We start from the raw sequence: 288,358 nt of genomic DNA, 5'->3' as shown, positions 1-288,358 counted from the left end.
TGCTAGGATGCATTCCTATTGCTGTTAATTGTATTGTATTTCTGTAATTAAACGAATGTTTATTACTCTTTCGAATATTTGGTTATTTCTTGAAAATTCATAAAATTCTTTGTTAATGGTTAAATGAGTGTGTTTGAGTAATAATCAGTACTTATTTTTCTTTTTTAAAGCGTTGGTGGGAAAAAATATTAATGAAAAATAGTTATGAATGTCCTTTTAATTTTTCATTATTTGTTAATCCTCCACGAAAGAAGAAAGAATTCAGATATTTATAGTATATTTGATAGTTTATCTTCAATTAATATTTTATAAATATATATTAAAGTACAATTAGGAAACATCGCTGGGCGATCTGATGACTGGGCTCATGAATTTTTAAACTGATCGGCCCAGACTTTTTTCTAGGAAAGAACGTGGAGCATTGTGTCAATGATTGCATTACTGGGTCGGTTGACGTTTCTCGAAATACGGTCAATGAAAATGTTATACTTGGTACTGAACGATTGAGGCGCTATTTTCATCGCGACTACTCATAACGGGCGAATTGTTTAAATTTGTAGATCTTGAGAAACTGTCAGCCTCCTAACAATAACCTATATAGAAAGAAAGCAATATACCGTGTCAATCCGCATAAAAATAATTTGTCACTTCAAATAATAAATTTTACAACGCAATTGACAACAACCTTTAGCAAACCGTAAACAAACTGTGCCTTGACTGATTTTCTATTGCTAACGTATCAGCTCAAGGTTGTGAAGTACTTTACCGCCGATTGCGTACTTAAAAAAACCAAATTACATTTATAAAAAAAATTTCACAACAGTACGAAATTTTTGTTACGAGGTGGACATAGTCATACTGTCTGATGGACGGACTCATGAAAAAACGCTTTACATTGTACGTTTCTCAGGCAAGTAAAAGCATAACAACTTCGAAGTTTGGACGCATGAACGAACATCTGTTTGAATACAAGCCCGATCAGTGGCCTGCACCCAGGCCTACTTCTTTCCGACCCGGTTCAAATTTAAAAGACTTTTTTATTATTAAAACTGGTTTTTGTAAACTTGCATTTTACAGCGGTTTACTTATTTGAATATTTTTCTAGGTTTGAGAGAGGTGTGCAAGCTGGCTGACACTAAGTACAGAACTTTACACAGGCCACCGCCTGTTGTATGGTCGCACGGAAGGAGTCAACGTAAGTGTTATTTATTTTTTTGGTACAAGCCTTTAATGAATCACAACAAATCGAAAAACATTTTTTCTTAGAATAAATAGTTCAAAGTCTCGAAAGTATGTTTAACATCTCATTAATAGCATTCATCCATCTCTACTATGTGTTTGGAGGAAAACGGGAAAATTTTCTTTCTCCGTTAAATTCTAATTACATGTATTGGCGATTGACCTTTGATCTTTTAGTTTTACAATTGACCAAAGCAATTGATGGAAACGGAGGTCGATTCCATTTGATTGGAATACAAACAGAAGCGCACATTCTTCTTTCACAGCTATCCTATTTCAAAGATTGCTGAAAAACAAAAACGATTAGTTTATTCAAACTATTATCAAAGCCAATCAATGAGTATTTATAATTAAGTTTATAGAACTGAAATCACATGATGAAGGCATCTGTAAAATAGATAACGCGTATTAAAAGATTATGAGATAATCATATTCAATGTATTGCCCCAAGAAGCGACATGGATAGGATGTTTGAGTTCAGCAAAAACAAATTAAGTACCAAATAGTCAGAACGCATGGGAAACATAAATATCTTCCAGGCTGAAGTCCATGCAATTGAAGGAGTATCCAGTGCAATCTGATCAAAGGGTACAAAAACAGGAATATAGTTATCATGTCAGATATCCTAACAGCTATCAAAAACACCATTTGCTCAACGTTGGTGCTGAATTTCAAAACTAAACTAAACTAATCAGGTTGCAAAACTGTCACCCTTTGCTGGGTCCCGGGCACGTGCGAGTTAAGGCAACGAGAGAGCCGGCGCTCTTACAAGGAAATGGGCGGGCATACCACTGATAGGTTCTGAGCACTTCTATGGCATAGGGATTCACACTACCAATGAGTACCTTAAACAAAAGGACAAACTGAAAATGAGGGAAAAGTGGAATTCAATCATTGGTTATAAATAAATCCCTTCTAGGAAATTTTGGGAAAGAAAGAAACAACAGAAATGCATCAAAGGAAGCTGGAAAAAAATTAAAATACTAACAGGATTCTTAACGGGATACTGCAGACTGAATAGGCATCTGAAGAGGATTGGTACAACAACACGGCACGTGCAGTTCTGCAAAGACGCAGAGGACACACCAACCTACAAACTGGGGCGCCACATTTGTCCGCAGAAGGAAGTGTTTTGGGATGTACAATGGGACCGTTTAGAAGAAATTCGACCACTGGAACGGAAGGGTACTAACCAAGTTACTTGATGAACTAGGACTCATCGTGCGGTGTAAGTACAAAACGGGGGTACAATAGCAACTTTTATTCTATCTACATTTACATCTATTCTATTTATTAGAGTTGATGATAGGTTTTGGCTATCTCCAATCGTTATTCTATCCTTAATCATTATTCCTCGGATAAGTACTCCGATGCTCTATCACTTGAGCTATCCTGGCTCCGATCGCCAATATCACATACTTCTCATTTCCCGTTCAATCCACTTGGTTATATACAATAAAAATTGGTACATTAACCTCGACTTACACCTGAGTGTTGTACACAGTCCCAATAATGTAGCATCGTTAATAAAAAAATGCTTTTGAGTACTGATGTTTTTGCAAGATGACGGATCATTCAGCAGCTTTGAGCAATTTTTCAGCGCGTTGTTTTGTGTGCCCACATTTTTAAAATTTTACCTGTTCAATTTCTTTGTGATTTCAACAACACGACTTCGATAAAGAAAAATTCCTTTCGATTAGGAACATTTCCTCTCGCTGTTTATTCTACAGACTCGGAAAATGGATTTCGTCAGAACTTCCTTTAAATAGACAAACAGCACGGCGATGTTCTACGCAGTGTTAACAAACAATTTTTCTTACGCTCTGGATCAATTAAGATATGGATTTTTTTTTGCTCAATATCTTCTAATGAGACAATTTGACCTCAGTGACCCATTTAACGGTTTGAGGACCAGTTTCGTCTCTTAATATTTTTTCGGTTTGAATCGGCATTCCGCAACTCCGAACCGACAAGTCAAGATTACAAGTGGTGTTTTAGGAATCGGCCCAAAAACTCAAATGCCCGACCTATATCCGCACTCGTCTAACTGAATTCCCCTCGGTTGAGTCAACACGTTGGCACTGACGTCAAATCTCCGCATGGTAATCGCCCTGTGCGATAAGCCTAGGCTCCCGGTTCATTAAGAAAAAGAGATAGCGCATATGTCTCCTCGTGGTGAATAACAATGGGCGTGGAAACAAACGCTTGTTAATTGCATTCGCACCTTCCGAGAAATAGCAGACGTTTGCCAGACGAGAAAACCGACTCAACGGCGAGACGTGACTCGAAAATCACTTTTCTCTGTTAATATCTAATGTCATCTTGGAAAATAGTAAACTATGGTTCATTTTTAAAACCTAGTTCAACCGCAAACACACACCATGTACATTCTGCAGATAAAGCCCAAAAATGAGAGTGTAATAACGTCCACTAGCCTTGCTACTCAGTAGGTGCATCGCACCCAATCAGTAGATTTTTGTTTTAAGCACAAACTAAACCAAAAGTTTCGCTTAACTTAAAGGGTTAAAAAGGGTTAACTAGGAAGAAAACCTAGCTTTCAAAATGATTGGTTATCTGAGTTTGGACGATACGCAACGATGATGTCATTTGCGATGATGATGAAAATGCGATTGTACCTCCGCTTTACGTATCAAAATAATAATGCTTTAAAAATTGCCTTTACTATAAAAAATTAAGTTTGTTAGGACCTATATGAGATAATAATATTGTTATATTAAAAGTTGACATTTTTAACGTTGTTTCACAATTGCATCAAACTAAAAAATTGGATTTAAGTAGGGACGTAATCATCGTTGGAACTGCGGAGTATTCAAAGTTTCAGAAAGTCCTGAGTTAATGAGGCTGTTATAGCAAAAGAATGGAGTACTTAGCCGGGCTTTTCAGGTAAAAAGAGTTTTTCAAAAATTAAAATACTTCCTGAGGAATGCAGTCAAGATCAACGATTAACCGGCTCTCAGAATGATATTTTACAAAACCAAAAAGAACTATGTAAAGAAGCAATAAATTTGCTACTGCATACCCCACAGATTTGTCATCATCAAATATTTCCGAAATAATCAACCAATTCAAAAAATCTCATATAAATGAAAATATATAGGAAAAGTAGAATATTTGGCGAAATCTCCTGTAAACGTCTTGTGACCATTATTTTTATATTTGACTGTAACCTTTTCAGTAACAAAAAGATCATATTCGAAATGAACATAAATGAATTTATACCAACTAAAATAGAAACAATTATGCAACAAATATATTTCAACGGATTAATCACTTAATTTGTCATTTTAAAATCAAGAAAAGACCAAAGAAAAATTACAAACGTTAATCCTTTTGTAATACTGTGATACGAGATTGTGTGAACCCTTCTCCTTGAATAGGGGGGGGGGCAAGGAGAAACGTGACCCTGTGTTTGTATTACATCAAAAACAAAAATAATAGGTTGCGTATATGTCGAGATATAAATTTAACAAAACAATATTGAACATTTTCTACAGTTACGATAGCGGTATTTCTTTGCTTCAATGTTTAATATTATGTTTTCTCAATTTTGAAATGGTAGAAAGCCATGGAGACGTTTGGAGTAAGGATATTACATCAAACACTGAGCCTTGAAAAAATTTAAAAGGATGGTTAGTATTTTTTGTTTCATCGTGTAACAATTTTATTTTTTAGTGTAGTATTATTTGGTATTAGTTTTCATTACAGCCTTTTTGTTTGCGATAACATTGTTACTATTTTGCTTACCTAAAATCGTCCACATAATCTATCAAACAGTTTGCAATAAAATGTATCATAAGTAAATAACAGATTTAGTTTAAGTTTTACTCATTTGCTGTAAAAGAATTAGATGTTGCATTCAGTGACATATACTAGGAAGCGAGCAAGCTTTATTGGGAGATTTACACCCTCTTGATGGTGGCCGAGCTCATTCGAGTTTATTGAGGATAGGAGAGATTCCTATCAATTTAACTTGTGCTCTTATCTCAGATTTAAAAAAATCAATCAGTGTCAAACGGGCTTTACCCTCTGTTTTAAACGGTTTAAAATGTAACCTACTATGTATTGCTGTTGAAGGAAATGAATGCTATCTATTATTATTGTTGTAATATAGATGTGCCAGGTTGTTATTACTAAATAGGTTAATAGGCTTGGAAATTTGCTACACGTTCTCGGACTGCCTAAATACCAATCCAACTTCATAATACTGTTAGGGGTGGTCAGGACTAAGGTGTCACTATCCATCATATGATAGGACTACGTTAAACCCTAGTAAAACGCTATTGAGAAAAAAAAAGAGCACAAGTTATATGCATTCCTAGACGATTCTGGAAGGCTTAAGCCTGTTTGCCAGTAGTTGGTTGGTAGACTGTGTTGTGTCTATAGTCATTAGTGTTGGGTTTATAGAGTGGAGGGTTTGTAGTCATCAGTGGAGGGTTTGAAGTTAACGGTTGAGGGATTGTAATCGTCAGGTTTGGTTTGTAAACAGTGTGGTGGCTTTGTAGTCAGTGGTAGGTAGGTTTGTAGTCATCTCTGATAAATTTCTGATCTTTTGTTGGGGGTTTTGGCCATCAGCGTTGGGTCTATAGTCATTAATGTTGGGTTTATAGACAGTGTTGGGACTGTGGTCATCAGAGGTGGGTTTGTGGAGGGTTTACAGTTATCAGTTGAGGAATTGGAATCGTCAGGTTTGCTTATCTTAAATATAAAGATAATTACATAAAACAATTGCAATGCAACATGAACTTCAGAAGTTTTGTCTGCAATTTTTTCCCATGAAAATGATATATTGCGTATTACATATATCACAATTAACTAGTAATTGTTTTTAAGGAAGAGATGGGCCCAAGCTAGACTTAGTCTACGTCCCAGAGGAAATCCCTCGATCGGCCTGACTATAATTTTTGAAATTTGCCAGATACCTTTTTTTATTGATTTTACCTTTAACAATAAAATTGAGTAGTAGATGATGGGGTTTGGTCTGCGAGTTGGCGAACTCATGTTGAACTGGCACACTGTGTGCCCGTGTGCCAGTTCAGCATGAATAAAATTGACCTTTATTTGTTATAATGGATAAATTTTGAAATGTTAGAATGAAAAGAAATGAAACACACAAAATTAAAATGTTATACATATCTTTAGAAAATTATTTTAATAGTTTAAATATTACAAAATAAAAGTGAAACTTTTAAACAAGATAAAAAACAAAATTTAATTTAATTAAAACAAAATTAAATAAAATGTAAAAAAAAAAAAAAACAATTTAACCCGCTGGTTTTTCCTTTTTCAATCTTAAGATAAGTATGAAATTAAAATTTAATGACAGTTGAAGGAATAGTATTTTGTTTTACTCACAGGACCAATTATTAAACGGACCGTCTTACTCGGGCGGAGGTCTTTCTCTCACTGGCTTAAATCACAAAGTGAGTAAACAAAACAATATTAAGGGGATTGTCTCACACTGTGTGACACATATTATGTAAAACTCAAAACTGTATTGATTCTAATATCCACTTTTCCAGGGTTTTTTTCTTCTACTCGTTCTGAATAGGGCCAGTGGAAAATTTTATTTTGACTGTTACATTTAGTAGTTGACTAGTTTATTTATTTCAAACGTACATGACAATCATTAACAAACTAGTGTACACTGATATCGTGCGTCCTCTAAACCGTGGGAATAAAACTTCCACTACATCCTCTCCATTATTCTTTTCATTATTGCGCATTGACTTTCACGGTAGGACGACAGTATTCGATCGGGATAATCACTTTCTCTGGAGTAGAAATAAATTATTATTATATTTCGTTGTCATCATTGAGCTTTTGTGATTGTAGGAGAAAGTAGGGATTATCTGTCTAATGATAGTTTTGAACCTGTTTGGCCCCTTGCCTAACTTGAAATCTTAAGTTGGGAATATGAACCGCGCAGATTTGAATTAATTTCAATATTTCAAAAACTTCATGTTGCATCGCAATTGTTTTATGCAATTATATTTATATTTTAGTCTTTATAGTACTAACTCAGTAGTGATAATGCCGAAATACGCCTGATAGACATAAGAGCAAAGAAGTAAAGAAAGACCAAATTGATCGGAAACATCTAATCTGCCCCCCGCAGACCCCCAAGAGAAAATCTCACATTACTTCGGTTCTTTTCTTTAGTATAGTACTATAAAGAGTACGTAAAACATAATTTTATTTCTTCTATCATGAAGCGTTAGAGTGATTTTCAATCCTACTTAATCATCTTGGAAAAACCAATTTTCATGTGTAGCTTACCACCAAATCACGCTGAAGTTAGGTAAGGGGTCCATCATGATCCTCAGCATCGGGAAATTGAACACAGTTCTCCGTTAAAAACATTAGATTTAATAGAAGTCCGTGTATAACTTATTGTGGTTTTGGAAGTTTTTTGGAGCACGGAAGAACGATAAAATGGAGATAGGCTAGATTATCGTATCTCAGAACGATTAAAAAGGATCGTTTATGAAACGAGATAAACCAAATGTAGAAGCTAATCAGTTTTTCTCGTCATATACATTGTACGGACGCGAGTGTAATAGTAGAAAGGGAAATCTCTTTGAGATGGACCATTTCCAGAAGACTAAACATAAAATTGACGTTTAAAGGATGGCTATTATTACCAGAATAGCTTACACGTAAATATTTGTGTATCCGCCAATCTAAACAAGCAAATTATCTCGGCCGGGGGCCTAAGTAAAGTCGCGTTCTATCATCCTAACACTCTACAACTCTTGAACTTTTACTTAGGTCGTTTCCAATCGTTTTGGTCTGTTGATGTGTTTCAGTCATCTTATGTTGAAGGTTTAACACAAAACAACATAATCATAAGAAGCTAGAAGACGGTGGAGTCAAATGTGATATGGGAAGGAGACTGAGGAAAATGACAGATGAACCCTCAAAATGACCAAACCAGCGGGAATAGATAGATGAAAAACTGCAGGCCCCTCACCCAGCAGACCTAAACTAGAAATTAATCATTTGTAGTAATATTAGTATTCATCCTGCTACTGTTTAAGCGCTTATGCATCAGCTAAGTAATGGCACATAAATAAACGAGTTCGTGTTAATACTTTTATTGATGTACGATTTGGCCGTTTCTGAACAACCTGAGTTTGGTATCACAGACGCGTTTAGTGGTTGGCCTCTGTAGTACTGTGTTAAAATACTACATAATAGCACAAAAACTGAAGATGGGGAAAGACCAAATCAGCAGATTAGGCAGTCCAGTTGATTTGATACGACTGAACTAATGATTCATCACCCCTCAGACTGTAAAGGAAGTCTCACATTTATGAGTGTATTAAAGTATAAGGACATTAAAAAAGATAAATGAGGAGTTAGAAGGTCATGACAGCTCGTTTATGAATGTGCAGTTTTGCGTTTCTGACATCCTGATCCGCCTACCCTACGGGTTTGATGTCAGATGTTGCCTTCTTCCGTGGTTTCATTTTATCTTGTTTTGTTCTATTTGGTCAAAATTCCAAAGACACTCACTATTCAAGATGGCGAAATACCGAAACGCGCCTGATAAGCTAAAAATCGTCACCCCGCAGTCAACAGGAAATCTCACAACATGGAGACATTTATTTGAACAGCTTTTGTGTTCTCAGCTATTTTAGACTTTCCAGGTCAATTTGTGAGGCTCAGTCATAGGGTGGATTATCGTGAGGAACCATCTCCAGCGTTTTCCTCCCTCTCGACGTGCTAGTTTATTTGGAGGTGACGTTCGGAAGAGAGGTCGGCGAAGACGAGGGGGCCGTCGACGGAAGTTGTGGGCTCATTCATTAGCCCGCCGACTGTCGCTCTCCCACGCCTTCGAGCCCTCGCTCCGACCGACCATTCAGCTCGGAACCAGTTTTTCCCCCGCTTAATCATCGCCTCTCGCGTCAATCAGGGGACAAATTATGGCCTCAAAAAACAGTTTGAAAGAAAATACAGCACTCTTTGCCTTTTTTCGAATAGTACGCTGCCATCTGCCGTAATATGGATAAAAGGCTATCTGGAATCAAATATGGATTGAACGTAAAATTGAAGCATCTTTTATGAAATGGTTATAGCTTGGGATTATTTTAAATGGTATGACTCAAAAAAGACATTCAGCATCTAAGTACATTAGGTGGTTTAATACAGAGTGGACGCGTATATGTGAAGGCGAGTACGTATGCTTGGCATGTTTGTCCCTTTAACGGTGTTATTTAGTAATGAGCTTCTATTAGTTTAAAAAATCTGATATTTCCTCTTAGCTCTGGAAGCGTATTCGGGCCATGAGCGTGGTATCTCCTAAACGACACGATCGGGCGACGAGTCCACCTCCACTGAAAAACGGAGTTTTGTACGATGCAGTCAACAGTCCGCAAGTAGCACTTGGCGTGTGTGGTGTTTCGGCTTTTTTAAGAAATACACGCGCGAATACACTTCTAGTGTAGGTCCAGCCTTAAAGTCTGCGGGGTGATTAACCTGTAAATGGTCGTTTACGATCATTTTAAGCCGCCTATTCTATAAGTTTTGGTTTACGCTCTCCACAGGATACAAAATCAGAACTGAACTTAGAACAATATAAACTATTTAACTATTACAAAACAGACAACAAATTAAGTGAATACGAGCTGACTCAAATCACCCACACACCTTGGCGCACTCAACAACTAACTAAAGCTGTACCACTAACCAGTAGGGGGGGGGTATAACAACGAACTATGACCAAAATGAAACAGCATACAAGAACGGCTACTACATAGACACAATTAACAAACTAAATAATAACTTAAATAAAGGTGTACACAAATTGAATTGAAAAATCTTTTATGAATTTGTTATAGATAGATATTAAACATCTAAGTACACTAGGTAGTTTACAGAGTGGACGCGTATATGTGAGTGCGAGTAGCGTATGCTTGGCTTGGCATGTTTGTCCCTTCAACGGTGGTTATGCAGTAGTGAGTTTTCAACAGAACCACATCTAATGGACTACATTCACATACATAGCTATAGGTCCTACAAATGAACCAATCCTTTTTTTAAAAAATGGACATATTTAACAAAACATCGACTAGACAAAAACAGCTTATATTTAATAACATGCTAATGCGGAGAAAAATGCATCGGGCAGATAGGAAGAGAAAACAAAAGGCAGATACAAAGAAAACAAAAGAACAGTAAGGTCATTTAGGGACAACGACGAAACATGAAACTACGCAACTCACCTCACACATAACCATCACGTGAACCTTCAACAATACAGGCAAGTTTAAAACGTCGTACAAAAAAAGGATGAAAAAACATACTTTCTTCCATTTCTCCTTTAAAACCTTGAACGTACATTAGTCTGGTCAACACACCAAATACACATACAGGGCAAAAACAATGCAATTTCACAACCTTAAAAACATTTCATTGCAATATAACGCAACGACTAATCTCGTCTGATGGCATCATAATCAAGATTACAAACTACCACGATCAATTTACAGGTTCATCACCTCTTAGACTTTACCACAACGTCTCAGGGTCATTGTGATGCCTAAGAAGTCATAGCTTTTTTATTTTGTCTTCAAACTATTATTATGCCCAGGGTGCAGCTCGACCGTCTCCAATCATCCTGGCTCGCCAAGACTAGCCGGGTATGTCAGGTGGTCTGAGGGTCACGTTATGATATTGTTTTAGCTTTTTATTTGAAATTTAAACATTTCTTGTTTAAATATGACCGACACTATTTTGTAACTTTTTAAGTTTTGCGTCTGAATATAATATGAATATTGAATGTTTTCTTTCTCATACTTTCTGTTGGACTGAAATTCTACATTAGGGTTACATCCTTTTCGCTATGGGCGTAGTGGATTGCATAATTGCCGAGATCGGAAAGGTGTGATAACCGTGAAACAGATTATCCAGGTCTATATAAAAAAAATATATTTTTGCCTTGTAGACGGCCTTCGTACTTCGTCTCATTCCTTATACCACTAATCTTCAACCCCGGCCTGAATCAAGTGTATTCCTTAAGAGACCGACCTATTCTCAATGTCATTGCGTCCTCTTGAATCATAAACTGCTCAAAAACGAATGGGGATATTTATAATTTATTCTTATTCTATTAATTTTAATTAAATTGACCGACAATTCAATTTTGTTAGGTGGATAAAGCAAAATAGAAAAATAAAAGCCAAAAACAATAAAAATTGTGAATCCTCACTTTTAATAACGGATTTACTTAATAATATTGGGTTGTCCGGAAAATAATGCAGGATTTTGGTATTAAACAAAAAAAAAGAAACTAGTTACTTTAAAGCAATGTTCTTTAATCAAAATAATTTCCCATACTCTCAATACATTTCTCCCAACGTGTTGGTAACTTATTAATTCCGTCTGAGTAGAATTCAGAATTTTTAGAATTGATAAAGTCAATAAATGCATTTTCCAGTTCCGTTTGATTTTTGAATATTATGTGTTCTAAGTAGTGGTCCAGGTGTCTAAAAAAATGGTAGTCAGTAGGCGAGAGGTCCGGAGAGTAGGGTGGGTGAGGCAAAGTTTCATAGCCAAGCTCCAATAATTTTTGTGACGTTACACGTGACACATGTGGTCGAGCGTTGTCATGCAACAAAATGGGCCCTTTCCGATTGACCAAAGAGGGCTTCATTACTGCCAATTTCTGATGCATGGTATTAATTTGGTTACAGTATGATTCAGCATTGATGGTTTCGCCAGGATTTAAGAAGCTGTAGTGTATTAAACCAAATGAAGCCCACCATACCGTAACCATTACCTTTTTTTGATGAGTTGGGGGCTTTGGAGCTTCTCCTTTGTCGAGCCACTGTCCAGAACGTCTAGTGTTATCGTAGAGAATCCACTTTTCGTCACATGTAACAATTCTGGCCAGAAATGGGTCATTTTTGTTTCGACAAAGAAGTGATGCACAAACATCAAAGCGCTGATTTTTTGGCGATCGTTTAATGAGTGTGGAACCCAATTTTCGAGTTTTTTCACTTTTCCAATCGCCTTGAGGTGGTCAGCGACGGTCGTTTTACTGACTTTGAGTTGCTCTGCAAGTTCTCGAACAGTTGTTTTGGGGTTTTCTTCCACCACTGATCGCAGAACATCATCATTAAGAGAGGAAGGCCTTCCACGACCTTCTTCATCTTCAAGGCTGAAATCTCCCTCCCGAAATTTTTTAAACCACCTTTGCACAGTGCACTCATTAACACAACCCTCGCCCCAGACTTGGTTAATGTTTCTAGCCGTTTGGGCTCCGCTTCGGCCGAGTTTAAACTCGTAAAAGAAAATCGTACGAAATTCTCGCTTTGACATTATAAGGATGACTGAATTATTTCCAAGTAGCGGAATGCTACAGAGGTAAACAAACAATATCATTTGGAAGAGGATTAATAAGTGTTGACATTCATACAAATGAGTAATCCTGTAAACGTAAACAGAATATTTTATATAGATTTTTTTTAATGAAAACTTAAAATCCTGCATTATTTTCCGGACAACCCGATAGTAAACATATAGATTACTCATTTTGTAAACAAACACATTTTCTTGTCTTTTCTCCATTTTAATGCACTTGTATTCTCTTTAACCATGGAAAGATATCATCTTGAACCAGAATTTCACAATATTATTGTTAGAAATGACATTGAGGTCACTGGCAAGTGGATATCGAAGAGGCAGTTGGCGTATCTCAGAGAGTGGCCTCCCGAGCTTTAGCCCGATTCCGAGAGACTGGAAATGCCAATAGGAGGCCTGGTAGTGAATCTCAGCGCATTATGACGCTAAGGGAAGACAGCAATATTGTCATTGCTGAAGGCGAAACCCAACTCTTTCTATAGTGCCCGCCAAATCCCAAATAAAGTACAAGATGTTTTGGCAAGGCCTTTATCAGTTCGAATTCGTTTGTAGGAGGTTGGCCTCACGTCGTATGCCCCTTTCAAACGGCCTGCAGCAAAGCCCGCCACCAGGAACTCAGGAGAATATGGTAAAGCGAGGGCCTAGAAGAGAACATCAGTTAGAATGCTGTTATGTTTACTGATGAGTCGCGTTTCTGTCTGTATAGTGATAGCAAGTGCCGAAGAGTACCGAGAACAGGGGATGTACAATGCTCCAGTTAGTGTTCCTTTCAGAGCTGTTTGGAGGACTCAGTGTAATGGTCTGGGATTTACGCTGGTGGACGAAGAGGACTCCACATTGTTGAAGGCAACCTCACCGTAGTCCGTTATATCCAAGAAATTATCGAGGAAAAAACATCCCTCAAACCCGGGATCCCATTGGCAGGGATTTTCGATTTCAGGATGACAATGCCAGACCTCGTAGAGGTCAGTTTGTAGGTGCAACGAGCGCCTAGAAGAGAACACCAATTGGAATGCTGTTAGGTTTACTCTGAGTCGCGTTTATGTCTGTGAATTCCAGTTTCTTTCGTTATCCTATACAGATAGACCTAATTTTATCTTGTTTTAATTACCTTGCTCACTGTTACTTATTACCTACTTTAAGGTAGTTGTAATGTACTACAAATTATACAAAACAAAAACAAAAAAAAACATTTTTTTGGTTTTTGGTTTGTATTTTTTATTTTGTTGTAACAAGAACCGATTAACAAGACTATATCGGTTAATTTGAATAAAACTAATATAAAGTACAAATATCCATATTCATTTTTGCGCAGTTTAGTAATTCGATCTAAAAATAATAAATAGTTTTAGATTGATTTAAGTTACCGGGAAACTAAAATATAGTTAGCAACCAACTAATAGTAGCAGTACTCGATACAAAATCAACCTTGGGATCAACTTAATTGCAATTTTATACAATCTCAGTACACATCATTACATAATATAATAGAGCCCACGGTTTCTTTGTGTCAAACTCGTTTGGGCTGGAAATATGGCTGAATTTTGTCTTATACTCACTTTTTCAATGGCGGATCTGAATCTGGACCATTGTTCGACCCAATAATGCAAAAGTGTTGTGCAACGATTCGTTTCTGAGTGGATCGTTCAGAGGTCACAAAGAGAAGATTTCAATTTCCACTGGGTTTCGCTAATTGTATCATATTTACTTTCTGAAAAATGTATTCGCCCATTATATTTAATGGTTCTCGAGGCGAATTCTCATGTGAAATGATGGATGAAGGTTGGAAAAGCAAGTAAAGTAAAACGTAATATGAGTTTCTTTTAGAAGTAAATTGTAACAAACCACTTCCTTGTCTATCTTAGTTTGCCCGTTCAAAATATTTACTCACGTGCCCTTCCGTGAATAGCCAGCCAGGCATGTATAAGTTAGAACACCTCTTCAACATATTAAATCTAGCTAAACTTAGTGTTAATTATTAAGCATTATAAACATAACATATGCAAAGGAACGTATAGTTTGTCAATTATCTGTGATTTGATACAATTATTCGGCATTGATTAAAGAGAATCTTACAGTTTTTGTAAACTAACAAGAAATTAGTCTAATGAAATATTTTAAAATAGATTTGGGACAAATTTTAATATTAAACTACTATTTATTTTAGCTCTTTACTTTAAAACATTCATTTCCTTAACTTATTGCGCAGAAAAGTTAAACGAGTATAAATAAGGATTGGGAAGTTGTGTTTATATTCAGTTCGTTCTGTTCCAATTTTACCTTCTTATTAGAAAGATTTTGCATAACGTTTCCGCTGTTTCAAGGTCACTGTTATATTTGACCTCTTTTGAATAACGTTGACGCTATTTGAAGCCTTTTTTCATAGGACTTTGATGCTAATGCTGTTCCCTGTGGAGTAGTAGTTTGGGCTAAAGACTTATCTTACAAGGTTGAAAACAAAGGCACCGTTTGTTTACTGGTGTTATGGATTTTCTATTGATTGCTGAAGATAGTTTGGCAAATGACCTGATAGTTGTGAAAAAGTTCTAACGTACAAATTAAGGCAAGTTCGGTTTAAATCGAATTGAGGAAGTGTCAAAACTATTGTGAAAAAAAAACTTTATCTTAGCGTAGCAATTTAGGAAAAACTAAAATATTAAAGAGCATTTAGTTTGCCATATGCATATTCATTATAACCTCATGCTATATCTGTCTCTTAGAATTTTAACTTTTAAATTGTATATTGGTTCAACCAAAGGGTTTTAAGCAATTACTGAGGCTTTATTGAAGGAAAGAGTTGCTGTATTTCTAGTTGTCATTCCTACTTGTTTGTAAACCAAAAAGCTACATATTTTAATGTTGGAGCACCAAATTCATACATTCTTAGGATACGGTATTCATTAAACTTGTACGAATTGTAAAATAACTATAAAATAAACTATTTTGTTATATTTCTACGCATATAGTATTGTTTTAAATTGGACAATTTTTTCAACAAAAAATTACATTGACTACCATCACCCGCTAACAAGCACGCTATTTCAGATAGCGTTCCGTTAAACCTATGCAAGCACACTTCAATCAATTTAGCGTTGCGTTAACGTTATGCAAAATCTCCCTATTTTAGTTTTATATGTAAAAAAAATCTATACTCCAAAATCATGTTTTCTCCTAATTTTGAGTCCGCATGGAAGGGGTTTTGTGAAGTTAAAAATCAATTGATCATCATGGATTATTTCCTCGATTTTAATAGTATATCAACTGTTTATCAGCTGTGCATATATATCAAAGAATTGCCCAGGGGTTTTACATTAGAAAAATAAATTGAAATCAAAATCTTAAATTGCATTTTCTTTTCCGGAAATTTATGTAAATAGGACGATATATAAAATTTTAGTTTTTTCATTGCTAGTAATGAGATGTAGAAATACTATGAGTCATATTATGCAACTTTCATTCAAAGCCAAGAATCTTGAAATATTATATATAAAAAAGTTTAAGTTATTATTATTATGAAACTGATCTGGTATTCTGTTGGACTGTTAGTTTTAGTTCTATTTTTTACACTGAAAGAATTGTTAAGAAGAAACTATTGGAATTTAAATAGCCGGGCGAAACTCCAATAGGGTAAAGCGTAATTTACAGTATGAGTCAAACTAAAAATAACTACTTCTGAACGGTCCGTGATTACTAGAAAAAGTCAGTTTTGACTTCATTGATATAAAAAGGAAGAAAGCTGAAAAGTGGACGATTGAGATTTTACAGTAACAGGAATTACGCGGTAAGGTCGATCGCTTCTGATAAGACTGTCATTAATATTAGCATATATAGCAAGGAAATCGGATTCGGGATGATGACGGGTTATGGGAAAGATCAGTTGTGCCGGTAGCACGAATACCGTTTTGCCATCCTACTCCATCGTACCGTTAGTGTCTCGTCAGAGTTCAGCCCGGATTTCGGTCTGGTGAAGGTTTCGACCGTCTGGCCGATCCGCGGGCACGGATGTTCAGGAAGATTGCATAAGTCCGTGATTACGGTTTGGACCATAGGCGTGGTGGAGCTGGCGCCAGGCGCAACAAGGTCAAACCGACAGCTAATGTCTCTTAACAATATCACATCAACAATTCTTCCCAATGCCTCCCAAGGACTCGTCGGACCTCACTAATAACGGCAGTCATATGTCATTTTCAAATAGAGATGGATGGGTGCTCTTGGGAACGGACACCCGATTCCGTAGTAAACTAATCGAAGCAAATCAGTTAAGAATTTCTATTTGTTTTTCTAGGTAGTCTCAACTAGTCTTCCGCGTTCGCCACGTCCGATTCCGACAGTGTTCGAAATGCACATAACGGAAATTTCCAAGGAGCACGATTGGAAGAGCTGGGCCATTAATATTGCCAACTTTCCTGGCGCCACGTCTGAGGGTAATTATTTGACTAATAATCGGCATCACCGCTGGCTGCATGTTGTTAGCTGGTTTCGCAGTCGTGGAATGCATCTCGGCTCAGGTCGTGTACCGTCCCGACGCTCCACAATTTTTTTTTCTCCCACCGCGGCCTCTATATTTTTTCTCTTTGCCTTTATACACGAAATGATTACGACGTAGGAAAATATCCCCGGAAAAGAACGTAAATATTTGATTTTCTTCGGTGTATACACCGTTGATAATTGTCATGTTTTCTAGCTCCCTCTCAAAACGTCCTTGGGCTTTTATCTATTAAAATCTCATGCTTTGCTTTCTGCGGTGTTTTTTATTTTTTTAAACAATAGTGTGTTGATTTACTGTTGCTTTCTGAATTGACTGCTTACTGAAACTAAGAATTAGATTTTAAATTATTAACATTATTCGCATAATATTTGAATAATAAGTTGCCATATCATAGAAAATTTCTCATAGGTTGTTTAATAATCGTTTATTTACAGTTTCTCGAGGAATTGAATAATTACGACAGACTTTTCAATTTAAGATAAGTATGTAAGTGAAACCTAGCTCTCAATATGTATATAGACGAATTTATGTTGATACGACACATAAAGCCATAATATAAAATGCATTAATCCAGTTATAATTAATAATTTTACGCTTAGTTTTTCAAATTGTTCTTGATCTTTTGGATAAAAGAAGTGGTGGAATAATAAACATATTTCCAGTGTTAGATCATCGCGTATTGACGTTGTAACATTTTGAAAAATATTTTTTTTAAAGTGCCCTTTGGTAAAATGTCAAAAAACACGCGATTGAATTTCAAGTTTCATTAAGTTACTTTCAGTAAAAGTCCTAGACATTTCGTGAAAGGGTTGACCCCTCTCTAGGAGGACTTTCTTCTTTTCTACTGTCTTCTGCATTTCCTGATGATACTTCAAACATAACTCATTCCAGTTGACAGTACTCATCCTTATGATTCTGAAAAGCGCGAAAGTTGTCCATCCGCCGGTCATAGTCTGTGTATTAGAAAAGGCAGAGCTGTTGAGATCTACTCATGGATTAATAGAAGTAAATGCCTTCCGTAAGTATATCCTTTGTTTGTACAGGGCTTGAAATCTGACGTCCTATCCAACTTCTGCAGAAGTTTCAAAATTCAGATATTCAGTTACAAAAAACGTTTTAATGCCTTAATCATTTTAACTATTTTATAATGAATGATAAACGGACAGATTAGAGAGGTTAGAGGTCTTTCGTTAACTTAACATTCGGTAATCAGTCTACCGATCACTTAAGAATTTAGGGTTGCCAATATGCCGATCCCAGATCTGAAAAGCTGTGAAAATACAAAACATTTTAATGTCTCAATCGTTTTAACTATATTATAATTAGTGATAATCCAACAAATGGAGATGTTTTAAATTAAACTGTTCTTCGGACCAAACAGATAAACTGCATTTTAGCAGGCTTAAGAGGCTTGAAACGTCGGCCTTTCTTCTCATCTATTGATAAAGAAGAATAAGAAAAATCTGAACTTGTTTGAAAAGCTGAAATTCTTCAAGAAATTCCACAAAAACCGTCCTCTTTCTGACTTCTTTATTTAATGTTATATTGAAAACTACACTTTCTCATACAATGGATCCTGTCTTACATTAAAATGATCCAAAAGTTAATATGATTATAAAAGTTCAAGCATCCCATCATCCTATCGAGTTAATAGTTTGTTACTCGTTCCTTCTAAATTATTCAAAAAATTAACTCACAAAAGAATTATCTCTATTGCTACTTCGAATAAGTACTCATCTTCAGTTACAGATTACATTACTTTATGTCTCGAGGAAAAATTGTACGTGTCTGGTGTGTGATTTTAGATGTTTCTCAGGGCTTCGGCAAAGAATAGGATGAAGTGCTAATATACAAACTAAAACTATTTTTACCCCAGGCCTATCATCGGATTATACAATCATACCTTAAAGAGAGATTTTTCGCAGTAAACCAGGGATCTAAGAATTCTGTGATAAAAGAATTGCTTTCGGGTTTGCCACAGGGGTCAATACTCGCTCCGCTATTGTAGACAATTTTTACTATTGATACGCCCTCAAATAAGTTTGCACTTACCACCAGATACGAGGATGATGTACCCATATTAACAAGTCACCCCTCTTCTACACACGCTCCCTTTATGTTACAAAACCGAATATCAACAATTGAAAAATGGAGCAATTTTTGAAAAGTTTAACACCTCAAAGTCAGAACACATCACCTTTACACACCGCCGTGAAACTTGCCCTAGCCGTATACTTATATGTACAATCTGTACTTGTAGCACAATATCACAAAGTTTCTAGGACCTTTTCATAGAATCTTTCAGGACTACAGATACGCCACATACGCAGTTGACACCTCCTTATTAACAAGTAGAAGAAGAGGTCTACCCAAGCCTCCCTTTATGTTACAAAACCAAACGTCAACAATTAAAAAATGGAACAGTCTTTCGAACTCCTTTCTGTCCATTCTTAAGTAAACAATAACACGCTCCACCCAGATCTTCATAGGCCAGCTATTTCATCCATCAAAACATAATATTTCAGACGTTTTCACATTTAATTACAAGGTTACACTACACAGAAATAGATTAGTATATTGCACACCGTAGACGAATGAAAAGAATGTGGATAAGAGTCCTCGTGAAGGATTAATATCATATTATTGGGGGCGTCGGTGGCGGAGACACGGCGCTCATCACTGTAAGGTGAAGGTCTCGGGTTCGAATCCAGCGGCCCCGACATACTTACAAATGGGTTTTTTTTTTTTTTTCAAAAACACCGGAACCCAGAGGGTTGATATGACCTCTGCTATTGCGTACCCTCGTAAAAAAAATCATATTATTAATCCAGAGCGGCTGCCAGTGTGTAGTTTTCTCTTAAAGCCAGCAATGTCACAATCACGAATTGAAATCCCCGTTGTATATAATACAAGTATAATTTTAATTGAACTTAAATGAAATAAAAAACTTTACTCAAATTCAAACTATCTTATTACATAATTTGATTCCAACTGTTGGTGTAATTTTGGTTGCAATTTTAGGAATTTGAAGTGAAACTGGTTGTTGACTGTACTTATCCTTCATTACGTATTATTAGTGTGCATTTTCATGATGAGGACTTATGAATTGATTAATTTTAAAAGTATGTAGTGTTATTTAGCGGACCGTTGTGAACTATGATGACATCCTGTTTTTTGTTTTTGTGTTTTAGCTGTCTTGATCCAATCATGTAAAGTTTTAAAAAACAGGTTTTCTCTCGGATATTTGTCTAAAGAAAAAAATTGTGGTCTAAAACCAAGGAGATCCCTTATCTGAAACAGACCATTTGCACCTCAATTATTGACCTTGCCTTTGTTAACAGACTGATAAAAGTGTCGTTAGCTCGTATTGAGATCCGGGTCCCCCCCGGATCTCACTTCCAGCTGAATCCTAGACCTTAGGATGTGTGTAAACATTCCGGAAAAAGCCTGTCAAGAGTCAAAAGTCTTTTAGAGGAATTGGAACGTTTCACCGTCCTTTGCTTTATTCACGGCCGTTTCCACTTTCGTCACCTTCTTTCGGCCCTGAATTGCCGCCACATCAAAACAAAAATCTTTTTGGTTTGTAAAATGTTTTTGCGTATCTCCTAAATGAAGAGTGAGCAAAAAGAAAAATGGCATTTAAATCGGCAGGAAAATAAATTACTAAAAGCTACAAATTAAAAGTGAAGGAATTTACTTTTAAAAAATCTAAGGTTCAAAGCAAATGGTAAGGCAAGTAAAGCTAAAAGTAATGTAAGCTACGATGATCACTTACATGCTACAGTTTAAACATTTAAAAGAGTAATTAGAAATATTCTTCATTACGGTTGTCAGATAAGTGTGTTATAAAATATTTAAGGAGGTCAAAAACTTATAAATGCTCTAAAATACCACAATTCCTTTGGAATTTAGAGATAATTGAACATCGCATTTATCACGACCTGCAGATAGATTTTGTCTACCCACCTTTGTTATTTCATCTTCTCTTATTCTGTTTAGATAAAATATCATGCAAACTAAAGAAGGCGAGAACCTGTAAAGGAGGATCGGCAGACCAAAATGATCGGCCAACGATCTCTATCACCCCGCAGATCCCCAGAGGAATACATGGCTTAAAGTAGTAGATTCGACCACTTCTTTTACTCACGAATAATCTAGATCTGGATTTAAAAAAATCACTTCGATCTGCCAAGCTTTCAACCCATTCTAAGTTCATTATCAGAGTAAAACAGTTTTAAAGATGTCTAAAAATTGACATGATTAAGGTTTTAATAAATGGTTTCAAGTTTCCTTCAAGGTATAATCAGTCCCAACATTGCCAAGGACTGTAGCACAATACGTTACCTATTTGGCCCTGATACCCAGATTCAGATTTTTCGTGATCCTCACAATTTAGTTGTTATTGACGTAATTACTTTACTTCCTTGGAATAAAACTTGTGTCAGAAATAACCAATCATTTCTAAAGTGGCTGTTGAATCACAACAGGCTGAAAAAATGTGTCGCGGCATAAATTCTAATTGTGACTACAAAACACCACATGGAACAATATAGCAGGGGGCGTCGGTGGGCGCAACGGTTTATGCGTTGTTACGGCGCTCATCACTGTAAGGTCCCGGATTCGAATCTAGCGGCCCTGCATTCGAACGCGACATACTTACAAATGGGGTTTTTTTTTTTTTCAAAAACACCGGCACCCCGAGGGTTGGTATGGTTGATATAACCTCTGCTGTTGCGAACCCTCGTAAAAAAAGCATTTAGATACCGCAACATCGTATCGTCGTTGCTTATCAGATTTTAAGGGTACCTTTAAGACATAGTAGTGCATCCTCTTAGCACGTCCTAACAGGATTGCATAACAGTAGTAGTGTTTCAGCTTCGTAAGCCACCATCAACTTTGCTCTTTCTTCTTCATTACTATTTAGTCCATGGGTATTTAGGCCGCAAAATAATTTTTTGTTGCACACTACATGTACTTTAAATTATATACCGCGGTGTTAGTGAGTGTAATGTGAAAATTTTTCACTTGCCCTCATCTCATTTTTGAACCCGGACCTCCCGATTACCTATCAACGTTAGTGAGCCTACACACGTTATCAGGATAAACTGATAAAATGTTCAACTGTTACGCGTCGATGTCCTGTTCGATCTGTGTCAAGATCATGTTTTTACTTCGTTTTTCCTTGTATGGACCCGCCTTAATAATTTGTCTATTGAGGCAAAAGAACGTTGTATCAATTTTTCGTCGTGTTTATCGTTTCGTATTGCACGTGAGGTGATGGCTTTTGTTTGGTTTGGAGTAAGTCAAAGGAGATAATTTTTACAGCCCGTTTGTAAATAACGGAAGGAATTTAAGCCTTCATCAACAAGACAACTTATTTGTCTCCGGTTAAATATTTGCAGAGAGGGAGAAAGTAAAAGCAGCTCTCTTTTTGAGAAATATTTCCATCTTCTATTCGAATGCAGTGGAAAATCCTTGAACCCGCCTTGACCCCCCGTCGTTTTTTCCGTCTTCGTAGCCAGGCCTTTTAGACTTTTTACATTCTTGTACTAAAGGAAATCCTTAAATTTGATTTGAATAACCCAGTGATAAAATATGAAGTACAGTTCGTATCTTCACACACGGTTTTTTTTTCATTGTCCTTTAAATAGGCGATAAGAGTTCAGTCCTCTTGTACATCGACCACTCGACATATTCTGTAATTTAAAAATTGAAAAGACCAAAGGAAAATTAAAAACTTAACAAAACCACCAAGTAGATAGATAATGATAGTGTAAGGTATATAATAGATAATGAACGGTAAGGAATACAATAACATATCCTTTAATAATATAATGAAAAAATAAGAAAAGAAAGTTGTACTAGCATCGTACGAGGTACAATTTTTTGAGTACCCTTGTATATTTTCTTTCTTAAAGAAAATGACTAGAAATTGTAAAAAATATTACTCCTTATCATAAAGCCAGTCGTGTGCTACTTAAGAAATTGAAAATACATTATTTTTTAATGTCGATAGATTAGTTTCTATACATTACACTCGATAGATACTGTTTGGCAAATAATGATAAATATATACAATAGCGTTAATGCTAACGGACATGACACCTGTGAGGTGGTTTCAACCCAGTGGCTGTACTCCAAAATTTGGTTTGTTTTTGAAACTAAATTCATGTACACAGCAAGGTCAGCATGAAGTCTACTTTTCGCCCTTCTATGTTGTCAGCGATAACGACTAGACAAAATCAGTGATGATGGTTCGGGTGCTCAGTTATGTGTTGATTCAATGTGTGCTTTTTTCACCATTTCTACGACTTAGGGCATATTTAGATATCGGTGAATTACAAAATTTCGAATATACCAAGGCGCATTCGTGAAAATCCGCACTCGATTTTGGTGGACCTGGAGTGTTTTTAATTGAGAATCACTTGCAGACCCCTGGAAAGGTGAGCCATGGGTCGTAGTGATAGGTATACCAACCTTTTATTGAAGAGTGAAAGTAAAGAACTCTTGTCAAGAACAGGCTTTATAAGAGAGGTCTGTTTTAAATTAAAAAGGCCGTATAGTTTTGCTTTCTTGGGTGTCAGTTTGATAAAAAAAAGCGTGATTTTGTTATATTTCCGATTTTAAAGTCTTATTCAGCGAATAGTCTTTCTGCGAACCCCCTCGATCCCACTATAGTATCAGCATTTCGTTATCAGCGATTGTAAACATAATTGTATTGAAACACGCCCAATTTCTTTTCACGACTTGAAAAGTTGGGTCCGTTAGTCTCCAATATAACAAAAAATAATAACGTTTTATAAATTGCTAATCATGTTGGTATGTAAAATTGGAAACAATTTTGCCCCCTAGTTAATAAATAATTTTATTATGATATTTAATTTATTGATCGATTTACAAATAAGGAGTTCAATTTGTATTTGAAATTATAGTTTTATTAAAATTGTGGAATATCCTCCTTTTTCCTAAAGGGATTGCTGTTTTATTTCCGTTTCCTGCTTGTTAATCTTTATCGCTTCGATCGGAAATCAATGTTAACGCATAAAAAAATAAAGCAAATAAAAAATAAACTTTTAGAACGATTTCTTTTGCCAGGTGTAGTACAAAGTAAATGCATCTATCAATTAAAATTGGCACCGCAAGGCCTACAGTTTCGTCGGCGACGCGGGTGGTATTGCTGCACTTCCCACTTCGCCCACCACTCCCCTCAGGGCAGGATTTGTTTTTAAATTTTTTTTAATAAATATTTAAAATAATGAAAAAGTACAGTGTTAAACCATAACAATAGTCCCCTTTGCCGATTTTTGAGAAAAGAAACCCTGCATTGTTAAGACCGAATTGAATCATCATCATCTCTGTTCATTTTGTAGATAGAGACCTCTCATAGGGCATATTAACGATAAAAAGATCTTTGAAAAAAACTGACGACCAAAATTTCCTCGATTTTCGTTGGCTTTTAATCTGAAGGGAAACAGTTTTTAAATTATAAACCATAGCCCCAAACAGATTCAGCTGCTGAAAGAATATAATTATAATTTTCCTTAAGAATGCCCTTCTCTTACTGAAGTCAGGATCAACTATTTTGGAATCAGTACTCTTTCAAGGAATGAAATTATTTCTTATCTGACAGGTTAGTCCTAGACTCGGCCAGTTATTAATTGGACAATTCGATTTTGGTGGTCAATTGATAGTACTTTCTAACTAATTTATGGTTTATTTCTTGTATCTTTTCAATGTTTTAATGCTCCTTGAAATTCAGATAATAGTCCTCTCTCATTTTTTAAATTTTGGTTAAATTAATATAAACCATCTGTGTCTATCTGCAATAATCTGTGTCACTTCATATATTTTGGTGAATGCATTATTCAATTTGGCCAGTTTAAAAAATTTATTTTGTTAATTTTCTTATTTAATCATTCATATTTTTACTGTAGACTCTCCTGCATGTAATACTTTATGTTTTAAAGTATTTTCTTTCCGTTTTTTAAAAGAAAAGTACACAATAATAATAATAAAAAGTATTAATACTGCTGTTGCTTCTCTTGACTCTTTGTAAACTTTTTTTTTTTGTATGTTTATAGTAAAGAAAACCTTTTATTAAATTTATACATTATATGTAAACTAAAGTAAAAACAATACTAGACAAATAAAGGTCTATCGAGATTAAAACAAATATTACATTTTTGTTAGAAAACAAAAGTTATTGACCCTATACCAAAGCTCCAACAGCCACAACCACAGTCCAGCCGAAACCTCAGTTATTTCACTATCTAGACAAGAACGGCAGACTTTCTCAAATTGATCCTTAAAATATTGATTTTCTCCATTTTAAGTTGCACTAACCAAATTTTTCAGTAAAAATATTAATTAAACCTTATAAATATTTGCAGTATTTATTATTAATTTCTAAATAATAATAGTATATTATTTGTTTAAACCAGTGAACTGGGTGCGAAGTCAATCCCTTATGCTTGGAGTATCATTCAATAATTAAATTAAACCTCTTTTCCAATTTAGATTAAATACACTCAACACCAAACAACCTAACACTCGAATTTTGTTATTTATTTCAAACTACACCGAGAGGGAAAAACCTCTTGTTTTAGTACATACTTGCAATCATTATAATTTTTATTTCTCGTGGTTTACTTAAATTAATTCGGTTTACTTAATTAAAGAAAAAATAAGATTTAGCTAAATAAAAAAATTAAGTACAAAATTAAACTGAGTAAAACAATTTTACTAAATATGTCGCTGTGGAAATCATGAAGAAAATATTCATTCAGTACGAGTACTTCCTACTCTTGCGTTGATCACCGCTTGCATTCTACATGGCATCGATTTTATGAGGTTTTGAATGTAGTGCTGTGAGCTGTTTTTAGCTGTTTTCACTCCTTCAACAGCGCCATTGAATTCCTGCAAATTCTATGGCATCTCTGGGCAACTTTTTACCCTCTTTGACAAATCCCAAACCTGCTCCATAGGGTTTAAGTCGTGACTTCATGCTGGCCTCTCCAAACATTGAATTAAAGCCCGTTCCAAGCAGTTAACAACGATCTGTGTGGGGCCTTGCATTGACATGCATAAACATAAAACCGTCGCCAGTTAGTGGCATATAAGAAACAACTTGTCATAACACATCTTCAGTGTATCGCACAGCTGTTAGGGAACCCCCGTTGAAGATCAAGTTTGTGCGTTCATAGAATTGCCAGCCCAAACCATAACTCTTGACTTCTTCCATCTTCAACAATGCTATGGTTCTCGCCAAATCTATATCCTTAAAACCATCACTCAAACCAATTTGAAACTTAAAAATGGTACAACTTAAAACGAATCAAACGACCTAACGTTAGGAAGAAGCTTTTTAGAAAACCAACAAAGAAAGGATTGGCCATTCAAAGATTTATGTACACAATTCAATTGTACACAGTGGGAGATTTTGTCTGTTATTTTATTTACCTGTAATCCTTTAAAACGGACCAAATATTGTTGTAAGATAGTCATTGGAGGATTGAATAAGAGATAATTAAAAATATTAAAGGTGGCCACTTTTTTCCCTCTCTGTGTATGTATTTTTATAATTTTATTAATTACAACATACATATTTTAATATAAACCAAATTAATCGAGGTCACAAGTTGCTGGCCAATTCATTGTGGCAATCCCTAAATTCTCCAAGTAATGGGTGACAACATGCGGTCGAGACTTATCATGCATTAACACGGAAGTTGTTCCAATAAATGAAATGAATGGGACCACTTCCGGAAGAACTTCCTCAATGTACCTTAGCATAGTGAAAGATCCATTACATATAATATGCCTGGATTTCACTCCATACATAACTAGCTTCTTTGAAGCAAAGCGTTCTCCATACACAGTCCCGATCATCCAGAAACCAAACCGAAGTCGTCTGAAAGAACAGCCCCCCATTGTTCAAGAATCTTTGCGAGACGCTAATTTGCGAATAGTCGCTTTTCTACTCCATGCCTCTCCAGAAGTAGAGAACCTGATGCAGGACTTCAAGAGACTAGGCTATCACCACAAAGCACAATGAATGATTACCTAAGTTTTAGTATTCACCCTTACGTTACGGACCCTTGGAGTTGACTGTGACTTGTGGACTACCGACTACGTATCAAGAAAGACGTTAAAATTCATTCGTTTTCATGACGGTATGATAAGAGCAATAAAACGAACATCTCGCGGTAGACCACCACCTTCTCTTCGATTGAGGCTTCAGGTGTCCCTAAACCGCTGTAGACCATCGTGGATGGTAGAGCGAGACATACGTAGTACTTGGCCTATCGTTACGTCCGTCGTTGGCTGCGTTATCTTCTTAATTTAAAACTATGATTTTAAGTGATTTTTTTCTCAAATTCATTGCTTCAAAGAAAACAATTGAAGAAACCAGTTAATTCACTGGAAAGGTTGACATTGAACTGATTTTCTTTATTTTTAATCTAAAGAGTGTAAAACAATTAGTAACAAACATCGATTTAGTACAACAGTAAAGTTAACAAGTTGTTAATGTTGTATTTACGTTTTATTTTTCACGTTTACAAGGAAAATCAATAAATACAAGTTGTCTTAGGGTGTATTTTTGAATTTTTGGAATCTGAATTCCCCTTTTCTTTTCTACACTTCTCTTTTTTTAACAGTTATGAAACCATTTTTAGTTGTGCATTAAGGATTATGTTAATTGAAATAGACGAAGTCTCTAATTAAGGACAGTAGGTCATGCATGCAATGAAGTAAACAATCAAAATGCCAACCTTTTTAATTTTAAGAGTTACAAAACCAAGTGCCGACACGACTAAAAAATTTACTGTCAAAATATTAATTTTTTAAATTAAATAATCTAGTCCTTTAAATTAAAAATGATTAAACAAGAACATTATTACAGCTTTAATTAACTAGCACAAGCAACAATCCTCTGGACAATTTCGGATAGAAATTTACCGTTATTACTTCCAGATTTCCCAATTTTATATAAACCTAGCCAATTGAACTGTTATTAACTTATAAGGATACATACATACCATATGCACGATTTAATTATTCTTTCACCATTTCAGATCGTTTGTTTTTTTATTAATATCTATGTCACAAAAAGTAAAGCTTTAAAATAAATAAATGCCAAACAATCGATTCGACTGTTGTATAACATTTTTGTTAAAACATGTCTTGTTTTATGTTGTAGCAGGGTCCAGGGGGGTGGACATGACTGCAGAGACTTGGCATCTCTCTCCGCCAAGGGGCGAGTCAAAGAGGATCTACGATCATGAACATGCCGCCATGGAAGCCTGGCTTGACGACCACACCGATTTCGTGCACGACTACTTTATCAGGTGGGAAGTAGTATAATAAAAAAAATATATATTTGTGGAGAGGTGTGACAGGTTCATGATGTGTGCTTTTATCAACAATACATCTGTTCCTTACTTAACACTAGAAATAAATAAAAAAAGCCATATGGTCCAATTACAAGTGTCAATCAATATTTATATCTTTGATATTTCTCGTAAGTTAGTATCAATCAAAAGCCCACGCGGAAAAATTGCCCACTTACTGTCTTCAGAAAACGGCCGAAGGACTAGGAAAGCCGATAGTCGCTATATCAGACTGTCGTGTGACTGTATTTAAAAGATACATGAAATTCTTTGAACAATTTTTAAAACCAGGGACTCGTTTGTGAAGTATTTCGTTCACAAAATAATTAAAAATACGTATTATATTATATGAATTTTCGCAATATGGGCAACAAATTCATAAATATACTAAGACTACTATATGAGAGTACACAAACGGCTATAAGAGTACTCCGATACGCCAAACGCGGTCAAACAAGGCTGTCTTCTGCCCCCGGTCTTGTTCTCTCTCTACTTGAACGATTTGTTGCTATTGGTGAGGGGTCAGAGTGTAAAGGTGCGACTATTATGCACGGATGATATTGTCCTTATTGCTGATGATGCGCGCTCCCTGCAGCTAGTTATTAACTCCCTTACTGATTATTGTAATGAATAGGGTCTAGAGGTAAATATGGACAAATAAAAAATTATGGTTTGTAAAAGAAGGGGAGGTAGACCCGCCAAAAATGAGAAGTAGTTGAATTTCAATATTCAATTCAATATTTGGGTGTTCTTTAACCCTCTGTTAGATTTTTGATACCTATTTAAAAGAACCATTGCCTTTGAGCAAATTCAGTAGAAAACAGTGTTTGGCAGAATATAATGTCTAACCCTAAAGTGTTATAAATACAGCGTTTTATAATGTATTACTATTACGCAACAACGTATTTTTTGTATTATATTATTATTATGTAATAATGTATTAACGCAGCTCGAGTTTAGGGTTACAAGTAGTTTGAGGATGTGGAAAAATTACAAAGTTTTTTAGGTTTCAGAGAAACTAGATTTCCTTATAACAGTCCAAATGTATCTAGTAAATTTAGAATTGGGTGAAAGCAGTGTTTGTGAACACTTCAACTCTACGTTTAAAATATTTTATTTATTAAAATAGGGTAGTTCAGTGTGTTAGCTGCGAAAAACGACAGGTTTTGTTTTGAAGATTGACAGTAAGTGTGTTAATTAGATTAATGTGTAGAGATTAGTGACCGTTAATCGATAGTTATTCAGATATCGTGAGATGCGGTCGGGAGTGATGTAGGGTTCAGAAAAACATTTTCTTTATCGTGCCAACGTTTCGATCTTTTATTGAGATCATCTTCAGGGCNATGACTCAATAAAAGATCGAAACGTTGGCACGATAAAGAAAATGTTTTTCTGAAACCTACATCACTCCCGACCGCATCTCACGATATCTGAATAATTAGATTAATTTTTGATTGTTTGAAGGGAGTTAAAGGTATTAAGATAAATAAGTACATTTCGTGGTGTTAAGAGCGAAGATTATATTACTCTGGGTTAGAATAAGGACAATTAAAGGTTTTAAGAGGAAAACATATCACTATTTGTTTAAATAAGTGCATTTCAGGGTGTTAAGAGAAAAAAAAACTTGAGTTTTTGTTTAAATAGGTACATTTAAGGGTGTTAAGAGAAAAAAATCAGTTTTTTTAAATTAATTAAAGGCAGTTAAGGGTGTTGTAGAAAAAGTATTAGTTTTTGTTTAAATTAGTATATTTCAGGGTGTTACGAGAAAAACATGGTTTTTTTGTTTAAATAGGTACATTTAAGGGTGTTAAGAGAAAAAAAATCAGTTTTTTTAAATTAAAGGCAGTTAAGGGTGTTGGGAAAAAAAACATCAGTTTTTGTTTAAATAAGTACATTTCAGGGTTTGAAGAGAAAAAAAATATCTTTTTTTTTATTAGAGGCGTTAAGGGTGCTAACAACCAAGATTATATTATTCTTGTTTGAATAAGGGTACAAGGTGTTTGTTAGATTAGTTTTTGGTTGTTGAAAAGACTGTTAGAGATTTTAAAAAACAAAAAGGATGTATACTTAGAAAGAATTAAAAGACTGTTCCACCTTCGATAAGAACTGATTGTAACCTGCTTTATTGTATTCGTATAAAAAAATTACATTTTACACGTACATTAATTACACAAATATATTTTAAAAGTTTTTAAAATGCCTGCAAATATGCAAACCTTATGTAGTAGTTATTGGGTTGTCCGGAAAATAATGCAGGATTTTAAGTTTTCATTAAAAAAAATCTATATAAAATATTCTGTTTACGTTTACAGGATTACTCANGTATGGGAAATTATTTTGATTAAAGAACATTGCTTTAAAGTAACTAGTTTCTTTTTTTTTGTTTAATACCAAAATCCTGCATTATTTTCCGGACAACCCAATAAAACAATAATTTAAAAAAAAATCTTGGTTGGCTGAAATGAAAAATATTGTAACAAGTTTAATATCGATATAAACACAAGCATTCAAGATTTAAATACTGTTCAGGTGCAAGTATTATTATTAATTAATTCATGGTATTATTCAATCTGATAAAGTAAATGCAGAGTTAAAGGCAAGAAGTGGAATTTATCATGCTATTTACTCTAAATTAAAATAAGCTTAAAATAATAAATTATAATAATTTAATTAGCAAAATTAAGCTTCAAGGTCCTCAGTGATGTAAAATTAATCATAAAATTAATTAAGGTTTTTAGTTGAAATAAAAAAGTCAGTGTCACGAACGGAATTCGAACCCACCACCTTCAGCTAAATACGCCGCTGCTCTACCACTTAAGCTATCGTGACTTCGATCCACTCGGACACCATCCTCCCATCTCAACCCTCTTTTCGAATTTTCTCTCCTTATTGCCTAAATAAAAACCTTAATTAATTGAAAGATATTAGTTGGTCAAGCGGACCACGAAAACTAGGGAATTAATCATAAAGTCACGTTGCGAATTACTGCACTTGAATGCAGCAATAATTTTTTTTTAATTATACACCGCCCTTAACCATCCCTAACCACCCCAAATATAATGCAAGCATAATTCAAATATAATTTTTGTACGAATACAATTCAATAAAGTAGGCAATGCTCTACCAGTTCTTATCGAAGGTGGAACAGTCTTTTTTCGATAAGTATACATCCTTTTTGTTTTTATTTAGCGTAATAATAATTAAGTCGGTACAGATGCAATTTTCGTTCTTAAAACCTCTGACTATGTTTAATCAAAAACTAATCTAATAAACACACTTGTTTCCTTATTTAAACGAAGACTGATGCTTTTCCACAGCACCTTTTTTAACTGCCTTCAATTTAACAAAAACTGATATATTTTTTCCCATCACACCCTGAAATGTACTTATTTATACAAAATTAATTTTAAAAAACATTTTTTTATTCTTAACACCCTTAAATGAACCTATTTAAAGAAAAACAGATGGGTTGTTCTTACAATCTTTAACTCTCTTTATTCAAACAAAGAATATAATCTTTACTCTTAACATACTGAAATGTACCCATTTAAACAAAAACTGATGTTTTTTCTCTAAATATCGTGAAATGTATTTATTTATACTAAAAAAACTGATATATTTTTTCCCTTAACATACATAAATGTTCCTATTTAAACAAAGACTGATGGCTTTTCCTCTTAAAACTTTTTTAATTGTCCATTCAAACATAGATTAATATAATCTTTGCTCCTAACACCCTGAAATGTACTTAATTATGCAAAATCTGATGCGGTTTTTTTCCTCTTAACACCCTTAACTGCAATTAAACAACCAAATATTTAAAACAAAATCGTTCTTGCTCTTAACCTCCTTGAACTACCATTATTTAAATAAAAATTGATATTATTTTTGCTGTTTATACCATGACCTGAACTTTAGGATTAGGGTTGTGGTCAGAAAGAAGACAAGCCAACTTCCCCAAAAAATCAGAACATTAGATTTTAAAGTACAAAATATAAACAATTATTTATGTATTTGTTTATATAAAAAACAGGCTCATCGTGTGATATATATATAAGTACCTGTTAAGTGTAGTTGTTTTGTTATTTATATTTTATAGTTAAGTTTCCTATTTATATTGTTAAAAACTAGTCCTGTTTTTAAGATGGAGTTTTTTTTTATTATTTGAAAAACCTGTTTAATAATTTAACATTTTGACTTAGTACCTATAGGTTGTCAAGCATCTGTGGTATACCTATGTTTATGTTTGAAAATTTATGCAAGATTGTTCTCTGTAGACTCTGTAGAAGGCGAAATATATCGTCGAAAGCTCGGCGTTGGTGCCAAGACCACAACCCTAATCTTAAGTAACTATTAGAAAGGCTTCTCAATTGCATAGAAGATCCTACTGAACTTTTTTATATAAAAATGTGAAATCTTAAGTGTTCTTCTCTTGTCTAATAACATAATCGATAATCCTAATTTCATTTGTATTTCTTTAAAATCTTCAATACTATGTAACTTTTTGGTTTCTTTCAGCTCGGCTTATATTTCCATTTTCCTTGCTAAGCGTTAAAAAATAGGATCAATTCGATTCAGAGTTGGCCTTCATCTTTTAGCATTTGCACCATTTGAACAAATGTAAGTTTTTATCTTGTGCAGAAGCGATTCATCAAAAGGTTATCTCATCAAGGAGGATGCGGGCGAACAGTAGGAGTGATCCCCTATGTTTCATTGCTCAATGACTGATGAGGGACAAAACAAGGGGATTATCTGGCCGGCAGATTCGCCTAATTTAACGGATGGATTCACCGATTTTTGTGTACGTGTTCGATGGAGTAGAAAATTGCGAAATACCTCATTTGTCGTGTCAATCCGTTAGGCCATGCCTTATTATTGTCCCAAACCGATCGTTACGCATATTTGTGTCGTTGAAGGTTTCGTGTTTCATGCTGCGCGGATTAAGTGTCTGATCCTTAAGGTTGAGCTAGCAGTCGATTTATATGTTATATGAAGGACTGTCTTGTGTGGAAAAATTTTTTCACATCGATTTATACGAAAGTAATGCTTTTACTGTGAACTGCCAAATTGCTTTGCGTGTTGTCTTATGATCGTCTGGGGTTTGTTTCGAAATATTGATACCACACCTTAGTGCCATGAAAATACCATGTCGATCTCCTTTTAACAGGCAAAGAGGATTTACTTTTTATTGTTTCACAGGCTTAGGCCCTCAGTGATGAATATGATGATAATGAATAAATAAGTATCATATAAGAAAGGATATCAGGAAATATTGAAAAAAGTCTACCCGACTTAATTTGAATTTAATTCCAGAATAAATCAATAAGTTAGCCGTCTTTATTGAGGAAGTGGCAACGCGCCCTTGAGCCAATCTGCTGGGGTATCGGTCTTCATGAAAGAACCGCCGGGTAAATTGCAATTTAAGCATACGATCAATATTCTGGGAAGAGGCCGTGACAAATTCGTATGTAAATGCCGGTGCAATTTTCCTCAATGAAAGACTTCCCCGTATCCATTTCTGTGATGGAGTTTATTTCGTTTATTTACTTTTGATTCTCTATAGCACGTTCCGTCCGTCGTGGTACGTTACAAAAGACGTGATAACCCTTTTCCTCATTTCATCTCGACTCATCTGCCCTGCAAATGTTCAATTTCAATTATTTAACCAATTGGATGTTTTCTCTCGACACTGAGAACGGAAATCGGCTTAAAACAAAAGCTACATTTTATTATTTATTTTACTACAAAGTTTTGACGAGACAAAGACAAATGCTAAATGGGATTTGGACAAATTTCCCAGTTTCCATTATTTTCCAAATACACTTCGAATAAGATAATTTTTAAACTGTCTGTTCAAAAATTGTGAATTTATCGATATATTTTAATTTTGGCATGGATCATCTTAAGATAGAAACGATGATTTAATCTTTGTTTATTTCCCATCCAAAACATTGTTGCCGGCGTTCTAAATATAATCCCAAGTGAAAATCACGAAATGGTTGCAGAAAAGGAGAACCAGTTGATGCTAATTTATATCATGGGCGATGAGTGCACAGCTTTTAATAATAGACCGGTAAGTGAGCGTAGTGGGTAAAAATAAACAAAATTGGAAAGTGATCAAATTTTAAAATAAAATCGATTGTAAATGTTGATATGTTATTATTCAACAAAGTAGCATGACAATTAGCGTTGATTGATTTTTTTTTCTTTCGAAATCTGTGCATTCAGTGTCACGTTTTTATAAGAAGGGACAAGAAAATTTGACATTTTATGTATTTTTCGTTGTATGGACTACCGTTTGTTCAAATTGTTTTTATTCAAAATGTGGTATTGATTATGTCAATTAATTTTTTTTTTGTGTAAAGTCTTGGTTGAGATGAAAAAGTAAGTGTCACGAGCTGGATTTGCACCCAGCGGAAGATCGTCGTTTCGAATCCGCTCGTGACACTAACTTTTTCATCAAGCCTTACATGAAAAGAATAATTAATTGAAATAATTAATATGGTCAATTAGACCACTAAACATAAATGGATTTAGTATTGAGCTTGAAAGCAAAAAACGAAAATAATTTGTAATTTTACTTATTTTCAACTTGGTCTTCCAATAATCTCCATATGAAACGGAATTATAAAAATTAGGGGTGAAAGCAATAAACTTATAGTGTGGTCATTTCCGATCACGTGTTTCACGATAGCCATTGGTTTATGTTGCTATATTAATGTTACCCCGACTTAGCAAGTAAATAACACAAAAATATCTAAATTTTCTTAATTTCTTTTCTTCTTATTTACTATTTGAAATTATTATATTGACTTTGATTTCTATGGGATTCAGAACTAGAGGACAAAATAATATGATATTTCTTCCTGTTGTCTGCAGGGAAAAACCTATTGTTCGATACTTACCCACTTATATTGGTTTGCCTATCCTCGCTCATCTTTGTTAATTCACCCAAATGAAGATGGCGAAACGTCGAAATGTGTCTGAACTAACAACAATCAGCGAGGGTAGGCAGACCAAGATGATCGGTAAGTATCAAGCAATAATCAACTTGTAGTTCAGACGCGTTTCAGCATTTCGCCATCTACAGAAATCACCCATCACTGAAGATCGCGAATGGCCGAAACGCGTCTGAACTATCAAAAATAAAATAGGCAGACCAAGATGATAAAGGTACAATAAAACAATAGGTCTCCCCTGCAAATCACAGGAGAAAAGCTCACTAATAAACTGTAGTTTGATTGTTTCCGAACGTCTGGACTGGCTATCTGTGCTGTTTTGAACAGTCAGTGGAAGAAGAACATAGAAAAGAGGTCCCGAAAAAACGCAACCATCAAAACAGGGAAGACAAGCTGGCCAAAATAATCTACAATTACCAAACATACATACCATGTACATGGTTTGTTCATTCCTAAGAAAGCGATTTTTTTAAATCTAGAATGTACAACAATATTTTTTTTTTTACTTGCCCTTCCCCCTATGAAAATTGAGATGCCGTGCACATTCTGTCTGTACTGTGTAGAGCAATATACTTATTTAAACTGATTGACACTGTTCACTTTCGTTTCACTCGTAGAAGTTTCCCACTGATGATGGGGCACTAAACACGTTTGAGTTAAACATAAACCAGCGAGAATAGACGGACCAAGTAAAGACAGTTGAACATGTGTTCTTCGATTATCATACCAACAAGCACCGCCAACTTTATAATATTTCAAGATAATATTACCAGTGATAATATTATCTATGTACATCGACAAACGCCTGGCGTGGAATCCTCACACACGACTGAAACGTCAGTAGGTGACACGATATAGAGCACGTGTTCTTGGCACTGATCTACCTCTCAAAAATAAAAGGTTGCTTTACAACACCATAGTTAAGCCGGTGTGGACTTACGGACTGGAAGTTTGTGGGGGTTCAGCCAAAACATTACAACACCCGCCGCCGCATTCAAACTGCCCAGTCCTTAATGATACGAACAATACCAGATGCTCCATTTTATGTATCGAACCCAACTACACATACAGACTTACATATCGCTTTCGTTCAAGATGAAATCCGTCCCCGGTACTGCAAACTTCACAAAAACCTCCCAACTACCGTAAATCAGCACGGAACCTCGCATCCGGACCAATCCCCTCAAACCTTCCCCGCGGACTGAAAAGTCAATGGCCGCGAGATCTCCTAGGAAGTGATGGTGATGATAGTAAAACTGATAATGACACAGTATCAATTAAACAGACAATATTCAAGTATCATTTTTATATTCAATATTCAAGTACTATTTTATTACTATTAAAATAACTACTATTTTATTACTATTTACTAAGTAGTAATTGAATTCAGTATTCAGGTACTATTTTTGGTATTTTCTCCATTCTTGTTTTTAATTTTATATATATTACCTTGCTCATTGTTTCTTGCTACCTACTTGAAGGTAGTTGCAATGTACTACAAATACAAAAAAGAGAATATTAAGTACAATTTTTAAACCCGAAATAGAAGCTACCTTACAGCTTCGCTTAGCGCCGATGACTCATTAAAAAACAGGAATCAGAGGTAAACAAATATTCCGAATGAAAAATGAACGTAAGGGTAAAATAAGATCCCTGAGTCGTGATGAGAATATACGCATTCAGCTAAAATTCTAATCAAGTATAGTAAGCAAACAACGCACATTTGGAGAATTGTTAGGCATTTTATTGAAATACCAATCCTACGTTTTCCGGTCTGGGATAATCCATCACCCTCTCCACCCGGGCGAGTTAAATGAAAACAAACTCGAACGGAAATGTTTGATGATGAATTAAATTGTTTGAACAATTTTGTGAATAGGTGATGTGATTTTCAGGAAAGCGACTAGGCAGATGGTCGATTCGTGGCTTGTGTCGCACGCTTCGCCTTCGGGAGGGAGCGCGAGCGGCGCCTGTTGCACGGATTCGGGATGCCCCGCCTCCAGGGCGTCATCGGGGGCGGCGACGCCCGTCAGGAAAGTCTCGGCCCACGAATTCGAGAGGGGCGGCCTCCTGAGGCCGATGGTGACGACCGTCGACGGGACGCCGACCTTCCTCTCCGTCTCGCCGCCGCCCCCGCCTCACTCGCCACTCCTGGGAGCCGCCTCCCAGACCGACGGCCTCCAGCAGCCTCAGGCCGTGCGGATGTCAAGGAGCGACCTCAGGAACCTAGATGAAAAGGAGCTCATCTTTGAACTTGTAAGCATTCCACAGCCATATATCTATTTCTTAAATTAACATTTTTTTTAATGCTTCTGCTTTTGTTTTTCTTACTAATTTATCACATTCATATCTGATAAATTAATATATCATTTTAGGATTAACAGGGCATATTTGATTAGTAATCTATAAATATCATTCTAATTTTCATTATATTTGAAACTATAGGTTTCAATATTGTGTACATACGTTCCTATTGGTATCCTTTTAAATTATTAATTAAAATTTCTAATTCCTGATTAAGGGGGATATATGCCTTGAAAGCTTGACGAAGGAACTGAGTGTTTTCTAATTGGCCTTGTACATACCTGTTGATGTTTTAATATAAAATTACATGAAATCTTTTACATGGAAATTATGCTTGTTATATTTTGTGTTAAAATATTTTTTAATTGCTTTGTTACATTCACAATTGTTGGAATTCTTCCTTAAGAAGTGTAGACATGACAAAAACTGAAAAAACCCTGAAAGTGCATTAAATAAAATATTTCATGCGGAAATGTGGGCATATTGTGTCTTGTTATGAACCATTAATTTATTTAATTGCTTCGATTCTGAGTTTTTGATATATTTCCATCTTGAAAACGTTGAAAACTTGAAAACAAATAGTTTCAATATTGCGAATACATGTTCATATTTGTTAACCTTTTAAATTATTAATTAAAATTTCTAATTCCTGATTAAGGGGGATATATGCCTTGAAAGCTTGACAAAGGAACTGAGTGTTTTCTAATTGGCCTTGTACATGCCTTATGTTTTAATATAAAATTACATAAAATCTTTCACTGAGAAATTAGACCTGTTATATTTTGTTATAAAGTAATTTGTTACATTTACAGTTCTTGGGATTCTTACTTAAGAAATGTAGCAAATAACAAAAACTAACAACCATAAAATTGCAATTGTTTCGATTCTGGGTTTTTGGTATTATTCCATCTTGAAAACATAGGTTTAAATATTATGAATGTATGTTCATATTTGTTAACCGTTTAAATTAATTAATATTTGTAATTCAAGATTAAGGGGGGGATATATGCCTTGAAAGCTTGACGAAGGAACTGAGTGTTTCATAATTGGCCTTGTACATACCTTATGATGTTTTAATATAAAATTACATAAAATCTTTCACTCAGAAATTAGACCTGTTATATTTTGTGATGAAATATTTTTTTTATTGCTTTGTTACATTTGCAGTTCTTGGGATTCTAGCTTAAGAAGTGTAGCAAATAACAAAAACTGAAATACCATAAAATTACATTAAATAAAATCTTTCATGCAGAAATGTGGGCTTATTGTGTCTTGTTATGAAATTTTTATTTATTTAATTGCTTTGATTCTGAGTTTTTGGGATACTTCCCCCTTGAAAACATAGATTTCAATATTGTGAATGTATGTTTAAATAATAATTAACCTTTTAAATTGTTAATTAATGTTTCAACGTTCTAATGAAAGAATACCTTGACAACTTGACAAATGTGTGTTTTCTTTCTAATTGGCCTTACCTTAACCTATAGTATTTTAATGTAAAAGCAATAAATTCATTTAGAAATGTGGACTTGTTATGTCTTGTGATAAACCATTTTTTTAAATATTATTTTTATGATATATTCCGAGTTTTTGGGATTTGTGCTTAAGAAGTGTATCACAACAATAAAGTGTAAAATTATAAAATTAATTTAAATAAAATCTTTCGTGCTTATTACATTGTGTAATAAACTTTTTTTAAAAATTTATTTGCTGTTCTTTGGGAATTTTTGGAATTCTTATTTAAGAAGTGTAACAAATAACAAAAAGTGAAAAACCATAAAAATAGTTTAAATAAAATAAAATTCAGCCGAAGGTCGTGAATTTGATTCTGCTCATCGCACTTCTTTTTCATCTCAATCAAGACCTTAAATTTAAAAAAAAAAATAATTAATATGGTCAATTATGACTACTAAAACATATATTGATTAATTAAATAAAATAATTCATGCAGAATGTGTTTACATGTTTTAACAAACTTTTTAAATATTTAATTAATTGACAATAATTTTTATTTTTAATATAATTTTTCCACCAGTTTTATATTTTGCTTTGGTAGCTTTTGGACAAATGCTTGACCCCTCCTCAGTCCTCAGCCCTCTACATTAAAATTACCATATTACAAACTTAATAAACAGCCCACCAAGGATAGTCCAGTTTCACAGCCTGCACAGAATTCTTCGGCAGAATGAAAACACAATACGTTTGAGATTCTTGCAACCTGATGCTTTTGTATCTTGGCCTAAGCAAATTCGAATTTGAAAAAGAAGTCATTAAAGTCGCCATTAACCCAAGTCCTCAGGAGAGTTATTTCTGATAATTTATATTACATGCTCTTACACAATAAATGCTCTTAATTATTATTTTAGAATGACAGATCTATTACAAGACTGTCTTCAGCTGAGTTGAGCAAGAAAAGAAGTATTGCCTGTCCAACAACTATCCAAAGTCATTTCGTCAATCGAGAAAGCCAAAATGATCTGTATATGTCAGAATGAATTGATAAAAGCTCAAGTTATAAAGCAACAGAGAATCCATGCAGACATCAGTATCTTTAATGTCAGCGGCTCCTCCTAAGTTGATTATAGATTGAGAATTCCTGAGTGCAAAGTTGTTGAATCTTCTTGTCTGCTTCCTGGTTTCTTAAACTTTTCTATCAATAAGGCTTTGTGATAAATTCAAAAGGAGGGTATAGTGCTGTAACTGATGGAACTTGGTTACCTGACACAACTCGATCGCCACCCGTAACAAACAGAAAAAGTGCAGTGGCTCAGGGCGTCCTCATTATTGTTAAAAAGATGCTTATTACACAGTTGTTGGCAAACTTAGCAAACAATAAATTCATATTGTATATATTCAATGAGAATATTGTGGAGAGAGAAAGAAAGAGCACGTGCGCGCGTGTGTGGGTGTGAGTGCGCTTGTTGGTCCAAAAGATCAAAACAAAACAAAAAACTGGTGGAAAAGTTGAACAAAACAAAGAGAAATAAAGGGATATTTATGCCACAAAATACCATTGTACATGCAGAACAAGTAAATAGAATATTTTTCCTTCAAATATGAACCTATATGTCTTGTGATAAACCACTTTTTAATCATTTTGCTACATTCTGAGCTTTTGGAATTATTGCTTTAAATATGTAACAAATAACAAAAATTGCAAAACAATAATTGTTAATCTCTCATCTCACAACCAAAAATCACACATAAGCTGTATACAAAACAAAAATACCTGCCATTTCTTACTACATTCATCCAAAATTTCTTACTTGTAATTTTATAAGATTTCTTTTTCTAGGTCAAAGATATTTTTAATGAACTTGAAGTGAAATCTCTTTGTCATAAAATCCTACAAAATGTGAGCACCCTGCTGAAAGCTGACCGGGGCTCACTTTTCCTCGTACAAGGCGAGAGGCCTCAGTGCACATCGAGAGCAAACATTAAACCCGTGGGCTGTCTTCATCCTGATGATAACTCACAGAAGCCTTCCATTCCTAATCATTCTTCTGGATGTCACTCTAGGTAATTTCGGTCAAAAAGAAAACAAAAATGAGATTACTAACTATATATGCTCCCTTTTAAAATACTTTATAATAATTTATCCTTTAATCTTAAAACTTAAACGCTTAAATGTTAATCATGTAAAATAAATATAAATCTCTATTTTTTTATTTCTTCATTTCCTGAAGTTCTGTAAACTCACTGATAACTTGAATACTGATACTTTATGTGATTCACAGTGTTACGATGTGGATAATTATTGTTTTGGTTATACAGTTTTTAATGTTTTATTTTTTCAGGTGTCTTGTTTCCAAGTTGTTCGATGTCTGTTCAAGGTCGACCTTGCAAGAGATGGAATGTCAAGAAGAGATTCGGATACCCTGGGGTAAAGGTATTGTCGGTTTTGTTGCCGAAACTGGCGAAAGTGTAAATATACCTGATGCTTACAAAGTAATAACTATTTTCATTTTGTTACTTCCTCTAACAAATCTCGCGTGTTAAAATACGTTTGATTTTTCAGGATGAAAGGTTCAACCAAGAAGTGGATGCACGGACTGGTTACAGGACCCGATCACTACTTTGTATGCCTATTAAAGATCTGAATGGAGATGTAATAGGTGTTGCACAGGTAAAGTTTAATTAAATAAATAAATAAAACATAATGAAAGCTTGTTCATAAAAACTAAGAAAAATAAATAAAGTTGTACAAGAGTAACAATTAAAAATTTTTGTTACAGGTTATAAATAAAAAAGAAGATACACATTTTACACACAACGATGAAAAGATATTTTCCAGTTACCTTCAATTTTGTGGAATAAGCCTGAGAAATGCCCAACTGTATGAAAAAAGCCAATTGGAAGTGAAAAGAAACCAGGTGAATAAAACAGATAGCAAACTGTCTGTTGAAGTAGTAATAAAAAATGTTGGATAATCTAACATAGGCTTTTGTTGATTAATTACTTGTTAACAATAATTAATTTCCAACAGTTCTCAGGCTAATCTGTGAGTTGTAACCAGTTATATTTAATTTCAATCTTTTTTTTCTCCCTTGTTATTAGTAATTTTCTAGATTAATTTATTTGTGGTTCAACTCTTATTTGTTTAAATGTAATTTTAGTGAAGATACCAAAAGTAGACAATTTAAACTATTAGTAGTAGTATTTCTTAAGCTGACTTTTATCTTTGTGAAGCATGAGCTGTAAATACTATTTTTGACGACTCAAAAGTAAACATTTTCGATATTAAATTATTTTTTTAATTTAGGTCTTGTTGGATTTGGCGAGAATGATATTTGAAGAGCAAAGCACAATCGAACACATGGTATTCAGGATACTGACGCATACGCAGTCCCTCATCCAATGTCAAAGGGTTCAAGTGAGTATAATTGCTGTGTGATCTCATAGGAATAAAAAAAAAGATAATTTATTTGTCATTAATTGTAAATTCTTTTGATCTAGGTTCTTCTGCTACACAAAGCAAATCTTGGGAGTTTCTCCCGTGTTTTTGATTTTGAAGCAAATGACTTGGAGGCAGTGAAGGGGAATGAAGATGAGCGAATAAGGTGACCTCATCCAAAGCAAATGTACAGTAATCCCATGAGTCTTTTTTCAGACTCTGTTAATTCCCCCTGCAATATATCCGATCCAATATTTCGTTTCTATCTTTACTAATATTTTTTTGTGGATTTTTTCTTTTTTAGCCCATTTGAAAGCCGCTTCCCTATTAACATCGGCATTACTGGAGCCGTTGCGACATCTGGTGAGGTAAGTTTTTTTAAATTATAGTTTTATCTATGAATAAAAGAGAATTATTATGAGAAAATGTATGTGTTTTTCTCTCTCTTCAGACGATTAATATAATAAATGCCTATGAGGATTCAAGGTTTGACCCAAACGTGGATGAAGGTACTGGGTTCAGGCATAGAAGTATCTTGTGCATGCCAATCAAAAATTCTACAGGAGAAATTATTGGTGTCATTCAGGTATGTTTAGGTCCACAATTATTGTTATTGTTCCTTCAGGGGGACTGCAGTAACTAACTTGTATTTGCCACACTAGCGGTCCTGTGTTCGAATCCCAGCAATGTCTCTTTGTTTTTAATTGATAATAATATTTGAAAAAGTATTGAAAAATTTTTTGATTCCTTGTCAAACACACAAGGGTAGTTTGACGTTAAGCCCTCCCGTATGACAGGAATTACTTTTATTGTTGTTCCAAGTTTAAAAAAAAAAATAAGTCAACTTAAAGTTTAAGTCACTACTTTCGTGGTCCGCTTGACCAATTAATACATGACAATTAATTAAGGTTTTTAGTTGAGATGAAAAAAAGTTAATGGCACGAGAGGGATTCGAACCCACGACCTTCGGCTAGATACGCCGCTGCTTTACCACCTGAGCTGGATCGAGGTCACGATAGCTCAGGTGGTAGAGCAGTGGCGTATCTAGCCGAAGGTCGAGGGTTCGAATCCCTCTCGTGCCATTAACTTTTTTCATCTCAACTAAAAACCTTAATTAATTGTAATTAAAGTTTAAGTTTAGATACTTTAGAGTATGGATTGGATCCTCACTCTCTCTTTTGTAGAGAGGGGAGTCCTTCAGGGTAGAGTCCTCAGCCTGCTACTGTACTCACTACATACTGCTGGGGTGAAATGAAGTAAAATTCAGTGAAAAAAAATTCCACTCTCCACCACTCCCACTCTAACCCCCATTTTCTTCTTGATATCTTCCCAATAATCCTAGATGTCTAAAAAGACAGCTGCTCCCAGACCAGCTCACATAGAGTGCGATTTATGATTTAGGAGTATCACTGGATAGCTTCCCCTCTCGACTTTTTACTTCTTTTGTGTTATCTTGTTACTTAGGCAACTTATTGTGCTTCTCATTGCTTATTGTTCAAACTTATTGTTGCTCGCTTACTCAATAAAAAATTTAGTAATTTTTCTGAGAATCAGTTATTGTGAAAAATTAATATAATTAACCAATGTTTTGATGTTGTAAGACAAGTTCTCATTTTGAAAATCTTGTTTTGTTTGATTTTCAGTTGATAAACAAGTTCAATGAGCTCCCATTTACAAAAAACGATGAAAATTTTGTGGAGGCATTTGCAATATTTTGTGGAATGGGAATCCACAATACTCATATGTAAGTATTTTCATTCCAAGTATCAGTCGACCACAACGGAAATAATATAATTGGATTTCAGGTATGAAAAGGCTGTGATAGCAATGGCTAAACAAAGTGTTACTTTAGATGTTTTAAGTTACCATGCAACCGCAACACTGGAAGATGCTCAGAAATTAAGAGTAAGAGTATTTAATTTTTTTTTTTTTAAGAAATTTAACATTTGTAATTTCCAGGCACTCAGGGTTCCATCGGCTACAATATTTGAGCTGTATGATTTTAAATTTGATGATATTCTTCTCTCAGATGATCAAACACTCACAGTAATTATTCACCAATCATAGCATTCTACTCAACACCTGAACAAGATTATCACATGTATGCTGATTTTTTAGGCCTGTCTAAGGATGTTTCTGGATCTCGACTTCGTCGAAAGGTTCAGCATAGACTATGAGGTCCTTTGCAGGTGGTTGTTGAGCGTGAAAAAAAATTACCGGAATGTGACATATCACAACTGGAGGCATGCCTTCAACGTTGCACAGATGATGTTTTCCATCATAACCGCAACTCAATGGTGGAAGATATTCGGCGATATCGAATGCCTGGCATTGATTATTGCCTGCCTTTGTCATGACCTCGACCACCGAGGGACTAATAATTCGTTTCAAATCAAGTAATTGTAATTTCAATTAAATCTCTTTCACCTAGAGATTTAATTCTGATTGTAAGAATTGTTTATAGGGCGTCGTCACCACTGGCACAGCTTTATTCAACATCGACAATGGAACATCATCATTTTGACCAGTGTCTCATGATCCTCAACAGTCAGGTACTGTATTTCCACGTTGTTTTTCGTAATATTAAGTATTGGGCGTGTGCAAAAGTTTTTTTCTTTTCAATTTTCAGCACACAAAAAAAGAGACAAACTTTCAAAATATAATTGTACCTTATTTTTAATTCAAAACAAAATTTCCTTGCTTCTCTATGCCAATGTTCTGGTAGCAGAAATATCCCATTTTTTGTAAAAGTTAGATGAGAAAAAACCTAGAAGTACATTTTTTTTCTCCCCCTCCCCAAACGGTCCTTTGGCATTTAACATTTTTTATTCCTATGCAGGCCATGTGTTCTTCCTAGCTCCTGAGTTTTACAACGTAACCCAGAGATCCAATTTTTATTTCTATTGTCATGCAATGAATGTGCTGGAAATCTCTTTGATAATTCTGCTACAGTTATGTTGTCCTTTTCTTCCAATGGCCATTCAGTTACTATGTTATCACTATAATTTCCACATAAACTTCAATGAATGTATGCCACTATATGCCTGAGATCGAACCTGTATAGCAAGCAATCCTCTAATGAATTTCATATGCTACCATGTTGTATGTGTCAAAGTTTATTCTAGACTGAATTTTGGGATCAACTACCCCCCGTAACAATCTCTTTCATTAGTTTTTTTTCCCACCCTAGATCTAATGGGGCTTGCAGGTAATAAAGGATTGCATTTATAAGGGTGAAAGTCAAAATTTGGAAAAACTGAAAAAAGTTATGCACATACCAAATAATTACTATTAAGTAATGACATAATAAGTGATTATCAATGGTAAATCCAATAGTTTATTTTTTATTTATTTTTGATTAGAGTAGTGTGAAAAAAGTTCATAGTAAAACTTCAGTTTTGGTGTAAATGGACCAATAAACTGCTGAATTGTTGAAAAAATTCATAACGATTTTTAATCTGTATTAGTAAATAATTGCTCTCAGCTCACTTATCTTTTCACTAGTTAGTGCATTAATGTCCACTAATGTGCATCAATTTACCTGTAATAATTTATTTTATTGCAGGGTAATCAGATTCTTGCCAATCTCTCGCCAGAAGAATATTCCAGAGTTATCAAAGTATTAGAGGATGCCATATTGGCAACAGACCTTGCCGTATATTTCAGGTATGTATAGTCGTAAAAGCGATTGATTCGGCTATATTACTGATTTGTAAATGTTGAAATAGGAGGCGAGGAAAATTTCTCAATTTGGTGAACACAAACACGTACAGGTGGGAACTCGAGGAACACAGGGAGCTGTTACGAGCTATGTCTATGACCGTCTGCGACTTAGCCGCTATCACCAAACCTTGGCCAGTTGAAAAGAGGGTATGTCGAAAGGATAATTGTTCGTCGATTTTTCAGTTTTAATAATGAAAATTGATTTAAGGTGGCTGAACTTGTGACAAGGGAATTTTTTGAACAAGGTGATCTTGAGCGGCACGAGCTTAAAATTACCCCAATTGTAAGTCGAAATTAAATTATGATATTTAAAAATTGGTTTTGAAGCAATTTTCTAAATTTACTTTGTTTGCAGGATATGATGAATCGAGAAAAAGTTGACAAGCTACCTGAAATGCAAGTTGCTTTCATTGATTCTATTTGTCTTCCAATTTATGATGTGAGCTATTATTTTATTTTTATTTATTTATTTTTTAAATAAACTATTATTAAATATTATAATTATGCTGGTATCTAAACAATTTCTCATTTGTAGGCTTTTGCATTGTTGTCGGATGAGTTGGTACCGCTTCTGGAAAGATCCAAAGAAAACAGGCAAAACTGGATAAACGCCTCAGTTCAGATAAATACAGAGGGGGAGATTTCAAGTTTAAACATGCAGACGTAGCAAATCTAATGTTTTATATATATAAATTATGTGATGTTTTGTAAATTTTAAAATTAATTGTAAATATTTGTGAAAGAGGAAGATAAAAAGATGCCTTGTTTAAAGAGACAAAAAAATATGCAATGTCTTAGTTCATATAGGAATTGTGTGGACAGATAATAGAAGTTGTTTTATAAACAATTTAATCCTATGTAAAGAAATTCAAAATATAATTATTTAATCATTTTATTTAAAATTTGTGTCTTAATTTTTATTTGTTTAATTTTTTCCCCTTGTGTCATTTCTTTTTAAAAGATGATGATATTTGCAATCAGGTAACAACCGATCGATTGACACCTATAAAATTAAACATTTAAAGTAGGTAGCTTTTTTATATTAGGGTACACTTACCCAACGCATGCTACCCGACATGACCTGAAGTCTCCCAATGCAAATCCAGTGTCCAATTTTCCATAAGATTGTATTACCCTCGTGCACATCTGCCCGAGGTTACGCTTCGCTATGCAAATCCCCAATGTCCAGATTTTCATCGAGTACAGTCGAAGATAAAAGAACCAGACACTCATATTTTTATTTCAAACTGTGTATTATTGTCGTTATATTAATTACAGCATACTTATCTTAATATAAACCAAATTAAGCGAGATCAAATGTTCATTAGTTTTTATTTAAAAAAAATAAATAATTTTAATGGTATGGTAGAAAATTGATCAAAACACTGGAATACCATTTTTTGATATAATGAATTTAACTAACAATTTATTACATGGTTTTGCTCAAAATAATGCGTTAGAACAGAAGAGGCGTTTATGATACACGCTGTGTGACTAAGTGGCATGCACACTGCACACCTTACCAAAACGAGACGAGGTGTCGGGTCACGTCATGTAGCGTTGCATTGGGTAAGTGTGTTCCCTGCTTAAACCATCACAGCCACAGACACCTTCTGTGACAGTACATACCAATTGATAATACAATTAATTAAACATTAGTTGTTGTCATTTAGGTAGATATCTATAAGTAAAGTGATTCCTTTCATACAGGAGGATATAGTGTCCAACTATGCATTGGATGTCTTGGAAGAGTAAGTAGTAACAATACTTTTTTTTTATTATTAGCAATTAAAATACCATGGGTATTATAACAAAGTTCTGAACTGACATACATATGTGTCTAACAGAGGAAAAAAGTTATTGACTCTGCAACCCGCCGAATTGCAGATCAGGAACAGAAAGAATAATCTTATCTGGCAATATTTAAAATAATTGACAATCTAGAATGTCCATTTGGTCTGGGTCCCCAAACTTGGAGGCATATTATATACGCATGTACGATCTTCAAGAAAGAACGTTCATAAGAAACATTGTGATGTAAGGAAACAGTTGGCCTACATCACAAGAAACATTAATCACAAAATACTATGTAGAATTTATAACATTTGTTAATTCAATTAACCTTAAAAAAATGGTGACAATTGTTTGTACATATAATTGTGTGTAGTATATATTGTTGCAAGAGTATAAAAATTAGGCCAATTGCATAAAATGTAACTTTTATGTAAATCCTTGTATATAAATTGTTTGGAAACTTGTATTGTTGCCCCTAATCACTAAGGGGACACCAAAAATGGCGTTGGCGCGGCGCGGCGCTCATCAATCTAAGGTAAAGTGGCCAGTATTTCCAAATGGGCTTTTTTTGAAAAATTGGCATCCCAGGGATTGATACGACCACTGAAAAAAAAAATAAGGACTTGCTGATTATGTAGCACTATTTATGTGCTATTTACATATGCTTTGGTTTACTAGATGGGTAAAATAAGATAAGTTAAATTTTAGTAAACAATCACTAGATTTTACAAGTGAGATAATTGCACTACTTCATTTCTTACAAATAAAAGAAATGCGAAGTACAAGCAGGGGAAAGTATATAGACAAATACAGAGATAGGAGTATGAGTTATTCAAGTTTACAACTAGACAAGTAGAATTATCAAAATGTTGATAAAACTTTTCAAGATGTTTAACAAAGTACATTTCATTTTGGAGGAAATGGTTTCCTTCTTGATTTAAAAAAATTATAAAGTGCTTATCTCATTTGGTCAAAATTTGACTTATCCAGTTTTGACCAAGGGTGCAGATAGTATTTGGGTCCCCTATTCCGATTGTTGGAGGATTTTGGTTTGTATTTATTAGCGTGAATGTGTGATGTGAGAGGGTCAGTGACAGAATATCAAGTACCCTCAATTAGGTTAGTTGAGGTGTAAAGGGTGATAGAAGAATATCGAGTACACCACCTGATTGAATGAATTGTATGTTGATAGGAGTGAATGTATTTAAGGATGAACGTGAGTACAAATAGGTTTGCATGCATTGAGTACTGAATTGACTTAGCGATTGAAGCACCCACGCCCTGACTACAAGTAATATAAGTCTGAGGTCTGACCCCGGACTGCCAACACTTACGTGGATGATTTTCGAGTTTACCGGCAATTTACAGTAAATAGTGAAAGCTAGAATTGCCAGTGAACTAAAAGAATCGAATAGGCTCAACTTAGCATAGGCTTGTATGTAGTACATGTGCGAATTTGAAACTATATAAATCCAAATCCAAAATCTCCAATGAAATACAAGCTACAATGGTAAGAATTATTTGATGATGTGCAATATTCTGTTTTTATTGTAATTTTGGTTTTGGATTATACTCTAATTTATTTACACATACTGATACGAGAATTCTAACTTTTTTTTTGTTGATGGATGTGCTCCATGCCCGATTGAAAAATAAAGCTTAAATCTACGATTAAATGTTCTTGTCTTTTTTTTGGTTGAGAATTAATTATTCCGTTCCAGCGTGTTGACAGAATTGTCCCGCTCGTCGTTCGTACCCCAGTGCTTAAGAATGCGCTTGCGTCTCACATTTAAAACAAAGCCAAATCCAGGCCTCCTGGCCGAGGAGCCGAAATTCCATCATGTATTTTCCAAAAACAATTTTGAATCAAAGGAAAGCAGTCAAAAATGGGGCGAAATTAAAGGAAGTCGGTTCAAGTATAAGGATGTTTTGCCTGGAATAGGCACAGGGAAAGACAGGAAGAGGGGACCGGACCAACAGGTTGGACCCTTCCGATCAATACTTGTCATTATTAAAGCCCCGGACTTGGTTCCGCGAACCCGTGAATAAAGGGTGGATGTGCAATTCTTAAAGCCATTTCTATTTCCTTCTTGATATTGTCTGATTTTTACTTCTTTTTTTAACTTTTTTTATATAAGTCAATATCGACGGTTTTATGTTTAAAAATTTAAGCTCCTCGTTTAAGCTCAAGGTTTTCGGAGAAGGCGATTTTTCGCCCAATTGACCGATGGCGATAAAAACATTATCAAACGGTTTTATATATTTAAGGGGGATGTGGGACATAAGCGGGGAGACGATGTGACCGACGCTTGCGCGCACTTCTAATCCGTGATGGGCTCCGAGTACCGCAAGGCCCAGTCAGTATCCTGGCAAACGGGGAAACGGCGTTGTACCTGTCGTCGAGCCTTTCTGCAATGTATCGCCGCCCACTCACAACATAGGTCAGTGAGAACATTTTCTCCATTAGTGATGCAGGGGATGGCGATTTCCGCCCCCTGGGTTCTGGGGTGCGATCCGTTTTTTTTTCACCCCCGGCCACCGATACCAAATTTGTCGACCCCCCTCCCAAGAGGTGGTGTGCGCTGGGATTTTTTTTAAAAATAAATTGCTTAGGAAAAATGAGTGATATTGGGAATAATTTTCTATTTAATTCATGCTATAATCCACAATAATGAAGTATTTAAATGTTACACCCTTCGACCAACCTGTAGCTATTACGATTTAATTTAAAATTTACAACCATTAAGGTTTCCAAAATTGCTCACTTTTTTAATAACTGACTCGTTTCCCCAAAGCCAACCCGGCTTCATTTACAAAATGAAAAAAAAGCTTAATAGTAGACCTGCCTTAAAATTAATTTTTATACTTAAATCCTAATTCAGTTCATCCAAACTATGTATTATCATACATTTAAATATTACAGCAATTATAATTCTTTAGAACAATAAAGTGCAAATTCAATAGCAAAAAATATGTGAAAAACAGTTAAATCTTTCATTTTTTCATACCATAGTTAATAGCATAATTGTTCTGAATACAATTGTCAATACAAATACAGTCAATTTGTACATTAAATGTATTAATTAAATCCAATAAAAAAATAGACACGACCAAAAAAACTAATACATTAAAAAATCTAATATATCATAGTTGATAATATTGAAAATGTACTCCAATTGTAAATGCGGGTATTGTGGATTTGTGGCAACTTTTTCCCTGGAAAATACATAACAATACATACGAAAAAGATATTACGCCTGTTACACAACTAAAAATGAACCTTCGCGGATCGAACCGGAGAACAAATGAAAGAATGCAAGTTGGTCAGTGTTAAATCATGTTTTTCTGGCACCATTCATCATAAAACCATTTAATTTCCCGATTTTTTCAAGGTTTTCCTCATATAGTTCACGTGTTTATTTAAGAAAATGGCCTTTTTTGTGTGTGTGTGTACGCGCGTGTCTGTGTGATTTTTCATTGATCGTAATGAGGAAAATATCCACAGCTTTTTAACTGTCCGAAGATTTCCAGGAAACGGCGAGCTAATTAAACTGTTTAACTCCTTGTTAACGGATCGCCTTAATGAGGGCCAGTTTGCGGGATAGAAAAATAATGTTTTTGTAATTTATTTCACGCATATTAAGATATGCGTTTGAATTTGTTTAACAATTATAACGAACGTTATCGTATTTATGAAGTTGCAATTGTTATTTCAATTTATCTAAGGCATAATAATTTTTTTCCGAGAAAATAACATTTTTCTATCATTTTTATTCTATCTTATGAATGATGAATATCATTCGTACATAAACATTTTTACGGAAAACGTGCATAATAAAGGTGGATTTTCCCCGAGCCTAGAAAATCAAACTACTTACTCACTCTCTCTCATTCTCTCTCTCTCCTCTCTCTCTCTCTCTCTCTCTCTCTCTCTCTCTCTCTCTTTCTTTCTATCTCAATATCACTCTCGCTCGTTCTCTCTTTACTTCTTTGTCTCAACCTCTCTCTTTCTCTTTCTCTCACTCTCTGTCTTTCTATCTCTCTTTCTACCTCATTATCTTGTTCGTTCTCTCTTTAATTCTTTCTCTCAATCTCTCTTTTCTCCTCTCACTTTAACTCTTACTCACTCACTCACTCACTAGCTCTAACTACCCCTGTTTTTCTTTCATTATAGCTCTGTCTCTTTTTCACTCACTTATTTTCTCACCCTCTCGCGCTTTCACCCTCTCTTTCCCTCTTTCTTTATAGCCATCTCTCTCTCTTCTCTCACTATCTTTCTCACTCTCTCTGTTTCTCTCTCTCTTTTTTCATTTCCTCCTCTTTCTCTCTTTTTTCAATTCCTTCTCTTTCTCTCTTTTTTTCAATTCCTTCTCTCTCTCTCTCTCTCTCTCTCTTTCTCTCTCTCTCTTTTCAATTCCTTCTTTCTATCTATTTATCGCTATCTATCTATCACTATCTCTTTATCTTTCTCTTTCTCTTCATATATCACACTCTCATTCTCCCTTTCTCTGTTAAACTCTTTATCTCACTCTCTTTCTATCTCTCTCTCCTTAACGCACGCACTCTTTCCCACTCTTTTTATCTTTCTTTCTATATTTATTTCCCTCGCACACCCTTTCTCTCTTTTATCCTCCGCGAAAAGACAACCATCTATTATTCTAATATGCATTTTACTTTAAAGTTTTTGTAGAGTCCTCTTTAAAATTTCAAATAATTTATTGTAGTTACATTATTTTAACCCAAAAGTGTTATTTCAGAAATTCATTTATTTACACATTTTATAACGTTAGGTTTGTTACCATTTTACGTATGTCGTTCTACATTGAGCCTTGGGTGGGGGTTCAGTAGTCTTAATTCATGGTAACAAAGGTTGGAAACAGAAGTGGTCATTAGATAAGGGGTTATTGGCTGTAGAGAGGGTGGAATTTGTAGTATGTGCCAAGAAGGAGGAACTGATTTCTATGATTACTGCACGTATTGTCTTTCCACTTATTTGTCAGAAAGGAAAATCAACTTTTTATTGAAGAAAGAGCACATATAAATTGTTCTCCGTGTATTAATTATTATCCAAACGATATTGTCCAGTGATGAAACCCAAGGTGGAGAACAACAAAATAACCATGTTCTACACATAATGTACTGTAAAAGAAAATCGTTTTTGCCATATAGCTGCCATTTTGGTATTGGCAACAATTGAGTGTAACAAATTGAGTGCTGTCGCATCTGATGATTGATAGTTCTAAGAGGGTCTTGGAAAAAAACGGCAAAATGAATCTTGTCCAAATGGCAACCCATAACGCCTGGCAAGTTGGCAAAATGTACGAAATCACTGTGATCAAAACACGATTGTGTTGTACGAAATGAGTTGAAAAACGAATTTATGTTAATGGCAACAAACCAATTGTTGCTTTCCCCCCTCCCCTGGGAGGCCTTGTTGATGAATTTAGTTCAAGGCTTTTTAATACTTTTGTGTTTATGTCTTCACTACTTCATGTTAGAAAAGAGACAATGTTTATTTAATAAAAAAGTTGAAGAACAAAACTCTGTTACGAATGAGGATGTTATAAACCACGTTGTAATCGTTCTATCCTCTGTAGGCCGCAGTTGAACGGCTTATCCAAACATTATTCATACCAGCTATATTATAATCCTTGCTCTCGCCGCTTCCATCCGTACCAATAGTACATTGTTGTTGAGAAAAGTAAAATAAGGCGAATGAAATCCCAAAAATCATATCTACGCGCCTCTTTCCGGATATTGTATAATGTTAAATATCGCATTTTTCAACTTTTATGCCACGTTCTCGCCTTCGTTCATCTTAGAAAGTGAATCATTATTTTCACAGAGAGTAAATAACACGTGGAAGTGTTTTACCAGGGGCTTGAAGGTCATTTGTAAGTTTGTCGGATTCGAATGCAGAGCCGCTGGATTCGAACCCGAGACCTTTACCTTACAGTGATGTGCGCCGTTTCAACGCCTAAACCGTTGCGGCCACCGATGCCCCTAGTTGTACCTATTGACGAAAGGTCTAGAGAATATGGATGCGGCAAAATCCCTCCCCCATTTCCATTAATTTTTGAAGTAGGTAGGCTTTTTTGATGAAATAAAGCTTGATCAAGGTAGTGATATCACTGATAGGTCTATCCTGCATTTGACCTATGAGCATGTAAAACATTTTATTCAGGTGGAGCTCATGCTACTGAAATGGCCTAAATTCTTCATTCTTGGAATTTTTTTTTTAATAATCATACGTTATGGTTTTATCCATGGATGAGGCTATAGGTAAACGAAAGTCATTCCGTCATTCCATCGATCTGGTGGCAACAGCTCATAGTGCAGAATACCCTTGGCAGTGTAGAAAATAGCGAGAAAAACGTTTTTTGGATCCCATCGACCTGGAGGCAAACGATCAAATTGTGAACATCAGATCATAGTGCAGAATTCACTTGACAGTCTAGAAGATAGCGAGCCAATCGTCTTTTGGAGGGCGGTCAGAGTAAGGAAATTACTTAGGCTCTTCGTCAGGGGGAAGACTATTGGTGTGACTGAAAAATTTTATTCAAGGATCATTTTTCTTGACTAGGTAATATTCTATCCAACGTTGCTTAGGTTACATACTAATTTTCAGATTAAGGAAATTTCTTAGGCTCTTCGTCAGGGGGAGATATTGGTATGACTTTGCAAAATCTTTACTTAAAAATGGTTTACTTACTAATTTCCAAGGTAGAGACAGTAGATAAACGTTCTACCCATCGACCTGGAAAGAAAATGCTCAAATTGTGAACAACTGCTCATAGAACAGAAACCCTTGGCAGTCTAGAAAATAGCGAGCAAAACGTTTTTCAATGGAGGTCAGGGTAAAAAAAATTTCTAGGTTCTTTAGAGGACGTATATCGTTGTGGTCGCATAGAACTGCTTTTCAGTGCCAACGTTTCATTACAAGTTATGTATTCAAGTTATGGATGGTTCATGGAAGGGGCTTTACACATATATACATATTCTTCGACCTGAAAGCAACAACTCGCTCAAGCGCGTAGATAGCGATCAAAATGTTTTTCTGGTGGAGACCGGTATAAAGACATTTACTATCTCCTACAAAGAGGTCTGGGGAAAACCATTGTTATGACTGCCTAAAATTATCGTACCCAACACATTTTTCACCACAAGTGAAGACTGTTTATGAAGAATCTATAGAAGTGGAGAAGAAAGCTAATGAGGCACAACTGGCATAAGTTATGAACAACCGGTTTAGAATGGCCCAGCAAGTCTATCTTATGATGAATGTAAACCATCAAAGGTTTGTAAAAACAAAGCTGAGGTCTTGCCTCCCAAATTGCTCCTTATAAATCGAACGCCGAGCTTGCTTTGCTAGCAAGTTCATTTGTGATATTAAACCGCCAAATAGGGCAAATTTGAGATGGAAATTAATGTTGCTTTTAACCGTCTTTAAAGCTTAACTGGATTAAAGTTTAATATCATCTTTCATAAAAAGTAAATGTAGATATTTACCCTAGGTAGGGTCGCATTACAACCAGATCAATAACAATAACGCACTGGGAATAATTTGAAGTAGGTGGTGGCTGTCTGTCTGCGATGAACGTATATACTTCGACACTCGGTCTCCTTTACTGCGTCCGTCAACTCTCGTTGGTTGATGTTTCACTCAAACGCTTTTCGGTTAAACAACCACAGGACTTTTCAGTAAACCTGGTACTTCTTAAAATTATGCCATATACAAAAGAAAACCCTTAAAATTTAAATGAAAAGCAATGAATCAATTATATATGATCTTAGGTAAGTTTATTCTAGATGGAACAGGATTAATTAAATTGGATGTGCCATTATTTATTTATTTTTTTGTTTATTTTTTTTTTGTTTATTTTTTGATACCAGGAACTGGAAGAGTTCCCCCTGAACACTGCAGCTGTTCAGCTTATTGTACTTTATCCCTGGCTCCATTTTTGGGGGCTCACAACACGAATGTGAATTTGAGCTCCCGGTGTGCCGGTATTTTTCCATCGAAGAAACTCATGTTTGAAGTGAGTTGGGACCATATTCAGGGTCACTGAGATCTGATCCCGCCCCTTCCATTGATGAGTGTGCCGTATCAATTTCTTTCAATTGCGGCCATCGGTCCCCTTAGGCATCAGAAGAAAGTCCAGAGGCGACAGTGGGGATCGAACCCACGACTGCGGGATCTACTAGCCGAGAGTCTGACGCCTTAACCCTCGGCTACCGCGGCTCCCAAGTGCCATTATACTGTAATAAAGTTAAAAATTTAATTAAGCACTGTCAAAATTATTGTTTTCAAGTAATAAACCCAGATGTTTCCTTTACGTTAAAGGCACACCAAGTTGTGGGATAATCTCAATTTGTATGTCTCCTGATTGTTTTTTTCCTTGTGGGATCAGTAACAAAACATATGATTTAATTTTTTTCGGGTGCCAAGCTGATTCGGTGAGATGAATATACTAAACACCCTGCCGATTGGTGGCAATAAAAATAAATAAGGTAAGACCATATAAAGGCCTGAAAAGCCCATTGGACTGGATAAATGGTCTTCAGTGTGAATGGATTAGGGGCCGTTTTCAAGCTCAACACTTCCCGAAATAACCTAACGTTCACGAGCTGGGTAACTCAACCTGACGAAACGCAGAAGTTATAGGAAAGTTACTTTCTAGTGAATCGATTAAATTACAAATAAAGAAATGAAAGACAGAAAAACAAAAGTTGTGTTGCAAAGTGATAAATTATTTGCCGTAATATAACACAAATCGGATCATTCGACATAGAATTTGATAGAATAAGAAAAAAAAATCAAATTTATAAATAGCATATCTACTTAATTATCTAAGTCATTTGATGTGTTATGTGTCAATAATTATAAAACAATGATAAATCAAGAAAAATGATAAATGTAATTAATCGAGCATTAAATTATTGATTTCATATATGGTTGAGGACGAAAGATTGACAAAAAGTAGATATCATACAATCTCTATTATAAATTAACAAGCCTCCACAGGATATAGTGCATAAGTCAAAACATAAATTTTATAGAGTAAGGTATAATTTATAGAATAATTAATTTGAAGCGTTTTTGTTTTTTTAAAGAATTTATTCGGTGAAACGCTTATACATTTTGTTGTTTAAGAACATACATACACAGTTAAAAGACGAAATAATAGCTAAACTGCAATATCCTTTGAATAGTAGCTGTTTTAACAACTAGTCCGAACTATTTGCCCTGGTTAAAGGGTTACAATACAAGACAATGGCTTCGGCGAATTAATGCAAATTTATTAGCAAAAATTTGACAATATTTACTGGCAGTAAATCCACTCTGGACAGCCTAAGGAAACATTAAAATCCACATTCTTCAATTCAACCATGCAATACAGGTTCGATTTTTTTTGGTTAAAGTCCACCCTAGATTAAAAAGCAATGAAGCTTCTGCACAAACCACCCTACCTGTGGCAAATTGACAATAAAAATGGAGCAAACCCGGTTTTCGTCATCTTAATAAAGGACAGTGCGCTTTCATCTGGGAAGAGTTCAGAAGTTGGTCTCTTACTGAAAACAAATTTACAACTTCTTTAGAAGACATCTCAACAACATTGAAAGGAATGGAATGCCTCGCTTGGATCCATTGTCTTGCAGACATGCTTTTCGAGTCTTACTGATTAAGTCAAGATAAAAATGGTCACCCAAAAAGTAAAAGGTTTTAATAGTGCACCTATAGTATAAATTTAACGACTGAGCTAGCATCTATATATATTACACAGGGCGGGCGACCAGGACCCGAGGGGGAGCTAGCATCTAAGTACGTAAATAAAAATGAATAAAGGAACTACTGTGTCCAATTATTAATACATATTTATATTAACTATTGTTTATGAATGTAGAACCCTGAGGAAGGGATAATGCTGAAAGCTTGGCAACAGTGCGATTACATCCCTTTATTTTATTACTTTTCTATTTTTTAAATAATTTATTATTGTTGTTTATGTAATTTTTCAGAAATCTGAACTTCTTTAATGATATGCAAGAGTATAATTTAGAAGTTAGCTCAACTTAGTTAAATCAAGATTCTTAACAAATCTTTTCTGCTTTTCTCCTCTGTATTGTTTTTGGGATTTTAAAACTTTAGACACACAAGCGTTTAAAAGGTAATTTCACGCCTCTCTTTAACAGATAAACCGACTGGATCTTCCAAGACAATTTGAAAATCGTTTTTAGGTATCTCTGTATTTTTCAAAAGCTTACAAAGCAAACACTTTTACAAAACTAGCAAAACTAGATTTTTTTGTTCTGAGAACGACAGCTTTTCACAAGATTTGTCGAGACTGTGCTAAACAAAACCGCTCAGAAATGGAGGAAATCGAATTTCTACCTTCCCACCCTGTTAAAGTCGGTCTTTTTTCAGACGCCCTTCGTCTTTCTGGTAATGGTCTATTTCCTTCCAGGGGAAAAGTTTGAAACGTCGGAAAAATTAAATACTACACTTAAAAAAACAGCCAGAGTGTAATCCAAGATAAAAAATTCCACAACAAATTCAATATTGGTTCATCTATATGCTTGTCAAATTGTCGTTTTATGTTTTCTACTAGAAATAATTGCAACTTAGTAGAATTCTATTAATAACGAGATTACCATTACTGAAGGTTGTTTGTTGTTGTCTCGTTAAACGTGTTTTTAATGATACAAACGATGTTTTGACAAGGCGAATTCTGGTGAATGAAAAGGATCCAAGTAAAATTAAATTGTTTATTGAATATTTGATTATATTCGGGGTTGCACGAACAACACAATGGGCTTCACTTGAGCACCCACACGAACGAAAAAATCGGCTAAAAACGGAAATTTGACTGACAAAAGTTTGTAACACAAGTTTGCGTTGAATTTATACAAAAAAAAAACAGTCTTGAGCTCTCCCCTTTTGTGTTTTATACGCATGTTTAGTGCTTCTTCGTATAAATAAATTACACTTTCATGTTCATCTCTGATAAATTCAAACCTTTTATAACATTAATTACAGGGGTTGTTGTTGTAAAAGCCTTGATTGTTTTAAATAAATATAATAGTAAGCATTTAATTACGACATAATTAAAAGGAAGCATTTAAATTACTACAAAATATGAATTTTTAAACCATATTTTATGACACTTATTTCACTTTAATATATATTAATCTTTTTATGTAAGGTTTTGGGTCGAAATGAAAAAGTTAGTGTCACGAGCGGGATTCGAACCGAAGACGAAGATCTTAGGTTCGAATCCCGCTCGTAACACTAACTTTTTCATTTCGACCCAAAACCTTACATAAAAAGATTAATTAATTGAAAGAAGTTATTTGGTCAATAGACCACTAAATATAATGGATTTATTATATATTTTCTTAAGCTGTTTTGCCAAAAAGAGTGTGTGTTTTTTTTTGGGGGGGGGATAAGGCTAAATCAATTGTTTGAGGAGTAGTTCAATTTTTAAAATCTCTGAAAATTAATTATTATGTAATATTAAACACATGTTAAATTTCTTAGCAACGTCCTGTATATCATTTATGTTGCTGGTTTACATCCCAAGTGTACCATTACAACCTTTGCTTTGTCCTCTAACCCGATTCAAGCAATCTCCAACTTCCAAGATTCAGCTTACCAAAAGAGAATAGAGAAAGTGAGATAGAAGGACGAGAAAGAAAGAAGGAGAAAGAGACATCAAAGACTGGTACAAAAAGTAGAAGACAAGACTGCCTAAGCGAAAAAGGTGCCCAATTGTTCGTTAACATTGAAAAAGTCTTGCCCTGCAATTGTACATCAAAAAAACTTCCACTCTAGTCAGAGTGGAATACCCCTCCATTGGAATACCCACCCGAGTCTTAAGACAACTGAAAATAAGAATCGATCAACTGCGAATACACCTAATGGGGGTGAGACCACGCAAGTGCCCGTTGTATAGAGAACTTATCTCGCTAGAGCACATAGTAACAGACTGCAAAGAACTAAGTCTCAAATGAAAGAAATACCACATTCCGAATTACCGAAGGTAAAAAAAACTGATCCAACATCTCCGGGCCATGAATAAGAAATATTTAATTGTATATAGATCTTTGTATTTCATGTGTATGTATGTGTTATTTGTTGGGACGAATTTATAAGCGTGAATAGAGGGCTTATCTCCAATTAACCTGTAGATCGTCGAGTATCAGTGATAGTGGAAATGAACGGGTGAATGTAATTTATTAGCGTGAATGGAAGAATTTATCCCCAATTACCCCGAAGAATATCGAGTAGTATGGGGTAGAATGATGCTAACCAGACTACCATATTTTATCTTGGTTTTGTCTATGTGCTTGTTATTTGTCTTATTTTATTCATAAATGTCTAGGCCCTGAAGTACCGAAAGGCTAACAATAGGATAAAGAAAAGAGTTGGTTAGCGTTCATTATAACTTGGCTGGAGAAACATTAAAAGGAATTAAAAGGATTACAACGCGAGAAACACAGAAAAAGAATTGAAATCTTAGGACCGAAATCTATTTTGTTAGGCTAAAACTCAAAACCATTACATTATTGCGGCCATTTTGGACATACAGGATTCCGCCGAGAGGCAATTAAAATTTGATCCAAAACTGTAACCAATATCTTTACGAGGGGGAAGGAGAAGTAAAATAAATTAACTGTCCATTTTTGGGCAACACTGCGAGCAACACCGATTCCGAAAGTGAGGTTGTTTAGGGCGTTAATTTGTTTATTTATTTTGGGTAATTTCCTCTATTCCTGAGCGGTTTTATTTAGTGGAGTCTGACAATCTTGTAGCAGGGCATGTTCTCCTGTTTTTTTAATATATAGTTATTTTTATACATGTGTACTGGTTACAAATAATAAATTAATACAAACAATATCAAAAATATTAGGCTTATATTAGTCAAATAACAAAAAACTGATATGGATAAAATGCTAGGGCTATGTAATAATCTAGTTTTGACTGCCAAAGAAAAATTCGGAGAAACACTCTTTTACATCATCGAATATAAAAAGGACAGATCAGTCTGTAAAAGAGCTGGGTTAGGGTTATCCCAATAAAACAACCAACAATTGTTGCTTTCACAAAAAAGAAAAATAGATCTCGTAGACAAATAAAACTCAATTATATTTTGAAAAATATGAAAAGCGAAGCCAGATACCTGGGCATCACGCTAGATAAAACCCCGGGATTCAAGGAAATATTGACTCCACAAGAAACCGACCCTCAATAAAGGGTCCCAATCCAACCTAATAAAGGGACATTACTGCAGGTCTTAAGGGATGACATGAACAGGATGTTTGAATAAAGACAATATTTTCGGACCTAAGTACAAAAAAGAATGGAAAAGAGGTAAAGACCCCTCTGTTGAGAACGCCACCTACAATGAATGATGGATTTAAAACACAAGAAGGTACCCGGAGCAGGAGTGATCGGTCCTGGAACCAAGTACTCAGAACACATGGGAAAGTACACCAGAATTTAGTTAAGCTCAAAAATCACCAGCTCAGAGATGGTGCTGAATTGCAGAACCAAATTAAATAAATTAGTATTTTAATAACTTTTACTCTGTGTCCCAGGGCATATAGGAGTAGAGGCAACGAGACAGCAGACGTCCTTGCAACGGAAGGGGCTACCAAGCCTATTATAAGTTCCGAGCTTTTCTGTGGCGTAGGATTCAAACTATCAATGAGTACCTCAGACAAAAGGATAAAATGAAAATGAGATGGAAATCACTCATTGGAGACACACAATACAAGAACCTCTCAGCAAGATTTGGAAGGAAAGAAGCAACAGAAATAAAGGGAAAAGGAGCCTAACAGGATTCTTAACATCCTGATAGCCACAACTACCGTGAATGGGCTTTTGAAAAAGACTGACATAATCCAACACGTGCAAATTCTGCAAGGAAGCAGAAGATGAACCAACATATCTTCCAACAAACTGTGGAACGCTTGCATGCAAGAGGAAGTGCTTTGGGATGCAGAACTAACCATAGAAGAAATTCAACCATTGTAACCAGAACTAATAATCAACTTTCTTGAGGAACTAGGATTGAACATCGAAATCAAACCTGCGTCCTTCCATTTGCCAACTGTCTCTTTTTTTCTAAGAGTTTCTACAATTTCATTATAGACTTATATCTCCCACACTTAAATTTAATCGAAAAGTAAATACTTCTATTTTAGTTTTACATGTTTAATCACATCTCATGTTTTCATTTAGCTAGCGCATTATTAAGTTTTTCTGCATTATATAAATTTCAACCGGTATTTTTAGTAAATAAATTGTCTAGTTTTTTTTTTTATTTGTCCAGTAAACGTGCATACCTCCAAGAGGCTTAATCATGTTCGATGAACTTTCTAAATATCAACATTCTTTTTGACGCTTTCTCCAGTGTTTACTGTAAAAATATTGGTACGGGGATGCTCGGATGCGGCTTTGGAAATTTTGTATTGAAACCCGCACCTCGTGTTTAAGTTGTTGTATGGATTCCAGTTTCCTAAGTCAAGACATGATTTATTCATAACACAGCCATTTCCTTATATTTAGGTTAGCATTCATTACGAAACAAAACTGTGGATTGTTGTATGCAAACCATTTATTTCCCGTGAACAAATTGTATTCGTATTAATATTTAAGCAAAAATTGTATTTAAAGAAGATCTGTAAGAAACTCTATTGGGTTAAATATTGAAACTTAAGAAAAATTAAAAGCTGGAATTTTTTTAAGAGGGTTCGCAACAGCAGAGGTGGGGCCGGTGTTATTGAAAAAAAGCCCATTTGTAAGTATGTCGGGTTCGAACGCAGGGGCGCTGGTTTCGAACCCGGGACCTAAGCCTTACAGTGATGAGCACCGGGTCAACGCCTAAATCGTTGCGGCCACTCCCCCCCCCCCCAAAGCTGGATATTCTGAATACTTTTGTTTAAGCATCGCAAAATTGAGTTTAAGCCGGTCACAAGTTGTGAAGCTCAACAATTTATTTACCCTCCTCTGTGAATTGGTTGACAGAAAACCTATTCTGCTTCTTAACTCCAGCGTAAATTACGGAACGATATTAAAAATTAATATTATCGTTTATACATTTTCTGTAATGTGCGCCCACACGAAATTATTAAAAAACGGCGACATGAAAAACAGACACCACGTTCCGACGCTTGTGCCACAAACATTTCCGTTTGAATTTACAACATCTAAAAGGTTAATAAAAATACCGATATTACTTTCAGAACCACAAAAAAATATAACAGTATATAAATATAAATGTGGAAGGGAAAAAAAGAAAATTTAATTAAAGTAGAAAGAAAAACCATTGTATACTTAAAATGGTTTATAATAAATGTTCAAAATTATGTTGTTGTTTTTTTTATCAACACATATATACTTATTATGTAAATGAAAAATTCTAATGATTACATTAATAAGTTGGTTTGAATTCGAATACCACTTCGTGTGTGAAAAAATATGAATAATTATTATTTTATTATGGGTTATTTTAGACAGGTTTTGTCATAATAAACATTTATTGATTATTAATATGCAGTAAATTGCAAGTACCTACGCAGAATCGAGATTTACAATCGTTATTTTTCATTATCTCTCGCAAAAAAAATAATAATACAAAAACTTGAATGTACTAAATTAAAGAACATCACTTTGTTTTTTTTTTTGTGTTTTACTTCCCACCCCCTTGAAAAGGTTATACATAGTTTACAATTTTGAACCAAATATTTTATAGCCGTTATTTTACCTTTATTTTAAAGCACTATAAAAAACTTCAACGCACTGAGTTCACTTCGTTTAGTTACAAAGATTTGTCTAGTGAAGATAGTGATAGTGAAATGTGATGGAATGTACCTAATTTGGAATGCTATCATCGGATAACTTCTCCACTCTGATTGTTTTTGTTTTGTTTTCTTAATTTAATTTTTTTTTATTTCTTTACTTTTGCTTTTGGGGTTGTTATTGTGGAAGATTGTAATATTCAATTAATTAAAATTAAAAAAGTTTAAATGTACATAAGTTATTGCAGATTTTTTGTATGTATTTGACAATTAATTGACTTCATTTTGTCAGAAATGCAGACATACACCAGTATTGCGTGACAAGAAGGATGGGGTGTTGGAAATAACATTTTCCTATACACAGGCTGTCTGATGATTACGGCGATCTAAAATTAGTCCGGAAACCCTGCTGAAACAGATATCACGTGCAACATCGCAAATCTGCAGGTAAACGATTGAGAGATTTTAAAGAACAAAAATAAATAACACTATTTTTATTTTTCAAAACAAATTTTTTAATAATACATTTAACGTCAGTATTTTTATATTTTAAAGTAATTGAGGGTTTTATTTTTGTCTTGATTTATAGTTATTTTTAAAAAACTTTTTTTATTTTTAAACACAAATTGACATTGTCCATTTGTAAATATTGAGCGTGATTTTTTGACTGCATAAGATCGTACCTAGGGAGATATGAAACAAAGAAAATAAATCTTGTTGGAAAATATGATTTTCCCAGAGAATTCAATAGCTCTTCAATTTTCTTGCGTCAATCACATTTCCTATAAAGAAATATAATAAAGAGAAGGTAGATCGATGGTGGCAGCAACTGCCGTGAAGGATGCTGAAAAGGAAAACTGGGAATGGGCCCCGGGTCATGGCAGTTTGGCCTCTGGAATGAGGAAAGATGGTACAACGTGTTTGAACCACCTCAAGGATTGACAGCAACATTTCAACACCTTCCAGAAGTTCTCCCCGTCGCCCTCGTAACACGAACGGCATTTCTCCCATCTTCAATCGTGAAATTTGATCCGAAACACGAAATCGTAGTGCACTTTACGTAGTTAAAGTAGTAAAAGAAAATTAGAATCTAATGACATTAAATACTTTGTAAGAAATAGAATATTAATGACTGTAAGTGGGCTAAACAATAACGCATCCGATTCTCCAGTTAACAATTGTTTTTTAATAAACACGTACATTTGAAAGTTTATGGTTTTTCCAAAACTTGGCGATATTCGGTAAATCTTCTACCAAATTGTCCTTGTCCAGGGTATGACACGCCCGTCAAAGTGGCCGTCGAGAGGGATTCAGAAGACCACCTGTCAATTTTTGGTCAAGTGGACAATGGGAGGGGCACTCCGAACAGGACAACGATTGGGGTCAAAGGAGCAATATGGACTAATAGTTTCCTTCCCGGGACTAGCTCAGCTTGAATCGATTCTGTGATTTTACACCCGAAAATAAACACGGACAAACGCGTAACAGGAGGACAGCATTCATATTTATACATTGCCGACGTATATCACGTTTATACCTGATCATAATCTATTATTCTATTATTTCGTATATTGTTGCTATTATCCAAAACAAATTCCATTAATCGAATGACTTGAAAATGACTATTTTTTGACTTGTTCATACAGAAGTTCATTTTCTAAGCATTTCCAATCGATTTCAACATCATTGAACGAATTTGGTTTAAAACTATTGGATTGTCCGGATTATAATGCAGATTTATGGTTTTAAAATAAAAAACCATTAAATAAATTATTTTAAACATTTTTTATTAACTAAAATACCTTCTATCACTCTCAATACACTTTTCTCAACGTGATGGCAACTATTCTATAACCTCTGAATAGCGGAGAGTTGTGTAAAAGATTCGACCTTTTCGGATTGACAAAGATGGCTTCAATAATTCCATTTCTTCATTCATTGCTTCAATTTGAGAGAAATACATTTCTGAATTGATTGTTTTGCCAGGATTCAAATCAGTGTAGAAATGTGTGGTGATTAGTGACCGTTAATCGATATTTATTTAGAAATCATGAGATGCGGTCTGGTGTGATGTAGGTTTCAGAAAAACATTTTCTTTATCGTGCCAACGTTTCGATCTTTATTGAGATCATCTTCAGGGCTCAAAGTGTTTGTCTTCTGTGAAATTGTGTCATTCTTGCGTGTCGTGTGCCCATCACTAGGGCAAATCCGTTCAATGATGTTGAAATCGATTGGAAATGCTTAGAAAATAAACTGTTATATGAACAAGTCAAAAAGTAGTCATTTTCAAGTCATTAGATTAATGGAATTTGTTTTGGATAATAGAAACAATATACGAAAGATGATCTCAATAAAGATCGAAACGTTGGCACGATAAAGAAAATGTTTTTCTGAAACCTACATCACACCAGACCGCATCTCACGATTTCTAAATACAATAAATTCAAATCAGTCCTAATGAAGTGCACCAAAGAGTCGCCATCACTATTTTTTTGATAGTCGTGGGCTTTAGAAAATGTGGTTCTGAAGAACGTCTTCTGTTATCGTAGAGAATTTACTTTTTGTCATAAAAAACAACTGTATCCAGAAAAGGATCGTTTCTGTTTCGGCAAAAACGTGTTGCGCAAATATCATAAGAATGATTTTTTTGACGGTCGTTTAACGCATGAGGTACCCAACTTTCGAGTTGTTTCACCTTTCGAATTGCCTTAAAGTGGTCAGCAAACGGCCGATTAGTTTACTGCAAGATTTTCTGCAGTTCTCGAACAGTTGTTCTGGAATTTTTATCGACAAACGCTTGCAGAACATCATCTTCTTGGGAAGAAATCCTTACACGACCTTCTGTTTCTTCAAGGCTAAATCACCCTTTCGAAATTTTTTAATCTACCTCTGAACGGTGTTCTCAGTCTAACTGCCAACGCCCCAGATTTCATGAATGTTCCTGGCCGTTTCATCACCGTTCCGACCGAGTTTATACAAGTTAAACGAAATTACGCGAAAATCACTCGTTAGCATCTCAGTAAAGACTGAATTATTCCCAAGTAACGAAATGCTACAGGTAGATTTTTGTTTGGAAGGATTAAAAAGTGTTGAATATCCCATCAAACGTCAACAGTTTATTATACAGGATGTCTATTTTAGATCGCCCGGCTGAATTTCCCTTGAACCATTGACGCTATAAAAAATACGAGGTTAATGTTGTTGTTTTTTTGTCTACTTTCAAATTTTTACCCTTTCTTTGTAGAAAAATTATACAGAGTATCTCAGGCCTTTAAAATTTCAAATACGACCCTACACACCCTGATACATTATTTTTGGATATTTTACGCTGAAAACAATGGTGCAATCGGATTTTAAATTGGTCAAAAAATGACAGTTATGGCAAAAATATTTAAAAAAAGACATTTGGTTTGCTATTTATTAATCAAATTTCATGTTCGAACTGCCTGCCTTGCGTAAAGATGCAAAGATTTGCACTTTTTAACCACTCTTCATCGGTGCTCAGAACGATGGAGTCAGGGGAGATGGACAAGCATTTTCAATCCTTTGCCGCAACTGAGGTTGCTGGGTTATTGGCGTAGATACTGTTTTTTAAACGGCCTCACAGAAAATAGACAAGTGGAGTTAAGTCAGGTGACCGAGGAGGATAATAGATTGGACCATGGGGTCCTATCCACCTATCCCGGAAGTGACGATTCAAATAATACCTCAACTGCAAAGAATTGTGTGCGGGGCATCCTTCAAACTCATCAAATCATTCTTTGTCGTTGTTGCAGAGGAACATCATCTAATATTGTTGGGAAACCCTCCCTCAAAAATTGAGGTTCTGAGAACCATTTAAATTATTTTCGTAGAAATAAGGCCCAATTAATTTATTTCCGACAAGCACACACGAAACGTTGATACTGTGGACCATCTGATGATGATAAGAGTACGAAATTCTCGGATTTTCCTCTGCCCACGTTCGCAAATTCCAACGGTTTGGTATGCCATTAGAGGTGAACTTGGATCATCAGCCCATAGTATGTATGGGAGAACTATTATTCAGAAATCGTGAGATGCGGTCTGGTGAGATTAACCATCTCACGATTTCTGAATAATTATCGATTAACCCTTAAACCCCATCGAATATTTATGAGATAACCCCAAAAGACGAATAAGAGCACATCCATCACTTCCTGATAATTCCACGACCTTGAAAGGACTCTTCGTGAAGAATGGGCTAACATCCAGCAAAAAGACATTTCCAGCCTGGTAGAAAGTAGGCCGACACGTCTTCGAGATGTAATTAAGGCAAGAGGAGGAAATACGCGATATTGAAATGTTAATTAATAATCTAAAACAAAATTAAAATTTCATCTGTATTTTTCATTTTTCCTTAGCAATTTACACTTTTTTTACTTTTTTGGACAAAGACTAACGTTTAATAATACGATAAAAAACGTGAAACTTTGATTAATACATAAAAATATATACAAATCAAGTTATATTACAAGTGGGCGGAATTTTTTTCCTGTCAATGTATTTAACAAATAAGAAGGTTTATGTGAGTGTTAGTAGTAAATATATTATTTTATCACCAGATTGGACGTTAAATAAACTTTTATTCTGAGTTTATAATAAAATAAATGATTATGACATATGATGAATTATTATGGTCAAATTTAGTTGAAGTTTAAGCTGTTGCTCACGTAAAGCGTCATCTGGAGCAATATTAAGCTGTGCATTTATCTATCTGATGGTTGTTCTGATACAGCTATCAAAAACGGAAAGCGCATTGTTCCAGTGAACATCGAGGAGCGTTCATCTGATAGCCGGGGATCCCGTTCTACTTTCTGCTCGGACCAGGCTCGTCACCGGCCATGGGAAGTATTGCTCAACAGCCCCTGTTTCACATCGTGTCGTTCATTGATCGGTAAACAAACATAAAAACATTGGGGGGATTATGGATCCTTTATTCCCGAATCATCTATCTTTATGTACAATACTTAGATTTGATTCATTTCTTTGGTCGGAAGGAGCGGCGATCAATTTTTATTGTGTTTTTTTTTCTCAGATACGAGTTATGAATTAAATGCGTTTTAAATACTCTTTCTATTATGATTTATGCAGACGGGGGCTGAAATCCGCTTGATAAAAAGTGAAACAGTGAAAACAGATTGAGGCACCCGAGCTGACATGTATCTTTATATATTTATTGCTGCGTGTCATCAATGATTAAAATTATTCTGACATCAATTTTCTGAAACAAGAATGTCGTCAATAAATCTTAAACGAGCTCTTTCTTTTGTTCCTTCTCCTTTCGAAAAAAAGTGTGTTACAATGTTTAATACGCAATTTTTTATATTTTTGAAAACCTCTCACTAAAAGTTTTCAATGTGGCTGTTTGTCCTTTAATTAATTGTCACCCATTAAGTGTGATTTGTTGCGCGTGATAAGTATGGAAGTGTATGCGTGATAGATTAGCCAAACTGAGCTGTGGGGATTGATTTAACATGAGACACGTGAGCGGCTCTTTAACGCGCTCACCCTCCGATTAGGATAACAAATAGCTCGATCCTATCATTGTTTTATTCCATCGTTTTAACAATACGTTATCGATTTAGAAGCCTCTAGACAAGATGAGGATCCCGTTGAAAGCAAACATAAAGATGATCTAAATTACCTCTTAGTGTGAACGGTTTATCATTCTTTGAAAAGATGTTACTATGTTGTCAACAATCTTGACAAGGTAACAAAACGCGGTAGATGTAATAATCCCTAAACATAACAAAAAAAAATAGGCATGGCATGGACAACTACTGAAACGGCCATGGCGACCTCATCCACAGACATGATTACCTATTAAATTATTCCATGGATGATGAGCAGATGTTTAAGTTGAGGAACGGGATTCCCACCACTCTTTATATAATTAATCTACTGAGGATCAATGGAGGTACTCAATATTCCACATTCGGACCTCTGATTTTACACATCAATAAATTACATTTATTCTCAACACACATAAAATCATACATATATCAGTACTATATACAATTCCTCCAAAAATCGGAACCTGAACTCACACTCGTGCTCAAGACGATTCTCATATCGGTCGGCATTCCTACTCGCTCTATATATGGATCCAAAGGAATTACCCTTCAACTATGCGGGACACATCGAGCTACCCGTTTCTGCATGCCGACACATTCGGCCAAAAAAAAGGTGTGTCACCTCGTATTGCCTATTCTTAATCGGGAGAGGATGACCCCTCTTCTACGAGTCAGATCTTCCGAGGGCCAGCTATCGATACCAATCGATACAGTCCTCTTGATACGTGAGATGATTTATTATTGTATTTTTAGCGTCAGAGGGCTGGATCGCAGTGGTTAAGCCCGGAAGAAGATGTCCCGGCCTTAGCCGCCTCGTCCAACTTTACATTGAGCTAGGATTCCAAATAAGAATTTAAACAAGCTGAAAGCTTGTCATTTAAAATACTGTATAACCTCCTGTATTGTAATATTCTGTTTCTTCTATGTATAAAAGAACGACATTGAAAATGGAGAAATTTACGGACATAAGTTTGTGGAAGTGCTACTATCAAATATATTATGCATCCTATTATGCAACCTGGTGATATTCAAGGGCGTATTGCTCTTCTCGAATCTTAAATAATAAATTTATTTAAAAAAATAATAATTGGTAGTTTAGCAACTGAAAAAGATGAAAACAGAAACTGACGCGAAATAAAGCCTTGTAGTTTAGGGATTAAACAAGCATATTTGTAAAAGGAAAATAATATAGACAAAAATGTAAATTTTCAGCTATTTAATCCTATAATTGAAAATTACATTTCTTTCTTGCCAAACCACCAATTATTAATTTTTTTAATAATTTGTTCTTTCAGTTTAATTTGAGAAAAGCAATATGCCCTTGAATATCACCAGGTTGCTGGTTTGTATCATCCGTCGACTGCAATGAAACCTATAAAGTTGATGGAACCAAATTAATTCGTCGGGCATAAAATGGAAGAAGCCGTACAATTGTTTTATTCGTTTTAAGTTTTATTGAAATAAATCAGGACTGTATTTCACTTTAGGATAGTTGCGCTAAATATTGGGTTGTCCGGAAAATAATGCAGGATTTTAAGTTTTCATTAAAAAAAATCTATATAAAATATTCTGTTTACGTTTATAGGATTACTCATTTGTATGAATGTCAACACTTATTAATCCTCTTCCAAATGATATTGTTTGTTTACCTCTGTAGCATTCCGCTACTTGGAAATAATTNATGGGAAATTATTTTGATTAAAGAACATTGCTTTAAAGTAACTAGTTTCTTTTTTTTTGTTTAATACCAAAATCCTGCATTATTTTCCGGACAACCCAATAATTATTTTTTAGTTAAATATAAATCAAAGTAGAAAAGTCTATTTAATTTCGAAGATGTTTTTAATAATGACTAACTTGAATTACAGTTTGAATCGAGCATTCTTGTTGAAGAGGTCGATCAATAGCTAATAGGTTGCCGGTTAAATTAATATAGTAATAATAATAATAATAATAAAAGCTTGTTCTATCACTTCTCTGCTTTTGTGAGTTTATTAACAAGCCAAAAAGTGAATCGAGAGATGAGAAACTCATCAAAGTTTTGAGAGCATTCTTGTGAATGAAATTTCCGCGGTAGAAAACGGATGATGTTTACACTGCTCAAATTGAAAACGAGGAAAGCGATTTATTTTCCGGGTGGCCAGGAGGATTCAATAGTAGATTCAACCATATTTAGAACACTTCTCACTTCTACAGTAATAAACGAATATATATTTGTTCCTTTAAAATCAGTAGGTCAGTTCGGATAGCCTGGACTGTGGCATTAAGCAAAATGCACCTTTGGATGAACCTCATTCCAACAAATATAACTGAGGAGGCACAATCATTGGAGGTTAGTAAAAAGCTTGGAGATAAATACTAACATTTATAGAGGGATCACAGTAGTCCTACTTGATGGACGAGGGAAAAAAGATCTTTAGCAACCTCAGAAACGAAACTTCAACTTACTTAATTTTACGTTTATTTGACGCTCTCCATACCCCAAGTACTTTGCTGCTTCCTTAGTTCCAGGCAATAGGTTTTTTGTTCTAATTCTTCTTCTTCTTCTAGGTCTTCTTAAAATAAAAAATTTATGTTTTGCACTTGATGTTGTCTCTTCGAGAGATCATATAAACTTTTTATGTGGAGGGGCACAATAGTTCTATCTGAGGGACGCGGTGCTAAGTACTGTTTACGCACTTCAAACAATCTGATTGAGAGTAAAGTAAGCACATAATAAACAAAATACGTTTCTAAACTCCATAGGAGCTAATAAGTAAAAAACATGAAACCAGAAAAGATGAATACATGATATCATCTCTTGACAGTAAGTTCCCATGTCACTACATAAATATTTAACTGGTTTGGGTCAATAAATATACACGGTCCCTGGCCCTGACGCGTCGTTGTTTAAGGGTATAAACGTGAAGTCATTTCTATTCCAGCATCGAAATTTTATGCTAGTTATTCAAGGAGCATTTATTCGCCCATAAAAGCGCTTTTTTTACATCAGTCATTTTGATTGCCGACCGTTTTCGTGGAACGCATTTAGAAATTAATGAAACAGCAAATTTTAAACAAAAATTAGAAATTTCCCATTCGGCCCAGTATTGTCAAAAATTGCCTCAAGAATGCCTCGACATAAAATCATAAAAAGATACGAGGGCCGAATCAGAAAACACTGTCAGTTATTACAATTATATGTTATGGAACCCTTTGGAAATAATGGACAGGTTCGGCTGCACGGGTTTATCACTGTATAAACAGCAGTATAAAATGTTTCCCTGAAAGAGGGGTCAATGTTGCCCAAACCATTATGCTTAGAACAACAACCAATGTACATACAAACAACGGAGGGCAACAATTAAAGCATAATTTTATGTAATGTAATTGTTTATTATTTCAAGAAGAGAACTGATAGGCAAATTTTAAAAATTATATACCACATAAATGATTCATAAATTGATGTAAAATAAAATAACCAGATCCTTATAGTTTATATTTATGTACTAGTTTTTAATAAATAAATGAACTTACTTTTGCCACTTTATTTCTGGTTAAAAATATTTTTAAAACTTTCCAAACAATTCTAGACCTAGAAAAATTCAGATTAAACCATTAACAAATAAGGAACCTTCAATACCCACGTCTTTCTGAACGAAACCAAATCCTTTTTTCTGTGGTACGTAGGAAAACCCCATGTAAAATAAATATAAGATTAGTTAACAATTAGAAAAACATGAACTTTAGTTGACCTAGATGTGGGGGCGTCAGAGAGTCTTGTGTCACATACTGGATACTGATTTCGATTCCAGGCGTTGCCTTTAGAATTTTTCTGACCCCTGAAATTAAACGGGGCATTTAAATTCTTTCCGGAGGCAGAAGAAACCCAAAAACACTTCTGGTAACAAAGGGGGACCAGTGCTTCTCAGAGTAAGAGTTTCCGGACTTACTCAACTAAAACACTTCAGGCAGGGAAAATCTGTATGTAATATAAAGTACGAAAAGAGAGTGTTGAAATAATCTAGTTTAACTGCAATAAAGAAGAATTTATGAAATACATTGAAAAAAAAATATTGCACTCTCAGTAATCCGAACTAATTGTTGCAGGGAATCCGAGTATTCGAATTACTAAAAAATTCAAATTAAAAGGTGTGTTAAACAAATTCGTAAATATGTACAAAAAAATATTTTTAATACATTTTATTATTATTGCGTACACAAAACATTAAACCTATAAAAGTAATATAGTACAAGAAAATACTAAGTAAGTAAGCATACTACTCTAAATACGTATATCAGTTTTACATTTTTTTAATTGCTAGCGGAGAAAAATCTATCCATCTCTTTCACTCCCTCTATCTCACTCACTCATTCTTACTCTCTCTCCCTCTCTCTCTCTCTCTCTCTCTCATTTACTATATTAACTTACTCTCTCTTTCATTCTCTCTCTCTCTCTCTCTCTCTCTCTCTCACTCNTCTCTCTCTCTCTCTCTCTCTCTCTCTCTCTCTCTCTCTCTCTCTCTCTCTCTCTCTCTCTCTCTCTCCCCCTTTCTCTCCTTTCTCTCAAATAATGTTTCCTTTGTTTCCTTTAAAATTTCCACTCCTTGAATTTTTCAGTTCGGATTGCTGTAATATTCGGGGTTGAGATTAGGGAAAGGAGCACTATATTGGAAATCAACAGAACCACTTTGTTAAAGTTAAATAACGTAAAAGTTAAATAGTATTCATCAAGTTAAATAGGGAAAATTCCAAGATTCAACAATGGTCGTGTTATTTTTGACCCGTTTGGATGTTCAACTAAGATTAAAGTTTAATTCCATCTTTATTAAAAGTAAACATTCGGGAAAAAACAAAAATACTGGAGCCACGACTTATTTAATAACCTTGCACTTCAAATTTGTAGACTGTTGAGGTTTTTCCCCTGATATTAGGACGTTTTGAAGTGTTCTTAGTCATCTTGAACCTTGACTCACACATGGATTTATTTTTAAGCCTTCTGTTCCGCTGCTGAGAGAATTCAGTTCTCAATTACTTTGAGGCCCCTACAGGCGGGCCAAGAGGGCTTATAATTACGATACTAATTTCCAATTAAAACTTGCCACCGGTGGAGATTGACGAGGACCTGGACAAGTCGAGAGATTAAATGGTGTTTTGCATTTTATTATTATTATTTAACACTCTTATAAGGTTTTCGAAATTTAACTTTGTCACGGTACAAATTGCGAACGTTTCTTTTTGATCCTGTAGATTTTAAGGGCCTAAATTGGCTGATATTTGCGAGTATAAAACCCTTCCTTTACGACAGGTAGGGATTTCCAGATAGAAAGCCTCAACAGACTAGGTGCACTAATAACTCAATGGTTTTGCACATTAATTAATTATAAACTAATAAATCGACAATTTTGTTAAATTTCAATTACCAAAAGCCTTGGTTTTTAAAACAAGAAGTTTCTTCCAGCTCCTCGTTTTTAATTGGTTCTTTTTTAAAGTTTCTTGAATAAATTTAATTGCGCCAACCTTTTCTAGAGTATTTTTTATTTGTAGCTTATTGTTTACTATTTTCATAGCACATTATATTTAAAATAATTAATTTTTTTTTAAACATATATTTGATTTTTATTTTGTGTAAAACTAAAAAAATTCACTAACAGACATAAGCTTTACTTCTTAATACATATTCTGGGATGTATTGTTATATTAAACGTACAATTTATGATATTACAAATCAAAAAAAATCAAGCTGAAAGAGCTAAAAAGAGCGGATTTATTTCAACTGAGGAAAAACCTGAGGGTCATGAATAAATGACTTAAACTGTAAAGTTTATACCTCATGCGCAACCCAGTTCGCGGTAAAATGTACGATTCACTTTTAAAAGATTTTAATATTTGATCAACCCCCATTTCCAAATAACGGATTACCATTTGGTTAACGCTGTTCAAAAGTACTAGTAAATTAATGTTGATGTTGGAATTTTAAATTAATGTATACGGGTCGGAAAACGAGGAATAAGGCAAACGATTTGAAGACCGACGTTTTAAGCTTGCAAATACATTGGCAGCTTTTTTATTATATATATACACATATACAGGGTGTCCTTTTAGATGGCTCGGATGAATTTCTCTTGAACCAAAGACGCTATCAAAAAACAAAAAATACGTGTTTAATATGTTTTTAGTCTAGTTTCAAATGTTTACCTTTTTTGGAGAAAAATTATACAGGGTATCTCAGCATCAGTTGAACTTCAAAATTTCAAATTCGACCCTATACATCCAGGCACATCATTTCAAAGGACTTTTTACGCTGAAAACATGGTCCAATCGTATTTTAAAGTGATCAAGAAATGACTGTCAAAAAGAATCCGGAGCTGAATATTTTACTGTTTGTTCGCGAAAATCTTAATTCTCCTCTCCAAAATGTTGAAAGGGTTTTAGGTTTTTCAAAATATAAAATTAGAGATGTACACCGGACTTAAAATTTTAAGCCATATCGCTCTCATCTTGTCCAAGGACTTCGAGCTCTGATTATGACAGGCGTCTAACGTTCCTTGTACAAAGTCGATTTGGGTGACTGAATAAAACCTTCTTCCATACATCCTATGGATTGATGAATCCAAGTTCACCTCAATGGCATACTAAACCGTTAGAATTTTCTAACATGGGCAGAGGAAAATCCGCGAATTTCGTACTCTTGTCATTGTCAGGTGGTTTACAGTATCAACGTTTGATGTGGACTTCTCGGAAATATATTAATTGGGCCTTATTTTTACGGAAATAATTTAAATGGTGCTCAGTTCGTAAATTTTTGAGGGTAATTTTACCAACACTATGAGACAATGTTCCTCTGCCTAAAAAATACCTAAACTCTCATATAATGGACACCCTGTTTACATCCATACACATATGCAGAGTTGAGTCTATTACTTCTTCTTCGTCTACAGGCAATTCCAGTTAATTTACTACTCATTACCACATTGAATAATTTAAGGTTGTTTTGCCATATAAATATGTCAGGGTAATCACATGATGCCTTAGAATAGGTCAAAAGTTTGACAGTAGCAACTAAATTTGCTTTCTTCGTAAGACCGTACCTTGATCCAGAGTGTTTGTAAGTAAAAAGTGGTCGATACTTCTATTACTGAAAACAGAAAATGTATTATTCCTAGCAGGATGAGCGACACCTAATTATATCGACAAATGTCTAGATCAATTGACATTCTTTCTTTACATTGAATGGTTTTTATTTACGCTAATATATTTTTCACGTAATGTCAAGGTTTTTATTTGTTTTCATACCCAGGAGGAAGTCTTCCCGTTCACCTTTTTTTATAATTTACCAACCCCTGGGGCAACGTTGACGAGAATTGGCGAAAGGTCGGGTAAAAATAACTGGGGATGCGCGGACACGAAATCCGAGTAAAAAATAATTGGCCTCCTCTGAATTGGGAATGGTCAAAGTCATTGAAATGTTAATACGGTGGTTGGCCAGATGGATTGACGGAAATAGAAAATCGTGGAAAGGGCGCTCATCAAAGAAAATTGGGGTATCGCCTGATGGAAGGCACTTGCGTGGATCACGCATTCTTTTTTCCTGTTTGTATTAAAAATCCAATTTGTGTCGCCTCTATTCGTGTTATTACCAGCATTCACTCTTGTCATTTGATTTTTGATGTTTTGCACGTCTCTACTCAAAAAATCTTTTTGTCAACTGTACATATTTTGATGTAATTTTAACAAGGTAGATACTATTCTGAGCGAGGGATAAATAAAGTTTAATTGCTTTGGCGCAATTGGCGTAGCGTTCTTTCATGTTTCGACGGCAGATTCGGCAAAATAAGCAGGTTTACAACCATTTATCTTTTCAGTCTGACAGCACTTTTATCTTTGCTTCCCGATTTACTCATCGTCAACAAGACAAGAGTATCTTTAACGTCCGCACCTGGCTCATGGCCTTATCGGACGCTTTGATTCTCAAGATGAGAGCTGACGCACTTCTGCAAACGACGGAAAAGTGTTACCGCCGCAGCATTGGTGTAGTGGTGTCCCGGCCCCTAAGGGTCAGTAGCCACGTTCTCCGCTTGTCCACTCCGAATGGTCGGGCCTGCATTGTGCGTCAGGTCGTACGCCGCACTAACGCCCTAACCATCCCTAAGCACTTTTATCTAAATGCCACAACACATACAAATCCCAGGAAATTTTTCTTATCTAACGGTCCAATGCCTAACTCTGCGATTATGAAAACATTGGCCGCATGCAAATCTGGTGATTGGAGTTCAAAGACAAAACTTTTTCACTAGCAAAGTCGAAGAGCACTCTCACACAATTCAATATAAGAGGCACGTCTTGTCACCTTATAATGCTCCTAATTACTGGTCAAGTCTCTGTAAAATATAAAATCTTGAAGATAATGCAGAATTGGAGGTTGTAAACTCCTTAATATCTCCGATTATCAGTTATCAAAATCTCAGAATTTACTTGATCCATGCCTTTGATAAGTGCCTTCACGACATCTTTAGTGAGAAACTCGGAAGTTATTGATTTTTTGTCGAATTTTTGCCTATGAAATTTGGGACAATCTGTACTTACTGTGTATATTATGCGAGATTGATCAACACTGATCACTTTCCAGGGGCTGTTGATTCTCGCTGATTTAAGTTTAACTCATGCACGAGGAAATCGGCATGATACTTAAATGATTTTGAGTTAAACTAGCGAGAGTAGGCGGAGTAAAGAGTTGTTGATCAATATCGAACAGTCCAGCGTGCGTTTACGACCAGCAACAAGCTAGTTGGTCAAAATAATGTCATCATTGGAATGCTACCCGACATGGCAACTGTGTTAGAGCACGGCAGCGAGTATGTGCACCCCCTGCTCCGATTTTTCAGAAGAAAACAAGATTTACTGTTTACAGTGTAAAATAGATATCTCGTCTTGTGTTTTTATATGTTGAGACTGAATATATTTATTAGCGTGAATTTGTAACGTGAGAGAGCCGATGGAAGAATATTAAGTATTCCATTACCCTGACGGATTGGTAAGGCTTGTCAACCACGGTTTTTTGCTTCCTCAATGCTTTTCCTTCATCAATTTCTTCATCTTTGAAAAAATAAATTAAAAAAGCAATTACACCACTAAAAATTATATTAAATGGAGTACGTTTTCTGAAATTTGCTGTTCTCTCGATTTGGAAATAGTAGTTTAAGATCACAATAGTAAGTTTTTCAACATTGAAAAAAATTATTTTTCAAAGTTCTCGCTACTAAAACGCTTATTTCACCAACTTTTACAAATTTAGTATTAATCACATCTTATTGGAAATTTAACGTCGTTTTCAATGGTATCAACGGATTTGTCCAAAACCTTTTACTTTTGGAGTTATCATTGTTTATTTGAAGTAAGGTCGTAAAATCTTAAAAACTCAGAAAAAAGGGAATTACTCCGAAACTGTTGAGAATACGGCCATAGTTAATTAGGACGTTTTGGTTCCATTTTAAATGTAGAATCTACCGGCAAAGTTTGTAACACGAGTAGCCGAACACCCTGTATAAATCAGTAAATCAGTCAAAATCTAAAAGTAAATGAATTTGCACTTTCTTTCTGCTAGACTTTTATTTTTCAAATGTAAACTCAATTTGTAATATAAACTAATCTCCTGTGTCAATGATGTACTCGATGCTAATGAGAGTAAATTCTTAAAAAATAAATACTTTATTGGCTTAAATGATTATTTAATATGCAAACTGTCAAATATCATAATTTCATCATTTTCGTGTCAATATTGTGATATTTAAGCAGGTGAGGGAGTGATTATGTAAAGCATCGAATTTCTAATTCCCATAATTTGTCAGTGTTGACAAACAAAAGGGGTTTCAACCCCCTAATTATTAAGAAGCCAGCCGGATTTCTCTAATCTCCCGAACTTTGTCGTACGCAATTTAGAACAGAGAAATATATATGTGTACAAGAGGAGTTTTGCTTTTATTGAGGATTTGTACGGACTTCAGGCATAGAAGGACTTGCGAATCCGACAAATCTATTACTGCAATGCCCGGTTTTCTTAATCTTCATTGCCCGCATCAATATCCTTGGCTCCTTCCAACCCATCCTCTTTTTATTTACCATCGTTTTTCTTCATAACCTCCTTTGACCAATACGTCCTTCTTTAGCAATTCATTCACGAACGCAAGACGCAAATCTAACGTTCAATCTTTTTTTTTTTCTTTCAAACCTTAACAATTTATAACAATTCAATAAAACCGTTGACATCAACATAATTTAATAAAGAAAGGACTATAATTAAATCATCGTAATGGTTCAGACGTTCCTTTCATGCTGTCGGCTGTAAATTCTACAGAGAATTCGGTAAAATCATTTATACCCCGGTTGAAGAATGAAGAGTCATCAATTTTTTAACAAATATCTTACGTGTCTCTACTTCGATGAGGATTTACAAGGCGGTTTATAAATCGTGTCACTCGCACGAGCCATCCTGCAGGATATTAAGGCCAACTTATATCATCAAAACTGAAAAGAGGTGGGCTAACTTCTGCCGAAGATCGTAATAACGCTTCCTTCGATCATTCTTTACAATTCCTACCGTTTTCGTCGTGTACTCGATCCTGTTCCTCATTGTGACGTAAAACGCTATTAAATTACATGTCGAATACCCAAGTTAGTAAGATAAAGAATCAAGCTGAGACAATAAAAGCTTTTCTGTGAGAATTTTCAACGGTTGAAGCTCTCAAAATCGTTCAAAGACTTCACACACAGTATAAAAAAATCCTTTGCTGAGTAGACATGAACACAGCTCATACATATTCGAGAATGTAGGGCCGTTCTGTGGATATGTTTCACCATCCCTTCACCATTATGTTAATAAAGCCCGCCCCTTAACTAGGACAATTTAGCGAACAAATATTGAATATGCACCCGAACAAATTATCAATTAGTTAAGTTATGTTGGTCGAATTAGATTTATGAATATAATAACCTTTATTTATTTATTTTGTACAATTTATTTGTTGGAAAATAAACTACACTGCCCATCAAAAAACAAAACCGACCACCTGGTTTTTGGTGGATCTTATTTTATCCGTTGTAAATAAAGGGTCGAGATAATGTGAAATAGTGTCGGCGTCTGATGAATTGCGTTCATTGGGACAAAACTGTCCTTCCTTCGCCGTGTGAAAAGTGACATCTCAAAAGCCTGGAGCAAAAAACTTGAAATACCCTTGACAAATTACTGTTACTAAAATCGTCGAGCAGCCGAGCATTTAATTGCTTCTTTTCAGGGGCCTAATCAAATCTTAATTAACAATTGGAAATAGCAGAGACGAGGTTTATGTTATATTTGACCAAGGAAAAAAATGGAAAAACCCGATTTTTCCGTCATATATTATTTCATATTATTGCACGTTTCCATGTATCAAACTGCCATTACTAGCATCGACAGGGACGTCATAGATGAGGATTCCAGCGCTGACATTTATTAACAATGCGATCCGGATTACATGATACTTCTTCGTCATAGTGATCTCATAATTCTTTTATGGTCTGAAATTACTACCTTTCTGTGAGAGGTAAGATACCAACCTTCAAATAGGTAACATGTAACAATAAGAAAGAAAATATATACAAAATTAAAAACAAGGTACTTAAATGTGTTTATACTTGTGTCCTCACTTTCATATCAACACCATCACTTCCTAGGAGATCTTGAGCCATCGTCACGTTCATGGTTCGAAGGAATTCGTCGGGGTGCGAAGTTTCTGCTGTGCTAATTTACGGTCGTTGGGACGGTTTGTGAATTTGCGGTAACGGGAACGGATTTCATCTTGAACGAAAGGGATACGTAAGTCTGTATGTGTAGTTAGGTTCTATACATAAAATGGAGCATCTGGTATCTTCGTAGGATTAAGGATTAGGCAGGAATACAGCGGATGTTGGAATGTTGGCTGAACCCCAACTACCTGTCTGTAAGTCCATATCTGCTTAACTATGGTGTTGTAACGCAGCGTTTTATTTTTGAGTGGTAAACAGAACGTTCGTCAAGAAGTCGTGCAAGAGCTCGGTATCGTGTCATAACCCCTGACGTTCAGTCGTGTGAGAGGATTCCACGTCAGGCGTTTGTCGATGTCCGCACCATGTCCGCAGTTGGAAGATTAACATTATTTAAGTAGAGGGAAGGGGGAGATCTTTTACGAAGAGTGGTAGAAGTGACGATGGTGGATTTGTCTGTGTTAAATTTTATTATTTTCTTTTTACACCAATACTCTAATAGCGTGAGGGGTAGGAGGTTTCGAGTGAAAACGACGGGATCGGAATTACTATAGAGAATTCCTGTCTTCTGTAAACCCCACACTTCCAATCCGTAAGTCCATATTTAATGGTGTTGTAAAAAAGTAGCTTTTTATTTTTGAGAGGTAAATTAGAACGTTTGTCAAGAAGTCGTGCAAGAGCTCTATATCTTGTCATAACCTCCTGACGTTTCAGTCGTGTGTGAGGATTCCACGTCAGGCGTTTGTCGATGTACAGTCCAAGTTACCGCACTTTGTCCGCAGTTGGGAGGGGAATATTTTTTAAGAAAACAGAGGGTATCTTTTTACGGAGAGTGAAGGTAGTGGAAATTATGAATGATGGAGTGGGTGTGGAGTTCAATCCTTTTTAAAAAGATGGTTCCTACTCACAGTAAGGACACTTACTGTGAGTTGGAACCATTTATTAAAAAAGGAGTGACGGTAGTGTGGGTGGATCTGTCTGTGTTAAATCTTATCCTTTTCTTTTTACACCAAGACTCTAGTAATATGAGGTGTTAAAGGTTTCGAGTGGAAAAGACAAGGTCATAGTTGCCAATGTGAATGTCGTGGTTTGGGGATGTAATGGAATGCCAGCTGTGTATACATGGTATAGTGTGGGGGCCAGAACATATAATATCAAATTCTTCCAAATTACGCTTTTAACGCTCGTCTGGATCGACTTAATTCTGGATCAAAACGGTACAACTCAATAATAAGTTATAACAGTCAATTTCAGCAGCTCACGACTCACATTTGCTAGCATTAAATTGGCTTACCCAAGGCGAAACCTGCCGGCTTCTACATTATGAACTCTCTCGCAAAAAGGGTGTTCCTGAGTCCTGTCCTCGGGGCTTTTCCTCTTGAGTTCCTTGCAAAGATTTTCTTCCAATAATCCTCATATTGAGGTTCGTGGTGAGAGTCGTTGGGTTCTTGGTGGTGGACCCTCACCAATGCATTATTTGAAGAACCTCTCACCACTCTCAACGGGGAAGTGCTGCTGCTACTGCTGAGTGCTTTGTAATTCCAACAACGCTTTTCTGAGCCCCTTGGTGAGCGTCTCTTCCAACAACGGTCATATTGAGGCCCTAGGAGAGAGTCTTCCAACAATGAACTCTTGAAACCCTTGGAGAAGGCATATGCCAACTTCTTCTTTGAAGTTCTTGTAGAAATTCCCTTTCAACATCACTCCTCTTGATTCCCTTAGAGAGAGTTACTTCCAATTTCCTCTCGAGGCTCTAGGAAAAAGTCTCTTCTAACAACGTTAATTTTTTTATGATAAGACTGTCTTACAATATTGCATTTCTTTAAATACTTGAGGGAGTCTCTTCACACAATGGTCATATGGAGGCCTTAGAAGGTAGTCTCCGACTACAATGCATATGTTGAAGTCCTTGGATAACCTCTTCCAAATCCTTGTTAAGGTGAGAGTCTTCCATCAACTTTCCTTTTGAGATTTTTGCAGAGTTTTTTAAACAACGATCTATCGAATTTCGAGGAATAAGTTTTATCAGCAACTTCCATTTTTAGGTCTTTGGTGAGAGTTTCTTTAATGAATATCTTGAGGTCCTTGAGGAGATTTCTTATAAATTCCTGTTAAGGCCCTCGGTGAGGGTCTTTCAATAATGCATACATTGAAGCCCTAACAGAGTCTTCCAACAACTTTTGTTTTGAGGTCCTTACAGAGAGTTTTTTGAAATTGAATCTCTAGGAGAAAGTGTTTTACAACTTTTATTTTTGAAGCCCTTGGTGAGAGTCTCTTCAATGAATATCTAGAGGTCCTTGAGCTCTTATAAACTCTTGTTAAGGCCCTCGCTGAGAGTCTTTCAATAATATATGTATTGAAGCCCTAGGAGAGACTTCCAACAACTTTCATTTTGAGGTCATTGCAGAGGGTTTTTTGAAACAACGATCTTGGAGAGAGTCTCTTCATACAATGCTAATACTGAGGCACTAAGAAAGACGTACAAAATTCTTTTATAACCCTTGGAAAGAGTCTTCCGATAACACTGATCAATGAAACGATTTTAAGTCGACTTGAGCCCCCCCCTTTTTTATTTCAGAGGCTACAACGTATCCACTTCTTGTAGTTGATAAATTTCATTAATGGATTCTGCCCTATATGTCTCTGACAACTATTGCACGGTCAGAGACTAATTATCACCTAACTTACTATAGAATTACATTAGAAGTCACAAGATTTGGATGGTCCGGCATGGCATGGTTTACTTAGCATGACTTTGAACATTAAATTTAAAGATGATAATAATAATAATATGTGTAATTTAATATTCCTTTCACTTCTCGTTTGACTTGTGTCGATCTTGACAGGTTAAATTTTTTTATAAAAAATTGTCGAAACAGTAATAAAAATATTAAATCGTCCATCCACCTGCGGCACTTTTCCGGTTTAATGGGGTCAGGACCAGAGCTTCGTTCGGGTTTCGGGTCATAGACAAGCGATGAGTTGTTAACAGGTGGCTGGTTGTCTACAGTTGAGTTAACAGGGGCTTTGAGATCTCCGCTCGCCTACCTAAGCATGTATCCATCCATCCCCTCGCCCGTTCTTCCCATCCTTCATTTCAAGTCCGAAAATAAAGTTTGTCCGAACAAAAATTGATCTAGCCGAAAGCTACGTTCTATTAACAGCTACGATTTTATTTTTTGTTACTACAAAATATCTCTTTATAAAGTACGCATTGAAAATAATAAAGTTGATCAGCTATTTTGTACCTGACTTTTTGTAGCAAGTTTCAGAGCATATTTTTTATGCAGTCGTAATCAAAATTGAAGGTTGTTTCATCCATTTCAAAATATTTACACAGCACTTCATTTATTATTGACAAACACGCAAATAATCCAATTCATACAGAAAGATCTAATCGAGGAGTTCCGGTTTAACTCTGATGCACTAGATTCAATAATGGGCTTAAGTTTGCGGACCGTCCATCGCGGCCAACGATCTTTTAATAAAACTTTCATGGGCAAAATCTATCAGAAGAAAACAGACAAAAATAAATGTTTATTAAATCACATTGAAACGTAAAGTCATTATTGGAAGGTAGAAAAAAAGTTATTCAATCATGGATCGTTAATTCTATTCCACATCAAATGTAGATTCTATGAATAAATAACTCCCGTTTAACTAATTTAATCATGGGAAGTTTCTTTACATTAAAGAATCGGTATTAGATCATGGACAACGCCTTAACTTATTTTATTTCTCTCTCTCTCTCTCTCTCTCTCTCTCTCTCTCTCTCTCTCTCTCTCACTCTCTCTCTCTCTCTCTCTCTCTCTCTCTCTCTCTCTCACACACACTCCTCCCTCTCTCTCTCTCTCTCACTCTCTCTCTCTCACTCTCTCTCCCTTTGTTTTTATCTCACAACACACATACTCGCTCTTTCCTTCTAACCTGTATCTATCTATTTCTCACTCTTTTTCCCTTCTACCTGCCATTTTTTCATTTTTTTCTCCTCCGTTTGTTTCTCACATACACTAGACCTGTCCTCGTTAAAATGGCTTGCCTTATTGTTATTCTCTTTCTTACTCTCACGTTTCTCTCCCTATTTCTCTCGCTTATTAACTTAACCTGAAATCCTCCCTGGCCAGCTTCAGAGTGAGGTTCCGCAAGGAATTCTCGGAAATCAGACCGATACAAACCGTCGTACCTCAAGGGTACGTACATTCTTGGACCCATCCTGTGTACCATCTATACTGCTGACCTACGCCGCCCATACCGCAATTTCGCACTCTACTCAAGCTACCTACATCTTCCAAAATTACCTTGATCTTATCGAATTTCTTTTCTCGTTAACTGAAGGATAGGTCGTTAGCGCCCTAAACTTGCCAGATTTTTTAAATAAAACGATATTCATCCACTCTCTTTATTTTTAATTCTTTCTTTGCTTTACTTAATGTAGAACAAAAAAAAGGAAATCTTTGAAGACATAAGGTTGGAATCTGGAATCATAATTCGAATTTTATGCAATAATATCTTACATTACAACCTAAAATAAAGTCATGGGTGGTTATAAATATACAAAAATCATATAAAAATTTATTTACAAACTTTGAATTTTTGTTAATACTATCACCGTAATGAATATATGTGTGTGTAATAAAAATATATTTTATCACATTCATAATAATTATTTTTTAATAAAAATCATTTGGGGAGTTGATTTTTATTGAACTCACTGTATTATTTCAATTAATTATTCTTTTTATGTAAGGTTTTGGTTGAAATGAAAAAGCTAGTGTCACGAGCGGGATTCGAACCCATATAGATTGAGATGGGGAGTTGGTGTCCGAGTGGATCGAAGTCACGGTAGCTCAAGTGGTTAGAGGAGCGGCGTATTGAGCCGAAGGTCGTGGGTTCGAATCCCGCTCGTGTCACTAGCTTTTTCATTTCAACCAAAACCTTACATAAAAACATTAATTAACTGAAAGAAGTAATTTGGTCAATAGACCACTAAATATAATTAATCACTTTTAGTAGTTGTTGCGTGTTTTTTGTCATTTAACTTGTAAATTTGTAAGATATATCTTAAGTATTTGTTTTCTCTTTAATCACTTAATACCCATTTTTATATAATTTATTAAATGAGAAAAATTTCAGAACTGTTTCACTTTTATTGTTTCTACTTCTTTTAAATACCCTATAGTTACGAGTATTATTCATTTTGTACTTTTATGTTGACCCTTACTCTTTCTTTAACTCTAGCAATTAATTAAAAAGAAATTATTGCCCCTTTATATATTTATTCTGGCCTCCCTGAGTCGACTTGTCGGCTCTTCGGCTTAGGACCGTCGCTAAGTCGATTCCTTTGTTTAACGGTGTCTCCCTCAAGGCTGCAACTTGGGATCCCATTAACAGCATGATTAAATCAACATAATTAACTTCACGAAATGCCTCGAGGCAAATTCAGAAACTCCTCTCGCCTAAGGACAATGCCAACAATTATTCCATACCGTCTTAATAACTGGTAGAATATCAGATTGCGACATCACGTCAAAATCGTTAAACCCTCGTATGTGCAGCGCTTTGAAATGTTAAACTTGTCGTGTATAACATTAAGGTAAATTATTTTCATTCAATTTAAAAACGTAGAACAAGCCGATATTATTGTACCGGTAAATAATTATTTTAAAAAAGTATTAAATTTAATCTCGGTAAAGTGATTTGGTAGTCTATGATTTTTTTTAGCAATTATAGCAGATGGAAAAACATCTAAGCACAAGCAAAGCTAGAGTATTTTTTAAGTATATATGTTGTTTCCTTCTGTTAAGCCTCTGGAAAACTCATTGAAGAATTTCCAAAGTGCGGAAACCCGATCCTAAGAGGTGTTTAATTTATTCGAGTGCCTTCAAATTGAGCCACAATCAAAGATGAGCCGTCGAAGCCTTCCAATTGGGCCGTTCAAGAGCTTTAAAGAGAAAATCATTAAATAAACGTTCAAAAGGTGACACCAATGAGTGGGGATTTAATTTATCGAATAAAGTCCGAGGTGAAGGGAAAGTCGGCGATGATGATGCCGTTGATTGATTACAGTAGGAAACTCGCACAACGGGCAAGTTCCACATGCCATTGTCTCGTAATCACAAAAGCAATAGAAAAGGCACGCTTGTCCGTCTGGCCTAAAAGGCAGAATGTAATGGTTGAAGTCTGTTTGGAAAATAAAGTCATTTCGAACCAAATAAAAATGTTCAACAAGACTAATATTGATAAATGTGCAAAAAAAGCATTTGTCCACTCAAATAGAAATAGAAAGAAACTATACAAATCGTGTTGAAGTCGTCTGTATTTTTGCAGTATAAGACAGTTTGTGGTTTGCTCAATTTCTATCATTTGTGTCTGTTTATCCTTAATGTTTTGTTCTATCAGATACGTTTCAGCATTTTGCCTTCTACAGGAGTTTGGTATTTTTTAGTCGAGTTTGTTAAAACGACTGGGGATCATAAATGACCACCCAGCAGACGACATGAGAAAACCTGTCACGTGGTTACCTCAGCAATAAATTAATGTGGGATTTTTTTGTAGGTCTACTCAATTGTGAACTTACAATTTGGTCGACTCCCATCTTGCAGACCACGTTAAAAGTTATTTAAAAACACACTCACTTTGTAATTATGTAAGGTCCCGGTTGAGATGAAAAAGTGGGTGTCACGAGCGGGATTCGAACCCACGGCTTTCGAATCTCTCTTGTAGCACTAACTTTTTCATATCAATCTTACATAAAAGAATTATTAACTGAAATAATTAATATGGTCAATTAGACCATTAAACATAAATAGCTCATTTTATAATGTTCAAATACTATTGTCATATCGTTTCTTAGTTTTATATTAAAAGATAACTTTATTTACAGAAATTCATTATAGCTATGAACAAATAATAGAAAATAACATCAAAAAATTGGAACTTCTTTGGGGTACTCCATAGAGTGATAAGCCTCTAGCCCTCATGGCATCGCTAGGTCTTTTTCTTTTGAGCTTTCGTTAGCCCGTTCAGGTGAAAGGTTCATCCGTGAATCCTGTTGTCGTTGTGGTTGATCACGTAAAATGATAAAATCAGGACTATAACAGTTTGCTCGTGAACATTCTCAGAAAATCAACATAATTACTACGTGGCTACTTCTTTTTCAACCCTCTATAGTGTACCTCATTGAAAAATAGTCAAAAATAATATTACGTTTTATATATTCGAGTCCATGAGCATACACGAAATTTACATCAAACCATTAATACCAAACAGATGCGAGAATGACGCGACGTCAGAAATAGTAATGTTGAACGACTGTCCATTCAGTGTCTGATGCACAGTTGTATTTTTGATTCTCAGCTTTATTCCAATTAGGCCCAACGGAGCTTTTTCTCTGCTTTTAAAACTCCATTTACTCTTCCGAGCCGTTGAGTATAAAGTTCCGAGTCAATATCCCCGTCAAGGACGAAGTGCAAAACAACACAACACACCCTTTTTTGGTCAAACCACATTGACCCCCGACCAACTACTAACAGGTCGATTGGATATTTCAAATATTCAACTTTTTATCGCTCGCAATGTTACTTTTTAACAAAAGTTCACCTTTTTCCCCTTGAGTTTATTACAATCCTATTGCAATCTTGGTCAGAGTATTGCGGACAACAAGTTACAAAATTGATTGTATTTTCTAAAGTTTTAAGATGATATGTTATGATGAAATATCACACGGGGAATAGTCCATAAATTTCCCTGTTGCTTTCGTATTTTAGTCTTTTTATTCATTAATGTCTCAAAAAACAGTAAAATTTAATTTACGAAATAATCTTCAGTATAATTATTATCATCCTTTATTATTATAATTTTATATTAAAAAGCAGGTATCCTAGGTCCAATACAGACATGTAGTAACTTCCTTGACTAAAATTTTTTTCTTGTCCCACTCCTTTTTGGTAGTTTGTCTGAAAATTTTCTTACCGAAATGCAAATCTCTGTATTCTGAGTTTTCTTTGCTGTGTTATTTGTTTGAATTTATGGGGGAGATAAGTCCTGATATTTTCTTTTTACATGCTGTGGGACATTTTACTTAATAATGAATATACACTAGGCTGCTTCTTCGATATCCAAGGGAAACAGTAACAGTTTGCTAATGCTGATACTTCTTGCATTATATCAGCATTTGATAATTACAATGTACAATCACCCTACTAGATGGGTGAAGACCTACTTGGAAGGAAGGATGGCCAATATTTGCTTAGGTGGTAGCACTCTTAAAATTAATGTCAAAGGAGGCTGTCCACAGGGAGGCTGTTTGTCACCTCTTTTATAGTTAATTACACTAAACAGCTTAATAGAACTTCTGAACAAAAACAGAAACCTGAAGGTTTCTACAGTCAATTATTTTCAGATGATGGTACCATAATGCTCACAGGTAGGGATCCCCTGACTCTTTAACTGATGGAAAACGCCGTGGAATTGCTTTATGAATGGGGTTGTGATAAAGGTTTATCAATTAATCCAGCTAAACTGGAATTGATAATGGTTAGTAGTCGACGAACATTAGGTAATTTTAAAAACCCTAAATTTCAGGGCATAGAATTAAAATTAGTGGATTCAATCAAATTCCTTGGTGTGACGCTTGACAAGAAACTTGATTGGAAAGATCATATTAATAACATATACAGGAAAGGCACAATATCAATGGTACAATGTAGGAGAATTGTCGGTAAAACATGGGGTATCAATGGCTATATACTACAATTATTTTACCTAGATTATTTTTCGCAGTTTTAGTATAGTGGAAAGGTCTAGAAAATAAAGGATCAGTAACAGATTAAGGTCATTTCAAAGAATAGGTTGTTTGATGATGACAGGAACATTTTCAACTACACCCACCCTAGTACTGGAAATCATAACCAATACTACACCTCTACACATTAAGGTAAAGGTCAGAGCACTAATCAGCTGCACAGATTAATTAGCGAAGGCAGCTGGAATCATAAGTGCAATAACATAGGTCACTCGAAAATCTCACAACTATTGAGTAACGTTAACGGCCAATTATTAAGCGTTAGTGATAAAACGTTTAAAACCCTTTCGGGAAAAGTAATTTCGGGTAGTCACCCCTTGTGAATATAATTATAGTTTCGATGATGACCATCGCAACATAGACTGCTACACAGATGGTTCACTTGTCAAAGGTAGAAGGAGTGGTGCAGGAATCACCTAAATTAGGAATCAGCATCTCCTCTCCTCTTGGCAATAACACCTCCGTTTTTCAGGCGGAAATCTGGGCGTGTGTTGTAGAACACTTATGGAAAATAAAATTAAGAGAAAAGATATTAGAATTTTTGCTGACAGTCAGCTAGTCTTAGCTCATTACAAAAAGATTTGTCAACCTCAAGACTGGTGGAGGAAACCGTAGATTTTATTTATAGGATCTCTTCCAGGTTTGAGAACAAGGTAACCCGTATTTGGATACTAGCACATAAAAGACACCATGTCAATGAAAAGGCGGATAGCCTGGCTAAAGAAATTTCTAATACTGCGTTTGTCGGGCCACAACCGGGATTACCTCACTCTATGAGCACAGCGAAAGAGAGTATTAATAATTGGGGCATGAAACAATTCCTTAAGGAGTGGAATTTATCCCTGGACACAGACAATCGAAAGAGTTTGTGATCAAACTAGCAGAATCGAAATAGCTTTTCTCTATCTCAAGGAAGGGAATTAGGAGGCTGATAGGTATCCTGACGGGCAACTGCCCACTGAGAAGACACCTCTCCGTAATGGGTATTCTACCAGATCCCTTTTGCTGTTTTTGCGAAATAAAAGAAGAAACGCCAAGGCACAACCTCACAGGGTGTAATAGGCATGCTAGGTCTACATTTGAAATCTTTGAAGTAGCAGACATCACCAAATCACTCCTCGAGATAAAATGGTCCAAAATCTTGGGGTTTATGAACAAGTCCAAGAGATTTATGCAGGACACGTGAGCCGACCAAGTCCCGGAACTTTTAGGTCTACCCAGGCATTTAACCCCTCAGGTCATGGTCGCATATATATATGGGACATGTTCCCATCGCCCAGTGACCTTGCGTCCTAGACCCGAATTCAACGCCGTTCAATGGCCAACTGAGAATAATAAAATAAGTAATAATAAACCTACGAACTAGGGGGGTTCGAGGGGGCTTGGTACGCAAAGTTAGGCACCACGCTTGTCTCTTCAGTCGTCACGGTTTAGTCTACCCTCGACGCCGCACTTTTAATGCTATGCTGATTTCTCGAATTATTATAACTCGATCCCGGAATTATATACAATAAAAATTCTCAAATATGTCACATATTTGCTCTAATAAAACCTCAAATATGCAGTATTACATGCCCTAAATACCCATAAATATGCCATATAATTCGTACTAAAAAATAACAGAAGCAGCATAAATTTCAGAGAAATTTTCTTTGTCTATGTGCTGTACATACTCAGTTTGAAAGGAAATAGTACAGAAAAATCTGTCACAAAAAAATCATTAGTTTACAATAAACAAAATAAATAATTAAACGTAATTAAGTTCATAACCTGAAATACGTTTCGAAGACAGTTTCTGTAAAACTACAACGTTTATTGGACAAAAAATATTTGTACCTCGAAAAAGATTTTTAACGTCGACAAAGGCAATAAGAGGAACTTAAAATACATAACTGGATCGTTGAGTATCTGTATAACAACTTTACTGTTTACATTTAAGATATCAACAATTTTCCCCAATTTGATCAAGCCTGCATTTTTGTCAAGGATGTTTTTAATTTTTCTTGTAATAAAATACCTGCATCACTGGGGATAATTTTTAATTTCTGTTTTGCAGTGAAATTCATAATCCAGCATGCTATTTTACAAAAAGTTGTTCTAAGTAAGAAGTAAGTTAAGTTTACAGGAAGTTAAGACCCAGCACAAACAAATAGGTCCTTGACAGATTTTTTCTCTTGCCCCTCTCCTTTTTGGTACTTAAGTTTGGATGGAAGTTTTCTTAGCGACATGTGTGTATCTGTATTTTTGTGAGTTCTCTTTGTTTCGTTATTTACTTGAGTTTATAAAAGAAGATAAAATATAATATTTTCTTTCTTTATAGATTTTCCTAATATTTTCACTATACCAATTATGGGGCATGTTTTCTTTGCTTCAGTGATACAAATACTACCAGCCTCTGTACTTTTGGTTGTTTTTGTATTTGTTTGACTTTATGTCAAAAGACGAAACCTAATATTTTATCTATACCAGCTGTGGGACATGTTCTCATCGCTCCAGTAATACAAAGTACGTGACGATCGGTTTCAACATAATTTTGAACATCCAGGATGGATCATCTGATTTTCCAATAAAAAATGATTGGGGTAAACAATTCAATAAAGGATTGTCCAATATAAACAAATTGTTGAATTACGATTAATAAATTTTTAACGTTTTAACAAATATGTTAACGTTTCCAAATAAATATGTTAAACGACATAGAATAAATACAAGTAAGCATTTGGGTTAATGTATTAACAGTACAAATATTTATGTTTATTTGATTTTTACAAAAGCGGTTTTCCCAGCCTCTCTTCTTTCTCTAAGTGCCTCATTTTACTTGTTCATATTTTAATTGAAGTTACTTATACTTACTTAGTAAATAAATACACAAAGTGAATAAAACAAATGTTTACTATTTAAAAGAACTTCTGAAAGCGACATTATCAAAGAAACCGTGATCATTTCTAAATGTAAATACTAATGGGTTGCATACAAACATTCTGGGCTAAGTTGAAAAAAACAAAATATGTTAATAATTGGTTTTTGACATAAACATTAAAAATTGAAAACCTGAGATGACTTATTTTTATGATAACAGTTTTTGTTCAAATGTTTTAAAGTTTTTTTTTAAATTCTGATTGTTCTTTAATGTATAAAATTGTAAACATTTGTATTGTTTCAGTGCCGATGTGGGTTGAGGATGGGTCGATGTTTGGGCTGCCTCCTGGTTCTCTTTGCCGTACTAAGGATCGCACAGACCCAATCATCATTAAATATTACAAAGGTAAATGTTTACGTACAATGCACCGTGATATTATGCTGTTCTCATGGGCTAACTATCGTCAAAGTTTCTGTAAACTATGCTTGGAACTGTAATTTCGCACTCCAAACCTCACATGCTCACACCAGCGTTCTGTATATTCCTCGGGCGGGATGAAACAGCCCCTTCCATTCACGCTAATAAATTGCATTTTAATCGTTTGAAAAGCCCTGTAGGATGAAGTACCAAAACAGCGTGCCCAATGTATTTTGTGCTGTAAAGTTTTAATGTACATAATTTAAATCAGAATTAAACAGGTAATACATGTTAGATTATGAGGACCTTTTCCGTTAATATGCCTCCGCCCCACTCGAAAGCGCTCGGTGACACGGATCGAGACAAAGGTCAGGTCTCTTGCTTCCGCTCTTATCTTATGTATTTTGAGTCAAGGTGTATGGTTGCATACCATTGTACTGTAATTGTATGTATTGGTGTATTGTGTTGTACACCAGTTGCCAAAGAGTTCGGTGTTAAATAAACAAAATTAAATATGAACTTTCTGGCATACGACGCTGTCAAAACCAAGGAATCTGCAGTTCGTTTCCTTCAGGAAAAGGGCCTTCTTCTACTAGCTGTGCGATGTGTGACGTGTCAGGAGGACACGAAGGGAGGTTGCATTTGACAGGATCGCGTGACAAGTGGAGGTGCTACAAACGTGGGTGCAAGGCGGAAATGGGTTAAGAAGTAGCACATATCTAACTGGTTCAAGATTGCCATTTTCGACCATCGTGCTGTTAATACGTTCGTAGATTGGAGCAACTACATGCACGAAGTCTGTTCGATCTCTATTTTGCGCAGGCATTCGAGTATTAGTGGCCCCAATTGCACTGTGGAAATTGACGAATCGCTGTTTTCGCCCCGGAAAACCAACACCGGGAGAATGTTACCATAGCAGTGGTTTTTGGTGGCATTTGCCGCGAAACGATAGAAAGTTTTCTAGTCGCCTTTACGGACGGATCGCTGCTGGGTCTGTCATCATCTCCGGTCAGTGGAAGGCATATGAAACATTGTCCCAGAATCCTGGTTTCCGCCATACGAACCACTCTCTCAATTTTGTCGACCCGACCACCTGTGCACATAAGCACTCTATACATTGAGAGTGTATGGGGAAAAGCAAAGGCGAGGAACAAATGGCAGTGGGGTACTCGCCGAACTTTATTGGACTCCTATCTATGCGAATTTATGTGGCGGCAGTCATGTACGGCAAGAAATGTTGATGTTTTCGAAGGCATCCTTAGTGAAATAGCTGAATTTTGGCCCTCAGGGATTCAAATGTGAATTCCTTTATTACCAATTTATACTCTTAATTTATATTGCACGAATTACCTAAAATAAAATGTTTCAGTATTTATGATTTCCTTTAAAGGAGCATTTCCTTAAGTGACCGTAGAGAGATCTTAGCGGTCGAGAGGGGCGGAGGCACATTAACGGAAAAGTTCCGATTATAAAAAGGATTTAAATCGCCTTCCGTCAAGAATTACCAAACATAATTATCGCGTTGCAAGTAGCTTACAGTAAACTCTCGAAGGGTTTTACAATCACCTAGAACAGGATGGTATTGGCAAATAGATATTGTTCGATAGATTGTCTAAATTTCGTCAATTCTGGCAAAGCATAAAGGGAAGAGGCTGCGGTGTATATCTTGGTAATTGAGTCGTGCGTTGTCATGGAAGCAGGAAGCCATGATTAGACAATCAGTCGTCACAATCAAACTGTTGGTCATTTTGTTTCCTTTGACTTTCCCTCCGGACTCGAACAACCTGAATTACTCAACCGCGAGACGTTAAAAAGGAAAGCGGCGATAAACTTTTCGCCATTATTCCCACCCTTGTTGCCCGATTGGTCGAAATTTGATGAAACGATGTTTTATTAACTTGAGACTTAACTGTTTCCTCTTTAAAACCTATGTAGCCAAACAGAAAGATAATTGTAAATATAAAAATTTGAAAAACAAATTTAATTGGAATTCCTTGTAGGTAATTTACAAGGGGGTGTTACATAGTCCCCCAGGGGCAGCATCGAACAACATTGTATGGATTCCGTATTCCTGATACCTATTTCTATCCAGGAATACAACCATTGATCGAGCCAGAGAAGGTAGCCATTTGGCCCATGGCCAGGATACATTGCGACTAAAAGGTTTTTGATAATTTTGCAATCCTTTTTCTTCAGGCTTTAAAACTTTTGGTTTTGAAAGTAAATGTAATACTAAAAGTTCAATCAAATACCCTCAACGACAATAACATACATATCTTATTGTAAATCAAATTAAACTACATAAGAAATTCATGAGTTTTAATTAAAATTATTTAATTATGATGGTTTGAAAGAGACCTCACTAAAACACCAGAAATCGTTTAGTGATAGATTAAAATTTAACTAACAATTTATTCCTCATTAGAAATTTTTATTTCCATTCATTAAACAAAATTTTACTTGTTTTGTAATATTAAATCTTTATCTTTTGTATGAATTTGAATATACACAATACATAATAGATAGTCCGTGATACAACATAAACAAAGGATATTAAAAAACAAAAATTATAATTACATTTTTTACCGTTGTACATTTTTGGTATTGAGTGTAAACAATTATCTAATCCTTGTACTTTTTTTTTAATTAAATTTAATTAATTAATTTTTTAATTAAATAATTCGCACTTTGTAACGAACCACACCTGTATGATTCATTACAGGAATGTTGTTTCATAAAAAGCATGAATCACTATTGATCCTATAGTACTGTTTCCGTTTTAATATAATGTATGCGTATGGTTTACATTGTATATTACATTTTTTTATTGATTATTACAATATTGTTAGGTTGAAAGGCAAAAGCATCTGTATAATTAGAGAAATTTGAATTTTCGAATCTCATAATCTACTTGGTTTTTGCTTGAACAAATAAAATGGGCCATTGCGTAAATAACCTGCACAAACTACATTTGTAGTCAAGATTAACTGATTTATTATGTTATTCATATGTCTATGTTTCCTATTTGACTTCCTATGATTATATTTGAGGTATATTTTATGCCTAATAACCTGACCTTAAAATTTTGTTGTATTCTTCTTGTTTTTTATTTATTATTATGTTAAGATTTATGTATGAATACAAAATATACCTAAAACAAGCCTAAAATGGTTGAAAAACTAACGAGGTAATTTTTTTTATAATATTGTCATTGCCTTTTTCTATCGTGTCTGACATTGAATTAATCCGTATTAACCGGTGGGTGCCGCCTCCGCTCTCCTATCATTATAGTTGGTCAGAACTTCATTATGAAAAGGCGCTTTTCTCACAAAAGAATGAAGGGTCGAAAGCAATCCGTGACTCGTTAGAACTCCATTAGACCCTCGACGAGGCGTCAGCCCTAAATTCATCCCCACCCCTTACCATCAATTCAATTGGGCCCTAAATTAGAGATTTTTGAAGAATATGTATAGGAAAATGAACTCATGTGTAAATAATATGAAGACTTTTTAGATTGAAAAAAGTGTATAGCCATAATTCAGAAAAGTGAATCAATAAAAAAAATTGAAATAATTTGAAATACATTACAACCACCTTCAAGTAGGTAACAATAACAATGAACCAGGTATTATGTACATAATTAAAACAAAAAGTATAGAAAATACCCAAGTAGTATTACTCCAATGTTACTAAAATATTGTCTTTTTAATTGATTCTTGTTTCATTATCACTTTCAGTATCATCACCATCTCTTCCTAGAGATCTCGCGGCCATTGTCTCTTCAGATGCGAGGTTTCTGATGTGCTGATTTACAGTAGTGGGGAGGTTTTTATGAAATTTACAGTAACGGGACCGGATATCATCTTGAACGAAAGGGATATGTAAGTCTGTATGTTTAGTTACGTTCGATACATAAAATGGAGCATCTGGTATCTTCGTAAGATTAAGGATTAGGCAGGAATACAGCGAATGTTGGAATGTTTGGCTGGAACCCACACTTCCAGTTCGTAAGTCCATACCGGCTTAACTATGGTGTTGTAACGCAGCGTTTTATTTTTGAGCGGTAAACAGAACGTTCGTCAAGAAGTCGTGCAAGAGCTCGGTATCGTGTCATAACCCCTGACGTTCAGTCGTGTGAGAGGATTCCACGTCAGGCGTTTGTCGATGTACCGCACCATGTCCGCAGTTGGAAGATTAACATTATTTAAGTAGAGGGAAGGGGGAGATCTTTTACGAAGAGTGGTAGAAGTAACGATGGTGGATTTGTCTGTGTTAAATTTTATTATTTTCTTTTTACGCCAATACTCTAATAGCGTGAGGGGTAGGAGGTTTCGAGTGAAAACGACGGGATCGGAATTACTATAGAGAATTCCTGTCTTCTGTAAACCCCACACTTCCAATCCGTAAGTCCATATTTAATGGTGTTGTAAAAAAGTAGCCTTTTATTTTTGAGAGGTAAATTAGAACGTTTGTCAAGAGCTCCATATCGTGTCATAACCTCCTGACGTTTCAGTCGTGTGTGAGGATTCCACGTCAGGCATTTGTCGATGTACAGTCCAAGGTACCGCGCCTTGTCCGCAGTTGGGAGGGGAATATTTTTTAAGAAAACGAGGGGGATCTTTTTACGGAGAGTGAAGGTAGTGTGGGTGGATTTGTCTGTGTTAAATGTTATGTTTTTCTTTTTACACCAAGTAACATGAGGTGTTGTTGGAGGTTTCGAGTGGAAATGACAAGGTCAGGGTTGCCAATGTGAATGTGGTGGTTTCGGGATGTGATGGCATGTCATTTGTGAATAGCTGGTGTAGTGTCGAGGCCAGAACGCTACCCTGAGGAACACCAGCATAAAAATAATAATAATATTTACACAGTAGTGCCGTATAACCGCCCGCTTCAGAATTTAATTTTTTTAAAAAGTGTTTCAACAAGACAAAACAAAAGTTATTTAAGGCTAAAAATCGTTTAAAAAAACGAGGTGGCGAGGTTTAAACTGAAGAGTTCTTCACTTTCCTATGCGTGTACGCGAAGTCCAAGTAATAATCCCCAATTTGTTGAATCAACTGATTACTGCTTAGCTCATACCGTTCAAAAAAATTCTTTGTGAGAGACTTAATGTAATGTACAACTTAATCCATGTCTATGTTAATGTAGAAGCCTAGAATGTGGGTGTAGCGGTCCGATGGGGTCCGTAAAAATTATTTTGCGTAACTTCCATCGTGATGCCAAACCCCATGTGGGACAAGCATTCAAGAGCATAGGTCTAAACACTAATTTATAGAGATGAATTTCGTTTACTGGGGACAGTTTAGAGTCTCTTAAGAATAAGGGAAACAATACACCAATTGCAGATTTGTCTTTATTCACTTTATCCCTTACATGGGCGGCGAAAGTTAGCTGTCAAGTATTACACAAGGTACTTACCAGACCAAGGTATTACCGACCCCCGAATAAAACATGATACAACACAGGCCTGCGCTTTGTAAAAAGGATAGCCTTCGTTTTTGTGAGATTTATGCTAACCCTTCATTTGTTACAGAACAATATATCACATGGCCTTTGTAAGTCTGCTGGATATTGTACCCACCCTCCAGCACAAAGTGTAGATGGCAATTCACCAGAAGACAAGGCCAGTCTGCAATCGTTAGGTCTTGGCATTGTATTGAAAAATATAAGAAAAAGAACAGGTCCTATTATAGATCCCTGTGGGACACCAGCAAATGCGTCATAACTTTGAGAAAGGGTTGAGTTAACAGAGATTCGAAATTTCATGTTATGTAAATATGAGTGAATGATTTTAAGGGGGTATGGGAGGAAACTGTAGTCTATCAGCCTGCTTATCTCACCAGCATGCCAAACCGTATCAAATGCCTTCTGATGTGCAACAAAACCAAGCCAGTGTGCTTTCCTTGGTTAAACGCCCCAGTTACGTCATCAACGACTTTAGCTAATTGGAGGTCCTGACCGGACTAGATAATCTGGTGGACATCCAAATGACGATTGTTCCTAGCTAATAATATTCTTTCTAATAATATTAGTTTACTTAGCGTGCTGAGCAGACTAATCGGGCTGTACCTGTTTGACTGAATAATTTGGCTGGCTTAAAAATAAGAAACACTTTAGAGTTTTTGTCAGAGAATGAGGAAGTAACCTAGTGTTGAGACATTTGTTGAACAGACTAGTTAGAAATACTACGGCTTTTCGTGATAATTTTTTTTAAAAAAATATTTTAGATATTGTCTAGTCCTGTTGATTTTTTTTTAATTGATAATTTCTGTAATTTCTGTCAGAGTAGTGAGGTAAAAGTCCAAACTGTGAAAATGGTAAGGAAAGTCTTACCTGTCGTTCTATTTTCTTTTGGTGTCAGGAGAAATCCACAGAATTATTTTGTCTGTGAACATGTTTCATGAAGTTTGCCATGAGATCATATCTGTCTTTATCAGAACAGATATGGGCATTATTGTATATTATCGGAGAATGAGTTGTATTATCAATGTTACTGCGTGATGTTTTAAAATTGTTTGCAATTTTCTAAATGAAGTATTTAGGATCTATATTAGAGTAGCAGAGTACAACTTTGTTGCCAAGCATAGACTTCTTTTTTAACTATGTACAAGCACAATCTATTATTATTCAATTTTAATAGCACACTCACAGCACAAACACTTCACCACTACAAATAAAGATCCTAGGAAAGGTTTCGTGAAAGTAGCACGAAATAAGTCAGTTAGAAATCATCTGAAATGGTCAATGAATCAACAATACAGAACACAGATGCGAACTATATGCCATTCAATGGCCAACTGAGAATAATAAATTAACGCGGTAGGGGGTCCGAGGGGTTCCAAGCTTGGTACGCAAAGATAGGCTCCACGCTTGTCTCTTCAGTCGTCACGGTTTAGTCTACCCTCGACGCCGCACTTTTAATGCTATGTTGATTTCTCGAATTATTATAACTCGATCCCGGAATTATATACAATAAAAATTCTCAAATATGTCACATATTTGCTCTAATAAAACCTCAAATATGCAGTATTACATGCCCTAAATACCCATAAATATGCCATATAATTCGTACTAAAAAATAACAGAAGCAGCATAAATTTCAGAGAAATTTTCTTTGTCTATGTGCTGTACATACTCAGTTTGAAAGGAAATAGTACAGAAAAATCTGTCACAAAAAAAATCATTAGTTTATAATAAACAAAATAAATAATTAACCGTAATTAAGTTCTAATTATATATTAGAAGAATCGAAGAATATACATTTCAAAGATAGTTTCTGTAAGTTATTGTACAAAAAATATTTGTACCTCGAAAAAGATTTTTAACATTGACAAAGGTGATAAGAACTTAAAATATATAACTGGTTCGTCGATTATCTGTATAACAACTTTACTGTTTACATTTAAGATATCAACAATTTTCCCCAATTTGATCAAGCCTGCATTTTTGTCAAGGATGTTTTTAATTTCTCTTGTAATAAAATACCTGCATCACTGGGGATAATTTTTAATTTCTGTTTTGCATTGAAATTCAAAATCCAGCATGCTATTTTACAAGAAGTTAAGTTCTAAGTAAGAAGTAAGTTAAGTTTACAGGAAGTTAACTTTTAGCTTTTTTTTACTAATAAGAAAGAGGGCTGTGACTGATTAATTTGGTGTTTAAAATTTTTCACAACTTGACTACTTCAGAAAAAGTAATTTTTAAGGAAAGGTAAAAAACTTCACCTAAAAATTTTGGAAGTAGGAGCCTTAAAAAAAGATTTACATTACTTCAAGAGAATTGCGCCAGATTGTTTACGTCTTTGTTCCTGGCAAGTTAACTAACTATAATAATTCTGAATCAAATTTGAGGCCCTCTTTTTCTGATGTTCTTAGTTATCTAATTTTTTTTCAATATTAAAAAATGTTTTAAATTTGCAATATCCTTTTAATATATAAATTTATGCAATATTGTTTAAATATGCGGAAGAAAATTTGAACCATTGTACCATAGTGGAACGATTTGGATAAATATCTGATCACCAGGGTCGTAAATCACAAAAAGAAAATGCAATTGCATACAAATCTGAGCTAAGTCATAATTTGTTGTAGAAAGTCTACATTTACAGTGTCAGGAAGAGAAAATTTCAAGAAATATAGCCATTTTGAATATCATGACCAACATGTTAACAAAACGGAGGGGGGGAATAAAAGAACTAACATAAACTGTTTTCAGAACCACCATCATCGGACTTGAATTAATATATAAATCGTTTAGTTTTAATAAGTAATTAATGAAAGTTGATGGTCCCTTACAAAACGCAAGTTAATGACTAAAAAAACCCAAATCCTGGGTAAAATCCAACCATACATGAAAATAACTGGTTTGTACAAATGGTAAATCTGATACAACTGGCAAACAACCATAGGTCAAACTTGTTAGTTCACCCTCCCAAAAATGATGGATGGTTTAATGGCTGGTTGTTTTTTTTTGGTTTTTTTTCCAGGATAATATCGAGGACGCTCTGAAGATCATTGAAGAAGTGGCAACCAATAACCTAGGCAATCTTTGCGTGACCGAAGGGTACAGAATACTGCCGGCACCAGTATTGACGGAAAGATACGAAGGGGCGAGGCAAAAGGCAGAACTCGCTGCTGCCCTTTTTGCAGAAATAGGCCTTGTACAAAGGCAACACGGACAACAGCATCCTCAATTGCATAGTGAGTTTTATCTATGAAGCTCAACAATTGTAACAACTTTTTTGTCTTATTTGTTTTGTTTTCCATAACATTTTTGTTACTTTATCAACTCTCGTTTAAAAAGAGATAAGATACAATCAACGGTGTTGATGATATTTGAATTACTCATAAAAACATTAGTTTATACATTTTTAATTATGTTGTACTTTTAAATAAATGGCAATCCGATTGTTTTCCATGTTGGGAATCAAAATAAATCAGCACCAAGATATGGCAATCTTTGATTCACTTTTTGAACAATGCAATACAGCCAAATGTGAACAATTCTTGACCAGATTGGCCAGCATATCCCCGTGGATCACAAAAGCTGCCTATGCTGCAGAAGTTAAAAGTGAATTATCACAATAATACGAAGAATGTGGAATTATTCTTTGAAATGGAAAAATATAAAAAGGATAAAATATTCTTTTAAGCAGAAGAAAAAACTTCAACCAACACCCGTTTTGAATTATGCATAAGCACTATATAAGCTATATAGCTCACAATGTAACACCAGTCTTGAAAATGCTCTTGTACTTCTTTTAACCATTGAAGAAAATCAAATATTAATAATTAATCTAGGTTTCTGTTTTTGTTTGATGTTTCTTTATGAGGTTTGGGTGAATTTTCTATTAAGCTTTTCCAACATTGTAAATTGGCAGCGAACTCCCATATCATTTTTAACATGTTATGTGGGGTTAGATTATGTTTGTATATAGGAAAAATCGATCAATATTGCATCAGTAAAATGTTTTTTAAGAGGGCATATAAAATAAGTTATTAGTCCCTAGAACTAACTCCAGAGAAACACGTAACAATAATAACCGAGATCATAGATAGAGAGAAAGCCGTAAAAATGATTATTAAAGAAAGTGGAAGTGTCAGGGGGCTAGATTGGCCGAGAAATTCTTGTGTATCGAAAGGACTGTCGATCATGTTAGTCCCTTCAAAAATTTCTCCTTAAGAGTTCCATAATAAAATCCAAAATCATATCACAGTGACCCTTAGTGTTCATCATTGATTTGAGATGGTTATGTTTTTGTTTTTTTAAAGAGAAATTTTTATCAGTACAATGGTTAATTTTGGAAATTCTTGTGTATCAAGAGGACTGTCGATCATGTTAGGCCCTTTAAAAACACTTATTTCTCTCCTTAAGAGTTCCATAATAAAATCCAAAATCTTATCATAGTGACTCTTAGTGTTCATCATTGATTTGAGATGTGTTATGTTTTTGTTTTTTTAAAGAGAAATTTTTATCAGTACAGTCAATGGTTAATTTTGTGAATTAGGTCTGGTTGACGGGGTAGCACACAGCCTTTTGGTCTCAGAAAAGTCCCTCCTGGCATCAAGGGTCGTCACACTAAACGCCTCCACTGATTTGGTGACCAGCTCGGCCGTGTGGAGGCGAGAGTCCGGCGGAATGGAGTGGCGGCAGCCTGCAGAAGTGGTTGTAGGTGTTGAGCTTCCCATGGAACTGCCTTGGATTCAGCCTTCCAATAGCGAAGCCGAATCCAACGGATATTGGACCACTCCTCACTACTCGTGCAAACCGAGGTCATGGATCATCAGTTACACAGTGCCCTTCCCGACCAATAAACATGGGTATTTATATCTCAAGTAGTCAATTTAAACATAAGATAAAATTATGACAAATGTATTTGTTCTGTTTTACTCAGGTCCAAAGGGTATTTAAGCATAGATGTAGACATATCTCATTTAGATGTCAATCAGTGTGATTCCAGTGAGGATGATGACAGCAACCAAATAGTTGCATTTAAAGGATCCCACAAGTGTCACAGCTCAACCAAAGTAAGCTTCTAAATCAATTTTTTATTCACAGTTTTAATGATAATTTATTGCATTTCAGTGCATATACCACAATGAAGAGCATAAGTGGTCTAAAGGAAACTATGTTTGCCACTGTCGTAAGGGTTATTATATGACAAATGAAGTCCCTTTCTTAGGAAACTTAGTTGAAGGTAATTTCTTTATGATTAAAATCAAGCGATTTACCCACATTGCACTTATGCACAAAAATCATTTGCATAATAATAGGGACACTGCTGGAATGCTATTTTATCTATCTTACTTTATGGTTTAAAGGTTATTCTTCTTTTATCTTAATTTATTCATGTAGTAAAGGGAGGAGGAAAATTTTTTTGCATACTCACTCAAATAAAAACAATACCATTTGGGACACACATTTTAAATATAATTTTGAATGTTTAATTAAATAATTTAATTAAGTTTGTCTCCTACCATACTTGTTTTCTGATTTTCACTGGTCTTGTCTGGCTGAAGTGTTTTGACATTTCACCATCTCTTTAGATCATCATCTAAAAAAAGTTGCTTAGCCATCATAGTGGTTAGCCAAAATGCATCTGACAGACAAAACAAGTGAAAATATGCAAACCAGAATGATCAGAGACAATTTTGGTGCAGGATTAACATTGCACAAACCTTACCAGAATGTTCCACAAAAATGTTAATGTTAAAGATTTGTCTTATAACTAAAACCTTTATCGAAAATAAAATCATTTCAATACAATAGATTTTACTAAGATTTAATGAAACATGTACCATAAATGAAATAAACACTATATATTTTAAACACCTAACTGAAGAAAAATTTAGTATGTATTTCACTATCTTAGAGCATCTCCACCTGTTTCATAAAAAATAATATATATATACACAATTCTCATAAATGGATTATAACAATTAAGCAATGTTTTAGCACTAAAACCATTTAGTGAGATACCTTGCATTATATTATCAATCCTTACCTACTTAGAATCCTCTAATTATTAAAATAGATAAAATTAATTAAATTTTAATAATTAAATTAATTATTAAAATAGATAAATTTTAAAACATTAAAATATTGTAGTGGAAAATAATTTAACATACTAACAAAGATAAATAAATAATATAACTATACATTGGCACTAAGCGGTGAAAATTACTTGAAATGCTAGATTAGAATGATAAAAAATCGCGACTGTTGCTTGATGGGTGGTGGTTTGCAGCTGCTTGGCTGGAGAGAAAGGCCAACCAAAGTACAACATATGATGAAATCTTCAAATGCAAGCGTTGCTCTGAAGGATGTGCCACATGCCGTGGCCCAGCTCCATGCCTCGCACAGTACAAATGGCCCTTCAGGTCTACTATTCAAGTCTCTTATGCTACTGATAATATATAAATCTCAAATATATCTGCATGCCCCTGTACAACATTTGCTGCATGTTGACGTAGAGAAGTTTTTTGTGGCACTTAGACGTTCACTATTTGCTCGAACTCTTTCCATTATGCAAGTTTGTTTTATTATATTTACAAACGGTAAATCTGACAAAATAAAGCATATGAATTTTCAACAGTAAGAGTAAAATTAAAAGCATGCTTCATGGTAAATTTTAACTTTTTAAACATAAAATATTAACCTGTTTAATTATGACCTGAAAATGGGCTATTTGTTATAAACATAAAAAAATAAGTATACAATCATTGTTTGTATATAAACCTGAGAGGACGTCAGAGGCTTTATTGTGTTTGCATGAGTACATTAAATGTGCGATTAAAATGTACTAATGCCATCACTTTTAGGATTGCGTTGATGTCAATATCAGCAACATGTGTATTATTTACTTTATGCCTCATCGTATACGTTTACCACCATAGGAGGTTAAAAATTTTTAAAGTCGCCAGTCCAATTTTTCTTTGCATTACTCTAATCGGTTGTGTTATTATGTACCTCGAGGTAAGAATTTATTTTATCTGAGAGCAACATCCAGTTATTTAAATACATATTATTTAGATGGCAGCAATATTTCCTGTTTTGGATATGTATTCATGTATCGCTACAAAATGGAGCAGACACCTTGGATTTTGCATAACATACACCGCCCTTCTGATGAAAACATGGAGGTAAAATAAAAGCTCTAACTCAGATGGGTTTACATTTCTGAATGTTTTTCTTGCAGAGTATCTCTTACATATCGAGTTAAGTCAGCTCACAAGGTCAAACTAACCGACAAGCAACTTCTACAATGGATGTTTCCAATACTCCTGGTGATGTTAATTTACCTTGGAACTTGGACACTAAGTGCGGCACCGATAGGCGAGGACATAAAAGACAACACTGGTCTCAGCTTCAAACAGTGCACTTACAACTGGTGGGATCACAGTATCGCCATAGGTCTGAATCAGTTTTCTTGTTCCATTATTTATAAGGGAAAAATGGATGAAAAATTTAAATATTTTAGGTGAAGTGCTGTTCCTCGGCTGGGGGATTAGGGTCTGCTACAGTGTCCGTAATGCTGAATCTCTATTTAATGAAGCTAGACTCATCAGTTATGCAATTTACAACATCGCTATTGTAAACTGTGCCATGGTAGCTTTCCAGTAAGTTAATAAGTTAACTTTCACAAATTTAAGGATGGAAAACTAACAAATAGCACCGTTTAGTTTATTCCTCTTCCCGAGAGCAGGACCTGATATAAAGTATCTTCTTGGCTTTATAAGAACACAACTCAGCACAACAGTGACTATCGCCCTTGTATTTGGACCAAAGGTATTATAGCATACAAGTTAAAAATCCATAAATGTAACTGTATTTTTCTAGGTTGTGAGGGTTTTGAAAGGTCAAGGAGATCAGTGGGATAAGCGAGCTAGAGCAAGAGCAGTTACAGCTTCTTTTTCTTTAAATGGAATAGGTTTAGTGACTGAAGAAACAACTGATCTATACCAAGAAAATGAAGAACTAAAAGTATGTATTGTTAAATAAATGAAATTATAATGATGGTCAATGATGTTGGTTTATTAAATTGACTCCAGCACTTTGATCTTTTATTTTATTTTGTCATTTCAGGCTATTTCATAACCTCGCCTTATTTATTTATATAGGCACAAATCTGCACATGTATGTAGAGTTGAGCCTATCACTTCTTGCAGACTACTAGCAATTCCAGCTTTTTGTTTTACAATACCAACAAGTGTCTAGAGTCTCCCACCCCCAATGTTGGCAGTCCAGGGTCAGACCTAGATTTTATCCATCCATCCACCAAGGGGGCTCCAGTGGCTATCAACAGTTAGATCATTTGAGCTCCCAACATAATCAGTCTCCATTCACATTGTTACTTACTATTAAATGCACTCTTCCCTATTTACATACCATTCTCTCAGTTAAGGTAAAGGAGTACTTAATTCTCTCCCCTTTACATCTATTGCATAACTAATTGAGGGTGGATGTGGTTCTCAATTTCCAGCCCCCTCTCACTTATTCATGCTAATAAATACATTCACTCTATACAAACTAGGGACATAAAACTAGCATTGCTGAATGTATTAAAACAACCGTGTTATTGCTTGTTCTCATATTGGGTGGCATTACTACACACTCTCTATATGGAGCTAAGGAATTACACCCTTCTATTAGGTGGGACATATCAAGCAACCTTTCCCAACATACTAAACACATACGTGGGCTTTGGCACAAAGTAAGTGTTCGTGTGTCAACCTGACCTTAATCAAGTGAAGATTACCCTTCTACTACAAGTCAGGTCCTCCGAGGATCACTTATTGACAATGTTCTTGATATACGAGACCTTCCCTGCCAATCGAGCCCACCGATGCTGCCACTTTCTTTTGATCATGTTTATAATGCATTATTAGCATCCGGGGGCTTGATAGCGATGGCTAAGTTTGAGAGGATGAGACGTCCCAATGTTAGCCCCTTTGTCTGCCTTTTCTTTACCCTTGGTGAGCAATATGATGAAATGTATTCAAAATAAGATTTTTTTTTAAGTGCTGCAATATCTTCAACAATAAACCAACACTACATTTTATGAGATTTCTGTTTGAGATCTGTAGGTTGATGAACTTGTAGTTCATCTCGAGTTTTAGAACATAGAAAGAAGTCAAAAAGAATATTTCACAATCAAAACTTAAATAAATAATATAAACACTATATGACAAATAAATATTTAATATAACATTCATTGTTGAGTGTTAAGAAGTGTGAATGCTTTGTTTAAATTTTTAGGAAGAAATTCAAAAATTAGCAGGCCAAATAGAGTTCATGAGAATCGTGTCGATGGAAATGAACAACAGGCATGTAAAGCCAAAGCCTGGAGGATATTTCTCAGTTGGAACAACTGTCCTGCTGCAGAGTCCGCGAACTCCAAGGGAACCTCAGTCCAAAGTCGACTCTGCCAGTCAACAGGATCACGTCTGACCAAAACAGGTCTGGCTATAGATCTTGTGTTGTTATAATTATTTAGTTTTTGTATGACATGCATGAATGCCAAGATCAGAGGCAAAACAATCTCTCATTTCATCTGGTTTGAAAAGGGGGTTACATTTCTGCATTACAACATTTCAAAATAATTTTAAAAAGACAATAAAAAAACCCAAAGTTTTTATTAACTTAAAAATTCTGCCTCGAAACAAGTGCATTTCAGATACAACACAAGTTAAGTTACTTAGCTGTACTTATATTTTTAAATACTTCCTAATCATTCTATCCAAAATAAAACAATTTATATTATTAATAAATACTTAAATTTGAAAGTTATCTATATTCACATCAGAATGTCAAAAGTCATGTTTCATCATTTTAGAGGTGTCACTGTCACCAGTCTATAGCTGATATTTTTAAGTTTTGTAAAATAAACTTTTAGATTTAAAAAAATATTTTTAAAATGTAAATCTCTAAAAATAAAAATAGACAATGACTGTGATTTATTTGACAAGACAATAATATTTTTGAAAAAAAGAAAAACAGCATTGAGATTTGTCCATAAAATATTTTTGTAACATCTTGAAATGCATTTCTAGGTTATACAATGCATTGTAGGTTATGCAAAAAAAATGCATTAGTAGTATTCCAACATGTATCACTAATTAAAATTAGAACAGCTTCTTGCACTTTGATCTTTGTAAATTTTAAAATATGAAATATATAAAATTAGCAAAGTATATAATAAATTAAATTACCAAAATTAAATTAATGTCTGATGTATTTATGTAAACACTCAAAACCTAGGAATGTAAAGCTAATCATTTTCAAAAAAATAAATAATTAAAATTTACTCTATGATATTTTACAATATTGCTCATATAGTTTATTATCATATTAAGATTGATTTGACACCTCTAATGACTAGACATCCTGATGCAATATTAAAATGTAAAAGAAGTAGAAATGTTGTTAACCAAAGTGAACAAGTAAGTTTTCTTTTTTTTTTAAATAAATGTTGTAATATTAATTATCACTAAATGCGCCAAAGTAACATATTTTTGTTTGTTGAAGGATCTCCTCACAAAAGTATTTGGTGCAACACCGTTCAATTTAAAAAAAAAGTTTTTTTGGATAATAAATCATACAGTTGTTCGCTGTCGATTTCCAGAGAACAATGTGTTATATTGCCCATGCCCTTTTAATAAATCATATTAAATTGGATGTAGTTTGGTCGTCACTCTCCCTTCTACTCTATTCTGAAAATGTAAATGTAAATGTCAATTCGCTAATACTGGATTCAATGATTTATGTGGACAAAACATAATTGTTTAAATTTTTTTTCTTTAGATTTTACTGGCCCAATCTGAAATTACAAAATTAGCTATCAACTGGTTTAACATAGAATTAAAGTTCTTTTACATATCAAAAGGTTAATTTTTGAATAAAACCAAAGGAAAAGTCAAAATAAAATGGATTGTTAAGTCTACTGTGGCATTGCCTCCCATAGCTCTCCCAAAAATGTGAGTTTCAAAGAGAAATTGCATGGCAACAAAATATGTAAGAATTTAATACAATGTATTTGTTCTTTACAAAAATTACTTATAGGGATTAGTGTAAATAAAACGTTGTTGTTAAATGTTAAAAGAAAATGAATTTTTTTGCATTTAGTAATTTATATTATAAAATGGAAATGGTCAACATGTAAATGGTTGTGAACATTTTTTGGACATTTATGGTTGTGTATGTAAAATAAATTTTAAATGTTATTGTACATAAAAACAAGTGTATAAATGTTATGTATTTTTGTATATTTGATTTTGTTATTACATTCCAACTGGAGGCTTTTTCAGTCTTTCAACATTTGTATTTATTTTTACAGAAAATTTTCATATTGGATAAAAAGACCTTCCTATCCTTTCAAAAAAAATGCATTAGTAGTATTCCAACATGTATCACTAATTAAAATTAGAACAGCTTCTTGCACTTATAAAACTCACAGTTATATGAATGGTAGGTAAAAATAAATTGTCCAGCTTATTGTTAATAAACAAACTTTTATGCATTTATGAAACAGTTGTTAAAATATATAATTAAAGGTGAAAATTTTCTTATATTTATTTTCAACAATATTTTAGTACTTGTTACATAAATTGTTGAATTATATTTTATACAAATTATGTACTCTTTAATGGCTGTATATCATTTAATATGAACATGTTACATTATCAAAAAATATCATGGCATGACTTTTCTCCGACTTAATTGTATAATTGATCTAGAAAATTTGAAATAGTGATGCTTTATAGAAATCACTACTTTGTCAAGACAAACTTAGTTTTTCTTAATTGCCAAACAAATGCAGCATATAAAAATATAATACAGATCATTTTATGATATAGTTATTATTGAGAAAGAAAGAAAAACTTAAAAAGGTAAAAATTGTTATTTATTTTTGTTGTTTACTATTATGTGGTTTAAATTGTTGTCAAAATGTAAAACTAAAACAATTTTCAGAAAAGTGAAAAACCACTGGTGTTATAAAAATTAAAATATTTTCTATAAAATTTATACTTTTTAAAATATTTTTTTAAATCTAACCCTGTCCCAATAAGAACTAGTAGAAATACTGATAATAATTATTAATATTCTATTTTTATGTTTTTTATTTCCATTAAAACTTTTAATTTTATTATTTTACATATTTCAAAGCTTAATTATTGGTAAGATCTGTGGGATACTAAAAGTGTCTGACAAACAGACAGTGAGGAGAGGCAGACCAAAATGATCAATAATGACCAAAACTAATACTGGTTTGCTAACTATGATTTAAAATGTTGATAAACTTTGATTTCGATTTAATATATCAAATTATTTTTAATATCTACAATCCAATGTCCAATATTATTGTTAAACTGGCCCAGACCAAAATTATCTCAAAAGCCTAATTCTAAGTCTAAAATCAAAGCTGAATTATGCAACTTTCAGTTATATAGTTACTCCAAAACTCTATTACTTATAAGTCAAAAGAAATTTTAAATAAAAGAATTTACTGATGTTAGAATCTTTTTTAAATTGCAAGTATGATTAGTTTTCTGAATAGATCCATTTTAATCTCAAGTATGCCGTATGCATAAAGATATCTAGTTGTTCTAAGGATGACGATTTTTACTATATTATTGAACACAAGGTTTGCTTTAACATCGCCAACTTCAAATTTATCATTATTTCAACTACCCTTGTTATAACACTTTTTTCTTTTCCTGGATCACTATTCACTGGTGATTTTCCACTGTGTGCTAGATCTATTATGAAATTTCTTTTTCTTTACTTCGTTTCTATACCACAGAAAGTGCACTAAGGTAGTTAAGCACTTTCTGGAATGCCTCCTTGCTTGCACTGTGTTAGTGTTGCCTTTCTGAAGTGGCTGAACCATTTCTGGGTTAGCACTTTGCATTCACATTTGACATGTTCAAATGTATCTGCTGTTTTACGGCCAGCATAGAGGACTAATATTTTCCTTAATTCTTGCCTATTGAGCAAGAGAGAGGGAGAAAGAGAGTGAGGGAGAGAGAGAGAAAGAGAGGGAGGGAGATAGAGAGAGAAAGAGAGGGAGGGAGAGAGAGAGAGAAAGAGAGAGAGGGAGTGAAAGAGAGAGAGAGTGAGAGAGAGAAAGAATTTTGTTGTACTAGTCAAAAAGTTGAGAAACTTCTTTGATTGCTTGAATCCTGGTGAATTTATCCAGTGTGTGGTCATTTTTTCCTCTAGCTATTTGTTCAGTACTGCTTTGGGGTGTGCCAATATGCAGTTCAGGTACACAGGGTACAAATGCTGCTACTGCTTTTGATAGTTTGTCAGCCTGTTTGTTGCCTTCAACCATATGTACTGGCACTCACATAAAAGTTACCTGATTCATTTCTAGGTTTTCAGTTGAGGGTGGAGGAGTCAGTGCTGATTGGTATCCTGAGAATAACTGTGCATGTTTTAATGTCTTTTTAAGCATTTTTTGTGCACAGTTCTATTGCATGGATCTCCACTTGGATGGTGTTGGCCCTAGAGGTTTCGCTATGACAAAATTTGAGCCAACTCCTACCCGCTCTCTCCATGTTCCATTTTATATCCATCTGTATACCATAATGAGGCACATCTATTACTTCAGGATTTTTATTCTTCATTTTTTTTCCTTTTTAATGAGGGTTCACAACCGAGGTCTTATCAGTCCTCGGGATGTCAATGTTTTTGAAAAAAAGCCCGTTTCTAAGTATGATGGATTACCGTTTCAACGCCGTAACTGTTGCGACTTAATTTGAAGTTATTCCAAAATCTTGAGATGCGGTCTGGCAGTTAATTTGAAGTATTAAAAAAATGGTATAATGAAATAAAAACAGTTTAAAAGGAAAATTTTATCTCAACCTGGGTAGTGAAAAGGTAAATTCAGTAACATGGTTTCTTTGGCAAAAATCAGGAAAAAACTTTTGAAAAAAATTGCGATCAAGTTACTCATTATGTAAATCATACTTACATAGATTAAATATTAATAGCTCACCATTATACAAAACATGTAAGGTAGTTTAAACATGTTAATCCACATAGTGCAGAAAGGAAAATAATGCTTGAGGAAATTACAAGACTAGTCTACAATCCATTCAATTGTACATACCTTTTAAGCTTAGGCATAGAGTCAATCTATAGATGAATATTTAAGTTTATAAACTCAGTTAATAAACAATTTTAACAAGAAATGTTCTCCCCTGTAAATATGAACTGTAGTAGAACTTGAGTAGACAGTTCTGCTGGCAGTTGCTGGGGGTGACTGGCGGCCCTCAGGGATTAACAATGTAAACCCAGACAGATCTATCAAAATGAGTCTTGCATGGAGAAAAGGATAAATAAAATTAAACAGTTGTCGCAAGAGGGACTCGGTGATGCCTTGGGCAGATCCGGGCTGGTTACTGCCCTGTGATCGCACGGGCAGGACAGCATGTTAAAAAAAAAATAACAGAAAATTGAAAAAGTGGATGTGGCTGAAAGCTGATGCAAAAAACTACACTTTTGTATGCCATTCCCTGGGTGTATGTATACAATGGTGGCAATCCCTGTGCCACTTTCAATCATCCATTGCTGAAGTTAGGCAAGTATGTATTGCCTCTTGTAATGAATGTTAAGACATGTGAATCTTGGTAATTTTTTTAATTGGTTCTGTACTTTTTTCCAAGGTCCTTGGTCACCAAACTAGAGTTTGTTATGCACCAACTGTTGTTCAACAGAGCTATTAGGCTATTTAAACACATTACTATTGTGCCTGCCATTTCTACATATATAACAATAAAATACTAACATTTGACTAAATATCTTTCTTCTATAAGACATAAACCACATCATAACAAATTACAATTATTTTTAAAGTTAGTAATACACATGATCTACATTAATTTTACACATGTAAAGAAGGCCAAAACCAATAATAGAAAATTATGTTTTATTGTTCAATATTTAAATCACAAATTTAATTAAATAAGTCTAAAACAATCAAAATAAAATGATTACATTTATTTTTTTAATGCTTGGATATCATCTCTTTTGTGAGTTCCATCACAAAATGGCCTGTGCGATGTCTGCTTACAATTGCACAACCAGTAGTCTTTTTCTTCATCCACTTGGAATTTGATTGGTCTTTGTTTTATCTTAAGATATGGGTTTTTATGACTTCCATCGCACAACGGCTGAAACATAAAAGTAGTTGTCTTTTTTTTCTGTTTGAGCTTTTTAGTAAATCCATTATATTTAGTGGTCTGATTGGCCAAATTACTTCTTTCAATTAATTAATCTGTTTATGTAAGGCTCTGGTTAAAATGAAAAAGCTAGTGTCACAAGCGGGATTTGAACCCACGACCTTCAGCTCAATATGCCGCTGCTCAAACTACTTGAGCTATTGTGACTTCGATCCACACGGACACCAACTCCTCATCTCAACCTACAACCTTTCGAATTTTTAGTAAAGTAAATATTTCAAAGAAATGAACCTGGTTTTTGCTGTGGCCACAGAGGCACCACATATAAGTTTTCTCTGGTGAGAGTCGCATTTTAAAAGGTTTCTTGTCATAGATCACGCCATTTTCCGTCTGCCTACTAGCCGTATAAAAATCCTCCAAAAGATTTTTGGGAAGTTCACTTTCACCTTTGCTCGAATAAGATCTCTAAAATGTTTAACATATTTTAAATGAACATGAATAAAGTTATAAACATAGATTATGAAATTTTTGGACTGAGGTAAACAAAATTTTCTAGTTTAAATAAATAACTTTTAATATACTATTAGTAAGAAAAATTAAGAAAAAATGTTTTGTATTTTCTTTTTAATATAAACTTCTGAGGAATAAAAACATTTACAACATAAAATGCAGATGATTTAACAGAAATAGAACAACAATTGCTGTTTATTTATTTTTTTTTTAATAATTATCATTTACTGTAATAAATTCATGAGTAAAATAGACCTTTACAATGGCCAGTGCCCATACAATTAAAAAATGGTGGAAAACTGAGATAGCAATCTGCCGAATCTGTATTGAAATGACAGACCTCAATATGTTCTATGTGACTGCAACGCATTAGCCCGAAAAAAGGTTCAGTCACTTTGTAAAGGCATGGAGAATCTTGGGAAGGAATACACCATCTTTAATGTAGTAATTTTTGTCTTACATTAATTATTTTTTAATAATTGTTCATATTATTACTGGTTATTGTTACTGGTCGAAGGCAGGGTGCGCTGTACCTTTGTGTATGTATTAAGTGAATTAAGCTTTCCTACTATAATACTGAATAACTTGAAATTCATTTTTAATGAACTTTCAAATAAGTTGATGGGTAGGAAATCCTATTGTGGAAAAGACAATTGATTTCCTACCCATTATCTCACTATGGAGTTCCACAAAATCAGGATGTACTCCATCAAAAAATAGCTTTCAAATCATTAAAATAATCATAAAATTTTCTATTAAAAAAAAGTCTGTAGTTTGGTTGTTTACAATTTTCCTATCTTATCAATCCTATCCCATTAAGTTTTACACTTTATGTTTAATTACATTATAACAATTACACAATTTTCATGAAAACAAACCTTTCAATGATGCGTGACATGACAAGGATAGTTTTTAGTTAGATCACTCGAAGACCTCAACCATATCATTTTGTCATTTTATCTCTATTTTATACACTTGGCAAAAAGTTTGTGAGGGTTTAAAGGTTTTAAGTTACAAGTAAAGTTACAAGTTAGTAGCCCAATTATGCCCTTACAAAAGTTTCGGTCCCGGGAGATAAATAAATGCAGATCATTTTCCAAATGTTGGCAATTATCGAACTCCCAGTGAGATGCAGCTAGGTCTGGAGAGTAAAGAGAGTGTGGTATGACTTCCGAATCAAGCTTCATTATCACCGCATTCTCAGAAGCAAACTTTTTGAACTACTTTTAAACAGTGCACTCACTTATTGTTTCATCACCAAAAGTGCAAATTTTACAAGCTAAGTTCAGGCGCCCTAGTACTGAGCTTAAATTCATACAAGCAATCGCAAATTATGGGGTTCAAAGCCGTGAGAAAGAAAATATTTTATTATTTACAGTGAAACATTCAAGACACTTTTTCTTTATTAACTGACACATTATTCTCTTCGTATTATATAACATAAATACCGATGTAAATATTACTGTTGATTAGCGCTACTAAAACAAAAAATGAAAAACCACACAAAATTTGGTGGTTACTTGATAATTATTATAATTGTCAGTGATGATGGCTACGTACAGAATTTTGTTAAAAAATAAATATTTATTAATTTATAAATATTAAATATTAAAAAAATATTTATGAATTTTAATCACAAGAACATGATCAATCAATGCTCAATACAATTATAAAATGGCTCAACATTTTATCATGTTTTTTTTTCCTTTTCCTTCTTACCAATATACTAGGATATGGGACGAAGTGGTTAGGGCGTCTGATTCATATTTTCTCTACTAATGGTTCTGGGTTCAAATCCCGGCATAGCCTTTGGCTTTTTAATTGATAATTATACGAAAGAAGTTTTGTAAAGTGATTTGAACCTTTGTCGACAACTCCCGAACCTTAAGCCCTCACATTGACAGGAATTATTTTACTTAATACTTAAAATATTTTTCCCCACCAACAATATAAAAAGTAATTAATTAAATGTCAGTTTTAAATAAATTTATAGTGGAAAAAGTTCTGAGTAGGATTTTATTAACGATGAGTCCTTATGCAGAAACAATTTTTCTATCAGACAATACCCAGCAGTATCTGTAAGTTAAAGCTTTCCACATAAAACAATTACATAGCAAAATTAATTAAAAAATTTATAAACTGTAAGTCATCAACTAAATAATAAAAATTGGATTCAGTAAAAAAAATCAAAAACTCACTTTATTAATTAATAATGTTGTTCGCGTATTAAAAATGAGGCGGTTCAACTTGGGCACGCTGTAAAACAGATGTCTACTTGTCATTTTTTTTTTATTATTATTATTTAATTAAATATTTATACTAATGTAAGAAAATGCAAAAAGCTTGGAAAGGCGACTGTTAACCGTTATCAGCACGAAACCTACAAAGTACAAATGATAATTTTTTCCAGGCTTTTTAACCGCTGCAATTCAAACTTCACTCATTCATTATCCGCGTTTGTATAAAATACAAAAATAACATCAATATTTTTGATACAATATTACGAAAACTGTATTTTTTCTGACAATATTTACAATGCTTCTAAAGATATTAAGACTATTACAAAGTGGATTGTCTTATGTTGAAAGACATCAAATAGACTCCTTCGTACTAACCTTGATATTTTAATATTTTTAGTTCCACTTATATAGCATATTGGAAGAATATTACTGAAATCTAGGGTGTATATATAACCAATATGCCATCCTGGGGTTTATTCCTGTTTTTGCTTTATAAGTTTTGAACAACTGGTACTGGAGGACTGTCTTGTTATGAACATAAACCATCACTAGGTCTAAGCCAAATGACCTGGGAGCAAAAGCTCATATGCACAAATCATTTGGCAATCTAGATTAAGGGTAATAGTGATTAAAATATTTTTTGAATGGACGTCAGACTTATGAAATTTCTTTTCTTAAGTAAGACCTTGAATTTATGTAGTATGTTCCGTTTTCTCCTTTTGAACCTTTCATCAGTGGTACTTAGTTCTTTCAAGACAGTTAAGGCCTCATCTTTTATAGTGGGTGCTTTTAGCTTTAGCTACCATCTTCTTGTAAAGGATATTAGAGATCTTCTCACTCCTTTCTGTAATATTTAGGGTGTTTTGTATCTGATTTGACAGTGTCATCAAATTTATTATTGTTATTAATTTTAATTTTATACACATCCCACATGCATTACCTTGGGTTCCACCTAGACTCATGCTTCATGTGGAATCAGCACATATGACTGAAACAACAAGGCCGAAATAGACGCTACAGTCTACTCTACAAACTTATAGGAAGACAATCCAAGCTATTGATGAAAAACAAACTTACAGTTTACAAATTAAATTTAGACATGCAGAATAAAATTGCGGGGAACTGCTAAACCTTCCAACATTCAACTCTTTGTACATATCCAATTCTTTCAATTTAAAGTCCTCACATCAATTATAAATGCTCAGTATTATGCCTCAAGTATCACCCTCTACAACACCCTTTAAATTCCAATTATCCAAAACTTAGTTACTCAAAAATTTACCAAATACCTTATTAATCTCTACCTTCACTTTAATAGTCTTGCCCAAGACTTGTCCAACAGAACCATCCCTACAATCCGGTAAGGCATCTCAAAAGGACATAGCCTCGTGACCTCCTTTGTGAGTACGCAGTGAAGTTTATTTAGTGAAGTGAAGTTAGAGAATAATATTATTTACTCCCCTCAATGCAAATATGTAAATAGCTTTAAATATATCTGTATTCATCAAATTACATACAGTAATCAAAAATTGCAGATTGTAATAAAATACAGATTACATTTTTTTAAATAAAATATATAATTTTTATTATGTAACATGTATTGTTTTTTGAAAAACTTATTGCCATTTTTTGTATTTATAATTTTTTCCCATATAAATTTTTGGTCGTTTGTGGAACTTAAACCCATCAGCATATTATTTATTTACAATTTTTCATTATTTATAGTCATATGTCTTTCAAAAGAAACTATATACAATGAAAAATATAGAATAAATAAATAATATGATACTGATGATGGGTGTAAATTTACGAAATATCAGAAAATTTTAATGTAAAAATAAAACAAAAAAATTATTGAAAAAACCACATGGAAAAGTTTTTTTTTAAACAACCTAAAATATATCTTATTTTTAATAGATTTAATTTATATTGTCATTTTTTGCAAGGTAATTTTTTTTAAATATTTCCTTTATAATGGAAAACAGATCTGCTTTGACAGAGTCGATTTGTAAATTAGACAAAAACGCGGTTGTGATGTGTAATTTTCTGTTATCCTTCAAAGTGCGTAGCGGTTGAATTTCGATCAAGGCAGCTTTGAACGGAGCGTCGCTAGGCTTGGCACGCAATTGGAAATCGATCGCCATTTTATTGAGTTGCTCAGTTTGCAAGTGCGTCGGAAGGAGCCGGTACTCCTGAGTGTGTGCGAGATCGTTGGGTACCTGCGAGCGTGATCGGTAACGAGTGTATGTCGTGTGACTGAGCAGTTGACATTTGAGGACAAGTCGGATGAGTTCCTATCTGCAAGTGGCGGAGGACGAAGGGGAGGAGCCGATCGAGCTGCCTTCCGAAGACGACGGCACCCTCCTCCTCTCCACGCTCGCTGCACAATTTCCTGGCACCTGCGGCCTCAAGTACAGGAATCCGGAGTCGAAGGGGATCCGCGGCGTCCGGCTCAGCGACGGCAGGCTGCATCCACCAGACGAAGGATGGGGCCAGAACATCTATTATTGCGTTTTCCCTAAAGGTGGTTATACTCATTATTTGGAATCTCTCATACAAACGCGCTTTTTTTTTTAATTATAAATAAATCCATTTTCACACATTTTCCCCGATCAGCTGAACTTATTTTTCCAATTCGACAATTTTTATTATTTTATTGTACTTGGATCTATTAACACTTACGTTCGCCATCTTGTGTAAATAAAATCGTTGAACGCGAAATCGGATATTCTCCACCTATTCAAAATTATTTGCATTATTGTCAATTAATATAATTTTCTCCCGATCGAAATCGAATCGTTAAAATCTCGATTAAAACTTAGTTGAAAGAAAGCCGGGCTTCATCACCCTATTCTTAAAATCAACTGAAGCATACAAAGTTGGATGCCATCCCAAACTCCAACCCTACATTCATTTTTTTTTAAATTTTTTATTATGTGAATATTATCGTTACGCAGAATTGGAATGAATCACTTTTAAGCTTAATTGCTTAAAGTTAATTGTTAATTAATTCTACCTCTCACCTGGGGCGACTAATAATTGAGTTTGAAATAATTTTGCTCGTCAGGGTTGGCATAGAATAGTGGTAGAACATTGCGTTAGGACTCTTTCAAGACCAAAACTCATCATCGGTTTTCATATTCACAATTCACAAAAAAAAAAATTGGTGTATCTGAGTGCAACAAGCTTTTTCTGTTTTTTACCTCTTCTCCTGCCTTCATCTGCTGCAGATTCGCCTGTCTTCCGACGAAGCTCTTCTTTGAGTTTGTTTCATCCACTAAATCTACTCTTCAGCCCTCAGTTTTTCTCATTTTTTTCTTTTTCTCTCAGTTCTAATAGAAAGAGAGTTTCTTCCAACAAAGCTTCTCTTGACTCTCCTAGAGACTGTTCCTTGAAACAAAGCTCCTATTCAGTCCTTAGAATTTCTTCCAACAATACTTCTGAGCCTTATGGAGAGAGCATTTCTTCCAATAAAGCTCCTCAACACAGACTCATAGCTCTCTTTCTGTGAGAACTGAGAGAAAAAACTGAGGGCTGAAGAGTTGATTTGTTGGATGAAACATACTCTTCAAGAGACTCAAGAGGAACATCCAACATAGCTCCTTGAGTCTCTTGGAGATCGTTTCGTCCAACAAAGCTTCTGTTGACTCTCTTCTTTCAGCAAAGCTCCTAATCAGTCCTAGGAATTTTTTCCAACTACCCTCCTCTTGAGTCCCTTGGGGAGGAAGTTTCTCTGAACAAAGCTCCTCTCTATTCTTCTTGTGTCTTATGGAGAGAGCATTTCTTCCACCAAAGCTCCTCTCCACTCTTCTTGAGTCTCTTGGAGAGAATATTTCTTCCAACAAAGCTCTTCTCTGCTCTACTCAAGTCTCTTAGAGAGAGTATTTCATCCACATGGGTCCTCAACACACACTTCTTGAGTCTCATAGAAAGAGAGAATTTCTTCCGACATAGCTCCTTGAGTCTCTTGGGGGGCATTTCTTCCATCAAAGCTCCTATTCAATCCTAATAATTTCTTCCAACAACACTTCTCTTGAGTCTCTCGGAGAGAAAGTTTCTCCGAACAAAGCTCCTCACCACACATCTTGAATCTTATATAAAAGGAGAGTTATCTTCCAACAAAACTTATTTTTGCTCCTCATGGGTCTCATCAGTCTGAGTTTGCAAGCCCTCCTTTTATATTTGTCGTATTTACAAAGGTCAATTTCCGGTTCCAATATTCTTTGACGATAGCATTATCGTGTGTGTCCTACTCTATTGTGCATTATCTCACCCTGCAGTAGAATTATGAGAAAAAAATGTATTCCATTAACTACTTATTTAATAGCATTCTGCTGTAGTATTAAATAACAGGAATTTTGTGTTGATTTTTTATTTATTTTTTTGTTTTATTTATTTATTTTTTTATCGAAAGATTTATTTTTCTTCAATAAAACTAACAGACATCATATCAGGTATTAATGAAATCCAATTTCCTGTCAGTTAATTATTCTAATCATTTTCATGATGCTTGTTAAAATTTAATTAATTATAATTATATTTGACTTATGTTTAATGTCCGAATTTTGGCACATCCATGATACGAGTGTTTTTGTGTTGTGCTGTTGAAGTTGTGCTAGTTAAATGCTTTTCCTTTAAAATACGACTGAATTGTCATTTGAAAATATTATTCCAAACATATCCTGCTTTTATGTCAATTTATGCGATTGGATAAATATCATTTGAGAACAAGTTTATTTTCTTTTAGAAAATAAAAGGAAGTCCGACGACCATCTGGAAAATTCAACTGCTAAAACAAAGCGAATGGAATTAAAAACCAAATGCTCCGACCTCATCATTTTGGGTCTCCCTTGGAAGACAACCGAGCAACAGCTTCGTGAATATTTCGAGTCTTTTGGCGAAGTTCTAATGGCTCAAGTATGTTAATGAATCACAAGTATTTTAATTTTTAAGTTTCTTTTTAATGTTATTATTTATAATGTTGTTTTGTAGGTTAAAAAAGATCCAAAGACAGGACAGTCAAAAGGTTTTGGATTCATCAGATTTGCAAATCACGAATCTCAGATTCGTGTGATGACTCAGAGACATCTCATTGACGGGAGATGGTGCGATGTGAAAGTGCCAAACTCAAAGGTAATATTGCTCTTATAAAATCCTAGGATTTAGTTTCTTTACGAATAATGATATGCATTGGCAATTTGATTAAAAACGCAAACAAGTTAGTCGTTCTTTTGTAAATTATGCTGCATTATCTCTCTCTTCGAACAAAGTTCATAAAGTAAATTATACCCCAAAAGTTTTTTATTATTGTGATTAATAAAATAAAATGAATTTGCCTGTTAAAAAAAAAAAAAGTGAAAACACAATAAACAAAAGTGTGTGATGTATGTAAAAAGAAACAAGAATTTTGTGTGGACATTTATTTGCGAATGCAAAGTAGGTGTATAAGTTTATCCCTGTGAGACAGTGAGAGCTTTTTTTTTACCACTTCACCTTTTACTTTACTTTGCAGTCTTGGGAAATGAATGGTTGATGTGTTAAGTTCAAGTTTCTCTCTATGAGTTTATTGTGTTTTCAAGATTTGAAAAGTAACGTATGAATGGCTTATTTAGTTCGTAGATCATTGCTTTGGGCAATTTAATTTTATTCAGTTGGCCACTTGTGCAGAGAACCTAAAATTAAAAGATAGAAGTGGAATGTTTATATACTTATTTTATTTGTGTATTTTTTACTGGTTCAGTTGAAACAAAAAATTATTTTGCCTTTTTCTTTATAAAAAGAAATGATTCACTTTTTGTCAATATATTCAAAATGCATTAAGTTTGTATTAACAAAATCACAAAATAAATACTCATAACTCAATGGAAATTTACAGTAGATAAATTAAATAAAGACAAAGGATATACACATACTCTTGTATAAATGTGTTGATTGCAATAAAAGTTAACTGAATAATTCTGCCCAAGGTAGTTTCTTTATCATTTGAATATTTTAAAAATGGAAATAGTGTGACAAAGTTTGCTCTGTGTGAAAAAATCAAAAAGACAAATTTTCACCGATTGAGTTGCAATCTTGGAATGTTGTGAGATTGAATTTGGAATCTGGTTGAGAGAAAAAATGAACTGAAAACACAGAACTGACTGGGTCGTATTAAATGATGTATGTGTTTGTTTGATTGTGTTTGAGGCTAGAGCGGTGTGTATTTGTTTGTTTTCAGGAAGGCACACAACAGCAGGTGCCTTGCAAAGTGTTTGTCGGTCGTTGCACTGAAGATATATCGGCTGAAGATCTGAGGGAGTATTTCTCTAAATACGGTGAAGTCACTGACGTTTTTATACCGAAACCTTTCAGGGCATTTGCTTTTGTAACTTTTCTCGATCCTGAGATTGCACAAATGTTATGCGGGGAAGATCATATCATCAAACAGACTTCTGTACATGTATCGGAAGCATCTCCGAAAACAGATTTTCACAATCGTGGCTATGGACCCAATCAAGGAGGGATGCAGCGAGGCGGTGGACGCGGTGAGCAAAAGGGGGGTTACGCAGGAGGCTATGTTGCAGGTGGCAATGGAGCACATGTTTACCATCCTCAGCAACACAGTGGTGGTGGTAACATGCAAGGAGGCCACGGCCCTTGGGGCCAAGGAGGCAACAGAGGCAATTTAGACATGCCGAATTTACAGACACTCGGTATAACTGGCCAGGGGGGAGCAGGTGGACAAGGAGCTGGCCAAAACTTAACCAACCCTCTTGGATTGGGTTTGAATCTGGGAGCATTGCCCGTGAATCCGGCCTTAGTCGCCGCTGCTCTGAATCAAGCTGGATGGGGGGGCCTCATCGGGAATCTTCAAGGTAACCAAGGGACTCCGAATCCCGATGGTGGAGGACCCCCAGGTCAATACCCCAACTCTGGAGGGTTCGGAGGCGGAGGACCTCCTCCGCAAGCTCCGCCACAGGCTGGTGGAGGTTTCCTTAATTGGATCAATCAAGGAGGCGGTGGCGGTGGTGTTGGAGGAAGTGGAGGAGACCAAGGGAACAACGGTCCCCAACAACAAGGCTCTTGGCAACAGAGGCCGGATAAATCACAAAACTTCAAGTATGAAAAATACGATTGACTTCCCCTTATAACAACCTCTAATTAATAGGCTAGAAAACTTATTCTTACAATAGTATCTTTCGTAATTAGATCAATTTTTGAGAAATTTTATTAAATATTCTATTAGCAAGAATCGATTGACTGACGATGCCTTCAATAAACAACTAAGGAATGAAACTTGACATCTCTTAAAATGTGATGTCTTTTGTAAGACAATGTGGTTTGTGGAACATAAATTAGATCCGGGTTATTTTCCAACCAAAATAATTTCGTAATCTTCAACATTTTTAATCCATAGTTGTTGGTATTCCATTTAAATATTTTCTATTGTGGTTTTAACCAAAATCTCGAAGAGCAAAAAGAAAAATTGAAATAAATGGCCTCATCATTTCCCTTCAAGGTTTTTATTCCATTTTTTGGCAGGACTGGTTTTAAAGTGATGTAATTGTTTGAATGTTTTAATTGCGTGTTTATGGAGTTTTAGTACAAAAGGTGTTGTGAGTATTTCATTAATTTGTTTTATTTTTCCTTCTTTGTGGCTGTACAAAACAGATTGATTTTTATTAGAATGGAACATATGACGGAAAAATGGGTTCAAGTGTATCAAAGAATTAAATAAATAAAATTTAAATATTCGTTTGTTTCCTTTTTGAATGGTTTTCTTAGTTTCTTTCGAGGAAGCGACAAAAGCAAATTAACCTTCTCCTTCAGAATAATAAATTCCTTTCTCTTAGATAAATTTATACTCCTTTGTTTCCATTTCATTAGCTAATTTTTTTTAATTATTTTGTTTTTATTTATTTAAAAACAAATACTGTGACTATATAAAGCAATCAATATTACCATATTAGAAGAAATTCAAGAGAGGTATGTAGGTGGTGGTGGAATGATGAGAGATGAGGGTGTACAAGCATTCTGCCTTCACTTGATGTTTGCAAGGTGAGAGTTTGATTGTCTGAGATTGTGAGATTTTCCTTTATAATACTCTTTTCTAAAAAGTGCATAATATAAAGTTGATTTTTGATCTTATTCTTTTAAACAAACAAACAAAATGTTTATTACTTGAACCAGATTTTTTTAAAAATAAAATCGTCATTATTGGTCATTGTTAAATGGTTACCTTTATCCATAACCTTTTTGGGATTTTTGAGGTTCATTGTAATGTCTTATTTTTGGAAATTGATTTTTTTGCATCTTTAAAAAGGAATACATCCTAAATTAGAAATAATTATGAAAATTTTAAAGCCATTTAAATATACAAAAGAAAGATAAGACAGTTTCGATGAATAATTGTTCGAATTTAAAGAAGAATTTCTTCTTTAATTTTTGACAGTTAATTATTAAAATTTATTCATAATCTAAGAAAAACAGAATGATGCAAGTTGGCAAATAACATGAAAAATATATTTAAAAAAGGAAGAGAAACACATTGAGATTTTCAAGTTGAGACATAAGATTCCGAAGGCCTATTTTACATGAGGGATGGTATAAATATTTTCAACCCCCTAAACATTTATGGAACTTTTTATTTTCTGAAACCCACCACCGCCACCGCTACTGATTATTGAACCACTCAACTAGTCTTGGTAAAGCAAACCCTCAAGAATTTCTATAGAAATGTTTTCATTGTATTTTATTTTATTTTGTTATTGCATGAAAATGGTTCAATTGGGAGCAGCGTTGTTTAAAACTTTTTAATGGTATTTATTTATTTCTTTTTACATTATACACTTAAGTTGATTTTTATGTCCCTTAAATTATGTTATTTTTTTTTACATTCATTTGTTATTTTTACTATCACTCCTCTTGTAAAACAGGCCTGAATTCTCCCATAGTTTCCAAGTTATATTTATGCATGCAATTTTTTTAACACTAGGAAGCTGTCAATTACTAAGTGTCTTTCTATTTTTATTATTGTATTATGGTTTTATTCTTTAGTGTGGTCATTTATTTCATTGTGATTAAATATGTGGTTTTTCTTGGAGGGAGAAAAAACTTTTAAAATACATGAATTGAAAAAAAGTTCTTCGCTAAAAACATAATGCACATTTCAAAGCTAAATAGATTTTTTTATAATGTATTTTACATTCACATTTTTATTTTTTTTATTATTTTTTTTTTACCTTGACAAATGATTCATTGCAAATAAAATGCCTGAAAAAAAAGTAAAATACATACCACATAAAATTAAATTTCTCCTTTCATTCAAGCATGGTGGTTTTATAAGTTTTCTAAATAACAAATAAAAATCTGGTGCAAGTGTTTTCTGTATTTTATAAGTCAGTTGTTCGACCCCATATAAAATAAATAATCAATTTGAGTTTCATAAATATAACAGGTTTTTTTTGTTTTAACTTCTTGGAAAAGTGTCGTTAAGCGCTTTTTAATGTTTCCATATGATTTTTCAGGCTCAAAAACGAACATCAGAAGAATGGTTTGATGTACTAAAAGTTTTATCACCAGAAGGTGTACTTGTTTTTTACCTCATTTCGACCATAGACAAAATACCAGCTTCCATGGATTGGATAATAGATATTTTAATAAAACCTATGTTTACAATAAAGTTATTTTAATTTTTTTAACCCCCCCCCTGTCTATGTAATGTGACTTTTGGAAATTGAAATTACAGATAATTACAAAGGTTCAAGCTGCATTAAAGGTAAGAACTAAATTATAAAGATTTTTTATAACAGCCTGTGAACAGGGTTCAAACCCTTTTTACAAAGCATAACAAAAGTTGTTTTATTTTTAATTGGAAAGTCAAGAAGCATATACATAAGATTCTTACAAATCTTATTTTACTTTTTATTTGGAAAAATTAGCCAAGCACAACATAAAAAAGAAAAAAATATGAAAGAAAATGGATATTGAACTGTTTTTTGCTTTAACAAGTTTTAAATGGAGCTGCATTAGCCAAGTAGTTATGGTGATAGGCTCTTGGCTCGTAGATACACAGCCATGGATTTGATTCCCATGCCACTAGAATTTATGGGAAAAAAATTACTGAAGGTTCGCTGCCATACAGGAGCACAATTGTTATAAATGGGGACTCCTATTAATCCCTATGTGGAGCTGAGGAGTGATATCCTTCAAATTGGTGGGACATTGAGCAACCTTTTTTTAGTATGCCAGACACTTTGGCCCAAAATTATCTTGTGCCAACCATGGCCAATTCTTAGTCTTGGTTAGGATGATCGACGATCCTTCTGTGGTTTACTCTCTGGGGCACCTGCCAATTGTGCTCTAGACGTGCAAGAGTTTCTTGGTCTGGTACCAACTTTGCCATGTTCTTCATTGCTTTTTTAGAGTCAGCGGATCAGATCACGATAGTAAGGTGTGGAGTGTCCCAGCTTTCACTTCATTATCATTTTGCCTAGTTTTATCGATCTGTCTTAACTATGATCTTTTAATGCAATTCTGGCAATGGCATTTATGTTTTTAATTATTGTCACATTACGGCGTGCACTAATAGTGCACTAACTTCACACAGTAGCCAAGTCGACGGATACACCAGGCCAAGAAATGACTTACTTTTATTCAAAAATAAATGGGAAAAAATTATAAATAAAATTTATTTACTTAAGTAGCTTTAGTACTTGAAATAAGGTTTTTTTCACAATATCCCATATTGTGTGTTTGAAAATTATTTTTACTTTTTTATGAACAGCGACATGTTTGGTTTGACATCAATTTGTTTTTACAGAACTTTTTAGTTTCTGTTTAGAAAAAATTAAAAGTACAGTGATTATTATAGAATGAATTATCAACATTATAATAGATATTGTATGTATAGTTGTTTATATGTGTACAAGCAAAAGGTGCTGGAGGAATATCTAGTTCTAGTACTTATAATTTACTTGAGTGAAACATATGTCAAGAAAGAATATACATATTGAGTGAGATTGAGCATGTTTAGGTTAATATTGCATGCATTAAGGGGTTTGGTGGTGGTATGGTTAAGACTAAGATGTAACACAGACCACCAAAACATCTAAGAGGGTGGTTTGCCACGAGAAGTCGAAGGCTTGGTACATATGTGTACACATGCATATTTAGGCAGAATTGAACCTTGCTCAATAAAATGGATTACAAAACAGAAGATAAATATAAAAAAAAAATATTTATTTATTTATTACTGATACAAATGCATAAATATAATTATTTACATTGAAAAGTATTATTTTTCTTTTTATTATTATATCAAAATTCAGGTAAGGATTAAACACCGACTCTCGTCGGAGGTGAGACAAGGATCACGCCATCACCCCTTACGAAAAGCATCGGAATGTTGCGTTTTGTTGTCTTGTACACCTCCTCATAAGTCTCTTCATCAATTTCTATTGTCGTGACAGTCTCTTCGGCTTCTCCGAGGACCATATTGAGGTGCTGGTCGTAAGCCTGAAACAAATTTGTTACAACCCATTTTAATGGTAGTTTCAATAATACAATTTCAAACTGGATATACATACGTGTAATCGACCTCTCAGTTCTCTCTCATTCCTCATTTTAACATAGATTCTCTCATCGAGACTAAGCCGGACCAAGTCCAGAGGCTCTTTAACAGCCACTGCTGGAATCTAGAAAAGAAAAATTAATATTTATATATTCACTTCTCTCTTAAAATTAGAATACTCTTTTTATTTATTTCTTTTTTAACGGATTAAAATTGGGATCCCAATGTTTTACATTCCAGCAGTTTCACTTGCTGTTTTATATGAAAAAATCAGATCTTTTGTTTCCCATTAGTTGGGTGTTTAACCCTGTGACTTTAGCATGTATCAATACCCGGTGCCATTGATTTAAAAGGTTTAACAATGGTATTTAACAATTCAGCCAGAAAAGAACACTTACTGCATAATCTCTGCCCAATGGTTTTAGAGCCTTTACACAGAATGTTGCCTATGTGTTTGAGCCTTTCATCAATGGCTATACCTAGGAATTCCTTCGTTACGGAATTTAATAATTAATTCCCGAGTGAACTGCAGTATTTCCATATTGAAGGCTAATATCGTATTAAATAAACAAACCATGGCGTTTTAAAGATATTACAGAAAGTAAACAAAGAATCAGGCTGTAGGCAGTGAAGTTTGGAAAACAAAAATGTCTGCCTGGTCTTCGGAAACAAGAGTTATTTCTTAACGTTCAAAAAAACCTTTAAACAATATATTAAGATTTAAAATAATGTTTTTATATAAAAAATGACATATTAAAATGACTTGTTTTAAGAAATTTTGAGCAAACCAGTAGGTGTTCAGACTTTTTACTGAGTGTACATTAAAAAATGAGGTAGAATGACATTATAATTAATATCAAAAAATGAAAAACATTACCTGATCCTGTTCCTCCATGCCTGTCGAGTCGATTTAATATAAATTTTAGAAATAAAGTTAAAAAAGGAAATGCCGGGGCCAGATCGGCGGGTTAGAGTCTATAGTTACAGTACCTTCTCTCTTATCTAGCCTGAGTGTATCCGATATTCTGATCCCACAGTGCCAGTCACAAGAAAATAATTCAAAAATCAGCTATCCTTTTAAAATTGATGTGACACAAAAATTAGTTAGAGATTTAGTCTAATTTTCTTCTGCATAAAGGAAATGTCTAAATTCCAAGATTACTACAAAAACAAAAATATATATTTATGCTTCTAAAAAGTTGACTTAGTTTCTTTAAGACAAATTAATTTATAATTATTTATAACTTTAAAATAAACAAATTAAATATTTTTTGTTTTTGTTGAAAGGAATATAAAAATTGAAAAGAAGGTTTGAAAAACTGTAACCTTCGCTAGACCTTTAACGTATTAACATATTTAATTCTAATTTTCTTATTTTTTAAGCTATATTTTACTTGTTACTTTCTTTCGAAGAAAGAAATGTTATTACCTAATGCTAGAAGGTTCCTTGTTAACGTTCTACAGAAAGGTAGGTTTGTAGGAAAGTAGAAGCTTTGTTTTTCATTAAAAAATACAGTATAAATCATGTTTGATTATTCCAGGGAGGGCTTATTCGACGAACCTAAGATGTACGAGCTCTGTGAACCGGGTACCGCCGATAGTCACATTCGACTTGTCGAGTCTGAAACAGTCGCTTGACATAGCGGTGCCTCCTTTTCCCAGAACGTGCCCCATAGGTATACCACCAGCTACAGTCGTTGAGCTGCCGGTCATCAGGAGGGATGAGTCGCTCAAAGAGCCTACTTCGGTGGTCGGTGTCAAAGACCCGACTACAGTCGTTAGGCAAGAAGCGGCTCGCATGATTGTTATAAGGCGGAGGAAAATGAGACGGCACAAACTTAAAAAGTTGCGTAAAAAAATGCATTTCACCTGGGCTAAGGTCAGGCAGAAACGAGAGATGAAAAAAGAGAAAGAATTCCAAGCTGAGATCATGTGTAAGATCAATGAGGCCGAAAATTTCAACGCTACTGCTTATGTACAAGAGAAAATAGACAAAGCCAACGAAGTGTTGATACCAAAACTCTGGAAAGGGAAACGCTTGCCTGAGTTTGTTATCAAAGATCTTCTGGAAGAAAAGAAGAAAAAACAGGAGTTTAAATTACAAAGAATTGAAAAAAGGAAAAAACTGTCCATGAATGTGGCTGATTATAAGGTTTAATCTATTAATTTTCTATGTAGCATTTTCAATTTACATTTTGTACAATGTACAATAATAAAATAATCATTAAAAAACCAGTTTCTAGATTTTTAGCATTACACACTTGACGATTAATTTTATTATTGCAATTTATCTTTTTAAGGTTTGCAACATGATGAACCTGTATCGTCATCATTTTAGTCTTCCTACCCTAACTGTTTTGGTCTCATCACGTTAGAGCCATCTTCAGTGACGGATCTGACCCAAAAAAAGGATATGAATTAACTGTCAGAACGTGAATTACAAAAAAAGAAAAATTTGCTTAATACGTTGGCTCTAAGTTTAGTTGGTTTAATGGAAAGAAAGAAAAGTTTATATTTTCTAAAATATATACAGGTAAACAATGATAATAGCAAATTTTAAACTGTATAGCAATAGTCACAAACCATTTGCCAGAGGTTCAGGCTCAAGCTACAGTTTTTTATGAGTAACAAAAAAGTAAGAGAAACAAAAAGTTTCCTTACAATATTTGAATTTCACCATCAAACTTATTTTCTTCATCCAAATCTTCCTAAAAAAATTGAGGTGGATGGTCAAAAATCTCCGATAGTTTTAGAGCTTAGTGAGTGAAAGATGCGGCACTGCTTCATTGCTTCGGGTAATTTAATGTATTGGATCATCTCCCCTACTTTACAAGTATTGAAGAGTTGAGTTGATTTAGTGGTTTAAATGAATTGATATCAAAAAATATTCTGGCCACTGGGGAAGCCAACTGGTTGAATGGTATATTCTTGGCATGTAGACCCCACAGTCAATCATTCCCATCGTCACCCCTAGTATTTTCTTTCCCACTTCCCTTTCACCCAAAATATAAATTAACAGCATCATCATGCTGTATTTTGGTCGTTTTTAATCATTCTGATCTGCTTACCCTACCTGTTTTGGTCCCATGATGTTACTTCTTTTCTTCATCTTCATTCCTCGGTGACTAACTCAAAAAATATCATTGAATGTCAAAATACGAATTAAAAGATGGTAATTACAATATGAACAAACTCACTTAAGTCTCAAGCGAAGTTGTCGCATGTAACAAGAAAGAAGTTGACAACTGCAGTCAATGAGTTAACAAGGTGCATCCACAAGATTTTTAGGTTCAAAACCATGAGCAAATAATTGAAATAAGGTGGAAGTGACATTAAAAAATATAGCCCAGGGGACCACGTGGTTAGTGTGTTAATTAAGACTGCTAGTGGACCCCATTGTCATAGGTTCGATTCCAAACATTGCACCCAAGTTTTCTTTCATGATTCCCCTTTCCTCAAAAATATAAACTAACAGCATTGTTAACGTTCTCTGTCTCTAGGGACAGCAGTAAATGCAGGGGGGCTACCAACTGAAACAAACAAATGAAATTAAAAAACAGCTTTTAATATTTTTCTTTCGTACTACTACACCGACCTGACAATTTTGTTACAATATTTGAATCAAAAATCTTTTGTCCACTGCTTAAAATTACAAAATTTGAAAAGTTGGGAATTCGTTACAACTAAATAACACATTTGATTATGAGAGTGTATTTGCAAATAAAAATTAAATACATGGTAGAATTGTATATTTCACAATTGAAATGTTAAATTTATTGTGATTTAACTTGTGGTTACGAATTATTTTAGTACAGTGACTAGGAGGGTTTTACAACTACTGTTAACCAAAGAAAAACAAATAATGAAAACTGTAAATCAAATTTATTATACTAAGGCTCTGTGTGTTATTACATTCAGCAAGTAACAAAACAAAAGTTTCATGACTTCATTTTGTATACATTTGGGTCATTAAAATTATTTTTTTAATGACAATAACTACAACCAACCATCCAATTTAGTGGTCCTTATTCCATGCTGACAGGATCAAGTTTGACATCTGAAACAAGGTGCAAAACTTAGAGACTAATGCAACAGGTAAAAACAATTAAATAAAACCTTTGAATTTAAAATCGGGGAACTTGGTCATGTCTACACCTTCACTACCTCCATACTGTTTGGCGAGCTTTGTCATTTCCTGTTTCCATTCTTTCTCAATTTCTGGAGTGGGATCGACTAATTTTCCTCCGCTGCCGTTAAGTCATAGAAATAAAATTAGTCAACGAAAAAACGCCATTTAGTACAATTCAGTGGCTCATACCTACTCCTGCGCTGATAATCCCTGAGCTTGTCGAGGAACAGTTGCTGGATGGGGTCTGTAGCTTTGGCAAACATCACAGGCATTGCACTAATATTCCTAATAGCCTCGGTCCTTAGGACTGAATTTGTGATGTGCAATAATCTGGTCGCCGACATCTTACTACAATTAAATATTTGAATTAACAAAAATCAGTGAGGTAGGCAGACAAGGATGAAGGTAACTATCAAATTATAAATTACATTTTTAATCATGTGTGGTGTTTAAGTTAGTTAATTATTATTCAGAGTCATGAGATGTGGTCTGGTGTGACGTAGGTTTTAGAAAAACATTTTCTTTATCATGCCAAAGTTTCTTCCTTTATTAAAGATGGCCCTGAAGATGATTTCAATAAAGATCAAAACACTGGCCCGACAAAGAAAATGTTTTTCTAAAACCTATGTCATACCAATCCGCGTCTTCCGATCTCCAAATAATCATTTTTAATTATGTTGAGATTGACCTAACCATCAATAATTGAGTTAAGTGGATTGGAAGAGGTCAATTCAATTAAGTTTTGTTCAAAATAAAAAAAAACTTTAGGAAGACCTAACAGAAAAATATTTTGAAGGGTCGTTAAAAAAATAAAACAATAATTAAAAAATTAACTTGTAGACAACACAAGCGGAAAAAAAAATCTGGGATTTGAAAGACCGACAATGGTGATGTGAGTATTAATTATTCCCCTCAGAGAAGATCCTGTTGAGTGAACGGTGCCTAAAGGTATTTACATTTGACACTTTTGTCCAGAAATATATGCCAAGTGTCAGACAAAAAATCGTTTTTACTGTTTACATACTGATAGAAATTTACATCATAGATATGTATGCAACCAGTTCTCAAAATGTAAAACTTAGAATAAATATATGACCCGTTTACATACAAGATAGATTTTCATGTACTTGCATATCTTTTTCATTCTCCATACGATTGATTTTATATCGACACGATGAAGGCACCAAAACGAAATATTGTTGTCTGTGTAATTATTCTAAAGATGAAAAGGAAGAAAAAATGTTTTAGGTTCAAGAGTGGGTGTTGAGATGTGAAAAGTCGGTGCCTATAATTAATGTCTGAGTTCACTATTAAGGATCCAGTTCATTTTACAAATATTTGAAGAATGAAACCTGCTGATTTTGAAAAGCTTCCTTATAAAATTTGTCCCCTTATACCAAAACAAGATACCAAATTCAGCAAAGCTATTAGTGTAACAGAACGACTTGCTGTAACTGTGTTTTTTAGCATCTGGTAAGCACTTAAATAAAAATAGTAATTTTAAATTTATTTACTTTTGTTTTTTTAGATTTAAACCACTCTTGTCACTCGTGTTTATGCAACACTTATTGCAATGGCAGAAAAGAAGACAAAAGGCCAATTTTTGCAACAATTTTGAACAAGATTGAACTTGCAACTAACGGTATTTACATCTATTGGTATAAGAGTGTGCACACAAATAGCTAATGATTGAAATATATATCTCTGACCAAATTCTTCACTGTTTACGTTAGCCGTCTGACATAAATATCATGCAATAACTGTCAGATGTAAATATTTTTAGGGAACTACAAGAGTTTTTAAAACAACTTTCTTTGAGTGTCAATGTGTTGCACACAATAGAAGCCTGTCACGCCTTGACTCCATAAGACTGCCAAATATGAGAGTGGTTCTCGGTCATAGTAGTAAACTTATGATTTTTAGAGGAAGTTTTTTTGGTGTATATAATTTGTTCTTGTTTAGTGTGTTTTGTGGTTGTTTTATTTGATTGCATGTATTTAATGGTGAGGGGCTGGTGGTGAAATATAGTCACCATCGCTCCTCCAGTAGTGTGTGAGTTTACTGATGGAGGAATATGTATGAAAGTACTTCATTAATTCTAACTTAGATTGTTAGCTTATTACTAATGTGTGTAGTTCGTAGTAGTTGAAGCACTATTGGAATATCGAATAATCCACCGTCAAACAGAATTAGTGCAATACATAGGTGTAAATATATTTATTTGTGCGACTGAATTTTGTGTATTAGTTTAGGCTAGATAATATTTTACACGCTTTCAGGGCTGAAATGACCAAGCAGACAAAAGCCCCTGGAGCCAAACTCAGCTGGTCGGGTACCGAAGTATTTGGTTCAAGGGGAGTCCTAGTGAGCTGCGTAACAGGGGTAGGTGAACACCCCCCCCCCATGAGGTATAGACTCTAGGGTCAACACCTCAGATAGTGGTTAAAATAAAAAAACTCTGATTGCAGAACTTAATTCCTCTAATTGTTCAAACCTAGTTGGTTTTGCAAGGAGTGCACTCGAGTACTGCCGAGTTTGTGGGGGAGTTTTTTAAAATGTTTTACTGAAGGACATAGTTTTTAATTCTTTTTTTAGTGACTTTTCCCCCTGTCTACCATCTCCAGCAGAATTTGTAATCAACTGTTTTTTTTTATACCATTTTTCCCCCTCACTGTTTCCTTTTCCAAATATCAATAAAAATGAGTATCTCTAAGTTTCTACAAAGTAAAATTGAATCGCAAATGCCTTATTACGATAAAATTTATTTTTTAATTTCCTATAATACTATCTAATAATAATAATAATTCTTAATATAATGTGAAATTGTATGCTGATAAAAAGATAACTAATGTTTAAAATGAAATCTAGCACAGGCCCTTAACTAACATATAATGCACACTTTATAATATATATATATTTTTTTTTTTTTTCAGACAAAATACTTACTCGTTTAGGCCAATACGGCAGAAACGAAATTATAAAAAGACTGGAAGAAATAGCCAACAGAGAGAAGAAAAAAGCAAGGACGATAGGCAAAGGATAAGTCCTCAATGAGGCTAGATTCTCGAACGTTAGTGGCCTACTTTATCTGAGCGTCACTTTACGGGAGTTTTTCAAATTTACCAAACTGTTTAAAAAAGAATTTCGAAGAATTATATCATAACTAATCAATGTAAATGTATTAATATTACATTTTAATTAACATTTTTTTAACGTATTGTTCAAAGGGATTTTTCCCTTTTGCACTTAAACTGTCCACTATTGTGCCCACATTTTCTAATGGATTTCGTGGAAAATTTTAATTTATTTAATAAACTAAAGAATTCTTCTCGAGGTAATAGTATCAAGGTCTATATAGATCCCAGGTACCATGTAATACCATGTAATTGTAGGGAGTTGCGTAGGATATGTTCACCTGTCTCTGTCTCTTCTCGACATAATCAACATTGGTCATCTGACGATTGTCCCATTTTTTTAAAAGCAATACTTAAATACCAGTTATAGTGTTTAATCCCTTTCTCTTGAGTAGGATTTCCCCTTTGTCCCAATTTTTGCGACTAGTCTTTTTACTTGCCTCATTCCTCGTTTTTGCTCCCAACATTGTGTTTTTTAGTTCCCCAAGATTCAAGTTATTTTTTAATGTAGGTATAGTTTGCGCAACAATATATATTTGGGCCAATGAGTTCTTGCAAGTATATATATTTCTACATTTATCTGTACTTATCAGTATTTTAGCAGTAGGCTATTTGAATATCCTAGTTTTTTCAGGGCATTTAAGTAGCACCAGGCAAATTTTGAAATGATCATATAGGCTTGGAGAGTCTTTAGAGTCACTTGGCTATTTGTATTTAAAAAGCAAATATACCTTAAAATTGTAAGAAAAAGATTGCATAGGACTGATAGTGTATTCAATAAGCATATTTTTTGTAATAAAGTGATGATTTTCTGATAAAAAATATTGCAAGTTGGTCATTGTATTCAATCATCATAATTTTCTTAAATCAAGTTTACCATTTTTATTTTATGGAACAAAAATTCGAAATTCTAATTAAAGAACAGGAATAAATTTTATAATCTAAAATGGGATTTTCGCATACATTTGGCCTTCCAAATTAATTATTTTAAAAGGATAAATTAAAGCTTTGGATGACAATAGGATAGATTAGTTTATGAGTGAATGTCTGGAGTCAGAGCTTTATAGTACTCAGGAGGAATATACATAACCTAAGATAGGTAGGTGTGAAATGACCATGGAAGTTAAAACACCCTTAAAAATTAAAAATTACAATAAGTTTTATTATTATGATATAATTATTCACAAAAGATTTATTAGTAAAAAATATTGTAAAAGAATAACTGTCTGACATTATATTCAATAAGCATAATTTTCTTAAATAAAGATTATCAGTTTTATTATTAATATAATCATTGATCACAATGATTTAATAGTAAATAAATGTAAAATAATAACTGTCTGGCAGTGTTTTCAGTAAGTTTTTTTTTTTTTTTTTTTAACAGTGTCTATAGTCAGAATTATAGAACGATAAGGTAGGATCAACCATTTTTGAGTTATGCCCAAAGGAAGACACGTGAGGAGTATGCTTTTTGCAACAATAAGATGTCCAACCCCCTTTACTGCAAAAACATTTAACTTTAGGAAAAAATGGTCTTATACAAACCCCAAGTTAATTTTGGTTAGAAATCGCATTGTAGTAACTGATTTAACATAACTTTCTCATCTAGCTGGAAAATGGCACTAACTTTATCATTTTAAATAAAAGAAATCCCATATTTTTTATTGTAAAATTGATTCTAGAGCTTATTTTATGCCTCTTTTACTGAAAGGAAAATTTTGATATGATCGACCATTTCTGAGTTATGAAAGGGGTGGGACATCTTATTGTTGGAAAAAGCAACCCCCTCCCTCCACAGGCATAATGGTAGATCCTTTCGAAATTTTTCTTTCAGTAAAAGTGGCATAAAATAAGCTCTAGACTTGAATTGTACAATAAAAATATGAGATTTTCATTTAAAATAACAGTTAGTGACATTTCCCAGCTAGTTGAAAAAGTTATGTTAAATCCACCTCTTTGGCAACTACTTCAGCGCAAAATGTTATGGACATTGGATCTTTTCGTTGAACTTTGTTAACGGGTAATGAGCAAAAAGTTTGATCTATAATTTCTTTAACAAATCCGGGAAGCATGAAGGCTCAGCTTCAAAGTTGCAGGCCAAAAATTGTTCATAATCAGAAAATCAAAATCTATTATAAATACTGAATTATATTTTATGCGAAAAAAGAAGATTGCACATCTTTAATTAAATCAAATAGCATCCCTAGTTCTTATGCCGCATTTTTCTCTTCATTGTAAGAGCAAAGTTTAGAATTATTTTAGTTTTCAGTGTTAGAAGTATTGATCACTTTTTCACTCAACACTCTGGATCAAAGTTAGGTCTTGAACAACAAAGCAAATTCAGTTGTTACTGCCAAGCTTTCGACCTATTTTATGAAAAACAATTGCTAAATAAAATACATTAAATGTTATGTTTTTCATAATGTGAAATTTATATAAATAATTTCTAATTATTCTAAGTAATTAAAAATGTATATAGTAGGAACTATATTTGCTTTTTTCTTCAAGACCACACTTTGATCCAGAGTGATGCTGAATTATTTTAGTTTCATTTCATTTATTTTAATAACATTATTAATTAAATTATTGTTTTTTCATATTTTTAACAATGTTATCTTTTTAATTTTTATATTAGTTTATAGTTTCAACAATTTTTGAATTTTTTATTTACACTATGTTTAACGATCAATAAAACTTTTATTTCATTAATTAATTTTGTATTTTAAATAACTAATTAGCCCTGACTCCAGGAAGAAAGCACATTAGGTTGGGTCAAAAATAATCTTAGTAAGACTTACTACATGGATATTTATGGACGTTTGTTAGGTTTTATGTTGTCTGTTACTATCACAAAATAATGAATACCCTTACAGTCATTCATTGACCTCCATTTTACAGCAAACTAACTTAAATTACTAAGAGCATATGTAAGAAAAGTGTCAAAACTCAAAAAGGGGTAGTTTTTTTAGTACTGCTGGATTTTTATTTTTTTAAATTTTTGCTTAAGTCTTGGACAATATTGATGAATCATGACAGTTTTTATTGCCAACAACCGTAATTGCATGTACTTAATAATTAAGTTTTAAAAAAAAATAAACTTCCATCAGTCTCTCTTGTAATTTTTTTTAATGTGTTAAATGTGTTTTTATGTGCGGGTGTGCGATATATGGATTAATATAATAACCATTAATTTTATCTTTATTAAGAATAATATTTGAGTGGAGTTGATTTTAGTTTTGTTTCTTTTTTTTAAAGATTTTTTCTAAAAAATTTCAATTTTTTTATTATTCGCTTACTACATTCACCCCCACTATCAAAGATACATAAAACCTGTTTCTTATGTTTAAAAAGAATGACATTTTCATTCTTATAATTTGCTTGTCCTTGAATGTAAGCACGAGTAATTGAATCATGTAAAAGGAAATACAGTTCATTTTTGTTTTTACTAATGTAGTAATTATAAGAAGTGTTGATGTTGGCATAAAACTTCAAATGTAACATGATTCATGAAATTGTGAAATTATGAAAATACCCACAAACTAATTTATATTGAATTTCAAAGCTCTAACTACGTGCTCTCCTCTCCTCTATACCGAATGATGATCAAGCAAGAGTAACAACATCTGCAATAGCATTGACTTCTTCAATAGTTCTGTACAATCGAGTAAAACCGTAGGGTCTTTTTGGGAATAGGGAACCCCTCATTATCTGTTGTACAAAACTTGTTTTACTGTTTTTAAATATTTATTCTGGTGGCCAAAAATGTACAATATCATTTATTAATTGATTGAACAAATCATTACTGCAATTTCTGTGACGCCAAAGAAATTCACACAAATATGAGTATATCAAACTTCGTCTTGTACCGTGTTCTTTTTTGTTCCTAGCTTTTGCTTGTGCCATGACTCAATTTGTTGAGTATGGCTACCTGTGATGGGATCAATGAAATTTTTTGAATATTCACAGTAAAGTGTTTGAAATTTTTTCCTTGAATCTTAGTGTGTAGGATGCCCACATGTCTGATATAATGGTTGTACCAGGGTGAATACATTCTGATATTGTTTTCAGTAGTGTTTCAGATGTATGGTTTGGCACGCAATACATGAATCATTTATTATCTTCTCGACACATACCTCCGAACACCTATTGATTAGGATAAATTCTACCAACGTTATTTTTGCATCAAGAAAAACTTGATTCGTTTATCTCAATTGTTTTAGCCTGCCCTTCTATCTTTCTGAATTTTTTTTAACAAATGATTTGCGCAAACAATCTCTAAACATATTTTTCCAATCTGTAATAATATCGGTAGCTAATCCCAGTTCCTCTTGACAAAATTTAGTAGATGTATATTCCCTTGTCCAGCAGTATAGCAAAATGATAAATTTATTAAATGGAAAATTACTGTTTTCCAAAAATGTACTTTTTCTTAATACAAACGGTTGTTTGCAGGTTTTCATGTTACATCTCCATCTATCCTTTTCTACTAGATAGAGTTTCATTTAATGATCATTAGAACAAACTCTTTCACTGTGCAAAATCCTCTTACACTGAAGAAAGGAAATCGCTTTTTCCTTTGTGTCTACTTGAGCAACTAAGTCAAATAGCAAAGGTTTTCTCTTTAAAAATATAAAATAAAACTAAAATGTTGTAAAACTAAAATGTTGTAAAACTAAAACTTAAAACGAATGGATAATGAGGGGGTCCCTATTCCCAAAAAGACCCAAACCATGTCCTACAACCCTACTCTAGTTGAATTTTCTTACCAGTTTATATTTTTTAAATGCTTTTATATTTCATACAGTTAAAAGTTTATTACAATTTATTTCATATACTGGTTCACCTAAATCTTGCACTCTAGTCTAGTCTTATTATATATCTACAAAGAGCATTATTTTCATTAAATATGTACCTAAATATTGTAGTTTCAATTGTCTTTCAGCTTTATTTTGTTTCCTTTACCTTAATTTGGTTAATAATTATGTCTTTCATTTTTGTTGTTGTTCAGTTTTCACTCTGTAAATGTATTTTTATATTTATCATTTATATTTACCATTTATAATATTACCATGTATATATCTACTTATAATTTTTGTATTATTTGTATTTTTTGCATATATTATTTTGTATATTATTTAAATTTTTTGTTATTGTAAAATGTCTATATAATTCCGTAAATAAATAAATAATTCGTTATTTTAAATCCGCTTTGCAGGTGCCGGCGTGGGTTTTTATGATTCACTTCTTTTGAGTGGGGGCCGTCAAAGTCAAACTTGCCTTGAGTCTTGCTGTTGCCGTTCTCCGTTCTCTGCTGATATGAAATCTTCAATGAATGTGCCTCCTTTTAAAATGGTTTACTATTTCCGCTTTGTCTCACAAATCGTATTCTACAATGTATAGCACAATGTCAGCTCGATAATCATTCTCTACCAGGCCAAGACGAATAAAATACAACGATGCAAGTTTTATGGTTTATTATTTGTCTTATGGCTCTTGTCAAATTGAATGCTTTCAAATTTGACGAAGAGTGTTACTTGCACGTGGGTAACATGACATACGACTTTTTGAGGTAGGTCCTTTAAATCAATTTAATAATGCTACAACTAATGATATTTAATCAACCTTTACAAACCCTTGGATTTGTTGTAAAATATGTGTGTTGTAATATATTTGTATAAAAGTAATGTTTGTTGTAAATAATCAACATATCAATTTCAGTAATTATTACAGCTTACTTTTACTTTATAAGACCCTTGTGCCCTTGACTGTCATTAAGAATCCAGATGAGACAGGTTTCGGATGTCATACCTGCATCTCTCTATGCGCTAGCAGCGAAGGTGAACCCATCTGGGCAGATCAAACACAAAACTCTGTCTATCTGGGTACATAAAGTGTGTCTAGCTGGGTGCAGCTTACCTGACCTGGGATAGTTTAATTGGGTGCATGAAAAAGTTTTCAGAATAATTAATACAAAAACAAAATGATTATGTTTACTATTGCTTAATCTCATGCATAAAGGTAGGCTCGTTTTGAACGATAAAATGTATGACAATCAAATTAAATATACGTTTCTGATGTGCAAAAATCAGATTCGTTCATTTCACCATCTTCAGACATGGATCAGTAATAACCAAATTACAGGTTTATTGCCCTCATGCCACAAAGAGATCTCTCAAAATTTATGTATTTTAGCTGTCTGAGAGAAAAAAAGACATTTAATATTAAGTTTGTTAAGAGTTCCACTTTATAAACTAAAACAGTGTGGGTTCAGCCTGCATCCAGCAGTATCACTCTTAACATTGTGTAAAACCATTGCTGTAATTTAGTGCAATATTAGTCAATAATAAATATGTACAGATAAATTTAATTGTTTGATGATGTTCACAAAGTGAATGAAAGCTTTCCCAAGTAAATAAAATACTGCTGGAACTAAAAGTATGAAATTTCAATCATTTGATTCTTCGCTTAAGATTAAAATTAGAGCAGGAGTCGGCCTATTTACGACCTGTTCAATATAACCAGTATTGTTCTATTGTGCATCTCTATTGATTCCCTCATTAAGCATCAGGCTTTTTATCAGATCCCAACGGTTTTTCAAGGACTCCCGTGTGTATCCTTCAGGCCTCGGCTTTTCTTCTCCCAGGAGTAAGAATCTCAGCCTACATAAGCCTTTGCACAACAGCTCTTATTCCTAGTTATATCTGCACTGGCTTGTTTGCACCTTGATATACATATGGCTCCAGAGTCTGCAATGTCCAGTTAACAGTAGAACTATTATTCTAGTCCTAACAAATCTACACTTAGTAGTCTTGCCGTTAGTCTCTGAGATGGTCCTTTGATCAACTGTCCTGGGCTACATTCCCATTGAATAGAGGACTTAAGAGGGTTCAGAGCCAATAGATATCTTAATCCGACGTTCGTTTTGGTGGCTTTATCGGGCTCTTCATTGCTCCCCTGCCCTGGGTGCCATAGTACCCAGACAAGGGTAATTTTTGTTTCCACAATGTCTAACAGGGCAATTCCAAATGACTGGATTTTACTACCAATGTGGTAGTATAGTCCTCAGTGCTGCCTGGTTGTCTTAAACTTACTTAAAATTTAGTTACACAAATTGTAAATGTTTACACATTTTATTGAACATTGTTATTTATTTATTTTTTTAAATTAATTTAACTAAAAAGTAATTCAATGTATTATTTGAATACATATTATTTTTTTAATTAATTAATTTTTTATTTTTGAAGGCATGATGGAAATTCTTGGGTAACTGTTAACGAAACTAAGGAACTTTTAGGATCAGTTAGTATTGACTTTTTAATCTGCCGGACTAAGGAGGCTGAAGAAAAATGTGCAGAGCAGAGCAATTTGTGCTTGACTCAAAATACTGGTCAGGACATTTTAAAAATTGCACACACAGCTAATATTAATGGTATTCTATTTGATTTGATAAATATTCTCTACTCTGCATCAAATTTACTCAATATCAATTCAGATGTAAGTGTTGATGACAACGTGCTGATATTTAACTTTAAAAGTAATTTGAAAAACTGTGTACCTGATGGCAAATTAACAAACTTAACATACTTTGTTGTCACTTTGGTCATATCATGTCATGAAACGTGTCACAAGGTGTGTTGTTTTTCATTTTAAGTCAATTGAATTATTAAAAAATGTAAAAAATACTATGTTATTTTTAGCCTTTTATTGAGAATTTGAACAATGTATGCAGCTTATCTATACTTTGGCGCTGTACATTAGCCTGCCCAGTTCAGAAAACAATTTCTACAGATAGTTGTCTATTGTCATTAGGATATAACCAGTAAGTTTTTTTTTTCTTTTAAGATATTTAAAATAAAATAAAATCTTATCTTGTTGCCTCAATCCAAATCAACTAGCTATGATATCCGAGCTTTGGCAGATAGCAACTTGTTTTCAGAATGTAACGAACGATACATTAATTTAAATGTATGTAGATCAGCGAAAGTTTACTCTTGCCGTCCTTACCAAAATAGAGTTCTCAATGATAATCTTTGTGAACAAACATCATATAACAATTTCCAGTTTGTTTCCTCATCCAGCAGAGGACTCTTTCTGATTTACAATTCCAACCATGGTAAGTCAATAAACAAAGTCAATAGATGTTGTAAGTTGATGTCTTTTTCGTAGATTTGGATAACATTGATTGTCTTTTTAAAGTTACAGTGAAAAAGAAAATTTTTGTTGCTTTGAAATGTTTAAATGGCCAAATTAAACCAAAACTCAGTTTTATTGGAAATAAATTTGGCAATTTTCACTTTCAAATGGAAACTATGCTTGTCTGCCCTAAGCCAAAAACACAATGCAAAGTAATGATTTTTTAAAAATTTTATTTGATTGAACCTTATTTAACTTTTTAATTTTTTTTTTTTAAAGAAACAAATAAATAAGTTTTCTATGATTGATCTCACCCCTCTACGGAAAGGTTTTAGAAATTGGCTGATTAATAACAACAAAGAAAAGTTAATATTTAATGTTGGTTCAGGGCTAGCTTTTCAACAAGGTTTCTTATGTTCAGGTATATTCATTTAAATTTTCATATCATAGTGTTATATAACACATTAACGCTTCTATTATCATTATTTTATTAATTTACTTTAATTTTTATATATTCAGTTTTTTGTTGATTAATTTAAAATGAAAATTTTTTGTCACTGCTTACAAATTAGAATAAATGGGAATCCGAAGAAAGGTTGATCGAACTGATGGTCGCTCAAATGGTAGAGCGTCTGTGTGAAGATTGTGTTCAAATCCCGCCTGTGACAGATTTTGCATTTAAAGAGATTATGTATAAATAATAATAATTATTATTGTTTGATTGTCCTTTTGTTTTTGTTGTTAACTTTGACTTCAAACAGCATAAAATAAAATTCTATTGATAAATAGAATTTATATATTCACATATTTAAAAGATAACTCAAAACAAAATAAGAAATGTATTTACAATTTACTTGTACTTTGTAAATCAAATGAACTTGATGTACAGGTGGAAGTATAGCTGCTTGTTTACAAAAGTCAGATGGCACTCTAATCAACTATGGGGACACATTTGATAGAATTGAAGTAAAAAGTAATAGTGTTTCCATTTTTATTAGAAGTAAGTATTAGTTTTGTACCTAATAAATTTGTTAAAAATAAATAGTCGTATTTTGTATTAGATGGTGAGCAGTGTGGTTCTGAGCGTTATTCATTGAATATCACACTTATTGAGGATCTGAACAAAAGTAATCCTATAATAATAAAAAACAATAATTGCTCGAAAGACATCGAATGGCGTACACCATATGCCACTGCAGTTGAGGTTGGGTTTAAATAGGCAACTTTTATTGTCTTATTAAATTGAAGTTATAGTATTTTCAAGGGAAGAACTGCAATATTAAGACAAATATAGAATATGCCAAAGACTTAAACTTTACAAATTTATTTATACAAGATTATAGGCTTCAAACAGAAGATGGCACCAGCTTCAGGATAAACCTTTGCTCAAGGCTTAAAGAAAAGTGTGGGCAGGTATGTCAGAAGGTGCATGTAAAATGTAAAATATTCCTGTAATTTTTGCATAACTGGCATCAAAGAATATATCCTAGTATGTGTGATAATTAAGGTTGAAATAAAAAAACATGTATGATGTGTTATGTCATGTTACCAATAAACGCGATTTTTCCATGGGTTTTTGGGATGTAAAACCTGTAGTTTGTTGTTTCCAACCAGTGAAATGGGGGGGGGGGACTGGGCACTTGTATTTATTCATTTTTCGTCAACTGGATTTAATGATTAATAGTTAACTTAAAAGGTAAATACAACATTAATAACATTTACTTTTGTTGTGTGATTAATCCATGTACATCTTTATATTAAAAATAAAGAAAATCAGTACAATATCCTTTCTAGAGCCGTGTTGAGCAAGTTAATTGGGTTTTTAAATTGTTTTCTCTGATGAAACAATAAATTCGAGTGAACAATTAATTATTATTATTTTCTTAAAATCGTGGTTTTAAATCAAGAAGATATCACCCAAGCAGATTTGGCCAACGATGGACATAGCATTACATAGCCTAAGCCCTGGGTTGGCCATGCTCTGCATGATGACCTACAGCAGTTTAGCCACCGGAAGTGATCAACCATGATGTATGATAGCTAGAGATGATAGTTTTATTGCTCATATCGCTCTACAGAACTGTCATTTAAAAAGAAGAAGAAAAAATAGCTTCTCCATTTTATTATTGTCTTGTTATAGCATGAATCATAGCCTTCTTCAAGACAGTTATATTATGGGGTAGAATTGTCCATGCACATACTGAACTGATTTTAATACAAAATGGATCTTATGGATTTTGACTGCACTAAGGTACATTGAGGAAGTTCTTATGGAAGCTGTGGTCGCATTCGTTCCATTTATTATTATCTTAGATTTTATCGAGTTTTTCGACTAATTGAGGTATTGAGCTGGCTAATCCACTTAAATCATAGATGAGATTGACTGTAGTTTGAAACAACAGAATAAGAGTATCTGTTTTTCTCTTTGTTTGAGTAATAATAAATATAATAATAATAAATGTTGGTATGTTTGTTAATAATGTATAATTCTCTATTTAAAATACTAAAATATTTCCCACAAACACTCAATTTTTCTTGTTCTGTTATAAGTATTTATTATTCAAAAGTTTTCTGTAGTTTACAGATGCTAGAATTTGCTGGACAGACGAATTTAATAAGCAGCATGCAATAGGTTTGTATGACGAAGAGCTAGTTCTAAAAAAGAGGAGTAGTGAGTTTTATATCAGAGGGGAAAGTTGTTCCAAAGACTATCCCTACAGTGAGGTTTACTTCACAATGGCTTGTTCGTTTTATGAGCAGGAGTTAATTCTCATGGCAAAAGTGAGTCATCTAATAACTAACCAAATCAAATCAAAAACCAAACAAATCAAATCAAGATTGTAATTTTTTCTTTCTCTTTAAGGATGGTTGTCAATTCTATTTTTATTGGAAAACGAGAGAAGCGTGCATTTTCAAGGATGAAAAACCAGGAAAATGTACAGTGGAGGATCCAAACACCAATAATGTATACAATTTGTCAGCTCTTTCACTTACTAGTGACAATTACAAAATAATTCTTAACATAACTCACACGCTAATATTAAATATTTGTCGATCATTGGTACCACAATATAACAATCAATGCAACATGAATTCAGGAGCATGCCTTATGATTACTTCTGCCCAGTCACCACACTCAATAAGGTTTAAATTAATTATTTCTTTAAGATTATATTATTTGAAATAGATTCTTAACAGTGTATAGCATGGTCTTTGATATAAATTGTCCAGCCGCAACATTGAAGAGGACTCATATGAAGGGGTTCAAAAGTTATGAATACAATAGATTTCTCTCAAAGACCATGCTGAACTGTCCATGACCTAACGTCAAATAATACAATTAAAAAAAGAAATAGTAGAAATAATTGTATTATTAGTTATTAATACAATTGTATACTTTAAGATTTTTATTATATTAATATAAATTTTATTTTAATTTTAGCTATCAATCTATAGCAATGAGTGATGTACTTAATGTGTCAAACAGCCATGGAGTAAGGCTAACTTACCTTAAAACTATGCTTTCTGATTGTCAGCTTACTATAGATTTTGTATGCAATCACATTGAGGTAACTCTGTATATTATATATANATAACCTTTTTTTAATTTATTTATTTGTAAAATTGTTTGCACAGAGTGTAAAAGTTGTCAATATAAATGATAAGTGCAGCTATCACCTGATATGGCATACGGAACATGCATGTCCCAGGAAAAAGAGGGCGAATAATACAATAAATTGTTTTGCTACAGATTTCCACACAAATCAGCAGTTTGTATACTTTTTTAATTTGAGAGCTATAATTTTGCTTGTGTACAATTATGATATTGTGCATTCAAGAAAAATATGAAGCATGCCTCCGTGGTACAGTTTTATTCTTCATATTCAAAGAATATTGCAAATTTGAAGGTTTTATTATTACTTCATGAGATTATTTTAATGACATAAATAAACCAACACAATAGCATTCTCTTGAAATATCTTATTTGAAGCCCCTCTTCTCAAAACTTCTGGTTGCATTTTTCTTGCCTATTTTAAAATATCAACTTTCCTCAAGTAATCGGATTGTGAAAATTAAATAGGGGCCCTCATTTGAAAAACAAAAATAATCAGTGCCAGTCCTGTTTCTAATACCATAATTTTTGTATGACTGAAATTTTTCTGTTCTCTTTCCTTTCAAAATGAATATGTATTAGAAAAAAATGTATGTTTAAAAAAAAAATTATTCAATTATTATTCAGGTAATGTCTCTGACATTCACCCTGGGTATTTTAATAACTTTAGAGCAAATTAATTACATATTTGTGGGTTTTTTTAGTGATATTATATGGCATATTTGAGGAATTTTATTGCATGAAAATCTGTTCTCTAGTTAAAAGTAAGACTTTGTGATTTGATAGAGCGAAAGCACAGTAAAACATCTGTGCTTGTCTCTGATTGCCTAGCTAAATCCTCAGGCTATTTTGATGGTCAAAAACCGGTATAAACTTAGCCTGAAACTGTGTTGGAACATCCATCTGACAGTTTGAGTTAGCATTTGTACCGTGCTGAAAAGCCCAAACTCAACTGTGAATGAGCCAACCTCCGTGTTGGAACAAACCAAATAAAACTACAAAGCATGGAAAAGAAGGAAATTAAATTTGCATGATAATTATTGTTAATAATTTTTTTCAATTAATTAATATTTATGAACGGTATTGGTTGAGATAAAAAAGTCAGTGTCAAGAGTGGGAATCGAACCCACGATCCTCGGCTAAATACGCCGCTGCTCTACCACTTGAGCTATCGTGACTTCGATCCGCTCGGACACCAACTAAAGATCTCAACTTCACATCTTGAATTTTACCTCTCTTTTGCCATTTTTCAAATATTAATTAATTGAAAAAAGTTAATTGGTCAATCAGACCACGAACTGTAATGGATTTAATTGTTAATAATTGTTTATATTAGTCCTATTTTTTAAACTATTTTAATTTTTGTAGATACGATTTAACCAGTTTATCAACAAAAATGTATGAAATCAATGGCTATTACGTCTCGATTTGTCAGCCATTATTTAATAATAGTTGTGATAAAAATTCAAGTAAGAACATAAACGCAAAGTTCACACACATATAAATAAAAAAAAAATTGAATATATATTTTAGGTGTTTGTACCAAGAATTCTGTTAGCTATGGATCATTTTCAACCAAAATTAAGGTTTTGGATAATTCATTAATGTTAGTTTATAATTCTACTAGTTGTAAATCAACCGTCATATATTTTGTATGTGGCATGCTTGAGGATGCACCTAAAACTTTAAACAAAGTAAATGATTGTTTGCTTGTTATATATTGGCCGACTCCACTTGCTTGCTTGGTAAAGTATTATCTCCACAATTCAATTTCATTATTATAGTAATATTTTGTATGTATTTTTTTAATTTTTATTATTATTTTTTTTTTAACAGAGAAATGCTATTTGTGATAATGACAAAGACAAAAAGTTCCAATTACCAAATTTTTATAACATCACTGTTCCTGAAGGTTTTGTATATTTAAAAATATGCTCTCAGCTAGATCCTCACCCAAAGATAATATGTCCAGGAGGGTCTGCTGCATGCCTTGTTACTGATTCTGGTGACCAGAAAGTGAATAACTTCATATTTTAAACATTCTTTGAACATTGTCCCAATTGGTAGTATTATTATTATTTTTTAAAATAGAGCCTAGGGTATCCATTGGAAAAACCTACCAGGCGAAAAGACAGTTTAGTATTACATTACCCCAACGGCGATTTATGTGATGAGAAGAAAAGACTTCATTTCTCAACTAACATCACTCTTGTTTGCAATCAAGATAAGAAGGAGGTATATGTATATACATAATTTATACTCCCAAGTAAACAATAGATCAAATTGAAAAATTAGTCATTGAATAATAGATTTTAATCAAACTTTAATATTAATTTTAACTTATTGTTAAAAAAAAATTCTCAATTATTAATAGGTCATCATTAAAACAATAAAAAACATACTAAAATATATTAATTTTTCAATTTTTTTTATAAACTCAGGGGCAGTCCCACAGCATAACCCATAAATATTGTAAAATGATTTGATTCCTTGTCTGTAACACCTAATTGTTGGACATTACGCCTTCCTGTATGACAGGAATTATTATTATTTTAAACTTACTAATCCAAGGTTCATAAAAATAACAATAAATAAAGACTAATTGCAATTCGTATCATTCAAAAAATGCCTTAATATTTACTATTTCTTTTAGGATGGTGTCCATTTTAAAGAGCTATATAATTGCCAATATAAATTTGAATGGCAAACGACTCTTGCTTGTGAAACTGAACATAAACAAACCCTTCATGAATGCTTGCTTCCCTCTGGAAAGCAAAGAGATATGCTGAATCACTTTTTCACCAATGGCATACATAATATTGCAAGTATTTTCTTACAGAAAAAACAATCGTTGTGATTATTTACTTGTTTTAATTTTGCAGTATATTGACGATTTATATATTAGTTTATGCGATACAAAATCATTGTGCTCTGCTGATGTTTGTATAAAAAAAGCTGATCAATTTATTTGGAAGCCGTTTGGCAATCTTTTTTTTAACACTGTCTTATCTGATAATCATGACACTTCAATATTATACAAACCTTTTAAGTCAGGTAATAATTATAGTATAATTATAGTAACTTCGTTAATACTTATATATATATATATTTTTTTTTTTTTTAAATTTGTTGTTGCAATAATTTTAAAATTTTAAAAGTTCCATTAAATGACAATTTTCATGTATTCTAGAAAAATAAAATTAATCATTATTTGAACATTTAATGAAACCTTTAAAAAAAGTCTTACTTAATCTCTTTTGGGAAATTTTGTTGTCATAATTCAATGTATTTATCTACTTAAAAAATTGTAATGAACAACATGAGCTAGTTATAAAAACTTAATAATAAAATTTTCATTTAATTAATGAGTTAATGAAATAAAAAAATAGACTTGGGGGCGTCGGTGGCCACAACGGTTTAGGCGTTGACATGGCGCTCATCTTTGCAAGGTAAAGGTCCCGGGTTCGAATCCAGCGGCCCTGCATTTGAACCCAACATACTTACAGATGGGCTTTTTTTTACAAAAACACCGGCACCCCATGGGTTGATATAACAAAATATAAAAATATAAAAAAAAACCTCGTCTAAATCTAGATATTGTTGTTTCAAGTAGTTTCGCATTTTCTTTTGTTCTGTTAGCCTTTATTTGTATTAATAATCTTTATAAATATTATTTCGTCTTCTAATCTATGATTATTTTCACAGATTTGCAATGCTTTGGTAAAGTGACACTAAGTTGTGACACTTCCATAGGAAAAGGTCCAAAGATTATCTCAATGGTAAGTCTTTTGATACAGCTAAACTTTTATTTTACACATATTACGAAACATACAATATTACAGTTTCACACATTCTACTAAACAAGACTACTTACAATGGCACACATACATTTAAAACATTTTAAAAATAAAATTAAGTCAATGTAATTGAGCATTTTTTTAAAAAATTATACAGTACTGAGGTACAGTACCTATGAATAATGTTTATTGATAAAAAAAGAAAAAAAATTAAACCTAACCAGTCTTAGAAAGCATGTATTTTATGCTGTTATTTTTATTTTTTGTGAGATTTTTATCACAGTTAATATATACTTGACAATATGTCAAAAAAAGTTCTCTAAATAATTTTTTCTTTTTTTAATTTTACCACCTATTAAGTCTAAGTAGCCAAAAGTGGGTTTTGTACATTCTTAAACTTTGTTTAAAATTCAGTTCTGTATAGCTTCACTGGAAATCTAGATAGCTACACAAGTCATTTTGTTCTCCATTGCTGAAGTGTGTTCCACAATTGTAGAACTCTTTTCTTTGGTGTAATTTCAACACTGCAGGCCTTACTTCCGCCTTCATCAGTTTATTTAAATATATTACGTTATACCCAATCAATAAATAAAAATTAGGACAGTTTCGATGAGAGATTCTTGAGAGGATCCACAATTATATTAGTTGGAGGAGTTGTGATACTATTGACATCTACTGCACTGTTAACCAATTTCTCTGTGCCATTTAATTTAAGTGCTTGTGAAATGAGTGGAATGCTTTTAGTTTGGTTAGGCGGATGGGGCATTGCATATCTTAATTTTTCCCAAAACCAAGGATCTCCCCATTTAACATAAGTGTTCATTGAGAGGTAAGCCTTAAGCTCTGGTTCAAGTTGGTCTGTATTGCCTAACTCTCCGTATAATATGACAATCAATCGAGCTCTTCCTTCACTTAATGCTTTCATGTGAGCTGCCCTGAATTCCATTCGTCCCCAGACGCTCTCTATGAAATTGGGAGAAAGGACCACAATGGTTCTTCGCGAATCTTCAACAGATCTTGTTATCTGATTTGGAATGAAATCTCCAACGATCCAGTCTCTGTAGTGGAGGCACAATTTGTAGCTGGGTGAACCGTTTTCAAGCCCAGGTACTAATTCATCAACAATAAAACGTTCGTCCTGGTGTGAATAGCTGACAAAGGCATCATACACTTTATCTTTGTCCAATTCCTCTTCCTTGACAAACCAAAGACAGAAGCCTCGTGCGTAGAGCCATACTTTGATTTCTCTTTGGTATTTGTAGTACAGCACAAGTATCAGGCAGATAATAAATCCAAGAAGAGCAAGTAAAGACAACGCAATTCCAATATTAATGCCTAAAGGTGTTGGACAAAGATCGGTTTTAGTTATGTTTGAGAAATACGCACCAGAAGCACAGGTGATGTTGTCAAAACTGATAATCTAAAAATAAATAATTGTGTAAATACATTTCAGTGTATTGTTTAAATAAATAAATTTAAAAAAATAGTCTCACCTCCTTGTACTTTCTGTGAATGAACAGTAGCAAATCTTTACTTGAACAATCACACTTCCATGGATTTTTGTGTAGTGTTAGTAGACGTAGACCCTTTGCATTTTCAAGCATTTTCAAAGAGCCATTATCAATTACACTCAAGTTGTTATTTTCAAGCATAAGCACCTGAAATAAAATATTTTTAAATCTGTCCAAGTAAGTAATGGATTAACAGTAACTTCCACCTACCTCGAGGTTAGGAGAGAGAACAGAGATATTTATTTTGGTTAAATTGTTATGCCCAATTTTTAATTCAGTGACCCTTCCATAGCCTTTGCCCAATTCGTTTGGCAAAGATGTTATACGGTTGCCTGTTAAATCGAGCTCAGTGTGGTTTGTCACATCTAGGACAATTTCACTTGCTGGCATTGAAAGGGGAACAGCAGTAAGGTTCCTGAAACTGCAGTCGACTACCAGGGCGAGGTTGGAGCGCCGGAAGGAACAGCTGCACCCTTTAGGGCAATCTCTCTCTCTGAGTTTACATGTGAGCACACGAGGGTCAATAGCTCGCACTATACGGCCTGCAAATTCAGGAGGCCCACTGCATGTAAAGTTAGTTACATCAAAGTCTACGATATATTCAACCCTCGGGTCAAGCTCTCCTCTCAGAAACTTGACTAAGTAGTAAGCCTTGCAATCACATTCAAGAGGATTTCCTTTTAGTATGACTCTCACACTCTCATTTTCTTGCCTATTAGTAGGAGCCGAGACAAATTTGTGTCTGGCTAGAGTTTCAGCATTATCCAATGTTACCACTGATATGTTGTTATAACTTAAATCCATTGTGAGCCTTGTGGATAAAAATTGTAGATCTTCAATCTAAAAACAAAACAAAAAACCATAAAAAATAAACATTCGCTTAACATAATGCAATTAATAAAGATAAATAACATAATGCAAGAAAAATAAATTTTATAATAAAAGAAGTTTGAGGTAAATTGGAAACAGTCTTTTCTTATTAGTGCATTTTGTGAATATTATAATAAATGATAAATAATAAATATTTATTCAGATATCGATTAACGGTCACTAATCTCCACACATAAATAATAAAGCGGAGACAATATTTTTTAAATTTTAATTAAATAATGTTTCAATTGAAAATTAGTACATGTAAAATACACTATTAATATTGTAAACTGCTTATTAACAAAGATTAAACAATGTTCATAAAAAAGAAAGTAGGTACAATCTGTATTGTTAAATTATTCAACTAGTCAGAGTCATTTTACACACTAATATCAATTGTCTTACCGTCAGTGATGATATTTGATTGTAACTGAGGTCCAGTATTTGCAATGAGGTCATTGAAACTTGCCAATCAGCATAGAGTTCTGAGATGTAGTTGTCAGAAAGCAAAAGTGTTTCTAACTTAGTCGCACTTTGTAGAATGGAGTGGCGACCAAAGTCAGTGTCGGTATACTCGGCATACAAAACCGCTATCTTGTTGCGGGACAAATCAAGTACTTTGAGTTCAGTAGTGGCTTGAAACGCTTCCCGTGCAATGTACTCAATATCATTGTCTTGGAGGAAGAGATATTCTAGTCTTCTTAAAGAAGAAAATACATTTCTGAAAAAGAAAATATTGTATAGAACATTGAACTAATTTTTGCTAATTTTGTATTAAAAAAATATATTACTTTGATATATTCGTCAGTTGATTATGACGAAGATCGAGAGTTGTTAATTTTTCTTGGTTGCTGAAAAATACCTCTGGAATTTCAGTTATTTTATTGTAGCCCAAATTAATTTTCTGCAGATCTGTGTTGTCTTTGAGTAGGTAAGGCGGCAAGGTTGCAAGTATATTTTTTTGTAGTGTCAAATTTATTAAAAGTACAGATCCCCATAATAAATCTTCAGGGAGATTTGTTAGATTACAGTCATTCAGGTAGGCTTCTCGTAAGTGTGTAAGATTTGATAACAAAGCTGGGGGAAATGCTCGCAGAGTTCTTCTATTATTATGGATTTGTATTTTTTCCAAGTTGATTGTTCCTAGGAAAAGTCCTTGGGGAAGAGATATGAATTCATTTCCATTCAGATTGAGGTTTCTCAGTTTACTCAAATCAGCAAATAAATCTGGTGGAAGAGTTGTAAGACCGTTATTGTTTAAATCCAAATTCTCTAGATTATTCAAATCGGTAAATAGACTCCTTGATAGATTCTGTAGCCTGTTGCCCCACAGATTCAATAATCTTAGTTTTGTTAAATTTCGAAAAATCCCTGGCTCAAGGTAAGTTAAATTGTTTGATCCGAGCTCGAGCACTTCTAGCTTGGGTACTGGCCTGAAAATTCCTTTAGGCAGTCTGAGATTGTTGTTTTTCATGTCAAGCCATGTTAGGTTGGTAGTGTCTTGAAACAAGTCCTCAGGAATTTCTGTTAGTAAATTGGATGCAAAATTAAGTTGAGTTACTTCTGAAAGCCCTGCAAGATGTGCTCTGGTGAGAGAATTGCCCAAATTGCTATGACTCTGAACCTGAAGTGTTTTCACATTGGGTATGCCTGCAGTCGACATGAGATCCTTAAATGGCATGGTTGGCAATGGACATAGCCTTAACACAAAAGCTTTGACTGATCCAATTTGAAGCCCACTAAGCAGGGATAAGTCGTTGTTGTTCTGTGGCATGCATTGCACGGTCATGTATTTCATTGGTTGAACATTTATTTGGAGAGTGGCATGCCCAAGAGCCCTAGGGCACAACAACTCATAATCTCCGTTGATTCCTCTTGAGCAAGTACAATCTGCTTTGCTTGGGCATTCAAATTCGCCATCGCACACTACTATTGTCAGTAGACCAACAATCAAACATATCCGCATCTAAAAGAAAAAATTGTTTTACATATAAACTAAAAAATAAATATGTTTAAATAAATAACCACTTTAATAACTTAATCGAAAATTTACATTCTAGTGCAGAAATTCATCGGTTGGATTAATCTGATAACTATTAACAAGAGATAAAATTGCTTAATTACCACTTCCAAAGAAATGTTAATAAACCAATCTTCAGATAAACATTTTTATAGCGCTACTCGTGATTTCTTTTGTCGTATTATTTAAAATATGGGACTGTTTTATGGAGAAATATGTGTAGAGGAAGAGTTTTGCCTTGAGGAACGAGTGTCAAGGACAACTAATTCTCTTGTCATTTCCTGTAGTCTTAAAATAATCTGTTGACACCATGATTTATACAGGATCGACGTATAATCAATTAAATACAGATACATTATCGATATATTTTTAGTGCATATATGTTTGGCTGCTGTTGTGTTCACATAGGTCGTTTATGTCTTGTATTTTGCGATTTTTAAAGTAATGAATATAAATGAAGTTGCGTATTTTTACAGGACGTAAATGGGGGGAAAAATTGTGATTGCGGTTGATAAACCTTATTTTATCGTTTGACGTTTCTCCCGGATTTTCCTGTATAGAAATAGGTCTTGTAGGGAGTGAAAAGAGATCCAGTTATTATGCAACTATGTTGTCACAGACAACAAAGACAGCTCTGTTCGATACTGCCATAAGAATGTGTGAAAAACCTAAATCCATTAAAAATCCTTGACCCCGATCCTCCGTCGGACGGAATTATAATGATAATAATCCATGATCCACATAATCGGGCTGATCCAGGATGTAATCATCGTTTATTTTTGTGATTTTCTAGGGTAATTTTAATACACTATTCTCGGAGGCGTAAGACGACAAATTTAATAGAGCAAAAAATTATTGTTTGATTATAACACAAAAAAAAATTCAGGATTCATTCGGTATCCTATTTTGCTACGTTGCTAGGCTTATATCTATGAACATCCTAGAGGCCATTAAAAAAAAATTAATCAATTGTATCAATTTATTAATCCTATTGCATAGGAACCTTCATATTCTTTTATTATCCTAGGTGACAAAAAAACGGAAAAAAAAAACGGACGACTGATATATCATTTTCGGCTCCTAGGATCGGTCCATTGACAAGAACGCTCGGACAATATTGCACAATATTTTTCGACCTAGCATCACCAAAAAAACAGTTAATTTTATATCGATGATACCAAGACAATAGCAAGAATGTCTTACGAGGTAAGACGAAAAATGATATTTAACAAAGTTTGTAGATTGTGAAAAATTGGTTGTTCTAGGAAACTTTCAAACTTGTATTTTGATCGTATCTGATCTCCCGGGTCCAGGGATACCAGGAATGACCAAACTACATTTGGAATATTATTACTAAACTAATTTAGTTTAAGAACAAAATAAATGACATTGATATACCGTCCATTTTGACTCGGACTCTATTCGAGATTTATTGGGTAGAAAATGGCGAAAAATAATGTTTAAATGAGGGTGTGGATGGTAAAATATGTCTGAAGGTATGCACTTGCAGTTTGATCGTCCACGATCCCAATGGTCCGTTCATCCTCGCTGGTTTTTTCCTACATACCAGGAATGACCAAACTAAATCTGCAATTATTACTGAACGAATTTAGCTTCAGAGCAAAATAAATGACAACGAATGGTTGAATGAGAGAAGTATAGTTATAATACTTAAAAAAAGTACACTCGGCTATGGTTTACAACCGTCTGCCGGAGGACGGTCTATAAATATTAAAATAAACAAAACAAACTAAATTACTATTTAGTACAAAATTGAAATATTCTTCAAGGGATCTTATTACGAACTTTACATCGTACACAGTAAATAACTTAATATCATAAAAGGGTAAACAAATTGAAATAGGAACCTGGTTCTTTCCTCTAGCTCCAGGCTTCTTTAACAAACTTCACTAAACTGAAACAATGAAGATTATTTAAAGTGGAGATTATTATTCTCTCGTTATCGTGAGTAAGTTTCTATGTCTCACTTTAAATTAACTAACTAAATGAAGAAAAGGTTTCAATTTTAGATAAAATTAGATATTCTGCCAAAAACATGAAAAATGTCTTTTCTAGTCAGTTTGTTGCTTAAAGAGCGTAGGTTTGTAGGGTTGTAATCAAGGGGTAGCAATTCACATGTAATTTTAAAAAAACCAACGAGTAAAAGGGGAACGAAGAAAATTTTATTATACTCAGACATATTAAATGACATTGGAGTACTTGGTTCTTTAAGGAATTAACCCTGCAGTTTGATCGTCCCCGGCCAATTCAGTCCGCCTATCCTCGCTGTTTTTATTTTACAAACCAAGGAATGACCAAAGTAAATTTGGAATTATTACTAGACATATTTAATTTTAGAGCAAAATAAATGACATTGATTTTGCAAAACGATCGATTTTGACGATGTTCTAAGATTATTCTGTGGAAAATGACGAAAAATGATGTTTAAATAAGGGTGTGGATGGTGAAATGTGGGGTCTGCAAGGTAAAAACGTGCAGTTTGATCATCCTCGGTCAACTTGGTCCGCCTGTCCTCGCTGTTTTTATCTTACTAACCAAGGAATGACCAACTAAAACGAATTTAGTTTCAGAGCAAAATAAATGGCTTCATATACCGTCGAATTTTGACTCAGACATATTATATGACATTGGAGTACTTGATTCTGCAAGGTATAAACATGTAGTTTGATCGTCCTCGGTCATCCTGGTCCGCCTTTCCTCGCAGAGTTTTTGTCAAAATGCCGAATTAATTTCCAGCAATTGAAAAACAAAAAACAAACATCAAATCTAGAAAAAAGATCTGAATGAATACAGAAACAATAAATCAGGAACGGTATCATTGTTGTTTATTTGAACGTGAATCATGTTCAAAGATTATTGTGTTGCACTGATAGTTAAACAGAGATGTAAACGGTCACTTTCAAAATTAATATTGAATTTATACACACTAGGTCACTTTCTTGGGTCCGCCTATTCTCGCTGGTTCCTTATGACTCGTACCTCGAATTCATACGCGTTTCGGCTTTCCTCCCGGAACTTTCCTTCAGGATTGTGATCATTTTTTTATCTTTTCAAAATGGCCGGAGTTTAACAGAACGCGTGTAGGCCGTAAAGATTTTGTGTCGTACTTTCTCTTTCCTTAAGGTTGTGCAACGAGACAAACATTGATTTGCAATCCATTTTTGAAGAGAACCTTCAATTATTATTTCCATTTACTGCGTATTAACTGTTGCTTTTTTATATGATTTTTCGTACGTGTTTCTGTTTATTTTGGATATTAAAAAAAATAAACTGGGAATATTTCACGTTTTATCAAACATGTTAAAATTAATGGCCCATTTAACCTCAAACATATGAAAACTATATTTAAAAGTCTTGGGCAAACACTTGTTAATCACTTTCATTATCAAGCGCAAGAGGCAAGATTGAAACTTTTCACTGCGACTTCTTTTATTTTCCTTTTGTGAATAATAATACTAATAATAATAGTAATAAACGCCCTTTAGTTTCGTCATTATTATTGATAAATAGGTCAATGTGTTTCACTACTTCTACAGACTGCTATTACCATGCCTCCTTGCTAAACCGAGTTTCGTCTTTAAGCCATTTTGTTTTTCGTCGATTTACTTTTCAAGACGTCTCAACAAATTTGTGTTACGGATTCGTTCTTGTATTTCTATTTCAAAAAGAAGCTTTTAAAATGTAGAGAGCTTTTACTAGAATCTTAAGTCGAGTAACGTTCGAAAATCAACTGGCTAAATTTAAATAATATATAATTCCCATTTTTAAGACGTTTGCAAGTCTGGCTTTTATGACGGTTCGTTGCGAGAAAATCACAAAAGTGAACGACAACCTTTTTGTCACTCCATTTTAGAAAATCCCCATTTTCTAAATGATTGTTATTCCAAGTCGGTTTCAGGACGGCATCGTAAAAGAATAAACCTACTTCGCTACTCTCCCCTTTCCATTTGATGTGAATTTTGTCTGTGTATTCTGTTGAAAAGAGTTTTAACTATGAGGAGAAATGACTGACCTACGATAAAAATCACGTTTGTGATTTCACGGTCATAAAATAAAAAACAAAACCTCACTCAAGGCCGACAAAATTAAAAGTTGTTTATACGTATATCTAATATTTCTATAAACATTTGCCATAACTGCACATAGCAGTTGAAATTATTGCTGCTATTCCTTAACAACCAATGAATAACGCCCTTCATCAGATTATACGAAACAGAAAAACAAGTGTTATGTGTTGAACAAGTATATATGACCTTATCAAATGGGACGCAGATGATAATTGACTGCTATTTTTGATTCCAGGAATTCACAGTTCATTCCCACCTGAATCGGATGTTGAGAAATGTGCTTTGTCACTGAAAGAATTGAAAAATGCCTCAGGGAAAACTATCCTTTTAATAATTGTTTGCCATTATTGTGAGGATTAATTAATCCGACTTTCCTCGAGCTTAATCTCCTTTGAGTGAAAGGGCAGTGATTTTTGAAAACCTTTAAATAACTTAGGGATTGTACTTTCAAATTGTTACCACTTAAGAAAAAGGTATTTTTATAACACGAGAAGTGGAAAATTCTGAGATTTATGATAAAATAAGTTTTGATTTGTGTTTTACGGAATGCACTTTTAAACTTAACAGACAACTCTTACATCTTATTAGGGCATTAAGGTCACCCACTTGGGATCTCGAGTCCGTTCACTGTTTTATAACTTCGGGATTCCCACAACCAACCTAATTAACCTTAATTATATAGTGGATGTTTATTTTGGCTTTTAATCGGTTTAAGGTTATTCGCCGATCTGTGCGAGTGTATTCTAATAGATTTATCGGAATTGTCGATCCTTATCCAAATTCAACTCAAGGCTTGTACAATTTAGCATTCTTTTGATCTCTCATGGCTATAAACAAATTTTATAGAAAGCTCAATTGAAATTTTCATTTATGATTGGTATAATTTGAACAAAATGTCCTGAGGTTAAGAAATTTATTATTATCGAGGTTCATTAGTCGGTTGATAACTCGTTCAGATCGAAAACAGGTCTAATCCAAAATCCCCCCACACCGTTATCTTTTTTCATTCGCATTAGTAGACAATTCAAAATAATGAACAAAATAAAGTAATATGACACCTTTAAACACGTCAAGACAATGGTATTTTTTATCTTCTAGTTGTAGGATATTGACAATTTGATCAAACGTGCTATGATAGACCACTTAGAAAAGAATGGATTTAGATCAAGATTGGTAGAAGAAAGAAGTGGTAACTGTATAATCAATATTTTCTACAAACTGAGAACTAAAAATTGTAAGGTGAGACAATAAATACCTTTAACAAATACATTTTTCCAGCCGTCTTGAATTTGGTTTGGTTGAAACTTAAACGCGTTGATCCACCATTAGCCTCGAAGGAGCTTAACTCGGACTTAATTTTGAATAATGCTTAACTAAAAATATCGCCACATTCACTAGTTTTATCGAAATACTAGATGATCCGGCTAGGTCCCAGTGTCCATGTCTGAGAGACGACTGAGATGAGGCCGGGCAGTTTCTCTCTTTAGCCCCCTCTCACAGTGACGAGTCCAAAGGTGGGGGTCTTCTACGACTCCAGATCCTCGTGCTGAAAGTCTGCAGAAGTACGATGGAGGAAGACGTATCCCCTGACGTCAGGGGACTCTGAGGAAAACCTGTAATTATGACCCGAGATAACCGGATTGGGATTTACCCAAGTTATTGGCGATTCCTTGCCGGGCCATGCCAATTTGACATCGGCAGCATCATTTTACCCTATTTCACGTTAATTAATTCAATGTTATATGTTCTAGTGCTGGTTTTGTTATAGTTTTGATGTTAAAAACATTATCTCGTGACAACCAACTCTTTGACTATAGGAAGATGCTCACAGTAAAATACAGCAAGCATAACCATAATTTTGATGTTGCGCATAGTTCGCGAAGGAAACTTTAACAATTATATATTTTATGCTATAGAAATTTCGATTTGGTTGTATATATTTTCATATTTTTTGCGAACAAAATAATTGGGAGATTTCAGGATTTTGTTCATGCTTCTAATTATTTGCCTTTGAAATATGGTTCATGCAAACTAAATTATTAAAAGAGCTTTAGGTAAAATTCTAAATCGCTAAGGAAAGTGTTTGAAAATAACGCTATTACTACTATCTAAACATATGTCTAAACACATTTATGTTAAGGTACAACATTAAATGGTTTAATTACGTGTTAAATTAAATAATAAAATCAAAATTTTAACCACATGTAATGAATGTACGAACCCCTGAATTAAATAGCCAACAGGCTTAAACGTTATGTCAATAAACACCAATCAATTATTAATTTTGATGAGAAATTTTACAGCTTAAAATGTTTTAACTGTTATCTTAAATAATACTACATAATAACAAGTGGATAAATTTTTATCAATAGAAATATACCGAAGCATATGGTTTATAATGAGAAGGCATCTTACAAAGAATATTTCTGAAAATAGTGGAAGATGATCAAATCATCATCTCATAGAATTTGTATTATTTCAATTATAATTACCGTTGCATCCTCAATATCATTGTACTTTACACTGTAATGGCAAGTCTATTTTCATATGGAGTTCTTGACAGTTAAAAGAACCTAAATTATACAGTGACGAAGTCATATATTTTTATAATGCCTGCTTAATTGAACTTTTGTGCAATATTCATTAAACTCCTTTTTTCCCCGGAATGTTCTGGGTCTAACCATTTAAAAACGATATACTCGTTTTATTCTATATCTAATATTAATCAATTCTATCAAAACTCACACATCAATTAAAAAAAACAAAAAAAAACAAAATTTTAGCTTCAATCTGTACATGGTATATTTCTAGATGTAGTAATAACGCAAATCAAAATTAAACTTAGCACATTCACAGCCATAAAACATAAAAACAAGAAAAATACATATTACACTTATTTTTATAAGCTGTAGCTCGTCTCCCAGAAGCCATAAAGTACATTTGCTGATGCTCTGCTCTAACCGAATAATGTTAGATCTTTTACCCGGTACCGGTGTTTTTTGAAAAAAAGCCCGTTTGTAAGTTCAGGGTAGTTGAATTCGGACCCGGTCCTTTACAGCATCTGTACAAGCTGTGTCAACCCCTTAACCGCCCATTTTAATTTTTGTTGTATTAAAAAATACATTGGTTTTAAAATTGTGAATAGATCGTTATATTTCATAAACTTTTAAATTATTAATTAATGTTTCAACCTTCTAAAAACCTTAATTAATTGTAATTATTTAAGGAGTTGATTTAAGTGAGTTTTCCCCGTGACCGATAAAACCAAATGATTATAAAAAGATTGACGTATTAACATTGGCATTTAATTAAAATCGATTGTAACTTTAAGCATTTAAGATGTTTCTTCAACTTTTTTTCATAAACAACTAATTTTTCAATAGTCATGCTTTCGCTTTTGTTGTGTTGTGCTTCTCCTATCTTTCTAATATTTAGATTGTTATTAGTTTTATTTTTTAAATCTACAATTATTACATTATAGATTAAACGTTATTATTACATAACACATAGTATTATTATTAGATGGTTTTCATTCGCAAAGATCTACATTAACAAAATTACTAATTTTTCAAGATTATATATTATAATCTTTTTCCAACGGACTACAAGTTGATTGTATTTACACTGACTTTTCAAAAGCTTTAGATAATGTTGATCATACATTTTACTACAGAAATTAGGCATGCATAGATAATTTAGAAGGTCGAATGCTTAAAGGAAAATTAAAATCGGTATTGTGCATAGTTTTCAAGCAACCTCTGGAGTTCCTCAAGGTTCGCAATTAGGGCCTTTTCTGTTTAAAATCTATATAAACGATATCTCTGATTCTCTTCCATCCGTTATGACCTTACTTTTTGCAGATAATTTAAAAATATTCTTAAAAATTAATTCTATTGACTGCTTACAACTTCAACATGCCTTAATAAAACATAATAATTGGTGTGCAACTAATAATATTCTTTTAAATTCTAACAAATGTTCAGTTATGACTTTCCGTAAAACAAAATATCCTATCAAATTTAACTTTCTCAGACTCGCTCCTGATGAGGCGTGAAATTGTTAAAGATCTTAGCAACATTATTGACAAAAAGATAAACTTTCACACACCTAATAAAACTTTAGGACTTATTACACGTCATACTAAACATTTCCATGATTCAGGTACATTCAAAATTTTGTACACTTCCACTGTAAGACCAATATTAGATAACTGTTCACCGCTTTGGGCTTTCAATCCACCCATATCATTCGCATAGAAGCATATACCATACTTATCGTTAATGTCGGATCTGAAGTTGACAATTGTTCTGTACAGAAGGAATTTATTTGATTGTATATTATTATATTCCTTAACTGCTTAACCGAATTAATTTTCATATTCCATCTTATCGTTCCAGAAGTCAAATAACATTCTCCATCGATTGCCATAGGACTAATTATGCCAAATTCAGTTTTATACCAAGAACAACAAATTTGTTAAACTCGTTCGAAAATATTGATATATTTAATGTCAGTTTAAGCAAATTTTATTATTAGAAAATTAAATAATTTGTCATTGATATAATTAATATTGAATTTGGTTATAATTAATGATTGATAATTATGTAATGTTAATCCATATTTCAAATTGTTTCTATTCATTCTAAATTTTTTTAATAGTTATAAATATTTATAAATTTATGTAATTATTATAAATTACCTTAATACTTTTATTGTATACATTTGTAATTGGAAAACCGTGAGTATAAATAAATAACTAAATGAAACAAGTTTGAAAGAAATCAAGTTATAAATTAAAAAACCTCAGCATTTCAACGATTTATAATCAATAATTCAATTAATTATCACATCACGCGTTATGTAACCTGCTCTAAAAAAATATTGTGACAAAAAACAGTATTCGCAAATATTATCCAGTTATTACATACGCATTTCATTTGTGAAGCGTATAAAAAGAAAACTTTAATATATTTAAATTTTATCAAAAGTATAAGTGCAGACATATCTATAGTTTTAGATCAACAAAACATATAGAAAATCCTCGTAGTTGTCTTTTTAAACAGAATCATCAGTATCATATCCTGGCATATTTTTAGCCTGCGCACTTTGTTAAACGACGAAGTACTAGGAAAACTTGAAAACTTAGCGTTTTACCGTGCCTGTAACGCAATACAACGCAACTTAACAAATATATAAATCAAAGTTAATAGTTAAATAGATTTTTTTTAAATAAAAACAAGATCCCTTATTATCATATCGTGTTTGAACTATTTCAAATAAACAACGGTTCTACGTACACCGAGTCTGACAGTTTTCCGCCGCTTTCGGTTCATAGCCATAGTTTTGAAGATGAGCAAGTAGAGGAGGAGCGATATCATGGTCAGCTGCTGGGGCGCACACACAGAATTTGTTTTCCCGTCGGATTTTCCTTGCCGATACTGAAATACGAGGCAGGTCACTTTTTTCCACGACAAACGATCGAGAGACACAGAGAATAACTGATAGTACAAGAGCACCTGTACAATCACGACTCACAGCCGATAACGTTTATCTCAAGTTAATAATAATTAATAATTCTTATTATTTTAAACATTCTGTTACATATTTCAGAAATGTTCTTCATTTCCTTAATTTCCCTTTCTTTCTCTCTCTCTATTTAAAATTCTAATCGACATGATCGCCAACCTTAATTTTCAACAAATTTACAAGTTCAACGTCGAATATAGAATTTTTAGAATTTCACTTCCCTTGTCTTATCTCTTAACCGCTGTATGTCAATTTAGCAACATACATAAAACAATGTAAATAAAACAATCGTGTTTGCTTATCAAGAATTAAAATTTTGAGCACCATTATATTAATAAGTGAGTATAATTTATATCCTTAGGATACATTTTATAACAGATAATGTTGAGCAAAAACAAAATTGAAATTCGTTTTTTCTCTCTGAATTTTAAGTACCATTTGTTCTGTTATATTGATTATTCCGGCGAGCAGTTTTCGTTAGGGTGTTTATTTTGAATTATGTTATTATCTTCCTTTGCAATTTATGCCATCGTCATAACACTGACAACTGCCATTGTCATCGCATCTCCCCTGTTCACAAAACAGTCGGGGTGGGTGCTATGTGCAGCAGTATTGATATTTTTCTTGAATTGATCAATTCAAATTCAAAAAATTGAAAACAATAGGGTTGGAGAGTCCAACTTTGCAATAGGACTTAAAAAAAGTGTTTTAATCTACACAGGCTTTTACATTAATTATGTATCAATTCTATTATATGAATCTAGCTGTCAATAGATTTATGTGGAGAAGAGTCATCCGGGTAAAGTTTAATATTAACTGAGGGCACAGTCGTAATCTCTGGCACGCCGCCTAAACAAAAGTCGATAAGCAAAGGGGACACTTGAAACAGAATAATTCCTTAATAAAAAGAATTTATATCATATCCTATTAGCATACAACTCCTAATGGTTTCGCGTTAATTGACAATAATAAATCATTTATTATTAAAAAGAAGCTTTTATAGAGGTTCTATTGACAAAGGCACCACTTTATTTATCAAATTTACATTATTTATATGTGTTTGTGTTATTGTCGTATTGATTACGAGGCTCCTCTTTCATCACTATGTAAATGTATAAATTAAAAAAAAAAATACAAAATATTGTTTACTCAATCCTTTTTAAAAATATTTATTTGTATCCTTATATGAATTATACACATTAGAAATTGTTTTTAATGCTATGAAAGTCCGGGAAAAACACTAACACTAAGGCTAGGACCGCACTCGGAGGACACATGTTATGAGGCTGGCATCCAGTTTGTTATCGGATAATGGAGATGAGGTCTCGGGGTGATCGTGAGGAGACGTCTTGGAGGGAGGTTGGCAGGGCTTGAGCGGTATGGTTAGGATGGGTTGAAAGATTGGAGTAAGTGGAGTGGAGATATAATAAAGAATTTGGAAAATTCTTCTGAAGACTTTTGATTGGAATGTTTGGATTCGTTGGACGTTAGGGGTTTGGAGGTACCCCATAATTCCGCTCCGTATGTCCAAATAAGTCGAAGTAATGTTTTGTGCAGAGTTAGTTTTTTTCCGTCATGTCTGATTTCTATCCTTTAAATATTCGTAGTTGTTCAAATCTTCTATTTAGTTCTCGTCGCTTGAGTTTTTGGTGAGGATTCTATGTCAGACTGGTGTCCAAGTATAACTCTAAATATTACTTGTGTAGATGTAGTATTCTTCACTGTTAACTGGGCAAGGCTGTTGGTTCAGTTTCATCTTCCATGTTTTTCACATTCTTCATTTACTTCAAGATGTTACTAGAACATGATATTGGAAATGGGTTGGGTACGATTGGAGCTAGGAGATAAAATTGCCGTATCAACTGCGTAGGTTGGAAGGATGGTGTTGGACATATCGGCAGGTTAATCGTATAGATTGTATGTATATACGACAGGACCAATAATGCTCCCTAGTGGCACGCCAACTTGGATCGGTCTGACTTCATCGTAGCCTCATCTCACTCTGAAAGAGCGTTCTGTTATATGTTCTTTATTTTTCATTTTATTTATTTATTTTTTTATATTTTTTTTAAGCAAGAAACAAAGTTATATCCATTTTCTGCACCTCAAAACACCTCTGAATTCAAATTTAGAGACAAAAATCTCAATTTCCCTCACCGTACAAAAATCCTTACGATCTTTTTCCCTCAAAAATCACAAAAATTGTGATAAATGAAACCCCTACCGATCTACATGGACCTTCACAGTGATTTAGAATCATATAAGCTATACGTACTGGCATAGATCTGGCTTCCGAAAATGAAAAGCTTGAGAAGTTTTTGACGATTTCATCTTTAAATCTCTCACTTTTAATGACATAGAATCTAAAAATTGTTGGAGTAAGCTGAAAAGATAGACATTCAACTTTCTAACGGATCTAATACCGTTGAATTTGGATAAAATCCAATTAAAATTTGCATACTTGATATAGGAGGAGAAATAAATTGCTCCTGTCTATTCCAGACCAGAAATGTCGCTTGTGCTTCTATAATATTTTGTATTAAAGGGCTTTAAAAGGTACTTAAAACGAATCCGAATTGTATATTCTACGTATAGTTTGGCCTAATTTTTTAGAAGCGTCTTTCGCCTTTTGTAACTTTGTAATTAATTCGACCCTTATATTGCATTATTTTCTTAACCCACTTAAAAATAAATACAAGACTTAAGAATTTCAAAAGAAACAAATAAAACATTATTTTGGGGGAAGGGAGAAAGATCGAGATATATAGGTATGTATAGTTAGGTAGATATACGATGGAGAGAGAGGGTGAGTGAGTGATATACTACGTGAGGGAGAGTGTGTGAGAGAGAACAAGGAAAGGGAGAAAGAGTGAGTAAATGAGAGAGTAGAGGGAGAGAGTGATGATAGTACGTGAGAGAGAGAATGTGTGAAAGAGAGTGAGTAAATGACAGAGGAGTTGAGTGAGATAGATAGATAGAAAAAGAGGAAGAAGCATTGAAGAAAATGTTAAATAAATTTTTAAAAGACTGATTCTTTTCAACGAAAAATGGAAATACACCCTCTATAAACCGGATTTTTAACTTATCCGAATACTCTCCTTCAGTAATTAGTTTTGATTACTCAGAGAGCACTGTATACATGATCAACAAAAACAGAAACCCATATTTAAACAAATTTTTAAAGTTTTTTTTTCTCCCCCCCCCCGGTTCATTGCAAGAATGCTCGGTCATGTTACTAATATTTGCGACCTATTGAAATTTTAAAAAATTACGGAAATCCCGTTCGTAGCCTCCCCGTGCATTATAGAAGTAATGCAAGTAAATAATCAATTCATTTATATATCTTTTCACTAGATATAATTCTTATTTGTATCTTAAACGCATGATTTAACTAACTGAAATCGTAGATAAAATGAGAGGAGGATGCGCGTTGGAAATGCGGCTGGGATTAATCGATAGGATAACTACGCCGCCATAACAAATGGCTCAGATGAGATCGCCTAATGTTCCGTTAATAACCAGGAAAATCAGTGAAACCACTCATCCAAGAGGGAGAAAAAAAAGGGGGCTCTTTTTAAGGCCAACTGCATTAGATAAGGCGACCAGCCGGCAGGCAACCGTTGACTTCTGGTGCACCTATTGAGAAGCACACCAGATTTTCAATAACAGGGATCTGTAGTCATACCATGATGTATAAGATTAACAATGCCAATAGCATATCCAATCGGACCCCAATCTTCACATGCCAACTCTCGTTTAGCTACTTTCGAGTACAATTTAAGATAAAATGCAACGGCGCAGAGTTTTAGAGTACAATTCATGTTTGACCTTTAAAATCATCCCATCGCCCGTTCTCCCTGCATGGTTTTCTCTTTTCCCTAAAGTCTTCTCATTTTTCGCTCTATTTAAAATTATAGAAACTGTAAAAGATTTTGGTGAATTTTCTTATTGTAAACATTTTTGTAACCGGCGGTTTTCCCGAATTGTATGTGTTTTATTTTGAACTTTTCCTGTAACCGTTTCAACAGCAAAAATATTTTAGCAAATAAAATCCATAAATCATACAATCTACCATTGAACTACACTAGCCCTAAAGGCCAACAGACAGGAATTAGCAAAACATTAGATTACGAAGTTGTTTTCAATTCTTGTCATTTTAACAAGAGATAATGCATAACAAAAATACAAACTTTTGATTCATTGGTGGCCTCTCTTCTATGCTCTCCGACGCTTGAATTCCTAGCGACGCTATTGCATCTATCCTTACCTCTATATTGATAAAACTACTCGATGAAAAGTGGTGCACTGCGTCCATCAAATAGGACTTTTGAGCTCTTCCGGTCATTAGCAATCTTGTTATTAGCCTCTTTAGCCTTGGTATTGGCTCATTATATTTACTGGGTTGAGTCTTTTTGGGATTTGACTTTCATGCAACATATTTGTTTTCCTCTTTTTGACAGATCTTCTGACACTACCAATATTTTCAGCATTTCAGTATTTAATCAATAGCAGACCTGCTATGATCCTTATTTTTGTCCCGCATTGTTGTCATTGTCATACTTAATTTGTAAGCTTCTATCCAATAAATCTTAAGATATTTCGATGGAGACTCTCGAGGAGATAGTTTTGAATTTGATGTGTATTTAATATAACAAATGTGCAAAAACTTCGGAAAGCACGAACTACTTGGGTAGGCCCGGTGTTTTACGGCCCCATCTGTGAAAAATATAAATTCAAAGCACAATAAGGGGTTTTTTAAAGAAGAATATTCTAACACAAATGCTCGTAATCGTCTAGGCGATTTCTGATGATGACAGAAGCCCGTAATGGGGCGAAATCAAATAAGGACCTCATACGGGGAAGCTTTCAGCAGGGACCGGGGACAAAACGATATTAAATCCACCCCAGTATACAAAGGCCGCGTGAGAGGGTGCGTTAATGGTGCCACTTAGAATAATGAATTGGAAATGGTGGGGTGGTTTAAAGCCCCCCTCGACGGGCAAAGAAATCAAACGCATCGCACGATACGATTAATTAAAAAATATATAATGAACACAATTGTAAGTTGAGCTTTATTCGTCGACGTCCTGTTTGTTATATCAAATTACCTACATTTAATGAAGTGAGCTATCAATCACTTTAATGACTGCAGTCTTTGTATGTTTCCATTAGTTATTATTAGTCCCGGAAACACAATATACCATCAACACAAGTAAAAGGTGGCATCGAACTAATAGAACGTAGAACTACGGGATAGGGATAAAAGAGGCGGCCACAAGGCCTAGTGTACTGCACCTCGACCTGAATAGATCTGTTGTGCTCCCCTGTTATTTATAACTCACTGTCCAGCTTCAGGTTATTAACCAGCCTCCACAGCTTTGCCAGCGGCTCCTTGGTGAAGAATCTTGCTTGTGGTTTTTCTTGTCCTAGTTGCAAGGACCTGCACCTACATAAACCTTCGCAGAAATATAAAACGTGTTCTGCGGTCTCCTCTTCCTGACAGTATCTGCACAGTGTTTCTAACGTCTGTTCTCCTATCCAACGTAATAGTAAACGATGTATTGCATAAAATGGTTGGTTGTGAAATTTCCCTTGAGGTCGGCTGGAGTTGAACCATGAAGCTCGTCAACACAGGCAACGTTCTAAGTTACCATAATATAACCAGGATTCTGGTTGGACTCCTGACAGGGCTCTGCCGCCTGAGAAGGTACATGCACCGGATAGCAGTACTGTCACAAGAAACACTGTGCAGACACCACCAGGAAGAAGAGGAAACTGCAGAACACATACTGTGTTTTTTTTTTTTAGGGTATAGACCCTAACGTATCACATAGGTACGTGTTGATTGCTACAACTAGAAAAAGAAAAGCCGCAAGCTTGATCCTACACTATAGACTCAAGGCTATGGAACGTGAAGGTAGCCAGTAATTCATAAAATTAGAGAAGCTCAAATCTACTCAAGTCGAGGTGCAGAAGGCCTTGTGGCCACCTCTTTTAACCCTACCCCTATCCATAAAAACCTCAACATCAACATAATAATATATCCTTTGGCTGAACTATAACAAAAACAAGCAGCAAACCCCAGTTAGACACACATAGAAAACCAACAGCAAAAAAGCAGGCATCATAAGAGCTGACTCTAATCACTCACACAGGTACAAAGTTGCCCGCCAACTAATGAAAAGTACAAACACGAACTAAAAACAATAAAAATATAGCACACAACAAAGACTGCAACACAAAATCAGTTAATATACTAATAAACAAAAGTACAAAAACAGGCAGTACCACATTTACATAGAGAAATAGATAAACAAACTAACCAAATCAGGCATAAACGCTACATAGAGTAATATATTTTATTTATTCACACCTTTAGTAAAACGTATCCTATCAGCCTGGCCCGCGTTTCCTAGCTCGTTTTATGTCTGAACTGTCGATCTCGTTTAGCAATCTTCTTAATTTAGGTCACATGGTTGATGAATGCAGCAATATAAAAAATAAAAAATGAGACCACAAAAATTTGGAATTATTACTAGATGTATTTAGAAGACATTTCTGTACTCTTGTTATACTGTTGTCTTTTATTATAAATCTTAGCAAAGTTTATGGCGTACAAAATGGCGATATTTGCCCCTGATAGGTATAGAAAGGTAGGCAATCCTGCTCAAGTCAAACAATTAAATATGTTGATGATGGCTGTTGGTTTGCGGTCTTTTATTTTATTTATCGCGGGTTTGTTAAATTACGCAAATCGGCAAGTAAAGACGGACCCAGAAAGTAGCCCTCTGCCAGTTCAGCAATAAATATATGTGAATCGTTTACTTATATAAAAAAGTGGGGTGTTTGCAGAAACAAAAAATTTTTGAAAGTAATATTCTAGTTTCAATTATCCCGAAAGAGTTTCGGAGTACGGCCGGGAGTGCTCAATACAAAATTCATAAAGCCGTGTCGAAACCTCATCCATAACAAGTATTCCATTGTTGTGCGACATACTTTGGACCAAAAACAACTCGAAAATCAAAGAGATTTTTCCAACACTTGCAACCGTTATTGAGTTGATTTGTTAACAATTTAAACCATCTTTGTTAGAAGATACGGTTTAAGTGAACATAAACCAAATGCATTTTGATGATGTCCGTAGAATCAAAAGCTCTTTTTCCATCATTTGAAATGATAACAGCGCAGAAACAAAAATGTATATAATTACAAAAACGAGTTTTTTTGTAAGGGTCCCCGGATAATTTCTACATTGCTAATACATCAATCCAGGAAACCGGTTTCGAGGTTTATCCACATGACAGAGCGCGGGGAATAATTTTTCTTTTTTTTACTTATTAACCGCCGTTTTGGGATTTTCAGGTTTATTTCGTCAAAGTTTTATTTAATTACTAATTGACGGATGTAGTCGTGGACTTAGGTTTTTATTTTCATGTCAGTGATCATTTTTGTATATGTCGTTTGTTCGTTTCCGGTCGTTTTGTTCTGCTTATCACTTTGTTTTGGTTTATCAGTCGAATTTAGGCCTATCTGTCATCACTGGTTGTTTCGTCAGTTTGTTTTCTATTTATGTTGGGACTTTTTTATCTCGGTTACTTGATCGTCTGTGTTTTCTTAATAATTTGTACAAAGTTTTAAATAGTTTAAATGATATAGATTTCGTAGTTTTCGTGCCTAATGTCTTGTGATTGTATTTCTAGGTTTTCAAGTCTGTCTGTTTTACGAATTTTTCTACGTCATGTAATAAATTTTAAGCTTGCTTATTTATTGAAGGTTCGTTGTGGTATTATGTGATTTGGGTTGCGCAATTTGTTTCTTTGTATCAACTGTATTTATCTTCCTCCGCTTGTATTGTATACGTATCGTTTTTGTCTAATGGGCTAGTCTGGAAGATTTTTATTTCAGGGATTCTCTAATTGTGTTTGTTCCCTCACCATATTGTTTGTCTAATTTTGTTAGTTTCTAAATTATTATGTTAATATTTTACGTACCTATCATAGAATATATAAGAAAATGGACAAATACAGTAAGTGATTTGTGGTTACTTATTATCCTCGATGTTTTAGTTTGTCAGACGCATTTCGGTTTCTCGTCATCTTCAGTGGTTCCTTATTAACATCTTAAATCATGGTTGACTCAAGGTCATTATAAAATGTGCTATAAAGTTTAGTACTTTCCTCTTATTCTGGTCTACCTATCATCACTGATTTGGTCTGTCAGACGTGTTTCCCTCTTACCTCTTCTGCAGTGTTTCCACATCAACATTTCAAGTCGTGGTCGATTCTAGATCATAAAGGATGGAAAATGTTCTATGTACTTTAGTGGTTTCCTCTTATCCTGGTCTACTTATCCTCACTGTTTTGCTCTCTCAGAAGCGTTTCTGTCATCTTCGGTGGTTCCTTACTAGCATCTTAAATCATGGTTGACTCAAGATCATTATAAAATGTGCTATATAGTTTAGTACTTTCCTCTTATTCTGGTCTACCTATCATCACTGATTTGGTCTGTCAGACGTGTTTCCCTTTGACCCCTTCTGCAGTGTTTCCACATCAACATTTCAAGTTGTGGTCGATTCTAGATCATAAAGGATTGAAAATGTTTTATGTATAGAACATTTTTTTCCTCTTATCCTGGACTACTTACCCTCACTGTTTTGCTCTCAAAAGCGTTTCGGTTTCTCGTCATCTTCAGTGGTTCCTTATTAACATCTTAAATCATGGTTGACTCAAGACCATTATAAAATGCTATAAAAAACTGCTATCTATTCGGTTTGGCCGTTTCTCTTATCCTGGTCCGCCTATCCTCGCTGTTTGATGATTGGCAGATCTTCAAATATTTGTTAGGCCTATTTTTGCCTTCTTTAGTACATTTTCTTATCAAACTACAATGGGCGCAAATGCGTGCGAAGAGAACGTTCAGGGTATAAAACATTTTATGCATAGATGAACGGGCTTCAATTATTATCGGACAAAGTCCCTGAATGGGAAAGACGGCTGCTAACAGGGGAGCGAAATTGAATCAAGTCCGTCCGCTCACGGTTGACTTCATCAAGTGCACGTGTCCACCCCAGGGACTTTCCCACCCCCCGCTATCAAAAGCAGAAGTTGGTTATTTAAATATTTGTTTTACGCTCCCATGGTCTCACTTCTAACGATTTTCCTTGTGGGGGAGGCAATTCCTAAATAATATCTTTGATCTTTATAATTATAAAACTATTTTGGATAAATTATCCACGAAGGGAAAACAAAAAAAATTCTGTAAGTCTGTCTTTTCACCTTCTATGTTTATCAAAAAACCTTCCATAGACGGAGACAATCAAAATAATACTAACTTTTTTATTATTTTTATCAGCTCATCGAAATAGGAAGTTTGCGGCATGGGCGATCGAAGTCACAGTAGCTCAAGTGGTAGAGCGTAGTTTTTTAGCCGAAAGTCGTGGTGGGTTCGAATCCCGCCTGTGACACATATTTTTCATTTCGAAATTGTGTATAATTAATTGAGTAACCAAAATAATATATGTATGTGGAATAGAGTGGGTAATAAGATAAAAAAATAATTTTTAACGACAACCTATTGAAGAAAAATATGAATAACAAATAATTAAGTTATGAAAATTTAGTTTTTTGTCATGCTTTACATGTTGTAATTTACATCAACAATGGTACATTGATCAAAACCCATATTATGGATTAAGCATAGTTTTGTTAAAATATTGCAAAAATTTTATTTTATTAAAGAAATAACTAACACTGACAGAGGCCAGTTATGTAATCCTTATCGCCGAAATAACGATAAAAGATGATCCTTTTTGTGGTGTATATATCGGCTTCTAGTAAATAATTCCAATCTCTAATCTCTGATGTGTTTCTAGCCTGTAAACACAAATCACTAAGGCCAAGAGTAGAAAAACCCATTTAATAGTACATCAGTTAAAAATCTTATTTATTGTTCGTTTTTATTGATTTTTGACGAACTAGCTAAGAATAGGAAATGAGAAAGCTTTCTTGTTTTACGATCGGAGTCAGGTCGAAGGCCGAGATTTAATTTCCCCGTCCTAATGCAAGACTCCTAAGGGCAGATGCCTGCCTCCTAGGTATTTCTTAGGTGGCAGATGTCATGGAACACCTGGTCTTTCTTCTAGTTTAGGGTGGAAGAGGTGGACCCTCGGCCCAAGCAGGTACACCCAGCTTCCTTCCGTCCGTTTTCTTTTGTGACGGAGCTTTCAATATAAAATGGACAATTATTCAGTTTTTCCCTTTAGCTAAAAGGTCAATGGGTACGGCTGGTTAATTACATCTCCAAAGGGCTGACCTTTTTAAAAGGTTAAAGGCAAATATCTTGATTATGATTGTCCGATTAAATCCTGTCAGCTTCTCTTGATCTCCATTTAATCATTTAGGTATAAAATGTGAAAGTTCAAATTTCATTTAGAACTCGTGAAATAAAAATGTGATCCTTCAAGCTTCTAAAATCCATTGATGTACATTATGATTTAAAAATTTTTGTCAGATAAGAAAAATAATCTTAAACCTAGATAAATTTCTTCCAATACAATATATAAATTGTAGATAAAGAAAATCTGCCCAGGATTAATTTGCTTTCCTTCGGCTTCGTATAAATTTCGGCTTATCCCCAAGTATTGATCCGTTATTCCTTGATTTCTCAATAAATATGCGCCTAACGCTGACGCATGCTTTTTCAGTATATCAAAGCGAGATAAACAACCTGTTTAGTATTCCTTCGCTTTTTCTACAATTTGTAAGGTGTGTAGGCCGTGTCGCTTGCCTTATGGGCCGAATTGTATTGATTAAGGGCTGCAGTCGATTTCAAAGCTTCTATTCCTACGTTGAGTGTAAGACATCAGTAATTTTGAGTTTTTTCTATCTTTTTTGGAGATGGGAGTAAAACAATGTTTGTGAGAGTTTCTAATCGATGTCTTCTGGATGATGAATCTGTATTTGGCGTTTTCTATTCATTTTGATATATCTTGTACTCGTCTCGCTAGATGTGCCCTTGAGTTTAATATTCACTATCGTATAAAAAAAATCGTAAACCTAGGAAAATACTCTTCCAAAACTTTAATACTTACTTCTAAAAAGAAAGATGGGAATGAAAATTGCACTCTTTTTTTTGTTTTTTTTTTTTTCAAGAACTTTCTTTCTATTCCCCATAAATTTCGCTGTAATTCCCGTTACGTTATTATAATGTGGGAAGCATAGCGGCGTCAAACAGCTGAGGTCATCCCTGGACCTCAGTGTGTTTTTACTTCTTTTTGTGGTCTTTCATGCGTATTTTTAATCCTGCAGCCATTTAAGCGTCTCAGTCTGACACTTTGCTTTTATATGAAAACTAAGTCGATCTTCAAAAATTAAAAAAAGCCTCTCATTTGTACCTCAGTTGTCAACTAACCTGGATATGCATAAATAGAATATTGAATTTCTGGAAAATTAAAAGGGAGTGTACGTGTCAACGTAACTTGAAGGAATCTGTGTTTTGTACTTTATGTATATTTATGTTTCTATCTAGAATGTTCTATTGACACGTTGAACATGGCAAGAAGCCGAAACGCGTCTGCTTCGGAAAACAGGCCGATAAGGTGACCAAACCGATCGTACACGTCCAAACTTCAGAATATTGACAATTTCCAATGTTAGGGGTTTTTCCTTCAAAATCTTGTTACAGACTAAGGGTGGCTAAATAAAAAGCCCTGTGCTCTACGTCAATCGAGTAAGATTATTCAACTCGAAGGGGGTTTATTATATTATGGTTCAGCTGATTTTACTTCCTGCATTTTGTTCTCCCCTGGAGTTATTCATTTTTTACATTCTTATATAATTCGAAATTTCATATTCATTGAACAAAAGTTACCTGCCTCGTGTATCTTCCTCATTTATTGAATAATTTCTAGTTTGTCTTCCTTGGTTGGCTCCGTAGAGTCCTGAAGTGCATCTCTTTGTTCTTCTATCTTATATGTATTAAATCGTAATAACAATTGACAACTATAAATGCAATTAATACATATATGTATTATGATATTGTTATATACCTTTCGAAGTATGCAGGGGAATAAGATAAGCCAGACCAAATTGAGCGGAAACAACCAAAACTATAGAATGTTTGATAATTTCAAATTGTTCTGTAATTCGTCTTTCTTCAAAATCTTGTTTAACAGAAGCAAATACGGCTAAAAAGCCTTGTGCACTGCATTCATCAAGTAGAACCATTGTACTCGAAGGGTGTAAGGGGCTTTTTTTACTGATTACTGATTTATATAAACTCAAATCTCCACATGTACATACATAAATCGCCGTACAGAGATGTGCCTATCACTTCTCGCAGCTCACCGCAATTGCAGCTCTTGTACTTACAATGAATTATCGGCAGACCTCGATAATCACCCATTCAAGGTCTCACTTCAGTCTTATCCGTCCTGCCACCGAGTTTGGGCTTCGGGTGCTGTCAAAAGTTAGGTCATTTCAACACCCTACGTAATCAGTTCCTAAATCCATTCACACTCTCATGCACTCTTAAATACAGACCTTCATATTTACATACATCATGCAACCATTCACTCAATTAGGATGGTGGAGTATTCGATATTCCTAGATCACGCCTAATTGAAGGTCGATGAGGCCCTCTCACACTTCACATTCATGCTAATAAATACATTCACTCTCAACAAACGATAGGGACACAAAACTATCATTATTATATACAATAAAAAAACCTATAAGAATCGGAATAAGGGATGCAGATACTCGCTGTCCTGCTCAAGTACAATTCTCACATCGGGTGGCATTCCTACGCGCTCTATATGGAGCCAAGGACACATCGACCAACTTTTCTCTACATTCCGGGCACATACGAGGCATGAAAGTAAGTGTCCATGCTTGTGTGTGTGTCCATCCATGTCAACCTCACAGGGCCTATTATTAGTCAAGTAAGGGTGGCCTTTCTTCTACGAGTCATCCTCCAAGCGCTACTATGTTGACTGTGTTGTTGATACTCGAGAGCTTTTCTGCCGATACGGCCCACCGACTGTCATCTTCTTCTAATCATGTTTTTATTGTTTTTTTAGTGTCAAGGGGTTTATTATATACGTTTAGCTGATTTCATAATTTTTTTTAAAAATATTTTTTAGCTAATACAATTCGAAATTTTCATTCTTCGAAAAAAAAGACTCCTGGCTTCCTGAGCCTACTATCCCATTTTTTGAAAAATTGCTTGTTTTCATTTTCTGGCTCCATAAAAGGTTATGTAGTAGCTAATGGCCTCCTTTGTTCTTTCTTTCATAAATCACAATAATAATTGACAAATATAATTAATTAAAACACATATTACATAAGGGTGATGGGGATAGGCGAATTACAGGTTCATCACACCGCAGACTAAGAGAAAATCGCATAATTTTTTACTGAAGTGACTGGCCTAAAACTCCAAAATTAAATAATATATATGTATATAATGTGATTTTATTGGGAACTGAATTGTACATGACAGGAAGTAGATTCCGCCTTCATTCAGATAAATAATTTGGGAGGGGCGGAAGTTGTTTTGCTCTCAGCCTTTGGAGGAAGGTGCTCGTGCGCAATGCAGATGCAGCTGGTTTCCTCCCTTTTGTGATGCCGGATTTTGTTTTCCTTCCGTTGTTCGTTTAATTCATCGACGAAACGCAAACGGCGTCCTTTTGTCCAGAAACGGGCTTTCTAATCTGAAAAAGGGGGGACCTGCTAGGCAGAAATAACACGTTTTCATGTGATTCGAATAATTGGTTCAAGTCCGTTGGCTAAAGTTTAATTACAACTCAATACAGAATACAAGAAGAACTGTTTCAAATCGAATAGTTTTGTACGTTTCCATTAATCTCAATTGTTGGTGACATGGCAAATGTGATAGCGTGTCAGGCGTAAGATTAATTAAAGCTAATCTTTTACTTATCACCCTTTGTTTGATCTAATCCCTTTGCATTCTTTATTGATTGTGTACTTTTTCGTTATATTATTCATTTAGCGCAAAACGGACCTAGAAAGTTCTCGGGTTTAATAAAAAAATATCGAATACTCATATCGTTTGAGTGTCTTAATTTGAAAAATACTAAATAAAAAAAAAAAAAAAAATTAAAAGCTAATAATAATAGATTAAAGGTAGAAAGAATGTAGATTTGTCCTGAAACCCCTGACATTGTTAGCCAATTCATCTCTGAATTTGGGCATATTCCTTACTGAGTGGACAATTAGTCATTTTGTGCCCGTATGTAAGAATGATGATCAACCTGGAACTCAAAATGATTGTATTATTAATTATGTGTAAGTATGATTTCAATTGGGATCGGGAGTTTTTTGTACAAGCCCGAAATATGAGCAATCAAACTCATTAGGGAAGTACATGTCGTTCTTTCGAGCAGAAATACGTGTCATCAACGCTTGTGCTCTAGAAAATCTTAACAGAGATTAGACCGGTAACAAAATCTTCATAAGATCGAATAGCCAAGTAGCTATTAAATCATTAGTTACCTGGGAACAAAATTAACTTGACGAGATCTTGGATGCCAGGGCTCAAAGGAATTTTGGGTAACGAAAAAGCAGACACACTGGCCAAAGGAGAATCTGCAAGACCTTGCTTGCCACTGCGATCTCACAAGGCTCTATATTTACCCTCGTCAGTGTTTCATCGCTGCCTTGCAGTGGACTTGAGTGGCCAAAATGGCGATGGATGAGAACTTTTGATTATCGCACTAATTTTAGATGAAAAAGAGGAACCAGAAGCGAAAAGTAGGAAGTGAGTATATCAAGCATGGAAAAAGAGAAGGAATTTGCTACAAAGAATAAGTAGATGGATGGTGGAGCAAAATTTTGCTTCCTGCTTAACTTAAGACTTAAACTTCTTAATACATTACGTTACACGCACGTATAATTACATTACTTCCTAAGTGGATTCAAGGAGTGATAGTCGAACGACAGATGCATTTTGTGTACGAGTAATATTCTCTGATCATTTCAATTCTGATGCTGGATCTATAAAATACCCAACAACCTTAAAACAAGTTCTAATGGTAGTTAATAATTTATTATACCCTGTTGCTATACATAATGTAAACACTACTGAAATATACACGTTCTTTACTCACAACCTGGTTTGAAATCTGAGTCCATATATTTTGAATTTACCGGATCAAACAACATAATTATTTCCCACCAACACAATGAGTTTTTCGTCATTCAGCAAGAAATCGGACGATCACGGTCCGGTGACAACGGCAGCACTGTTGGCACGGCCACGGTCGCGCGCCGGGTGAGTGTGGACAAATTCAGTTTCAAAAAAGAATATTTTCAAATACGCCGATGGAACAAAATGCCGGTCACGACACTGCCACGTCACTGTGTGAATCTTTCCCGGACTGACAAAACTTGCTTGGTGATTCTCAAGGCCTGCCGGCAATTTTATTTTAAATAGCAAAGGCTAGAATTGTCGGCGAGAAGTGATAGATTCACCTCTATACACGTGTGTATATAGGTACCCATGAGTTTGTATACGTAAATACAAATGCAAATTCCATCCTGAATTACTAGAAAGAGTTTCATTCAGTGTACCTGAGAGAACGAGATTTATCAAACTTGTATATATGCTAAATGCTAAATTGTAAAACGAATTATTTAATTAATGCTCCTCTAACTAGAATATGTTCTAGAATTAATGATGTAGACCTCGATGTTTTTCTCCTTTAAATAAATTCAAATAGTTGTAAAAAATATAATACGTACATATGTATATTTGATTATTGATTTGTTGCCGTTGATGTACTAAATAAAAAATTAGAAAAACTACAGTTAAAGTTCATTAGGCGTTGAACATTTAACCTGAGATTTTTGGTAATTGATTGCTATTTCTCAAAAGGTGCGGAACATGCAATTAAATTTCTTCCCCTATCAAATTTCCAACAGGGTCATCAATAATGCCCGGCGGTGTCACGTTGCACTGTTAGTCATGACATTTGATTACTCCTCACATAAATTAATCAATAAAAATTAATGCATGCATTATATTAATTAATTACGACGGTGATAGGTTTTGCTCGTTGGATTTCTTGAATGTCCGTGTAGGATATGGTATAAATTCCGAAGGCATTACTGGGAGTTAAACTATTGATCTACAAATCTGCCTCAAATAAAAACCGCCCGCATATTAACGTTGATCTACTGTGATTTGACGATATAAGTTCCACCAATTCTCCGAGGCGAATCTGATCCTGCGCCGGATGCAGTACGACGCCACACCTGCCAGGAAACAGAAGGTCTGCGGGACTCGAGAGCACGTGCCCGATGCGACATATGGCTTTTATGAATGGTTTCTTTCCCATTCAGTTTTCATTTCTATACTACCATTCTACACCCATCCTTTCTAATAACATGTTTGATACTATGTTGTAATGAGCCTGCTCAGTGAGGAAAGGAGAAATGACTAGTCAAATATTGCAAAGACCCTCTTGTCATTTACCGAGACGCCTTTATTTATAGCTTGAGTCATAATCATCCTATACTTTTATTCAACTATATTGTTAAAAAGATTTCCCACGAATATGGTAAAACGATGTATGCTTGAGCAAAGCCCACATAGAATGAAAGAGAAAGAGTTAAGGTTGATTGAAGTACACCAGTAAGTGCCGGGCCCGGTATTTTGTACCACCGGCGGGTTTGAAAATATTCTTCTTGAAAACCGAACGGCTTTTGTTAACCCTCGCCCGGCGCGTGACCGTGGCCGTGCCAACATTGCTACCGTTCTCACCGGAACATGATCGTCGGATTTATTGTTGACGATATTTTGCAGTTTTCACGGCCGTACAATATGAATGACGATAAACTCATTGAGTTGGTGCGAAATAATCTTTATTGTTTAATCAGGCAAATTCAAAATACATGGACTCAGATTTCAAGAATATTCTCTGGAGGAGGGTGCAGAATGAAACCGGAGTAAAATACGTGTACATTTTAGTAGTTTTTACATTATGACAGGGTATAACAAATTATGAACTATGATTGAATTTGTAATGTTGTTGGGTATTTGATGACAATGGGAGAGATCCAGCATCAGAATTGAAATAATTAGTGAATACTTCTCGTACACGAAATGCATCTGTCACTGTGTGTGAATCGACCTTTAGAGAGTATTCTGCTGTGTCAGCCTTAAAAAACAAATAAAGCATGACCAAATGGTTACGCCATATGAATAAGTATGAATATTAGTGCACTCCGGCCTCCTTTATGAGTTAAAACGTAACCTCCCTCAATCTAATGTCTCATGCTGAATGTCCTTCCTCTCGGATCGTTGGTTTAAACTGAGAACCCGCACCGATTTTTCACCCATTTTTTTTTAAAGTTCCACAAGAGAATATCCTAAATTCCAATCCTCAACACTGCTGACATATCTTCTCAGTTATGTTTACCTCTTTTCCTTTCAAAAGGACCAAATATTGTTGTAAGATAAATCAATGGGAGATTGTGTAAGAGATCATTAAAAATAGTAAGGGTAGCCACTTTTTTGCAAGTCAGTGTATTTAACTAATTGGGCTATCAGCTTGTATATGTAAATCAATAAATAAATAACAATAGATGTATTTCTTACAGTATAGAAAAAATATTTGTCCTTGAGGAAAGTATGTAATATTCAAATGTTAGTTTATTTTCGGCTTTTCGATGCTGGACCGCTGGCAAAGACCGACCGCATGAGATGGAATGAGAACAGGCATAAGTCTTTTGTGTATAGTACTGAACCCCTCATTCATTCGGACCCTGCTAACTTCTTTGATGCCCAGTACCTTTGAAAAACGAGAGCAACAGAAGAATTCACATACCTAAAGAGGTTCCCACGGGTGGGTACAAGGTAGGAAAATATCGAGCTAGAACTAAACCGAGATTCTGGTATTTTATTCGAATATCAATCAATCCAGCTATCAGGGAAACGAGAGAAAAAACGGTGAATTATATTTATTTTATGTTATTGTTTGTTGATTTTGTATTATATAAAATGAGTAAAAACAACTTCTAAAAAAGTAACGGTTTTTTGCGAGAAGAAGTCATTTGTGCTCTAGACTTTTCCTGAGTTTTTATATTTTTGTGGATTAACGTTTGCATATGTAAATTTATAACTAACAGTAATCCGTAGGCTATCATTTCTAACGAAAATCTTTCCATTCAGCATCCCTATTGAGATTCCAAACGTTTTCTTTCCGGTTGTCCTTTCACCCGCGCCCTCAACCCCACTTGTCAACTTCTTTACTTATTTCCCCATCCCGAAGGAAGGACCCACTCTAGCCTGGGTGTAATCCTGTTAAGGTTGCCTCTAGAGATCGATCCCCTGCTTTTCACAATGATAAACAAGTTTCTTTTGTTATTCAAAGGAGTGTACACACCCCTCTTTATCCCTCCAATGTTGGGACTTTTCTTTATCGAACCATATTTTCCATCAATATCTTAACTATTTACATTTCCCACGATAAAAAATGCGTGTATATTCCTCAGGTGATTTTTTTTTTTTTTTTATGAAGCGTGAACAAGTGCAAACACTAAGTTTAAAGCATCCCCTATTAGTTTATGAAATGAACCGTATAAATAATATCTACCTCGAGGACAACTCACCCTTGTTTTTACTCTAGATTATAGATTTAGAGTTGGGATCAACCGCACCCTTATAAAACTATTTCCTTTTTGTACTTTCAGTACACAGGTGTCTGTTGCATCTAAATTTTACTGCTTTCCTGGTTGTGAGTGCATTTCGTGCAGAGCTATACGTCCGGAAGCATTTTTTTACTCCCAATCCGTTGGTAATTTAGTCGGGGTTTCTTGCATGTCAATGTCTTTATATCTGAGATCTCTTTCTTTTCAAAATCCGGAAATTTATTCTTGGATCGTATGTTCTCTGAGAGACCTTCAATGTTGAATGTTTTATCACCTTGTCTTCTGCTCGAGCATTTCTCACGTAGGGGGTGTTCTTACGCTGAAATTTCCAGGTCCTGTTAGTGATATAGCGGTGATATATTTGCAAGATCACATGAGTGTTTAGTTTGATTTTGCAACTCAAACCCACCAACTAGTTGATGTCTTATGTGCTGTTTCCCCACAATATTCCAAGCAGAATTTATACACTTCTCCTTTATGACAAAACATAAGAAAATAAAAAAAGAAAGCAGTACATATAATATATACTTCAGGTAGGCAGCAATTATGGAATGGAACGAACCCCTGTTAAATAAGCTACTAGTCCTGGAGAGTCTAAAACTTGCTTCTTTTGGGGGGGGGGGATAGCTGATTTCATGAGCTAGCCTTGAACTAGACATAAGATAGCTGAAAAACTAGGAAAAGGCGAAAACGCAGTTTTTACGCCAAATAGACCAGAACAACTAAACACTCCTCAATATATGCTGAAAATGGACCTGAACAATTTATTGATGAAGCTCAAAATGGACTCGACTAGAATGTTAGATCTGATACAATAATAAAATTTACAACTATCTCAAAAAAACTTTTTTTTTGTTTATGCTAGAGTAAATTATTAGATTGTATAATTTGTACGATATTTTGTATAATATGTGTTGCATTTTTTAAATTTATAATATTTTTGAACATTATTACTAATAATCTACAAATTTACAATAAAAGCAAAGTTGCAAACAAAAAAGTATTGTCATAATAAATAACAATTATTCAGATATCGTGAGATGCGGTCTGGTGTGATGTAGGTTTCAGAAAGACAGTTTCCTTATCGTGCCATCGTTTCGATCTTTATTGACATCATCTTCAGGGCCTGGGATTTACAAACATTGTTTACATTTAACAAATACATACATTTAGGATGTGGAAAAGTGAACTTATACAATGCAAAATATATTCTATATTCAATCAAAGTATTTCTACTCACTCAAAGTGTTTGTCTTCTGTGTCATTGTGCCATTCTTGCGTGTCGTGTTGAGAGTGCCAGTGAGATTTTGCTGTTTCATGTTTATATATGTTGGATTTTGAAGAGGTGGGGAAGGAAGTCGGTTTCTATACCTAGTCACTAATCTCTACACATAAATAACAATAACAAGGATATGGCTGCCTGATGAAGTAGAATGTCATCTCTGAAAATAGTTGCGGCAATACTTTTTTTGGTTTGTAAATAAATTGTTAATGTATTTAATTTTTTATAATTTCTATTGAAATTTTTTGGATTGTTAGTAATAAGATAAAAGTATGCCCTTTCTCGGTAGCCGGGAATTGATGGTGACCGTAGTCTTCTTCTCTTGTCATTGTCCTTTAATTTACCTCAACTTAATGGGTTTTCTTGAGATGGTAACTTTCAGAAAATGTGTAATGTTTTGAGAAAAACTTGCCGACCCTGACAAGAAGACGCAGGGTCATATAAACATGTAACTAGCTGTACCTCGGTTTCGGTTCTGCCACATTAGGACACCGTGGAACCGAGGAAGGTATTCAAAATCCAAAGGAAAATCATTCTTCCTTGGTTTGAGTCCGTCTTTTCTCGCTGGTTTACGTGTGACTAGCTTCACGCCATTGGTTACAGGTCCTCACTGAAGAGGTAAAAAGTTCAACCACTCTCAGTTCACAAACACCTATTTCCTTTGATTGGACATAGAAAACGGTGTTTTTCACCTTGGACAAGACTTCAAGATCAAGACTCTGACAAGAAGAGGCAGAACGATCGAAATGTCTTGTGTGACTACCTATGTCCCGGTTTCGGTCTGCCACTTTGCAAAGTGGCACCGAGAAAGAGTGCTTTGGGTCTGTCTTTTTGCTACTAGCTGATTTACGTTTAACTGGCTTCACGTCACAGTTCCTAACTGAAGATGTAAAGTGTAACGTTCAGCATATTTTCTTCCACTCGCAGTACAAAAAAAAACCACTTACTTCCTTAGTCCTGAGACAAAACAGTTTTTCCTACAGTATATTTGTTAAGGTCGGATGGAAGTATGAGGATGACAAACAGTCCAGGGGATCGACAAACGGAAAATTCATTTTCACATATTGGCCCTCTGAATTAAATCCGGGGGGTCGGGGATTACAACCGACGACAGATTTACCGGAGAAATTGATCCATTCAGGCCTGGCGGTTTTATAAAGGCCCTGGAACAAATTGGGCACCGTCTGGCCCGTATATCAACTTTATCATCGGTGATAATATGTAAACTCAATTATTGACCATGACTCACTGCTCTTTTGTTATTATTATGTACTGGTTAACTGTGCTCTGCCTCCAGACTCCCAGATCCATCTTCACATTTTTAAAAATATCTCTAGTTTTTTTTTCACTCTAATCAAGGTTTCAGATAATTGGGGATAAATTCACCGAATACGATTTTTTTTTTAAATATACTCTCAGTGATTTTTTTCTGATATCCTTTATAATTGTTTATATTTAAAAAGTGCAATAAAAGTTGAATAATTAAGTTTGCTCTGGATTTTTTTTTTCAAGAGACCATCTGCACCCCTACAATTGCCCTTCCAAATAGGTATAATATATTATTTTACCCGTGAGAGATGAAAGGGGTGTCAGCTCAAAGTGTTACCCTCTTGAAAACCTAACGGGGGTTGTTATTAAACTTGGCCGTAATGGGGGGAAGACCCTTTGTCTGCCTATTGTAAAAAATGGGAACAAAGGAAGACAACAGCGGCAACTACTGTAAATATCCGACGCTTGTGAAATATACTAGTTGCCGGTATCAAACGTGTCATATAGTTCTTACAAATAAATTATATAGAAGAAGATTACAACATTTAAAAGAATCAAAACTCATATCCAGCCATACTCCTCTTGCCAGTGTCCTGTTGGGCACATTTGATAGAATTAGCATTATTTTTGCTACTCGCCTTTCACAATATCATTTTAATAATTTTAATTTAAATTTCAATGTAAACCTTATTGTTCTTCGCACAGTAGAATAGCACCTACATTGCCATATTTATCTGTATTATAGTCTGGCCTTTCAGGGCACTGAAGAAAAAGTTTTATTCAATATTTTGTTCCACCTTCCATGTATGAATTGTATTCCTATAAAACTATTCAATTTTCCTAATTACGACAACACATTCTTCAGTTACATTGAAAGACTGCCCAAGCCCAAGACCCGAGAAGCCCAGCTACTCTGGAAGCTGATTATTGTCAATAATGTTAATAGTAGTGAACGAAATTTTAAGGACCTATAATTACTTACTTATTATTGTACTTTAATTTTTAAACTATGGATCACAAGTGATATTTAGATTTTCTCTCAGTTTCTAAAATTTGTAAACATTTTATGTGTGTTATGTTGTTTCATTTGCCATTACACATTATTTTTTCAGTTTGCTTAGTACAATTTTAACGACTTACAGGGTAGGAAGCAAGATGGCATACCTGGTGATTTGTGTATGCGAACGTTTTATGAATATTGTGAAATGAAACTCCTTCTCCTTTTATTTTGGTGGTTGTTGAATTCATCATGTGTTTGGGGTATTTATTGAACTTCGCAACTTCTTTGTTTTACTTTTTATCGCATGTACGTACTTCGGTACCACTTTTCAAGGCTTTTGGAGCATACTGGAAGTATGATCCGAGCTCAAACAAGCCTTGAAAAACGGTACAAGCAGTAGGCCCGAAATACGTATAAGCAATAAAAAGTAAAAGAGATTGTGAAGTTCAATAAATACGTCCAAAACATGATATCATTATGAAGTTTATGAGGTGAACGGATCATGGGATCTACTAGGTTAGGTCGTTTCCGATCGTTTGGTTTGCATATCGATGCCGTTCTTGGTCTATCAGATCATTTCGACATCTCGTTATCTTCAGTAATGGGTGATTGGAAACTAAACTTTCATCATCCCGTAGACGTCAAGAGTAATTCTCGCAATACTTTTTATCACGTCGGTGTTCCAATTGGTTCAAAAGAGCTTCTAGGTGATTTAAAATATTGAGAAAATATGTTGTATTCAAGCATTCCTTTTTCTATTCTACTACTTTTCCCTATTCAATATTTTTGTCATATTGTCTTTCCTGGCATTGTTTGTACTTTTCTAAAAATGTTTTACTTTATCTTAATACATTTGAAGATCAATTTTTTGTTTCAGCATCAAAAATTTTTTTTCAATTTCTATTTTTCTTTAGGTCCCATTTAGCCCAAATATCACTGCACGTTCAACTGAGTATACAGACTTGTCCATGTTTTGGATCAGTTTTAAAATAACTCTATACCCATTATCTTTGTTCTGAAGTAATAATTAATTTAGACAATTACTCAATTTGTCCTTACATTCTTTGAATAATGCCTTATCTATTTATCATCCATAAATAGTTTACACGTTTAAACCTGATATTTTTAGTTGGAGGACTTAAAAGGGGGAAAAGAAGTCTGGTTTCAGGAAGATAAAATGGAAGCTGTAAATCTTTTAAGTTTAACTCCTGGTCTTAGGCCCCGAATAACTTCCTTTCAGAGATCGTAAATGAAATCCGGAGGAAAGGATCTGTTAGCCGCCCGAATGGGGAAAAAAATTAAGTAAATTGTGTACACGCGAGATCTGCCCCTCTGAGCCAGAACAAGAGTTTACGGAATCGGTTGTTATGTTAAAAGGGGATCCAAACCATATGTTTGTACAACTGGTGTTCTCTGTTTTGACAGCGTCTCATGGCATCTAAACTACCCTAGTGAATTCTATATACCATTGTATCAGTATAAAAATAATTTACATAAGTATATTGACATAAAGACCTTTCTCTGGAAAATAGGCTAGTACCTCGAAATAAAAACGCTCGAAATAACTAGGGACCGAAATCATGTCGATTTTTTTCGGTTTTAGTTATTATCTCAACAGTCATCATACTGTTTATATCACTTGTAGCTTTTGGAAGAAGGTAAAACCGGAAAAAATAAACCACAAATTCCCACAAGGCTTTGAGAAAGCCGATCCCTTATTTTCTTAGATCAGGTCATGAAGAAAACAGCTGATCTTAGATTGTCCAACTGTTCTCCAGGTGCGACCACATCTGCGTTTTTGGTCTTCTAGCAAGTACATGGGAACTGCATTTCTGTAGAATCTCATAAGAAACCTTTAAATGTCATTACTCGGGTGTATCCGAACATCCTCGTCCACTTGTCCCTACTGTCTTTTTATCTGTCAGTACACTACAATTATGTTATGTCCAGCAGGACGAATCATAAAGTCTAATTCTCCAGAACATGGTTGAATCAAAGCCAGCAGTCACATTTCAGTACAAATTATTTTAAATGTTTTAAATTTTTATAATAGTCCATTTAGATTTTTATTTAGAAGAAAGGTTACTAGAATGCACTATAATGTAAGAAATATACAATTAGTAAAAAAAGGTCTGCATTCTCAGTATTAATGACAAAAAAGAGGTTTAAAAAATGAAAAAAATACATTTTGAAACAATTAATTTAGTTAAATATAGACCTTTTTCTGCTGAAAGCCGGCATTGAGTCACTTGTTGGTCCGTCTTCACTCCCATGTTTGTTGAAGTGTCCCAATGACGGTTCAGCATAAGTTTATGTTTTACTTCGCGCTGTTATAGCCAATTTTTTCTATCCTGTCAAAGGTGCTCTACTGATTTTAAATCGGGCGATTGCGGTGGTGTTTTTAATTATTTTAATTATTACTAATAATACCACATCAAATCTTTCAAAACAGCCAAACCAATATAAATATCATTCACGGCCTATCACATAAATTAAACACATTTATCTCTTCTGATAACATTAAAATAGCTTTCAAAAACTATAAAACAATTCACTCTTTTTTCCAAAATTAAAGATCCCACACCAGTAACAAATAAATCTGACGTGATTTACAAAATCAATTGTTTAAATTGCGCGGCAACTTACATCGGTATTACATCCCAATATCTGGATAAGAGAGTAAAACAACATACCTACAGCACTGGCTACCCACCATTTTGAACACCAACACAATTTCGACTTCAACAATCCAAAAATATTACACCCAGAAAAAACAAAAATAAACGTAACTTAATGGAAATGTTTTACATCAACGAGATAAACATAGCATCAATTACAGAACGGACACGTGTAAACTCAGTCGCAGCTACGCTAATATCATTAATCAAATTCAGTATCAATATTATACATATATCGTCATCATATCACACAAAACATATAATATAACTTAAAACAATCATTACATTCGTCACATCAAACATTTCTACGTAGTCTTATTCTTCAACAATTTGGCTTTCCTTTCCCTAATTATCTCCTTTTATCTAATCCTGAAAGGATAATCAGGCCGAACCATTACCCATTCTTTCCCATTGACGACTCCTTTCACCTCAAAGAACCCCTTCAAAATCCAACAACATAAAACATCAATATCTGACTGGCACTCTCAACACGACGTACAATAATGACATATCTACACAGAAAACAAACACTTTGAGTGAGTGCAAATAGTTTGATTGAGTCTAAAATTTCTAGCATTGTATAAATTCATTTTTTCACATCCTACATGCATTTGTATAATTTAAACAATGTGTGTAAATCCCAGGCCCTGAAGATGATCTCAATAAAGATAGAAACGTTGGCACGATAAAGAAAATGTTTTTCTAGACCTACGTCACACTAGACCGCATCTCATGATCTCCAAATAATCATTAACTAACGGTCACTAAACACCACACATTTACACTCGTTTTTAATTATCGTGGAGCGTTGAACAGCAACCACTTCTGACACGTTTTAGGATCGTTATCGTGTTGAAAAATAAAATTCGATCCTAAGCCAAATTTGATAGCACTAGGTCGCAGATTTTCTTTTAGAATATCAATATATAATTTTCTTTAAGTTGCATATTCCAGTTGCCTTGATCCTTCTTACTCTGTGTTTAAATCTGGAGCATAAGTTTTTCATGACTCGTTTTTTCTCCTCCACGCTCTGAACGTTTCCAGCAGAGTTAAAAATTTCAAATTTACATCAATCTGTGAAAATAACTTTGTCTCAAAAGGTAGGCCTATCAAGGTACTGTTTTGCTAATGCAAGCCCCTTAGTTCAGTTCATTTTCATAATTTCAGTACTTTTTTTCGGGCAGATCGCGATTTGAGATTATTATTTTTTAATATATTACGTAGAGTTTAAGGTGTTAAGTCAATTTTGTAATCCTGCACTAAATTAGCAGAACTTTTTTTGGATTTTCAACAACAGGGCTGAAATTTTTTTGGTCTTCCTTGACTTATATATCATAAGTTCAGAATTCTTTCCTACTGGTTTCGAAGATTTGTATAATTAGTAAAATGGACTTTAACATTTTTAAAAGTGATATTTCATATAGGATCGCTACGTAAAAACAGCGGAAAATCATAATTGAGTCTGTGCTGATAGTATCGGTATAATGAGAAACAGCCCCAGTTGATGATAAGAAAAACCTGGATTTATATGAAAGAAAAATTCTAAAATATGTCATATAATAAGCACTAAAAAGCCCTCCAATATGCAACATTATATGTACAAAACCATCGAATATGCCGTCCAATACTGCTTTATATTTTAACGTGAAAGGTGAAACACCGGTTCAATTCACCACAATGGAAATTTGCCGAGAGATAAGATAGTTAATTGATGGTTACAAAACTGGGAAAATCTTTACACGAAATAGTTAAAACTGAATAAAAGTGTGTCTATTCAGATGGTGTTACCGTAGTAGAGCTAGATCAGGTTGGTCAAAAAAATTTCATCACCATCATGAAAATTTTTATGGACAAGTCATTGCACGAGCAATAAGTATTCCAAAAAACCCTCTGGATTTTGCCATTACTTGAGCTGCTCTGGTGTATTCGGAAGCACGAATTTTTCAACGAAAATGTTGTCTCGTGGGAAATTTAATACAATTTGACGCTAAAGTTGAGAAATTTACGATTTTATGTTTAAAAAATCTGCTTTTAGACAAAAATGACAAAAATGTTAACATCTCAGGAATGAGTATGAACCTCGTTCTGGTGGCACTGAACTACGTTTGATTTAGTGAATCCATAATGGCAGTACCTGTGTAACACCTGTATAATTCATAGTGTAAAGACATTAACTACCGTTTTCTTTCCGTAACATTATTATTACATTTTATTACCCTTTAAACCCCCTAAACATTAGTTAAAGCCGTAATAGACTAAGTAATTATCTACGTCTAAGAATAACCGTGTCATCTCACATGTCAAAACATTTATTAAAGGGAGTCACCGTGGAGGGGCCGGCTCGTGTTGTACTCGTGTTAATGAACTACGTGGTTTATAATATTTATAGAATAATATTAATGCTTGATGTTATTTTACTCGGGGCCGTGTTCATGAGACAAGGATCTCATTTAAAAAGGGGAACGTTTTAAAGCTATCTCCTGTTTTTTCGGGAGGCTTAATGGAATGTTGAAGAAGCAACACGGCGCCATGTACTTCATAAAACACTTGCCTTGCTTCTAAGAAACTTGTACAAGAACTTCTACGACCAAAGGCTAACAAAAATATAATTCTTTTAAACAGTGATGTAACGAAATAGGACAATTTTAACGAGTTTTTGCTGCTAATGAACTTGAAAGATCGAATTTGCCGATTTTATTTTTCAAAAGTTTAATAGTTCGTTTTGTTTTGTCTTTCCACAATTTCCTTGACTAACAAATACTGTATGACTAAATTCTATACCATCAAATACTTTAGAATACTTTACAATATTTTTAGTTTATTGAACATTAAATTACATTAAAAAGAACTGGTAAAATGGCTTAAGAAAGAAAACCCCAAGACTGGAAAAAGCAATAAGTATAAGGCAAGCTAAGTGATTTATAAATCTCTCAGAAAGGAAGGCGAAGGAACTTCTCTCTCCCAGCAGACAGGATTTGAGAAAATTATAAGCCTCTATACCAGCCACTGTCCTCTTAACTATCTCCTGAAAAAGATAGGCAAAGCAGATACAGAAACATGCCGACTCGGTCATGAGGACCCATAGACATCGACACGTGTTCTTAAAGTGGGGAACCACTTACCCGATGCTAATCCAAAGTCCAATTTTCCATAAGATTATATTACCACCGTGCACATCTGCCCGATGCCACGCAACACTACCATACTCTACGCTATGCGATCCCCGCTGTCCAGATTTTTGTCGGGTAGCATCTAGTACAGTCGAAGACAAAAGAACCGGACACTCATATTTTTATTCAAACTACATGTATTACAGTCATTATATTAATTACAACATACTTATTTTAATATAAACCAAATTAACCGAGATTAAAAATTCATTAGTTTTTATTTAAAAAAATTAATTTTAATGGTTTGGTTGAAAATTGATCAAAACACCAGAATACCATTTTTTGATAATGAACTTAATTAACAATTTATTACACGGTTTTGCTCATACAATTTGACTAACAATTTATTTCATTGGTTTGCTCATAAAATTACACCATTTTCATTGAGTAGCCTCAGAACCGAACACTCATATTTTTTGTAGTTTGTTTCGAACTATATATANTACTCTACCACTTGAGCTATCGTGACTTCGATCCCCTCGGGCACTAACTTCCCATCTCAACCCCACCTTTTGAATTTTCCCTCCTATTTGCCATTTTTCATTTATTTAAAACAATTAAATTTAAATAACAATGTATTGCATGGTTGTGCTCATAAAATTTACATACATGTTGGGTGACTGTACATGTCGAATAGATATGCACACCCTACCAAAACGAGTCAAGGTGTTGGGTAGCATCGGGTAGCATTGCATCGGGTAAGTTTGTTCCCCGCTTTATAAATGTGAAGCATTAGCCCGCTTAGGTACAGCCAGGAATAAAGAAATTAGAGGATGATTTCACAGGCAAAGGCTGCTGCAAAAAGTTATAATGCAAAAATTACCTGTCACATGGTTCCAAGAAAGCAAATAAATATCTCTGCAGAAGGGAAACATTAAAGTACTGGGAATAACAGTGGAAAACTGCAAAAAAAAAATACTACTCCAAAACAATTTCCCAATACATCGCCATTCAAAATAATAGCCCTACTAACCCAAGCTGTGGCCATGGCAAAAACAAAGCCTATCTGCATCTCTGCAAATCACAAATTTATATTTTTCCGAGGTAACCTGTTTCGATTCTTGGAGAAAACAGCAGGGTCCTTTTATTTTATAAAGTACTGATAGTTTTGTGTCCCTAGGATGTGTTGAAAGTGAATGTACTTATTAGCATGAATGGGTAGTGTATGTTGATGGTGGAATATTGCATATCCCTAGACCCTCAATTACGTTAGATATAGGTTTAAAGGGTGATGTAAGAACAATTAATTCAAAATGATCTATTGAATATCACTCTGTTACAATTGTTTTGTTTTAGGTTCCAGACTGCAGTTTTGAGGTGTTGTGGAATACCCCATTGGCATGCGATGTCACTGAAATTTCAGATTCTGTTAATAATGACAATTTCACCATGTCTGATTCTAAAGGATGGTGGGTGGCTGGAATTGCGCTTTCGACGACTATCTTTGTTTCTTATACAGCTTTAATTCTTTGTAGAAGGATCAAAAGGACCCAAAGAGAAACGGTATTGAATACACAAAAAACTAATGTAAAATAAGTAGTAAAACTAATGTCACTAGTACAGTACAGTCTCGGTAATCCGAATTCAAATTTTTATTTTTTATTATACATACCTGGTACAATACATAAATTCTTTTCAGAAACCTAATTATTATTATTATTATTATTATTAATTTTTAAGGGCGTTTTACAGAAACCTAATTATTTTCACTTTGCCATATTTTTAATGGTTTATAATGAAATATGTATACGAAAAGAAACGATAAAAATGTTATGTTAGGATTTTTCTTTGAATCCAAAAAAATTAATATCAAAGTATATTAAGCAGGCCATTATTTTTATTTCTATCAGTGCATGTTTTTATAATTATCTTTAATTAAAACATTTCTAGATACTACATCCAATAAAGTCTGTAATCTGAACCAATGATTGCAAAAATTGCCCAGACTGCACTTATTAATTAATTAATTAATTGTTTACTGACAATAATTATTGGTAATTAAGAAGTAAAAATAATCTGAAAAAAAAAAAGAATGAGTGTCAACAATAAAAACTTTCTATATTCAATTGTTTTCATTAACAGATTTTATTTTTAAGAATTGTGACCATTTTACTAAAGTGTATTTAATTTGTAGAATATTGAAAGTTTGCCGATGCTTCCTGTTCCATAAGCATTGTCTACACCCAGATAAAACAGATCACCTAATTCATCTTTAAATGAAAAATGGTCCTGGACGGTGTAAAATTCCTGTCTACCATATAGATCCTAACCACAGTATTAAATTTTTTTTGCTTATTTATTTTTAAAAGGTAATCGATTGTAATTAAGCAGAAGCTAATTTATTTAATTTTCCTATCAATTATTTTGTATTAGTTTAAGAAAGTTGATTTTTGTGCGTTATTATGTTGTAAAAAAGAAAAAAGTTACTTTTATTTTCATCACATTAAAGTTTTGTTGTATAAGTGTATTCTATTTCTATCCATATTATTTACTACTAATCAATTTATAGTTAAATTGAAATGATAACAAATCCTGTTTCTTCATGCTGCAGATAAAGGGAAGAGTAATACATCACTATATTTTTTGTCATATTACTTTATTAACATATATAAAAATGTAGAAACAAAATACAATCTTATAACAATTGACAGTTTTACCACATAGTGTATAATAGTATATAAAAAACATAACCAATAATTAATTGTTTACAGCAAAAAAATAAAATGAATACTTTTGTCATTAACATTTTCTGAAAGAAAATACATATATTCTTGTAAATAATAAAATTATAAAAATAATACAAACTTCAAAATACAAAAAAATAAAAACAAACCAGAATACTTTTCATTTATTAATAGAACAAAATAATACTTTGAATATCACAATAATAAGAAATAAAACAAAGAAGAGAAAAAGCTTTCTTTTAAAACAATTAAGTAACGATATTACACAAAGCAAATAATAACAAAAACAGTTTGGTCATTTCTAAAAACAGATAAATTTCTCCAACAGGAACATCAAATAGACAACATTTTTTTCCAATCATTTTTCTTAATATTACAAGATTTTCCTACTGCTAAATCCTTTCGGAATAGAGAAAACAAAAACAAAAATTCAACAAACTTCTAACAACAGTCAAACAACAATTACAAGATATAGATAATATAGAAGCCCCACTAACAAGTAACTGACTTACGAGAAAACTACAGAAAAGATTTCAGAAAAAAGGGGGCACAATTTATTTAATACTTTTTAAATTGATTTTCTTTTCCTAAATCAATGTCTTAATAAGAAAAACTATGAAAAATTAGAAATCTATCAGTACCGACCTATAAATTAATTAACAAGAGTTAACTTTAAAAGTTTTTCACCTCCCAAGGTAAATAGGACAAAAATCCGACTAGTGTTATACAAACAAAAAATGGCACTAAAAATATTTGGTCCAATCAGTTCAAAAGATCAAAATAAGTGCTTTAGTTACTCTCCGTCTTGATTCATTATCACAAAAATTAATTTTTATCATCTTTAAAAAAAATTTCTTGTAAAATATTGTTCTTCTCTGAAACAACTTCGAAACAAAAAAAAAGTTAGAAACTAAAAAACAGTCAGATCATTTACCTTTTCAGTCTTTAGCCTTTCCAAGAGGGGAAAAGTGTATAAAAAATAGAAATTTACTTTGGCATTTTAGGAAAATAGGAAATTTTGTTGAGAGGGGACGAGAAAATTGGCCGTCCGAAACCGGGATCAAAAGTAAGCTCGGGGAGTCTTAAAACATGGTCGGCATTTTCAGTATTTCTTTTTCACTATTTAGAAGTTAGTTAGATAAATATAAACCCTGTAGTCTTTAGAAGTGAGGACGACTGTGCCGTCAGAAGAGATGGCCGCATCATAACATTGTGCGTGTTTGACTTTGCTTTCTACGGCAGTCACTAGCTGGCCTTCTTGAGTGAAAATGGTTAAATTAAAATTGTTATGGTTATCGGCCACAATGACTTGTCCAACTTTGTTTAACATGACACCTATCGGATAATTGGTGAGCCCCTCTCTTCCAATATGTCGTACAAAGTTTCCACGGTAATCATAAACGACAACACAATGTGTTCTGTTATCGCTGATGAAAATCTGCCTCTTATCGTTTACAGCGACACCATTGGGGAAATGAAGGGTTGTGTTGCAGGTGAATTTGTGAACGACTTCACCAGATTGGTCAAAAATAACAACTCTCATTACTTTGCATTCAACCACAATAATATAACCGTCTTTGTCCACAGTCACTGCTCTGGGGTGTTGTAGAATGTTAGCACCAAATTTTCTTTTGAATTGACCATATTGATTGTATATCTGCACTTGGTGTGTTGGAGCACGTTCTGTCACTACGATGTCACCTGTCTTCTCCATAACAGCAACCCTGTTTGGAAACAGAAGGCTGCCACCATCGGTGCTATTCGAGCCCTCGCCGAACAAAAATTTGAAACGGCCCATTTTATCAAAAACTTGAACTCTGTTGTTGTTCGTATCGGCTATGATGATATCACCTTCTGCATTAACTGCAACGCCATTTGGTTCCGTGAACTGTCCCTGCATTGTACCGTAGCAGCCGAATTTCCAGTTATAGGTGATCACTTGTCTTGAAACAGTTGATTTCAATGAGTTATATGGTCTAAATAAACCAGTGTCTTCAGAGCACAAACCAATTTCTGAAATCGCCTTCAAATCCTCCAAACAAGTGTTGGACCAACGGTCATATTTAAACGGGAACGTCCCACCTTGAGAGAAATATTCTTTGGCGATATTGAGCAATTGTCCGATTCTCGGTACAGGTATTTCAGACTCATGACCAGAAATGTCACTCACTACTCGGCCAAAAGTACTGTTTAATACACTGTTGAAATCTTGAGCGTCAGCAACAAATTTAAGATGGCATTGTAGAGGTTTAGGTTTGTATGTGGCAAGCCTTTTGTGCTTGCCTTCTAATAACTTTTTAAACATCAGACATTGTGTCACAGTTCCAAATTTTGTAAGCCTAGAGAAAAAGTCTGTCAGACGGTTTGTTTTTTCATATGTATCTTGAGATAAATTACTATTATTGTGTAATGCTCCTTTCAGTTTATTAAATGAGCTTTCTAACAGCTGAACCTGCTGCTGTTTGTATCTCAATAACATAGAATTGTATTGGTTGTAAACATCATTGATGCGATTATGTATCTCCTGGTATTGCGAGTTCAACCACCAATCTGTGTGCCGAGAGTATTTGATGCTCATGGCGAGATCCTCTAATCTGCTTTTGTTTTCTTCCATTGTCGAAGACATGACTGAGAGCAAAGCTTCACCGATGGCATCAATTGGATCGCTCCTGTGGCCTACATGTTCTTCTGTAAGACAAACCTGACAAATTGGCTCATTACATGTCAAACAGAAGTATTTCACAGATTGTTCCTTGTGTGTTATGCACTGCACTGTCCCATCTTCATCTTTTGACATGTTCAAAAGTTCATTTTCCTCCTGTTTTTCTCCCTCTTCATGGAATAGAAAATCCTTAGGGAACTGAATAACTCTGTGGCCCTCAAAGCAATGCATATTACTATGAGCAAGTAGGCAATTGTGGCAAAGATAATTGTCACAATTAATGCACTTTGCGACTGCTCCCGTCGAGTCGGTCCTACAACTAGTGCAGTACAAATTCCCCTTCAGGGACCTGATAAAATTCATCATTCCATAATCGGGGATCAATCCTTGTACTCCGGCTTGTGGCAGACAAAAATCAATGTTGCAAATGGGGCAATTCACCGTCTTTTTTGTCGTTTCAAGACATTTTGTGCAAAAAGTGTGCAAGCAAGGCAACACCCTGGGGCTGGTGTACGTTTTGTTGCAAGCAGTGCAGGTAATACTGCATTGAGAACTGTGAAGAGGTTTTGGTAAAGATTGGTTTCTTGGAGAGGACGGTGAAAGGCTGAATTCCCATGAGGAAGGCGAATCATACGCGCTATCTTGTTCCACAGGAGACTTTAGAAGAGCCATCTAAAAACAAATAAATCAATCTCATATTTACAAGTAAAGTACAAACCATTTAAACAACACTTTAAAGTCATGCTCATACAAGAAAACATAACGATATAAACAAATAATAATTTTTCACTCATGCTACAACCATCTCAAACTCAATAGATTATTATTCATATATAGTAAGATGTGGTCGGGTGTGAAGTAGGTTTCAGAAAAACATTTTCTTTATCGTGCCAAATGAAAATGTTTTTCTGAAACCTACATCAAACCCGACCGCATCTCACGATATCTGAATAACTATCGATTAACGGTCACTAATCTCTACACATTTTAATAGATTATGTAACCAAGCCCACATTGTTGAGAATTTTTTATAGAAAATATATGTAGTTTTATTTCTGATTACTTAATTAATTATTCTTATGCAAAGTGAGGTTGAGATGAAAAATTAGTGTCATGTCATCTGAGTTATGACCCCGGATTTCTACCACTTGAGTTATTGTAACTTCAGTCAAAGAATAATTAGTTAAAAACAAAATTTACTTTGGCTAAGATGACTAACAAAAGTACAAACGACACTATATTAATGTGTGTTCAATATGATAAAGTTGCACAACAAATACATAATTGTATTAATGTATTAATAATTTACCTTGAATTTTATATTGTTTCCTGTTATGCTTAGTTTCTTGTCCGGTTGTCCACCATTCTAGAAAAAAAAAGTCATTAAGTTCATTTGTCAAGTTTAAGGAAAACGTTCAAATCTATCATGTTGTGGTGATTCACTGTACACCAGACTGACTCACACAAGTTACTCACAATCCAAGTCCTACCAATTTCTCCAATTAACATTAGTGCAATTTGAATTTATACAAATTAAAGATAGCAAACAAAAATTTAAAATTAATGGTCATTCAGTGTATCTACACCATAATAAAACTCATCAAACTAAAGCAGACAAAATTCAAAGTGATTAAAAATGTTGTTAATATATATTCATTATATAGAATATAGAACATATTCAGCACAATATGTTCTAGCAGCAAAATATAAATAAAGAGAATACCTTGTTGAACAACTGATGTACGGTAGGTAATAATTCATCATTTCCCTTAATACAGAGACTGCTTGACCATTTTCCCATGGCAAAACCAAATTTATCATAAAATAGCTCTCACGAATTTAAAAATAATGTACTTTTTTATATACCAAAGTGATAAAAATTATATGACAAGAGTTGCACTAAGTAAATGAAGTAGGCAACCCGCAGAACATTTGTTCAATTTAGGTGTGTAGTTGAATAAAAACCATTTCTATTTTCTACAATAATTTTTTCTTTATTTTATGTAATCATACAAAAGGTAAATAATTAATTAAAATAACACAATCCATACAGAAAAGCAAATTATGTAGTTTTCACCAAATAAAGCTACGCTAGCTTTAGCTTTCCTTTCCCTAATTATCCCCGTCTATATAATCCTGAAAGGATAATCAGGCCGAACCATTACCTATTCTTTCCCATTGTCGGCTCCTTTCACCTCAAAGTACCCCTTTTCAAAATCCCATGTATATAAACATAAAATATTTTTCTTTCCAAAAGTAGATTGGGGATGAGGCCAATCTACCTTTTGGAAAGAAAAATATTTAAACTGAGAAGGCTGGTCAATCACCAAAGAAAATATAAACATAAAACATCAATATCTCACTGGCACTCTCAACATGACACACACAACAACAACACATCTACGCAGAACACAAACACTTTGAGTGAGTACAAATACTGTGATTGAGTCTAAAATTTCAACATTGTATAAATTCATTTTTTCACATCCTATATGTTTTTGTATAATTTAAACAATGTTTTTAAATCCCAGGCCCTGCAGAAAATCTAAATAAATATCGAAACGCTGGCACAATAAAGGAATTTTTTCTAAACCTACGTCACACCAGACCGCATCTCACAATCTCCAAATAATACATTGCAATATATGTCTTCATATACAAAATTGTGAGATATAGATTTATCACAGTCACTACTTAATTTTCATCTTGCAAAACAAGAGCAGTTTGAAGCTGTCCAAGCCTGTTGGTGGTGGCAAACATTGTCTAATCCATATCTTTATCATGATGTCCCATAAATGTACTATAGAATTCATGTCAAAAGAACGTGCTGGCCAATTCATTGTGGCAATCCCTACGTTCTCATAATGGGTGACAACATGGGGTCGAGCCTTATCATGAACTAACCCGAAATTTGTTCCAAATAAATGGAGCAAATGGGATTACAGCTTCCAAAAGAACTTCCACAATTCTGTAGTAAAAGATCCATTCTGCATGATAATCAATTCAATACAGGCATGGACATCGATTCGACCCAATACTGTAACTGCCTCTTTAAAAAAAGGCACATGAAGCAAATCATTTTCCATGTCTTCTCCACACACAGTCCTGGTCATCACCAAACTGGCACTTATGTGTGAAGAGAACAGCTCCATTGTTCAGCTCTTCCAGTGGCCCTAAAAACTGTAGATCATTATGGATGGTGAAGCACAGCACACCCATGACTTGTGCTATGTAACAGATGCTACATTTATCCATGACCAAGCATCTGCTGGGCGAGATCTCAACTTAAAACCATGCTTTTAAGAAAAAAAATTAATAATTAACTTTTTACTAAAATTTATTGTTTCATCAAAGAAAACAATGTAAAAAAATCAATTAACTTGCTTAACGCATTGTCGCTAGAAAGGATGTTCTTGAATTGATTTTCTTTATTTTTAATGTAAAAAGTGTAAAAGGATATAAAGATAAACAAGTTATTAATGTTGTGTTTGCATTTTAAGTCAACTATTGATCTTAATACCAAATTATTATGCAAAATAAACAAATAAATACAAGTGGTTTTTTTTGTCTTTGAGTGTACATGCTTATTGATCTCTTCCTGTAAAGTTGATAATTAAATACTATTGCTGTTAGTACGATACACGACTGTACTTTGTTCTTTATTTTTTTAAATTTCATTTTTTTTACATAAATCTAATAATTATAAATTTAATGGTATTCAATGCTTAGTTTATTGGTTGGATTAGTTTTCAATTTTTTAAAGGTTTTTTGTAAAACTTTTTTTTTACTACTCAAACATGCAATAACTGACCCAAGTTCAGCATCTGTCTTTTTAAAATTATTTGTGTATTTATATATTTTTTGATAGGCACATTCATTAAAGACTGAAATTTCTTGATAAATTAAAACACTGTAGAAAAATTAAACAGGATTTTTTTTTACTTCATTTATTTGCATTTACTTCATATGTAATAGACAACCGGCAGATTAGATTTCAATTTGTGATTGAGGCATAACGGGCATTATAGAAAAATCTACCCATTAGCAGCAATTTGTATTAGTAATATGATATTAATCATTCAAAAAGTATCTTATCCATGTTCTTTTAAGTCGCCTACGAGTAATCGTATTTATGTGTTAGTGTGCTCTTGTAATTTACTGTGAAAACGTCTAATATGTTTTGATAGATGAAAAAACATTTGGCATGTGAAGATCTCTGTGAAGTGTGATATTAAGTAAGAAGGGGCAGAAACAATTAGTCTTACAGTTTTGGATTGAAAACTTTATAATTATTGAATATAGGAATATTTGCCAGATCCATAAGCTGGACACTCGCACATCCAAATAGGCTAGAGTAGGTATGTGTGTCAAAAGTTTTGATTTTAATAGTGATTTTGATCGTCAGTTAGTCTTATATCAAATCTAAGTCTTAAAGGTTCAACATTGTTAGACTGAAGAACAGTTCACTGTATAAGTATATGATAGAACAAGTCTAGGCGGAGTGTAAAGTTAATATGATAAGTTTATAGCAGTCTGGTGGAACACCGATGCTAAGCGCTCTTCTTATGAGGTGTGAAATAGGGAAAATAAAAAAGACCTTCCCTAAAAAAGACTCAGTGTATTACAATCATTTGTCCTGTTCGGGTATAAGGAAGCTCGTCGATACCTACAGTACCGATGTTGCAACATCCATTCATAATTAATGTAAATTGCCTTCATGTTCATTTTTATATAACAGTTTGTAAGCACTGATATAATAAAGGATGTTATTGCGTATTTTGTTTTTGTGCTGCCGACATGGTGTACAGCCAGCCATTACGATTACCAGGAGAGATGTTTTCTTTAGCAACACTTCTAGGAAATGCAAAAGAATTTGTGGCAAACCTGAGTAGAAAGATGCCTGAACTGTGGCTTCTTACAGTACCAGTTCATCCACTTTTGTTTCTAAAGGGTTAAAAATCTGCTTGCAAGTCTTTATACGAGATGAATTTGTTAAAAAAACCTAGTACCTCCCTATTCAGGTCCATACTTTGTAAGGAGAGCAGACCTTAAAACATTTGATATCATATTACCATCAGGGATAAGAATAGTAATTGAAGACAGATTGAAGCCAGCGTACATACTATCTGAAAAAGAGACAATTTCTTTCTACGACACCCCTTTCAATGGTGACACAGCATAACAATAACGTCTCTACAGACCCTTTGCCGACGCAAACTACCTGTTGGTCACCGAGTGAATCTTCCTGTTCAGTTCCGTGACGACGTTATTGGGGGGCTGTATAAGGAAGCTTGTCAACAACTAAGGTACCAATGTTGCAACATCCATTCATAAATAATGTAAATTGTCTTCATGTTCATTTTTGTATAATAGTTTCCAAGCACTGATATAATAAAGGATATTATTGTGAATTTTGTTTCTATTCTTAATTATTCACAATAAGTTAAAATTATTAAATCGTTAACAATTGTTAATTATCAAAATCGTTTAAAAAAAATCAGTTACACATGTAATCCTTTGTCAGACAAAACGTCTGTAATTTTTTTTTAAATAAACAGACCGATTGACTGATGTGCTAAAACAAAGAGTTTTAATGCGATGCTATGATTAATCTATAATTTCTCATAATCAATTGTCAAATAAGTCAGTATTTTAATTAAAACAGTCGAGAAATGTTTTTTTTAAAGTATGTATTACCGCATTAATGGCCAGTTTTGCCGGTTGCCGTGAACGTACAGTATGAATCAATCGTTTCCTAAAAAAAATTAAATGATAAAGGGGACCAAATTAATGATAATGGAGGGTTGTTTTCAAAATTAGAGGTTAGTATCAACAAATATGACCCGGCGGCTAGTAGTTTCCCGAATCCCGAGCCCGGACCTCAAAAACGGCCGATAAAAAAAATGAAATAACTAAAAAGCAAAAAAATAAAATAATCTTCACGGCCTGTGATAAAACTGAGGATACTCACAAATGGAAAAAGTGCGGACAGAAGAAGTTCCGCCCAATCGGTGCTTATCCGCGCTCGCCCGGTTAGCAACAGGAAGGAGGGGGTGAATCCGCGAGGGCTCGGCCTTTTGTCGCCTTCTCGATTCAATTCAAACGCCTACGTGAAAAAAAAGATCACGTTTCCAGACCCCCTCGAACAGTCTTTTATTTTTTTAACTGTTGTATAATAATTATTCGGTTTGCGATAAAATCGGTTTTATGTTGTTCCTCCTTTGTTTCCGTCTGCGTTCTTAATATCGACCATCTTATTTAGTTTTCATACACCCTTTGTTTCTTTTATATTCAGCCTGAAAAGGGTTTTATTCGATTCTGGCAAAATTTGACGGGTCGTTTTTTCGTTTGGCGGATAATTTGCACATTTATAGTTTAAATTGCGTAATTCCTGTTTAGATTTTTTTTTCATATTGTGATGATAACTGTATTGATTTTTAAACCGCGTCCAATTCGTCTTTGTTGATATGACGTCATTGTTTAGTCATTCTGGAACGGATTATGTCAAATTTTTAACCTTTTAACGTCGTTATTGTTGAAGAAAATGTTATTTGTGATTTTTTTTTTCATGGACAGAAAAAACTGTGTTCAAAGACAATATACACTTCATTATAAATTAGACTTATCACTGCCAACTGCCAAGAAGATCGGCAGCCCAAACTCTGCCATTTTTAAACAATTTATACTTTTTATATTTTTTTTTTTTTTTAGATTTTCTCATTGGGTCAATGTAATTATGAACTAATATACTTCTATTGATTCATATATTATTGAAATACACACACATTTATTAATTTTAATTAACTTAGTTAATTTATGTTTTATATAATTATAATTGAAATTACCCAAGGGACAAATCCAAAGTGAATAATTATATAACTTAAGGAAAGAGTAATTAAATATAAACCCTACTGCAAGAGTTTTTTTCCCTTTGACGTATCGATACTTTTCTGTATTGAGCATCGATAAATACGAAGGGCGAGCAGGTTAAAGAAGAGGGTCGAAGTTACGAGTTGTGACTTGAGCGAGCCGTTTGTGTTTATTAGTAAACAATTGCTCTTATCTTGTAATTCTGGGACAAAAATGAATTAATAATATTAGAAAACTGAAAAAAGAATCTCTTGTATTTCATCCTCGTTGAAATAAAAAAGGTGAGTGAACCGAATCCTTTTGGAATCATTTCTCTGTTTATACAATAGGCTTTGTGATTCGTCTTAGGTATTTTTAGTTGTTCAAAATGCCTCCCGTGCCTTTGGAAGGGCATCAGACGCCGATAAACAATTCGCTGGGTCAGGAAGGATCCAGGGGCGGATCCATTTCGATGGCAGTACTCATAGAATTTATTGTTCAGAGGACATACCACGAATTGACTGTGCTTGCGGAACTGTAAGTATTTTTCAAATATGATCATTTTCTATGATTTTTAACGATTTATAGAAGGGTATCATACACGCTCGATAAATCTGTAAGTTGCCTGAATCAGTATAGGAAGAATGAACTGAACTGAATGTTGTTCCAGTTGTGTTAATAATTCTCACTGGACAGTGTATGAAGACCCTTCTACTAGGCAGCCAGAAAAGTTTGCAATTTTTCATTTGTTATTGTTTTAATAACTTAACATTCATGCTGACTGGCACCGGGTCACTTATTGGATCTGTCTTCATACGCAGGTGTGTTGGACTACTCTGTCGCATTTCAGCACTGCGCCATTTTTAGTAAGGAGTCTGTTACTTTGCTGGCACATTATATGCATCATACTCAGAGAAAATGACAGACAATTCTTCACTGAGGATGGCACAATGCCAAAACGCATTTGAGTAGTTCAATAAACCCATGAGCAAGACGGACCCACTAAGTGAAACAGCGCTGGTTCAGCTTGAGTTCACCAACTCGCACAACAATACCCAGATGATGTAACACCAAGAGAATAAAGCTTCAATTCATTAAAAACAAGTGTTATGAAAAGTTCACTATAAATTTATAAAACATTTTCTTTCTCATGGCTTCATTCAAAATCTATAATTGGCTCGATCTATGGCGGCTGAAGTAATCTTAAAAGTTGTTTCTGGGAATGAGGTAATTAATTGTTAATCATGTGCTATTTGATGTGATGCTTTATGTTTGGTGGAGTACTTCTTCAAACTTTTTCAATCATTTTTGGACTGTGCACTCACATTTTGTTTCATCACTTAATGCAGCGCAAATTTTTCGGCCGATCTAGTACCGAGTTAAAATTCATACAACTGTTCTAGACAATTTTTTTTATGTACTGACACATTATCTTGTTTTATTACATGATGCAAACACCTAATCCTCAAGTGTAAATAAATTAACTAAATAATAATATTAATAACAAATGAAAAACCACTTGTACTTTTCTGGTAAACTGGTAGTAGCTGTTAAAACTATATTTTTGAGTTCCATAATAAATGTATGCGCTTTCACTCTAATTGCTGTTTATTTCCACATAGTTAAAAATGCCATAGCCGGTTTCAGCATAGAGAACGCTGAGAACCACTTTTATAAAAAATATTCCCATTTTACTATTCATTTGTAAGAGTCATATTGGGAAAAAAAACTTCTCTTTTAACATGGCAGCTCCATCAAATTGTTGAAATACTGAAAACATATGTGTGGTGTTTAGTGACCGTTACTGTCTCTCAACACAACAGATAAGAATGACACATCTACACAGAAAACAAACACTTTGAGCCCTGAAGATGATCTCAATAAAGATCGAAACATTGGCATGATAAAAAAATGTTTTTTCTAAAACCTACATCGCACCAGACCACATCTCATGACCTCGAAATAATCACTGAAAACATAGTTTATCACCACTATTGTAGTATTTCTTGATATTGGCATTTGTTAACGTTTAGCACAATGTTTCACTTCCCAAACTAAAATCACATGCCACATACAAAATGTACTGCCTTATTCCAAATTTTGTAATGGGAAGTTCCTACATAGTTTCATGCAGGGTGGAGGACTAGATGGATGCAAAGCATGTTAGCATCTGCTGACTTGAGAATGTGAATCTAGACATTAGGTGTGTAGATGTATTTGGTTTTTATCCATGACCTCCAGTGAGAAGCTGATTTAAAATAATTATTTAAAAAAGAAAGATTTTATTTATTTTTTTATTATTATTATTGTTGTTGTTTTTTTGTTTTTTTTTTGGGGGGGGCACTGGGGCTCACTCGATCTTTTACCAACTTAACAGTATTCTATCACTAGTAGGCACATAAGTAACCCCAAATTTAAGAAAAAAAAGTTTCATACTATGGCCAAGTGATAAAGGTATAGAAGCTGCCTTCATCATCCCTTCTATTGATATGGACCAATAATTTTTGTTGATTAATTAGATTAGCAAACTGATAATTTTTATATTAATTTTGTACTATTTCAGGGGTTCTAACAATGAGAATTGTTTCATTGTGTGAATAAAATTTGTTAAAAATAATCATCTAGTACAGTATTTCCTCAAGAGGACAATGGTAGCAAAGTGGTTAAAACATCTGACTCGTTTAACATGCTTGTGGTTCTTGGCTCAAATTCCGGTAGAACCCATGGTTTTTAACAGTATGAAAAATGTATTGTTAAGTGGTTTAACCTCTTGTCCGCGACACCAACAGTTATTGGATATTATACCCTCTTATATGACAGGAATTACTTTTACTAATATTTATTTCCTAAGTCTTAAAAAAATAATTATACAGGGTGAATTGCTACTCGTGCTACAAACTTCTCCAGTAGATTCTTCACCCTAAAATGAACAAAAAAGTTCATATTGTCCATGGTCCGATTCTCAACCATTTCAGAGTAATTTCGCTTTTTATCGATTTTGAAAGATATCACGTCCTGGCGTCGGAAAATCGTGATATCTTTTAATCTAAACATTTCTCTTAAAATCTATAAGCACCGTTGAAATCCCCGTTAATTTTTAGAGAGAATCAAAATCATAATTCCATTGAAATTTTTTAATTTAATTTAATGCCCATTTAGTATGTAATGCTTAAGAAGTTTACAAACAGCTAGAAGGTCAAGGAAGAAAGACCCAAACGTTTTGCCACCTTCATCTTCTTATTGAAAAATTAACGGGGATTTCAACGGTGCTTATAGATTTTAAGAGAAATGTTTAGATTAAAAGATATCACGATTTTCCGACGCCAGGACGTGATATCTTTCAAAATCGATAAAAAGCGAAATTACTCTGAAATGGTTGAGAATCGGACCATGGTCAATATGAACTTTTTTGTTCATTTTAGGGTCAAGAATCTACTGGTGAAGTTTGTAGCACGAGTAGCAAGTCACTCTCAAACATTAGCAATCCTTGAACCACCATTTTTTCTCTTTTTGTCATCAACATCTTGGTCTCACAACCACTAAATAAGAAAATGACGAGTGCGTTGGAAGCGTTATTAAATCAGGTAGTTTTCCTCAAATTTGCTGCCTTCTGAGACTAAAATTAGAAACTCTGGATTACTTTATACACTTTCCGATTTACACAATTTTCCACTCTTTTTGTAGTTCTGGCTGAAATAAAACACAAAAAATTAGCCCAAACATTTTGCCACCGTCATCTTCTTATTGAAAAATTAACGGGAATTTCAACGGTGCTATTAGATTTTCAGAGAAATGTTTAGATTAAAAGATATCACGATTTTCCGACGCCAGGACGTGATATCTTTCAAAATCGATAAAAAGCGAAATTACTCTGAAATGGTTGAGAATCGGACCATGGACAATATGAAGTTTTTTGTTCATTTTAGGGTGAAGAATCTACTGGAGAAGTTTGTAGCACGAGTAGCAATTCACCCTGTATATTAGAAATATTTTCAGAGCTTCAAACATCTAATGTCATTATTTAAATATTACAGGCTTCCTAGGAAGACAGACATGGAAAGAAAAATAGAAATCTACAATTTTTCAACAAGAACACGCCAGCTTTTTGTTCGCCTTTTGGCTCTTGTAAAATGGGCTAACAGTGCTTCAAAAGTTGACAAGTCTGCTGTAATTATCCTTCAGCACATAAAAAACATCTCCTCTATCTTTAATGATAAATTTGAAATTTTAGCACATCATGGCATTTCTGGATAAACAATCTATGTTGTTTGTCGAAACGGCTGACATGCTTGCAAGAATGTCAAGAGAGACGCTGGTACATGCTCGGCTGCCTAACTTTCATATTCCAGCTGCTGTGGAAGTCCTCACTACAGGCACATATTCTCGCCTTCCATCTTGTATTAGAGTAAGTTACTATTATGAGGCCAATAATTTTTTCTCTACCTATTCTTGCTTTGTTTTGCCACAAATATGGCTAAATGCTGAAACACCTGAAACAGTAAGGATTTTCAAACCAGAATGATAGGAAATGACAGTCTTTGTTCAGTTGAATAGTTAAATGCTTGATTTGAGGATGAATTAAAAGTTTTATTTAAATTTAATGTTTATTCTTTCAAAAGACAACTACTAGTAATACTTGATAAACATTCTTCCATTTGAAAAAAATGTCTAATTGAATACTTTATTCAAATCCCAATAAAGGTAACAAACCAGTCTTTTTTTCCTTCTGTTAGCAAGTAAACCTTGGTCAAATAAATCGATAAGTTGGTGTATAATGAATCTACAAATCTGTATTCTGAGTAACTATCCAATGATACTTTTAGGACAGAATTGTTCCACCTGATCCTATTACACTGAGCGAAAAGAAGTCAACTCTGCAACGGTTGAACCAAGTCATCCAGCACAGACTAGTCACTGGAAATCTAATGCCTCAAATGCGGAATCTCAAGGTGGTTGCTTAATATTTATTCGCAATTCTTTGTTTATTTAATTTTTTATTGTTTTTAATTTTATTTTTATAGATTGAAAGTGGAAGAGTGACATTCCATGTTGAAAATGAATTTGAAGTTAGTATGACAGTGATGGGCGACGGGCCTAACATTCCTTGGAGGCTTCTAGATATTGATATACTTGTTGAAGACAAAGAAACAGGAGGTGAGCTTTATGTATCATTCTTTGTCATAATTATTTGTAATTGGATATTAGCATTTTTATTAGTATTTTTTATTTTAATTCATAGTGTAGTTCATTTATAAACAACAATAATTCCAAAAAATTAACCAAAGAAAAATCATTTTTAGATGGAAAAGCCTTAGTCCATTCCCTCCAGGTCAACTATATTCATCAGGTACTTCAAGCGAGACTTGTAGACCACCCTAACCCTCTTACGGAAGTTTACTCTTTCCTTCATTATTTCTGCCAGTCCTTACAATTAGAGGTAAACTAATTCTTATAAAACAAATATTCATTTTGTTAAGCATTCAGTTTTTTAAAATGTAAGTCAATATTATACCAGGTGTTGTATTCTCAAACATTGAGATTATGTAAAGATCGTCTAGATGGATATATACATGTGGATGAATATTCCCCTGGAAGGTGTCTTTCAATATCCTATTGGAGGTTTGTGTACTGCTGTTTTCCTATTTGTACTTCCATAATTTATTTAATTTTGCACACTTTAACTTTATTTATTTATTCTCAGGGAATTGACTAGTAAAGATCCCAAATCTGAGCTGGGATACAGGTTGACACTTCAGGTGGACAGCCATGATCCAGCAAGGCCACTGTCTGTCAGTCATGTCCCGAACCTTGGGAAAAAAGAGTCTCGCTTGGCAGACAGGGCAATCCGATCTGAGCTCCTCTCCATGGAAAGGCTTCTTGTTCATACAATATACACAAGGAGCAAGGCGCGTCTGGAAGAACTTAAATTGGAACTGCAAACCCTTTTGCCTGCTGTTCAATGTAAGCACATTAATCTTCTTAACAGGTTTTATTCATGATGAATTGATGAATGCTAATTAAACTTTGTATTAGGTGTAGTTCAAGGTTCGCCTGCAGTGCTCATGGTCCCAGTTGTTCAACCATGCCTAAGAGCAGAACAGCTTTTAATCACTGTGGATACACACACAGGAATGCTGCAGTGTCATGTCCCAAAATATGAAGCGCCATTGGTGAATGAACTGGAATCTGCAATTAACTCAGACCACTCGAAAATTGCCACGCTCATATCAGAGCTACGCTTTTGGATCACTCAGAGAAGGTGTGAAAAGACACTGCAGCATCTACCAGCAACTCCATATGAACGGCTTCCTCTCTTGCACTACCCAGACCACCCAATGTCAAAGCTTGGGCGACATCGTATGTTTATCAGACTCCATCGTCACCGAACGACCATTTTGGTAAGTTACTAGTTAGTATTAATTAATGTTACAATAAAGTGAATGACTTTTTTTAGGTGGTTGAGATGAAAGAAAAAGAAAATGCCCCTAATGAAATAGACTATACATTTTATCTTGCTGTAGTAAAACAGTCGTCTATTGAAGATGACCCCCATGATGATTCCATCGAAGCAGAAATACCAAAGATGTATCTGAAAGTGTTGACATTAATAGAATTCCACAGTTTTGTGACCACACACGGACCTTTTACACCAGTAGATGGTATTTCTATTTAAATAACTTTTTATGTTAACTGTTGCAGTAATATTTAATTTTTAGATAATGACAGACCAGATGCAAAACGAAAATTGGTATGGAAAGGAGAAAGTCAGGCAAAAAAGGCAAAGAATCCAGCTTATTTCATTCCAGAGCTTGCTCATGTTGTTGCCCTATGCGACGAAAGGATTCCTTTTATCACTCTCGCTCAAGAGGTACCTGTTGCTAAATTATATTTTCCTTTTGACTTATATTAATTTAAAATGTTTGTTACAGTTGACAAAAAGGGATATACCTCATCAAGGTCTTCAAGTTGAAGCTAATGCTACAGCCCTCGTTTTGAAGATTGTTCAGATGCCACCCCCAGCAGGTTTCACTCATAACTCACCTTTGTACCTTCGCCTGCTCAAGCTACTGCTATCCGTATCTCTTCGTGCTCATGGCAATAGGGGCATGAATAAGCTGTGGATTGCTGAATTTGTTATGTATGGGAGCCCTTTAGCTTCACAACATCCAAAAGAACAAGGTTTGAAAAAATTAGGGGTTTAGAAGTTGTAGCATGTCAAAAAAATAGTTGTAAAAATCTAGTACTTCTAAAACTGGTTATCAGTTAAATGGTCAACTGATTGGCCGCATTAAAACAATTCATACTACTTTTTTCTTATAGGTATGAGACGCCCTGTTTACTTTTCATATGACATGCTTCAAGCTGAGAATATATCAAAGACAGTCGATGCTTTATTGAGTGACTGGGCTCAGATTGTCCACCTTTACACCCTGGTAGACGACCTTGCAGAATATTTTAGAATACGTAAGTTTTCAATTTATTAAATTGAATTTAATTGCTGTAATTATTTATTTATTTTTTGCAGAAAAATACAATATCGCCTCAATGGTGACTGTAAAGTCTTACAGTTATAGCAAACTGACACTTGGTTACGGACCTGACAGAGCAGCAACTGTAACCATACAGTGGAATCCTTCATCTAAGGCTTTTTCATTAGTTTTTGGTACTATATCTTTGTTTTCCTCAAAGAAAATATTTTTAATGGCAAAAATTTTTTTTTACAGGCGGTGGCGGGAATTGTGTAAGTGCACACAGTGTGATGCGTGAGCAGTTAGAGGGAGAGTTAAACAAGCAGAGGAATCTGGTACAGTTAATTCATCTCCTCAATGATACATACGCACCCCTTGTGGCAATAAGTAAGCTACCCACCATACCACAACTTGGTGTTCATAATAGTGTAAGTTATTCATAATTATCTGCTCTCGTCATTTTCAACATGCTTTTTATTATTTTTTATTTTTTCCTCTCTTAGAGACCACAAGTACCCGTTCAAACTTTTACTGTGATTTGTGAAGCAGTAAGCATCATCCGAGTGGCCTACTTAGGGCTCTACTGTCTTGAGATCAGACTGAGAGCAGGTCGCCTTGTTGCCATCAGGGACGCTGCTTACAGCAGATTTGATCGGACAAGTGTTGTAAATGAATTCACTCCTACACAAGGCCTTAAGGTAATTTGATTTTTTTTTTTTAATTTTTTTAACTCTAAAAATTGGAAATAAAACATGGAATCCGTAATGATTTTTGAGATTGGTATCTTTTTTTAAGTGCCTAGGTAAAATCAAGGTTAGAACACAATATTTTTGTTTTCAGTCTTTCCTCAGCAAGCATGTAGATGAAACAGTGATGTTTAGAAGAAGATCTCAGTCTGAGGATGATAATCCTCCATCACCTGTCACTCTTGATTCAGGGGAGTGTGGTGTAGGCACACCTGGCAGTACGGGTGGAAGCACTAGTGGATTTCTTAGTGGTGGGCGAGGACCATCATCACCGGCCAGAGGAGGTGGTAGTGAGGGCGGTCTCAGATTCCATCCACCACTCACACCACCAAGTAACCCTCACACACCAGCTTCTCCACATACAACTGCTAACATATCACAGACAACTCAGCATCAGAGTTTCGGATCAAGTCCGGCTACCACGTCAAGCTTCAATCTAGCTTCACCACCTTCATTGCCACCCAACATTAACCCCTCTCCATCGATGTTGCCTCATCCTTCACCTGGTTCAGGATTCCTTGCTAATTCTCCTTCAAACCCTCTCCATGCTCCTTCACCAATGCCGATTTCATCACCAGGGCCTTCGGTTCCATTGGGACATTCTCCTGCTGGATCTTTGATGCATACCTGTAAGTATTAATTTGGCTTATTTTGTAAATTAATAATAATAAAATCAATAAAAAAATTTCAGCACATACTGATGGTAGCCCTTTTCCATCAAGTCAAAGCATGGCTTCTCCTGGTGCTTCCAATTGGCCAGGATCTCCAGGCGTCCCTAGGCCCTCGCCAAGACCAGGTCAATCACCTCACCCTGCTTTACACAGCCCTACTGATTCCAAAACTGGTAAATTACACACATTAAGTTGTCAAAATTGCAAAATTAACTTTAATATGATTTAGGAGGGCAAAGGGTTTTACCTCAACGATCCTGGGCTGGGGCAGTTCCAACTCTGATATCTCATGAGGCTTTAGAGATTCTTTGTACACCTTCACCTCACCCACAAGGCCTTCACGGACCTACACTTGCCCCCTTAGAAAGATTTCTCGGTTGTGTATACATGAGACGTCAACTTCAGCGCTACATTCAGAGTGAGGATGGTGTAAGTATTATGATACTGATAAATTACCGGATCGTGAATTTGTTAACAACGTTTTTTTTCCTTTAAGTTGATCCCGTTAACAACTGAACCAGGAGTCGTTCATTTTAAAGCTGAAACCCTTCAATGCAAAGTTTTTCTAAATCCACAGCATCTAGAATCATTGCATGTAAAAATTTCACCATTGCCAGAACACAAAGATCTATGGTCGCTAGAAGAACTTCAGGTATTTATTCTTGATTCATATATAAATTTCATCCCTGTTCTAACTACACATTTCTTTTTAAAGATCTTGGAAACATTTTTTGAAACGAAAGCTGCTGCTCCGCCTTACAAACCAAACGCTCTCTCTGGATTTGGTAGGATGTTGAGTGTGCCTCAAAATGTACTCAAGGATTTTATACAGATTATTAAACTTGAAATGGTATGTTTATAATAGCACATTTTATTCAATTATTTTGATATTCCAAATAGTTTATATAATCCGCATAATGATGTCTGTATATTTAATTTATTATTATTTAATTCAATATTTTTTAGTATCCAAGTATCATACAACAACAGCAACTCAAGTGGTCCGTACAGTGGTGTCTCCGAATACCTCCAGCAGCAACTCCAATTGTTCCAACAGGAATGGCCGCAATATTAGTCTGCAAACAAAAAATACTATTCTTTGTAAGGGATCGCTTAAATATTTAGCTTTGTGTTTAGAAATGTTACATGTATTTATTTTATTTATTTTTTTAGTTGCAATTGACGCGTAATGGAAGTTACAGCCAAGTGGATCAGTGCAGCATAGTACTACCATTGGTGTATGATGTATCAACAAATTTGATCCAACCCGCTGAAAAGAGAGACACTGGTCCTGCTTCTGCGATTTCATCTGCATCAATGCTATTACGTAGATTCTTAGAGTGCACAAACATTCATGCAGAATGCTCACTTTTTCCAGCAGTGAGAGATCTTCTTGCAAACCTAACATTACCGTCTGAACCACCTCAACAAGTACGAACAATCAATTTACTTTATTTTTATTTGTTTACACTTGACATTTATTTAATTTAGCAAATTAGACTCTAAGATAGTCATTTCATCCCATCGCACTATTATTTTTATTCTTGATCTACGTTATTACAGTCCTTCCTAAATATTCCTTTATTATCTTATTTATATGTATATTTTTTGTAGGTTGTTGCATCATCACCAGTTGGCGTTATGATGGGGCAGGGCGGTGCTATGCAATCACCAGCATCGATGCTTCACTCACCCATTCCCGGACAGTACGGAGGTGTCACCATCGGTCAGCCGCATCAAGTGATGATGCCTCCTCAGTGATACTGGTAGTCTTTCCCCTCCTATGTTCCTCCCAGTTTTAATTATGTTGAGTATTATGTTCCCTATTGTACAAAGAAAAATGTCAAACTGGAATCTTCGCTAATTATTTGTGATGATTTTTATCCTGTGAATAAACTTGGGATAAATAAATTTGTAAATATATATTGATGTACTTTAAAAAAATAAAATGTACATTTTTAAACTTAAATATTTTGTATTAAAATTCACTGTTGTGTGTTAAATTAATGTAAATTTATAATATAAAATTCTTAAATATTTATTAATGTTTAATGATTAAATTAATTTAATAAAAAAATTGTTTTTCTTAACATTCATCCATTTTTTGAAAATGTATTTATACATTTTTAATTTATTCCTTTTCTTTATTATAAGTGATATATTTATTATTTGTTGAAACAAATTTGTGAGAAGAGGCTAGTTTGCCATTCTTCGACATCACTGCTTACCTCGGTGTCATACAATTAACTCTCCAACTCCCAGAGTCACCTATAGATGTGTGTGTGGCTTTTATGACAATGCTTTCAACATCAATTGTGACCTATTTTATTATATTTTTCTTTGTCTTAGGTACATTTGTTATTTTTGGATTTCTAATTTTTTCCTTAGCATACTTTTAGCAATGTGTTTGCACAATGAGTGCCTAAAATCTATATATTTGAAGGAGTTATTTCTTCTAAATCTTGTATAAAGTAGCTATATTCTTATTATTTTTTTAATGACTATGTTAGTTCAACAGAATTATTATAAATATTAAAATAAATTGAATTTTTGTCTTATATTTTGTTCTTGAGTTCCTGCAATGCCCAGTGTCACCTGGAGGTGACAGGTCTGTACGTTTTTGAATATAATATAATTGAAATCAAAAGTATACATTTACTGTACCATTAGAGTACCAAAGACAGAAAATTGAAAAAAATAATGAAATACTTTCTATGTTCTCTACGCTATGGCGTTGGAGGGTTAAGACCACATAGACCTCCAACGTCACGGTTATCCTCCAGGTTATTGTTCCTATTTAAGCTTACATGTGTCTAATTTTGTTGTCTTGTGAAAAATCCATATTTCTTTTTCATTTAACCCTGATTGAAACTATTTTACGGTAAACAGGAGTTATTGGATAGCACTTTAGCCATGCCGACTATTTCCCTCAAAAAGGATTTGCTTTTAAAGGCTTTAAGCTCCGAATACAGTAAGTTAATATGGTATCATCTCAGTTTCAAAAGTCTATATCCTTTCCCTTTTCATTTCCTTAAAGATATATTATGTTATTGATTTGATGAATCAATATACTTAAAGTATTCATTGTTTAATTGGATTTTAACGTTACGTTTTCCAAGCTAGTATATTTACTATATTTTCAAAGACAAAATTCCATTGACTTCTGATACATTTCAGATTAGCACAGGAGAATGAACCTAATTGTCAGACATTTTATTAATAAGTGGGAGGATGTACTGAGTTTGGTCATTTCATTTCATCCTATTCTGCCTCATTTTGGCATTTCACCACCTTCAGTTGTAGTAGAGCTAATACTGAATTGGCAAATTCTTGTCTCTCAGTCTAAAATAGCAAGTTTAGTCAGACAAGGATGATTGAAAACATCCAAACTTGAAGTAAAATTAAGTGTGAGACTTTATTTGTAGGTAGGGTGCAGGGTGATAAACCTGCAGTTTGTCATTTCCGTTCATCTTGGCCTCAGATGCATTTTGGAATTTCTCCACTTCATTTGCAGTAAACCTAAAAACTGGAGTTGACGACTTCTTGTCTGACTAACCGCTTGGATAGTAAAACCAAAATGATTGGAAACATACAAACTAGAAGTAAAATTAAGTGAGATTTTATCTATAAGTATTCGGGTGCAGGGTGCTGAACCTGCACTTTGGTCGTTTCCATTCAACTTGGTCTTCCTCAGATGCATTTTGGAATTTCTCCATCTTTATTTGCAGAAAACTAAAAAGTGAAGTTGACAACTTCTTGTCTGACAAACTAACCGCTTGGATAGTAAAACCAAGATGATTGGAAATATACAAACTAGAAGTAAAATTAAATGTGATATTTTAAATATAGGTATAGGTATATGGGTGCAGGGTGATGAACCTGCACGTTGGTGTTTCCATTCATCTTGTTCTGCTTCAGATGCATTTTGGCATTTTTCCGTCTCCAGTTGCAGCAAAGCTAAAAACTGAAGTTGACAAATTGTCTTACAGACTATAACTTGCAGTTTGGTCATCTTTGTTCATTCTGGTTTGCCTCAGATGCATTTTGGGCACTGCATTGGGAGGATTCATTTTAACATAAGCCATTCTAGAACTTCCCCTAGAATCGCTAACACACTGATGGGCCTGTAGGAAGTTGCATGATGTGACGATGTGTGGGAGGACGGAATTAAATAGGTAGATAATAAATATTATAAATTTCCTGGGAAATTGTTCCAGAATTTGAGGAGCCGTCAGATAGAATACTAAACTACATACAAGTAAAATTAAATTTTGATATTTTATCTAGAGGTCTGCGAGACAGGGTTATGAACCTGCGTTTCAGTCGTTCTGTACATCCTGGTCTGTCTGTGATGCATTATGGCATTTCTCCACCTTCAGTTGCAACAGTACTAAAAACTGCAGTTTGTGAATTCTTGTATTATAGACTAAAATAGCAAAGATAGGCAGACCAGGATGATTCGTACCATCAAAGCTATAGGTGGCAAGATTTTATTTGCAGTTCTGAACAGGCTGAACTTGTAGTTCGGTTGTTTCCTAACATTTTAGTCAACCTATCCTCCTGTCCGTTTTAGTATCCACCACTGAAGATGTCAGATTTGCAATTATGAATTTACATTAAATACACTTCTGGTGGTTTCTCATCTAGTACGTTGTTTCTGTTACAGCCGATGAAAATTTTGCATATTTATGCTTTGAATATGGCCTTGAATTGGACGATATTGTAAGTAAGTTTATTCACTTTTGTTTATCCTTATATTTATCACTCGGTCTTAATTGTTATAGACCAGTGAAAAGAAAATGTTATTGAAAGAACAAGGAGAAAACGCTGCAAAAGAAGCATCAGATGATGTGATTTATCGTATTGATATCCCAGCGAATCGATATGACTTACTGTGTCTTGAGGGGCTTTCCATTGCGTTGCTCGTTTTTCAAAACAGGTTCAAATTTCTATTTTACATATATCTAGTTGTAGTAGATAAAGATAGTAAAAAATTGTTATTTTTGTTTAAATTTACATTATACAATTTTATTTAGTACACGTTTAATAAAATAGTAAATATTTTTTTCTGTATTTGTACTGTTCTAGAATGGATTATCCTCATTATAAATCCATCCTTCCTTCAGATCCCAAGAAAGTTCAACGATTGCATGTTAAACCTGAAGTAGGTATAACAATTTGTTACAAATTTAATTAATCTTTAATTGCATAATTGTTACCAATTTTACCCAATGTTTTCAATTCATTTCCTTTTATTTAGGATTTGAGTTTACATACAGACAAATTAGTATCTAGATTTGCACTCTTATCAGAAAAAACATGAATGCTAATTTGGTTGATCATTTCAACGCGTATATTGAATTACTTATTCTTGTAATATAGTTTCAACTATTGAATTTTTCCATAATGTGTACTTCATTTTTAAATTTTTCAGACAAAACAAATCCGGCCATTTGTTGTCGCAGCAGTTTTAAGGGATATTACTTTCACACCTGAAAGCTATGCTAGTTTCATTGATTTGCAAGATAAACTGCATCAAAATGTCGGAAGGAAAAGAACTTTAGTCTCTATTGGGACTCACGATTTAGATACAGTGACAGGACCTTTTACATATGAAGCCCTTCCTCCAGAAGAAATCAAATTTGTCCCACTTAACCAAAAAAGGGAATATACGGCCAAAGAGCTCATGGAATTTTATTCAGTAAGAATTAAAATTTGTTGGCAAATTATAACTTGTAGATTTAATTTGGTTTTATTTTTATAGACCCACCAGCAACTGAAACAGTACGTTGGTATTATTAAACACAGCCCAGTTTATCCTGTGATAAAAGACAAGAATGGAGTAATTCTTTCTTTGCCGCCAATTATTAATAGTGAACACTCAAAGATCACTTTAAATACAAAAAATGTTTTTATTGAAATTACAGCTACAGATCTCAACAAGGTATTAAATTTGTTTGACATACGCCAACATTTAACAGTTAATGATATTTATTTTATGTTAATAAAGGCTCATGTTGCCCTGGACACATTGGTAACTAGTTTTTCTTACTATTGCAAAAATACATTTACATCAGAAACTTGTGAAGTTGTATGGGCTGATGGCTCAAAGCACAGAACCCCAGAACTTGCTTATAGGAAGGAAGTGGTCAATTCGAAGAAGCTCAATAAATACATTGGAACTAAGTATGTTTCATGTAAAATGTATTTATACTTCTTTGTATTAATTAAAGTTTTTTTGATATCTTTGTAGAATTGAAGCAGGTGAGCTAGCATCATTGCTAACTAGGATGTGCCTTCAGGCAAAAACGACAGGCGGTTCTGATATCATCGTCAAAATCCCTCCAACGAGGCATGACATACTGCACGTTGTCGACATTTATGAAGATGCTGCTATCGCTTTTGGATATAATAACATTTTAAAGACTTTCCCCAATACAAATTCAGTTGCACAACAAGTAGGCTAAAAATATTGTTAATAATATGGAAAATATTGTTTTTAATATTATAATTATTTTTACAGCAACCTTTGAACAAATTAACAGATCATTTGAGACAACAAATTGCTCAAGTTGGATTTTCAGAGATTTTATCATTTACACTGGTATGATTTTTTATATATTTAAAAAAATTAAAAATTCCATATTTAAAAGATTTCTGAGTAGTTCATAATAAATTTTAAAAACTTGTAAATTAAAAAAAATACGTAAAATTTATGAACAGTCAAAAGTCATACTGTGAGGGAGAAAAAGAAAGAAAGAAAGGGAGGGAGGGAGAGAGTATATCTTCTCCTCCAGAGAGAAATAGAGAAGAAATTATAGAAACAAGGAGATGAAATAGTTTTAGAGAAAAATAGAGACAGGGATGGAGAAAAGAGAGAGAGAGAGAGAGAGAGAGAGAGAGAAGAGATAAAGAAAGAAAGAAGACAAAAGATGAAAGAGAAACAAAGAAATGATAGAGAGAGAGGGAAAGTTTTTATTTTGTTTTGATAGCTTTCGAACCACCACTCATATTGTTAAAATATCTCACATGAACAGAAGACAGGATGGGCCAAGAGTTGGTTCGAAAGCAATTAAAAGAAAAGAAAAACTGGATAAACAAAAAGAAAAATTAAGATATATGCCTTTTGACTCTGATTAACTTTGGCACAAAAGTAAACCCCATGGCATAATGATAACATACTTCAAACCGCTATTTCATTTTTACTGATGGTTCAAAGACCAGAGACGGTGTGGGATGTGCCTGGTTTGACCCACAGAAAAACAAAAACGCTATGATAAGGTTCCTCCAGGGTTTAGTATATATTCAGCTGAACTTTTTGCAATTTTTATAGCAGTAGAATATGAAGGCGCTAATGAAGTCAATGGTGAGACCATACTAATTTTGTCAGATTCAATGAGTGTGTTACAAAGCTTAGGGAACCTTAACTTAAAATCTGATATAAATCATTTAGTAATATGGGTAGCCCAAAAGGTATGGGAAGTTAAACAAACGAAAAACATTGACATCCGTTTTCTTTGGGTTCAGGGCCATTCAGGCATAGAGGGTAATTCAGTGGTTGATAGTCTCTTGACACTCCTCCTTGTAACCAATACTGAAATAGCAAGGAAAAAAAAAATAATGATAACATGACGTGATGTGATAAAAATAAAAATGTGTGAGAAATCGAGTTCTTTCCTAAAAGATATAAAAATTTCCAAACGTACATTATTCATTTGAAGAATAAAATTAAGGTAGAACCATGTATAAGAAAGAACCTTCAATAGTTTGCAAAGCAAAATTGGATCAGTTATTTGAAATGTGTAAACAAAAACTGTTTCAATTAGCAAAATCGTGCCTTAAGCATAGTAAATAAGAAAACAATACTTGCATACTTTATATTTAATAATGTAAAACTTCTGAGTTACATACTGATAAACAACAATAGTTATATTTTTTATTTTAGTGCTCAAGAGATGATATTAGTACCAAACTGAGGAAAGTTTTCGACAAGGATAGTGTAGTTCAGATTAGTAATCCAAAAACTCTAGAATTCCAAGTTGTCCGAACTACACTAATTCCAGGTCTACTTAAATCGATTGCGTCCAATAAAAATGCACCTGTCCCGTTAAAAATATTTGAGATTTCTGATGTGGTTGTCTTCCACAAGGATGCAGGTAAAAATGATAATAATTAATAACAGCAGTTCAAAAGTTTAATTTATTCATATAAATGTTTGAAACCTTTTAATAATTGCATTTCTATGTGTTTATGTGTCAATACTTTAAAAATTTATATGATGATAAAGGAGAATACCCTCAGAATAAAAAGAAAAACTTACAAATATTTACACTATTTTATTGTAAAGGATAGAATTGGAAAATTTTCATATTTAAAAATAAAAATATAACTATAGAAAATTTGACTAAAGTATTTTAATAATAAATTAAAAATATTTTATAATATTTTTAACCATTAAATTTCAGAACAGTGTTCAAAGAATACTCGCCACTTATGTGCTGTGTATTACGATAAGAAAGCTGGATTTGAAATACTGCATGGGTTGCTAGATCGAATTATGCAACTATTGGAGATTCCATGGTCAAAAGAAGGAGGGTATTATTTAAATGGGATTGATGGTAATTTTATTTTTCTCTTGAAAATGATTATTTCAGCTTTTACTTTTAAATCACATTCTATAATTTGCTATTGTAGCATACGTATGTACATTAACAGCAAAAGGTTTACTTTATTGTACTATTGTTTTAAGCCTAATTATTTTTAACAAAATCTATTTATAGTTAGGTAAAATAATTGTGTTTTTGTTTTGTTTTCAGATGAAACCTTTTTTCCAAAAAGATGTGCACAAGTCTTACTGAATGGAAAACCTATTGGAATATTAGGCGTTCTACACCCAGAAGTGATAAAAGGATTTGAACTTAAATTTCCATGCTCAGCACTTGAATTAAATGTGGAACTGTTTGTTTAAAACAAACCAAGAGCGGTGGAAAATTAAAAACAATAAATGGTTAAACCTGTCTTCAATAATTTGTACCAAATATCCTTAAGACATTCAAATAATGATTTCAGTGTTAGCAACAAGAAGAACATCTATCAAAACTATTAAGAAAAAATGTACGAATATACCTAATCACTTAACTTTTGTAAAATATGTAAAGTTCTATGTTTACAAAAGAAATTATGTTATTCCTAAAGATCCTCTCTTGCTTTATTAAAGGAGGATAAATCATATACTACACACACCTTGAAATTACATTCCTTGAATGCCTCTTTTACTTTTGACCTTTCGAGAGGGTGGGGAAAATGATGATTCACTTTCACTTTGGATAAAGGAATGTTTCTTTTTTTTAACCCTTGGTTGCTATTAAAACAACCCATACACAATCCAACTTGAAGGACTACCCCAACCAGGGTCACATCTACCTTGCACACAGTCTCACACAGGATCAGTATCAAACTTCAGTATCGCCAAGGTTATTGGACATTCATGTCTTCCCTTGTCATGCTTCATAGAAGAAAAGAACCACCATCTTTATTCTTATTTTGTCGTTGGCTTTAGAAAAGAAATGGGTCGAGGAATTATTTTTTGGAAGAATTACTGCCTTGTCGAGAAGGTGTAAACTTTACAGCAAAGGACTTACGGACAAAAATGATTTAAGCGTGGACAACAGTCGTTTTGAGAATTTGCTTGAAAAAAAAATTGCCCATTCATTTTGAAAAATAAAATATTGCATGGATCAGTATCAGAGGAGCAACAGCTTATTGTAAACTTTGTTTTCAGGGTACCACAAGGTCATTAAATGTCACAAGTTCAGGTGTAAAATAATAAAATTTTATTTTATTTTGAAACAACTGAAAAATGATAACGTGAAACCTTTGCACTAAACTAGAATGTTCTTCAGAAGAAATGATAGCATCTTTCAAGTAAATGATGTGAAATATAATAAAATAATCCTTTTTTTGGTTTTGGGTGATTTTTCTATTCAAGCTTTTTCAACTTTTTTGTACTATTTTTATTTTTGAAAATATATTTTTTGTTAATATTTTAAGGTAAGAACAGTATTTACAACTTGATTAATGTGTTTATTTATTCTTAAACATGGTTCAAAATGTTTAAGTAAAAAGTCAATTTGTGTGTGTTCCTATGCTTGCACTCACACACACCAGGCCTAAGAAGAATTTTTAGTTTTTCCAATCTTTTTTTTAAATTACATACCCTCTATTATCATAAGTAATGTCATGTTTCGGTGCTATTTCATGATCTGTATCTATCAGGTTTGTTGGAATTACTCGCCCCAGGACCATTAAATTAATGCGCCATTTTTCCATTTATTTGCACTTCAGGTTTTTTATTAGGCTATTGTTATTATATGTATAACATAATATTTTTAGATTTAGATACTTGTGGTTTTTTTGGTTTAATTGCTTCATTGATAGGAGGAATATTATCTATTCAAAACATATTGTGTATAATTCCTAGATAACAAGTTTTTCTATTATGTTTATGTCGCAATTGTTCCTTTGTTATTTATTTCTTGATTTGTTCCTTTCTCTTATGTTTTTATTATGTATCTCCACAGGAATTAAACAATTATAATGCATACAAGAAATATGATGTACTTCATATGATCAGTCTATGGTCCTTTCACTACAGCAGTCTATTGTACTATGAACCTTTCAGCACAAATATCCTAGCAACTTGAATGACGCAGCTCTACTGGGCTCAATTACTGTCCATAGCTCAACAGCCTTTCAGCTGAATTATCGTTACTACAATACATCTATATGTGTTCTTTCAACACACTGTAACTCCAAAGCCATTAGCCCAATCGCCCTCATAAGTCTAAAGTTTAGAGGAGTATAATTTTAGCTCTTATAAGCCCTGAGGGGGGCCCTGTAGTAGCCAAAATTATCAATAAGCAATAATATTTCTAAAAAATTTCAATCTTTTGTTATTAATTCGACATTTTCACATTCAACTTTGGATGTAAAAAGAAAGGTTTACTCTCCAAAGGACAATTGCTTTTCTGTCCTCACATGACATCTGCCTGTTCAGCACAACTGTCCTCCAACCTAGAAGTCCTTAGCTCAATTTTCCTCATTATTCAAAAATCTTCAGCTCTACTATTCATTTTGCAATGCTATTCAGTTCAACTATCCTTACCTAATGGGTCATCAGCATGACATTTATACCTCAAATGGTACCTTAAATACCTCTCAGCTCAACAGTACATTTTTTAATAAAGTATTTAGGTTAATTATATATATATATATATATATATATATATGTGCGTGTTTGTGTGTGTGTGACAGTAGTTCCAGCACAATTGGAGACATTGAGCAAAAACTAAGTATTACTAAGTACTAAGTTCAAAATGTTTTAAGTTCAATTTTCGTACATTTTAAGCTGTGCTTACAGGTTCTGATTTTGATCATCAGCACCAAAGTCTTCAGGTCAATACAATAGGTTGACATGACAGTCTTCCAGCAAAATTCTTAACTAAATCTGTGTGGTATGCCATTGGGCAACTGTCATAAGTGTATCAAGCCTATTGGTTATTCATAATATTTACTTATTGCAAATTGAGCATAGCTAAGTGTAGTTGTTTAAAAAATTGGTTTAAATAAAAATATACAATACAAAATGTACCCTTTGACCAGAAATTTACCGATATTTTAGAGCTGCGTTTGCAGATATAGATTTTGATCAGATAAGTTGTTCACTTTTTTTTCTCATTTGTACACAAGAAAAATTTTTTTTATTGCATGAAGGAACACGTGATGATAATATTTCCATTGTTGTTGAAGATTTATTCCAATCACTGACTTTTTGAATTTGGCTCTCGATTTTGAGTTCGAAATAACGATGACAGATAGAAGCACGATCGGCTGAAGCGGAAGCATCTATGAACTCCTGGGGTGGGGGTATGGATGTATAGCAGGAGACATGGCGAGTGTTAATTTGGGTGAATGACGATTATTGCGTGATATTATTATTTTATAGTGCCGAAAGTGTATTTGTTGAACAATTTCGTTTCCTCAGCTTGCGTTTGAAGTTAATGAAAAGTGAAAATGCAGAATGTTGGACAAGAGTCGGGTGCGGAAAGTCAAAAACTTGATAAAGTAAGTTCACACGAAATAGGGAAATCGTCTACTCCCCAATCTTCGAATTCTAGTCCGACAAAATCGGATTCGGACCCGTTCTCGGAACTCAATCCAAGGTTTTTATCGGATTCGTCGGAAAGCGAGGAAGAGGACGTTTCCGAGGTAGGTACTCAATGAGAGCGAGGGGGCAAAGCTTTTTGGTCGGGTCGCGAGCTCCTCGCCGAGCACAGGCCCAAATGAACCCTGCTCGACCAGACATCTTGTTACTTAGTCACGGGCTCAATTGAAACTTGTTATTTATCATTTTTCCATTGAATGAGGTTTATTTCATTTAGACAGGCTTTATACACCAATACGGAATATTGATTAATTCTCGAGACCCGTCTGAAATTGTACTATTTCGGTTGACCTAATAACGTAAGCTCGGAACGTCTTTTCATCGGATTTTAGATTTTTAACACTTTCCGACGGGGAAAATGGATTACGGATTTTCTCATTTGCACTTTGGACGATTATTTGAAGAGGATGAGAAACGGGAATGGACGTTTCTTCTGTTGGTCGTTTCGTCCTTTGGCCTCTGTGCGTTTCGCCTCTTTTGTCCGGCGTTGTGAGGGAGGAACTGTCCACTTTTTTTTTGGTTAGCACTTTTATTCCAGAGCTTCGAACTTGGGCTTTCTGACTCGCAAGCATTTTTACTGCTTAAACCTGGTAAAGAATAGTCAAATCGTCAACGTCGGCCGCATAATAAAATTGAATGTCACAAAAAAAAAAAAAAAAAATTAAAAACATTCAGTCATTTCCATTTTAAATATTGTAAAACTAAATTCTTTTTTTTTTTTTTTTTTTGTAAAATAAGTTACAACTATATTATACTAAAAAATACATTTTTTTAAAATACAAATTTATAGTAATTTAATTCAATTTTTTAAAATTTTAAAATACTTATGCAAGAAAGCATTTTTTGTTATGCTTTAAGGGGCTTCCTCATAATTAAATAAATGCGCACTTTGGTAAAAAAAAAACTGTATTTATCAATAAAAGATTATTACAAAACAAGCAAGGTAGTGCTACCTTACATACTACTATACATTTAACAAAATATCAATTATGTTTTTTACTTTCCCACACCACTTTTGCAATTGAATCTGTAGGGAAACAATAAATTCCACCAGGAACATTTTTCACCAAAATAATAATGAATTGAATATTTTTAAAAATTCTAATTATTAAAACAAATGTCTGTGGAGTAAAAAATGACAGGGATTTACACCTACTGAATATTGAACATTTGTTTTTAAAGAATGTAATATTGCAAAAACCGACTGTGAGGTAGGCAAATCATTATTGGTTTTAATATTTGACATAAATTGTGAAATAGGATCAAAGGGCTTGTCTACAATTCATCAACATTGATAACATTGTCGTTTTGTTTATTTACTTATTTTTATTACTTCCTCTGTCTCATTTTTTTCACTCCCACTACTCATACACACAGTTTATTCTCTTCAGATCTACCTTTTCTTCCACTCTTTTTTTTTCTCTCTTACTTTGGCTAAAGTTAACCAAATCACTGCAACTATAAATAAATTATTTTCACACTCTCTCCCTCCCTCCCTCCTTTTCCATCTCCATCTCTCCCAGTCACACCCTCAATATCTCTCTCTCTCTCACACTCACTCTCTCCATCTCTCCTCCTCTCTCTTTCTTTTTATCTTTCCATCTCTCCCCCTCACACCCTCTCTCTATCTTATCTCTTCTTCTTTTTCATTCAGGCTCTCACTCTTCTCCCATTTTATCCTCCCTCCTCTTCACAACCTCTCTATCCTTTATCCTTGTTTTTATCTTTCACATTTCTTAAATTTCATTTATTCTCTCATACTCTCCTCTTCCTCTCTTTCATTCAGTCAGCCACTCTCTCTCTCTCTCTCTCTCTCTCTCTCTCTCTCTCTCTCTCTCTCTCTCTCTCTCTCTTCTCTTCTCTCTTTTCTCTCTCTCTTTTTTCTCTCTCTCTCTCTCTTTCTTTCTTTCTTTCTCACTTGCCCGCTCACTATCTTTCTTCTCTTTCTCCACTCTGATCTATCACATTCTCTGAGTGTCTTTCTTTCCCTTTCTATGTTTCCTCTCTCTACTTCTACTGTTTATTCACTCTTTCTATCTCATACCTCTTTCTCCACTCTATCTCGTTTTCTGCGTCTCTCTTCTTTCTTCTCTTTCCTGTACCTCCTCTCTCTCCCCTCTCTCTCTTTCTTCTCTCTCCCCCTCCTCNCTAACTCTCTCTCTCTCTCTCTCTCTCTCTCTCTCTCTCTCTCTCTTTCTCACTTCTCTTTCTTTCTTTCTCCCCTCTCGTTATCTCCCTTGTTTCTTCCCTCTCTATCTATCACATCTCTTTGTTTTTCTCTCCTTTTTCTTCTTTCTATCCTTTATCTTCCCCCTCTTTCCCTCTCTCTATCTCTCCTGTTCCTCCACTCTCTATCTATTCATATTCTCTGAGCCCCTTTCCTCTTTCTTTTCTCTATCTTCTCTTTCTTTTCCCTTTCTATGTTTCCTCTTTCCATCTATCCTGTTTCTTCCCTCTTTATCTATATCGTCTTTTTGTTTCTTTCTCTTTCTCTCCAATCTATATCAACTTCTGTTTATTCATTCTTTCTCTCTCATATGACTGTCTCTCCTTTTTTTTTCCCTGTCCTATATCTGATTCTCCCCTCACTATCTATCTCATATCTTAGTTTCTCTCTCACTCAATCACCTATTCTTTCCTTGTTTTTCTTTCCTGTATATTCTTTCTTATTTACACAACTCTCATTATTATAATAAATTGTGTTTACCAATTTAATCATGTAAGTTTCTTGACATTAATGAGTCGGTAGGACAAGTGTTTTCTTCGAAACAGAAGAAATACATTCTGTCTCTCACTCTTTCTTCTCCACTTCCTCTCTATTTTTTCTCATTATTTTTCCTCTGCCTAGAGTCTCCCATATGACACTCACACATTCTTTTTCTTGCTGTTTTCCGTTCAATCTTTTTGCTTGTTTGTTCTGTCAAACTCACCAATGAAAATTATTAGAAGTTGAAATGTGTGTGACACTCCAAAACAGCAAGGATAGGCTGTCATCAAAATGATGGGAAATCCGTAAACTTATATAATTTCATTTAGCTCATGGTTTATAGACTTTTCTTACGCCATGTGTATTTTCATTAAAAAAATGCTTAACATTAAATTGGGTACCAATTGCCAAAGAATACAATTTTTCTCATACATTTAACTAGTTGAAGATGTCTGGTCGGTTGTGTTCAATTTTCTACCAGTAACATATTTCTATTTCATTATTGGGCTATTTTCAGGTGGAATCTTTTGTGATCGACCAAGTTGCAGATTTGGACGATTCAGATGCAAGATTACAGCCATCCAAATTCCTTCTTGCGCAGGAAGATCCCGAACACTCTGTGGATCCTGAAACGCAAGCAAGACTTGAAGCGCTTTTGGAAGCAGCAGGTCTTTGTATAATACTTTTAGAAATGATATAGTATGAATTAATAACCATACAGAAGGCGAACCATTAAATGCTAGATAATTTTTTGTTTCGTTAATTGCTGAAAAAGAAAGAAAATTTCTATCATAATGTACTCACTACATTTAAACATTTGAAATTAAATAAATTCAATACATTTAATATATTTAATTTGCACTCGCCTTTAAATGTTATATGAAACTTACTACCTTTAGGTATAGGGAAACTGGCATCAGGGGATGGAAAACAACTGGCTGACCCTGAGGTCCTTCGGAGGTTAACATCAAGTGTCTCTTGTGCCCTTGATGAAGCAGCTGCTGCACTTACCAGAATGAGAACAGAAAACCCAAGACCACAACCAGAAAGGTGTGTTATTGGTTTTGTGTTTGTTAGTTTAATTAATTAATGAACTATGCAATTACGTAATATTTCAGAACACTGGTTGAAGCTTGCACTGATGGAGATGTTGGCACTGTCAGAAAACTCCTAACAGAAGGTAGAAGTGTCCATGAAACAACTGATGAAGGAGAAAGTCTTCTGTCCTTGGCTTGTTCGGCAGGCTATTATGAATTAGCTCAGGTAAATTTACTAAATTTGAAATTGTTAATAGGATAAATTTTGTCGAATTACATTTTCCCTTCTAAAAAAATGTTTGGTTGTTATAGGTTCTATTAGCAATGCATGCTAACGTGGAGGATAGGGGCATTAAAGGAGATTGTACACCTTTAATGGAAGCAGCATCATCTGGTTATGTTGATATCGTTAGATTATTGATACATCATGGTGCTGATGTTAATGCCCAATCTTCTTCAGGTAATCATTTTATTTAATGTTTCACAAATCACATTAGAATTTTATTATATCGTTATTAAATAAATTGTAGGAAATACACCTTTAATGTATGCATGTGCTGGTGGTCATCTTGATGCTGTAAGAGTTCTGTTGGATGCCGGAGCCAATGTAGAAGACCATAACGAAAACGGACACACTCCCTTGATGGAAGCGGCCAGTGCTGGCCATGTCCAAGTAGCAGAGGTTAAAATATTTTTCAATACACAAATATTGTCTTTGAAACAAAACTTTTCATAAACCTATGTACACAATGAATTGCAGATCCTATTAGAACGAGGGGCTGGAATTAACACCCATTCCAATGAGTTTAAAGAATCAGCTCTTACCCTTGCATGCTACAAAGGCCATCTTGATATGGTCCGGTTTCTTCTTGAAGCTGGAGCTGATCAGGTTTGTTAATTTCATCTTTCATTAACTAGAAATGGTAATTTCTTTTAATAAGCAAGCCAGACAGAACTGTAAATTAATTATTAATATTAGGTATAAAAAGTAATAATCATAACAAAAAGCGTCATGATATTACGACATAGTAGCAGTGTGAAAATTTTAATTCAATACTGTTTAGAGATTATCTTAAAGGCATTCCTTTGGTGAAAGATAGTAGGATTTTTTAAAATATAAATAATGGGATGATTGTTTGCTTTACACAATATCTATTTGAAGTTCATTTCACAATTTGTCAATGTTTTTAGTTAGTTATTATTTTGATAAGAAAATTGGTGAATATCCTATTTGTCTAATCTCAAAATTCTCCCCTGGTCTTATCTAAGGTTTTTCTGATGTATTATTGATAGGGTGATGTAATTGATTTTAATTTTTAAACTGCATTTGAAAACAATAAAGGGTTTCTTTGCTGTTTCTTGACATTCTGTAAAAGCGACTTAAGTGTAATGTTCATATTGTTTTTAGGAGCATAAAACAGATGAGATGCACACCGCTCTCATGGAAGCCTCAATGGATGGTCATGTTGAAGTAGCTAGGCTACTACTAGATTCTGGAGCTCAAGTAAGTCATGTCACTCATATGTTAACCCGTTCAGAATGGTCTTCGTTCCCCAAGTGAGGTACTCAGAATGTGATGATAACCTGAACACAGGTACTGAGAGCTTGCTCTACTCTCTTCACTTTTCAATTCAAATTCATAGAAGCAGTGTGCAGTTTAACTTATTTATTTTAGCACTAGTTAGAGTATGAAATTTAGAAAATATAATGCTCTTATTTACCGTATTGCTTCTTTGAAGGTGAGCATGCTCTCAGTACTCACTCGGGGAAGCAAGGGTAAAATATTACACTCACATTTCTCAATGGGTTATAAAATCCTCACAATTAGTACAAACAAATAAATTCATTCTTAACCAATTTTTAAAATATTATTTTAAAACAAACTTTACAATCAATGTATTTATTTTATTAATTTTTTTTTTTTTTTACCTTTTTAGGTAAATATGCCAACAGACAGTTTTGAGTCACCTCTAACCTTAGCAGCTTGTGGAGGGCATGTTGACCTTGCTCTTCTTCTTATCGAAAGAGGAGCAAATATTGAAGAAGTTAATGATGAAGGTTATACTCCATTGATGGAAGCTGCACGTGAAGGGCATGAAGATATGGTTGCTATTTTATTAGTAAAAGGTACATAGAAATTGTTATTTGTTATAATTTTCCTTTTTTTTTTGGTCAAATTTTTCATGACTACATAACAGTTTTACAAAACTGTATGTTCGATTTCTACTGTTTAAAATAATGTCGCACATTGTTTCAGGAGCGAACATAAATGCTCAAACTGAAGAAACTCAAGAAACAGCTCTAACATTGGCCTGTTGTGGAGGATTTTTAGAAGTAGCAAATTTTTTAATTAAAAATGGAGCTGAAATCGAACTAGGTGCTTCAACCCCACTAATGGAAGCAGCGCAAGAAGGCCATTTAGAGCTTGTTAGGTAAGTGCTATTCACTTAATAATGTTTACCACATCACAATATGATTGGTCTCATTTTATTCACAGCCTTCTTGTAAACATTTTGTTATAAGGTTTAATGCGAATAGTTATTTTAAGAGCTGATTAGCATTAATAAACTGTCTGAAAGTGCATTTCAAAAATATCCGTGAATTAATATTCCTTTTTCTCAAGAATGGCTCAACTTATTCACTTGGTTCCACAAAGGACATGGCTTTTTTTATGATGTTGAACATCAAAAATTTGCCCTACTCGGACGATTGCTGTATGTCCTAAGGCAAAGAAAAAAAAAAAAAAAAATTGCCCCTGATTATCGTCATAACATATTTTTTTTAGAGCCCGAATCTTATTTACAAAAATGCACTACAAAACCTTTAGTTTTTGTCCTTGTTAAATTTAAAAGTCTTTAATATTCCTTTCTCTTATTGTCTAAATGTAAACACTAGTTCTCATCACAACTGTGTTTTAGTTTCTGTCTGAAACTTGTTTCCCAAAGTTATTTACTTTGAAAAATTAAGATTTTGTTTACATAAACTTATGTGCTACTAAGCTAGTTTATATCAACATTAAAAAAGTTTGTAAAATCTCAGAAAATACTTTTGATATACTGAAGAGCAGTAATTTGTTAACAATTTTATAGTTGATGCATAAAAATTAATTTTAATTTCATTGTCAATAGATATTTATTAGAAGTACATGCAGATGTGAATGCTCAAACACAAACCGGGGATACAGCACTAACTTATTCTTGTGAAAATGGTCATACTGAAGTTGCCAAACTGTTACTTCAATATGGAGCAGACTTGGAGCACGAAAGTGAAGGAGGAAGAACTCCGTTAATGAAAGCCTGCCGGGCTGGTCATGTTTGCACTGTTAAGTTCCTTTTGTCTCAAAATGCAAACGTTAATAAGCAGACGACAAACAACGACCATACCCCACTTTCGCTAGCTGCTGCAGGTGGTCACATTGCTGTAGTTGATCTTCTGCTGTCCCAATCTGCAAATCCATTTCATAAGTTAAAGGTATAATCATTAGTTGAATATTTATTTATTAGTGAAAAATTTCAATAATATTTGCTTTAGGATAACTCGACCATGTTAATTGAAGCTGCTAAAGGAGGTCATACTAATGTTGTTCAACTTCTTCTTGACTATCCTCATTCTATAATGATGAGAGGAGAGCAGCAGGGAACTCCCGGTCTTCAGGAAGTACCTGATGCTGTACGAACTGTTACCGGTCAAGAGGAAGTTAAGCAGCAACAGCAGCAACCTCCACCACCTCCTCCTCCACCTCAACAGCCTCATACTGGTATGATTTATTCCTTTGATCCTATTAATTGTTATTTTCACTAAAACAAAATTAATTTCAGGGAGGGTAACGGACCAAGTTCCACCACCTCAACTACCTAATCCTGCGGGTAATGCTACCTCAGGTGCAAGTAGCAAACATAACAGTACAAACATAAGTGGAACTGGCCTAAAAGTATTTCGTAAAGCGAGACTCATACCACCTCTCGAGTCAAACAACTTAACATCGCCTGAAATTCAACAGGTGAGAAATCAACCTTCCCAGTCTTCTGAACATGCTAAAGATGAAGCTATGATAGTAAAACCTCCCACACCTCTTTCTCTGGAAACACAGTTTTTTCAAAGACAACAAATAGTTGAAGAACTTCAGGTAAATTATTGACATATTTCAAAAATATTGTCACACATATTTGATGAAATGTTTTATTTTTTTAGAGGGTAGAACAGGAATTGAAAGAACATGGACCTCTGTCTCCTACAAGTGGTTTGAATAATCTCCTAACTCCTACTACACCACCAGGACCACCTCCTGATTCTATTTCCCAAGGTTAGTAAAAACAGATCTGAGTATTCGCATTGTTCGCAATTTTGCTTGATGATTTATCTTAATTCCTTAGTTTTTGAAAATTTTGGTTATTAGAAAGTTTGATATTCTAAGCAGAAACCCCTTACAAAACGGTTTTTTTTTTTTTTTTTTAGACAAAGCATGTATTAAATATTAAAAAAAAATTAAATTCCAACCATTTAATAGGGAAATAGATAAATTGGGATAAATTGATAATGGGGAAATCATCCATATCAACTAATTATCTACATTAATATCATAAATAGATATTTTGTCAGTAAAAACAGCAGGAAGTCTAAAGTTGTTGGATGTGTTGTAAATATATTGAGTAATATAGAGTTTTTTTCGTTTTTCAGAAAACTTAAACTTTCATGTATAAATTTATTTCAATTATTCTTTTTATTTAAGGCCTTGGTTGAGATAAAAAAATTTCACGAGTGGGATCGTGACTTAGATCCACTCGGACACATTTCCCCGTGGCCACTTCATAACTCACTGAGATTCGAATCCTGATTACATGACCTTTGAAAAATAGCAAAAAGAGGTAAAATTGAAAGATTGTAGACAGATGAGGAGTTAGTGTCTGAGCGGATTGAAGTCACGATGCTCTAGTGGTTAGAGCAGCATCGAAGATTGTTGGTTCAAATCCCGCTCGTGACACTTTTCATCTCAACCAAGACCTTAAATAAAAAGAATAATTAATTGAAATAATTAATATGGTCAATTATGAAATATTGGGGGGGGGGAGTAAAATTTACTTTTAAATCTGTCTCTCTAATCTCTAATTAATTGTGTGCACTATACTTCTGCCGTGAGGGTTTCATTGCGTAAGATCCCAATAAATTATTATTCAATATCCCATCAAATAGACAATAGGATAAGGGTGCAATACGTTGACCGCTGTAGTTCATTCTTGTAAATGGTTCTTCAGCATTTAAAATTTTTGTAAAGGATGCATTTCTTAACCCTAGTGACCAAATAGGAAATAAACCTTTCAGATTTAATTCTATTTGATTGTGAAATGCAACAAGTTATTTGATATTCCTGAAGGATCGAGTTTCACAATGAAACCCAGATAAGATTCTTCTTTCTATCCCCCCCCCCCGGGTGCTGGTGTTTTTGAAAAAAGCCCATTTGTAAGTATGTCGGGTTCGATGCAGGGCCACTGGATTCGAACCAGGGACCTTTACCTTACAGTGATGAGCGCCGTGTCAACACCTAAACCGTTGCGGCCACCGATGCCCCTCTTCTTTCTATTGTTGTGTTAATTATCAGTTAATTTAACCTAATCCTCCAAAATCACTGTCGTCGATTTTAAGCTTTATACAATGAGGTGGTCTTTGAAGCATCTCCCAAATGTCACAAACATTACTGTTTATTATCAGTTTATTATGTTTATTATGTCAGTTACTGGGTTATTATCATCACCATAAATTGCAAATAAATTTCACATCTGCTGCTCTATGGCTGAAATCAAGTTTATATAGCATCTTAAATAATTTTTATTTTCTTCTGAATCGCAGTTCATTCTAGGGCTTTTGTGTTCAAGTACCCCTATCTTAACAATCTCTTTCAATAACGCTTTTCCCACCTTGAAGCGCAATGGGGCTAGCACATAATAAAAGATTGCCTAAGAGTGAAAGTCGAAAAAAAAAAAAAAAAGTATGCACAATGCACACACCCAATAACCTATGGAAATCATAAATTAATGCAAACTGTTTAATTTTATAATTGGGAATGGCATTAAATAAGTACAATAAAGGTTTCAAAAAAATATATTTATGAACTCACATTTGTATAAAAAGATATGGCATAAAAAAGAGAAAAACAAGGGCAGTTAAATTAAGTTAATAATGTTACCAGGTTGGAGTTGCTTAATAATTAATTGGATTAAATCAAATATAACTTAAACTAAAAAAAACATTATTTTTTTAATTTGGTTGATGAAATGTTTTTAATTAGAGGTATTGAAAAAGTGAATTAATTTTACTAATGTTAAAGTATTCAAGTTTCATTCCATTGTTAAACATATCCACAAATATATCTGATGCTAAGAAAACATGACTATTTGTAATTATCAGATAGCCTTTTTAATGTTTACTTTGCAACAAAACATTGATTGAACCAATTCAGAAAAAAATGTTATAATACATTTGAATTAACGTTTTGTCAAAGGTCTTAGTCGAGGTGAAAAAGTTGGTGTGACGAGCCGGTTTCGAACCCACAACGTTAGGCTCAATACATCACTTCTCTAACAACTTGAGCTATAGCAAATATCCCACGTGTGATTTTTTCATCTCAACCAAGACCTTAGATAAAAAATACAATTAATTAAAATAATTAATACAGTCTATTATGACTACTCAATAAATATATATGGATTGATGTTATAATAAATATGGAATGAATAAAATTTACTTTTAAATCTGTCTCAAAAATCATACATTAATCATTTAAGTTTTTGAAATTAATTCATTCATTGAAATATTATTGGGCTGGTTTAATATTTATTTAACAAATAAAATATCTATGCAGATTAATATATAATAATAGTATTTTATTACTTTTCTCCATCAAATCCAATATTTACAATTTTTTTTTAACACTTGGGCATGGTCTTTTGTTTGTCAGCCAACTATAATCAGATTAAAATAAGTAGGATAATTTAGTCTTAAAATTAAACTTATGTGATGCTTAATATTGAGGTTTTTCTCATTACATTGGAATGTAACGTAATAAAATGTGATAGAAAGCGCTTAATTCATATACTTCATAAGTGAATTTTTCTTGTAACATTTAGCCTTCTAACCAGCCAACAAGAGAATTATAACCACAATAACAAATGAGCTTGTAGTCAAATAACAGACTGTTGGGACTGCTAATTATCTTTTCTAAATTATTCCACTGTATGAAACTGAAGATATGTTGTTCTTGTGGTTCTGGCTGGGTAGGAGGTGCAGGTGACCTGATTCAACTTTTCTGCGAAGGTATGATGTGTGCATCAACTGGTGTGTTTCATGCTGGGAACCACAATCAAGGATTGATGGTTCACAGCACGGTTACATCTCAATCTCCGATCCAACTTCCGACATCAGTTCAACAGCCAATTACTACACCCAGTGAGGTAGTGCAGGTAAACATTTTCAGTTAATTATACATAAACAAAAATTTTCTTGTGTTTCTTTTCAAGAACTAAACTAGTTCCTGAAGTAAAACCCAAGATAAAAAGTCAACAATCGGAAAAAGAAGAGTGAAAAATACAAATAAAATTATTTACTAAATATTACCAGATTTGGGCAATTATGTGTAGCCTAAAAGTTGAAATTTAATTTTAACATTATTGTGTTACTTACTTGGTTCTGGGTTAAAAAATGATTTTATATCTTTAAAAAATGAAATATATATTTTACATTGTTAATAACTTATAATAAAACAATATTAGTTTGGTTTATATAAAAAAGTGTCAAATATTGTTAAAACATTTAAATAAACTAATTGTTAATCCACATTAGGGGACAGCCATTAGCGATCGTCCAAAGGTGAAACCAACTTGGAAGAAGGAGGGGAAAAACGTACGTAAACAGTCGGTCGTTGCATTCCAAGCGGCATTACAACAGCAGCCATACCTGGAACATATTCCTTCAACAACAGGAACTGTTGAAGGAACAAGCAGTGCAGTTACTAAATCACCGCAATATTATACAAATCAAATACTAGCCCAGATTCAACAGCAAATGGATATGAATTATCCTTTACATCTGCATCATCCCCAGATTCGGACCCAACAGGAATTGGTATGGTGGTTTACTGTTTAAATGTTAAGTTGATTAGAATTAATTCTGATAGATCACTTTAATTAACCCACTATCATGGAAAAGTAATTTAAGCAAATGAAAACAATTGTAAATTCATCAGTAAAAAATAAAAAAGTGGAAATATATGACAGTTAATATGATTTTTTTCAGCTTTCTGAGCCTTGTGATATGATTAAGCGACAGTGTCCATTGTTGGCACGTGCTGATGAAGCATTGATGGATCTCTCAAAACCTGATCCAGATGCGACCGCGCTTATTCAATCATTTATTCCTGATGATGTTCTTCAATCAGTTGAAGACATTTCAAGCTGTAAGTTATTCCAAGCTGTTATGGTCTGAGATTGCAGTGTTTTAAATTTACTTTTTTATAGTATCACCTGAAGAGGTTGAGAGAATGAGATTCAACGCTTCTGCTGCAAACGCATTTATGGCCGGTGTTGAAGCTGCATCCAAATTAATTGGACCGAGCCCTCATCCTCCATTCCAAGTTGTACCCACAGATCATGGTGATTTTCAGGTAGTTCATAATCATCCTGATCAGTCAGCCCCTATTCAGTATCTGTATACAGCAGTACCTTCTACAACTGGAACTGCAGCTCCTCAGGTAAAACGTACAGTTTAGTCTGCTATATAGAAGTTTGAAAAGTTGAGTCCTATATATATTTTAATTATTATTTAGAGTACTAGTGCATTCCAAATACCCTGTCAGGAATTTCAAGCACAACTGACTGCTGATAAAAACACTTCTCCATCGTCTTCAACGAGGACAAGAACAGATGCATCTTCCTCTGTGTGCACTCCTGCACCAGCTCCTGCTAACCAAGTCTTACCTACTTCTGTAGCGACTTCAGTGGCTGGTCAACAACAGCAATACCAACCTCAGCTCATCCTGAAGGCTCCACCTCCTTGTAAGTCAATAATTGTAGTAGTTAGTAATATTTCCTTTTCATTTTTTAGTATAGTTTTATAAAATAAGTAACATCTCAATATTTTGCAGAAACTAAATATACATAACATTTTTAAATTTAAATTTTGTTAACAAATTCAGTATTTTTCCTATATGTTGGTTCTTTCTTCAATCTCTGTGTATTCATTCCCCCACCACCCCAATAATTTATTAGTCCTGTACGTTCATAATTTACCATTTTTATAATCTGATTAAGCAAAAATAAAATTATAATAACAATTATAAATGTTTTAAATTTTTTAAATAGTATATGCTATATATTACATACATGCATAGATTACTTTTGTGCTTAACAATAATTTCCTTTACATGAATCGAGTAGAAAAAAAAATCATTCAAAATTTCCTGAAATTGAAAGTTACACAGATAAAATCTTCTTATTTTGTGTCCATTTCTGTGTATAAGTGTTGCAAGTTGTGTACATGAAATCTTGTTGTATTTCCTGCCCATCTGCACTTATGGATCTCGCGACATAATATTTTTCTTATGAATATTAACTTTTATCATGGAACCTCCAAAGGGGCGAAGACTGAAAACGGCACGAGGGAACAAGTCCAGACTGGTACTCAGACCAGTTCAGAGCCCGGAAAGAAATCCCATAGTTCAGCTGCGCCTTCCCAAACCATGGCTGCTGCTGCAGCTGCTGCAGTAACAGCTGTAGCAGCATCAAAAAAGAAGCCACGATACCTTCATCAGAAGAGTACTCAAGCCCCACCAGTCCATTCAGACAACAACCACAGTACGTAAATTATTCTAGAGTTTGAACATAAGATAATACAGTGAAACTTCCAAATGCTGTTTCCCCAGCGCTTTTCCCATTAGTTTCCTCATATTAAATTTTCTATAAAGCAGACACTCGCATAAAAGATGCAGACAGCTTTTTCAACTATATTCTGACACCAAAACATTCACAAAAGCGAACAGCAGCCTCCTGAAAATAAATGTTTTCCTGATAAACACAGTGGTGTTTCCCCTATGTGTTTTGTTCCCTTTTTAATTTTCTAGTTAGTTTAGTTTTCTTCTTTGTCTTGAATTCCTAGATTTTGATTAAATTGCAAACATGTTTAAGTACTTTTTTTGTCTTCTTCAGTTTCACTTTGAATTTTGATGCAAAAATACCGACGGTGCCTCTCTGCTTGCATTTGACGCTTAAATGAGCAAAAAATTAAAGTGAGTGTAAGTGAACAACTAAGTGGCACGACTTGGCCGTGAAGTTTTCCATCGGAAAGACTCAGGCCTTTGAACAAAAAATAAGATAAATTTTATGATCTTGTAAATTTTCCACAGATATTTTCCTAAAATGTCTGGTTTGGCCAAAAACAAGGATATTTTGAATGATTTTCCATGCTTGTTACGTACCATTGGCTGGTTTGCTTATTCAAGGCGAGTCTTTGGATGTTGCAAATCATTTAAGGCATATGGATTTTAAAATATCTTCAAGTTGGCTTGACAAATTTACAAAATAATAATATAAGATTAGTAGACAATGAGGTTGTACAAAATTTGATGGAAATACTTAAACAATATTTTTCTGATTTTGAACCCGAAAACATTTTTAATTGTGATGAGAGAGACAGCATTATATTTAAAGCACTTCCAGATCAAACTATGGAGTTAAAAATAAGTGTTGTCATGGAGGAAAAGTTTCAAAGGAGCTTTTAACTTTGCTCATTTGCTTTGTGAATTTGAAAACCCTCTGGTCATAGGAAATACTAAAATACTTAATTTTTCAAAGGTGTTGATATCTTGTTATTTCCATTGTGGTCCACCTTATAAACCAAACACTTTTTCACTCACAAAAGTGGACATATTCCATTCCCCAATTGTATCCATTATAGGGAAGTTTCACTGTAGTACTACAAATGGCCAAATGTACTTCATTATTTGTTATATGTGGTTTTAGGATGTAATTACTGTCATCTAAACATGCATGATCACAATGTTAATTTTGTTTACAGTTGTACTACTGTCAATAATTTATTTGTTTAAAACTTCATTATTTGCCTAATTTACTTGTGATACAAAGTGTTTAGTTCATTAAAGATTTATATGTTTTTATTATCTACGACTTCTAAAATAATGTTAGTTAGAACATTTTTGTATCTTATATTTTAGAAAATTAGTTTTCAATTTGTACACCCATGTTTCATATTGATTTTCATATATAATTTATTATCTTCTGAACTTAAGTTTATTTTAGAGGCAATAAGAAAACTATCATTTGTCAAATGTTTAAAGTTAGGTTAATTTTATTTTTCTCTAGATCTAAAACAGTAAGTAGTACAGAAAACATTTAGTTCTTACTTTGATAAAAATATTTTGTTGCATAGGTAAACTTAATTTTTTTTTTTTAATCAGCAGGTTATTCTGGATGTGAAACACCTGCCACCAATCCTACTGTCACTCCTCCATTTTGTATGGACGTAGATTCTGCAACAGACAGCAACAATGACACTGCCTTAACTCTTGCCTGTGCTGGAGGTCATGAAGAACTTGTCGAACTTCTATTGTCAAGAGGGGCCAACATCGGTGTGTATCTTTTATATCAATTTAAATGTATATTCAGTTTATTTACCATTTATTTTCTTCCTCACTAGAACATAGAGACAAGAAAGGGTTCACACCCCTTATATTAGCTGCCACTGCTGGACATGAAAAAGTTGTTGAAACACTCATGAACCATTCAGCCGATATGGAAGCTCAATCTGAGAGAACAAAAGATACTCCTCTCTCCCTGGCCTGTTCAGGAGGAAGATACGAAGTAAATTATTGTGATTTGTAAAAAAAATTTGAATAAATACATTGCTGTCTGCATGCGTCTTAGGTTGTTGAATTACTTCTCTCAAAAGGAGCAAATAAAGAACATCGAAATGTATCAGACTATACTCCTCTAAGTCTAGCAGCATCAGGTGGTTATGTTAACATAATCAAACTGTTACTGACAAACGGAGCTGAAATCAATTCAAGAACAGGAAGTAAATTAGGAATCTCACCTCTAATGTTGGCAGCAATGAATGGTCACACAGGTAGATTTTCAATTAAATATATCAAGAAGATGTTAATAATTATTGTAATAAGTTATTGTAATATTAATAACATTATTATAATAAGTAACATTATCTCTTTACTTTTCAGCTGCTGTAAAACTTCTACTGGATATGGGATCCGATATCAATGCTCAAATTGAGACAAATCGAAATACCGCACTTACCCTTGCCTGTTTTCAAGGTCGGCATGAGGTTGTAAGTCTGCTCCTTGATCGCAGAGCCAATGTTGAGCACAGAGCAAAGGTAATGGGACTTGTATTTTTAAATTGAGAATTTATTGTTGATTAATTTTTGATCTGTAGACCGGTTTGACTCCGTTGATGGAAGCTGCTAGTGGCGGTTATGTAGAAGTTGGAAGAGTCCTCCTTGATAAGGGAGCTGACGTCAATGCCCCTCCTGTTCCATCATCTAGGGATACAGCACTCACAATCGCTGCTGATAAAGGCCATTGCCGCTTTGTCGAACTATTGCTTAACAGGTTTGTATTCAATCAATGTAAAACAGATTTTAAGTGCTTTTATAAACATCTCCTTTCAGATCGGCACAAGTGGAAGTAAAAAACAAGAAGGGTAACTCTCCTTTATGGCTTGCTGCAAATGGTGGCCACCTTGCAGTTGTTGAACTTCTGTATAATGCAGGGGCCGATATAGACTCCCAGGATAATAGAAAAGTATGTAATAATAATAGCAATGTATTGTTTTAAAAAAGGTTTTATGTTGAAAACTTTTTACAAACTTATTTCATTTTAGGTGTCCTGCTTAATGGCTGCATTCAGGAAAGGCCATGTTAAAGTCGTTAAGTGGATGGTAAACCATGTCATGCAATTTCCTAGTGATCAAGAAATGACTCGATATATCTCTACTGTAAATGATAAGGTACTATTTTTTTAGTTATCACTAGTATGGGGGATTACATAGCCAAATTAGCTTAGCCTCTTGGTTTGTAGATCCCAGTAGTCATGGGTTCTATTCCCACCATTTTGAGCCTGGAATGCTCTATCACATTTTTCTTCCCCTATGTAAAATAACAAGCATAAGTACCATTCTCTGGCAAATATGGAAAATATAAGGCCATAAAAATATGGAAAAACTAGATTTTATATAATCGGCTGAGTGGTTCTGCTTACAGTTTATTTTTCATCCAATTAATTGTTCTACTCACCCGACATAAAAAATGTCTACTAGATTTTATTTTATTGATTACAAATAATATTTCTGTTTAGGAACTTCTTGAAAAATGTCAGGAATGCACAAAGATAATCAGAGCGGCAAAAGATCAACAAGCAGCGAAGGCAAACAAGAATGCGACTATTCTTCTTGAAGAACTTTATCTTGAGAAAACGAGAGAAGAGAGTAAAAAGGCCGCAGCCGCTAAAAAGAGAGAAAGAAAGAAAAAAAAGAAACTGGAGAAGAAAGAAGAAAAAAGAAAGCTACAAGCAGAAAATCAGAAAAATGAGAGATACACTGTTGAAGACGAAGAAGAGGAAGAAGAAGATTACCAGGAAGAAGAAGAAGTAAAGAGGACTATCAAAGGTAAATTTATAATTCAATTTATTTTATTCATTATACTGATTTTTTAAGTATGTCATCATCTTGTCATAGTAGAAAGTAAATTAAAACCTTTAATTATGCAGTGCAGAAAAATCGTATAAAATATTTTACTTACTTTATTTTTTAATTTTTGTGAAAAAGTAAAAACATAACATATTACTTAAAATCCTAAAAACAAGTTCTCATGTCTGTAATCAATTTTAAGAGCACTACAACCCTTTTTTGGTCCTGGCTCCCCTAATAATTTTATGTCAGAAATTCCTTATGTCCTAAATATTTGTAGATGCCTTCTAGTTGCAAGCTCCAAAAGTAATATTCACATCATTGCGTATGCCATCAAGGCACTTAGGTTAAGGCTAGTACACATACTCGTAGACAAAATTGCACGACTATCTACAGACAGTTAGTTGATTTTGTCTGTAGACTGTTGTGGAACAAATCCAAAATGATCTAGAACCTTTGTCAAGCGTCCACACCTGCATAGCTCAATTAAACTAGTTTCCATGATAACATGTCAAGCAAGATAGTGGCCTGTAGCTTTGCTGCTTGTACAACTTTAATTTTTGGTCAAGAAAAGAAAATTAATTGTAAATGTTGGTGGACAAGGTTTAGCGGACAGTCCTACATTTGGATTGACTCTTTTGGAAAAATAAAATTAGAAGATAGTTCAGGTTTTAGAAATTTCACCTAGCTAACCACCACACTTTGGAAAATTTGCTACTTATGAATTAATGAATGGAAATAAAATATGCAAGGAAGAAAAAAGATTCAGAACAAACATTACACTCTCTGTTGTTGATGCTGTGCAACATGTCTCCAGTTTTCCATCTGTGCTGGGAAACCATAGACTTGCGATTTTTGACTATGGGTAGTTGCAGAACAAGCGATTTGTTCCTAATTTGTCTATAGACAATCGCTGAACTTTGTCTATAGACACGAGTTGTGCGATTTTGTTTATGGTGTGTATTAGCCTTTAGGCCTTCTAACTTTTCTGCTTGTGCCCATTTGTCCATCTTTGCTGGTGCTTCCCACTACTTCATCCTCACAACATGACCAGCCTGGCTTAATCTTGATAACTTTGTGTTGTATTTAGACCGACTTGAGACTTGATGTATATATCGTACACCTTATTTGTACTTCTTTATCATTCATCCCTTCTTATATGGCTCTGAAAATTCTTTAAAGAATTTTCCTTTCAAAGATTTAGAGATGTTTTGATGGTCTTGGTGATGGTCCAAATTTGAGAAGCGTACATATGGCATACTAATAGACAGATGAGGGGTTTAGAGCCTATTTGTGTTCCTGGAGATCACAATGCTTTTCATATATTTTGAAAGGCCAAAATAGTTCCTATTAACAGCTTTGATCTCCTGCTGATCTCCCAGATGTTATTAAAGGAATTTAGATAAAAGTCGTTGATTCTGAAAACATGCTATGAAGTTTACATCATCTGTATAGGACATAAGCTAAATGGATTTGACGTGTATAGTTCCTGAGGTCTAGATCCCTCCCCCCCCCTTTTGTAGGGCTAGAGTAATCTTGCCTCAATCTTTTATTTACATATATATATATCCCTGAAAGGGATGCATCTTCCTGGATCCTGACTGCACATTTCATTGTCATTTTCACCAACCCAATGACTTCAGATATTATATTCATTTCTTTCAGGTCCTCATACAGTCTTGATAGATAAGTAATTGTTTATTTATAATTTTTACATATAGATTGCAATGTGACTTTTTTTCCTGTTAAAAGTGTGAAAAACACTGGCCTTTATAACCTTTTGCAATCTTAACAATGTAATCATTTTGTCTCTTGTTTTGCCTGCTTCTACATTAGCCGGGAAAAATTGATTTAAAACCCACTGTCACTTTTGACTCATGGTTAATAATTTTAAATTATGCGAACAATTTAAAATATCTGCAAGTCTGAGTCATCAATTTGACAGATAACCAAGTATACAAATGTACATGTATCTATACTCTAAGAATAAATAAATAATTAAGTAGATAAATAAATGCAACACATGTGTATATACAAATTATTTAGTGCAGGATTGCTTTTAATCATTTGAGCTTCCAGACAGTGTCGAAAGCCTTTTCCATATTGAGAACCATGCCAGTATGTTTTTTCTTGTTGAACTCCCCGATAATAAAGTTCACCTCCCTTGAGCAATTGTCGAGTTTTTCCACCCGTCAGCAAGCTTCTGAACTATGTTTTGCATTTTGTACAGTAGCCTTTTCAGTTGATTTGTCCTGTGCCTTTGATACAGACAGCGTACTCTTTTTTTATAGTAATGATTTTTTTAAATTCCTAATGGAAGCTCTCCTATTGGGTGTGTCGGCACTCTTTGTGGTATACTTTGTTTGGCTGTAGGTGCGTGAAATTTGATAGTTCAGATTTGATTCAATTTGATTCTGTGGTTGACGGTGTTGGAGGGAGATTGATTTTTTATTGAGTATGTTGCAAAATTATTTCTAGTTGGCTTTGTCTTAGCAGAATCTGGCTTTCTTAAGAATGGTTTTGTATTGAAAGGATAGCTTTAGAAGGTCAGGGTTGTGATCAGAGTTTAGGAGCGAAAGACTGTAAGGGGTCGAGTACCCCTGCAGGTTTTTTATTATGAAGAAATCAAGAAATATACAGTCTTGGGCATATGACGATCATAAGGATTTATAAAATCTATGAAGATGTGATAGGGCACCTGGAATCCCATACATAAAAAATGGAGATTATTAGAGATTTTTGAAGACCTCAGTGGCTGAGTGTCCGAATCATATTTGTCACTTTAGCAGTTCTAAGACAAATCCCCATGGGCTTTTTAATTGATAATGTTTGAAAAATGTTTTGTTCAGTGGTTTGGTCCTTTGTTCACAATACCCAACAGGCAGTTAGGCGTTTAAGCCATTTTATATGACAGGAATTACTTTATTTTAAGAAGAAAAGATTAATAAACTTAAATTGTTATAGAAATAAAAGACAAAACACCTGGCGAAGTGGCTGCAATAAGCGATTCCCCAGCGAGAATCGGGCCAAATGGCAATGTTGAGGGTGAAGAAGGAGATAGTGGAATTGATGCGAACAGTCAGGGAAGCTGTAGCAGTAGTGAAGTTAAAACTGGAATTAACCGGAGGAAAGAGAAGAAGAAGAAAAAGTGTAATCAGCAAGGCCAAAATGTTAATTCTCCCATCGCTCCATCAACGAGCAAACTGGAGGAGAGGCGAACTACAAGTGTAACAATATCACAAACTACTTGTATAAAGCAACAGGGTAAACAAAATGAAAAACCTGAAACTAAAGGTACCAGGCAACAACAAACCAAATCAAACAAAGTCCTGCAAGCTCAACAGCAGCAGCAACCGTCCCTCAACTTCGAACCTTCTCGGCATCCTGCAGATAGAGAAGATTTTGAAGCAACTGGCAATGATGTTTATTCCTCAGCTAAAACCAAAAAGTATGCTATGTAAGTATAAATTTTACCTTACTGGTTTATTTAACAAATATATTATTTTTTAAATTTATTTATTGTGCATTCAGTGTGGTAATCTAAGCAACATTTATTTCAGGCCATACTGTGATGAATTCAGTCCACCTAAAACAGCAAGTTCCACCAGTCCGAAGCTTGCTGGGGGGAAAAGAGAAGAAGGCTGGAAGGAAGTAGTTCGAAAGTATCTCAATTCGCCGTACAGATCCAAAAAAGTCTCAGTTCCTTTAAATGCAATAAGTAGAGTAATAGGCAGAGGAGGCAGTAATATTAATGCTATAAGAGCTGTTACTGGTGCTAACATCGAAGTTGAAAAACAAAGTAAAGGTCAAGGTGAAAGAATAATAACGCTTAAAGGTTCAGCCGAGGCGACCAAAGAAGCACATTTCCTCATTGCAACTCTCATCAATGATCCTGATGTCGACATTCTTCAGATGATTCCCAAATCAAAATCAGCTGTTGCTGTCTGGGAGAAGTCAATGGTAAGCTATTTTGTCACATTTATCATTCACATTACTTTTAATTAACATTTTTCATTACACAGATCTCACATTTGTACATAAATAAAGATTTGTTGGTTAATGTCAGAAAACATTAACTTTTTTTAATTAAAAAAAAAAATAAATAAATACATTACTTATTTTTATTTACAGTAAAAACTCCATTATCTGGGGTAATGATAGGGAAGTATTCCACAGAAAATTTATTTTCAGAATTTATTTTTTTAACGTACCTAGAAAAATTCAGCCTAAAAGGTGAATTAAGAAGACATGTACATATATTACTTTTAATACAGATCTAACATAAAAAAATGGATTAAATCTTTTTTCTTAAAAAAATCGTTAAAAAATGTCCAAAAGGTCAAACTAAAAAATGGTCTCCACAGTAACATAGCGACAAAGCGATAGTAAAACTAAAAGGCTGTGACACAGAGGATTCTAGAAGAGGTACTTTGTTCTGGAACATCATCAGAAGGGTTAGTGCGTTGTTCCAGGATGACGTCCGAACGAATGTGTTCAATGTAAACAGACCGGTGGGAATTTCATAGGCAGAAGACAAAACATGGTGATATTTGAATCAGAGGTGACTTTGCAGAGCAAAATATATACCTGTATACATAGTATACAGGAGACCTGGGGGACCAGATAATCGAACCCCAGATAATGGAGGGTTTACTGTATTTGGACTTCTTCCACTTGGCAAATGTCATATCTTTTAAAATTATATGAATATTAATAAATTGGAAATTAATACAATTGTAAGATGATGTATTTACTTTTTTAGTTTAAAAAAAGCCACACCCAAGGAAATGTTTTCTGACATTAACCAACAGTGATTAGTCTTAAAAATAACATTTTAAATAGAAATAGAATTACGAGACCTCCTAGGAGGCCTCTGGCCTCTCCCTGATAGATCAGGGGGAGTCACCCACCTTGGTGCCAGAGTGACTCCGAGGTTAGGCTCTAGTCGGGCGCCATCAACTTCTTTGGTCATTTTGGCGCCCTTACATTCCCTAAAACCAGTCATTCTCACACTTACTCATACAATAAATACATACATACTCCTATATACAAACCCAATCACACATGCATATCCTTTGTCTAGAATCTGGGTCGGCATATTTTAAATAAAAACAACTTTATAAATAAAGATAATATCACAGTAGAATAGACTGACAAAGGTTCCATTTTCGATGAGAAACTTTTTTAAAATCACCCTAAAGCATATGGGTACCAGAACAGGAAGTTTTCCCATAACAAAATGGTCTATATTGTCTTGAATTAATAAGTCCCTAAATATTAGTTTCAGGGGCATAATTGTAATGCCATTTACATGGGTGTATACACCCTTTAATTCGTATTACGCATACACATTTAATAAGGCAGCCTCAACCAGTGCAAAAGCCGGACAAAAATATAAATTATGCATTTTTTTAAAAAAGAGAGACTTAGACACACAGGTAAACATGTCTGAGCGAGCAAGAACCTTACGAAGCATTACAAAGCTGACTTGATCCATTCAGTGAACGAAGTCGCCAACTGTGCGGGCCCCTCTACTGCTGCTGTCCTTAAACCAATGGATATAATGTGTAAATTAACATAACACCCATATATCTGTCGAATATGTCTCTCAGCTGGTGGATATCATCCGACCAATTGAAACGAAGCAGGACCATCAGCTTACAATTGACAAACGTTCCAAAACTATATTTGAAACCAATCTCTTTTGTCTATCTGGCAGCGTTTGTGATCGGCTTTTGATCGTCTCTGCTTTCTAAAGGATTGTGCTGTGCAAAAACTATGCTGCTCGACGGCCTCTAAATAAAAGCAAACAATATCGCTATGCATCATTATTGATGCCATCACTGAGGCACAATTGAATCTTGTGTAAAAAACAGGCAACGAATGCCTGGTCGATGTGAAAGTCAGAGATTTGTACGCTTTTTATTCTCAGTGCCATAAATATACATTACAAAGTGTCGACTGAAGATATCAAGCTATGTCCTATCTGCTCCTCCATATTTTGGCAACAAAACAAAAGTAGTATTAATCATCGTCAAAATAAATATGTTGAACCACTCAGTGTTTGCTTTATGTTAAAGTAAAATTTGGTACACATTCATTGTCCCATTTTCATTTCATTACAATGCGCTAAAAGTGACTCAGTAACATTAACGTTTCATGTTAAACATACAGCCTTGTACCCTGTCACAGCCCCTGATTTTTCATCTCTTATTTAACCACAGATAAACAATTGTATAGACTAATTATCATCCTCTGTCACTTTTGCAAATTTAAGATATTGTAACACGTATTTGTTACATGCGTAACTGCAAATAAGCCACCCAAGTGTGTGATAAAATGTATCCATTTATAGTAAATAACAAGCTGTATTATCTGCTTACAATAATTTTACATTTGTTTTTAGAGCACTGCTAAATCAAAATTGACAAACAAGTCCTCACAGACGAGTCAGGCCATGAGCAGTAGCAGCGCTGCTACAAAAACTACTACTACCATTGGTAAAACATCCTAATTAACTTGTTAATTTTATCACATAATAACGTTTATTATTTTATTTCAGGTAATCTAAATGGAAATTCTCTAACATACATTTCTAAAGTTTCAACTGTTAATCCATCAATTTCTTCACCAAGAATTTTGGCACCACGCCATGCAACAGCAGGTAATGTTGAACTAAAGTTGCATCGGTCAAAAATTTATTTGAAAACTAATAGAAAAATTGTAGTTATTGTTTAACATGTATATGAAAAAAATTGTTAGCAAAGTAATTTATAAAATCTTGATTTTTCATTTCTACAGTTTAATCTATGATTAATTACAGTGAATAAAAGACAGCAAACGACGAGTGCCAATGCACTTGCATCAGGAACAAAAACTACTATGTCATATACAAGTGCAATAATGACATATGCCAGGAGTAGTGGCTCTAGCGGAAAGAATGGGTCAAATTCAGGAAATTCCCAAACGTTTGCTGCAAAGCTTTCAACTATTGAGTCTCAACAACCTCCTACGACATCATCTACCATCACAGGCACCTCTCAATTGAGTGTACCTGTTACTGTCCTTGTATCATCAAGCAGTACAACATTGAACACAACACCACCTTCTACACTTATTGTTCCTGCTTCTCCTCCTCAGCTGAGACAGGTAGACCTGATAAATAAGCCAACCACAGAAAATATCAAATTACATTTTTATATATATATTTTTTTTTTCAGCCATCCCCACCTATTACAGCAGTTACACCTCCTACGCCGAGTAAACAGCTCGTTACTTCTAGCCCAACAGTTCCATCTACTGCTACTTCAATTTCACAAATATCTCCTAATGAAACATCGCCTACTCCTCCACCAACATCAACAGCACCAACTACACCTTCAAATCCTACAACTCTTGAATATTCTCTTTTCAATGATAACTTCACTAAGGTGACACAACAGTCGATGTGGGGTGGACGTGAGAACGAGCAAAAGGGCATGAACTTTGCAAGTGTAGCTGCAAACGGAATGCCTAACCCAATGGTTATGACTACTATATCAAACAAATATCTTGACCCATCACCACCACAGGTTAGCAATCAAATTTATGTTTAAATTATTTATGTCTGCCACTCTCCTTCTTAATTGTCACTTGTCTCCTTATTAGATACATAGAACTTAGTACTTCATCTCCTTGCATTGTGGAAAAAACTTAATATTGATTGTTTGAGTGTATTGCTTGATCAAATTACACACAAATTTCTGAAATTTCATTTTCGCTAATGGTTGTGTATTTAATTTTTTAGGTCGATGCCTCAAAAGCACCAGGATACCCAATTTATAGGGGAAATTCAGTTTGCTCCCCAGTGGCCAAAGGTTCAACGCCTACAACTTCCTCTGGAACGTCAACTCAACAAAATTATTATCCTGCACCTTCTGAGCCCTTGCAGACAGTTAGACCACCGCCTCCACCTCCTGTTTATGCTTCCACTGCCCCCCAATCGACTGAATTGGAACATACAGCTTATCACCCATCGCCTGCTACCATCTCTAGGCTTAATCCCAGGGCGCCAGATTTTGCGACAAACTTCAAACCGCAAATCTATCCGAGTGGAGCCCAATATTTACAGCAGCCAATTATTCCAAACAGCAATGTGATATCGTTTCCAATTAATAAATATCCAGGGGCGAGACCAAATGGACAGAGGTGGCCAATTCTTGCACACGGTTACCCTCAAACAGACGTAACCCACTTGTCATCTTTAGCAATGAGCCAGGCAGGAGATCTTCTTGGTACATTGGAAAACGGAGTTTCTCCCAATGTTTCACCTTCCTCTCCTCAAACAGCACAACAGCAGCAACAACAGCAAGATGACAGAAAAATACCACCAAGACCAATCGGAACAGAGAGAGCATGGAAAAATTATAACATCTCTACCCAACAAGAAATGGAAATGAACCAACCATGGCTGTTGGAGCCTAAGTTGTCCTGGCAAGGCACAAATATGGGACCAAACCAGGGCTTAGACAGACATCATATGTACAGAAATGCTCCTAATCCAGGACCACCACCTCCATTCTCCAGGATACCAATTCAGCCTGAAGACTTACCTCACATAATTGACACCCAATACCAGGCAAGTTTTGAATAGTGTTAAAATGAAGTTTTTGATGTTATTACTCGGGTTAGGAAGATAGTGTGTTGGGGGGGACTATTCTCGGATTTTTAATCCTTCCATTTTTCATTCTTCTATATCCTATGAATTAGTAATCCGATCACAACAAGATTTGTCTCATGTTATTCTTTGTGATTTTCTTTTGTAAATTTTGATACGTTTCAATGCAAATAGGCGTTTTGTGGATATTATATTTTACTATTTTTTATATGACGTGGAACATTTTGTAAAAATTTGCCCCTAATTATTCTCATTCAAAAAATTTTTCCGAAGGCCTGAATTTCATTTTCAAAAAAGTGCTCGACAGAAGCTTTAGTTTTTTGTCCTTGTTAAATTAAAAAAATTAATAAGCAATTCAAAATCTTGAACACAAGCCAAGAAAAAGGAATATGAAAGTAAAACAACTTGACTTTTCACAATTTTTTTTAAGGAAGTTTTCTGTGACATCGTTTCGTTAAAACCACACAGTAAGCCTATATTGTGTCGTTTCTGCTGGCTTGTTGGGTTCCCATTATAATAGGATTTATAAATTGATAGACACCAGGCTAATCTGTGTGGGCCTTCCAATTTTTAATTCGATCACTTCTGTTGCTCAAAGTTGCAAATCCATAACACCAAACACAAAATATCGTTTAATAAAAATTTAAAAATTTTGGACAAAATTTAAAAAAATTATTTTTGATCACTTCTGGTGCTTGGAATTGCAAATCTTATACACCTAATGATGAAGGTAAGATATAGTTTAATCCCCACAAAAAATAATAAAACAAAGTTTTTTTTTCTTTATAATTATAAAAAATAAACGAATTTTCAATTTTTTTAGCACTTCCGGTGTATTAAACAAAAATTACAAACAAAGCTTTTTTCATTACTAACTTATTTACTGAGAAATTATTACAATGTGACTCTATTTGAAATTTTGTTTTCTATTTTCTTAACATTTTAATCAATTGTTTTCAGGCTGGTCTTGATGGCACTGGTCAATTTAATGCTGGAGCTGGCATCTCAATGATGCATTCTCTTCCCGTCATCAACCCACATTACAATGTACCTGCTGTGGCAGCAGCTGCAGCTGCAGTCGGTCAAGAATTGAGTTCAGCTTCTGATTGGGAACAAGCAAGGCTCCCAATGCAAGAACTTCCTCAGGACAAAACACATGTAAGAAGTAAACATGCTCAAAATAAACAATACAGAAAGCTTCAACCTTTATTTTACGATTGTTCTTAACAGTTAGAATGTTCGAAATGAATGTATTATTGCATGCTATATTATTTTTGGTGCATGGTGCATATACATGATTATTTATATAAATCATACTCAGTAATATATTTACTTGTTATAACTCAAGCTATTTTAGGATATATCCCCATCATAATTATGTCAAAAAATTTTATATATTTATGAAAATAAATTTCAAACCACTAAAAAAAATTTTGTTCAAATACTCCTTATAATGTTAGTAAAAATCCATCCTTTTTCAAAACTTTATTACATTAACCATTTTATGAACATATCGCTTAAGTTAAAGTCTACATTATTAAATATTTATAGAATACAATAGAAAAACAAACTAGAAAAATGATTATTTAACTTTTAATCTTTTTTCAGATTGGGTCTACTACCCTCGGGCCTTTTGTACATTATTCTTATATGTATAAATAAAATGTGGAATTTTCATGTTGTGAGTGAACAAATTTCTTTGGAATTTTTTTTTTTTTTTAAGCAATGGAACTAGTAACTCCAAAAATTTTAATTTTATCTTGCTTAGCAGGGCGTTAATCTACAAAGCAGGTCACTTCAATACAGATCACACCTGCAGAATATATATATCAACTTTTCATCTGTTTTTGTTTGGTTTTTCTTCTTCTTTTTTTATTATTCCTTATTTGCAATATTTATTGTTTCCATTCACTTGTGTGTGAAAGGGAATAAATGAAGTCAGGGAAATTCTATATTGTTTCGACTGTTTATATTATATAACTACTATTCTATTTTAAAAAAAGTAGATTTCAAATAAATTATTTATTTATTTTATTTTATTATTATTATTTATTTATTTTTTTATTTTTTGGTAATACTCTGTTAACTTAAGCTACTACTTCAGTTAATTTTTGTTTGCAACCTTAAAATCTATATTTCTTATTAATATGTTATTATGAAGTATCAATGCATGTGAAAAGGCTAAAAAGAAAAAATTTAATTGAAACTTACCTTTCCTTCTCATATTTAATGATATTTAAAAATATACCTCTATAAAAAAAATTATATATTAATATAAACAACTTAGTACATGATGATTTAAGGGCACATAAATTATATTTATAAGAAATGCCTTCATTGAACTATAGTTTATGATGTGTTGTGATAAGGTTCAGATTGATATGGATCCTCTTGTCAATTTCCTTTAAATAATGGCTAATTTGACGAGTAAACTAATAAAATTTCTATGCATAAACAGAATGCATAATAAGGCATTTCAAAATAAAAATGGCCTGAAAAAATTAATAAAACTTCTTTTTAAAGTAATATTCAACACTTTTCAATGAGAATAAGGTTTGTCATTTAATCGCCTTCAGTAAGTTCCATTTACATACCAGAAGATGAAATTAGAAAATAAACATTGCTGTAATCAAATTAAAGTTTCTTTGTGGGGGAAAAATTCATCAAAACTATTGTTATAAATTTTGATTCAACACTTTAGAATGTTAATTAAATATGTGGTCAAGTCTGTAGGGCATAAGTCATTTAGTGATTATTTAGTTTGATTTAAAGAAAAAGTAAGTATACGATCATATGTATGGATTGTTCAAAAAATTGTTCTTCAATTAATGAACAACACAGCAATACAGTAGTGTTGTTGTGCCTTCATTTGTTTTGTTTTATTTTTAATTACTTATTGAGAAAAGTTACTTCAGTTATGTTTTAGTGCTGATCTTGAAATATCAATCATCTTGGGGCATACTATTTATATGGAGTTTCTCTTGCTAAAGTTGTAAAAAATGATAATGAGATATATATTTTTTTTAATAAGTATGCTTATAATATATAAATATATACTTTATGAAATGTAAGTCTCTTCATTCTTATTTCTACATCTTTGGCTGAAAAAAACTCCATAATAGTGAACCTGAGATAATTAAATCAAAATATTATAAATTGATTTCTGTGATTTTTTTCTTTTTTAAGAATTTTATGAAATATCTAAAAATTAAAAATTAAAAAAAAAACAATAGGAAAAGAAGTATAAAGGAAATAACTTATTTATTTCTTATACTTCTTTACCTTGTAATAAAATTATATACATTTGAGGTCAACTTTGTCAATCAAGGTGAGTATGAAAGATTACAAATGATTTTAAATTTATAAATAATTATAGCTAAGTAGCAGAAGTAATAAAATATTGGTATACTGCTTTATTTTAAATTGAAAGGAAAAAAATTATTGTGGATTTTATTTTTTTATATTTTTTTTGTTTTAGCCAGGATTTGTTACCCATGCAAAAGCAAATAATATTGATAAAAAATCACTTAAATTTTGATTAAAGCAGTTTATTAATTTGTTAAATAATTTTTTTGATAAATTTGTAACTTTTACAATTCCATGTTCTTTACAAAAGGTTTTTGTTACTCTGTCAAGCCAGGTGTCAATTTGTAGCACTATGTTCTTTATCGAAAAAAGCAGCAGTTCTGAGATTAATTAAAAGTGCAAAAGGCCCATAAATCATGATAATGTAAAAATATATGTATAAACTTTCAATTGATTTTTTTTATATGAGAATTATTTTGCCGTAATGAAATTTTACATCTAAAATTAATTTTAAAAAATCAGTATGGCAAAAACGTTCAGATTTAAAGTTTGATTAGTATATCAATAATTTTATTTTGTTTTGTCGCTCTGAATTTGATTTGCACTTAAGCAATTTGTTTTAAAAATGGTTAATCATTAATGATGAAAGGGGATAATTAACAAATTGCTATTTTTTCAGGTTCAGAATTATCATCAGTAATAACTTAAATAATTTGGTTTGATCCTACTTAATAAATTAATGTTAACAAACAATCAAAACAGTAAAATCAAATGATTTGACCATAAGGAAAAATAAAAATGCTAAAATATTAAAATAATAAAAATTTTCAGTACAAAATGATCCATCTTCCTCCACTGTCTCTAATAATTTAATATTTTTTTGTTTATATTTGTTTACTTTATGATGAACATTTTTTTTGCCTTGGTACTGATGCTTTGTTATTATTGTCTTATGTAGTATTATTCTGCATCTCAGGGATGGAACACCAAATGGAGCCATTAAAGTAAAATGCATTCCTGTCAATTGGCAAAATTTGTTTTTATGACAAATTCTGTCTGTACATATTCCATCATGTGAGAGAGCCTACGTCAACCTTCCTCCGATACAAAAGAAGACATCACCGATATGAGACGATCACTGAAGACTACAAGTAGTCCAAAAAGCTAATCATTTTGTTGCATCATTTACTTTTATTTGTTAATGTTTATTTTTACCAGATAATGTTTTGTTTGATTAGCTTTATATTTAAGCAGAAAAAAAGTTGTCATTTTGTTTTATATAAAAAAAAGAAAGTAATCTCATTCATACTTATAAATAAAAGTAAAGAAAAAAAATTGTACAGTTGCTTTATCAATATATCGAATTATTGTATATAAAATTATCTTCTAATAAGAAATGGTGACAATTATTATGACTATTTATATATTCACACAAAAAGAATACATGATAAGAAGTTATTGAAACTTGATTACATTTCCCAATGTTCTGGTAGATAAGTGTAAATGCTTCTTTTTCTATTTTTTATTTTATTTTAAAGGTATGGTTTTTCATGGAGGGATCATATGGTCTTATGTTTTCTATTAATAATAATGATATTATATGTGTTATAATATTTATATATACACGTAAATAAATATTATTAACATGTATAAAGATGAAAAATTGTCATTTTTCAAATACATATGTGAATTGCTAATACGTCTAGCTTGTCATGAAAATCATGAATTTGATTAAACTATACTATTATACCACAAAAAAAAGTAGTGCGGCTGCGATTTTAGGGGTAATGGAGGGACTTTGAATTGTCCCAGAATTAGTCAGGTTAGGAAATAAAAAGAAAAATAATGTTCCAAAGATGTTGCCAGTATAAAGAATAAAGTTTATCAACTGTCAATATGCTTTGGACAATTATGTATCTATATTGCTTGTACATGAAGACTTAAAATATATCTTTATGCACCATGATATGTTGTGTTCTACCTCAATATTCTCATCCTTCCTTTCAACGATCAAAATTTTGTTTTTATTTTCAATGAGTTTTACATGTTTATTTTTTACTCAAGCCCAAAAATAATAAATTCATTTATTAATTTTAAGTAGAAAACAGAGTGCGTTGAAACAAAGTTCATGGGATATCTTAAAAGTTTTCCAGCTATTATTATTATTATTATTTTTCCTTTGAAATATATTTACTGTGTACGCATTTATCTACAATTGTGAAAAGAACAACAAAATAGTTAACCACAATTCTTAAGCACTTGATAAGTGACTGACCATGCATAGTAATTTTGTGATAAAAATTAATTTTGCATTAAACTAACAGCAAAGCAATTGCTTAAACAATTGTTGAGAATAATACTGATTTTTGTCAACTAGACATGATTAACAAGTTCAGTTTATTTTTTCACAAACCAACTGTTAAAATGCAAAGATTATAAATTAATCAGAGTAGAATCTTTCGAGAGTTAGGAATTTGATGGAATTGTGTAAAATATATTTTTGTAAACAAAAGAAAGCCGAATATATCAGATATTTTCGTTAATTTATTACTTTCCATATTAAAATATGAAAAAATATATTGTATTTGTTTATATTTGAATGTTTTGGGTTTTTTTTGCTATATGCTATGTATATCTGTATAAATTAATGATTTCAGTTTAAAAAGTTATATTCAAAAAGTATAATTAAAATTAAAAATCACCAATTAACAAACCAAAACTGATTCAGCTAATGGAGAAAAAAAAACGTAAAGGAAGAACCCAAAATTGACACGAAAGATTTTTTCTTTCCTCTGAAGTTATTTGCCATTACAATTTGTTTTGTGAATTTGCCGTTCTCACAGTGTGCACCAACTACCATGTCACTTCAGCTACTTTCACACATGCCTGTGAAACTTACTGTAGATAAAGCCACAGATTTTGTAATTTCCAAAATATTATTATACTTGATTAGATCAACAATTTTTGCATTTTGTGGCGACCCTGTACATGGACAGGAATTTATTTTGGACTTTTTGTAATTGATTGCGATTGCCACATGCCAAGCTGCACTTGAATAGATATGTACTGGGAGTATGACCACTTCGTACAACAGCTTGTTTACCAACTTAAACCTTTAAATATAAGTTTTATTTATTTATTTTTCTCTTTACTACTAGAGCATTAATATGCTATCTAAAGGGTGATGGAGGAATATCGAATACTCCACCATCCTAAGTGAATGTGTAAATAGTAGTGAATGTATTTAACAATGAATGTGAGTATGAATGGGTTTGGAATTGCATACGTTGGATGCTGAATTGACCTAGCTATTGACAGCACCCAGAGCCCGATCTCGGTGGTTGGACAGGTAAGACAGAGTTCCATTATTTACGGCCATTTTCCGCTGTTATGATTTTGATGCCGTCGTTAATTCTGGTTAATATTTGATGTTTTTATTGTAAAATATTTATTTATTCTTATTTTTGAAAATTGGTACTAATTTTTGCATGTATATTTATTTATTTAACTAATTATTTATGAATACATTTATTTATTAACTAGTTAGGAATTTGCAAGTTATATAACAAACAAAAATTGATCCTTCGTATGATGCTACATAAAGTCCATGTAAAAGCAGACCGCTGCCACGAAGTACATCCCCTGCCAAAAGTACAATGCAACCAGAAAGGCATAAATAAGGAGAATAGATGCCCATACCAAAGGACTGTTATTCTGACAGACCCACTGTGAAAATGAAATCGTAAAAAAAAGTAATAAAAAAGTAGAACATAAACTATTAAGAACATCAAATTAAATAGAATTACAAAACCCTCCGATGCGGCAGTGAGAGGCAACAATTTCATGGAATCCTTGGCAGAAGTCAGTGACACCAGTGACCTGATCCATGGTTCCTAGACATCCAGGACATAGAGGCTATGAGAAAGTGAACATGTTGGACAAAACAGGAGCCAATATGAACACTACTTTGGCCTCGCACCTTGCCACAGAAAAGGACACATCCAAAAATGGATCCCTTATAAGTGGAGCATAACCCCAAGTCTAAAGCATGCGAAGAGATTCATAGAATGCTATCCACAAAAGTTACAAAGAAATTACCAAAATGTAACCCAAACAAAATCAAGTTTCTGGTTAGGGCACTGCCAACTAAGAAGGCACATGCACTGGATAGGAAAAGATGAAGAACTGTGCAGATACTGTCAGGAAGAAGAGGAGCAGAACACATTCTATCTTTTTGTGAGGGACTATATAGATGTAGATTCTTACAACTAGAAAAATAAAAGCAGCAAGCAAGATCCTACTCTATGGAGTTGCTGGCAAGGCGATGGAGGTTGGCTAACAACGAAGGCTACAAAGCATGCCAGCGAGATAAAAAATAGAAGAGCATAATAGGTCTACTCAGGTCAAGGTGCAGAAAGCCTTGTGGCTGCCACATTTGTCCCTACCCCAAATGCTAAATATTATAACTGTTAACTGGTTGCTGGTGCTTGCTATTTAACTGGTTTTCTTCCTTCTTCAGAAGGATAATAAGCAGTTAATCAACAGCTTCAAGTAAGAAGAAACAAGTATATCTTTTATATTTGACAGGATTGTTTTTAATGAAATTAAATTAATTATCCGTTGTTTTAATAACTGGGATTTTAATAAAAATAATTTTTGAAGCCATCCAAGCAGTCTTCACCTCATCATAGGCGTGACATCATCGTGTGTCGTAGACTCCGATTTCATCCGGTCGATAACCCATGGGCTGTTATCTTTCCATTTGTTGTTTGTAATTGCCATTAATGGTAGTTGTGGCTAATGTAGTTTCAAGTTATACTATAGGACATGTTTTTTGGCTTTTTTTGGTCGAAAGAGACGGCGGTTAATCCAATCTCGCGGTTCATTTTTTAGTTTTGTTTTTCTCCGTTTTGTTTGAACTTTCTAACAGGCGTCAGGAAGAGTGAGAGCACGACTGCACGTTGTGATTTTCGCGCAATTTACCATCGGATTTCAATTGAATGTGCACTTATGTGACCTTACAAATCGTTGAGATGTGTTAATATCCTTGAGTCACAGATGTACCCACGCAGATAAGCAGAGAAGTGCGTATCACACAGTGATTGAGTTTTACTGTGATTTATTATAGATGAGATTTTTTTCAGATAACGTTGGATTGTTGCAGAACTTCAATAACAGTTTGGCTGGCTCATATGGGACTTAAAGATGGAAAGCTACGCCAAAAAAAATATTAAAAAAACAACAGATGGCCCTCTTCGAAGGTCAACGAGATTGCAGAGTCAGGTAAGACAATAACAATTAAATCGTTTTGTTTTGTAATTTTTTTTTTGTTAAGCAGAAATCTTAGTACACTCTCCTATTCGTAACAGTTAAATTTAATTTTCATGATTTATATTTGCAAATGATGTTAATGATTTTTAATTGTATCTCTTATTCACAGTTGTTTAACTGGTTATTTGAATAACAACAATAATCAAACAATTACAAAGTTTGTCCACCTCACAAAATATGTATTTTTAAAAAATATTAATTAACAATTTCATAAAATAATGCACTCAAGTAATGGTACGACAGTCTTTTATGTTCCATTTCTGAAATATTTTAATTCATGTGCTCTCTCTTTCTTTCTCCCTTCTCTCCCTTTCCCACCCTCCTTAGTCGCTGGATGTAAAAGTCGTCAAAAAGGATTTAAAAAAAAAATTATATATATATAAAACAGTTCGTGACTGATTGACAGACAAACCTTTGGATCTAAAGGGCTGAAATTTCAACAGTACATTTCTATAATGATATGGATAGCTGCTAAGAAAGGATTTTTTGAAATTCCAGCCCTATCTGTATGTACAGAACAGTTTGTGACTGACTGGCAGACAACGTACAGACCAAACTGCTGGATCTAAAGGGCTGAAATTTTGACAGTGCATTCCTATAATGACATGGATAGCTGCAAAGTGGATTTCTTGAAATCCATCCCTAAAGGGATAATTTTTGTTTACCATGTATAGACAGAAATGAACAGAAGAAGAGACATTATATTAGAAAGCCATACTAGCACTCTGCATCGCATTAGATACATTAAAATGGACGAAGTCGCAGGTAAAAGCTAGTTACTATAAATAAAATATTAATCGACCACTCTCTCCCTCTTTTCTTTTTCTCTTTTCCTCCCTTTTTCTCCTCTCTTCTATAATGAATCTATGTGGTCTGCTTTGTAGAGTGGACAGGTGGTAGATCTCATTGAAGCTATAATTTTAAAATTGTAAATAGACGTTTATAATAACAAAGGGACTTTATTTGTTATAATCTAATAATGTACAATTAAAATTACAACTACTAAGTAAGTATTATTATTCCATCTTTCGTAGGTAAATAGGGCAACAAAAATGCTGAATAACACAAAATGTGAATTGAAAAAAAGTCTTCCAAAAAACTTAAGTTTAAAGAAAAAGAAAAAACCATAGAAAACAAATTGAAATTAAATTATACAAACGCTAAATATTCATTTCATTGTCATAAAAATATCTGTATTGCCTTGCGTGCGCGTGCGTGTGAGTGTGTGTTTAATGATTGGCACTAATGAGGCACTCTCAACATGACACACAATAATGACACATGTAAACAGAAAACAAACACTTTGAGCTCTGAAGATGGTCTCAATAAAGATCAAAATGTTGGCACGATAAAGAAAATGTTTTTCTAAATCTATGTCACACCAGACCACATCTTACGATCTCCAAATTTTAATTAGAATTTAGTAATAATGTAAATGGTCTTCTTACAATATGGATTAAGTTAAAAATTTGTTTTTCCTTTCTGTTTTGTTCACTGGGCCATTTAGCAATTTCTTTTGACTGCTCATTACAATTCAAGCATAGTCCAAGTTGTTAAAATCGTAGAAAGTTAGTCATGTATCATTACTTTTGTGGGCCAACGATTTTTATTTCACATATACAGTCGAAAAAAATTAATTCCTTTATGTGCTGGTATAAAATCTTTGGAACAAAAAAAGAACTTTTTCTGAATAGAAAATATTGTAGTTTCAATGAACTTTGTCATTTAACAGGTTTAAAATTTTTCACTTAATCACAAAGTGAAATTATTGGGTTGTCCGGAAAATAATGCAGGATTTTAAGTTTTCATTAAAAAAAATCTATATAAAATATTCTGTTTACGTTTACAGGATTACTCATTTGTATGAATGTCAACACTTATTAATCCTCTTCCAAATGATATTGTTTGTTTACCTCTGTAGCATTCCGCTACTTGGAAATAATTCAGTCATCCTTATAATGTCAAAGCGAGAATTTCGTACGATTTTCTTTTACGAGTTTAAACTCGGCCGAAGCGGAGCCCAAACGGCTAGAAACATTAACCAAGTCTGGGGCGAGGGTTGTGTTAATGAGTGCACTGTGCAAAGGTGGTTTAAAAAATTTCGGGAGGGAGATTTCAGCCTTGAAGATGAAGAAGGTCGTGGAAGGCCTTCCTCTCTTAATGATGATGTTCTGCGATCAGTGTTGGAAGAAAACCCAAAAACAACTGTTCGAGAACTTGCAGAGCAACTCAAAGTCAGTAAAACGACCGTCGCTGACCACCTCAAGGCGATTGGAAAAGTGAAAAAACTCGAAAATTGGGTTCCACACTCATTAAACGATCGCCAAAAAAATCAGCGCTTTGATGTTTGTGCATCACTTCTTTGTCGAAACAAAAATGACCCATTTCTGGCCAGAATTGTTACATGTGACGAAAAGTGGATTCTGGACAGTGGCTCGACAAAGGAGAAGCTCCAATACATTTTCCAAAGCCCCCAACTCATCAAAAAAAGGTAATGGTTACGGTATGGTGGGCTTCATTTGGTTTAATACACTACAGCTTCTTAAATCCTGGCGAAACCATCAATGCTGAATCATACTGTAACCAAATTAATACCATGCATCAGAAATTGGCAGTAATGAAGCCCTCTTTGGTCAATCGGAAAGGGCCCATTTTGTTGCATGACAACGCTCGACCACATGTGTCACGTGTAACGTCACAAAAATTATTGGAGCTTGGCTATGAAACTTTGCCTCACCCACCCTACTCTCCGGACCTCTCGCCTACTGACTACCATTTTTTTAGACACCTGGACCACTACTTACAACACATAATATTCAAAAATCAAACGGAACTGGAAAATGCATTTATTGACTTTATCAATTCTAAAAATTCTGAATTCTACTCAGACGGAATTAATAAGTTACCAACACGTTGGGAGAAATGTATTGAGAGTATGGGAAATTATTTTGATTAAAGAACATTGCTTTAAAGTAACTAGTTTCTTTTTTTTTGTTTAATACCAAAATCCTGCATTATTTTCCGGACAACCCAATATGTTACATTAGAAATGCCTGCTTAACATCCAACTATCCCTAAACTATCATTAGGTTTCATGGATGAGGTGTCAAACCCATTTACAATACCTTTCTTATTTTTAAGTAAAATTCTACTAGGATTTGATACCAGAATGGTTAGGGGCAAATACAGCTTAATCAAATCCCCTTGCCACTTGGAATCCCCTAAATGTTAATTACTTATTTTATTAAATATTATTAAAAATTTTCACATTTTGTTATTATGTATTTATTGTTTGTTAGTGTTGAACATAAGGTTTATTTGTTTTTAGGGCAAGCCGAACCCGAATCTTGTTGCTGCAAAGAAAAATGCACAACTAAAAATGGGAAATTCTAAGAAGCAACCTATTTTTTCATTTGTTGCTGACATTTATCAAGTGGTATGTGAATAAAATTGTGCTTTATTAAATCTGTATATATTTGAAATAATATTGTAGTAATAGTGTTGTACATAATCAAAGTAAATCATAAATAATGTGTTATCCTAAGTTTTCATTATCTTTTAGTATTTGTGTAGGTGTAACATTTGTTTCAAAATGTTCCTAAACTCAAATAAATTTTGTTTAAGATTATAGGTAAGCTATGCTGTTTAACAATATATTTTAATAATTATTTTTTACTACTGATTTTCCAGCAGGTTGCCAATGGGAAAATAACAATTAAAATTAACTGAAATAAAACTGAATAAGTTTCATTAAAGAAATTCAATATTATCATTTGTAATTGAAATTATTCTTTGTAGAGAAGCAATTGATCAATATTCAAAACTTTAAAATACCATACCGCTCAAACCCATACAAACCTTTCTGGTTGCCTGGTATAAAAATATTCAGATTCGAGGCACACAAAACATTATTTAAAAATTGTATATTTGAATAATTTATTAATTGTTTTTACTTAGAAAAATCAATGATAATTATTAGTTGATATTGTTGAAAAGATATTGGCAATATATCTCTTTGCATGATTCGCAATTTGAATTTATTGATCTAGTGAACATCGATTGAAGCACATTGTTAATTTAATTTATGCTCCAAATCCTATATGAGATGTCTTTTAATACCTTTTTTTAGGCTAGGGAATCCAAAGAACATGTTTATTCAGGCACTGGTTTAGTGTTCGACAACAAAATGATTGAGCACAAATGCCTTTGGGATGAGAATTACCCTGAATGCCCAGACCGTTTGACCAGCATCATTCACAGGTGTAAAGAATTGGGATTAGTTAACCGTTGTCAGATTATTGAATCTTCTAAAGCATCAGATGCCGACATATTGACACTACATTCATCTAAACAGATTGCCCTACTGAAATCAACCCAAAACTGTAATGATATCAACCATTTAGAAAACATATCAGCCAATTTTGACTCCATTTTTATACATCCTGTAAATATTTCAATAAAAAATTTAAATATAATGACAGGATTTTTTTTATATTTAACTATGATGGTATTGTGTCTTTTTAGAGTACTTATGAATGTAGTTTGATAGCAGCTGGGAGTGCAGTCAAATTAATTGATTCTATTTGCAATAAAAATGTACAAAATGGGATGGCTTTGATAAGGTGAGACAATAATACACTGGGTACTTTAATCAGTCAGGGATTCGGTCTTAATAGGAGAATTAGATATTTGGGGAAAAAGAAAGTGCATATATATTTTTTTATATGAACCCTTGAACTTTCAGAACACTAAATTTATTGCAACTTAAGAATTGATTGATTGTTAATTGGTTTGGACTTCATTCTTATACAGAAATAATTTTTAAAGATTTTTTAAATTTTTTATTAATAAATAAACTATCTTATGATGTCATTTTTTTGAACTACTATGTATGTAGGCCCCCAGGTCACCATGCAATGGTAAATGATTACTGCGGTTACTGTTTCTTTAACAATGCCGCATTAGCAGCAAAACATGCCTTGAATCAAGGGTTGCAACGAATCTTGATCGTCGATTGGGATGTTCATCACGGCCAAGGGACGCAACAGATGTTCTATGAAGACCCAAGGTAGGAATATCAAAACATTATCCTCTAATTTTATATTTAATGGTACTTCGAAATATTTTAGAGTGGTTTATTTTTCAATTCATCGATATGAGTACGGTCTATTTTGGCCAAATCTGCGTGAATCTGACTTTGACCACATTGGATCTGGGCCAGGGAGGGGCTTCAATTTCAACATCCCACTAAATTCAACGGGGATGACAGATGCAGATTATTTAGCAATTTTTCATCAACTGCTCTTAAGAATAGCTTATGAGGCGAGTAATGTGAAATATGAAAATATAAAAAATATACGTAAAAAAGAGAGATAATTTATTTATTTATAATTGGTAAATACTTGTAGGATTAAGCTATTTCTAAAAGTTTTTAAAACTATTTTTGTTGAAAGTGTTAGATGTATTGACCACTTTTTTACTCAAGAATAATCTGTATCACGGTATAGTCTGGATGGAAAAACAAATTCAGTTATTGTCTGCCTAGCTTTCGACCTATGTTAAGGTCATCATCAGGGCAAAACAGTCTTAAAGATGTCTATTGCTCCCATCCCTTGACAATGTTGGGACCGAATCTGTCTTCAGTTAATTTATTTTCATTAAAAAGTTATATATAAAAGTTAAAATTTGTAGACATCTTTAAGATTATTTTGCCCTGATGTTGAACTTAAAATTTGGTCAAAAGTTTGGCAGATAACAATTGAATTTGTTTTTTCATTCAGACCTTACATTGATTCAGATTATTTGTAAGTTATTACACACCTGTTCAACTTAAAACATTTAATTACTATGCACGAACTTATACGAAATGGTATAGTTTTTAAATATATTTATCACTTTTTGACATAATGAAATAGGTGGATAATAAATATCAATTTATAAATTTCTCCACAATATTTTTAGTGTTCTGTCAATTTCAGTACCAGCCCGAATTGGTTATTGTGTCAGCAGGGTATGATGCTGCCCTTGGTTGCCCAGAGGTACTTTCCGTTTCAAATTTCAAAACTACTTTTCCAATATGTTTATTTTATACCTAGATACTGTTCATCCAGTTTTGGCAAATGCAATTTTGGCTGGAACAAAAAAAAAAAAAAAAAAAAATGTGTCTAGCCTTCTTTTAATTAATGATCTTCTACTTTGTTTTATTTCAAGTTATTGTTTAGTTTCAACCTGAGCTTATCCTTGTATCAGCTGGATATGATTCAGCATTAGGAGATGAAAAGGTATTGAATCCATTTATATATTTTGTACAGTTTTGAAATAATTTTGAATGTAGCAAATACGATTAACTTAGATGTTATTTCTAAATTTGGATATTTTATTTTTAAAAAAAATTGTGAAGTTACTTTCAGAACTTATTTTCTTAGTTGTATTTAACTGAGTTTAATTTATTTATATTATTGACTAATTGCTTTAATCATTTCTATTTTGTACTTAAAAGGTTTAAAAAAAGTCATACAATTTGAATAATTATTGCCAACTAAATTTTACCATTTATAAGATAAACAACTTATTTAGAATATTTTAATTATTAATCTTCCATTATGTTTCTTCTTCTTCAATGAACTTTTAATTGATTAAAAACTCTATAATTACGATTCTAATTGATATTGTTATTTATTATTTTTATTTAAATCTTATTACATTCTATGCCCTTAATGTAGAAGTATTTTGAGTAATTAAATATTAATAATAAACATATTGGTAAAAGTATATATTGTTATTATAGTTGTAGCTGTTAATGTTTCATTGATATTTATATTCTAAGGGTGAGATGGAATTATCACCGGCTGTTTACGCACATTTAATCACCTCTTTAATGGGGCTTGCCGGAGGAAAGGTAGCTGTCATACTTGAGGTAATTTCATGTAATTTTTTAAAATAATTTATTGTGATAAAAGAAAAATATCCATCAAGACCACAGACTAGAATGTTGGTTGATATTTTGTTTTATTTCAGGGTGGATACTGTATAAGATCACTTTCGGAAAGTGCAGCCCTTACGCTTAGGGCGCTTTTGGGCGATCCATGCCCCAAACTGCCAAGTGTTGGTTCTCCATGCGAGAAGTGTGTACACTTGTAGAACATCAGTAGTATGTTTAGTGATCTTTATTTATATTATTCAATTTTAGTATTCAAGAGACAATACTTAATGTTATATACATACACCGAGATTATTGGAAATGTTTTCGCTACCATAATGTTTGTAGCATTCATGAACCACCCGGAGAAGAGGAAGAAAGGCATTTACCTGTTGTCAGGTATGTTGTAAACAACAGCTAAATATAGATAGTATAAAAATACATTTTACTTGTAATAAAATTTGTAAATGAACAAAATAACATACATATTTTAAATTATAGATATGAATATGATGAGCCAAAGCCAGAAAAATATCAAACAAGAAACTGCTACCCCATCCAAACACAGGAATTCATTAAATCTGTTAATTTGAAACTAGATGATATTATTTTAAGTAAGACTGGTTTGTATATTATTATAAATTAAATTATTCATTAAAAAATTACATTTACATTTTAGAATGTCCGCTTTTAAGACCTGAACACCGAGTATGCTTAGTATATGATACAAAAATGATGGAACACAAAAATTATGAAGACCGGTGAGTTGTTTTATTCCGTGTCCTAGATGCAAACAATTTAATTTGTACATTTTAAATAGGGACCATATTGAGAAGCCTGCTAGAATCTCATCAATTTACAAGATGCACGAAGAGTATAGCCTTTTGCAACGAGTTCATATGATAAAAGTAAGTACCTTTTGTTGTTTAACAAGTAAGAATGTATTGATTTACAATTAATTTATTTACAGGGAAGGTCAGCAACTGATGAGGAGCTTTTGTATGCACACAGCAAAGACCACATACTAGAGATGAAAGAGTTGGCTTACATGACTGGCGAGCAACTAGTAAAAAAAAAAGAAATTTACCACTCAGTTTATTTCCACCAATATACATACAAGGCAGCCTGTCTAGCAGCCGGATGTTTACTTGAGGTATTCTTTGACTATTTTTAATATAAAGCTAACACGTAAATCATTGAAAACAATTCTGTTCAAAGTTAATCTTTTTAATTTTTTATAGTAAGTAGTAATCCAGTAAATATGGAATTATAACACTGTTAAATGACTTTTTTTTTGCTAGAATTGTGTTTTTATTATTGTTTATGGATTGAACAATTTATTATCACAAAAATATTTTTGTGATATAATAAATAAGTGGTGAGAGGATATCCACAAGGAGTAATACTCTCGCCTCTGCTGTGAAATTGTGAATGACCTCTTATGCAAACTGAATGAAAACAGAATCTATTGGCAGGGCTATCTATGCAGATGACATTGTAATACTAGTCAAGGGAAAATTCACCTCAGCATTAAAAGATCTCACCTAAAGAGCACTCAACGTGGTAGAGCAATGGTGCTCACAACGAGGACTAAAAACAAACCCTCTCAAAAACCACACTAATTGCATTTACTAGAAAAAGAAACATTGAAATATGATGTCTTTGCAGGCTCACTAATCTGATGGACCACAACGCAATCAGAAGCACAACAAAAACAAGCTACTCAAACGTTAGGCATCTTAAAAAGACTGGAAACAGATGGCTCCAAAACAAATGAAAGGATCAAACATTGTATTTACCAGCCCAAAATATAAGCAGTTAAACTCTTTAAGGAAATACTCTACAATATTTCAAGTTGAAATGTATGCCATCAATGCTTGTGCCTTAGAAAATCTTACAATAAATGAAAATCCTCAAAAGATCAGATAACCAAGTGGCCATTAAAGCAAAAAAATATCAAAATTAATCTGTGAATGCATCCACCAAAAAATCCAAAATCTCCAAAAACCTGGAAAAACTCAACAACTTGAAGATATCTTAGGTACCAAGACACAAAGGAATTTTGAGTAACAAAAACACCTCCTGTACTTGGGATGACAAAAATAAACATAGAATCCTCTATGTCAGAATGGATCCAAAAAAAGACAAAAGAAATGCAACTCTAGAGGTGCTAGACTGTAAGCTTATAAAAAGAACTCTGGCTAAAACTGGCAAACATAATGCTAAATTTAGAGAAGACAAATTCAGAGGAGTAGTTGGACTACATGCTAGTCACTGACATCGGAAAAACATCTCTGATACTCATATCATCTTCGAATGCAAAGTTATGGCTAAATGGAGACAACCAGGGATACAAATAAAAGCAGAGAAAGGAATTATAGAAATGACAGTTAATGTCCATATACTTTTAAAAAGAAAGATTGAGTTAGTTGTTCTGAGGAACAAGGAAAAGTACAATAAGCCAAAAGACTGTGCTTGGGGGGACATAAAAACCCTACTACCTAGATTTCCACTGTCATGATAAAATAATCATTTTAGATATGTATTTTCACATTTTTGTGTCTATTCTTGTCTTTACGTATGCATTTTTTATAATTAAAAAAAAGCAAATAATTTTTAATAACTGGTGGGAACATTTGCAGGTCGTAGACAATGTTTTGCGAGGTGAAAGTGCTACTGGAGTTGCAATTATCAGGCCTCCTGGTCATCATGCAGACATTGACGATCCTTGTGGATTTTGCATCTTCAACAATGTTGCGATTGCAGCTCACCACGCCATAAAGAAATATGGTCTCAAAAGGTGAAATATTATTATGAAATTTCAATTCTAAGTGCCTAACAATGTATTAAATTTGGCAGAAAGGGATGAGGTGTGTGTTGTAATTAATAATTTTGTTTGAATTTTTGTTTAGAGTTCTGATTGTCGACTGGGATGTTCATCATGGAAATGGAACACAAGAGATTTTCTTGGAAGATTCAAATGTGATGTACATGTCAATTCATCGTTTTGACAATGGTGAATTCTTTCCGCACACTGGAGATGGAGCTGCTATTCAAATCGGTCGGGGAGAAGGACTTGGATACACAGTAAACATCCCTTGGAACAAGGTAAACTGTTGAGTACTGGTCTATATAAGTCTACACATGCACATGTACAGAATTGAGCCTATCATTTCTCTCAGTCCAGTGGCAATTCCAGATTTTGTAATTTCCAATAATTACTAGCAGGCCTCAAGAATTTCCCTCCCCTGGTGTTGGCAGTCTAGGGTCATAACTTGGTCTTATCCATCTACCCACTGAGTTGGGTTCTAGGGCTATCAACAGATGGGTCAATTCTGCCCCCAATGCAATCAGTCTAGATCCAAACCCACTTACATCTCACTCAGTTTTGACGGTGGAGAACTTTGTTCATTTCCTTGTCAACCTGTACATACATATAACTAATTTAATTTAGAGTCAAATGGGTACCCATTATTCTGCCATCGACCTTCTCACTCTCAACACATATTATTGGATGTAAAACAATATATACACATATACGACTGTTGACTATAAAACAACCGTTTCCTCCAAAAATTGTAATAGGATGCCCAAATACTCAAACTTAATTCTCATATCTGGTGGCATTCTTACATGACTATATGGAGCAAAGTAACGACACCATGAACTGAGTGGGAACACTCAGACAACCTTCTCTACATGCCAGACACATATGCAGATTTTGTCCCAAAACTGTATCCATATGTCAACGTTTCATGGCCTTATCAGGTGAGGATGATCCCTCTCCCTGACAGTGCTCTTGATACATGAGAGCTTCTTTGCCTACCCAGCCCACCGACACTGCCACTTAACTATTGTTGTTAAGTTGAATAAAACTTTTGTTTTTGTCTTTTTGTTTATAAATTTTTTATTACTACATCATTTGCTATATCATTCGGGAACATTACCTACTGAACATGTTAATTAATTTGTCTTAATAGAAGATTATAACTTAGCAGTAAACACGAAAATATCATAAATACTAAACCAGCAAAAGAAAAATTGTTTTCCTTGAAGAAATGAATTTTGTTCTCCATTCGAGAACTAAAGATTTAAAACTGTATAAAAAAAATTGTTTGTCTGATCCTTTGATAATTGTTAATAGAGAATTTTACAAATTAAATAAAAGGCAGAAAATTATTAGCCCTTTCAGGTTGGTGAGCGTGTGATATTGCACTCTTTTCTCTCACTTTTATATTGAAATTATAAAAAGCAGTGTGTTGCTTAAAACAGTAGGCAGTGGTGTTATTTTTTCTAAATTTACCAGTCTCACTAGTGCTAAAAGTAATAATATAAACCACACACAGCTTCCATGAATTTAATCTTTATAATCTGAATCTAAAAGCGATGGGCGTCTATGGCTGCAATAGTTAAGGCATTGACATGGCACGCATCACTCGGCAAAGGTCCCGGTTTCGAATCCAGTGGCCAACAATTCGAACCTGGCATATGTATAAATGGGGGAAAAAAATAATAGGAGAGTGTGATATCACTCTCTCAGTACTTGGGGAACAAAGAGAGCATTGACCGTCCTGAAATGGTTAAAAGTGCAAGCAAAATTATAAGGGGCTTATCTCTTGCTCATGTATATCCTATGTTTGTGTGCAGTGAATATTTACTTCACATTCACAAATCTATAAAATATATCTGTTGCACAAGTTGCCTGTTATTGGGTTGTCCGGAAAATAATGCAGGATTTTGGTATTAAACAAAAAAAAAGAAACTAGTTACTTTAAAGCAATGTTCTTTAATCAAAATAATTCCCATACTCTCAATACATTTCTCCCAACGTGTTGGTAACTTATTAATTCCGTCTGAGTAGAATTCAGAATTTTTAGAATTGATAAAGTCAATAAATGCATTTTCCAGTTCCGTTTGATTTTTGAATATTATGTGTTGTAAGTAGTGGTCCAGGTGTCTAAAAAAATGGTAGTCAGTAGGCGAGAGGTCCGGAGAGTAGGGTGGGTGAGGCAAAGTTTCATAGCCAAGCTCCAATAATTTTTGTGACGTTACACGTGACACATGTGGTCGAGCGTTGTCATGCAACAAAATGGGCCCTTTCCGATTGACCAAAGAGGGCTTCATTACTGCCAATTTCTGATGCATGGTATTAATTTGGTTACAGTATGATTCAGCATTGATGGTTTCGCCAGGATTTAAGAAGCTGTAGTGTATTAAACCAAATGAAGCCCACCATACCGTAACCATTACCTTTTTTTGATGAGTTGGGGGCTTTGGAAAATGTATTGGAGCTTCTCCTTTGTCGAGCCACTGTCCAGAATCCACTTTTCGTCACATGTAACAATTCTGGCCAGAAATGGGTCATTTTTGTTTCGACAAAGAAGTGATGCACAAACATCAAAGCGCTGATTTTTTTGGCGATCGTTTAATGAGTGTGGAACCCAATTTTCGAGTTTTTTCACTTTTCCAATCGCCTTGAGGTGGTCAGCGACGGTCGTTTTACTGACTTTGAGTTGCTCTGCAAGTTCTCGAACAGTTGTTTTTGGGTTTTCTTCCAACACTGATCGCAGAACATCATCATTAAGAGAGGAAGGCCTTCCACGACCTTCTTCATCTTCAAGGCTGAAATCTCCCTCCCGAAATTTTTTAAACCACCTTTGCACAGTGCACTCATTAACACAACCCTCGCCCCAGACTTGGTTAATGTTTCTAGCCGTTTGGGCTCCGCTTCGGCCGAGTTTAAACTCGTAAAAGAAAATCGTACGAAATTCTCGCTTTGACATTATAAGGATGACTGAATTATTTCCAAGTAGCGGAATGCTACAGAGGTAAACAAACAATATCATTTGGAAGAGGATTAATAAATACAAATGAGTAATCCTGTAAACGTAAACAGAATATTTTATATAGATTTTTTTTAATGAAAACTTAAAATCCTGCATTATTTTCCGGACAACCCGATACAATTGTTCACTAATATTATTTTTTGTGCAGAGCAAAATGGGAGATGGCGATTATTGTGCTGCCTTTTTTCAAGTCATCCTGCCCATCGCATACCAGTTTGAACCGGAACTTGTTCTTGTGTCAGCTGGATTTGATGCAGCTGTTGGTGATCCTCTTGGAGGTAATTTTATATTTTTATACAAAATTATTAAGGCGGTTTGATTTTTTGAACAAATTTTATATTTAAATATTGTATATCTGCCTATTAATTTTCTCTTGTTACTAGTTTACGATATAACTTCATCTCAATGTTAAAAATTATTGAGTTTCATAGCTCCATTTCGACCTATTGAATTATTTTTTGCAAAAAACATAATAAATCAAAAATTCCTAGTGTAAACAGGTAAAGAATATCTAGCCCATTTGAAACTCTCCAACTTGCCCATTGTATACAAAAATCATATGTTTTCCAATTTGGTTAAATGATTTTTCTTTTACTTAGAACTGTTTAGTTCAGGTAGGATAATTGAATAAATGCTTTGGAACTTTATTAATAAGAAAACGGTGATTTAAAGTTCAGACTTTGCAAAAGTAGTATAAAGGCTTGTTTCTTTCCTAGGTTGTAAAGTAACCCCTGAAGCATTTGGACACATGACATCATGGCTTTTGCCTTTAGCAAATGGTAGAATAATTCTTTCTCTAGAAGGCGGGTATAACATCAATTCAATTTCGTATGCAATGACTATGTGCACCAAGGCTTTATTGGGAGACCCACTTCCCAGCTTAAAAGAAGGTAAAATGACATTTTAAATTGTATGTGACTGACAACTAGTTTCACATTTATACTCTAATGTTTTATGCTCATTTTATATTTAATATAAATATTTAATTGATGATTGTTGTTTTAAGGACTATCCCCATGTGAATCGGCAATCGAATCAATAAATGAAACGATAATTGCTCACTCTCCTTACTGGCCTGCCATAAAATTCAATAAGTTTCTTCCGGTTGAACACGTGCTAACGCAGACAAAAAAGCTAAAAACGCCCCAAACTAAAGGGAGTTCAAAAAACATGACACAGACGAACTGTGAGGTACAGTTGATGAGAGGTTTGACATTGAGCGAAGAAAAACTCACAGATGGAAATGAAGATGAGAACAAGAGCAAAGAAGGAAGCGGTGGAGTGCCACCGCAGGAGTCTACAGCTTCGGCGTCAAATAGTAACAGAGATCCTAACAGGTCTCAGACCATCACAGAGTTCTTTTGTGATAACATTCAGGTACTTGTTTGAACATATTTGCGTGGTCAATTTATATCAGATGTCACTTTTTTAATTTAATGTTTAGGCGTTGGTAAACGAAGAGATGTATGCAATTGTACCTTTAAAAACATGCCCGCATTTACCCCAAATCAATGATATTCCAGATCAGGGCCTTGACCACACAGCACCATGTATTAGTTGCAGAGACACAAATGAAAATTGGGTCTGCTTGACATGTTACACAGTAAGTATGTGCTTGTGTGTTTTGTGAATGTTTATAATTTTGTTTTATCTGTTTAATAGGTTCAATGTGGACGATATATCAATGAACATATGTTATATCATAACTTAAACTCTGAACACCCTCTCGCATTAAGTTACTCTGACTTATCTGTTTGGTGCTACCCTTGTCAGGCTTACATAGACAATCAGGTAATGTAGCAATTGAAATATTTATCTGGATTATCTCTGATCATTCTGGAGTTTTAATTGATTTAGTAATGTCAAAGTCGTTATTTTTTATGGTGGATTTGTGTCTACTGCGGACAAAATAGCAGACAAATCCACCACTGAAGATGGCTAAATGCCAAAATATTACTGATAGTGTAAGGCCTCGCATTCACTGGGAGCAGAAAGCTGTGAACTTCGAAAAAATTTCATTTGAATCTCTATGCACGAATTAGTGCGTGCATTCTTTGCCCATTGCCGTAATATTTGTCAAAACTTTGTTCTGTTAATATGGAGTTGGTTACCACATTTCTGAAATTGTATTGATTACATTAGAAGCACCTTTCTTGCTTCATCGTGCACCAAAGACAAAGAAGATGAAAAATGTGGATAAATAGTATTTATGTAAAAATAAAGAGTTCAGTGAATTTACTCACTAATAATGATCCACAAAATGATGAGAACCACAACTTGAGGTATTTTTGAACGAACCAGAACACACATTTTTTGGGGGAAAATGACTTGGGAGAATTATCCATTTTTGAAATAAAATTTTACCTCTAGACTGCCTGGAATATTAAAAATATAATAAAGCTTAAAATCATTTAAAAATTACTACCTAATGTTTTTATGGCTAGATTAAAGATTAATCTGTGATACAAATGAAATGCAAACAATTTTTCCCTTTCGTCCCATAATGTTTAATTGAATTAATTTTTGTCTGTTTCTTGCAACTTTATGCAATATTTCCACCGAATGAGGCAAGCTCAATAGACAAGGGTTGACTCGGATATGTACTTATATGGTTCATTCGCCTGTTTTCATGACTATTCAGACAAACTTGTTGAAACTGGACCTTCGCAGGTTTCTGGTCCCAATACAAGGTTTAAAACTGAGAATAGGTCTGACCAGGATAAAAGGAAAAGATTTAACTAGAATAATGCTACATTCACTTTTCATGTGTTCAAATGTAATACATTCGTTACTGCACTGATTTGTAAAGACTCCCAAGATATGGTGAAAATTTTGATTGAAAACACTTTTTTCTATTAAAAAAATAAATAATAATAATCATTCCAGAGGTCAAATAACAAATAAAAAGACAGTCTTCACAGTAACATTCCAAAAGCGATATTAAAGGCCTGCCATTGACACTGATTTGATTCCAAAAATACACCCAAAATCCTACAACATGCTTCGAAAGTATGGATGTTTAAGAAGAGGTGTTCTGGAACATCTGTATTTTGAGTAGGGTTTAGGGTATCATTCCAGAATGACAGCTGTAACGAATGTTTTAAGAGAAAGATATGAAATTTCCAATAATCCTCTATATTTATAATATTTCTATATTTGTGGTAAAATGTATGGTTCTATTTTTTAGCTTCTGTATCAAGCAAAGAATGCAGCACATATAAGCAAGTTTGGAACCAAACTTGCATGGAGCTATAGGAAGGATTGAAAATCAGCTGAATCAATATCAAAACCAAACAGTTAATAAAATGGCTTTTGGTACTTAAAATTAATTCATTATTTCATATACTTTAAAAATTATGGTTAATACTTTAATTTAAATTTTACAATTAATTTGGAATATAAATTTACTCCACAATTTACTGTTATTTTGAATATTATATCACACACTCCAATTTCTCATTTATGTAGAATTATTTATTAATGTGTTAAAACGCTCTTAATTACCTCTTTAGCTAGTCGATATATTTTATTAAATGAGCCTGTAATATTTTTTATTACATTGGTTGGTTACTGTTGTAAATTGTTCTATTTTCTTGGAGAACAGGTACACTCTTTCACATTCAAAAAAAAGGTGCATATTGAAATATTCTCTTTTTTTCATACTACATTTGTTACTTCAAGATTGATTTTTTATTCTATTTTTTGTCATTATTATAAGAACTGGAGAAGGAAGAGTACAGCAAATAAGTTTTATAAAAAAAAATAATAATAATAATAAAAAATTCACTTCCTTGAAAAGAATACATTTATTATAAACACTTGGAGCAGATAAAAATAAATTTAATAGCCAGTGTTACCGCATCCGTTTCGAATCTCAGCCTCTAATCTTCATAGCATACTTCTTATTAAGTTTACAATAACATCTTGTAGGATTTCCTCCCTTGCTTCAATTAATGCAGGTTTTAATTCTCGCAAGGTGATAGTTTTCTCGCTGTTGAACACTTCTTCCAAGTTCATCCTAAAGAAGCTCTACTGGGTTTAGATCAAGGCTCCAAGCTGACCATCTTAATGTCCGAATGCCGAGTTCCTGAAGAAATTGAACAACACAGTGGCAACATGTGGTCTTGCATTATCGTGCATTAAAAGGAAATTTTTGCCAATAAAGGAGACATATGGCAACACATAGCACTAAAGAATGTCTGTTACATACATGTGCATTAAGTGACGGCCTGCTGAAGATGTTTCAGTTCTTGCTCAAGAGATATTTCTACCCATACCATCACCAAGCCACCTCCGAATTGCACCATTTGAGTAGCATTCACCAGGCCTTCAGTAGACTCTTTGATGACTGTCTAGAGATAACAGAGCAAAATGGGAACTTATCAGAAAACTTGCATTTCTCCAATCATTCTCTGTCCCATTCTGATGTACTCTAGCGAATTTCACACGGGCTCTTCAATGATTTTTCATGAGAAGTGGTTCACTTGATGGCCTCCTGGCTAAATTTAATTCTGCAAGCCTTCTTCGAACAGTCTCGGCAGAAATGTTGAATTGCAAGCAATTCGAAGCTGGTGGGCTGTCTCACAAGCCATAGAATTGTGGTTTCGAAGAGTGTGCATTAACAAAAATCTATCATCCCTAGGTTCTGTTGTTCTCGGTTGTCCTGATCCTGCCCTCTTATGACAAGAAAACAAGTCTCCGATACCGTTGGATGGCTCTCCTTAAGGTTGTTTTGGGCATCCTAAAACATGCGCAGCGTACCGTTGACTTAACCCTCCTTCAACTAATGCAAAAGCACGTACTACTTGCTCCTCAGAAATAACTGTTTTTAATAAAATGTTAAATAAATTTAAAATTAAATGATTATTAACCTAAATGGATCACAACTAAACTGAGATTTGTTTGTTTTGAAATAAAAAACATAATTGAAACCTGTGTAATAAAGGATTAAACAGATTATTCCTCATCGTAAACAAAACGACAAATGATAATATAAAATAACATTTTATAAACACAATAAATGTAAAATATTTGCAAAAGAAAAAATTAAATCAAAAAACTATGTGCACCACTTTTTCTGTGAAGAAGTGTATTTTTATTTTCTTGGAGAACAGAAATTCTATTTTATATTATACAATAATACAAACAGTACAGCAGTATTATTAAAATGTCCGTTTTATTAACGGAATTAACAGGTTATTCTTTCTTTTTGAAAATTCTGTGTATAATTTAGTTTTTTAAAAAAAATATAGTAGTAATATTAGAAATAATTATGAACATGAAACTCATTATATAAAACACTAAAAGAAATACCTAAAATGTTTATTTGATGAACCTAGTTATGTTAACCTTGAAGATGTTTAACTATATATTTTTGTAATAAAATGTATATTACACATCTGTAATGTCTTTCTGTAGGTGACCTATTTTTCATTAAGTTTAAGGTTGACAATGAATAATTTTACAGTGCATGAATATCAAGATAACTAATCAAAGAAGTTTTGTTAACTGTTAATATGTTATACAGATTTTCTAGGATATTTGTACGAATATATGTTCAAATATATATAAAAATACGATGTTAATGTCTGTGATGTAGGAAACGTGATTTGTTTAAAAAAGGGAACTACAAAAGGTTTTAAGTTTGTAAATGAACAATGAAATAATAAAAATTTAATCCACAGATGATTATTTTACTTATGTGAAAGTCCAGTTTCTATAATTAGAAATAAAAATAAAATAAAAAAATATTTAAAAATGCCACAACTGCCAGAATAGTTTGTACCTTTCATTGATTAATTTCTGTCAAACAGGAGGCAATAACAGTGTCACAGACAAGTGGTCAAACCACTTTACATACCATTAACAATGAAAAAGCCATGAATTCTGCTGGGATTTGAACCCAGAACCTCTAGCGAGGAAAATAAGTCGTATAAACCCTCAGGGTGCCGGTGTTTGTGAAAAAAAGCCCATTTGTAAGTATGTCGGGTTCAAATGCAGGGCCGCTGGATTTGAACCCGGGACCTTCACCTTACAGTGATAAGCGCCGTGTCAACACCTAAACCGTTGCGGCCACTGACGCCCCCTCTAATTAGTTACAATTTCAAAAATGTTTGCATTAAATGTTGTAGATTTATATTAATCTAATCTGCACTATTTAAACCATAAATAACTTAGTTACAATAATAACAGGCTTATCACTTCCTCTCTTTTTAATATTATTATAAATTTGTAAGCTGTTATAAAAATATATAAATAATATATAATGGTATCATTGTAAAATTCAATAACTTCAGTTTGAATTTGCTTATCCAAGGAATTTATTTGTAAACGTACTGTGTATAGATGAAATGGATGGTGAGCTGTACTTTACTAGTTTGCCTATCTAAGTAGATAACATTTGTCTATACTAATATTGAGTGATATGCCCAAGAGGTTTAAATGCAAAGTCCCAAAGAAATCCTGCTATAAGTAAAACAAGAATTTTTGGCAATTGCAGACTAAGTTCTATATTCCATTATTCATCCATAATATTGGCGAATTTGGAGAAAGAATTTTTATTACAGCATAAAAATCACAATAAATTTTCATAATAGCATAAATAAATATTGTTAAATTTAAGAATCGTTTTCACCTGGCATCTTCCCAAATATCAAGTTCAATTTCACCAAATGTTCGACAGAATGCATCAATTTTACAAACTTGAAGATTTTGATTAATTTCCCTCAAATCTTTCAACTCAGCCTAAACTGTGAGTATATAGTTACTCATATCAAGAACAATTTGGAGGACCTGATTCATATAAGAGTCATCCTCACCCGATTAAGAATAGGCCATGTGAGGTTGATACATGGGCACTTACTTTTTGGCCAAAGCTCGCATATGTCTGGAATGTAGAGAAAGGTTGCTCAATGTGACACACTTAATTGAAGGTACTCTACCTGGCTTCATACAGATATTGTAGGAATTCTACTCGGCATGATAATTGTATTTGAGTTCGGGAGTAAATAAGTCTCCTTAGCATATGTTGGGAGTGAATATATTTATAGGTGTGAAAGTGTAGTGTGAGAGGGCCAATGAAGAATATTGAGTACTCCATCGACCATAAATTATATTAGTTATATAATACATGTAAAGGATGATGTAGGAATATCAATTACTCCACTCCCAAAACTGAGCAAATGTATCTATCTAGCAAAATCTATTAATTCTTTAAACCAGTAAAAGTTTTCTTTCATAATTTGTTTAGCCAGTATTTTATCTTTCTTCATATTTCTTTTAAAGTTTGTACCTCTGAGTTGGACCCTCATTATATATTATTGTTTAGGTAAATTCAACACTTTTAGTTCCTGTAGATTTTAAAAACCTGCTGAAACTAAAAGAATAATGTACTTAAGGTACCCTGTTCTGTTTTTTTAGGGGAATTGGGATTTTTTTATATTGTTTATAGCTGAGAGAGTGTATTTATTAGAGAGTATGTGACTTGGGTCGATGATGGAATATTTATTTATAAGAGTACCCCGTCGAACCCAATTAGATTAATTTCTTATTGTCTGTAGGTCGATTGAGGAATATTGAGTACTCCATCTACCAAATAAAATTAATGTAAATATATAGGTGTGAATGTATTTATTTGGGTGAATGCGTATTGAATGTGTATTGTAATATTTTGCATGTGCTTGGGGCTAAAATGTCCAAGCAGTCGGATGCCCCATAAAAAAAATTATATTAAAAATTAATATTTCAAAGAATGTATTATTGTTTTGTATATTTTATTATATGTTTTACTGTAACTATTATTTCAGTATGTTTATAAAACTAAATTTATTTTTAATATACGTATATGTCAATATAAAAATTTGCACTTTTAAAATAAATAAATGATTACAGTCAAGTGACTAGAAAAGAGCAATTTTGCATGAGTGTTAATTCCTTTAGTTGACCTCCTGAAAGTAATTGTTCGATAGCAATAAGCTATTTTGAAAAATTAACGCAACATAAGGCTATTTATGATGTGAAGTATTTTTATATCTTAAGCAAACAAAAATATTTTGTTGTTAACTAATAGCCCAATTACATTCGTGTAGTTTAAAAACAAGAGAACTTCAGTAACTAATAATAAAAAATATTCTAAAATCTTCAATTTAGCCTTATTAAATTTTATAAATATGATCATAGTGGTGGATGCCTACATGGCAAAGCAAAAAAAAAGATCATGTTTTCATGATAGGGTCAAGGATGATCTGTTTGCTTGAAATTTTTTTTGTGGAAAGTGTATGATAAAGAAACATTTCGACGGGGACAAACTGTAGTGCAACAGTCGCCTGTGACATGTGGCAACACTGAAGAAAGTTGAACACTGAATTCTTATCGTTTGACATTTGTAACGAACTAACGACTCTGTGATTGAGTGTTTTAGTTGAATTTTTATTTTCACTTTTATTTTTCGTTTTTTTTCACCACGGACTGGTCAGAATATCTAAATAAATCAACCAAAGAAATGTATTTAGATGCGGAAAATACAAATTATCTGAGAAATTAGTAGTATTGTTTAGCGAATTTAGCTCTATTTGAACACTGTCGGTTTGATTGTTTCATCAATTTGGGATCTTTTAACATGAAATGCTTACTAGCTGTAATATACCTCTGTTTAATAAGTCCTTCCTACGGCCTTTCGGAGAAAATATTGAACGATAAATATGGAAAAGTTGTTTATGTCAATATTGTAAGTATATTTAATTTACCATAGTTAATGCAAATTTGTTTAAAACCCCTAAACATAAAATGATTAACAAGTGAACAATCAATTTAGCAGAAATGTTCACAACTGCATTTTTTAGTCATTCAGTTATACATAATATGTTGAGCTGCGAATTAGGCTTCTTTTTTTTCCCTTCTATCTGTGATACAATATGGAACAAGAAAAAGTTTATTTGAACATTCCATCGATTGTATTTCTGCTTGTTTAGTTACAACTGTTCAAACAAAATAATGTGGCCTTGCGCATATTGTGTAAATGGCATTGCTTTATAATTTTTTTTTCCTAGCTATTCCGACATGGAGATCGTACACCGACTGAGACCTATCCCAAAGATCCGTACAGGAATATATCTTTTTGGCCAGTTGACTGGGGCCAATTGACGAATCTAGGAAAACTACACCATTACCAATTAGGGCAGTGGTTCCGACGCCGATATAATCATCTGTTTCCTGAGGACAAATTTGATCACAAAACCATCTTTGTTAGGAGTACTGATGTCGACAGGACGCTGATGAGCGCAGCGGCCAATGCTGCGGGAATGTACCCACTTGGACCAGACGATCATTGGTATAATATTAACTGGCAGCCTATTCCAATCCATAGCACTCCTGAATCTTTGGATAAAGTGAGTGAAAAATTAAAAAGCCAACTTTTGAATGTTTGATAACATACAAGTTTTACAGATTCTTGCTATGAAAGCTCCTTGCAAAAAGTATGATTTCATATTTGAGAAATTTAAACATTCAAAATCTATGAAAGAAATCAATAGTAAGTATAAGCCTATTTTTGATTATGTGGCTAGAAATACTGGGAGTAAAATCAAGGATCCATACGATATTGAAAATATATACAGCACTTTACACATTGAGGTATGTTCTGTTTTTGTACTTTAAAAAATGATGATTACACAAATATACAACATACAATAAATTTGAGTAAAAATAAAATTTTTTTTTTGTAAAAGCATGGTTTTAAATTGAGAAGATCGGCTACATTTAATGATGGTCACAATGGTGTTAAATAGCCTAAATCCTGGGCCTGCCGCACATGACCTTCAACCATGGTCTACAATAATTTAGGGCCACTGGTCGCCTCTAAAATGATCATCGTACATTGTGTCAATCACTACCTACTCTTTTATTGAGACTTCCAGTGGCCCTAAACCGCAGTAGACCATTGGTATAGGTCATGTGCAGCAGGCCCAGGATTTAAGCTATTTAACACCGCTACATCCATCATTGGTCAAAGCATCTGCTTGAGCGAGATCATCTCAATTTAAAACCATTATTTTACAAAAAAAATTTTACTCAAATATATTTATGTTGTATGTACATGTAATCATCATCATAATTTTTTTTGTCTCTGAGTGAATAAAACACAAACGCATATATTTATTTATATATTTTTAAAAAAATAGAGTTTAGCTAATTTTACTCTACCCGAATGGACAAAAAAGGTGTTCCCCGATATGTTAAAAGAAATAACTGGAATTGCTTTTGCAGTCCCTACTTACATAACAAAATTAAAACGCTTGAAAGGAGGTATAATTTTAATTTTACTGTCAGAGATTAGCCCTTCTTTAAAACTAAACTATAATCTAGGTCCTCTGATGAAGGAAATGTTGAATAATATGCACGACAAGTTGAATGTGAAAGATCCACTTGCCAGAAATATTTCAGTCTATTCAGGCCATGATATAACTCTAGCTTATTTGCTCAACACTCTCGGAGTGTTCAATTTTCTTCCACCTCCATTTACCTCATCGGTAATGGTTGAACTTAGAAAAACTGCAAACCAATCGTTGGTCACTGTAAGTAATATATTTATGTAATACATATGTAACTTTTAATTTAATTATTATTATCTGTAGATATTTTATAAAAATTTGACTGGAGATGTTGAACCGTATTTGTTGACTGTACCGGGATGTGATGAAGCTTGTCCTTTAGACAAACTTACTCAACTTATGCAACCTCTAATACCTGTTGATTGGGATACTGAATGCCACGAGCATACTGCTTTTGATTTGTCACTAGACCAACCATATAATGGGCTTGCAATTTTTGGTAGGTTGTTCAATTTATTTCTGTTGTTTTCTTAAGCTAAGGAAATTCTTAAAGAAATAATAAAAATAGTAAAGGTGGAGTGAGTATGTCAATTCACTTTTTGCAAAGGATGGTTCTTATTCAGGCTTATCACATGTTGAATTCTTAACATATTCAATGAGGCTGACCTTCAGGGTGTGTTTCAGCCTTCTGGACAGCTATTCTGCTTGAAGAAAATTCCAGCCAGCATCAAATGTGTTAAGATGCACTGTTATTTTGATACCATAACAGCACAGTTAGTTCGCTATATAAATACCTCTGTGTAAAGCAAATATGCCTTCATCTCACTTGCTTTTTGACATGTTTCAACAAGGGGCATATATATCCTTTAGAAGAAACATTAATGTGTAAAAAAAACACTTCCTTGCAAGGTCAATCTACACCTCACCAAAAAAATTGGTATTTCCCCTAAACCACCCTGGGTACTAACCCTTTCCTGTTAATGAATATTACCCTTGATTTGACATCCTTTTCTAAAGGACCAATGCATTCTCAAAAAAAAGAAGAGCTATGCACAATTAAATCCTCTTCTCTCTCACTCACTCTCTCTCTCTCTCTCTCTCTCTCTCTCTCTCTCTCTCTCTCTCTCTCTCTCTCTCTCTCTNCTCTCTCTCTCTCTCTCTCTCTCTCTCTCTCTCTCTCTCTCTCTCCCCCTCTCAAAAAAATTGGTGAAATTGTGGTAAGCATAATTAGTACCCAGTAAAATTCAGAAATAAGTGACTTTTCAAAAAAGTGAATTGCCATACTCACCCCACCTCAAACCATTTCTTTCAAAATTATTCTGCCTTAAGGATTTTAAGTTATTTAACCTTTATTTAAATTTTATGTTATTATTAGAGGCAATGCATTGATTTTATTTATTTATTTATTTATTTTTTTTTTTATAGCAATCGTTACAACGACGATGATTGTCTTCCTTCTTCTAGCTATAACTTCCATTTATTGGCATAATCAGAATCCCTCACATGTCTACAAGAAACTTAGAGTGGAAACACTGTGAGTTATTTTAATGAATTTACTATAAGTAGTATCTGAGAAAAACATAAAATATCATTTAGTAAATTTTGGTATGTGTCTAAATGGATATATGTACTTAAATTGTTTTTTAAATTTATTGTCAACAATACTATATATTATTGTATGCACAACATATTGTTCATTCTTCCATTTTAAACTCAAGTAAAATTGGCAAAAAAAAAGAAAATTCAAATAAATTGCCTGTATAAAGACTGTTAAATATATAAATAATAAACATATTTATGTAATTATTTTGTTATTTTATTCCTGTTATGTTATAATTACATAATTTGAATAAAGTTAAATTGTATTTTAATCAGATTAGGAATGAAAGATATGTCTAACCCCTACATTAAGAAAGGCATGAAATCAATCAGAGCTGCATTCCAGTTTTTCATATATTATAATAGCCTACTAATTGTTGGTTTGGTGGACAAAGACATTACATCTAAAGGCAGTCAGGATCCTTGGTACTGCTCAGAGATTAGCATGCCCGAGCATTACTAAGGCCATGAGAACAACTCCTACTGCTGACCTGTAGGTTCTAAATTTACACCACTACATACCTTTATCCAGGGAGGGGCAGATGGCTCTAAAATTAAATATGGGTCAAGAGTTGGTTTTTAATAAGAATAGAAAGAAGAAATGATGGAAATAATATGCTTTGAGTAATATGCCCTGTCTTTCAAGTGGAAGCTGTGGCTATTGAACACTGTACCAAGGTAGAGTCATTTGGGAGCATAAATATTGGAGAAAATAACAGTTATTGTTGTCTGAGTAACAGGGCAGAGGGGCAATGAAGAGGTCGATAAATTGGCCAATGAACCTTCGATGAGGACAACTATTGTCCCTGAACCCTTTAGTGGCATATCTGCTAACTCAAGGCAAAGTACACTCTCAGAGTGCAGAAACAAGGCAGGAAGAAGAAGAGACTGTGGAACATGCCTTCTTTTAGTGAGAAGGCTTATGTAGGCACTCAGAAACATATGCATGCGATTTTTTTATCCACATTATTGTATGGAGCTGGAGTCTGGTCACTTTTCTATGTAGGAAAAACTGAAGCCTTGGCAATGTGATTCTTTAAGTCAATATTTCACCTGGCTGCTACTACACCTCATCTCTTTGTCCAGCTTGAAACTCAGGACTACACTTGTACACTCAAATATATTTGAGAGTATAAATAGGTTAATAAAATTACTGTTGATGCCTTCTAACTGATATCCAAGGATTTTTTATGACTGGCTTTTTCTAGAAGACTCTGCGGCCCATATAAAATCTAATTGGGTTAGCTGCATGAAACAGTTATTTTGGTTTTGGGAAAGGACCCAAGCCAAGCATCACAAAACAGACCTAATTGAAACTATAATAAAACAAAAAAAATTTGAAAAAGCCATAAATTCTTGCAATAATCATTTCATCAAGCTATTTATTTTTCTGGCTACATACATCTCTGTGCTGTCCTTGAAAAAAAGCTGTCTCGTCATTCAATTTTAAGTTCAACAAAATTTCAACAAAACATGAATATATATTACAATAGACTTAAAACTTATATGTGCAGAAGCAAAAAGTAAGAAAATCTGGAACATATACTGTACAAATGTCCCTCTTATTAATCACTATGTATCTTAATCTTATTTGCTACAACCATTTCTCAAGACAACAATTTTGTACCATTTAATAAATTAATTTACTTGATTATTGACTCCCTTGACTTTATATCCCTCCTTTTTAATATGGCTTCCACAAGTTTCGTAGTATGACACAGCCCTTCTCAAAATCTCAGATGATAACTCCCTAGGCATCGACAGTAACGCCTGCAAAATTTGCTTATTTAGAAACTGAAGCATCTTTTTTGTTTATCTTACTAATCTTATCTTCTACTCTGACAGAACTCAGAGATGGTGGGTTTTGGTCTACAAGTACTCGCGGGTTTGGTGCAATGCCGTGCAACTAAAAAAAAACAAGTGGAGACAGACCCAATAAGTGGCCATGTGCTGGTTCAACAGGAGAACTCAGAGAGTTAAAGTTTCAAATTCTATCTCCTCATCTCTACCGATTTCAGCTGGTGTACCCCAAGGCTCTAGTCTTAGACCTTTACTTTTTTCCATGTCCCTAAATGATTTTCCATAATAATTAAATCCATATATAAGCTGATGACCCTTATTCAATACCCTGCATGCAACATCACTGAAGCTCTCTCCATGCTCAACTGTAACTTAATTTTCTCAATCAACAGCATTTTTTTAAATCCTAACAAACTCAAGCCTTTATTAATTTCTAAAACACTCAATATGGCCTTTCCCCTCTCATATCAACCACTCTCATATTAATTTTTGTACTAAAATTAAAATCTCAGTGTTATTTTTACACCATGTATA

The 288,358-nt window shown here is 33.9% G+C and overlaps 15 protein-coding genes across 34 annotated transcripts in view; 10 read left to right on the top strand and 5 right to left on the bottom strand.

Annotated features, from left to right (window-relative positions):
• The window catches only part of LOC106670390 (dual 3',5'-cyclic-AMP and -GMP phosphodiesterase 11), an 82,677-nt gene extending 35,392 nt beyond the window's left edge, over window positions 1-47,285 (top strand). For 2 of the 6 annotated variants that reach the window (XM_014400684.2, XM_014400680.1), the window contains exons 2-22: window positions 1,106-1,195; window positions 28,317-28,461; window positions 37,358-37,718; window positions 41,062-41,285; window positions 41,564-41,714; window positions 41,785-41,892; window positions 42,002-42,139; window positions 42,529-42,639; window positions 42,723-42,826; window positions 42,965-43,028; window positions 43,112-43,246; window positions 44,304-44,404; window positions 44,466-44,565; window positions 44,620-44,706; window positions 44,779-45,056; window positions 45,125-45,212; window positions 46,226-46,326; window positions 46,389-46,530; window positions 46,592-46,666; window positions 46,739-46,822; window positions 46,919-47,285. In XM_014400684.2, the coding sequence (XP_014256170.1) occupies window positions 28,334-28,461; window positions 37,358-37,718; window positions 41,062-41,285; window positions 41,564-41,714; window positions 41,785-41,892; window positions 42,002-42,139; window positions 42,529-42,639; window positions 42,723-42,826; window positions 42,965-43,028; window positions 43,112-43,246; window positions 44,304-44,404; window positions 44,466-44,565; window positions 44,620-44,706; window positions 44,779-45,056; window positions 45,125-45,212; window positions 46,226-46,326; window positions 46,389-46,530; window positions 46,592-46,666; window positions 46,739-46,822; window positions 46,919-47,050 (2,712 nt within the window). In that variant the 5' untranslated portion in view covers window positions 1,106-1,195; window positions 28,317-28,333 and the 3' untranslated portion in view covers window positions 47,051-47,285. Of the gene's footprint in view, window positions 1-1,105; window positions 1,196-16,909; window positions 17,049-28,313; window positions 28,462-37,357; window positions 37,719-41,061; window positions 41,286-41,563; window positions 41,715-41,784; window positions 41,893-42,001; window positions 42,140-42,528; window positions 42,640-42,722; window positions 42,827-42,964; window positions 43,029-43,111; window positions 43,247-44,303; window positions 44,405-44,465; window positions 44,566-44,619; window positions 44,707-44,778; window positions 45,057-45,124; window positions 45,213-46,225; window positions 46,327-46,388; window positions 46,531-46,591; window positions 46,667-46,738; window positions 46,823-46,918 lie in introns of all 6 variants that reach the window. The other 4 variants (XM_014400683.2, XM_014400679.1, XM_014400682.2 and 1 more) reach the window with 3 other exon arrangements.
• Window positions 47,286-50,381: 3,096 nt separating this feature from the next.
• Window positions 50,382-110,447, top strand: LOC106670401 (probable G-protein coupled receptor CG31760). Of its 2 annotated transcripts, XM_014400700.2 has the most exons (15): window positions 50,382-50,618; window positions 64,274-64,428; window positions 93,299-93,400; window positions 101,898-102,111; window positions 103,419-103,731; window positions 103,806-103,938; window positions 103,997-104,108; window positions 105,159-105,291; window positions 105,733-105,886; window positions 105,944-106,053; window positions 106,110-106,324; window positions 106,392-106,530; window positions 106,594-106,699; window positions 106,751-106,894; window positions 108,170-110,447. In XM_014400700.2, exons 3-15 carry the CDS (start codon window positions 93,317-93,319, stop codon window positions 108,359-108,361), a joined length of 2,049 nt encoding a protein of 682 aa, XP_014256186.1. In that variant the 5' UTR covers window positions 50,382-50,618; window positions 64,274-64,428; window positions 93,299-93,316; the 3' UTR covers window positions 108,362-110,447. The 2 variants fall into 2 exon arrangements, with proteins under 2 accessions (XP_014256186.1, XP_014256187.1); XM_014400701.2 differs by lacking the exon at window positions 64,274-64,428.
• A 3,409-nt stretch (window positions 110,448-113,856) lies between these two features.
• Window positions 113,857-116,985, bottom strand: LOC106670351 (CDGSH iron-sulfur domain-containing protein 3, mitochondrial). Its single transcript, XM_014400596.2, has 3 exons — window positions 116,805-116,985; window positions 114,388-114,561; window positions 113,857-114,087 (listed from the first exon to the last, which is right to left on the bottom strand). Exons 1-3 carry the CDS (start codon window positions 116,886-116,888, stop codon window positions 113,914-113,916), a joined length of 432 nt encoding a protein of 143 aa, XP_014256082.1. The 5' UTR covers window positions 116,889-116,985; the 3' UTR covers window positions 113,857-113,913.
• Window positions 116,986-118,928: 1,943 nt separating this feature from the next.
• Window positions 118,929-126,503, top strand: LOC106670389 (TAR DNA-binding protein 43). The gene is made up of 5 exons (XM_014400677.2): window positions 118,929-119,370; window positions 121,594-121,763; window positions 121,839-121,979; window positions 123,064-123,944; window positions 126,353-126,503. Exons 1-5 carry the CDS (start codon window positions 119,133-119,135, stop codon window positions 126,390-126,392), a joined length of 1,470 nt encoding a protein of 489 aa, XP_014256163.1. The 5' UTR covers window positions 118,929-119,132; the 3' UTR covers window positions 126,393-126,503.
• A 1,584-nt stretch (window positions 126,504-128,087) lies between these two features.
• LOC106670408 (U6 snRNA-associated Sm-like protein LSm3) lies at window positions 128,088-129,582 on the bottom strand. Its single transcript, XM_014400711.2, has 3 exons — window positions 129,275-129,582; window positions 128,414-128,521; window positions 128,088-128,342 (listed from the first exon to the last, which is right to left on the bottom strand). The coding sequence occupies exons 1-3, from the start codon at window positions 129,290-129,292 to the stop codon at window positions 128,163-128,165; spliced, it is 306 nt and encodes a 101-aa protein (XP_014256197.1). The 5' UTR covers window positions 129,293-129,582; the 3' UTR covers window positions 128,088-128,162.
• Window positions 129,583-129,676: 94 nt separating this feature from the next.
• LOC106670407 lies at window positions 129,677-130,653 on the top strand. The gene is made up of 2 exons (XM_014400710.2): window positions 129,677-129,865; window positions 129,939-130,653. The coding sequence occupies exons 1-2, from the start codon at window positions 129,817-129,819 to the stop codon at window positions 130,553-130,555; spliced, it is 666 nt and encodes a 221-aa protein (XP_014256196.1). The 5' UTR covers window positions 129,677-129,816; the 3' UTR covers window positions 130,556-130,653.
• A 1,439-nt stretch (window positions 130,654-132,092) lies between these two features.
• Window positions 132,093-135,575, bottom strand: LOC106670350 (ATP synthase-coupling factor 6, mitochondrial-like). Its single transcript, XM_014400595.1, has 4 exons — window positions 135,473-135,575; window positions 132,716-132,874; window positions 132,514-132,644; window positions 132,093-132,454 (listed from the first exon to the last, which is right to left on the bottom strand). Exons 2-4 carry the CDS (start codon window positions 132,868-132,870, stop codon window positions 132,423-132,425), a joined length of 318 nt encoding a protein of 105 aa, XP_014256081.1. The 5' UTR covers window positions 132,871-132,874; window positions 135,473-135,575; the 3' UTR covers window positions 132,093-132,422.
• Window positions 135,576-140,909: 5,334 nt separating this feature from the next.
• On the top strand, window positions 140,910-195,752 carry LOC106670369 (cation-independent mannose-6-phosphate receptor). Of its 3 annotated transcripts, XM_024225229.1 has the most exons (21): window positions 140,910-141,229; window positions 142,905-143,089; window positions 143,153-143,289; window positions 143,358-143,479; window positions 143,556-144,005; window positions 144,073-144,214; window positions 144,683-144,793; window positions 144,855-144,997; window positions 145,048-145,206; window positions 146,371-146,574; window positions 146,657-146,937; window positions 147,236-147,362; window positions 147,430-147,563; window positions 148,775-148,875; window positions 148,940-149,151; window positions 149,243-149,422; window positions 149,498-149,641; window positions 150,060-150,227; window positions 150,289-150,460; window positions 151,112-151,185; window positions 159,928-160,941. In XM_024225229.1, exons 5-21 carry the CDS (start codon window positions 143,961-143,963, stop codon window positions 159,982-159,984), a joined length of 2,454 nt encoding a protein of 817 aa, XP_024080997.1. In that variant the 5' UTR covers window positions 140,910-141,229; window positions 142,905-143,089; window positions 143,153-143,289; window positions 143,358-143,479; window positions 143,556-143,960; the 3' UTR covers window positions 159,985-160,941. The 3 variants fall into 3 exon arrangements, with proteins under 3 accessions (XP_024080997.1, XP_024080968.1, XP_024080951.1); XM_024225200.1 differs by lacking the exon at window positions 159,928-160,941 and having other exon boundaries at window positions 151,112-151,289; XM_024225183.1 differs by lacking the exons at window positions 140,910-141,229; window positions 142,905-143,089; window positions 143,153-143,289; window positions 143,358-143,479; window positions 159,928-160,941 and adding exons at window positions 194,585-194,791; window positions 195,423-195,752 and having other exon boundaries at window positions 143,847-144,005.
• LOC106670370 (protein toll) lies at window positions 151,618-165,085 on the bottom strand. Of its 2 annotated transcripts, none has more exons than XM_014400632.2 (6): window positions 164,990-165,085; window positions 154,376-155,550; window positions 153,990-154,305; window positions 152,925-153,554; window positions 152,697-152,861; window positions 151,618-152,623 (listed from the first exon to the last, which is right to left on the bottom strand). In XM_014400632.2, exons 1-6 carry the CDS (start codon window positions 165,068-165,070, stop codon window positions 151,799-151,801), a joined length of 3,192 nt encoding a protein of 1,063 aa, XP_014256118.1. In that variant the 5' UTR covers window positions 165,071-165,085; the 3' UTR covers window positions 151,618-151,798. The 2 variants fall into 2 exon arrangements, with proteins under 2 accessions (XP_014256118.1, XP_014256119.1); XM_014400633.2 differs by lacking the exon at window positions 164,990-165,085 and adding an exon at window positions 160,948-161,154.
• Window positions 195,753-196,213: 461 nt separating the features above from the next.
• Window positions 196,214-204,870, bottom strand: LOC106670392 (tripartite motif-containing protein 2-like). 2 transcript variants are annotated; one of them, XM_014400686.2, is made up of 3 exons: window positions 204,606-204,870; window positions 199,944-200,000; window positions 196,214-199,306 (listed from the first exon to the last, which is right to left on the bottom strand). In XM_014400686.2, exon 3 carries the CDS (start codon window positions 199,304-199,306, stop codon window positions 197,096-197,098), a length of 2,211 nt encoding a protein of 736 aa, XP_014256172.1. In that variant the 5' UTR covers window positions 199,944-200,000; window positions 204,606-204,870; the 3' UTR covers window positions 196,214-197,095. The 2 variants fall into 2 exon arrangements, with proteins under 2 accessions (XP_014256172.1, XP_014256173.1); XM_014400687.2 differs by lacking the exon at window positions 204,606-204,870 and adding an exon at window positions 204,332-204,557.
• Window positions 204,871-205,514: 644 nt separating this feature from the next.
• On the top strand, window positions 205,515-216,322 carry LOC106670391 (mediator of RNA polymerase II transcription subunit 14). The gene is made up of 25 exons (XM_014400685.2): window positions 205,515-205,785; window positions 205,853-206,020; window positions 209,518-209,650; window positions 209,715-209,888; window positions 210,307-210,432; window positions 210,505-210,637; window positions 210,784-210,920; window positions 210,999-211,102; window positions 211,185-211,444; window positions 211,517-211,881; window positions 211,938-212,142; window positions 212,200-212,351; window positions 212,413-212,662; window positions 212,804-212,947; window positions 213,009-213,146; window positions 213,208-213,380; window positions 213,456-213,650; window positions 213,793-214,327; window positions 214,390-214,542; window positions 214,599-214,798; window positions 214,866-215,021; window positions 215,085-215,219; window positions 215,336-215,470; window positions 215,543-215,800; window positions 215,984-216,322. The coding sequence occupies exons 2-25, from the start codon at window positions 205,872-205,874 to the stop codon at window positions 216,128-216,130; spliced, it is 4,557 nt and encodes a 1,518-aa protein (XP_014256171.1). The 5' UTR covers window positions 205,515-205,785; window positions 205,853-205,871; the 3' UTR covers window positions 216,131-216,322.
• Window positions 216,323-217,140: 818 nt separating this feature from the next.
• Window positions 217,141-223,388, top strand: LOC106670397 (phenylalanine--tRNA ligase beta subunit). Its single transcript, XM_014400695.2, has 12 exons — window positions 217,141-217,340; window positions 219,036-219,091; window positions 219,154-219,308; window positions 219,458-219,533; window positions 219,804-220,070; window positions 220,134-220,313; window positions 220,380-220,555; window positions 220,623-220,827; window positions 220,893-220,973; window positions 222,315-222,525; window positions 222,835-222,987; window positions 223,186-223,388. The coding sequence occupies exons 1-12, from the start codon at window positions 217,283-217,285 to the stop codon at window positions 223,335-223,337; spliced, it is 1,770 nt and encodes a 589-aa protein (XP_014256181.1). The 5' UTR covers window positions 217,141-217,282; the 3' UTR covers window positions 223,338-223,388.
• Window positions 223,389-226,279: 2,891 nt separating this feature from the next.
• LOC106670367 (ankyrin repeat and KH domain-containing protein 1-like) lies at window positions 226,280-257,967 on the top strand. Of its 9 annotated transcripts, XM_024224829.1 has the most exons (38): window positions 226,280-226,636; window positions 229,817-229,967; window positions 230,199-230,349; window positions 230,418-230,562; window positions 230,649-230,796; window positions 230,867-231,018; window positions 231,097-231,225; window positions 231,745-231,840; window positions 232,274-232,463; window positions 232,594-232,768; window positions 233,465-233,807; window positions 233,868-234,093; window positions 234,155-234,462; window positions 234,528-234,639; window positions 237,609-237,790; window positions 238,170-238,451; window positions 238,623-238,782; window positions 238,844-239,076; window positions 239,152-239,380; window positions 239,960-240,178; window positions 241,798-241,968; window positions 242,037-242,200; window positions 242,264-242,465; window positions 242,575-242,729; window positions 242,789-242,964; window positions 243,024-243,156; window positions 243,236-243,361; window positions 243,709-244,018; window positions 247,004-247,496; window positions 247,600-247,999; window positions 250,446-250,539; window positions 250,602-250,703; window positions 250,863-251,188; window positions 251,260-251,610; window positions 251,826-252,656; window positions 253,656-253,853; window positions 254,304-254,376; window positions 256,960-257,967. In XM_024224829.1, exons 1-37 carry the CDS (start codon window positions 226,442-226,444, stop codon window positions 254,355-254,357), a joined length of 8,112 nt encoding a protein of 2,703 aa, XP_024080597.1. In that variant the 5' UTR covers window positions 226,280-226,441; the 3' UTR covers window positions 254,358-254,376; window positions 256,960-257,967. The 9 variants fall into 9 exon arrangements, with proteins under 9 accessions (XP_024080597.1, XP_024080690.1, XP_024080674.1 ...); XM_024224922.1 differs by lacking the exon at window positions 254,304-254,376 and having other exon boundaries at window positions 256,978-257,967; XM_024224906.1 differs by lacking the exon at window positions 254,304-254,376.
• A 2,783-nt stretch (window positions 257,968-260,750) lies between these two features.
• Window positions 260,751-279,780, top strand: LOC106670388 (histone deacetylase 6). 2 transcript variants are annotated; one of them, XM_014400676.2, is made up of 23 exons: window positions 260,751-261,085; window positions 261,146-261,284; window positions 264,661-264,768; window positions 265,462-265,776; window positions 265,857-265,954; window positions 266,230-266,400; window positions 266,462-266,654; window positions 267,554-267,613; window positions 268,159-268,248; window positions 268,350-268,456; window positions 268,522-268,650; window positions 268,753-268,865; window positions 268,931-269,012; window positions 269,072-269,159; window positions 269,222-269,404; window positions 270,894-271,051; window positions 271,164-271,359; window positions 274,246-274,375; window positions 274,814-274,987; window positions 275,104-275,474; window positions 275,542-275,700; window positions 275,760-275,888; window positions 277,285-279,780. In XM_014400676.2, exons 2-23 carry the CDS (start codon window positions 261,207-261,209, stop codon window positions 277,360-277,362), a joined length of 3,210 nt encoding a protein of 1,069 aa, XP_014256162.1. In that variant the 5' UTR covers window positions 260,751-261,085; window positions 261,146-261,206; the 3' UTR covers window positions 277,363-279,780. The 2 variants fall into 2 exon arrangements, with proteins under 2 accessions (XP_014256162.1, XP_014256161.1); XM_014400675.2 differs by lacking the exon at window positions 267,554-267,613 and adding an exon at window positions 267,311-267,370.
• A 2,633-nt stretch (window positions 279,781-282,413) lies between these two features.
• Window positions 282,414-286,207, top strand: LOC106670403 (prostatic acid phosphatase-like). The gene is made up of 7 exons (XM_014400703.2): window positions 282,414-282,822; window positions 283,145-283,483; window positions 283,542-283,727; window positions 284,276-284,399; window positions 284,460-284,668; window positions 284,729-284,924; window positions 285,851-286,207. Exons 1-7 carry the CDS (start codon window positions 282,715-282,717, stop codon window positions 285,961-285,963), a joined length of 1,275 nt encoding a protein of 424 aa, XP_014256189.1. The 5' UTR covers window positions 282,414-282,714; the 3' UTR covers window positions 285,964-286,207.
• Window positions 286,208-288,358: the final 2,151 nt, after the last annotated feature.

The sequence above is a fragment of the Cimex lectularius genome, unplaced genomic scaffold, assembly GCF_000648675.2.
Source record: "Cimex lectularius strain Harlan isolate CLEC.00 unplaced genomic scaffold, Clec_2.1 scaffold69, whole genome shotgun sequence".
Lineage (NCBI taxonomy): Eukaryota > Metazoa > Arthropoda > Insecta > Hemiptera > Cimicidae > Cimex > Cimex lectularius.
Note: the sequence above shows the minus strand (reverse complement) of the source record. Positions and strands in the feature narration are given on the sequence as shown.

Bases quoted from the DNA above. Each gene is read 5' to 3' on its own strand.
- LOC106670392 (XM_014400686.2), bottom strand. From the start codon at position 199,306: ATGGCTCTTCTAAAGTCTCCTGTGGAACAAGATAGCGCGTATGATTCG.
- LOC106670370 (XM_014400632.2), bottom strand. From the start codon at position 165,070: ATGATATCGCTCCTCCTCTACTTGCTCATCTTCAAAACTATGGCTATG. The intron at 155,551-164,989 runs GTACGTAGAACC...TTTTTCTTTTAG, and splicing joins GGAAAACTGTCAGACTCGGT to ATGCGGATATGTTTGATTGT. The intron at 152,862-152,924 runs GTAGGTGGAAGT...ATTTTATTTCAG, and splicing joins TTCTCTCTCCTAACCTCGAG to GTGCTTATGCTTGAAAATAA.
- LOC106670367 (XM_024224829.1), top strand. From the start codon at position 226,442: ATGCAGAATGTTGGACAAGAGTCGGGTGCGGAAAGTCAAAAACTTGAT. The intron at 243,157-243,235 runs GTATGTAATAAT...ATTTCATTTTAG, and splicing joins ACTCCCAGGATAATAGAAAA to GTGTCCTGCTTAATGGCTGC. The intron at 243,362-243,708 runs GTACTATTTTTT...ATTTCTGTTTAG, and splicing joins TCTCTACTGTAAATGATAAG to GAACTTCTTGAAAAATGTCA.
- LOC106670401 (XM_014400701.2), top strand. From the start codon at position 93,317: ATGGGTCGATGTTTGGGCTGCCTCCTGGTTCTCTTTGCCGTACTAAGG. The intron at 103,732-103,805 runs GTATTTATATCT...TGTTTTACTCAG, and splicing joins TTCCCGACCAATAAACATGG to GTCCAAAGGGTATTTAAGCA. The intron at 106,054-106,109 runs GTAAAATAAAAG...TTTTTCTTGCAG, and splicing joins CTTCTGATGAAAACATGGAG to AGTATCTCTTACATATCGAG.
- LOC106670407 (XM_014400710.2), top strand. From the start codon at position 129,817: ATGTTATTACCTAATGCTAGAAGGTTCCTTGTTAACGTTCTACAGAAA. The intron at 129,866-129,938 runs GTAGGTTTGTAG...TGATTATTCCAG, and splicing joins TGTTAACGTTCTACAGAAAG to GGAGGGCTTATTCGACGAAC.
- LOC106670369 (XM_024225183.1), top strand. From the start codon at position 143,961: ATGGAAACTATGCTTGTCTGCCCTAAGCCAAAAACACAATGCAAA. The intron at 144,794-144,854 runs GTAAGTATTAGT...ATTTTGTATTAG, and splicing joins TGTTTCCATTTTTATTAGAA to ATGGTGAGCAGTGTGGTTCT. The intron at 150,228-150,288 runs GCAAGTATTTTC...TTAATTTTGCAG, and splicing joins CCAATGGCATACATAATATT to TATATTGACGATTTATATAT.
- LOC106670391 (XM_014400685.2), top strand. From the start codon at position 205,872: ATGCCTCCCGTGCCTTTGGAAGGGCATCAGACGCCGATAAACAATTCG. The intron at 212,143-212,199 runs GTATTTCTATTT...TTTAATTTTTAG, and splicing joins ACCTTTTACACCAGTAGATG to ATAATGACAGACCAGATGCA. The intron at 215,471-215,542 runs GTAAGGGATCGC...TTATTTTTTTAG, and splicing joins AACAAAAAATACTATTCTTT to TTGCAATTGACGCGTAATGG.
- LOC106670351 (XM_014400596.2), bottom strand. From the start codon at position 116,888: ATGACAAGTAGACATCTGTTTTACAGCGTGCCCAAGTTGAACCGCCTC. The intron at 114,562-116,804 runs GTGAGTTTTTGA...TAAACATTTTAG, and splicing joins CAACATTATTAATTAATAAA to AGATCTTATTCGAGCAAAGG. The intron at 114,088-114,387 runs GTTCATTTCTTT...TTTATGTTTCAG, and splicing joins GTGGCCACAGCAAAAACCAG to CCGTTGTGCGATGGAAGTCA.
- LOC106670350 (XM_014400595.1), bottom strand. From the start codon at position 132,870: ATGTCGGCGACCAGATTATTGCACATCACAAATTCAGTCCTAAGGACC. The intron at 132,645-132,715 runs GTATGAGCCACT...ACTTAACGGCAG, and splicing joins GATTATCAGCGCAGGAGTAG to CGGAGGAAAATTAGTCGATC. The intron at 132,455-132,513 runs GTTTTATTTAAT...ACCTTGTTTCAG, and splicing joins CCCCGATTTTAAATTCAAAG to ATGTCAAACTTGATCCTGTC.
- LOC106670388 (XM_014400676.2), top strand. From the start codon at position 261,207: ATGGAAAGCTACGCCAAAAAAAATATTAAAAAAACAACAGATGGCCCT. The intron at 268,249-268,349 runs GTAATTTCATGT...GTTTTATTTCAG, and splicing joins AGGTAGCTGTCATACTTGAG to GGTGGATACTGTATAAGATC. The intron at 274,376-274,813 runs GTAATTTTATAT...TTTCTTTCCTAG, and splicing joins TGTTGGTGATCCTCTTGGAG to GTTGTAAAGTAACCCCTGAA.
- LOC106670397 (XM_014400695.2), top strand. From the start codon at position 217,283: ATGCCGACTATTTCCCTCAAAAAGGATTTGCTTTTAAAGGCTTTAAGC. The intron at 220,071-220,133 runs GTAAGAATTAAA...TTATTTTTATAG, and splicing joins AGCTCATGGAATTTTATTCA to ACCCACCAGCAACTGAAACA. The intron at 222,526-222,834 runs GTAAAAATGATA...ATTAAATTTCAG, and splicing joins TGTCTTCCACAAGGATGCAG to AACAGTGTTCAAAGAATACT.
- LOC106670408 (XM_014400711.2), bottom strand. The intron at 128,343-128,413 runs GTATGTATATCC...AATTTGTTTCAG, and splicing joins AACTGAGAGGTCGATTACAC to GCTTACGACCAGCACCTCAA.
- LOC106670389 (XM_014400677.2), top strand. From the start codon at position 119,133: ATGAGTTCCTATCTGCAAGTGGCGGAGGACGAAGGGGAGGAGCCGATC. The intron at 121,980-123,063 runs GTAATATTGCTC...GTTTGTTTTCAG, and splicing joins TGAAAGTGCCAAACTCAAAG to GAAGGCACACAACAGCAGGT. The intron at 123,945-126,352 runs GTATGAAAAATA...ATGATTTTTCAG, and splicing joins GATAAATCACAAAACTTCAA to GCTCAAAAACGAACATCAGA.
- LOC106670403 (XM_014400703.2), top strand. From the start codon at position 282,715: ATGAAATGCTTACTAGCTGTAATATACCTCTGTTTAATAAGTCCTTCC. The intron at 283,484-283,541 runs GTGAGTGAAAAA...CAAGTTTTACAG, and splicing joins CTCCTGAATCTTTGGATAAA to ATTCTTGCTATGAAAGCTCC. The intron at 284,669-284,728 runs GTAAGTAATATA...TATTATCTGTAG, and splicing joins CAAACCAATCGTTGGTCACT to ATATTTTATAAAAATTTGAC.